The following is a 288,358-nucleotide window of genomic DNA, read 5'->3' on the forward strand; positions in this document are numbered from 1 at the left end:
TACAGTCCATGGAGTCACAAAGAGTCGGATATGACTGAGCAACTAACACACTATAATTATAAGCTGGGGCTAGATTCTCTGAGGAACTCCTAAAGCAAATGACACTCAAACTCTGTAAACTGCAAATGGGATTCTAACATATCTCCCTAGTTTTACTTTCTTGCCTGTCCTTGCTTTCAACTGCAGTCCAAAGGTAGTTCCCTTAGGCATTGGGAAGCAAGGGCCTTTAGGTTTGGAGCCCATATTTACCCTTAAGTCTCAGCCACCCGAAGGCTGACTCAGAGGGGTCTCTGGATTATGTTTGCTGGGATTCCTGATCCAAACATTGTTCACCTCTTGGCTGGATCTCCTTGCAGTCCAAGGGACTCTCAAGAGTCTTCTCCAACACCACAGTTCAAAAGCATCAATTCTTTGGTGCTCAGATTTCTTTATAGTTCAACTCTCACATCCACACGTGACTACTGGAAAAACCATAGCCTTGACTAGACGGACCTTTGTTGGCACAGTAATACAGTTTAGTCATCAGCTTTCCTGGTAGCAAGAAGCTCATATTTTTCTAGACCTTATTGTATTTTCTAAACAAACATGAGCACATCTTCAACTGTATATTTTACTTACTATTGTCTACTCAACTGAGATTTCCCTTTCATCTACAATATTACTGAAGGAGTGCTTACAGCATCAGGAGCATGATATGATCTCTTTATTCCTACCTTTATAAAATCTTATCTGAGAAAAACAAGTCATCATCCTTATGTAAAACACTTAGCACAGTGCTTGATGATTATCATTATTTTTCAATAACATTTCTTCAATTTCACGTCACCATGTCCAAATCCATAGATTAATTTATGGTATTTGCTTCCTGATTATATGTATAAATACCTAAACCTCAAATCATGAGGTACTTCTCATAAAGTTTCCTGTTAACAATTAGCCCAATCATAGCATGAAGCTTATCATTACTTAAATCCCAGCACTCTTTCCTGTCTCTTGGCTATCCAGTTCTCTTCCCTTTTCTCTTCATCATCCTTTGTTGTACACTGTAGGCCCCATCTGACTTGGAAGAGCTCTAGTTCTCTGCATATCACCTAGACATTTCTGATTGTATTCGTCAAACACTTAATGATTTTGGTTTCAAAACAGACATAGAGGATAGATTTATGGACATGGGGAGATGGGAGGAGAGAGTTATATGTATGGAAAGAGTAACATGGAAACTTACATTACCATGTGTAAAACAGATAGCCAACAGGAATTTGTTCTATGGCTCAGGAAACTCAAACAGGGCCTCTCTATCAACCTAGAGGGGTGGGATGGGGAGGGAGATGGGAGGGAGTTCCAAAAGGGAGGGGATATATGTATACCTATGGCTGATTCATGTTTAGGTTTGACAGAAAACAGCAAAATTCTGTAAAACAATTATCCTTCAATAAAAAATACATTAATTAAAAAAATTTTAATTTAATGTAATGAATTACAAGAGCCATATAGAACTGCTTCAGTTACCTGAAGGTGGAACTTCCAGCAGCATTAACCATCGAGAATATGGCTTTAAACCCAGAAAGAAACAAAAAAGGTCTAGGGGCACTGAGGCCCATACCCAGGGAAAAGCCTCCTTCCAGCCCTATGGATCAGAATGGGTGTCAAGTATGAGATTTGTTTCACAAAAGTGGTGGCCAGATTTATGTGTCAACTTGGCTAGGCCACAATACCCAGGTTTGTGGGGTTTGCTGAGAAAGAAGAAATTCTTTGAAGGTTCCCTGAGAAAGAGGCAATTCTGCTTGTAGACTATACTGTCAGCTCCTGCCCCAGAGTCTCCAGCTTGCCCTTCCTGGTGGCCTGCCCTACACGCTTCACACTTGCGTAGCCAGCCTCCATAATCATGTAAGTCAATTCATATTATTTATTTCAGATATAGAAAATATATGTTTTATGTATAGAACATAAAAACACACAAATACATTAATTCAAAAATACACTAAAATGGAGACAATGAGGGGGAATGTTTGAAGCTGACACACAAACAAGTGAAAAGTGAAAGTGAAAGTCGCTCAGTCATGTCCAACTCTTTGCAACGCCATGGACTAATCAGTCCATGAAATTCTCCAGGCCAGAATACTGGAGTGGGTAGCCCTTCCCTTCTCAAGGGGATCTTTCCAACCCAGGGATCAAACCCAGGTCTCCTGCATGGCAGGTGGATTCTTTACCAACTGAGCCACCAAGGAAGCCCAGTTAATAGTAAGAGAGAAGATGTCAGAATCACCAAATCATCATGACAAAGGTTAATTTATATTCTACATAATAAAGACATAAATATGGCATACAGTGCTTAAAGGAGGTTTCAAACTTCTGTCTGGGTTGACTATCAAAAATATGCCTTCTTTATTAAATGAAAGCCCAAGTTAAACACCTGGGGATCACTCTGAACTTTGTAGACTAAATAAATTATTTTGTTCTTTTTCTAAGAAATGGTATGCCATTGAAGGATTTTGTGCAAGGGGTAACATGATCAGATTTGTGTATCAATGTGATCATTTTGCCTTCTGGGTGGATATCAGAACAGAGGGAGATAACATGGAAGTGGAGAGATCAATTAAGAAACTTTCAAGCACAGAGAATATATTCACATCTTATGATAAACCATAATGGAAAAGAATATTTTAAGAAAGAATGTACATATATATATTTGTATGTATATATATACATATTCACATATAATATACATATAATGTATATTCATGTATATATACACACACACATATATATAATTGAATCACTCTGCTGTACAGCAGAAATTAACACATTGTAAATCAACTACACTTCAATTAAAAATAACGGTTAAATATTTTTATTTAAATTAAATAGAAAAGTAAATTAGATTCAACTCTCCACCCCAATTTTTTTAAATTAAACCTTAAAAACTTTAAAAAGTAAAAATCACTCAAAGGAAAACAAAAACTTGCAATGGTTCAGACCAGGTGAGAAAAGATAGTGGCTGGAACTAGGGTTGTGGCAATGGCAATAGAGAGAAGTGGGCAGATATGGCTATATTTTGCAGGTTGAATTGGTGGTTGGAACTTCCTGAGGGACTGGATATGAGGGTGAATAAGTGGGATGTGTCATTGATGACTGCTAGGTTTCTGGCTAATGGAACAAGAAAGATGAAGGTGTCATCAGTTGAGACTCACCAGGTGAGACAGAGAACACTGGAAGAAGGCCAAGGTTGGTTGAAGGGGAGGATAAAGAGAGAGAGAGAAAAGCATAAGTTCTTTTGAAGATCTGTTTCATTAAAAATTTCTGGAAACCATCTAAGAGAAGATGTCATGCTGGCTGCTAGATGTATAGGTCTCAGAGCAAAGTTCTGGTCTATAGATACAAACATGTGAGTCATCTGCCTATGGGTGGTAATTGAAGCAGAGGCTGTAAATGAAATTACCTAAAGAGAGAGTCTAAAGTAAGAAGAGATGAATAGCCTAGAATTGAGTACTGAGGAGCTTCAATGTTTAACAGCTGGATACATATGCCTGCTCATGATATAGGCTCAATAAATGTTTATTGAACTACTCTCATGAAAAAGGTTCTGATACACCCATTGTTGATGACTGAACCTATAGAGATCCCAAACACATATCTTTAAATGCTAGAGTGGAATCTGGCCTGAAATAGCCTCCATCCACTTGGCACCAATCCAGGCTTTCCCACAGAGATCTGGGAGATCGCCAAGTGGTACTGAGCTTCATTCACACTACATCTGTTTCTCTCTTGCTTTCTTCTTCAGCTCAAGATTCAATCCACACAGACTAGTTTACTCATGTACGTTCTTTGTGCTGTGCTGTGCTTAGTTGCTCAGTCGTGTCCAACTCTTTGCAACCCCATGAACTGTAGCCCTCCAGGCTCCTCTGTCCATGAAGATTCTCCAGGCAAGAATACTGGAGTGGGTTGCCATGCCCTCCTCCAGGAGATCTTCCCAACCCAGGGATCGAACCCAGGTCTCCCGCATTGCAGATGGATTTTTTACCATCTGAGCCACCAGGGAAGGGTGTAAAGTACTTTCTTTACACCCTTCCAAACTCTACCTTCTACCAAATGGAATTAGATAGCTAGAGTCCTGGTATTATGATTTAAAATAATGTCAGTTTTTAAAAAGAAAGACACATGATATACATTTTACAAAGCACATGCTGGCATTTTATAAAATTACTTTGACCACATATCCATGACTTAATCAAATATCTATTGAATGCCTACTCTTTGCACAGCCTTGTGTGGAATAGGAGAAAAATCAAAAGATAAGATCTCTACCTTTGAAGAACTTTCCGTCTATTTAGAGAGACAAAAGTAACTCTCAAGACACAAGTGAAGAAAGAAAAAAGACCATATGAATCAAGCATATGTGTCAAAGCAGAGAGCACTAAAGTCTATCAGAGTCCAGAGCAAAGAGCTCTAATTTACACTCACAGAATAAGGCATCAGAGAGACTTGATGGAGTTATGCTGCTCTCACAGTACCACTATTCTTTCTCATAGGAGAAACTGGATGGAAACCATATTTGACAAACATATCTCTAGGGGAGAAGGTTGCACAACCACCTGCAGAAACCAATTCAATCTCACATAATAGAGTTTGAACTTCTTTTAAATGATTTAGGCCACTTGAGAGTTTTACAAGTCAGTTCCCAAATTAATTTAGCATTTATCTTCTAGACAGGCTATTACAGCTAACAATAAACTCCCGTTAAAGGAATTCAGATGAATGTGGTTGAAGAAAGGAGTTCTTCATTTCTCACTCCTCCTGGACTTTCCTGCAGCAGTTGACACCATTGACCTGCTCCCTACCCTACCCAGCACAGCACTCTTCTGCTTTCCTTCTGACTTCTCTGACTGCTCAGCTTCTAGCCAAGGATCAGGCACATAGTAGGTACTCAATAAATATTTCTGGATGATTGAATGCTTCCTAGTCTCTTCTCCACTGACTCTTCTGTTTTCATCCTAGTGTCCATTGCTGCCTGTCTTCTCTTCTACTATATCTGCTCCTCATGAGTGATCCTGTCTATTCCCACAGCTTCAGCTGTCACCTGTACACTGATAACATCCAAATTGCATATCTCTCTTCTCTAGGCCCCATCTTTCAACTGCCTGTAGGAACTCTCCCAGGTGCGTTGCAGGCATTTTAAGTCAATACATCCAGAGCTGAATTCATTATCTTTCTCCTTAAAGGCATATTCATTCCTGTTAAGAATGCAGGTTTACAATCCCACTAGCCCTTCTGTCGCTAGGGCTAAAACCTTCAAAAGCATCTTCAATGTGCCCCCCCCCCCACACACACACCCTTCTCCAATGTCTAATCCTTGGCAGGCCCTATCAGTTTTCCCTCCACGTTATCTCGGGCATCTGTCTCCTCTTCACCATCCTCACTGCCCGGCACCTGCATTGTTTATTGTCTGGATTCTTGTCATTACTACCACACTGGCATTCCCTACAACAATGCATCTCTAATTTATTTTTCATACTGTTATCAAAATATAACTGCAATCATGTCTTTCTCCAAAAATCATTATTTATATAAATTACTTTTTGACTTTTATAGTTCTTTCATAAACTGTGGATCAGGAAAGAATGATTTTGGATGCAGGTAAAAGAAACCCCAAATAACTTGGACAAATAGAGGGCTATTTTTCTCATATAACAATAAGTCCAGAGGTAACTGGTTGCTGGCATTCATCTGTTGGTGCCATCAAGGGCTCAGACTCTCTTCTGATAGTTCTGCACTGCCATCCATCCTCAACATGCTGCTTTTTATCTTCACTGATGCCAATAATTCAGCTACAAGATGACTATTAGAGCCCCAGTTATCGTGTCTGCATTCAAGGCAGAAACTAGAGTGAAACAGACAGCATTAGCAATGTTTGTATATTTTCTTCAGGAAAGAAAAATGCTGCTAGATGCCCCTCAGCAGCCTTTTGTCTATGTATCATTAGCCATAAGAATATTACTGTCAGGTGGCCACCTTGAGCTCTAAGGGAGACTATCATGTATTTGGTTTTTCAAGCTCAGTTTCAGATGCAGGCAAGAGAGACTGGGGTTGAGAACAGATGTTGGATTATTCAGCCCACAGTGTCTGCCAAGTTCCCCTTACATTTGATCAATACTAAAACCTTGCGTGCATGCATGCTAAGTCGCTTCAGTGGTGTCCAACTCTTTGCAACCCTATGGACTGTAGCCCTCCAGGCTCCTCTGTTTGTGGGATTCTCCAGGCAAGAACACTGGAGAGGATTGCCATTTCCTTTTCCAGGGGATCTTCCCAACCAGGGGATCAAACAGGGGTCTACCGCATTGTAGGCAGATCCTTTACCACGTGAGCTACCAGGGAAGCTCCCGAAAACACCCTGAGGCTTTGTTTATTGAATTGAATTCTTATTCATACTCACGATTCAGGTTAAAATTCTGCCTTAGAGCTAAGGCATTCCTTTTTTTTTTTTTTGAGGCATTCTTTAATTGCATCAGTCATTATTCATTCTTTCTGCCAGAAGCCCCAAGGTCTATTATAGCCCCTTCCTGTACTCCATCATGATAGTTGCTTCCTTTTCCATCTGCCTCCATCATAAACCCCTCGAAGGCTCCTGAGTCCTAGTTATCTCCATAAGCATACCCCAAGCACCTAGTAAAGCATAAGCCACAGAAAACTGGGCCAGCACGCATTTTTTTTAGAACAGCTTTATTGAGATATAATTCACATCATGTAATTCACCCATTTAAGGTGTGTAACTCAATGGTTTTTAGTATATTCACAGAGTTGTGCAACAATCATCATAGTTTTAAAATATCTCCACTACCTCAAAAAGGAATGTCATACCCTTTAACTATCACCCCATAATTCCCCATTGCTCCCCCCGTCTTGGCCCTAAGTGGCCACTAATCTACTTTCTACCTCTAGCGATTTGCTGAATATATTCTAGACATTTCATATAAATAGAATCATATAATATGTCATGTTTTGTGCCTGACTTTTGCACTTAACATGTTTCTGTTATGAAGTCCAAGCTCACTCTGCTTGCTGCAAGACAGGTCAATAAATCCAAGACAAAGTGTTGGGTCAAGGAAGGGACGGGATTCAGGAGCCGGCTGACCAAGAAGATGGCAAGCTAGTGGCTCAAAATAACCATCTTTTTGGGGCCTGGATGTTGGGTTCTTTTATGGATCAGAGATGGGGGAGGTGAGAAAACAAAGTAAAAAAACTATTCAATTCTTGCAAATGTCCCCTAGAATGGCAAGTCTCAGGCAGGGGAATGTGTTAGTTCCATTTCCTTACAGTACTTCCAGATGGGAAGCTCAGGTTATCTCATGAGGCAGGCCATTATGTACGCCTACAATAAAAAAAGTAGCAGGATGAGGGTTAAAGTCACAGAAGCAGATCCAAAATAAACTCAAAATTAACCCTTCCCAGTTCCATTTTCAAGGTTCATCCATGTTATAACATAAATCAGTACTCTATTCATTTTTATGACCAAATAATATTCCATTATATGGATATACCATATTATTTTATCCATTCACCAGCTGATGGACATTTGGGTCGTTTCCACTCTGAGCAATGCTGTTGTTAACAATGGTGTAGAACTATCTGTTTGATATCTTGCTTTCAATCATTCTGGGTATATTCCCAAAAGTGAAATTACTGGGTCATATGCTAACTCTAAGCTTAACTATTTGAGGAACTGCCAGTCTGTTTTCTACAATAACTGTATCATTTTACTTTCTCACCAAAATGTATGAGGACTACAATCTCTCCACATCCTTGCTAATGTGTGTAACTGTCTGACTTTTTCGTTAACAACCATCTTAATGAGTGTGAAGTAGAATCCCACTGTGGTATTTATTTTCTATCCCCAAATGACTAATGATACGCAAATGATGTTGAGCATCATTTCATAGGCTAATTAGGAACTTATATAGTACCTTTGGGGAACTATCTATTCAAATTCTTTGTGTATTTTTTTAATAATTCAAAAAGACACACGCACCCCAATGTTTATTCCAGCACTGTTTACCATAGCCAGGATATGAAAACAACCTAGATGCCCATCTACATATGCATGGTACATATTTACAATGGAATATTACTTGACTACAAAAAGGAATGACTTTGAATCAGTTCTAATGAGATGGATGAACCTAAAGCCTGTTACACAAAGTAAAGTAAGTCAGATAGAGAAAAACAAATATTGTATACTAACGCATATATATGGAATCTAGAAAAATAATATTGATGAACCTATTTACAGAGAAGAAATGGAGGGCAGAAGTAGAGAATGGACTGGTAGACACAGCAGGGAAAGGAAAGAGTAGGACAAATAAAGAAACTAGCATTGACATGTAGTGTAAAATAGATAGTTACTGGGAAGTTGCTATATAACACAGGGATCTCAGCCTGGCACTCTGTGATGACCTAGAGGGATGGGATGGGAGGGTAGAGACATAAGAGGAAGAGGATATATGTATAATTATGACTGATTCACGTTGGTGTATGGCAGAGACCACCACAACACTATAAAGCAATTATACGCCAATAAAATATAATTAAATTAAAAATCCTTTGTGCATTTTTAAGCAAGTTGTTTATCTTTTTACTATTGAATTGTAAGAGCATTCTGTGTATTCTAGGTACAGTTCCCTTATCAGATGTAGGATTTGCAAATGTAGGCCAGGAAACCTTTTAAAATAAAGGGATTTCAAAATTGCTATTTAAATGTTTAGATGTTCCTTGCAAAAGTTAACATTCCAGCAAACTTTGTTTTAAACTTCTCATAAAATTGGAGCTGGAACTCCAGGGGGAAAACTTGACCACTGAATGTAAGCAAAGCATAGTCAAAAATGCTACAAATCTTCTAAACAGGTTTATTTATGTTCTGATAAAATATAGCAGAATATCAACAACCCCAAATATTATCAATTCCCCTAAATTAGTTGCAAAATGGAAATAGTAAAACAGAAATAGAAGGAAACCATGGACTTTCCAGCCCCTTCTGACCACACAGATCATTCCCACTCCAGGAAGAGCCAATCTTATATAGTCTTAGCAGTTTGGCAAGTTTTTCATCAGCCTCAAGGTACCATAAGACTTCCACAACTTTCATCTAAGTCCTAACACTTTCTCTTATTTTCTATATCACTCACTGGCCTTTTTCCAGAAATATCTGGTCAATAGCATGTGATTATTTCAACAGTTTGATCGAAGCAAAGAAGGTAGTTGCACATAAAACCAAACACTGAATTCCCCAGGCCATGTTACAGCTTTGAGGGCATGACCACATGGATGTTGACACAGGCAGCTAGTGAGGGTCTCAGGATCATGAAGAAGACAGGAGACTGTACTTATACTAATTGTTATATTCAGTTTTTCATTCAGTTAATAGTTGATATATTTTCCCAATAATTGTATTTTGCTACAGATATGTTATACTGATGTTTCTAGTTCTGTAGCAGGATACTCCAATCAGTAGGGGGATTCCAGCATTCTAGGTCACAGCAATAGTTAAGGATGAGACAGCTGGCTTAATTCAATACACTTGGAGGACTTCTTGTCTTGGGGGAAATGTGTGAATCTTTAGTGTGTTCCTTTCAGCTTTGTAATCCTCTTCCAGGAGAGTGGAAAGAAGCCAGAATCAATAGTCATAAAACCTCAGTTTCAACCATGGCTCAGTGTGAGCTCAGTCCTATCTACACTGTTACTGGCAAGACTCTGTGCCTCAATGTTCATATCTTTAAAATGAAAATGATGACGATACTTGATTAAATTGAATTGTGTAGTGGAGGAAATCCCTGGAGAAGGAAATGGCAACCCACTCCAGTATTCTTGCCTGGGAAATCCCATGGACAGAGGAGCCTGGTGGGCTACAGTCCATGGGGTCACAAAGAGTCAGACATGACTGAGCGACTAAACAAAAACAAGTGGAGGAAATACAGGCATACCTCATTTTATTTCATTTCACTTTACTGCACTTCACAGATACTGCATTTGTTACAAGTTGAAGGTTTGTGGCAAGGCTGCATTTTCAGATAACTGTTGATCAGTTACTCAGTCATGTCTGACTCTTTGTGACCCCATGGACTGCAGCACACCAGGCTTCCCTGTCCTTCACTATCTCCCAGAGTTTGCTCAAACTCATATCCATTCAGTCAGTGATGCCATCCAACCATATCATCTTCTGTCACCCCCTTCTTCTCTTGCCCTCAATCTTTCCCAGCATCAGGGTCTTTTCCAATGAGTCAGCTCTTTGCTTTAGGAGGCCAAATTATTGGAGTTTCAGCATCAGTCTTTCCAATGAATATTCAGGGTTGATTTCCTTTAGGATGGACTGGTTTGATCTCCTTGCAGTCCAAGGGACTCTCAAGAGTTTTCTCCAACATCACAGTTCAAAAGCATCAATTCTTAGGCTCTCAGCCTTCTTTATGGTCCAATTCTCACATCCGTACATGACCACTTGAAAAACCATAGCTTTGACTATATGGACCTTTGTTGGCAAAGTGATGCCTCAGTTTTTAATATGCAGTCTAGGTTTGTCATAGCTTTTCTTCCAGGTAGCAAGTGTCTTTTAATTTTGTGTTTGCAGTCACTGTTCACAGTGATTTTGGAACCCAAGAAAATAAAACCTGCCACTGTTTCCATTTTCCCCCCATCTATTTGCGACATATAAAACCTAACTAAAAGAATATGTTGTATTTAGGAAAAAGTGAATAGTTTACTTGCAGGAGAGGGGGGTAAAAAGAACAAGTGGAGAGGATTAGAAACAAGTCTCCAATGGAGAGTCTAGTTATAAGCTTAGAGGGCCATGCTAAGGAGTTTAAATATGATCTTGTCTAAATTGAGAAGTTTTATGCAGAAGGGTACTGAAGGGTACTGACGCCTATCTGTGTTGTTTAAAAAGATCACTCTTACAGCAGTATGGGGAATGGGAGAAGAAAGAGAGACCAAGAACAGTTATAAACAGGTGGGAAGCGATTTGTTGATCTCATACAAACTTAAGATAGTGGTAGTTAATGTAGAGAAAAGACAAATGTGGGTGGTATTTAGGAAGAATGGAGAGTGCTTGATGTGTGATTCAATATGGGGGGATGTGCAAGGGGAGGAGTCAAGGGCCCTAACTTAGACAAGTGGATGAATTATGGAATCATTAACAAGAGAGGGAATACAAAAGGCTTGAGAGTACATAATTTTGTTTGGGATATGTTGAGCTCCAAGTGCTCACAGCCCATCCATCTAGAGAAGCCTAGAAAAGTCAAATAGGTATTTACAGCTTGAAGAGAAGGGGCAAGAAGAGATCTGGATTGGATTTAATTATAGGTATCTAGAGATGGTAACTGAAGCATAATCCAACTGAGGGAATTTAAGGAGAGAACACGGAGTGAGAAAATGGTGCCAGTAGTAAGCCCTGAGCAACAAGAGTTTCCAAGGAACAGAGGAGCGAGAACACACCGAGAAGACTGACCAGGAAGGATGTTCAGTAGATCAGATTTTAAGAAGCAGGGAACATTCAAAAGAACCAAATACCTATCCATCCATGAGTGTGGGCAGGATAAGAATGAAGAACAGATTATTGGGGTTAACAATTAAATAGTATCTGGTCACGGCCAGGTCTAAGGCAATTTCAGCTGATGGAGAGAGAGCTGAAAAGTGCCCAGAAGGCAATTATGAAGATACAGCAATGGTGAAATACTCTTAGAAAGTTTGATAAAAGGACTGAACAGGGAACTGGTTGCAAGAATAAAATGAGTCCAAGTGAGATAATGCATATGAAAGTTCTATAAAACAAATTCACAGAACAGTTAGGCAAGGGCTGTTCTCCAAAAAAGAAAAAAGGCACTCCCACCAGCAAGTCAATGAGTCATTAGGCAAAGGAAATGGAGTTCCTGTTATTATTCCTGTTTTCATGGAAATGGCAGCACTGTCCATTCATACATGTTTTCAGGGATCTCATTAAGAAATTACTCCCTCAGGTTGATTTGGCAGTTTCCTTTGATACCCAGAGTGGAAGTGGGCAGCAGGGCATTGCAATAAGCAAAAGGTCACAACCTTGCCACTGCCTTTTAAACTAGGAGACCAAAGTTCTACCTATATAAAGACCAATCAAGGGGTTTTGATGACTTCTGAGCTGAATTGATCCTGATTTGGTATTGTGTTGACCAAGCCTGGGTCTCCCAATCAACCACAAAGTCCTTATATTAAACCACACATCACACACACTTTAGTAGTGAGAGAAAGAAAAGAGAAATAGCACAACCCAGCCTGAGGATTCTCAGGGAGAAAGCTTATAGGGAGAAACAGGGAGGGAGGGAAAAGAGAGAGAGAAAGAGAAACTCCTTTGTTACTGCGTAAAAATATCAGGCTCTGGGAAACAATATTCAATATCTTTAAATAAACCATAATGGAAAGGAATATGGAAAAGAATATGAAAAATAATCTATATACTTCAATTTAAAAATTAAATTTAAAAATACCAGGCGATGGGCAAGTGGGAATATTCATAGAGGGAAAATTATGACCCATGACACTGGTTTCCTGCTCTTCCAGCATCCTCTGAAATAAGGAAGAAGAATCACTTTGACAACAACAATAATTTTTTATATATAACTGACAAAACCCCTCCACATCCATTCTGTCATTTGATCCTAACAATCCAACAAGGTAGGTCATGCAGTGATTAGAGTCCCCTTTTGCAGCTGCAGAAACTAAAGTGCAGGAGGCTACAAGTTATTTCTCAACGTGGCACAGACAGTAAGTAGCAGAGCCAGGGCTCTGCCCCAGATCTCCTGCTTCTGAGTCCAGCACTCATTCTGCTAACCATATAGCCAGTCTAAACAAACAGCAGCCAAACAATTCTGTGGCCCCGGTGGCACCATCAGAGATGGCGCCCCACTCCAGCACTCTTTGCTGGAAAATTCCATGGATGGAGGAGCCTGGTAGGCTGCAGTCCATGGGGTCACAAAGAGTCGGACACGACTGAGCGACTTCACTTTCACTTTTCACTTTCATGCATTGGAGAAGAACATGGGAACCCACTCCAGTGTTCTTGCCTGGAGAATCCCAGGGACGGCGGAGCCTGGTGGGCTGCGGTCTATGGGGTCGCACAGAGTCGGACACGACTGAAGCGACTTAGCAGCAGCAGCAGCAGCAGCAGCAGTGGCACCATGGATACAACACTAAGAAGGTAGAAACAGGCACTCAAGGATATTTGGGGACATGTCTATAAAGTCAGATTTTTGTTCCTTAGAGTTAACTTTTTCTTCTTGAACTGCAGACCACTGACTTCAATTCTTGGTGCATTATGTAAAGATTCTTGTTTGAGTAAGACAGAGAGTTTTGCCTATACTGTGCCTGTCTCTGATTTTCTGAACAATGCTCCTCACTTTGTTAAATCTTCCTAGATTTCTTACTCATCTACCCCCCACCACATTCAGCTGAAAAAGCCACCACACCTGTGAATCCCACATTTTGAAACTTGAATCACAATTTGGATTTATTTCCATGTGTATTACTACTGTCGGGATATAAGATGAGGTAAAATGGACACATTAGAGAAATGAATTCAGCATAATGAAGGTCATTTTCAATTGTGACTGCCCATTATACTACTCTTTGGCTGGCACTACAGACAGATGCCATGCAATAGATTTTTTTTTCTGATATCAAGTTAGCTTCTTGGCAGACTAAGGCAGCTCATTAGTAATCTTGGATCTCATTTTATATTTGTGATTCAACACTAGATGTTGGATAGTAGGTGAACTAGGCTTTGTGCCATTAAAATCCACAATGACATTTCCATACAAATCCTGATTATTGAGAGGGGAGTGCCCCTTCTTAAGATCTAAGTCTGTTTTACCCTGAATTAGTAACCCTAGTGTAGGGTGAGCTGGGACTGGACATAGGAAAAACGGGGGGCAGAATATGGAAGAGACAGAGGAGGAGGAGGAAGAGGAGCCAGAACTATTTTAGTTTAAGAGTAACAGTTGCAAAGACCATTTAAAAATAACCTAAAACAAGCTACAGAATAGTTTTGAGGGTATTCCTATAAAAGTCTGGAGTGGCATTGTTTCATGTGTGTGTACAGGAATAGTAATCAATTTCATTTTGCTTGCAGGTCTGTGTGTGTATGTGTGTGTGTGTGTGTGTGTGTGCTCAGTCATGTCTGACTCTGCAACCCAATGCACTGTAGCCCGTATGTGTGTGTGTGTGTTTGTGTGTGTGCATGCTCAGTCGTGTCTGACTCTGCAACCCAATGCACTGTAGCCCACCAGGCTCCTCTGCCATGGGATTCTCCAGGCAAGAATACGGGCGTGGGTTGCCATTTCCTCTCCAGGGGATCTTCCCGACCCAAGGATCAAACACGCGTCTGCAGTGTCTCCTGCACTGGCAGGCAGATTCTTTACAACCGAGTCACCTGGGAAGTAAACATTTTGCTTAGTTTATGTCTTAAGATTCTTTTTTAAATAATCTAAGTTTTTATTCTCCAGGAGTTGATTCCTACAAGGTGAAGCAAATTAGAAGTTCCAAGAGATTCTTCCTCTGACAACTAGTCTCCTTACTTCTAGTCTTTTCCTCATCCATTCATCACACACATTTCCACAGCGATCTTCCCAATAACACATTGAACCATAGGGTATTCTGGTTAAATGCTTCAGTGGTTCCACTAGTCACTCCCACACATCCTACCCTTTAGCCACCAAATTATAAGCCATTCTGCACATACACTTACTCAGTATGTAGTACATCTATTAATATGTACTCTTTGAGTCTGCCATAACAGAAACTCAACTCAGACAAGTTTAGACCAAAAAAAAGGACAATTACTGAAAGGATATTGGATAAAGCTGAGGGAAGGGCAGGGATTCAGCTGCCCTTTATCTCAGAGATAAATGAACCCAGGGAAACACCATCTCTCTCAATCTCTCTCTCTCTCTCTCACTTCCATTTCTGTCCTGTCTCTCACCCCACCTTCTGCTAAACCTTAGCTTCATTGTCTTTCATTGCATATGAGCAACCTTTATATGATGAAAATTATAACCAGGAGCACCTCCTGAGTTTTATCTGTTACTACATCCAGCAACAGATACTAAATCTATCAATCCTAGTTTAAAATACCTTAGGGAAGAATTCAATCTGCCCAGCTGAGAGACTTAATACAATCTTGTGGTTGGAGAGAGAACAGGCAATTTCCAGGAAAAGGGAAGGTTGCTGTACAGGGATGCCATAAATGCCTACTATGTTCTATCTGCTCCTGGGCCTTATCCTCATCTCTGCTTGTTGTAGTTGTTCTCCTTTGTTCTATTTTGGCCTATATCCTCCTTTCATTTCTTGAAACTTCTATAGAACATGTTAATATCAACCATCAGATTGCTTTTTTTTCTTTTTTTTTTTCAGATTGCTTTTTTATTTGACTATTTCACAAGTTTATTACTTTGTATGCTAGTGACATGGTAAGGGACAGAGACATACCCTGTAACTCTTCGAAGCCCTGCCACTGTTTCTACAGCTGTTCTAATACACGGGAAGCTCATGTGCTTCCTGAGTTGAACTGAACATTTGTTCGATTTCCATGGCAGAGAACCTTAGATCAGAAATAATTCATCTACCCACTCCTAGCTTTAGCCACTCAACGGAGAGAATGGCATTTTATTTCATTTCATCCATTCATGCATCCATCCATTCATTGGAAAACATTTAATGAATTATTACCCTATTTCAGTCTCGGTGTTAAGTGCTGGGGATACAGAAATTAATTAGATAATGCATCTGCCTGGAGGGTACAGTCTGGCTAGCAAACAGAAATGAAGACAAATAAATCATCACCACACCAGATAATGAGTGTGTAATGAGAGTGCAGAGTGCTGTAGGAGCCCAGAGGAAGTGATTATAGGTGGGTCTCTGGTGTTGGCATTAGAACTCCAAAGAAACAACTTCATATCTAATTGATTGTAGCCCACATAAGATCACTCATCTTTGACAGTTTCCTTACAAGGTTGTGCAGCTCCCAAGCAAGTGAAAGAAACCAAGAGAAGTAATTTTCTCTGTTCCAAATTCTTTTCTCAGGTGTAGGGTTCTGTGTCCTGACTTTTTTCCTTATCAGCTTCTTGTGGAAACTTCTCACTCTCCCCTTGCACCAGCAGTCTGCCGCCTTAGGAGAGCGTGACAAGACTGTTCCTCCTTGCACAACCTTGTCTAATGGAGCAAGACAGCCGGGAAATCAGGCACTCGAGTGAGAGGATCTTACAACCAGGACCTTCTGCCAAATTATTCCTCTTCTGATGATCTTCTGTTTTAAATTTTACTGGTTATTGTTGTGGATGATGGGTAGACACTCAGAATATTTCCTCTGTAAAACCACTATGTAGAGGTAAAACTGTACTCTAATATGCAGGTGTGACTTGACTGAGATGTCAAATAGATTTTGCTTCACAGCTATTGTAAGGAATCTGACCAGGGAAGAAGCTATATGGAAGATCAGTCTGGCAGTTTGGAGTGCAGATGCCCTTTCCATGGTCCTGATTTGTAACCAGTAGTTTTGTAAATTCCAGTCCACCGGAGACTCTGGCTAGGCAAACCCTCTTTACTTACAACTACTAAACATGCAGGAAACTACCCTTTGAAGGTTTCAAATGTGATGGGAGATCAACCAGGGCAGCAATGGAGGGAGCACAGAGGAGAACCAAGCAGCCTTCATCACAGGTCCAGAGAAACAAGGAGGCTCTCTACCAACCATCTGGCATTTTTAGACATTTATTTTCTTGTCACAGATGTTGCTTCAGAATCCAGCCACACCTTCACCATGCCAACACTCCCACACAGCTGTTCTTGGGAACTGGACGAACAAATCACACTAACGATGTGCCCAGCTGCAATCTTAACTCTCAGTGGTCATGAAACCACATCCAAGGAATTACTTGATACTCTGCTTGGGGCATTCCTGCCCCACTTAAGATACCAGGAGAGGTACCACCACCTGTGTTAGAGCAAGCTAGGCAAGATTTGGCCCCGAGCATGGCAGCTGACTGCAACATTCACAGGATGATGCATCAAGCGCTTCACCTGCTCACTAGCATTTAGTAATGAGAGCCAAATATGTGACTCCAACACAGCCCTTATGTTTACCCGGAGTGGCTTGTCAGTACACACAGGAAATAAAACTGCCATTATGCTGTATTTGCTATCACAGTGGTTTGGCACCCAAACATTTAACATTTCACTAGATCAATGAAATTTTCCTTGTCACAGACTTCAGCTCTTAGGGAAGATCACATCTGGATACTTTATCAATAGACTCTTGGGGTGGTTATTTCCTCTTATTTAAGGCAGATCCTGGAGACTTAGTTTGCTAAGTTCTTACTCCAGAATCCTTCTGCTCTTCCCATCTTCTGATATATGTAACTTATTCCTCACTTTTGTAAGGGTGACTTTGATGTAACTCTTGTATTAAATAACTTCTTCAACAGAGTGCAGGCTACTGTTGGGCAGAGGAAGTGGGAAATCTTGATTTACTTGGTCCAACAAGCTATATAGGAAAATACGTTACTCTGATCAACTCACATGACAGCACTCCTCTTTTTATTCCAAAGGATTATATATATATATATATATACATATATATATATAGAGAGAGAGACAGACAGACAGACAGAGACAGAGACAGAGACAGAGAGAGAGACAGAGATGGAGATAGGGAGAAGCAGAATAGTATAATAAACCTTTATGTATCTATCATCACCTTTAACCATTATCAACTAGCCAATCTTATTTTATCTATACCTATATACACCTCACTCTCTTAACTTATTTCAAAGTAGATTCTGTACATCAGATAACCTCATCTATAAATATTTCAGCATACAGACTCATTTTTAAAACAAAATTACAGTACCATTATCACACACAACATTAAATAAAATATCCTCTCTTCTTAAGAACACTCTTAACACAAGTTCAACAGAAGACCACCCTGGAGCCTAAAGTGAAACACCATGAGAAGCCTGCATATGAGTACATGTGAGTCTCCTTGGGAATCCCTGAATCTAGACTTGATGGGGCCAGAGACTTGGGGTATAGCAGTAGGTAGATGGAGGCAGCAGTCAGAGACATTTAAATTATCTCTGTTAATACAACCCACTAGTGCTCATGCACTTGAGAGGCCAGGAGAAATTGGAGCTACAGGATGATATAAAATGGGGTTACTTCAAACCACCAGCTAATAGTTTGAAAAAAATATTGTTTAATGTTTTCCTTTCACAGTAAAGGGTTGAGCTTGTTTTGTATCATTTTAAACTGTTCACCTTCATAAAGTGCAAACGACTTTTTTTGACATAGAACCTGGGCTATGAGATTATTGAGAAAGGAATAAAATTGGGATCACAATATAGGGTTCTACACTTGACCTTTGTCACTTGTTACATGTGACATTAAAGAAGTAACTTAGCCCACTGGATTTTATTTTTCCTCATTTATAAATGAACCTGATAAAAGTAACACACAAAGTTGTTTCAAGGATGAAATGAAAAAAAAAATCTTAGAATGCCATGAAATGGAAGATGTTATATTATTATATATAATTTTCAATAAAATTTGATTAAACAATTTTGAAAATGGGGTTACTTTAACAAAAATTAGATTACACATGGAAGCTGAAACTCCCCTCATCACCTTGATCTCTTACATGTTCTCTGGTTCCTAGAGAAGCAGGAGTCTTCTTGTGGTCCCTGTCACATGTCCTGCTGCCAGCGTCACGCTATCAGGTTTCCCATCTCACTAACATCTCCAGCCATGTATTCCTATCCTAACTCCACTGGGACCCACACTGGTGAGAACCCTCACCTCAAGAACCCCCTCAGCATTTCCCCTGAATTACCAAATACCTGTCAACCTGCCTGTAAAATTGGTTCTAATGGAGAGATGAAGCGGAAGAACTCTCCTTTTCTCTTCAGTTTCCCATGTATGGGGAACCATCTCCTCTCTGCTACCAGAAGCCATGAACAACATTCCCCTTTCCGCCATTCTGAGTTACAGACTCTGACTCACACGTCCCCTAGTGGCTGGTTCAGTTAACATTCCGCGCCCCCCCCCCCCCCCCCCCGACTCGCCGCACCACCCCAGCTCTGATGGCCCAGTGGTAAAGAATCTGCTTACAATGCAGGGGACGGAGACGCCCCAGGAGAAGCAGGTTTGATTTGTGGGTTGGGAAGATCCCCTGGAGCAGGAAATTGCAACCCACTCCCGTATTCTTGCCTGTGAAATCCCATGGACAGAGGAGCCTGGTGGGTTCCTCCATGGGGTCGCAAAGAATTGGATATGACTCCATGGGGTCGCAAAGAATTGAATACGACTGAGCAACCACACATGTTTTTCAGCCTTCCACTGGGTTATATAACCTCTTCATCAAAAGCTTTTTATTAACCCCTACCATCCGAGAGAATTCTCTTACTCCATCATCTCAGAGTGGATTAACTCCCCACAGCCTCTGAGCTAACCTCTATCAGTATTTATAACACTGTACTGCCCTCCTCTCACCCACTGACTATGCATACCTTCAGGGCCAAACTCCAGCTCTTATTAATCTATGTGAATATGGGGCCCAGGGCACTGTCTGATGTACAGTAGGTATTCAATAAACGTTACTGAATTAATGCTGCTGAGAAAGATTTCTGACTTCTCTTTCTTAACTGTAGCCTCTAACCTATACCTCCAACTGTAGCCTCTAACCTATACCTCCAACTCTCTTGAGAAGCAACACACACATCCACTCTCCTTTGACTGTCTTTGACTACCATGTAACACCTAGAGTAAGAAATTTATGAATACTCTACTTTAGTGTGTTTTATACTTGGGCATATTTATTACACTAAATCAAATAATAGTCTTTGCCTGTGTACTATGTCTTGTTGAACATTCTTGGCACAGAGTCATATTGAGAAGTTTAATTCACAGCAAGCAATATTTAACAACATTTGTTCAGTACTTGGTAGATGAAGCTGGCAAGCTCCTCTTCCCCCACGCTGCCAAGTTCCTTTTCTTACAGCCAAGAGTGCTTCCACTCAGGCTTTACTGCCTCTGCTGCATGCTCTCCTGACTTTCTTACTTCAACTCTTCAATGGATCATCTCTCTGTGGCATCTGGGAGGGGCCACATAGAGGTCACCTGTCATTCCAGCTGTGAGCCAGACTGCTTCCCTAACTCCCAAATCCCCTATTACTAAGCTCATTTTTCTGGGAGGCAAAGGCTCTTTTCCCCACTAAGCCCCACCTCCAACTTTCAAGTATTCCTTTTCCTCTTAACTCCTTCATTTCTCAGTTTTGCTTGTCTGCTTTCCAGCCTCAAAGAGAAGCCCTTTCCTCTCCTGACAATGGACAGACACCCATATGCTTACACTAGAGTTCTATCAATGCCATGGAAAAGCCCTGGATTTTTGCCAGATGTTGTCCATTTATGATCAAATCATATGCAGATATGTCCACAGACTCATAAAATCTGGAGGCTGGAAGAGAATTCAATGGTACCCTAGTCCCACTGCCCTTGAAAAGCTGCAATTCTCTTGGTTTGCAGTAGATGGAGGACTTCAGCTAGAAGAAAATCTAGTCACAACAAAATGTGACTCTGTCACAGTCCTATGGGTTTAACAGTTTACCATGCAGGTTATCCTGCTGTTGAAAGGCAAAGCAAATGTGCTCTTTCTCATGAAGTCTTGGGACTTGTACAAAATCATCAACAAAGAATCTTGATTTACAAACTGAGGAGAGGTTTCAACCATGTGCACGCCCATGTACATTCTAGCATGAGCCTTCTTAGACCTTGTGCTAACCTTCAGAGTTCAGAGCTGCCATATGCCATGAGGCTGGCAGTGGTCAAGAGCCCAAGTTCCCTTGAAGATGGAGGGATGCAGGGTGTCTGGAATGAGAAGCCTACTTCACACTTTCTCAGGCTCTTCTTTTGTCTCACTTTCATGTCAGGGCCTTACCTGCTACTCTCACCTCCCTCTTCTCTTGAATCTCAGATTCTCCCAGGGGACACTGGCCTTAGTTTTTGTTCATAGTCTCCTCATGAGGTACACATGATATCAGTCTGAACATGATTTCAATTTGATATGCACCTTGGCCACTCAGCCTAACAGCATGTTTTTCTCTGCATATAATCTCTCTTTTATCCCAGACTTGGTATCACCCTGCTCTCTCTGGATCATCATTCAGGTGGTCAGTCATGCAACCACATTAAGTCTGAAAGGTGCAATACAGACTCTGTTGATTCGATACAGAAGATTTGGATTCAATTAGAATTTCATCCATTCATGTCAATACATACTTCATTTTGACACTTATCAAAAGGGTTCTGGTTTCAATCTTTTTCTTCATTTGGTTGCACATTCCAATAGAAGACCTGTACACTTCATATAAAACAGGGACCTAGGCAACTTGGCAATTTGGATCAAGAGCCTTAAAATGTATATGTTCATTGACTCAATGATCAACTTCTTTGAATGATCTTAAAGAAAACAAATGCATGCAAAGATTTAGCTTCAAGTGTCTATTCATTGAGGCATCATATATAAGAATGAAAAATGCAAGGAAACCATATGCCCAATAGAAAGCATCATTAAATTTTTTATTTCCATGAGATGGAATAGTATGGTCCTTAATAACAAGACTATAGGTTTATATTTATTGGTAGTTGAAGATATTGTGGATAAATTGTTCATTGAAAATGTCAGGTTTCAAAGCAGCAAGTATGTTATGCTCCTTTTTAAAAAAATAAATGTGCAAATATATCTATAGGAAGATATCTGGAATGTCAAGCACCAAGATATTAATGGTGGCTATCTGTAGGTGACCCTCCATGGATCACAGCCTTGTCATGGCAAAGGGGCTTGCATAATTCAATGAAGCTATGAGCCATGTTTTGCAGGGCCACCCAAGATGGGCAGGTCATAATGGACAGTTCTGACAAAATGTGGTCCACTGGAGGAGGAAATGGCAAACCACTCCACTATTCTTGTCTCAAGAACTCCATAAACAGTATGAAAGGGTGAAAAGATATGACATCAGAATATGAGCCCTCCAGGTCAGAAGGTGTCCAATATGCTACTGGGGAAGAGTGGAGGACAATTACTAATAGCTCCAGAAAGAACGAAGCAGCCAGGCCAAAGTGTAAACAATGCTCAGTTGTGGATGTGTCTGGTGGTAAAAGTAAAGTCCAATACTGTAAAGAACATTACTACATAGGAACCTGGATGTTAGCTTCATGAATCAAGGTAAATTGGACATGGTCAAGTAGGAGATGGCAAAAATGAACATTGACATCTTAGGAATCAGCGAACTAAAATGGAAAGAATGGGCTAACTAAATTCAGATGATCATCATATCTACTACTGTGGGCGAGAATCTCTTAGAAGAAATGAAGTAGCCCTCATAGTCAACAAAAGAGTCTGAAATGCGGTACTTGGGTGCAACCTCAAAAATGACAGAATGATCTCTGTTCGTTTCCAAGGTAAACCATTCAACATCACAGTAATGCAAGTATATGCCCCAACTCCTAATACAAAAGAAGCTAAAGTTGAGTGGTTCTACAAAGACCTACAACACCTTCTAGAGCTAAAACAAAAAAAGTCCTTTTCATAATAGGGGATTGGATTACAAATTAGGAAGTCAAGAGATACTCTGATTAACAGGCAAGTTTGGCCTTGGAGTACAAAATGAAGCAGAGCAAAGGCAAAGAGAGTTTTGTCAAGAGAACACGCTGGTCATAGCAAACACCCTTCTCCAACACAAGAGATGACTGTTCACATGGACACGACCAGATGGTCAATACCTAAATCAGATTGATTATGTTCTTTGCAGACAAAGGTGAAGAAGCTCCATGTGTGTGCATGTGTGTGCAAAATTGCTTCAGTCGTATCTGATGTTTTCAAGGCTATGAACCATAGCCCACCAGGCTCCTCTGGCCATGGGACTCTCCCTCTTCATGGGATCCTCCCAACCCAGTGATCAACTGACAAATCTTACATCTCTTGCACTGACAGGCAAGATCTTTACCACTAGTGCCACCTGGCAAGCCTTGAGAAGCTCTATACAGTCAGCAAAAACAAGACCAGAAGCTGACTGTGGCTCAGATCATGAGCCCCTTATTGCAAAATTCAGGCTTAAATTGAAGAAAGTAGGGAAAACTTCTATGCCATTCAGGTATGACCTAAATCAAATTCCTTATGATTATACAATGAAGGTGAAAAATAGATTCAAGCATTAGATCTGGTAGACAGAGTGCTTGAGGAACTATGTATGGAAATTCATAACATTGTACATGAGGCAGTAACCAAAATTACCCCCAAGAAAAAGAAATGCAAGAAGACAAAGTGGTTATCTAAGGAGGCTTTACAAATAGCTGATGAAAGAAAAGAAGTGAAAGGCAAGTGAGAAAGGGAAAGATATACTCAACTAAATGCAGAGTTCCAGAGAATAGCAAGGAGAGATAAGAAGGCTTTCTTTAATGAACAGTGCAAAGAAATAGAGGAAAACTATAGAATGGGCAACTAGAAATCTCTTCAAGAAAATTGGAGATACAAAGGGAACATTTCATATAAGGATGGGCACAATAAAGGACAGACCAGTAAGGACCTAACAGAAGGAGAGATATTAAGAAGAGGTAGCAAGAATACACGGAAGAACTATACAAAAAAGGTCTTAATGACCTGGATAACCACAATGGTGTGGTCACTCACCTAGAGCCAGATATCCTGGAGTGTGAAGTCAAGTGGGCCTTAGGAAGCATTACTACAAACAAAACTTGTGAAGGTGACGGAATTCCAGCTGAGCTATTTAAAATCCTAAAGGATGAATCTGTTAAAGTGCTACACTCAATATGTCAGCAAATTTGGAAAACTCAGCAGTGGCCACAGGACTCTTAAAAGTCAGTTTCCATTCTAATCCCAAAGAAGGGCAATACTAAAGAATGTTCAAACTACCATACAATTGCACTCATTTCACATGCTAACAAGGTTATGCTCAAAATCCTTCAAGCTAGCCTTCAGCAGTATGTGAACTTAGAATTTCCAGAAGTACAGGCTAGATTTAGAAAAGGCAGAGGAGAAGCAAGGAAGTTACAGAAAAACATTTAATTCTGCTTAATTGACTACACTAAGGCCTTTGACTATGTGGATTACAACAAACTATGTAAAACTCTTAAAGAGATGGGAATACCAGACCACCTTACCTGTCTCCTGAGAAACTTGTATATGGTCAAGAAGCAATAGTTAGAACCAGACATGAAACAACTCACTAGTTCCAGATTGAGAAAGGAGCAACAAGGCGTATATTGTCAACCTACTTATTTAACTTATATGCAAAATGGTGGGTTGGGTTAATCACAAGCTAGAATCAAGACTGCCAGGAGAAATATCAACAACCTCAGACATGCAAACAATACCACTCTGATGGCAGAAAGTGAAGAGGAATTAGAGTCTCTTGATGAGGGTGAAAGAAGAGAGTGAAAAAGTTGGCTTGAAACTCAACATGAAAAAAATGAAGATGATGCCATCCTGTACCATCACTTCATGACAAATAGAAGGGGCAAAAATGGAAGCAGTGAAAGGTTTTTATTTTCTTGGCCTCCAAAATCACTGCAGACAGTGACTGCAGCTATGAAATTAAAAGATGCTGCTCCTTGGAAGCAGTGCTTGGAAGAAATGCTATGACAAACCTCGACAGTGTATTAAAAAGCAAAGACATCACTTTGCCAACGAAGGTCCAAATAGTCAAAGATACGGCTTTTACAGTAGTCATGTACAGATGTGAGAATTGGACCATAAAGAAGGCTGAGCGCCACAAACTTGATGCTTTTGAATCGTGGTGCTGGAGAAGACTCTTGAGAGTCCCTCTGGACAGCAATGAGATCAAATCAGTCAATCCTAAAGGAAATCAACTCTGAATGTTCATTGGAAGGACTGATCCTGAAGCTGAAGCACAAATGCCTTGGCCACCTGATGTGAAAAACCAACTCAATAAAAGAGATCCTTATGCTGGGAAAGACTGAGGGAAGGAGAAGAAGCAGGTGACAGATAATGAGACAGTTGGATAACATCACTGACTCAACTGACATGAATTTGAGCAAACTCTGGGAGATAGTGAAGGACACAGGAAGCTGATGCTGCTTCAGTCCATGGGGTTACAAAGGGTCAGACACAATTTAGTGAGTGAACAACAGCAAAATCTGTAGGTGATGGGCTGATGGGTGACTTTTTTATCTATATTCTTAATTTTACAGCAGGAAATTTACATTGCTTTTGTAATTTACAAAACAATACTAGAGACTTACACACCATATCAGAATTGGAGCAGAACTGCTTACACACAGAACTAACAAACTACACACTTCCTTAGTGACTTAATGTAATCATTTCTTTTTCTTATGATTCTGCAGTTTGTGCAGGGCCCAGTAGGGATGGCTTGTTACTGCTCCATGTGGTACTAGCTGAGACAGCCCAACTGGGGCTGAAGGATACACCTTCAAAATGACACATCCATAAGGCTGGCAAAGTGGTAGTAGCTGCCATGTGGGTTACCAGCTAGGGTTGTTTGTCAGGAGTCTTATTTCTTTTTCTCATGGACATTTCCACAGGCCTTCTTGGTCTTCACAGCAGAGTGCTGGGTTCCAAGAAACCCAGGTGGAAGCTGGAAGGTTTTTTATAACTTAGAAGCAAAAGTCCCAGAACATTACCTGGACCAGCCCAGATTCAAGCGGGGTTGGGGAGGGCGGGGGAGGATTGGCCTCTGCCTTTTGATAGGAGAAATAGCAAAGAATTTTTGACCATCTTTAATCCACCACTCATGGGAACAGAAGTATTGGCCAAGGATGCAAATCCTGGTGAAGGCTGGATATACGTTGATTTCCCATGATTCACCCCTGAGGTATTATGTTATTATCATAACCATTATCCAAATTAAGAAGTGTCTGTTTTATGCAAGAATGAAGAAATCATGCTCAGTAAAAAAAAAAAAGAAAAAAAGTTGTTAGATGTTCTTCATTTCTGAAATCTTCATTTTAAAAAGTTGTAATTCCAGGGCAGCAGCTCCTACTGTGGTTTCCCATTATCCATCTTTTTGAAATTGGGTATAAAATCACAAGTTGACACTAGTGCCTGCATATCATAAGAGTCTATAGGTCCCGATCTTTCCAACTTCTTGGCCTTTGTTCTTTCTATCCTCTTTGCCTAAATTGCCTTTCCCATGTCAACGTCCTTCCTACTCCTTCTTCGAAGCCCTGCTCGAATCCTGCCTCTCTCAGATAAAATTTCCCTCTCCATCACCCTGTCTATATATGTTTCAGCAACTATCATAGTCTGCCTTTCTAGCACAGGCCCTTTCCCTTAATAGATGTACTGTAGATATTCAGCTAATGGCTAAATAAATGAGTGCTAGAGTTGCTTGTATGACTCTTCTTTACTGAGCTGGTAGTCCTTGACAGACAGGCTCCACATTATAGTAATCTCTACAGTCTCACTCCATCCTACAAGTAATAAAGAACCTGCAGTGAGTCTTTCCTTCCTTCCTTCCTCCTTTCTTTCCCCCTTCCCTCCTTTCCGCCTCTCAAAAAGCACATATTCAAGCCCTCATTTCTGCCAGCCATTATGGTAGTCCTTAGCCTCGTGGAGCCTATATTCTGATGGAAGTGACACACAGGTAAACAAAGCAATTCTAAACTGTGATAAGTGCTACAAAGGAAAAGAACAGTGTCCTATGAAAGAGAATAAGACAGGGTAACATTTACCTAGACCCAAGAAAGAGCAGGAGTCAGCCAGGTGAAGAGTAGGGTTTTAATAAAGATTGACTTAAGTGTATTTATTGGTCGCTATGGGTGGATGATAGTCCAAATTTATCCAAATTTAACATTTTAGCTTTCTCCATTGCGGTTCATAAGTCTGTTGCTTTTAAAGAAAAACAAGATTGAAGATTACTGTATTTGCACGAAATGATGTGATACATGGTATTTACTTCAAAATAATCTCAAAGTGAATAAATAAGTTATATGTGAAACAAGGCTGGACATGAGTTGATAATTGTTGAAGCTGGATGACAGGTATATAGGAGTTTATTATACCATTTAATATACTTCTGCATATTTTAGAGATTTTTTTTATAACAAAGGTTTTTAAGAAGTGTATTTGCTAACATAGTCCCTTTATATTTTCCCTAAAACTCTCAGTTATCAATAATGTAAAAGAGAGAGGAGGTGCTACAACAGAGAGTTGAAGAAGCAGGAAGTTGTAGAGGATTGTTGTGAGGAGTGTTTCTAAGATTTCTAGATGTGAAGGAATTCTAAAGTAGTGCTTCATGAATGTGCAGAAACTGCTAGTTCCCTGTTTCTATAGTAATAGAATGTTCAATTTTTACCTGAGTACATAGCCAGTCAGCATAAAAACTACATTTCCCATCCCAATTTGCAGTTAAGTGAGGCTACGTGATAAGGTCATGACTCACTGGACATGAACAGAAGTGATTTGTGCAACAAATGTGTGCCCTTAAAGAGAAGGAGCACCTCTTCCCTTCTCGCTGGCAGGAATGGAAACCCGGTCATAAGCATGATGACAGCATCTCTGGGAAAGCTAAGCAAAAAAATAAATAAATAATTAAGGAGCCTGGGCCATAGACAGACCCACCAGAGCAAGGTCATCAAGGCAGCTCAGACCTTTATGCTTAAGCTCACATTATTTTGAGTGTCTCACATTTAGGCAAACCTGTTCTCAACTAATGCAGTGAATTAGATTGCAAAGGACGAGGGACTTGGAAATGTTAGTGCAAAATGTATGCTTTTAGAGAAAGCTTCCTCTGGATCAGAAAATCCTAATGCAAATCAATCAGAATGTCCCCTTAAAGAAAAACAGCCTACAAACATGCTATCAAATGCAAAGAGTACAGATACCAATTTAAGAGTGTTGACACATATGCTTACCCCAATATAGAACAAGGTACATATTGTAGATAAATCACAGATTTAGAAAATATCTGCAACAAGGATGACAAATGAGTTCATGACATCATTTAAAAGAAGCTTCTGAAAACTGAAAGGAACAAGGCACACAATTCCACATAACATTAGAAAAATATATGGACAGTCAGTTTAGATAACAGCTAATCCAAAGGGCCAATGAACATATGAAAAGATGTTCAAACTCACTCTTAGAGAAGTGAGAAATAATGTAATGCTGACATAGCACAATATGTTCATCAGACTGGCAACATAGTGTAGCAACATCTATTTCTTCTATGTGTTAGTTGAAAAACCATTATGGCCTTTTGATAAAACAATCTGGCAATGGCTATAAAATGTAAAATATATGTGCCCGTCTACTGAGCAATCACTTCTCAGAAGATAATGTGGATTAAAAGCACCAGTACATAATGATATACATGCAAGGATGTTTATTGCAATGCTGGTCTCAGTGGCAAATTTTTTAAACAAATTGATGTCTGTCAATTGGGAAGTGATAGAATAAATTTAGGTATATATACATCTATACCATGAAATACTATGCAGACATCAGAGAGGGAGAAAGAGAGAGGATAACAGCTATACCAGTGGACTTGAAGGGATTTCCATAGGATATTGAAGAGTGAAAAAAACAAGAACTCTGTTCATGATTCTACTTTTTTCAAGTAATAACCAAGAAAATTTTGCATGCATATGTGTTTGTATATCATTATATGGGCATGGGGATATTTATTTTAATGTATGGGAAGATATTTCTATATATAATATATTAAATGTATGTTTAAATCTACATATGCATATGTATTTATAGTATGTATGTGTGTGAAGAGAGATTCAGGAAAAAAAATGATTACTAAGATGTTTATGGTGATATTGCACATATCACCACATGTTAATGGTGATATTGTACATAAGGCCATAACCTCATGGTCCAAAAGATTAGAAAAAATAATCTTGTGCTGGATATCTTGTTTGCCTCTCCAGATTCATCCTCTACTCTCCACCCTTCTCCATCCTGCTCTGAACTTTTCCAACTTTCTCTAAAAGACAACAGGTTGGTAACAATTTTAGTTATTTTTTGTAACTATAAAACTGTCCAAAGTAACCCCAGAACTCTATTCAGGACAAATGTGACCATAAGAAATTCTCTAGATATGAAGTAAAACCATAGAGCTTGGATTTCCATCTCAGGCAAACCTGAGTGCTGTTAGAGACCTTGACCTCTGTCTGTCTACACTGCACTCATGAGTGACCTTTGCTCACAGAATGAAAGCCCTTGAATTTACATTTATATAGCCCTTTTGATAAAGCTTCAATATTACTGGGTGTTTTTTTTATCAGAACTGGAATAAAAACACAACTCATCAGATTTTGATAGGATTTTGTTCCTTTGCCCACTTGCATTGCTATTGCCTGGTTTCCCATCTGCCCAGTGTATATAAGTATCGGGAGACTCTTAAATATAATACCAAGGGGGAAAAGTATACTTTTGTCTTTGGAAATGAAAAACACAATCTCTTATGATCCTAGCTCCAATGAGGCCTCAGCCACGTCAGCACAGGCCACATTTAAATGGTCCCCTGAGGTCCATGCTATTGTGATTATTGAATCAATTACTTCCATTATTAGATCACATGGCAGAATATAGACAAAAATATTTCGTGACCAAAAGAAATATCTTAGAAATGATAACAATAGTCATCAGAGTTTAGATGAGCCTGAAGGAAAATATTGGGTTATTACCTGAAAGAGAAATAAAAAGATTGCTAACCAGATAGTCTCTTTAAGTTACATGAAAATGCAGCCTTGAGAGAAAGAGACAAAAGTACTTATATGTGATTGAAAAATATAAACTGCTCCAGCATTATAAATGAGTTCTGTTTCACAAGGTCATTTAAATGAGTATTGCTACTCCAGCTTTCTCATGAATTCCATCTGCATGGAATACCTTCTTCCATCCCCTTACTTTCAGTCTGTAAGTGTCCCTAGGCCTGAGGTGGGTCTCTTGTGGACAACATATATATGGATCTTGTTTTTGTATCCATCTAGCCAGTCCATGTCTTTTGACTGGTACATTTAATCCATTTGCATTTAAGGTAATTATTGATATGTATGATCCTATTACCATTTTCTTCATTGCTTTGGGTTTATTTTTTGTAAGCCTTTCCCTTCTCTTGTGTTTCCTGCCTAGAGAAGTTCCTTTAGCATTTGTTATAAAACTGGTTTAGTGATGCTGAATTCTCTTAACTCCTGCTTGTCTGTAAAGCTTTTGATTTCTGCATCAAATCTGAATGAGAGTCTTGCTGGGTAGAGTTATCCTTGGTTGTAGGTTCTTCCCTTTCATCACTTGGAATATATCGTGCCATTCCCTTCTGGCTTGTAGAGTTTCTGTTAAGAAATCAGCGATAACCTTATGCGATTTCCTTTGTATGTTACTTGTCTTTTTTCCCTTGTTGCTTTTAATATTTTATCTTTGTCTTTAATTTTTGTCTCAGACGGTAAAGCATCTGTCTGCAATGCAGGAGACCTGGGTTTATCCCTGGGTCGGGAAGATCCCCTGGAGAAGGAAATGGAAGCCCACTCCAGCACTCTTGCCTGGAAAATCCCACGTACGGAGGAGCCTGGTAGGCTGCAGTCCATGGGGTTGCAAAGATTCAGACACGACTGAGCGACGTCACTTTCACTTTAATTTTTGTCAGTGTCATTACTATGTGTCTCGGTGTGTTCCTCCTTGGGTTATCCTTCCTGGAACACTATGTGCTTCCTGGACTTGGTTGACTGTTTCCTTTCCCACGTTAGGGAAGTTTTCAGCTATTATCTCTTCAAATATTTTCTCAAGCCTTTCTCTCTCTCTTCTCCTTCTGGGACCACTATAATGTGAATGTTGGTGCATTTAATGTTGTTCTAGAGGTCTTTAGGTTATCTTCATTTCTTTTCATTCTTTTTTCTATATGCTGTTCTGTGACAGTGATCACCATTCTGTGTTCCATGTCACTTAACCATTCTTCTGCCTCAGTTATTCTGCTACAGATTCCTTCTAGTGTATTGTTCATCCCTGTTAATTTATTCTTTAATTCTTCTAGGTCTTTGGTAAACATTTCTTGCATCTTCACAATCTTTGCCTCCATTCTTTTTCCAAGGTCCTGGATCATCTTCGCTATTATTATTTTGAATTCTTTTTCTGGAAGGTTGCTTACCTCCACTTCATTTAGTTGTTTTTCTGGAGAGGTATCTGGTTCCTTCATCTGGAACATCATCCTATTTCTTTTCATTTTGGTTAGCCTTCTGTGATTGTGGTTCTTGAGGCTACAGGATTGTTCTTTCTTCTTCTGTCTGCCCTCTGGTAGATGAAGATAAGTGGCTTGTGCAAGCTTCCTGATGGGAGGGACTGGCTGTGGGGAAAACTGGGTCTTGCTCTGGCGGGCAGAGCCTTGCTCAGTAAATCTTTAATCCAATTGTCTGCTTCTGTTAGTTGTTTGGCCTGAGGTGACCCAGTCAAGGAGTCTACAGGCTTTGAAGTGAAGTTGCTCAGTTGTGTGTGACTCTTTGCAATCCCTTGGACTGTAGCTTGCTTACCAGGCTCCTCCATCCATGTAATTTTTCAGGCAAGAGTACTAGAGTGACTTGCCATTTCCTTCTCCAGGGGATCTTCCCAACCCGGGGATTGAACCCGGGTCTCCCACATTGCAGACAGACGCTTTACCCTCTGAGCCACCAGGGAAGCCCTACAGGCTTTATGGTAGGGCTATTGGTAAGACCTCCGAGAGGACTTACGCCAAGACTCATCTCCCAGGACTGCTGCTGCCAGTGCCTCCATCCCTGCAGCAGGCCGCTACTGACCCACGCCTCCACAGGAGACCCTCAAATCAAACACTCACAGTAGGTCTGGCTCAGTTTTCTGTGGGGTCACTGTCCCTTTCCCCTGGGTCCTGGTGTTCAGAAGATTTTGTTTGTGTGTTCCAAGAGTGGAGTCTCTGTTTCCTCCAGTCCTCAGGAGGTTCTATAATCAAATCCCGCTGGCCTTCAAAGTCAGATTCCCTGGGGATTCCCAGTTCCTTTGCTGGATCCTCAGGTTGGGAAGTCTCATGTGGGGCCTAGAACCTTTGCAACAGTGTGAGAACTTATTTGGTATTACTGTTCTTCAGTTTGTGAGTTGCCCACCTGGGAAGTATGGGATTTGATTTTAACATGATTGTACTCCTCCTACCATCTCTTTGCGGCTTCTCCTTTGTCCTTGGACATCGGGGTATCTTTTTGTGGTGTGTTCCAGCATCCTCCTGCCAATGGTTGTTTAATAGGTAGTTGCAATTTTGGTGTTCTCGCAGGAGAATATGAGTGCATGTCCTTCAAGTCCACCATCTTGAACTAGTCTCCTCAAAAAGTCATTTACAAATTAGTGCTTAGGGGCCTCACAGGTGGTGCTAGTGGTAAAGAACTCGCCTGCCAATGCAGCAAATGTAAGAGATGCAGGTTAGATTCCCTGGGTTGGGAAAATCCTCTGGAGGAGGGCATGGAAACCCTCCAGTTTTTTTGCCTAGAAAATCCCACGGACAGAGGCACTTGGCAGGCTACAGTCCATAGTGTTGCAAAGAGTTGGACATGACTGAAGCAATTTAGCATTAGCATGCTTTGGATCTAGAATGTGTTTTCCACAAAGACAATAAGCTGTACATTTGAGGGGGTCCTAAGATGGCCCTGCAAAACCGACCATCCTGCATTTGGTTACTATCTCCATGAACCCAAGTGCTGTCAGGGAAATGCCTCATGTTCTGCTGGAAGAAAGAAGGGAAGGAGTAGACATGCAGTTGTTAATAACTGGGCTTTAGAGTCAGACAGATCTGGGTTTGCATCTGGACCCCTCCATCTATTATCTATGAGACCCTGGGCAAATCACCTAAACTCTTTTCTTCCATTTCTTTCTCTGTGAAAGGAGAATTATAATTCCTATCTCACAGTGCCATTGTGAACTTTAATAAGATAATACACCAAAAGTGCCTGGCATTTGGTAGAAAATAAAATATAATTACTGTTGTTAGGGGCAGAACTGGCCTCAAACAAAACTTCAAAACCCAGTGGTGTTTACCTTTAATATCCTTCTATCTGCCTTCCTTCACCCAGCATTTTCTTTGTATTGTCCTAGATCCCTGAGTACCCATAGCTTTTATCTCTGCTCTAAATTACCCACTAGGACACTTTACCAAAGTGCCCTCCCTGAATTAGTGTTCCATGCTATAAAAACACATGAAGTTTTTCTTCTCTGCCCTATCCCCCATCAAAACTCCTAGGCAATGCAGTTTGGAAAAATCAGTGACCTGCTAATCAGAAATAAATTCAATTTTTCCGAAGAATCCTGATTAACTGAAATGATATTCTAATTGGTGAAACTGCAGGCAATATAACAAAAAGTTTTAGACAGCACCAGGAGAGATATTTCAGGGGTCCATATACCAGGAAAGTGAGAACATCTATTTATGAGAAACTTTTTAAAAGTACAATTTTCCACTTCTGCTTCCAGGAAGGTAGGGTAGATGTACATTTCCCTGTTCTTCTAAGTGAAAATAACTCCCTGGACAACTGCATACTATATATGAAGCAACCATAAGAAGACTCTGAAACATGCAGAGAAGAAAGCAGACAGGTTAGGAAACTTGGAACCCAAGGAACAACACAGTAGTAAGTTCCTTTGGTTTTCTTTTTGCCTCAAATATGCCATAAATGAAGAAGCTGATACCTTGGAAACACCAACTGAAGCAAACAAACAAAAAAAAAACCCCAACCATAAGCTTTCTTTCATCAGGAAAGGTGAAGTTTAGTAAGGAAGAAAAATTTTAAACAACTGCTCTACTCCAGCCAAATATAACAGAAAAAACCGTGGTCCCATTGACAGCTTATGGTGAACGGTGTCGGATTCGTGATCTCCAAAGAAAATTTAGCTTCAGGACCAGAGACCAGGTTTGACCACTCAGGGCTTTTGTGTGGCAGAAGTTTTATTACAGTGAAAAAGGACAGAGAAAGCTTCTGACCTAGACATCAGAAGGGGGCAGAAAGTGCACCCTCAACCAGTCTTAGCAAGGGAGCTATATACTTTTTCAGTTGGTTATTACAGAAAATCAAAAGAATGTTTCAAAGTTGTAAAGGTCTTACTAGAGCCACTCTCACAATTTACATTTTAAGATGACATGATTAGAACTAACAATAGAAAGATCTTACCAGACCCACTCCTACAATATATATTTTAAGATAACAGGATTAGTCAGAAGGTTTTTAAGAAGGAGAAGCATATCCTCAAGCAGGATACATAGTTGCTATATAATCCTTGAAAGTGAAAGTGAAAATCACTCAGTCCAATTCTTTGTGACCCAATAGACTACATAGTCCATGGAGTTCTCTAGGCCAGAATTCTGCAGTGGGTAGACTTTCCCTTCTCCAGGGTATCTTCCCAACCCAGGGATCAAACCCAGGTCTCCCACATTGCAAACAGATTCTTTAGCAGCTGAGCCACAATAATCTTTAGTACAGTTTAAACTGAGTTGTTTTGTTGTTCAGCTCTGGGCTGAAAGGGGAAAAAATGTTTTATGTGATTAAGACTAAGGAATGTAGAAAAAAAAAAGTTTGTCCTTTTCTTCTCCTTGAGAACCCCAGACCCCTATCTTCTCCTCGAGAGCCCCAGACCCCCTTCTCCTCCTCAGGGACCCTGGACTTCTTATCAACCTACCTAAGAACTGACTCTCTCCCCATTATGCCCCATAGAGATAAGGAAACTAGACTTTCATTCTTGGAAGGCTATAACAAGGCCCCACAATATCCCAATCAGGATTCTGTCAGAGAAGGCCAGAACTTTCATTTCTGATGGTAAGTAATGACCCCCTACCCACACAGTGTCACTGGAGACCCCATGAGGAGGTTGTACTTCTACCTCCACTGAAAGTTATGGGGTGCCCTTCCCCTTCTCTGACAGGTTATTGTCAGATGAGGCCTAACAGAGAGTCAAGACTTTTACCATTGGCCAGTGGTTACAAAACCATCCCTATGACAGTGTCAATAAAGACCATGTGTGAAGCTAGAATTCTCTCCTCCACCCAACAGCAACAAGGAACCTGTCCCCTGGGTGTCAATGGAGGCCGAGTAGGGAACCTGGACTTCTGTCACCACCTAACAATAATAAGACAGTGCCCTCACCTGTCCCTGTCAGAATAATGTCAGAAAAAGATAACTAGAACCGAAGATTTAAATAAGATCCACAGTCTTATAATACAAAACTGACCAGGTTACAATAAAAAAAAAATCACCAGTCATTCCAAGAATCAGGAAGATTTCAAATTGGATGTAGAAAGGAAATAGCTGTCAATACCAAAATGACAGAAATGTTAGAATTATCTGACAAAATTTTTAAAGCAACCATGATCTAAAATGCTTTGTAGCAACTACAAAAACTCTTAAAACAAATGAGAAAAAAGAAAGTCTCAGAAAAGAAATAGAAAGTCTCCTCAAAGAAACAGAATATGTTAAGAAAAACCAAGTGGAAATTTTGGCACTAAAAAATACAATAACTAAAATTAAAAGCTCAGTCAATAGGCTCAACAGCAAAATAGAGGTGACAGGGAAAGAATTGGTGAACTTAAAGATAGAACAATAGAAATTACTCAACTGAACAACAGAGGAAAACTAAAAAAATAAACAGAAGCCACAGGAACCTATGGGCATATAACACAATATCTAACATTCAATGTGATCAGAGTCCTAGAAGAAGAGAAGAAAAAGGACAAGACTGAAAAAGTACTCAAGGAAATAGTGGCTAAAAACTTCCCAAATTTTGAAAGAGACATAAACCTACATATTAAAGAGATTAAGCAAATCCTAAGCAGAATAAATTTAAAGAGGGTCCTAGAAGGAGAGAGAGAGAAAGGGGCAGACAACTTATCTGAAGAATCAATAGCTGGAAACTTTCCTAACCTGGGAAAGGAAACATATCTAGGTCCAGAAAGAAGAGGAAATCCCAAACGAGATGAACCCAAAGAGGTCCACACCAAGATACATTACAACTTAAATGGCAAAATTAAAGATAAACAGAGAATCTTAAAAGCAGCAAGAGAAAAGCAACTAGTTACATAAAAAGGAACTCCCACAAGACCATAAAAAGATTTTTAAGTACAAACACTGCAGGCCAGAAGGAAATGGCACTATATATTCAAAGTCATGAAAAGAAAAACCTATAGCCAAGAATATCCCACCTGGCAAAGATATCATTCAGATTTGAAGGAAAGATAAAGAGTTTTACAGACAAGTAAAAGCTAAAAGAATTCAGCACCACTAAAATGACTTTATAAGAAATGTTAAAGGAACTTCTCAAAGCAGAAAATAAAATACCACAACTAGAAATATGAAGTTTATGAAAGAAAAAGTAAGGGTAATGTACATCAACCACTTACAAAGTTAGCAGGAAGGTTAAAAGACAAAAGTAGTAAAATCATCTATAGTCACAGTAAGTAGTTAAGGGATACACAGAAGAAAAAGATGCAAAATATGACACTAAAAATAGTAAACATTGAAGGGAAGTAAAAATGCAGAGTTTTTAAAATGCATTAAATTTAAGAGATCATCAAATTCAATATAGTCATATTGCCTGCAATTCAAGAAACCTAGGTTCCACTGGTTCCACTTCATTCTTGAACCTAGGTTCAATCCCTGGGGCAGGAAGATCTCCCAGAAAAGGGAATGGCTAACCACTCCAGTATTCTGGCCTGGAGAATTCCATGGACAGAGAAGCCTGGCAGGCTACAGGTCATGGGGTCACAAAGAGTTGGACATGACTGAGCAACTAACACACATATATATGGGCTTCCCCAGTGGTTCAGCAGTAAAGAAACTGCCTGCAATGCAGGAGACATGGGTACAATCCCTGGGTCAGGAAGTTCCTCTGGAGGAGAAAATGTCAGCCCATTCCAGTAATCTTGCCCAGAAAATCTCATGGACTGAGGAGCCTGGTGGGCTACAGCCATGGGGTTGTGAAGGAGGTACACACGACTGAGCAACTGAACAACAATAACAAATACATATATATATATGTATTTGTAAGGCCTCCTCAGACAGCCATTTTGCTTTTTTCCATTTCTTTTTCTTGGAGATGGTCTTTCTCCCTGTCTCCTGTATGATGTCATGAACTTATGTCCATAGTTCATCAGGCACTACATTCCTTAGTCTTAATCACATAAAACATTTTTTCCCCTTTCAGCCCAGAGCTGAACAACAAAACAACTCAGTTTAAACTGTACTAAAGATTATTGTGGCTCAGCTGCTAAAGAATCTGTTTGCAATGTGGGAGACCTGGGTTTGATCCCTGGGTTGGGAAGATACCCTGGAGAAGGGAAAGTCTACCCACTGCAGAATTCTGGCCTAGAGAACTCCATGGACTATGTAGTCTATTGGGTCACAAAGAATTGGACTGAGTGATTTTCACTTTCACTTTCAAGGATTATATAGCAACTATGTATCCTGCTTGAGGATATGCTTCTCCTTCTTAATACTAAAGATAGTCATCAAATCACAGGATAAAGAAGAAAAGCTGGACCATCTATATGCAGAAGAATCAAACTGGACTACTTTTTCACACACATATAAAAGTAAACTCAAAATGGTCTAAAGGCTCAAATGTAAGATGCCAAGTCATAAAACTCTGAAAAGAAAACATAGGCAGTACACTCTTTCACATTGCTCTTAGTAATATCTTTCTAGACATGTCTCCTAAGGTAAGGGAAATAAAGGCAAAAATAAACAAATGAGAATTTATCAAACTAAAGTGTTTTTTCACAGTGAAGAAAACTATCAACAGGATGAAAAGAGAACTTACTGGATGGAAGAACATATCTGCAAATGATATATCTGAAAAGGGTTTACTTTCCAAAATATACCAAAAAACTCATAAAACTAAACATCAAAGACTAAAATAAACAACCACATTAAAAAGTTGGCAGAGGACCTGAAAAGACATTTTTCCAAAGACGTATGGATGACCAACAGACACATGAAAAACTTCTCAACATCACTAACTGTGAGAGAAATGCAAATTAAAACCAGAAGATAACACCTCACACCTGTCAGAATGGCTATCATCAAAAAGTTAAGAAACAGGCCTTCCCTGGTGGCTCAGTGGTAAAGAATCTGCCTGCCAATGCAGGAAACATAGGTTCAATCCCTGATCCAGGAAGATCCCACATGCTGTGAAGCAACTAAGCCTGTGCACCACAACTACTGAGCCTGTGCTTTGGAGCTTGGGAGTCGCAACTACTGAGCATGTGCGCTACAAGTACTGAAGCCCTCGGGCCCTAGAACCTGTGCTCTGCAATAAGAGAAGCCACTGCAATGAAAAGCCCACCCAACGCAACTAGAGAGTACCCCCTCATTGCCAAAACTAGAGAAAAGCCCACTCAACAACAAAAATCCAGAAGAGTCAATAATTAAAAATAAATAAATACACTTTTTTTAAAAAGTCAAGAAATAACAAGTGTTGACAAGGATGTGGAAAGAAGGGAACCCTCGTGTACTGTTGGCAGATTGGAAAACATTATGTTGGTTCCTCAAAAATTAAAAATATATTTGCCATATGATCTAGCAATTTCACTTCTGGGTATTTACCAGATGAAAACAAAAACACTAATTCAAAAAGATATGTGTGTCCCCACGTCCATAAAATGGGTATGAAAATAATATCTATTTCCTGGGGCCATTTTGAGGATAAGTTATAAATGATGGGGAGTGTAGTATATTTGCTGATCAACATATACTTCCCATTAAATCTGAGAAAAATAAACTTGTGCCTGATTACATCAGGGAAAACAGGCGTTTTAAACACTAAAACAGCACAAACTACTCATGCAATAAAACTGTACATGCAAGTCAGACTACACATTTTCATAAATAAAAAAAGCCCTTTATAAACTAATTTATTTTTAGCAAGCTGGATCACCTACTCAAATGATAAAAGACTGCTACTTGGCATATTTAAGCATTTTTTTTGTTCAGTTCAGTTCAGTTGCTCAGTCGTGTCCAACTCTTTGCAACCCCATGAACTGCAGCACACCAGGCCACCCTGTCCAACACCAACGCCCGGAGTTTACTCAAACTCATGTCCATTGAGTCAGTGATGCCATCCAACCATCTCATCCTCTGTCGTCCCCTTCTCCTCCTGCCTTCAATCTTTCCTAGCATCAGGGTCTTTCCAAATGAGTCAGCTCTCTGCATCAGGTGGCCAAAGTACTGGAGTTTCAGCTTCAACATCAGTCCTTCCAATGAATATTCAGGACTGATCTCCTTTAGGATGGACAGGTTGGACCTCCTTGCAGTCCAAGGGACTCTCAAGAGTCTTCTCCAACATCACTGTTCAAAAGTATCAATTCTTCAGCACTCAGCTTTCTTTATAGTCCAGTTCTCACATCCATACATGACTACTGGAAAAACCATAGCTTTGACTAGACAGACCTTTGCTGGCAAAGTAATGTCTCTGTTTTTTAATATACTGTCTAGGTTGGTCATAACTTTTCTTCCAAGGAGTAAGTGTCTTTTAATTTCATGGCCTCAGTCAACATCTGCAGTGATTTTGGAGCCCCGGAAAATCAAGTCAGCCACTGTGTCCACTGTTTCTCCATCTATTTGCCATGAAGTGATGGGACTAGATGCCATGATCTTAGTTTTCTGAATGTTGAGCTTTAAGTCAACTTTTTCACTCTCCTCTTTCACTTTCATCAAGAAGCTTTTTAGTTCCTCTTCACTTTCTGCCATAAGGGTGGTGTCATCTGCATATCTGAGGTTATTGATATTTCTCCCGCAATCTTGATTCCAGCTTGTGCTTCTTCCAGCCCAGCGTTTCTCATGATGTACTCTGCATATAAGTTAAATAAGCAGGGTGACAATATGCAGCCTTGACGTACTCTTTTTCCAATTTGGAACCAGTCTGTTGTTCCATGTCCAGTTCCAATTGCTGTTTACTGACCTGCATATAGATTTCTCAAGAACCAGGTCAGGTGGTCTGGTATTCCTATCTCTTTCAGAATTTTCCACAGTTTATTGTGATCCATACAGTCAAAGGCTTTGCCATAGTCAATAAAGCAGAAGCAGATGTTTTTCTGGAACTCTCTTACTTTTTCGATGATCCAGCGGATGTTCGCAATTTGATCTCTGGTTCCTCTGCCTTTTCTAAAACCATGTTGAACATATGGAAGTTCATGGTTCACATACTGTTGAAGCCTGGCTTGGAGAATTTTAAGCATTACTTTGCTAGCATGTGAGATGAGTGCAATTGTGCGGTAGTTTGAGTGTTCTTTGGCATTGCCTTTCTTAGGGATTGGAATGAAAATTGACCTTTTCCAGTCCTGTGGCCACTGCTGAGTTTTCCAAATTTGCTGGCATATTGAGTGTAGCACTTTCATAGCATCATCTTTTAAGATTTGAAATAGCTCAACTGGAATTCCACTGAAATCTAATTGATTATATTCTTTGCAGCCAAAGATGCAGAAGCTCTATACAGTTAGCAAAAACAAGACCGGGAGCTGACTGTGGCTCAGATCAAGAACTCCTTATTGCCAAATTCAGACTTACATTGAAGAAAGTAGGGAAAACCACTAGACGATTCAGGTATGACCTATATCAAATCCCTAATGATTATACAATGGAAGTGAAAAATAGATTTAAGGGACTAGATTTGATAGACAGAGTGCCTGATGAACTATGGACATAAGTTCATGACATCATACAGGAGACAGGGAGAAAGACCATCTCCAAGAAAAAGAAATGGAAAAAAGCAAAATGGCTGTCTGAGGAGGCCTTACAAATAGCTGTGAAAAGAAGAGAAGCCAAAAGCAAAGGAGAAAAGGAAAGATATACCCATTTGAATGCAGAGTTCCAAAGAATAGCAAGGAGAGATAAGAAAGTCTTCCTCAGTGATCAGTGCAAAGAAATAGAGGAAAACAATAGAATGGGAAAGACTAGAGATCTCTTCAAGAAAATTAGAGATACCAAGGGAACATTTCACACAAAGATGGGCACAATAAAGGACAGAAATGGTATGGACCTAACAGAAGCAGAAGATATTAAGAAGAGGTGGCAAGAATACACAGAACCGTACAAAAAAGATCTTCACGACCCAGATAACCATGATGGTGTGATCACTCACCTAGAGCCAGACATCCTGACATGTGAAGTCAAGTGGGCCTTAGGAAGCATCACTATGAACAAAGCATTTCTTTGTCTGAGGTTTCAAATCTTGTTTTAAATGAAGCATAAAATTTGTTTCTCTTGAGGTTTTTAATTTATATACTTAATGAGTAATCCTCTTAAAAATCTTAGTGACGGACTCTGCATTCAGTACAGTTGACTACAGTAGAATTTTCCTAGTAGAAAATTTTCACTTGCTGGCACTCTTCTGAATTCTAATACACCCACTTAGCTTTAAAGCCACTGGGAATACCCTTTTTCAAGTATATCATTTAAAACATCAGATCCTGAGAACTGTGCCTGTGGCAGCCTTGCAGGCCCACTGTTCGTAATCTGGATGCCCTCCCCTGGCAGTCATGGAGAGGAGCTGATGGGATGTCCATCCAGGAAGCAATGGCTGATCCATTGATCTGAGCACCTCCAGCCGCAGTACCTTCGGGATCTGGAGCAGCATTGGAGCCCAGGCCGTGCTTTTTCCAGGCTGCCCCCAGACAGTGACAGAATGACGGGGGATGTTAGGGCCTGGCCAGTTCTGCCAATGTGGACATCCTCTATGGGATCTTGTGGTACCAGAGTTCCCTGTTGGGCTGGCCAAGACTTTTAAGAAGTCACACCTATGTCTGAGGCTCTTCATACCCAGTTCTCCTTCCTCTCTCCACTCCCTTTATAGGTGTCAATCAGATCAGCATTATGACCTGAAGGTTCTCTCTGCCTACTCTTTGGCCTCTTCTCCTATTTATCTTTCATGGGGAGTATTCTGAATAACTATCATGCCCTTCAACTCCATATTGTCTTCCCAGAGGATCCAAACTGACTTGCAAACTTAAAGACTGTGTTTCTGAACGGAACAAACACTTGGCTATTCACATGGTTTCTGGAGAAAAGAAATGCCCCTGGAGACTCCGAGAATAATTAGGTATGGAACTTTGCAAACTGTAGGGATCCTAAACTAGCCACTGGGGTTGAGGTAACAACCAGAAACTCAAGGCTATTGGGAAGGGGGAATCTGTAACTCTGAAAAGTGGTCATATACAAGAATCATTCACTGCCTAGGTCTTTCCCTTCTAATCCCTTTCCCTACAGAAGCTAAAGGAACTAAATTTCAAATTGCCAGAGTTCATCAGAATATGCAAATTAATTAAGCAATCCAGTTGGAGGGGGTCCCATTTCTGTTTAATAGCTGATCAGTGTAACTATTTAATAGTCATTTCAAAATCAGCAGTAGCCATCCCCCCTCTGACACACACTCACATTTTACTTGTCAAACTGAATGACGAGGGGATTGTGAATGAGGAAGAGATAAATACAGCATGCTGTAATTAGTGCATAAGTTAAATATTTGTATGATTGTGTTTTATTCTAAGAAGATGTCTAAGTGATATTCTGAATTAAATCCAAAAGCTGTTTCCACTCCTTACTAACTTAGCCTTTCTTCTTGGCAGAAACCCCTGAGTTCATGTGTATTCATTAAAATCCAGTCCTAATTGCTCCCTAGTCAGCTATGAATCTTAAGAAGCTTAGCTGTTAAGTGCTTAAATTGTGTTTGCTGACAGAAAATAGAATTTCTCTAATGATTTGCTATGAAAGTCTCCATATTGTTATTATAGTGATTTTATTCATAGTAAGTTTCAGAGATTGTGCTAAGAGCATTCCACATTAATACATACTCATTTAAAAATTAAGCAGGATGAGCCATCTTTGAATCCTTCTTCATAGACCAGTTAACAGCATAGGCCATTGAAAGAATTCTTAAATTCACAGATGTGACAGAGTCCCACTCTAACGGACACGTGTTGATCCAACAGTACTTCCTGGATCCAGAGCTTCTCTCCCAAAGATGGTGGTGGGGTTGGCTGGGGGCAGTGGGGAGGGAAAATGAGAATCTTAGTCCTTTCACTAAGCTCCTGGATCAAGTTAGGTCCACAGCACCCTCTGCTACCCCTGTCCTAAGCCTCACCACAGCCTCCTTGACTACTTCCCCAACGAGTTCATAAGATCTATGAGGGCAGGGACACTGTTTGTCCTGCTCCTTTTATTACATATCCAACAGCACAGAATTTGGCATTATTCTGACTGCCAAATTTCTCTAACCCCACCCCTGAGCCACTCACAACTCAAGCCATTTCTAACTGACCTGCCCTTTTACATAATAATACTAATTAAAACATAATAATATATAATGATAGTAATAATACTCTAAAACATAATAATAATAATAATAGCAATTAACTTTGAGTCATTTTGTCCTATAGACCAAGCATCTCCTTCAATATTATAAAACCTATAAAATAAATAATGAATGTGTTTATTTTTCAGATGAGAAAACAGTGACTCTGAAGAAGAAAGGAGATAGATAGGATCTAAAAGTGGCACTGGGAAACAAGAAGTGATACATCCTCCCTAAAGCCTGGTCATCACAACACCAAGAAGCCACCACCCTCCCATCCTCAAGTCCATGCAATCTGGTTCTTCTCAGTACTCCATGAAAACTGCTCTGAGGTTCTCAATGATCTGCTTCTGGCTAAATCTAAATGTCTCTTCTGCATTTTCCTGTTGACTGTGGAGCTATTTGCCACTTGCTAAGTTCCCCATGCCCTTGTCTTTCATCACCTGCCACTTCTCCTGTCATATTCCTACCCTTTGGATCATTTGTTTTTGCCTTCACTGGTTCCAAAACTTAATACTTGTCTCACTCTGTGGCTACCCCCTTTCCATTACCCAATAATAAAAAAAAAACCTGGCATTGTTACAGATAAGGGAACTAAAATTCAGAGAGGCTAAGTATCAGCCCAAATGCCAGGGGAAAGTAGAATGGGTATTCAAATTTTAGTCTTATTCTTGATTACTGTACCTCATGCAACCTTCTTCTCACCTAAATTCTGCTCCCTCACTCCCACCATTGATTTTCAACAAAGGAGACATAACAAGTGGTAGATGAAGAGAGCTTTTAGATGCTCAATAAGTTGTTTATTTAGTATGACCCCAGAATTAGTAATTGCCAGAGGAGACAAAGGCTGTGTTTCTTTGTATCTTCTTTCTGTTTCAATTCTTTCAATTCTGGGAACATCCTTGTTTGGAGAAACTGGAGCCCATTTTCAATCTCTCATGAACTGAAAGGCCAGATTTATATAAAACACTCTGAATCTGAGGGAATGAACCTAGCATTGCAATCTCTGTTAAAACTCAAGGTGAAGGTGCCAAGATCTGACTGCCAAAATGTGCACTGTCTCCTTGGAGACCCCCAAGCGAATGACAGCACTGAGGAAGTAGCGTGGGCAATTGAGATGTACAATGAACCTACTGAGCATTACAGATGCTCTGACAATCTGTAACTGATGTGAAAGAGTAAGGCACTGCTGGCTCCTATTGTCTCATGCTCTTCCCTGCAAGAGTGTTATTTCCTTACTGGACTGGAAGCCCCCAAATGGTCTATGAACGGGCTCTAGAAAGATCATGTGGCATTTGGGAGGGTGACAAAACAACAGGGCAGAAGACCAGGCTTCTAGTCTTACTTTCACTTTTCACTAGCTGTGGGAGATGAGACCATGGGCAATATTTTAACTTCTTTGAGCCTTAATTTCTTCATTTTTCACTAGGGAATCACACTTTGGTCTTACATGGTCATTACTTTGTTATTAATACTTGCATCCCCCAACAGCACCAAACTTAATGATAGGCATGTACGCAATAAATTCATATTGGATTTGCCCACAATTCAAATGAAAAACTCTTGTCCATCAGTAAAATTAACAATTGGGTTAAATCTTTGAAAACTATAAGTCATCAGAAATAGAGTGTCGAATTTAACTAACCAGGTCAGTTAGGTAGGCAAGAAACTAACATTTATTGAGTACATATATGTGTAAAACAGTATAAAGCCATGCTGAATAAACACTGAGTCCTTGTTTTTAAGAAGATGAGTGATAACCTGGAAAGTTAAAACATACATAATTTGAAACAATTTGAGAACAACAATCAATAGTGACAACAGTCGTAAATGCTATTTATTTGGGATTTACTCTGTGCTAGGCACTGTGCTAAGTACCTCACATCTTGGACCCCTCTAGATCCTCACCACAACTCTCTGAGAGGTATGTCTTCATTAAGTTAGTAATTAGGATACAGAAAGTTTCTTAAGGGCCATAAACCTGAAAAGGTCACAACTAGAATGGGGACTCAAGTTCATCCACTGCACCCATGTCAAAAAGTGCTAAAATGAAACTGGGTAAGGGTAAGTGAGAGTTAATTGAAGTTAATCAAGGAAGATTTCCTAAATGAAGTAAGCTTGAACTCTAACAAAATGTGGTCCACTGGAGAAGGGAATGGCAAACCACTTCAGTATTCTTGCCTTGAGAACACCATGAACAGTATGAAAAGGCAAAAAGATATGACACTGAAAGATGAACTCCCAAGGTCGGTAGGTGCCCAATATGCTACTGGAGATCAGTGGAGAAATAACTCCAGAAAGAATGAAGAGATGGAGCCAAAGCAAAAACAACACCTAGTTGTGGATGTGACTGGTGATAGAAGCAAGGTCCTATGCTGCAAAGAGCAATATTGCATAGGAACCTGGAATGTTAGGTCCATGAATCAACGCAAACACTGGAAGTGGTCAAACAAGAGATGACAAGAGTGAACATTGACATTTTACGAATCAGCAAACTAAAATGGACTGGAATGGGTGAATTTAACTCAGATGACCATTATATCCACTATATGTGCAAGAATCCCTTAGAAGAAATGGAGTAGCCATCATAGTCTACAAAACAGTCTGAAATGCAGTACTTGGATGCAGTCTCAAAAACAACAGAATCATCTCTGTTCATATCCTAGGCAAACCATTCAATATCAAGGTAATCCAAGTCTATGCCCCAACCAGTAATGCTGAAGAAGCCTTAGTTGAATGGTTCTATGAAGACCTACAAGACCTTTTAGAACTAACACCCAAAAAGATGTCTTTTTCATTAAAGAGGACTGGATTACAAAAGTAGGAAATCAAGAAACACCTGGAGTAACACGTAAATTTGGCCTTGGAATACAGAATGAAGCAGGGCAAAGGCTAATAGACTTTTGCCAAGAGAACACACTGGTCATAGCACACACCCTCTTCCAACAACACAAGAGAAGACTCTACACATGGACATCACCAGATGGCCAACACCAAAATCAGATTGATTATATTCTTTGCAGCTGAAGATGGAGAAGCTCTATGCAGTCAGCAAAAACAAGACCAGGAGCTGACTGTGGCTCAGATCATGAACTCCTTATTGCCAAATTCAGACTTAAATTGAAAAAAGTAGGGAAAACCACTAGACAATTCAGGTATGACCTAAATCAAATCCCTTATAATTATACAGTGGAAGTGAGAAATAGATTCAAGGGACTAGATCTGATAGACAGAGTCCCTGATGAACTATGGACAGAGGTTCATGACACTGTACAGGAAACAGGGAGCAAGACCATTTCCAAGAAAAAGAAATGGAAAGAAAAGCAAAATGGTTGTCTGAGGAGGCCTTACAAGTAGCTGTGAAAAGAAGAGAAGCCAGAAGCAGAGGAGAAAAGGAAATATATACCCATTTGAATGCAGAGTTCCAAAGAATAGCAAGGAGACATAAGAAAGTCTTCCTCAGTGATCAGTGCAAAGAAATAGAGGAAAACAATAGAATGGGAAAGACTAGAGATCTCTTCAAGAAAATTAGAGATACCAAGAGAACATTTCACACAAAGATGGGCACAATAAAGGACAGAAATGGTATGGACCTAACAGAAGCAGAAGATATTAAGAAGAGGTGGCAAGAATACACAGAACTGTACAAAAAAGATCTTCACGACCCAGATAATCATGATGGTGTGATCATTCACCTAGAGCCAGACATACTGGCATGTGAAGTCAAGTGGGCCTTAGGAAGCATCACTACGAACAAAGCTAGTGGAGGTGATGGAATTCCAGTTGAGCTGTCTCAAATCCTAAAGGATGATGCTGTGAAAGTGCTACACTCAATATGCCAGCAAATTTGGAAAACTCAGCAGTGGCCACATGACTGAAAAAGGTCAGTTTCATCCCAATCCCTAAGAAAGGCAATGCCAAAGAATGTTCAAACTACTGCACAATTGTACTTATCTCACACACTAGCAAAGTAATGCTCAAAATTCTCCAAGCCAGGTTTCAGCAATACGTGAACCATAAACTGCTTATTTAACTTATATGCAGAGTACATCATGAGAAATGCTGGGCTGGAGGAAGCACAAGCTGGAATCAAGATTGCCAGGAGAAATATCAATAACCTCATATATGCAGATGACACCACTCTTACGGCAGAAAGTGAAGAAGAACTAAAGAGCCTCTTGACAAAAGTGAAAGAGGAGAGTGAAAAAGTTGGTTTAAAGCTCAACATTCAGAAAACTAAGATCATGGCATCCGGTCCCATCACTTCATGGCAAATAGATGGGGAAGCAGTGGAAACAGTGGCTGACTTTATTTTTCTGGGCTCCAAGATTGCTGCAGATGGTGATTGCAGCCATGAAATTAAAAGACGCTTACTCCTTGGAAGGAAAGTTGTGACCAGCCTAGATAGCATATTAAAAAGCAGATACAAAAAATAAATAAATAAAAATAAATAAATAAATAAAAAGCAGATACATTACCTTGCCAACAAAGGTCCATCTAGTCAAGGCTATGGTTTTTCCAGTAGTCACGTATGGATATGAGAGTTGGACTACAAAGAAAGGTGAGCACCAAAGAATTGATGCTTTTGAACTGTGGTGTTGGAGAAGACTCTTGAGAGTCCCTTGGACTGCAAGGAGATCCAACCAGTCCATCCTAAAGGAGAGCAGTCCTGGGTGTTCATTGGAAGGACTGATGCTGAAGCTGAAACTCCAATACTTTGGCCACCTGATGCGAAGAGCTGACTCATTTGAAAAGACCCTGATTCTGGGAAAGATTGAAGGCAGGAGGAGAAGGGGACGACAGAGGATGAGATGGTTGGATGGCATCACTGACACAATGGACATGGGCTTGGGTGGACTCCCGAAGGTGGTGATGGACAGGAGGGCCTGGTGTGCTGCGGTCCATGGGGTCGCAGAGTCGGACATGATTGAGTGACTGAACTGAATGTTATAAAGATGGTTAAAGAGAAGAAATTGTATAGAGAGGTTAAAAAAATAAGATGTTCTGATTAGAGAGAATGCCTAGGTCAAGAGACAAAAGACAGAAATAACTTTCCCTATATATGGACAGGAAAGGAATGGGTTTGCTAGAGTAGAGGCAGAATGAAATGTTGGTGAAGGAGAAGAGAACAGCTTGCTGAGGATATTTGTGCTGGTTTATAGAAAGTGTTGCTGTGCTTACTCACTCAGTCATGTCTGACTCTTTGTGACCCTGTAGACTGTAGCCCACCAGGCTCCTCTGTCCATGGGATTCCCCCAGCAGGAATACTGTAGTGGATTGTCATGCCCTCCTTCAGGAGATCTTCCCAACCCAGGGAGCAAACCTAGGTCTCCCTCATTGCAGGCAGATTCTTTACCAGTTGAGCCACCAAAGAAGCCCAGGAACACTGGAATTGGTAGCCTATCCCTTCTCCAGGGGATCTTCCCAACTCAGGAATCAAACTAGGGTCTCCTGCATTGCAGGCAGATTCTTTACCAGCTGAGCTACCAGGGAAGCTGAAACATATCTAGAAACACTCATTTGGAGAAAGATGTTTTCATACAGTTTGGGGGCAAATGAAGCCATTCCAACAGAACCGTGCCATAAACACCACCGTCAGGCATGGACTTCCAACCTAGAATCCTTCCCAAGTCCACAGTTCTCACTCGCCTCTGTCTGGTCTAGGCCCCCAGTCACACTCTGCATTACAAGGTCACTGTTGGGTACTACCTCTGTTTGCTGTTAGTGTGAGGGAAGGGAGCCTGGATCTGCCTGTCTGCAGCCAGTCCAGGAATGGAGGCACTGGGGTCATGGGTGCTGAGTCTGGCTGCAGCATACCCCATGAAAGGGGGATGCAGGTACTGACCCTGATGGGGCATGATCTGGGTGGCCTGCTGGCAGTTGAGCACGGAGAATTTAGTGGGCATGTCCACATACACATTGTTCATGGTGACCTCAGGCAAGAAACAGTTGATCTGGGACCTGGTCAGGAGCACCCGATCCCCCGAGTTGATGCTGGAGCTGGAGCTGGTGCCTGTGCTGGACTGGTGGGAGGAGGAGCCCCGGGAGGTGCTGGCGCTTAGGATCATGAGGATGGTCTCCATCAGGCGGGGTCCTCTGGGGGCCGGCTCTGCTGAGGCTCCTGCTTGGGCCGGAGGCATCTGCAGCAGCAGGCGGCTACAAGGGACCCCAAGATGATGAAGGCAACAAACACCAACCCGACAATGAGGAAGTGCACAGAGATGGGGACTGCCGAGCCACCGGGGCCATCTTTGTCCACACAGGCAGGCTCACCTGTGCCCTGTTGGCGGTCATTGTCGCAGCCGTCCTGGTCCAGGCATGCGTTGGTGCTAGAGTGTTAAATGGCAGTGTAGTTTGATACAACAGGATTTGGGCACCATCAGGCCTTTACTCAAACCATCACCTCTTCCTGGAATGTCCTTCTTTAACCTTCTCACCTAGTTAACTGTCAAATCTCATCTGAGGCGTCACCTCATTTCAGAAAGCCCTCCCTAACCTGTTCTTCCATAAACAACATTTGAGGACACCTCCTCTGGGTTCCCGTGGTCCCCTGTGCATACTTCTAATCACATCTTCCAGTCTAGAAGTTTTATAGTTCTGTATTTTACACTTAAGCCTAATACATTTTAATTTTGTGAAAGGTATAAGGTTTATATCTAGATTCATATATATATATATATATATATATATATATATATTTTTTTTTTTTTTTTTTTTTTGCCCTGTGGATGTCCTGTTGTTCCAGCACCATTTGTTGAAGAATATATTTGCTCCATTGTATTGCCTTTGATCCTTTGTTAAAAATCAGTTGAATATATTTTATGTGCATCTAGTTCTAGGCTCTCTCTTCTGTTCCATTGATCTATTTAACTATCCTTTCACCAATACACCACAATACAATCTTGATTATGATAATAATAATAATATATAATGTAATTTATATGTCTTGAAGTTGTGTAGTGTCAGTCCTCTGATTTTGTTCTTCCCCTTCAATATTGAATTGGTTGTTCTGGATCTTTTGCCTCTCCATATAAATTTTAAAATCAGTTTGTCAATATCCACAAAATAACTTTCTGGGATTTTGACTGGGATTACTACTGATACATTGAGTCTACAGATGAAATTGTGAAGAACTGACATCATGACAATATTGAGTCTTCCTATCCATGGACATGGAATATCTCTCAATTTATTTAGCTCTTCTTTAATATCCTACATCAGAGTTTTGTAGTTTTCTTTATATATAGATCTTGCACATGTACATCATAGGGATCTTGTACATCGGTGTGACTTATAGAAAGTCTTAGACAGCTCAACAGGGACCTCTGGCACCATTTATAGATGTATACCTAAAGTTTTCAATTTTGGAGGGTGCTTATGTAAATAGTAGTGTGTTTTTTATTTCAAATTTTACTTGTTCTTTTCTAGCATATAGGAAAGAAATTGACTTTGTATATTAACTTTATCCTTCAATCTTTGTTTATTAGTTCCAGAAGAGGTTTTTTGGTCAATTCTTTCAGAATTTCTATATAGACAATCATGTCATCTGCAAATAAAGACAGCTTTGATTTCATGCTTCTCAATTTATATACCTCTTATTTCCTTTTCTTGTCTTATTGAATTAGCTAGAACTTCCAGTATGATGTTGAAAAGCAGTGATAAGAGGCAACATCCTTTCCTTGTTCCTTATCATTGCAGAAAAGCTTTGAGTTTCTCACCACCAAGTATGATGTTAGCTGCAGGGTTTTTGCAGAAGTTCTTTATCAAGTTGAGGAAATTCCCTTCTATTTCTGGTTTACTAAGAGTCATGAATGAGCGTTGGATTTTGCCAAGTACTTTTTATACATCTATTGATATAATCATGTGATTTTTCTTCTTTAGTCTGTTGCTTTGTGAATTACATAAATTGATTTCTGAATGTTGAACCAGCCTTAGATACCTGGGATAAATTCCAACTGGCTATGATATATAATTTTTTTTTATACTTTTTATTCAGTTTGCTAATATTTTGCTGTGGATTTTTAAATGTATGTTCTTAAGAATTATTTATTTGTAGTTTTCTTTTCTTGTAATGTCTTCTCCGATGTTAGTATTAATGGTAATACTGGTCTCACGAAATGAGTTAACAAGCATTTCTTCTGCTTCTATCTTCTGAAAGAGATTGTAGAGAATTGGTATAATTTCTTCCTTAAATGTTAAATAGAAATCACCAGTAAACCCATCTGGGTTACCAAATTTGTGGGTATCTGTCATTGTTGTTTAGTCATGTCTCTGTGACCCCATGGGTTGTAGCCCTCCAGGCTGCCCTGTCCATGGGATTTGCCAGGCAAGAATACTGGAATGGGTTGCCATTTCCTTCTCCAGGGGATCTTCCCGACCCAGGTATCAAACCTGCATCTCCTGTATTGGCAGGCAGATTTTTTACCACAGAGCCAGCAAGGAAGCCCTTGTGGGCATCTAGTTGTTAACAATATTCTTTTATTATGCATTTAATGTCCATAAGATCTGTGGTGATGTCCCTTCTTTCATTCCTTATATTAATAATTTGTGTCTTTTGTTTTACTTAGCCTGCCTAATGTTTATCAATTTATCACTCTTTCCAAAGAACTAACTGTTGTTTCCATTGATGTTCTCTATTGATATCTTGTTTTCAATTTCATTGATTTCTGCTCTAATTTTTTGTTTTTATTTTATTTATTTTTTATTGGAAGATAAGTACTTTACAATATTGTGCTGATTTCTACCATACATCAACATGAATCAGCCACAGGTAGCTGGTCTAATTTTTATTATTTCTTTTCTTTTGCTTACATTGAATTTTATTTGCTTTTTTCTTCTACTTTCCTAAAATGGAAACTTAGATTATTGATCTTAAATCTTTCTTCTTTTCTAATACATGCATTCAATGCTATAAATTTCCCTCTAACCATTGTTTTCACAGAACCCCTCAAATTCTGATAGGTTGTATTTTCCTTTTTGTTTAGTTCGAAATGTTTTTTCTCTTGAGGTCTGTCTGTGTTACTTAGAAGTGTATTATTTAATCTCCAAGTATTTGGGAGATTTTCCAGCTCTCTGTTATTGATTTCTATTTTAATTCCATTGTGGTTATATGAGAATAAACATTATATAATATCTATTCTTTTAAATTGGTTAAAGTATGTTTTATGGCCCAAAATGTATTAACAGTTAATTTTGGTAATATTCTATGTGAGCTTGAGAAGAATATGTTATCTGTTCTTGCTGGGTAAAGTACTCAATAGATGTCAATTAAATCCAATTGACTGATGGTGCTGTTGAGTTCAATTATGTCCTCACTAATTTTTTGCCTGCTGAATCTGTCCATTCCTAAAAGAGTTACACTGAAGTTCCCAAGAGTGGATTCTCAGGACTTCCCTGGTGGCCCAGTGGCTAAGGATCCACATTCCAATGCAGGACACATGAGTTTGATCCCTGGTCGAGGAACTAAGATCCCACATGCCACTGGGCAACTAAACCTGAACACTACAACTATCGAGTCTGCATACCACAACAAAGAGCCCATGCTCTGCAATGAAAGGTCCCACATGCAGCAACCAAGATCTCATGCACCACAACTAAGACCTGATGCAGACAAATAAAGAAATAAATGTTTTAAAAATAACAAAATAAAATAGTGAAATTAATCTATTTCTCCCTGCAGTTCTATCAGTTTTTGTCCCATGTATTTTGGCACTCTGTTGTTAGGCATATATACAATAAAGAGCTGGATGAATCACAAGCTAGAATCAAGATTGCTGGGAGAAATAGCAACAACCTCAGATATGCAGCTGATACCACCCTTACGGCACAAAGTGAAAAGGAACTAAAGAGCCTCTTGATGAGAGTGAAAGAGGAGAGTGGAAAAGCTAGCTTAAAACTCAACATTCAAAAGCCTAAGATCATGGCATCTGGTCCCATCACTTCATGGCAAATAGATGGGGAAAAAGTGGAAGCAATGACAGATTTTATTTTCTTGGGCTCCAAAATTACTGCAAACAGTAACTGCAGCCATGAAACTAAAAGACACTTGCTCCTTGGAAGGAAAGCTACGACAAACCTTGACAGCATATTAAGAAGTAACCATTAATTTGTTTTCTACATTCATTACTCTACTTCTGTTTTGTAAATAAGTTCATTTATACTTTTTTTTTTAGATTTATTACATAAGCAAAATGAGAAGGTGGTGGCAGAGGATGAGATGGTTAGATAGCATCACCAACTCAATGGACATGAATTTGAGCAAACTCCAGGAGATAGTGAAGGACAGGGAAGCCTGGTCTGCTGCAGTCCATGGGGTTGCAGAGTGAGACATGACTTAGCAACTGAACAACATATGAGTGATATCATACGATATTTGTCTTTCTGTTTCTGACTTACTTCACTGAGTATGACAATCTCTAGGACCATTCATGTTGCTGCAAATGGCATTGGTTTGTTCTTTTTTATGACTGAGTAATACTCTATTGTATATATGTAGCACATCCTCTTTATCCATTCCTCTGGTGATGAGTTTGTTTTAGATTCCTCACATAAATGGGGTCATGTAGTATTTGTCCTGTGTCTGGTTTATTCCTCTATGCATAATGTCCTCCAGATTTATATATGTTATCACAAACGGCAGAATTTCCTTTTTCAGGCTGAATAATATTCCATTGTATGTATATAGCACATCTTCTCTATTCATTCATCAGTTGATGGACAATTAGATTGCTTCCATGCCTCCACTACTGGGAATAATATTGCAGTGATCATGGCACTGTAGATATCTCTTCAAAATCATGATTTCAGTTCCTTTGGATATATACCCAAAAGTGGAATTGCTGAACCTTTTATAGTTTTATACCAAGTCCCCTATATACAAATGAGTTCCATTCCAAGAGTGAGTTTGTTAAGTCCAATTTGTTCATAAGCTGAACAAAGTTAGCTTAGGTACCCAACTAACACAATCAGCAACATAGTACTGTACTATAATAGGTTTATAGTACTTTTCACACAACTAATACATTACAAAAAACAAACACAAACATAAAAAGTAAAGAAAAGATGTTTAATCTTACAGTACAGCCCCTTGAAAAGTACAGTAATAGAGCACAACAGCTGGCATCCACTGAACAGGCAAAAAGAGTTATTGGCTGGAGGAGGGAGGGAAGGGAAAGGGTAGAGCTGAAAGGAGCATCAGCAACAGGAGATGGAGTGCAAGCTGCAATTTCAGTTATACCTGACGTTAATGGAATGCACATTCGCATCTTTGAAAGTTTGCGATTTGAAGGTTCGCATGTAGGAGACTTAGTGTAATTGAGCATTTTATTATTTTATTTTCCATCTTTTCTTAGTATATCAGTTATACTTCTTTTTTTTTAAACTTTTTTAGAGCTTGCCCTAGAGTATGCAATAAACATTTACAACTAATCCATAGTGTAAGTACCATATACAAAATATTCCTAATTTCTTTTTTCCAAATTTATCATTGTTGTCATTTATTTTGCTTATACATAAGGATACAGAATCAAATACATTGTTTTTTTTTTTTTAATTTTGAGCAAGCTATTTTCTGTTAGATCAATTGCTAAGGAAAATAAAAGGTTTTATTTTACCTTCTCATATTCTTTCTGCAATGCTCTTTCTTTATATAGAGTTTCTGATCTATACAATTTTCCTTCTCTCTGAAACTTTTCTCTTAACACTTATTATGAGACACATTTACTGATGAAAAATTCCCTCAATTTTTGTTTCTATGAGAAAGTATTTCTCCTTCACTTTTGAAGAATAATTTTGCAGAGTACAGAATGCTAGACTAGTGTTTTTCTTTCCTCAACATTTTAAGTATTTCACTCCAATCTCTTCTTGCTTGCATGGTTTCTGAGAAGAAATCATTATAAGTCTTATGTTTACTTCTCTATAGGTAAGGTGTTTTTAAACTCTGGCTTCTTTCAAGATTTTTTTCTTTATATTCTCTGCAGTTTGAATATGATACGCATAAGTGTTATTGTTATTTGGCATTTATCTCACTTGGTGTTCTTTGAGCTTCCTATATCTGTGATTTAGCGTCTGACATTAATTTTGGGGAATATCTTAGTCATTATTGCTTCAAATATAGCTTGTTATTTTCCCTATCTTTTCTTTTTGATATTCCCAGAACATATATGTTACACAACTTGTGGTTGTCCTACAGTTCTTGGCTATTCCATTCTAGGTTTTTTTAGTCTTTTTTCTCTTTTTCAGTTTTGGAAGTTTCTGCTCTCTCATCATCAAGCTCAGAAATTATTTTCTCAGCTATGTCTAATCTATTACTGAGCCCATCAAAATTATTCTTTCTGTTACAATGTTTTTATCACTACTATTTCTTTTTTTTAAGAATTCCCACCTCTCTGCTTACATTATCTATCTGTTCTTCCCTATCATCTACTTTTTCCATTGAAGCCCTTACATATTAACCACAGTTTTCCAACATTTCTGCCATATCTGACTTTGGTTCTGATGCTTGTTCAATCTCTTTGATCTGTGTTTTCAGCCTTATAGTATGCCTTATGATTTTTTTGTTGTAAGGATGACATAATGTACTGGTGTTATGGACTGAAAGTGTGTGTTCCCCTAAAATTTATGTTGAGCTTTAAGCCAACTTTTTCACTCTCCTCTTTCACTTTCATCAAGAGACTCTTTAGTTCTTCTTCACCTTCTGCCATAAGGGTGGTGTCATCTGCATATCTGAGGTTATTGATATTTCTCCCACAATCTTGATTCCAGCTTGTGCTTCCTCCAGTCCAGTGTTTCTCATGATGGATTCTGCATAGAAGTTAAATAAGCAGGGTGACAATATACAGCCTTGATGTACTCCTTTTCCTATTTGGAACCAGTCTGTTGTTCCATGTCCAGTTCTAACTGCTGCTTCCTGACCTGCATACAGGTTTCTCAAGAATCAGGTCAAGTGGTCTGGTATTCCTATCTCTTTCAGAATTTTCCAGTTTATTGTGATCCACACAGTCAAAGGCTTTGGCATAGTCAATAAAGCAGAAGCAGATGTTTTTCTGGAACTCTCTTGCTTTTTCAATGATCCAGCAGATGTTCACAATTTGATCTCTGGTTCCTCTGCCTTTTCTAAAACCAACTTGAACACGTGGAAGTTCACGGTTCACGTATTGCTGAAGCCTGGTTTGGAGAATTTTGAGCATTACTTTACTAGCATGTGAGATGAGTGCAATTGTGTGGTAGTTTGAGCATTCTTTGGCATTGCCTTTCTTTGGGATTGGAATGAAAACTGACATTTTCCAGTCCTGTGGCCACTGCTGAGTTTTCCAAATTTGCTGGCATATTGAGTGTAGCATTTTCACAGCATCATCTTTTAGGATTTGAGACAGCTCAACTGGAATTCCATCACCTCTACTAGTTTTGTTCATAGTGATGCTTCCTAAGGCCCACCTGACTTCACAGTCCACGATGTCCGGCTCTAGGTGAGTTGGCTTGAAGCTCAACATTCAGAAAACTAAGATCATGGCATCTGGTCCCATCACTTCATGGCAAATAGATGGGTAAACAGTGGCTGACTTTATTTTTCTGGGCTCTAAAATCACTGCGGACAGTGATTGCAGCCATGAAATTAAAAGACACTTGTTCCTTGGAAGTAAAGTTATGACCAACCTAGACAGCATATTAGAAAGCAGAGACAGGGGGCAGTCCTAAGATGGCAGAGGAACAGGACTGGGAGACCACTTTGCCCCCACAAATTCATTGAAAGAACATTTGAACACTGAGCAAATTCCACAAAACAACTTCTGAATGCTGGCAGAGGACATCAGGCACCCAGAAAGGCAGCCTTGTCTTCGAAAGGAGGTAGGACAAAATATAAAAGACAAAAGAGAGACAAAAGAGGTAGGGATGGAGATCCGTTCTGGGAAGGAAGTCTTTAAAAAGAGAGAAGTTTCCAAACACCGGGAAACACTCTCACCGGTTGGTCTGTGGCGAGCCTTGGAATCTCAGAGGGCAACATAACCAGGAGGAAAAATAAATAAACAAATAGATAAACCCCACAGATTACATGCCTAATGGTAACTCCCAGCAGAGAAGCAGCCCAGAGGCTCGCACCCGCCACTAGCAAGCGGGGCCTGGACAGGGTGGCGCGGGCTGCACTGCTTAGTGTAAGGACCGGGCCTGAATGCCACCAAGGGCAATCTGAGGGAACTAACTTGAGACAGCAACCCAGATTATGGGACAACTATCCCACAAAAGGCCCTAAACTAAGACACCACCAGGCCACTCACTGAACAAAGGACTGAGCAGAGCTAGTCCGCTGCAGACTGGCCCATCCCCTGCCAGATACAGACAGGTGAGGGACAGTCAGAACCGGAAGGGGGCAATTGTGGCCCCAGAGAGGGCATCCTCTACCAAACTGCAAACAGGCTTCATTGTAACCAAGACTTCTTGGGATTCTGGACGGTTGACATCCACCAGGAGGGTCACAACCAGAGATCAGCTCCCCAGAAGAGACACACGGCACACCTGAGAAGGCGCGCCCATTGTACACCCAGAAAACCAAGTGGCTGGGATGGGGGAGGCGATAAGACGCACCCTCCAACTGGGGGTGACTGCACTCGCCAAGCACCTGGTCACCTGAGCTGCTCGGACCTGGGAAGGGCACAAAATGCAGGCCCAATCGAGCCTGAGCCTCCGTGGAGCACCCGAGAACCTGAACCTGAGTGGTTCAGACCTGGGAAGTGCATGCAACCCAGGGCCCACCTCAGACAGTTCCTGGCAGAGCAACCTAGAGTCTGAGAAGTGTAGACCATGAAAGCACACACGCCATGAGCGGGGCAAACCCAGTGTGGCTGAGACACTGCGAGCACTCCCCACACATGCCAGTGAGATTTGTCTGCAGTGTTCCTCTCTCCCTACAGCACGACTGAACAAGTGAGCCTAAATAAGTGACCACCACCGCCCCCTTGTGTCAGGGCGGAAATTCGACACTGAAGAGACCAGCAAATAGAAGAAGCCAAAATAAACACAGGGAACCGCTTTGGAAGTGACAGATGCACTAGATTAAAACCCTGTGGCTATCATGGACTACATATGAAGGGGCCTATAGATCTTGAGAAGTATAAGCCGGATCAAGGAACTATCTGAAAATGAAGTGACCACATACTGTCTGCAACAGCTCTAAAGAAAGTCCTAGATATATTTTTACTATTATCATTTTTTTTTAATTTTTAAAGAAAATTTTTCATTTTAAGCCCTCTATTACTCCTTTAATTTTCACTTTTATAACCTACTATTACCTTGCAAAAAAAAAGACCCTATTTTTAAAGCAAACTTCATATATATATATATATATATATATATATATATATATTATAATCTTTGTGACTTTGTTTTTTTTTAATATTATATTTTTGATAATCTAATCTCTAGATTTTTAATATTTGCTTTTTGGTATTTGTTATCAGTTTTGTACCTTTAAGAACCCAATCTTCAGTATCCAATTTACTTGGGAGTGAGATTACTGGCTTGATTTCTTTCTCCTCCTTTTGACTCTCCTTTTTCTCCATCAGGTCGCCTCTATCTCCTCCCTTCCCCTTCTCTTCTCTACCCAACTCCGTGAATCTCTTTGTGTGTTATGGGCTGTAGAGAACACTTAGGGAACTGATCACTGGCTGGATCTGTCTCTCTCCTTTTGATTCCCCCTTATATCCTCCTGGTCACCTCTGTGTCCTTCCTCCCTCTTCTCTTTGTGTAACTCTGTGAACATCTCTGAGGGGTCCAAACTGTGGAGAGCACATAGGGAAGTGATTACTGGCTAGCTTGCTCTATCCCCCTTTGATTCCCTATCTTCTCCTGGTCACCTCTATCTCCCTCCTCCCTCTTCTTTTCTCCATGTAATTCCGTGTACCGCTCTGGGTGTCCCTTACCATGGAGAAATTTTTCATCATTAACCTAGATGTTTTATCATTGGTGCTGTATAGATGGAGAAGTCTTGAGGCTACTGTAAGAATAAGACTGAAAACCAGAGGCAGGAGGCTTAAGTCCAAAACCTGAGAACACCAGAGAACTCCTGACTCCAGGGAACATTAATCAATAAGAGCTCATCAAAAGCCTCCATACCTACACTGAAACCAAGCACCACCCAAGGGTCAACAAGTTTCAGAGCAAGACATACCATGCAAATTCTCCAGCAACACAGGAACATAGCCCTGAGCTTCAATATACAGGCTGCCCAAAGTCACACCAAACCCACTGACACATCAAAACTCACTACTAGACACTTCATTGAACTCCAGAGAGAAGAAATCGAGCACCACCCACCAGAACACCGACACAAGCTTCCCTAACCAGGAAACCTTGCAAGCCACCCGTTTAACTCCACCCACAGTGAGGAACCTCCACAATAAAGAGGAATCATAAACTGCCAGAATACAGAAAGGCTGCCCCAAACACAGCAATCTAAAGAAGATGAAAAGGAAGAGAAATACTCATCAGGTAAAGGAACAGGATAAATGCCCACCAAACCAAACAAAAGAGGAAGAGATGGGGAATCTACCTGATAAAGAATTCAGAATAATGATAGTGAAAATGATTCAAAATCTTGAAAATAAAATGGAGTTATAGATAAATAGCCTGGAGACAAGTATTGAGAAGATACAAGAAATGTTGAACAAGGACCTAGAAAAAATAAAAAAGAGTCAATATATAATGAATAATGCAATAAATGAGATAAAAAACACTCTGGAGGGAACCAAAGAAGAATAATGGAGGCAGAAGATAGGATAACTGAGGTAGAAGATAGAATGGTAGAAACAAATGAAGTAGAGAGGAAAAGAGAAAAAAAGAATTAAAAGAAATGAGGACAACCTCAGTGATCTCTGGGACAATGTTAAACACCCCAACATTCAAATCATAGGAGTCCCAGAAGAAGAAGACAAAAAGAAAGACCATGAGAAAATGCTTGAGGAGACAATAGTTGAAAACTTCCCTAAAACGGGGAAGGAAATAGTCACCCACATCCAAGAAACCCAAAGAGTCCCAAATAGGATAAACCCAAGGCAAAACACCCCAAGATACATATTAATCAAATTAACGAAGGTCAAACACAAAGAACAAATATTAAAAGCAGCAAGGGAAAAACAACTAATAACACACAAGGGGATTCCCATAAGTATAACAGCTGATCTGTCAATAGAAACTCTTCAGGCCAGGAGGGAATGGCAGGACATACTTCAAGTGATGAAAGAGAAAAACCTACAGCCCAGACTACTGTACCCAGTAAAGATCTCATTCAAGTATGAAGGACAAATCAAAAGCTTTACAGACAAGCAAAAGTTCAGAGAATTCAGCACCACCAAACCAGCTCCCCAACAAATGCTAAAAGATCTTCTCTAGACAGGAAACACAGAAAGGGTGTATAAACTCAAACCCAAAACAACAAAGTAAATGGCAACAGGATCATACTTATCAATAATTACCTTAAATGTAATGCCTTGAATGCCCCAACCAAAAGATAAAGACTGGCTGAATGGATACAAAAACAAGACCCCTACATATATTGTCTACAACAGACCCACTTCAAAACAAGGGACACATACAGACTGAAAGTGAAGGGCTAGAAAAAGATATTCCACGCAAATAGAAAACAAAAGAAAGCAGGAGTAGCAATACTCATATCAGATAAAATAGACTGAAATAAAGGCTGTGAAAAGAGAAAAAGAAGGACACTACATAATGATCAAAGTATCAATCCAAGAAGATTTAACAATTATACATATATATGCACCCAACATAGGAGCACAGCAATATGTAAGACAAATGCAAACAAGCATGAAAGGGGAAATTAACAATAACACAATAATAGCGGGAGACTTTAATACACCACTCATACCTATGGACAGATCAACTAAACAGAAAATTAGCAAGGAAACACAAACTTTAAATCATACAATGTACCAGTTAGACCTAATTGATATCTATAGGACATTTCACCCCAAAACAATGAATTTTACCTGTTTCTCAAGTGCACATGGAACCTTCTCCAGGATAGATCACATCCTGGACCATAAATATAGCCTTGGTAAATTCAAAAACTTGAAATCATTCCAAGCATCTTTTCTGAACACAATGCAGTAAGAATAGATGTCAATTACAGGAGAAAAATTATTAAAAATTCCAACATATAGAGGCTGAACAACACACTGCTGAATAACAAACAAATCACAGAAGAAATAAAAAAAAAAATCAAAATATGCATAGAAACGAATGAAAATGAAAACACAACAACACAAACCCTATGGGACACTGTAAACCATTGCTATGGGAAAGGTTCATAGCAATACAGGCTTGCCTCAAGAAACAAGAAACAAGTCAAATAAATAACCTAACTCTACATCTAAAGCAACTAGTAAAGGAAGAAATTAAGAATCCCAGGGTTAGTAGAAGGAAAGAAATCTTAAAAATTAGGACAGAAATCTGTTCTGTACATCTGTGTCTCTTTTTCTGTTTTGCATATAGGGTTATCATTACCATCTTTCTAAGCCTGGTGCACTGGGAAAGCCCAAAAGGATCGGGTAGAGAGGGAGGTGGGAGAGGGATCCGGGATGGGGAATACATGTAAATCCATGGCTGATTCATGTCAATGTATGACAAAAACCATTACAATATTGTAAAGTAATTAGCCTCCAACTAATAAAAATAAATGAAAAATAAATAAATAAATAAAAATTAGGACAGAAATAAATGCAAAAGAAACAAAAGAGACCATAGCAAAAATCAACAAAGCCAAAAGCTGGTTCGTTGAGAAGATAAATAAAATTGACAAACCATTAGCCAGACTCATCAAGAAACAAAGGGAGAAGAATCAAATCAACAAAATTAGAAATGAAAATGGAGAGATCACAACAGACAACACAGAAATACAAAGGATCATAAGAGACTACTATCAGCAACTATATGCCAATAAAATGGACAACTTGGAAGAAATGGACAAATTCTTAGAAAAGTATAACTTTCCAAAACTGAACCAGGAAGAAATAGAAGATCTTAACAGACCCATCACAAGCACGGAAATCGAAACTGTAATCAGAAATCTTCCAGCAAACAAAAGCCAAGGACCAGATGGCTTCACAGCTGAATTCTACCAAAAATTTAGAGAAGAGCTAACACCTATCTTACTCAAACTCTTCCAGAAAACTGCAGAAGAAGGCAAAATTCCAAACTCACTCCATGAGGCCACCATCACCCTAATACCAAAACCAGACAAGGATGCCACAATTAAAGAAAACTACAGCCAATATCACTGATGAACATAGATGCAAAAATCCTTAACAAAATTCTAGCAAACAGAATCCAACAACATATTAAAAAGATCAGACATCATGACCAAGTGGGCTTTATCTCAGGGATGCAAGGATTCTTCAATATGCAAATCAATATATGTAATACACCAAATTAACGAATTGAAAAATAAAAACCATATGATTATCTCAATAGAGGTAGAGTAAGCCTTTGACAAAATTCAACATCCATTTATGATAAAAAAAACCCTCCAGAAAGCAGTAATAGAAGCAACATACCTCAATATAATAAAAGCTATACATGACAAACACACAGCAAACATTATCCTCAATGGTGAAACACTGAAAGCATTTCCCCTAAAGTCAGGAACAAGACAAGGGTGCCCATTCTCACCACTACTATTCAACATAGTTTTGGGACTTTTGGACACAGCAATCACAGCACTAAAAGAAATAAAAGGAATCCATATTGGAAAAGAAGTAAAACTCTCACTGTTTGCAGATGACATGATCCTCTACATAGAAAACCCTAAAGACTCCACCTGAAAATTACTAGAGCTAATCAATGAATATAGTAAAGTTGCAGGATATAAAATTAACACAGAAATCCCTTGCATTCCTATACACTAACAATGAGAAAACAGAAAGTGAAATTAAGGAAACAATTCCATTCACCATTACAACGAAAAGATTAAAATATTTAGGAATATATCTACCTAAAGAAACAAAACACCTATATATAGAAAACTATAAAACACTGATGAAAGAAATCAAAGAGGAAACAAATAGATGGAGAAATATACCATGTTCATGGATTGGAAGAATTAATATAGTAAAGATGAGTATACTACCCAAAGCTATCTATAGATTCAATGCAATCCTTATCAAGCTATCAACAGTATTCTTCACAGAACTAGAACAAATAATTTCACAAATTGTATGGAAATACAAAAAACCTCAAATAGCCAAAGCAATCTTGAGAAAGAAGAATGGAACTGGAGGAATCAACCTGCCTGACTTCAGGCTATACTACAAAGCCACAGTCATCAAGAAAGTATGGTACTGGCACAAAGACTGAAATATAGATCAATGGAACAAAATAGAAAGCCCAGAGATAAATCCATGGAACTATGAACACGTTATCTTTGACAAAGGAGGCAAGAATGTACAATGGAGAAAAGATAACCTCTTTAACAAGTGGTGTGGGGACAACTAGTCAACCACTTGTAAAAGAATGAAACTAGAACACTTTCTAACACCATACACAAAAATAAACTCAAAGTGGATTAAAGATCTAAACGTAAGACCAGAAACTATAAAACTCCTAGAGGAGAACATAGGCAAAACACTCTCCGACATAAATCACAGCAAGATCCTCTATGACCCACCACCCAGAATATTGGAAATAAAAGCAAAAATAAACAAATGGGACCTAATGAAACTTAAAAGCTTCTGCACAACAAAGGAAACTATAAGTAAGGTGAAATGACAGCCCTCAGATTGGGAGAAAATAATAGCAAATGAAGCAACAGACAAAGGATTAATCTCAAAAATATACAAGCAACTCCTGAAGCTCAATTCCAGAAAAATAAATGACCCAATCTAAAAATGGGCCAAAGAACTAAACAGACATTTCTCCAAAGAAGACATACAGATGGCTAACAAACACATGAAAAGATGCTCAACATCACTCATTATCAGAGAAATGAAAATCAAAACCACAGTGAGGTACCATTTCATACCAGTTAGAATGGCTGCTATCCATAAGTCTACAAGTAATAAATGCTGGAGAGGGTGTGGAGAAAAGTGAACCCTCTTACACTCTTGGTAGGAATGCAAACTAGTACAGCCACTATGGAGAACAGTGTGGAGATTCCTTTAAAAACTGGAAATAGAACTGCCATATGACCCAGCAATACCACTTCTGGGCATACACACTGAGGAAACTAGATCTGAAAGAGACACGTGCACCCCAATGTTCATTGCAGCACTGTTTATAATAGCCAGGACATGGAAGCAACCTCGATGCCCATCAGCAGAAGAATGGATAAGGAAGCTGTGGTACATATACACCATGGAATATTACTCAGCCGTTAAAAAGAAGTCAGTTCTAATGAGATGAATGAAACTGGAGCCCATTATACAGAGTGAAGTAAGTCAGAAAGATAAAGAACATTACAGCATACTAACACATATATACGGAATTTAGAAAGATGGTAATGATAACCCTATATGCAAAACAGAAAAAGAGACACAGAAGTACAGAACAGACTTTTGAACTCTGTGGGAGAAGGTGAGGGTGGGATGTTTCAAAAGAACAGTATGTATATTATCTATAGTGAAACAGATCACCAGCCCAGGTGGGATGCATGAGACAAGTGCTCGGACCTGGTGCACTGGGAGGACCCAGAGGAATCGGGTGGAGAGGGAGGTGGGAGGGGGGATTGGGATGGGGAATACATGTAACTCCGTGGTTGATTCATGTCAATGTATGACAAAACCCACTGAAATGTTGTGAAGTAATTAGCCTCCAACTAATTAAAAAAAAAAAAGAAGGCATTTGAATCAGTTCTAATGAGGTGGATGAAACTGGAGCCTATTATACAGAGTGAAGTAAGCCAGAAAGAAAAACACCAATACAGTATACTAAAGCATATATATGGAATTTAGAAAGATGGTAACGATAACTCTATATCCAAGACAGCAAAGAGACACAGATGTATAGAACAGTCTTTTGGACTCAGTGGGGGATGGTGAGGGTGGGATGATTTGGGAGAATGGCATTGAAACATGTATATTATCATATGTGAAATGACTCACCAGTCCAGGTTCAATGCATGATATAGGGTGCTCAGGGTTGGTGCACTGGGATGACCCAGATGGATGCGATGGGGAGGGAGGTGGGAGGGGAGGCTCAGGATGGGGAACACATGTACTCCTGTTGTGGATTCATGTCAATGTATGGCAAAACCACTACAATATTGTAAAGTAATTAGCCTCCAATTAAAATAAATAAATTTATACTTTTTTTTATAAAGCAGAGTCATTATTTTGCCAACAAAGTCCATCTTGTCAAGGCTATGGTTTTTCCAGTAGTCATGTATGGATGTGAGAGTTGGACTATAAAGAAAAGCTGAGCACTGAAGAATTGATGCTTTTGAACTGCGGTGTTGGAGAAGACTCTTGAGAGTCCCTTGGACTGCAAGGAAATCCAACCAGTCCATCCTAAAGGAGATCAGTCCTGGGTGTTCATTGGGAGGACTGATGTTGAAGCTTAAACTCAAATATTTGGCCACCTGATGCAAAGAGCTGACTCATTTGAAAAGACCCTGATGCTGGGAAAGATTGAGGGCAGGAGGAGAAGGGGATGACAGAGGATGAGATGGTTGGATGGCATCACCGACACAATGGACATGGGTTTGGGTGGACTCCTGGAGTTGGTGATGAACAGGGAGGCATGGCATGCTGTGGTTCATGGGGTCACAATGAGTCGGACATGACTGAGCGACTGAACTGAATGTAATTGAACTGAAAATTTATGTTGAAGTCCTAATTCCCTATGTGATGGTACTTAGAGGTGGAGCCTTTGGAATATAATTAAGTTTAGATGAAGTCATGAGGGTGGGGCCTCCATGATGAGATAAGTGTCCTTATAAGAAGAAGAATAAACCAGAGTTTTCTCTCTGCTCTGTGAGGACCCAAGAAGGTACCAACTTGCAAGTAAGGAAGAGGATCTTTACCAGGCACCACATCTGCTGGTACCTTGATTTTTTTACTTCCCAGCCTCTATAGCTGTGATAAATAAATGTCTATTGTTTAAGTCACCCATTACATCATATTTTGTTATAGCAGCCTGAACTCAGACAACTGGGTAAAAGGAACTGTGGTAAATAGGCATTTAGTCATGTCATGATAAGCTGTAGGGGAAGAGGAAACATTCTATAGCCCTATGATTAGGTCATAGTCTTTTGGTGATCCTGTACCCCTGGATGGTAAATTTCACAGGATGGGTAGTGGGGGTTGGAGTTGGGTGCTTTCCTTCCCCCAAGTAGGCTTTTATAAACCCTAGCATGTGAGGTTCTACTAAAATAGTTTCTGGTAAAATAGCTTCTTCTGAGAACATACCTTGTTAAGAACATAATTGTTCCGACATAATTTCTTTTCTCCTCTGCCTGCTACAAACACAAAGGAATCCTCTCTGATATTTACTGTGAGGGCCTGGTCAAGCTCCTAGAAGGGAAGCTCACAGAAGTGTGGTGGCCCCCATGTGACTGGGTCCCTCTGGGGTCTTTAACTCCTAGGGCTATCCACACTGACCCTCCAGCTCAGTTTACTGTAACTGAAACTCACTGATTACAGTTCAGATTCTCCTGCTGCAACTGGGTCCCAAGGAGGTTTCTCCTCATAGATTTCTAATTCATCAAGTAGTGATTCTCTGTATAAGTCTGTCTGTCTCTCCAATTTCAGGGGCAACAGTTTGCCCTGTGACCTTACTTCTCTGACAGATCTAGGAAGAGTTGTTGGTTTTTCCATTTGTTCAGCTTTCTATTTGTTAAGACAGCATGGCAACTTCTAAGTCAGTTATTTGTTTTTCCTACCTAAGTATACACATCTTCTTTAGCAACTCAGTCCCTGTTTCCTACAATAAAGTTATAAACAGATTTGTTTGTTTTTTAAAGGAAAGTGACATAACAATAAAGATGAAAATCATGCTCAATTCTTTAGATGATTTTTTTTCATATTTTCCTGCTATGGTATATTTATAGTAAGTAAATAATGATGGTATTAACTGGCATTCTTGATGTACTTTTGATCATCTTTTTCCAAAAGCTACTGCCAATAGAACTTCCTAAGAAACACCACTTAACCACTAAATGACCATTTCTTATATAATGACCATTTCTTATATATAATGATAGCCTAGTTAGATATTGCTCTTCATTCCATTTTCTTCTCTATTCTATTGCCATTAACAATAATGAGATTTCCACACTTTCTCTTAAAATATAATAGATTCATTGAGCAATTGTTTCCCTGCCAAATCTTATTGTAGAAAATGAAACATATCTTCAGAATGATGTTTAATAGCTTAAATTTCACCCAAAGCCCTCAAGCTTAGGATCCATATCTAATTTGAGCTTTATTTATGGCCCTTATCATACTGTACTATAATTGATTGTTTACTTGTCTGTCTCCAGACTGGATTTGCAGATCCTCAAGGGCAAAGGCCGTATGATATTCATTTCTGTATCTTCCATGTCAAGCACCATGCCTTGGCACATAGCTGGCACTCAGGAAATACTTGTACTTCCTTTTACCCTTGGTTCATTTTTTGCCATATATTCATTCACTCACTCACTAAGTAAGCACATATTCATCGTAAAAATGCTCCCTTCCATAAACATGGAAGGGGACTTTTCAAGTACAACCTTTTCTGTATAACCCTTTCAAAGACAGGTTTTCACTGCACATCATTCATTCAATAACAAAAAATTTTATTGAGTACCTCATTTGTGCCTGGGCTTTCCTGGTAGCTCAGCTAATAAAGAATCCACCTGCAATGCAAGAGACCCCAGTTTGCTTCCTGGGTTGGGAAGATCCCCTGGGGAAGGGATAGGCTACCCACTCCAGTATTCTTGGGCTTCCCTGGTGGCTCAAATGGTAAAGAATCTATCTGCAATGCAGGAGACCTGGATTCAACCCTTGGGTTGGGAAGATACCCTGGGAAGGGAATGGCTACCCACTCCAGTATTCTGGCCTAAAGAACTGCATGGACAGAGGAGCCTGGCAGGCTACAGTCGATGGGGTCACAAAGAGTCGGACATGACTGAGCAACTTTCACTTTCACATATGTGCCTGGAACAATGCTAGGCACTGAGGCAACAGTAATATATAAGACTGATGAGGTCTTCGCTCTTATATTAAAAGAGACAGACATTAAACAGTTATTTAATCACAGTAGCATGTGTCTCAACAGAACACAATCATACCATTTGTAAATTGCCTTTCCTCATCTGTCTACTCCACTGGACTCATGTGCTTAAGGACGAGAACTCTGTCTACCTGCTTTACTGACTCTCACCCTTCCAGTACCTACCACAGTGCCTGACATATAGGAAGAGACCAAAAAACATTGGACAAATAAATAAAAAAATTAAAGAGTGAATGGTCAAATGAATAAAGATTATCAATATTACTATGTGGTAAAATTAACTAGGCAGTCTTCATACCTCCTACTGAGCAGGTCCTCTTGGATTTACAAACAACAGATACAGCTTACAGAATCATAGCCAGTGTGGTTATGGCCTATGGAATTTAAGTCATCCCTATTTCTATCAAATTATTATTCTTCCCAGAGGAAGGAGAATCATTGACGAGAAATTAAGGGGGACAAGGGGAGACTCAATAATAATATATTGCAGTTATTGATAATGGACCAAAGTCTGTACTAAAAGGTTTACATAGATTATCTCATTAAGTACTTATAACATCTCTTTGACATGGTAGAATAATTATCACCATTGATGGAGAAAAGGGAACCCTTCTACACTGTTGGTTGGAATGTAAATGGATACAACCATTATAGAGAACAATATGGAGGTTCCTTAAAAAAACTAAAAATAGAACTACCGTAGGAGCAATCCCACTCCTGAGCCTATGTCCAGAGAAAACCACAATTCAAAAGATACATGGACCCCAATGTTCATTGCAGCACTATTTGCAACAGCCAAGACATTTAGGAAGCAACCTAAATGCTCATTGACAGAGTAATGGATAAAGGTATAGTACATACATACAATGAAATTTTGCTCAGCCATAAATAAGAATAAAATAATGCCATTTGCGGTGACATGGGTGGGCCTAGAGATTCTCATACTAAGTGAAGTAAGTCATACAGATAAAGACAAATATCACACAATATCACTTGTATGTAGAATCAAAAAAAAAAGATACAAATGAACTTATTTACAAAACAGAAATAGACTCACAGATTTCAAAAACAAACTTACAGTTACCAAAGGGGAAAGGTGGGAGGAGGGATAAATTAGTAGTTTTGAATTAACATATACATACTACTGTATATGAAACAGATAATCAACAAGTACCTACTGTATAGCACAGAGAAAACTATTCAATACTCTATAATAACCTATATGGGAAAAGAACCTGAAAAAGAATGTATATATGTGTATATATATATATATAAAACTGAATCATTTGGCTGTACTCCTGAAACTAACACAACATTGTACACCAACCATACTCTAATATAAAACAGAAGTTAAATTTAGAAAATAATAATTATCACCATTGTTTTTTAAACATGAACAAACTGAGGATCAGGGAATTTAAGTGATTTTTCCATGGTCACAGTTAGTAGATAGTGTAAGTAGAAATGTAACTCAGGTCTGTGTGTCTCTAAAACAGAGCACTAAAATCCCTTGATAGATGCCTAATATAATTGACCAAGGGTTCTGAGTGTGAGAAAAGGAAATCAAAATCTGCAGAGGGTCATATAGAATGTGAAAAATATATATATTCACTTGGTTAAAGATGCTAGATTGACAGCACATATTTATCTCCTTTCCTTCCTAAAAACTTCTAAAAGGACACCAAAGGAATTTTTTCAAGGTATAAATCTATAAAGATCAAAAAGATTAAGAGAGAAATCATCAGAAGCCATCACCCAGAAGCCATGGGTGAGATTTCAACAATTCTTGGAAGTAGAGACTTCAGAAGAGGAGACTGGATAAGCCAGCTGATGTGCTCTGTGAAATCCCCGAGAGACACCAATAAGCTAGGAGTGTAATTCAGAAATGAATACTGGAGAATGGCTGAGTATCTGTGTGTGAACTGAACATCTTCTGATATCCCTACCCTTATTCCAAGCAGTAAGGCAAGAAACTATAGGTTCTATCTCTGGAAACTTAAATGAATAAGGTCATGACTTAAAAGACACCAAACTATGCGGGAGAGCAGTGGTAAGATGTCTTAACATTCTGCTTCTAAAACTGTGAGACCATTCTCACTTCCACCCCCAGATTCCTCCCTGCTAGATTCAAAAAATGACAAAATAAAAAAAAAGAAAAGAAAATGACAACAGCCAGGCTTCTGTCAAATCCTGCCCCCCAAGACATGGAAGTATTATTTTTGGAGACACTGGCCTATCTGAGCAAACTATCTCCACATACTTACCACTGAGATGTGAGGATCCCAGTAGAAAAGTCTGGCTTCTCACTCAACTACCAGTTGTAGGCTACCAGTCAACAAGTTTTATCTGCACACAGACTTCCTATAAGTGTTTTTGTATCTCACTCTTAAATATATATAACATGTACCAATTATCATCTGACATATAATTATCATCCCACTTAGAATATAAACTTATAAACTTAGAATATAAACCCATGAAAGCAAGGGTTTTGTTTCTTTTTTTTTGTTCATTTGAAACAATTTACTCAATATAGTTGAATGAATGAATAAATTTTAGGAAAGTCTCCAACATTAAATGAGCAAACAAATAAAGCATAAATAAGGGAATCCAGAACTTTAACAGAGAAAATGGGGGGGGGGGAAACAGGAAAAGAAGTTTGTGTTTTATAAATCTCCATATTGATATCAGTAGGAATGATAGAGTATGGGCATCTAAAATTCTCTCCTCCATAAAATCAACAAGAACATGGGAAGGGGGGATTGTTAGGATCAACATTTTAAGAACTCTGGATATTAACAGATTGCAGCAACTGTATTTTTTAAGAAAATGGCTGGTTTTCTCTGTAAGAGTGAGCTTTGAGGCATTTTTAACTGACTCTATTCCCACATGCCTCTCCCCAGCTCAAGAGTAGCCATGAAACCTAACATCCTGCAATTACAGTGAATAGCAGCAGCCTGGCAGCCACTGGAGGAAAAATGGGGTTCAATAAACTATAAAACCCAGAGAAGAGAACTGTCATTATTTGGCCTATCTGGTGATTTCCTGTAAGATTCCACTCACAAGTTTTGCCGTTATTTAACCAGACTAGGAGCTTGTCAAATAACTAAAATCTTTTCTCCAGGGAAAATTATAGAAAATAATAAGAGGTGGTTGAAAAGCATGAGACAAGTGCTCAGAGCTGATGCACTGGGAAGACCCAGAGGGATGGGATGGGGAGGGAGGTGGGAGGGGGGATCGGGATGGGAAACACATGTAAATCCATGGCTGATTCATGTCAATGTATGGCAAAAATCACTACAATATTGTAAAGTAATTAGCCTCCAACTAATAAAAATATATGAAAAATAAAATAAATAAACAGGGTGACAAAAAAAAAGAAAAACTTCAAGACTGCCTTTAGGAGTAGTTAACAGTTCAAACAATAGGCTAACAAGCAAGTTTAAAAGGAAAACCTGGAGAATGAGATATCCAGGGGCTTTGACAAGCTCTGATATAGTCCACGGAATCTAGAAAGCCATGTGCATGTGTAATGAGAAATCAGCTCTTATTGAGAATCCCTTGTATGTCCCACACTCTTTTCAATATTCTCTTTTTGTCTTTCAACAGTTTAATTATGATATGTCTAGGTGTTGCTGTCTTTGAGTTTTCCTACTTAGAATTTGTTGAACTTCTTGAATATGTAGATTATTTAGATGACCCAGGAAAAGACATTAACTAAACTCCTAGAAAGACATTAACTAGCAAAGATGACTCAAGAAGAAATAGGAAGTCTAAACAAATCTCTAAGAGGTAAAGCAATTAAGTCAGCAATCAAAAAATTTCCCACAAAGAAAAGCCCAGGTCCCTATGGCTTCACCAGCAAATCTTAAAGAAGAATTAACACCAAAAAGTTGCACATTCATCTAAAAACAGAAGAGGAGATACTACCCAACTCATTCTATGAGGCCAGTATTACCCTGATACTAAAACAAGACAGACTTAAAAAGAAAACTATAAACCAAGCTCTTATGAATTGAGATATAAAATTTCATCACAAAATACTAGCAGACTTACACAGAATAACCATAAATAAATCCAGCAACATATACAAAAGATTGTAAACCATGACTGATTGAGATTTAACCCAACAATGCAAGGTTGGTTCAACATCAGAAAATTAATTGATATAATATACCATATTAATAGAATAAAAGATAAAAAACCACATGATCATTTCAGTAGGTGTGTAACAGTCATTTGATACAACCAAAACCCATCCACAATAAAAATAAACAAACTAGAAAAAGAAGTGAATTTCCTCAGCCTGGTAAAGGGCATCCTATGAAAAATCCACAGCTCACATCATACATAATGGTGAAAGACAGAAAACTTTCCTCCCCAGAGATCAAAGACAAAACAGAAATGGTCACTCTTGCCATGCCTATTCAATATTGTACTGGAAGTTCTGGTCAGGGCAATTAAGAAACAATAAGAAATAAAAGGCTTCCAGGTTAGAAAAGAAGTAAATCTATCTCTAACTACAAATGACATAATTTTGAGTACATGAAATTCAAAGGAATATACAAAGAAACTGTTAGCACTAATAAATATGTTCACCAAGACTGCAATATAAAAGAACAAATATAATAATTGATTGTATTTCTATACACTAGTGATAATTCAAATGAAATTAGAAAAATAATTCCAACAACAATAGCATCAAAAAGAATAAAGTATATAGGAATAAATTTAACAAATGAAATACCCACATTGTCTTGAAGAGATTGTTGGTGGGAATATGATCATTAAAACACACTACTGTATATTAAATAGATAACTAATAAGAACCTACTGTTTAGCATAGGGAACTCTACTCCATACTCTGTAATGGCTTATATGCAAAAAGAGTCTTAAAAAAAACAGTGGATATATGTATAATTGATTCAGTTTGCTCTACACCTGAAAATAATAAAACACTGTAAATCAACTAGACTCCAATAAAAATTTTTTTAAAGAAAGGAATTTTTTAAGTGATTGGGAGGAGATCTCAGAAGAAAATAAGGAATATGTTATTGGAAACTGTAGGAAAGGTGATCCTCATTATAAAGTGGTAAAGAAGTTGTGTTCTAGTGTTCTGTGGAATGTTAAAGGTGATAAACATGGATATTTGACCAAGGAGATTTCTAAGCAAAGTGATGAAGGTACAGTCTCATTTCTCCTTACTGTTTTTAGTGAAATAAGAGGGGAGAGACAAATCGAAGTAATTGTTAAGCAAAAAGGAACTAGAACTTGAAGATTTGGAAATGTCTCAGCCTGTTCTTATTATGAAAAATGAGAAAGCATGTTCTGGAGAGAATACCAAGAGAATGGCTGGAAAATCATTTGATAAAAAGATTATGGGTGCTATTCATAGATTTAATCAGCCATCTCAGCAGAAGCTAGGAATAGCAATGAGATTATATTAACAGAAATATTGCCGGCTTGGTCTAAAGAGGACAGAGGTCAAAATGAAGGAAGGCTCTTAGACTCCTGGGATTCTATAAGATGAAACAATAGAGCTGTCCAGCAGCAAACATGTGCTGTCTTTCAAGAAGAGGAAAGAATGACCCTGAAGGTGTTTCAGAAGTCAGTAGGGCTGCCACTCCCATCACAGACCAAGGCGACAAGGCTGTCTCCTCCTCAGTTTCAGCAGTCCATGCTGCTGCCGGACAGGGCCACCATTCACAGCTGCACAGGTGATGCTGCTATCGCAGTGGGCCCAGAGGGCAGAACATTGAACCAAAGAGGATTATACTCGAGCTTTAAGATCTAATAGAATTTGCCTGTACTTGTGACTGTATTTGGACACAGGGCTTTTAAAGAGGGAAAGTTAAATCAAGTCAAGGATGAGGTCCTAATCCAATATTCCTGGTGTCCTTATAACAAGAGCAAGAGAGACCAGAGACACACATTCCCAGAGGAAAGGCCATGTGAGGACACAGTGGGAAGATGGCCATCTGCAAGACAAGGAAAGAGGCTTCAGGAGAAATCAACCCTATGGGCACCTTGACCTTGGACTTCCAGCTTCCAGAACTGTAAGAAAATAAATGACTATTGTTTAGACCACTAGTCTATGGTATTTTTGTTATGGCAGCCCCAGAAAATAAATATAGCCGCTGCTGCTGCTGCTGCTGCTAAGTCGCTTCAGTCCTGTCTGACTCTGTGACCCTATGGACTGTAGCCCGCCAGGCTCCTCTGTTCCTGGGATTCTTCAGGCAAGAATACTGGAGTGGGCTGCCATGCCCTCTTCCAGGGGATCTTCCCGACCTGGGGATCAAACCCGCTTCTCCTACATCTCCTGCATTGGCAGGCAGGTTCTTTACCACTAGCACCACCTGAGAAGCCCAATATAGCCCCTACAATCAAGTTTCTACAGTTTGTTACCAAAAATATTCCTAACTGCTACAACGTATCATAGGCAAAGGACTATATATTTATATTTATATGTGTGCGTAAAACCAAATAAAGAAGAATAACTCTATAGATAAAAAAGAAAATTAATATGAAGAAATAAATGTGTTCTTAAACACATGAAAAAAATACTCAATCTCACTCATAATAAAAGAAATATACCTTTAAACTACAATGAGATATAACTTTTTACCTATCACATTAAAGAAAATGCATGATGCATGGTGAAAATGAACACTCATACATTACTGATAGAAGAATAAATCTCTAAGAACAATATTTAAGGGATAAATTTAGCAAAATCTATAAAAATATAAAATTCATATATTCTTTGACACAGGAATTCTATCTCTAGGAATTGATCCTACAGACATAGTCATATGTGTGCAGACTGAAATATGTTTAAGGTTATGCACTGAAGAATTTTTTGTAATAGCAAAAGTCTGGAAGCAACCTACATATTCAGCATAGGAAATTAGTTAAACAAATTGGTTAAAATCTATACAGTAGAATATTATGCAGCCACTAAAATAAATGAGATAGTACTAATTGGACTGAACTCATATGGACTCATCTTCATAATATAAGGTTAAATGATTAAAATGTAAGGTGCAGAACTATATGTAAATTATTTTAGTAACTAAAAAAAGAAAAACAAAGTACACTTACAGATTTGGCTATATATACATAGAATATCTCTCGAAGGATACACAAAGATGATAGTGGTTACCTTAAAAAAAAGAAAGAAAGAAAGAAAGAAAGGGACACACATAGATCAAAAGAACAGAATGCAGAATTCAGAAACAGAGTCACACAAATATGGACCCTCTGTTTGGGGCAAAGGAAATTCAATAGGGGGAAGGGATAATCTTTTCAACAAATGCTACTAGAATGATTGGACAACCATATGCAACCATATGCAAAAAACAAATTAACCTAGACTTAAACCTCACACCTTAAATAAAAATTAATTCAAGATAGATCATAAGCCTACAAATGAAACATAAAGCTATAAAATTTTTTAGAAAAAAAATAGAAATCTTTGTGACCTCGGGTTTAGCAATTAGTTTTTAGATCATGAGTCATGCAAGAAAAAATTAACAAATAGGATTTTTGTCAAATTATAAACTTTTCCTCTGCCAAAGATACTGTGAAGAGACTTAAAAGACAAGTAATAGACTTGAAGGAAATATCTGCAAACCACATATCTAACAAAGTTTCTAGACTATAGAAAGAGTTCTTAAAATTTAACAATAAGAAAATTAACACAAATTAAATCTTTTAAATGGGCAAATATCTGAACAGACATTTCACACCAAAGATTATTTACAAATAAATGGCTATAAGCACATGAAACCCCACTCAAAGTCATTAAGGAAATCACATTAACAAGGACGCAGGCTGTATTAGAAAGAGCTCTCATATAGGAGTTAATATATTATACTTATATCAAATGTAGTACTCAGTTGAATCACTGAGCAAGTCACTTAACCAATGTACATACTTTTCTGCCTCTGCAAAAATGATGGACCTTGACTAGATTATTCCTACAGTCTCTGCAGTTCTTACATCCAATCATTCTAATTATTCAAAATGTCTCTAATCCTTAAATATTTAATGTATCTCTCTGTCTTTACTGAATTAAATATGTGATGCCTTGTATTTTAATCACTCCTAAATGTTAGTCACATGACCCTGACTAGAATATAAACTTTTTAGTACAGGGACTATGTCTCACATAGGAGAAGGGGGCAACAGAAGATTAGATGGTTCAATGGCATCACCAACACAACGGACATGAGTTTGAGCAAACTCCAACTGACAGTGAAAGACAGGGAAGCCTGGTGTGCTGCAGTCCATGGGATCGCAAAGAGCTGGACATGACTGAGCAACTTAATAACAACAAATGTCTCACATATCCTTTGTATTCACTATAGCAGTAAGAAAAGTACACTAAAAGAATAGTTACTTAATACTCATTAAAGTGAAATAAACTAATTCTAAATCTTTTAAAAGATTGCTATGTTTTTCTATATGTAAATGTATTTCAATTAAAAACAAACAAATATTGAACTTCACACTGAAGAGTTTAGAAGTAATGTATGCTGATGTCTGCAACTTATTTTCCAATAATCAAGGCAAAGCTCATAAAATGGACTGATGGATGGAAAGAGACACAGATAGGTGGATAGATATATAATAAAGCAAAAATAACAAAATGTTCATTGTTAAATCCAATGAAGGATGAATGTGCAGACGTTCACTATGAATGTCAACTTTTCTGTGTGTTTGAAATTTTTCATAAGAAAATATTGGGAGAAAAGCAAAGCATGAGAAAGTACTATGAAAGGAGTCATAGGATTTTAAAGTTTATCAGAAAGGAACAAGTCTTTTAAAAGATACCCAAAATGATGCTATGTTAAGGAAATCAAAGTCAAAATGACTTACACATGATGGCCCAGCTTGAAAGTGGCAGAGAAAGGTCTGGAACCCACATATGTCCACTCCCATAGCATGCAAAGTCTTCTCAACAGCAAGCCTCCAGAGGCACAGTACCACAACCACATACAGCTGTCCTTTGTCTAGCACAAAACCATGCACAGTGAACACTTAGAACCATTAGATAAGGAGGGAGGGCATGTCTTCACCAGCTCTGATCAAAGTTTTATTCAAAGAGTTTTACTGAAATCAGGTTCTAGGCTTCATTTGTCAACTGAGAATTTTAAACTTCCCTTGGGATATTTGTAGGCATGAAACTTTCATTTCAGCCTTTCTTACACCTAAGAGGCACTGCTTTCTCATCTTTGTTGAGTCAGATAGAAATACTTTAGTTAAGTAAATAGCCTGGAGAGAACTACCATTGCCTACATCAATCTTTTTGGACCAGATTGCACATTTTAAAACACAAATAACCCTAATATTCATCAACAGGAGAATGAATGAGAAAATCGTGATGCCATTATGCAATGGAATACCATGCAGCAATTAAAATTAAATGAATGCACTGACACTGCATGTAACAAAATGGATAAATCTCAAAAACATCATTTTGAACAGAATGCGAAAGTTACAGAAGAATGCATTTAGCACAATAACATGTTTTAAATTTTTAAAAATATACAAAACAATCCTATACATTATTTGAGGATATGCAGCTATGTGTTTAATGTATGAAATGATAAAAACCGAAATCAGAATAATGCTTTCCTCCTGGGAGAGAGAGGAGTTACACAGGTAGCTTCTGTAACTCTTGTTTTAGAGATAAAAATTTAAAACAGAGTTCTGTTTCTGATCTCTGCAGATGAGCTCATTCAGAACTACCTTTCTGCTAACAAAAACTAAGAAAGTATTTTTATAAGAACACATTTTAAAAATTATCAAGGAACTAATACAAGAGTGTAGAATTACCAAGTCTAGATTCAGGCTTGGATTAGAAAACTCAGATAGGTATTTGACCCACTATTGCCCATGGGGATTTTGCCAATATCAAAGTAGCTGCAAGGTGAGCAGTCTTGTTGACAGTTCTAGAGCAACAAAAGTTGGAGCCCAGGATCGACAAAGGGTGGGAACTGTGTAAACCACCCCTAATCTGGGGCGGGGACCTCAAAAGACCAAACACTAGGTGGCATAAGCATGAACTGGAAATAACCCATACCTCACATGGATTACAGCCCTGCTTAGGATTATCTGGGTGGTCCAGAACACTTCAAGCCCTAAACCTGGAGCAACATGATCTTGAATAGTTAATGTAGAGTTCTGACACTTAAGCATTTGGAAGTACATTCTTCCCCAGTCTAGCCTCCAAATGAGAAGGCAGCCTGGCTGACACCTTGAATATAGACTTATAAGCCCCTAAATAAAGAACCCAGTTAGGCCATGCCCAGACTCTTGACCCACAGAAACTGTGAGATAATAAAGTGTGACCCTTCAAACTGGGTTGTTTGAAGCCCCAGAGTGTGTGGTAATTTGTTACATCTCAATTGATATATAATACAACCCTCATGTTGACTAGTCACTGGATTCAAGTTGTCCCCAAGAAGGAGGCTTGATCTTGGATAAGGTCCTCTCTTCAACAGAAGCAATTCCTATAAAAAGCTGGCAGCTGAAGACTGGTATGCAACAGAACCTCAGAAGCTGGGTGAATGAGTCCTTCTGACCTAAAAGGGGACTGAGGGAGTAGAGCATACAATCCACAGCAATCATACCCATCCTTCACATCTCATTCAGTAGTTTCCTGTGGTTGCCCTAACAAAGCATAGATCTGGAGGCAAGAAGTCCAAGATCAAGGTGCTGGCAGGGTCACACATCCCGCTGGAAGCTCTAGGGGAGAATCTCTTCCAGCTCTGGTGGATGCCTGGCAGTTGTCTGTCCCTGGCTTGTGGCTTTAAGATTACTGGGAGAAATATCAATAACTTCAGATATTCAGATGACATCACCTTTATGGCAGAAAGCAAAGAAGAACTAAAGAGCCTCTTGATGAAAGTGAAGGAGGAGAGTGAAAAAGTTGGCTTAAAGCTCAACATTCAGAAAACTAAGATCACGGCATCTGGTTCCATCACTTCATGGCAAACAGATGGGGAAACAGTGGAAACAATGGCTGACTTAATTTTTCTGGGCTCCAAAATCACTGAAAATGGTGACTGCAGCCATGAAATTAAAAGACGCTTGTTCCCTGGAAGAAAAGTTCTGACCAAACTAGACAGCATATAAAAAAGCAGAGACATTAAATTTGCCAACCAAGGTCCATCTTGTCAAAGGTATGGTTTTTCCAGTAGTCATGTATGGATGTGAGAGTTGGACTATAAAGAAAGCTGAGGGAAGAAGAATTGATGCTTTTGAACTGTGGTGTTGGATAAGACTCTTGAGAGTCCCTTGGACTGCAAGGAGATCAAACCAGTCCATCCTAAAGGAGATCAGTCCTGAGTGTTCATTGGAAGGACTGATGCTGAAGCTGAAACTCCAATACTTTGGCCACCTGATGCGAAGAGCTGACTCATTTGAAAAGACCCTGATTCTGGGAAAGATTGAAGGCAGGAGGAGAAGGGGATGACAGGATGAGATGGTTGGATGGCATCACCAATTCAATGGACATGAGTTTTGAGTAAACTCCGGGAGTTGGTGATGCACACGGAAGTCTGGTATGCTGCAGTCCGTGGGGTCACAAAGAGTTGGACACGACTGAGCAACTGAACTGAAGTGAACTGTGGCTTCTTTGCTCCAATCTGTCTCCATCTTTATGAGTCTCCATGTGTCTTGTGTTCTTCTGCCTCATAATGATATTTGTGATCCCTCAGTCAGATGTGACTTCACCTGCTGGTTCCAGTCCAAAGTTCTACCCTCATGTTCTCTATACTTGGAAACCCCAGAATCCCTGAGTGGTACTTCCTTTATGGCATTTTCCTTAGAACATCTTCTGTTATAGTATTAACCTTGTATACCTTCACCCTTACCACTATTCATTTCTGAGCTCCAGGGAGGCAGCATGTGCTTTATGTTCAACTTCCAACTCAATCACTTACTAGTGTGTGTGACCTTAGGCAAGCTCCTTTAGTCATTTACTTAATACATATTTATTGAGTGCCTTCTATTTTCCACACATCTTACCAAGTGCTAGGTATGCAGCAATGAACAAAGCCCTCTGTGAGACATACCTTCTAGACAGAAAGACAAACAGTAAAAGAGATGAGTGAAATGTATTTTATATATTTACACGTGATTACTCAGTTGGGTCCAATTCTTTGTGACCCCGTGAACTGTAGCCCACCAGGCTCCTCTGTCCATGGGATTCTCCAGGCAGGAATACTTGAGTGGGTTGCCATGCCCTCTTCTGGGGTATCTTCCCAACCCAGGGATCGAACCAAGGTCTCCCACATTGCAGGTGGATTCTTTACCATCTGAGCTACCAGGAAAGCCAGGTATATATATTTACATACTTTATATCAAATAGTAATAAGGGGTCTGGAGGAAAATGAAGCAGTAAGGGAGCTTAGAAAGCACAGGGTGCTGAGGAATTTGGAACAGAACTGTCAAGGAAGGTCTTACTGAGAAGGCGGCAGTTGAGGAGAAATTTCGAGGTAATGAAGCCACTAGCCATGTGGTTATCAAGAGGAAAGTCATCTCAAGCTGAAGAAATAGCATAAACAAAGGTCCTGAGGTGGGATCATGCTTGAACTATGAAGTATGGGCTAGAGGGAGAATAAGTGAGGAGGAGGGTAAGTGAGAAGGAGAAAGTAAGAGATGAAGTCAAGGTGGTAAGGAGCAGAGTCCAGATCATAAAGGGTCTTGTGGGACATGGTGAGGACTTTGGGTTTTATTCTGAATGAGCCTGGGAGTCACTGGAGAATTTTGAGTAGAAGAATGACAGGATCTGGCTTACATATAAACAGGATCACACTAGCTGCTGGGTAGAGGAGATACTGCAAGGGGATGTGGTAAGCAGATTAAATATACATCCCCAGCCAAGAATTCTATCTCCTGGTTATTCAATCAAATGCTAATCTGAGTAGCACTGTGAAATGATTTTTCTAAGTCCCAAATCAACTGACATTAAAATATGGGAATTGGGACTTCCCTGGTGGTCCACTGATTAAGAATCCACTTTCCAATGCAGGAGACTCAGGTTTGATCCCTGGTTGGGAAACTAAGATCTTATATGCCACAGGGCAACTAAGCTCATGTGCCACAACTTGAGAAGCTTGCACACTGCAACAAAGACTCCATATAGCCTAAATAAATAAATAAATAAAATCTAAGCTTTAAAAAAATAAATCACAGGGATTATCAGGGTGGACTGGACCCAATCAAGTAAGCCCTTTCTCTGGGTGGTAGCAGAAGAGGAATTCAGAGAGATCTGAAACACAAGTCTTTGATGTATTTGATGTGCCACTGCTGAATTTGAAGATGGAGGGACCACATGGGAAGGAATGTTGTTGGTCTTTAGGAGTTATCACCCTGACAGCCACCCGCAAGGAAATGGGACCTTGGACCTACAGTCACAAGTATATGGATTCTGCCAACAGCCTGAATGAGCTGGGAAGTAGATTCTTCCCCAGAGCTTCCAGGTAAGAATCCAGTCTGTTTGACACCTCAACTTTGGCCTTGTGAAATCCTAAGCAGAAAACTCAGCCAAGTCCTCCAGACTCCTGACATATACAAGACTGTGAGATAATATATGCATGTTATTTTTTTTATTTTTTTTTATTTTATTTTTTTTTGCATGTTATTTTAAGATACTCAAAGTGTTAGTTGCTCAGTCATGTCTGACTCTTTGTGACCTCTTGGACTGTAGCCTGCTGCCAGGCTCCTCTGTCAGTGGAATTCTCCAGGCAAGAATATTGGAGCAGGTAGCCATTCCCTTCTCCAGGGGATCTTCCCAACCCAGGGATAAAACCCAGGTCTCCTGCATTACAGGCAAATTCTTTATCATCTGAGCCACCAGGGAAGCCCATTTTAAGCTGCTATGTTTAATTAATTATGCAGCAATAGGGGGCAAGAGAAGAAGTTTGGAAACCAGTTAAGAAGAACAATTACTATCAATGGTAGCAAATTACACAAGAGACGACAGTAGTTCAGGCCAAAATCGGAGCCATGGAGATGGACAGAAATAGTCCAATTCCAGATGTATTTTGAAGATGTGAGAAAAAAGTTTTTGATCCAAGAGCTGGAAGAATAGAGATTCCCAAGACAGGAGGGAAGAAGGCAAGGCACAGCCTTTAATAGAATGACAGCCACTGAGAAGAACAGGAAAAGCAAAGACTCTTAGAACCAGCTAGTTCCAAGATCGCAGATGTAACTTCCAGTGAACCTTGAGCCTCATTATATGTTCACAGTATACATTTGCTGTTATTATTCAGTTGTTAAGTCATGTTGGACTCTTTATGATCCTATGAACTGCAGCACACCAGGTCTCCCTGTCATTCACCATTTCCTGGAAGTTGCAAAAGTTCATGTCCATTGAGTCATACATTAGCATGCTAAATAACACATGGATAGGTCATGACAGTTACAAGACTGACCATAAAATGCCAAAAAGTGGTCGGTGGCCCAATTCCTGGAAATCTCCTCCCCTCCCCCCAAAATAATTGGAATAATCCTCCCATTTATTAGTCTATGAAATTACCCAGCCCATAAAAACCACACCCACACCCTGGGTCTATTCTCACTGTCTGAGACTGACCACAATCTGCCTATGGAATGTGCATCTCTCTAAATAAATCTTTCATTTTACTATGGGTCAGTGTAAAATTTCCTGTGCAAAGCCAAGGACCCTCACTTGATGGCCCATCCCAGGGACTTACTGGAGATCTGGGACATGACCATCCTCTTGCCCCCCATTTTCCTGCAACAATCTCATCAACTCAGATTGGGAAGATAAGGAAAAAGCATTTTAAGGAAAGGGGAACTCCATTCAGGACATAAATCTGAGATGCCTATTCAACAAATATGGTGGGATCTAAAGCCACGAAACTAAATGAGATCAAATCTAGACCAAGAAGAGATCCAAAGACCAAACCCTGGGGCACTCCAGAGTTAGGTCAGGAAGATGAACCCACAAGAGAATGTGAAAGAGCAGCAGTTAGTTTCTCCAAGCCTCAGCTTCCTCATCTGTACAATAGGGATACAAATAGTACTTCTATAGAGTCACTGAGGGCTTCCCTGACGGCTCAGATGGTAAAGAATCCGCCTGCAATGCAGGACATCTGGGTTCAGTCCCTGGGTTGAGAAGATCCCCTGGAGAAGGGAACAGCTACCCACTCCAGTATTCTTGCCTGGAGAATTCCATGGACCGAGGAGCCTGAGGGGTCGCAAAGAGTTGGATACAACTGAGCGACTTTCACTTAGAGTCACTGAATTAAGTAATGGGTCTTTTAAAATATTTACCTATTTATTTAGACTCCACCAGGTCTTAGTTGTGGCACACGGGAAACTTTGATCTTCTTTGCAGCATGTGAATGCTCACTTGTGGCATGTGGGATCCAGCTTCCTGACGAGGGATGGAACCCAAGCCCCCTGCATTAGGAACACAGAGTCTTAGCCACTGGACATCCAGAGAAGTCCCAAGTAATGGGTTTTTAAGAACGTAGAACAGTGCCAGGTACACTGGATGCATTCAACAAATGTTAGTGATTATTCAACAGGGCAAAGGCCATCTTTCATTTATCCTTTATCCTTGTCACCTCCACCAATCTGCCTCCATCCTCACTACCTCACCAGTACCAATGCAGGGCTTTGTACACAATCATCACTAGATTGATCGATATCTACTAAAGTGAATTTAATGCTCCATCATAGTGTTCTAAAGCTGGGATTACTTTTTCAAGTTGAATGAAATGAGCAAATTCATATGGCCATTTGCAACTCAGGATTTGGGGAACCAAGGAAAAGGGAGACTGTCAAAAAACAAATTCCTTCATTTCAGCAAGTGACTTCTGTCATTAAGCCACAGTCATGCTGACGACTCTACACACACAGCTTTTCTCCCTAGATTTCCGTTCTGGAGCAGTCGTAAGTGGAAACAACACAACAACAGAGAGAAAACCAATTCTGTTGACAAGACAAGGCCACAGATATTTAGTTTTCAAATGAAATATCCCTGTAGGGTTTACTTATTTTCTGTTTGGAATCACTTCTTCAGATCCTCAAGATATTTATAAACTCCTAACTGAAAAATACTGCCCATGGTAGGTCATAATTCTTTGACATGTGCTTTGTGGTTTCAAACAGTGACCCGAACAGTGGCCACTGGGAATACTGGTGCATTTCCCTCCTAACTCCTCCTCTGAGACTTATTTACTGAAATACTCGATTGCCTCTGCACTGAGAATAATTTTAAACTGCAGTTAAGCCTGTAGTGGTTAAGTAAAAGCATGCATCATTTGGATTGAATTTGTTGAGAATGAATCAACTGTTCACTATCTGCCGTGAAATTTTGAAAATTCTAGGCAATTAGCTCCTTGAAAAGAAAAACTGTTCTAATTTACTTGGCTGCACAGAAATGCACTCAAAAGTGCTGTTCAAAGCCTTAACTTTTGCCTTCTGTGTTTTAAGGTAACTGTTCCAATCTCAGGAAAATGTGTGAATTTAATTAATGGTATCCAAACAAAAGAAGCATTTCCAAAGTGCTCCAATCCATATGAGACCAATATGTTGACTTGTTGATGTGAATTTAATTAGTGTCTTCAAGCATTAACTCCAAAAGCAACTTTTATCTAATCACCACATTTATATAAACCATTAGCACGTAGTACTTGGTTTGAAATGCTTTGCTACGTAATCCAAACTGTTGTCCTACCCTGGGAGAGTCTCTAATAAACTCAGTATATTTCCACAGAGAAACTTGTGTACCCACCTCAAGTAAATTTAGGCTCAATTTTTGCACAGAAAGTAACTTAAAACTGGCCTTTAAGCACGTGGAACGGAAGTGATTTAGTGCTTGTTCTGTTTTTCCACCACCTTCTGTCATGAATAAAAAGGAGGAAATCAGATTGGGCTAGCCTAATCAGTCTCTCAGGAAGCAGCCTGAGTGAATGAATAAACTGAGTCCCAGGGATCCATGCTGCACAGAGTGACAATGACTGAAGAAGTCGGTTTGTCGGGCAACATTGACTTGACAACTTCAGGCGAAGAAATACCACTCTTGGGTGTGCCAGGAACAATTTCTCAGTAATAAGTAGATCTATCTTCCAGTGACTCCTTTTCCGTGTCTCTCAAAAAAAGTTCTTAAAAGCAAAAAAGAATTTTAATATGGTTTTCAGTGACCACAGTAATGACTCTGTGGCCCTAAAATTTGTGTGGATCACAATAAACTGGAAAATTCTGAAAGAGATGGGAATACCAGACCACCTGACCTGCCTCTTGAGAAACCTGTATGCAGGTCAGGAAGCAACAGTTAGAACCGGACATGGAACAACAGATTGGTTCCAAATAGGAAAAGGAGTACATCAAGGCTGTATATTGTCATCCTGCATAACTTCTATGCAGAGTACCTCATGAGAAACACTGAGCTGGATGAAGCACAAGCTGGAATCAAGACTGCTGGGAGAAACATCAATAGCCTCAGATATGCAGATGACACCACCCTTATGGCAGAAAGTGAAGAAGAACTAAAGAGTCTCTTGATGAAAGTGAAAGAGGAGAATGAAAAAGTTGGCTTAAAGCTCAACATTCAGAAAACTAAGATCATGGCATCTGGTCCCATCACTTCGTGGCAAATAGATGGGGAAACAGTGGAAACAGTGGCTGACTTTATTTTTATGGGCTCCAAAATCACTGCAGATGATGATTGCAGCCATGAAATTACAAGACACTTACTCTTTGGAAGGAAAGTTATGACCAACCTAGACAGCATATTAAGAAACAGAGACATTACTTTGTCAACAAAGGTCCGTCTAGTCAAGGCTATGGTTTTTCCAGTAGTCATGTATGAATGTGAGAGTTGGACTATAAAGAAAACTGAGTGCAGAAGAATTGATACTTTTGAATTGCGGTGTTGGAGAAGACTCTTGAGAGTCCCAGGGACGTGAGAGTCCCTGGAGATCCAACCAGTCCATCCTAAAGGAAATCAGTCCTGGGTGTACATTGGAAGGACTGATGTTGAAGCTGAAACTCCAATATTTTGGCCACCTGATGTAAAGAACTGACTCATTTGAAAAGACCCTGATGTTGAGAAAGAATGAAGGCAGGATGAGAAGGGGATGGCAGAGGATGAGATGGTTAGATGGCATCACCGACTCAGTGGACACGAATTTGGGTAAACTCTAGGAGTTGGTGATGGACAGGGAGACCTGGCATGCTGCAGTTCATGGGGTAACAAAGAGACACAACTGAGTGACTGAACTGAACTGATCGTGGGGGTGATTTAACTCTTTAGAATCAACACATTAAGAAGCCAGCCTTTTGGAATCTAGCCTGAGATCCAAGACAGGAAGGTAACGAGCCAGTAGCAAGCAGGCTCTGAGGTCAGACTGAACTGGGTTCAAATCCCACTCTGCCCTTATTCTGTGATCGTGTGCATGTCACTTACATTTCTGTACTTCAGTTTATTCATCTGTAAAGTGGGGATAAAACTAGTAACCCCTGTATGAGTTTGCTAGGGTACTGTGGTAACACAGTGCCAAAAACTGAGTGACTTAAACAACAGAAATGTATTTGTCTCACAGTTTAGCCAGCCAGAAGTCTTAAGACTTGTTAGCAGGGTTGGTTCCTTATAAGGCCTCTGAGGGAAGGATCTAGTCCAGACCTCTCTGCCCGGCTTGGACATGGCCATCTTATTCCTGTGTCTCTTCACATCAACTTCCCTTTATGTCTGTCTTTGTCTCCAAATGTCCTCTTTTCACAAGGACAGGGATCATATTAAATTGCAGCCCACCTTCACAACCTCATTTTAACTTGATTCCCTCTACAAAGGCCCTATTTCCAAATAAGGACACATTCTGTGGTACTGTAGATTAGGTCTGCAACATGTAGAATTTGGGGGAAGACAGTTTAACCAAGAACACTCTGCAAGCAGGTGCTGTGAGGATGTGATGAGATAATATATGCAACTAGCATAATTTAGCATAGGTTCTAGCTCATATAAGCACTCAAAAAAAAAAGTAGTTAATATCAGGTACTGTGGGGGTCCATACTTACTGATTATATGGGCTTAGATAATTTTTAGTAAAGATGAAATCATAACTGTCCCCCCCCATTGCTAAAGTATACTTCCTTCAAGAAGTACAGATGGTCAAGGTAAGAAACACTAAAGCATTGCAAAAAGTAACAAGAGGGGCAAACTTCGGCAGTGAGGTACCATGAAAGTAGAAACTGCATCTAAGGTAGCAGGAAATGATAAAAATTCCTCACCTGACAGACTGCAAAATCAATTGTTGGATCATCAAGCAATCTGGGGATGGTGTAAGATGCTTTGAAGACAACTTCAGTCTAGAAAAAATGGCAAGCATTTTAACAGACTAATCAAAAACCCCAGAATGACAAGGCTAGAAGCCCTCAGTCCCATGGTCTGTTCTATGGAAAGACTGGAGTTCAAGTGCAATCTGAATCATTCCCTTATAGTCAAAAGAACAATAGGCGCTTCTAAGGAGTACGTCAAGGCTGTATATTGTCACCCTGCTTATTTAACTTATATGCAGAGTACATCATGAGAAATGCTGGGCTGGAGGAAGCACAAGCTGGAATCAAAACTGCCGGGAGAAATATCAATAACCTCAGATACGCAGATGACACCACCCTTATGGCAGAAAGTGAAGAGGAACTAAAAAGCCTCTTGATGAAAGTGAAAGAGGAGAATGAAAAAATTGGCTTAAAGCTCAACATTCAGAAAACTAAGATCATGGCATCTGGTCCCATCACCTCATGGGAAATAGATGGGGAAACAGTGGAAACAGTGTCAGACTCTATTTTGAGGGGCTCCAAAATCACTGCAGATGATGATTGCAGCCATGAAATTAAAAGATGCTTATTCCTTGGAAGAAAAGTTATGACCAACCTAGACAGCATATTAAAAAGCAGAGACATTACTTTGCCAACAAAGGTCCATCTAGTCAAGGCTATGGTTTTTCCAGTAGTCATGTATGAATGTGAGAGTTGGACTATAAAGAAAGCTGAGTGCCAAAAAATTGATGCTTTTGAACTGTGGTGTTGGAGAAGACTCTTGAGAGTCCCTTGGACTGCAAGGAGGTCCAACCAGTCTATCCTAAAGGAGATCAGTCCTGGATGTTCATTGGAAGGACTGATGCTGAAGCTGAAACTCCAATACTTTGGCCACCTGATGTGAAGAACTGACTCATTGGAAAAGACCCTGATGCTGGGAGGGATTGGGGACAGGAGGAGAGGGGGATGACAGAGGATGACATGGCTGGATGGCATCACCGACTCGATGGACATGAGTTTGAGTAAACTCCGGGAGTTGGTGATGGACAGGGAGGCCTGGCGTGCTGTGATTCATGGGGTCGCAAAGAGTCGGACACGACTGAGCGCCTGAACTGAACTGAACTGATGGTAAATTTATCAGGTTACTCTTTCAATAATGTGTATTCATAAACACAGGACATGTGGCCTGATCATAAAGAAAGTAGATGGAATTTCTTATACATTTCTATATACACATATGCTTAGGCAAGGAAAATGGGTCTATAGAGACTGAAAGAAAATGGCCATGAACAGTCAATCCTGATTGTACAGTTGAAAAAGGAACTGTGTGGCAGAAGAAATGTAAAACTACCAGTAAAGAGACTTGCTTCTAGACCTAGATCTGCTACTAACTAGCTTTGTAACTGTTTAAATCACTTCTCTCTGGGCCTTACTGAAAAAAGGGGATTGCCCTGGATAATTGCTACATTTCTGTGTCTTGGTTGATAATCAACTCTTTTACACAATAAAGCAATAAATAATACACTCTAAACTATTAGCAGTGGTTCTGGGAACTGCAGACTTCACAGTCTAAGTACATCTTCCCATAATGTCTATGTACTACCAAATAGATTTAAAGTTTCAGAAGACAACCCCACCCTCTTGAGAACCTTTGCCAACTGTCATTTTCTTTCACATAGCAGATGCCCCATTTTCTTCCTATGCATCTTATCTTAGTAAATGGCACTTTCCTCCACTTCATACTTCTGGGAGATATCCTTTATCCCTAAATCTGGGAGATATCCTTCATCCCTCCTTCTCAATCCCCACAACCAGCCAACTACCAATTCTCATTCATTCTATTTCCTAAATGTTTCTCAGATCTATTTACTTTTACCAACTCTACTGACACTAACCTAGTCCAAGTCACTTACCTACTTCAAGTCACTAACCTAGTCCAAGCTACATCATCTGGGCTGTGACAATAGTCTTCTTCATTGATCTACCTACTTCTACTCATGCCCACTCTTCCCAGTCCATCTTCCACATAACAACCCAAAAGATCTTTTTTTCTAAGTTCTCATAGCACTTCCCCATGGAAGTGGGGAAGCACTTACTTTAATCTGCAAAAATAGCACTTCACATACTGTCACACACTTTACTGTATACATATCTATCGCTTCCACTAGGTTGCAAATTGTAGAGATGAGGAGCTGAGTCTTACACATTTTTCTACTTAGGATATTTGGTACTTAAAAATACTAAGGTAAAGAAAATTGAACCAAATTTTAATAAATAATATCAACAAAATTACATAATATTACATAAATATTACATAATATTAGAGTGTTTGTAAATATGTAGTTGGCATATATGAATGTGTGCTCATATTATACAAATATACTAAAATGTTAAGGATAATCTATTCAGTGAGGTAAGATTATGGGTTATATTGTGTATTCTGTAACTGTTTTGTAAATTTTCTTTTATAACTATTGAGATGTAAAATAAAACTGTACATATTTAATGAATACAACTTGATGAGTTGGATATACACATATACACATGAGACCATTATCAAAATCAAGGTAAAAAGCATATTCACCACCTCCAAAAGCTTCCTTGTGTCCCTCTTCTTTTGTAGGGGGTGGAGGTATGGACACAGTATGCAAATCGCATATTACATCCTTTCCTAACCCTGCCTCCAGTGGCTTCCCACTGCACTTAGAATAAAACCATAAGTCCATAACTCAGACCTCTGTTTCCTCATCTCTCCAGGCCCCCATCATCTCTCACCTGGACCTGCTTCTCCCTACCTCCTGCCTCATATTCCATTTTCTATGCAGAGTCAATGATCTTTTTAAAATACATCGTGAATATGTCAATCTCATGATTAGGACACTATCATGGCTCCCTATTATCTACTGGGTTAAGTCCCAACTCCTTCAGTTCAGTTCAATTCACTACCTCAGTTGTATCCAACTCTTTGTGACCCCATGGACTGCAGCACGCCAGGCTTCCCTGTCCATCACCAACTTCCGGAGCTTACTCAGACTTATATCCATCGAGTCGGTGATGCCATCCAACTATCTCATCCTCTGTCTCCCCCTTCTCCTCCTGCCCTCAGTCTTTCCCAGAATCAGGGTCTTTTCCAATGAGTCAGTTCTTCACATCAGGTGGCCAAAGTATTTGAGTTTCAGCTTCAGCATCAGTCCTTCCAATGAACACCCAGGACTGATCTCCTTTAGGATGGACTGGTTGGATCTCCTTGCAGTCCAAGGGACTCTCAAGAGTCTTCTCCAACACCACAGTTCAAAAGCATCAATTCTTCAGTACTCAGCTTTCTTTATAGTCCAACTCTCACATCCATACATTACTACTGGAAAAACCATAGCTTTCACTAGATGGACCTATGTTGGCAAAGTAATGTCTCTGCTTTTCAATACACTGTCTATGTTGGTCATAGCTTTTCTTCCAAGAAGCCAGCGCCCAACTCCTTAGCTTCCAAGGAGCAAGTACCCAACTCCTTAGCTTGGTATTTAAGGGTTTTTCATAGTTTGCCCAACATTCTCCTCCCAATCATACCATCTATTTCATCAGCCTCACCTTTGGACACTCACTTCCACCTTTACTTTGTCCTAACTATAACAAATCTCTTATTTTTTCTTTGTTTTAAAATTCTATTGTGGAAAATTTCAGTTGTACACAAAAATAGAAAGAATAGTACAATTAATCTCCTAATATCTATCATTGTACTTCAAAATTATCCACTCTCTGTCATTCTTGTTTTGTCTATTCAGTCTCCTCCCCACCTCATAGGCTTTTATCTTTCTGGAGTATTTTAAAGCAAACCCCAGATTTCACATACACTCACCTGTCAATATTCAAGTGGGCAATTCTCACAGAGGAGAACTCACCAACCTGCTTGGTGTTCTCCAAATATGTCTACTCTTCCCTGTGTCTTTGCACAGTGTATTCCTTCTGCCTATTGTGGGTTTGGTTCCCTTACTTCACCTGACAAACTCCTAGGTACCATGTAAGGCCCATCTCAAATGTTAGTCTCTCTGTGAAAACTTCCCTGCCTCTCCTCTGTGCTCCCACAGTACTTTGTAATATGCTACACATTTACCGGTGAAATAGAAATATAAAATAATAAGTATGGTGATGGTGATTTAGTCACTAAGTTGTGTCTGACACTTTGCAACCCCATGAACTGTAAGGCCTCCAGGTTCTTCTGTCTATGGGATTTCCCAGGTAAGTATACTGGGGTGGGTTGCCATTTCCTCCTCTAATACATAAGTATAGCTCATATTAAATTATATTAATAGATCATATAATGCTATTGTATATTTCAAAAAATATTATAAAAACAGAATATGATATCTAGCCTATTGAATACCTATTGTATTCAAATTCTGTGTTTGTGTGCTTTTCTCTCCTACTAAAGGGGAAGCCCTTTGAGACAGCGAATGTTTCTATTTCTGTCTTTTCTCACAGCTTGAGCCCACCACCCAGTGCATGTTTGTATTCAGCACCTAGCAGTGTTTGGCACATAGGACTGATTTGCAAATATTTGTTAAATTAATATATTAATCAGGTGTAGTATCACAAAAAGCATATAGAAATTGGAGTTTAACAATTTACAATAGCCAAGACATGGAAGCAACCTAAATGTCCATCAACAGAGGAATAAATAAAGATGATATGGTATATATACACAATGGAGTATGCATGTGTGCATGCTAAGTCACTTCAGTCAGGTTTGACTCTTTGCAATCCCATGAACTGTAGCCCGCCAGGTTCCTCTGTCTATGGGATTCTCCAGGCAAGAATACTGAAGTGGGTTGCCATGCCCTCCTCCAGGGGGTCCTACCAACCCAGGGATCAAACCCAAGGCTCTTATGTCACCTGCATTGGCAGGCAGGTTCTTTACCACTAGCACCACCTGGTAAGGCCAATGGAATATTGCTCAGCCATTTAAAAAAAGAAAATGCCATCTACAGCAATATGGATGGACTGAGAGACTATCATACTAAGTGAAGTAAGTCAGCTAGAATAAAGATAAATGATATTGCTTATATGTGGAATATAAAACCAAAAAAATGAAAGAACTTATTTACAAAAGAGAAATAGATCTACAGACTTAGAAAATAAACTTATGGTTACCAAAGGGGAAATGGAGGGGAATAAATTAGGAATCTGGAATTAACAGATACATTCTACTATATGTCATAAAAACAACAAGGTCCTACTATACAGAACAGGCAACTATAGTCAATATTTTGTAATAACTTATAAGGGAAGAGAATCTGAAAAAAAATATATGTTTGCATCCATGTAATGAAGGACAGGGAACCCTGGTGTGCTGCAGTCCATGGGGTTGCAGTGAGTCGGATGTGACTTAGCAGCTAAACAACAGCAAATATACACACAAGTATATATATATATATATATATATATATATATATATATATATATATATATATATATTCAGTTATATGTATATGTAACTGAATCACTATGTTGTACACCTGAAACTAACCCAACACTGTAAATCAACTATACTTAAATTTTTTTAAGTGACATATTAAAAAAATATTAATTTGAAGCTCAACAGACTTGGATTTAAGTTCCAGTTCCAGCAGTTATTTACAAGCTATCTTACCTCTCTGAGCCTTGATTTCTCATTTGGCAATTGGCATTGTAATGCCTGTGTATGTGTATGTTAGTTACCTAGTCGTATCTGACTCTTTCTGACCCCATTGACAGTAGCCCATCAGGCTCCTCTGTCCATGGAATTTTCCAGGCAAGAATACTGTATTGTGTTTGGGGGAGGGGGAGTAAATAGTAACACAGTAGTAAATACAAAAGCAATCACTACATACAAAAACCTTCCACATGTACGGCAACAACAACAAATATGCAACGTGACCTAAGGCATGAAAGTGTTTCACACAATGCCTAACATATAGAAAGTTCTCAGTGGTTGCAAGCTATTATCATTATGCTTAGTGCTGCTGCCAGCTACCCTACTTATTCATGCATCTCCGTGTGTGGGAGAAGTGATTGATGGATAACCAAACAGCTCTGCCCATGCAGCAACTGCTCTTCATTTGTTGGTTCCATGGATGTGTGACTGCTGCTTGCACTCTTATGTCTGCAGTTTATCAGCCATTGAAAATATTCCATAAAGAGGAGGTCCTAAGATGGCGGAGGAATAGGATGAGGAGACCACTTTCTCCCCCACAAATTCATCGAAAGATCATTTGAACGCTGAGCAAATACCACAAAACAACTTTTGAACGCTGGTGGAGGACACCAGGAAGCCAGAAAGGCAGCCCATTGTCTTTGAAAGGAGGTAGGACAAAAGATAAAAGATAAAAAGAGAGATGAAAGAGTTAGGGATGGAGACTCATCCCGGGGAGGGAGTCTTAAAAGGGGAGAAGTTTCCAAACACCAGGAAACCCTCTCACCTTCACCGGTGTGTCTGTAGGGAGTTTTGGAATCTCAGAGGGCAACACAACCAGGAGGGAAAAATAAATAAATAAAACCCATAAATTACCCGCCTAACTGCAACTCCCAGTGGAGAAGTAGCCCATGTCTGCCACCAGCAAGTGGGGGCTGAACAGGGAGGTGCAGGCTGCATTGCTTGGGGTAAAGACCAGGCCTGAATGCCCTGAGGGCAATCTGAGGGAGCTAATGTGAGATAGTCAGAGAGGAAAAAAAGAAGAGGAGAGAGAGAGAGAACTTTCCCATGAAAAACTCTAACCTAAGGCACTGCCGGCTCGCTCACAGAACAAAGAACTGAGGAGAGTTAGCCGGCTGTGGACTGTCCCATCCCCTGACAGAGGCAGGGAGGCAGGCAGGCGACAGTCAGAGCCAGGAGGAAAGGGGCAAACTTGACCCCAGAGATGGCATCCTCTACCAAACAGCAAGCAGGCTCCCAATTGCTAACAAAGTCTTCCTGTGATCTTGGACGGTTGACATTCACCAGGAGGGTCGCAGCCAGAGATCAACACCCCAGAAGAGACACACGGCACACATGAGACAGCACTCCCGCTGCGCACCCAGGAAATCGAGCAGCTGGGACCGGGGAGGGAATAACACGTACCACCCATCTGGGAAGAGCGCTCGCCAAGCACCTGGTCACCTGAGCTGCTCGGACCTGGGAAGGGCACAAAACGCAGGACCAACTGAATCTGTGCCTTTGTGGAGTATTCGAGAACCTGAGCCTGAGTGGCTTAGACCTGGGAAGTACATGCAACCCAGGGCCCACTTTAGATAGTTCTCCTACAGAGAAACCCGGAGCCTAGGCAGTGCAGACTGGGAAAGCACACACGCCATGAGCGGGGGCAAACCCAGTGCAGCCCAGACATTGCCAGCACTCCCCACACACGCCAGTGATATTTGTTTGTAGTGTTCCTCCCTTCCCGCAGCACAATTGAACAAGTGAGCCTAAATAAATGACCATCTTCGCTCCCTTGTGTCAGGGCAGAAGTTAGATACTGAAGAGACCTGCAAACAGAGGAAGTCAAAATAAACCAAGAAGAGGGAATGGCTTTGGAAGTGACAGGTACAACAGATTAAAACCCTGTAGTTAGCACAGGCTACACTGGAAGAGACCTATAGACTTTGAGAGGAAGTAAAATGTGGAACAAGGAATAATCTGAAACAACTGATCACACACTGCCCTTAACAGCTCCAGAAAAATTCTTAGATATATTTTACTATTAACATTTTTCAATTTCTTTATTTTTAAGTTCTTTATTACTCCTTTTTCATTTTTAAAATCTACTATTACCTTGAGAAAAAAAGACCCTATTTTTAAAGCAAATTTCATATTTTTATATAACTTCTGCGATTTTCTTTTGTTTTTTTAATATTGTATTTTTGAGAGTCTAACCTCTACTCTAGATTTATAATCTTAGCTTTCTGGTATTTTTTATCAATTCTGTACCTTTAAGAATCCAATCTTCAGTACCCATTTTTACTTAGGAATGTGATTACTGACTTGGTTGCTCTCTCCCCTTTTGAATCTTCTTTCTCTCCCCCAGGTCACCTCTATCTCCTCCAATCCCTTTCTCCTCTCTACTTAACTCTGTGAATCTCTTTGTGTGTTCCAGGCTGTCGAGAAAACTTAGGCAATTGATTACAGGCTAGACTGGTATCTATCCATTTGACTCCCCTTCCTCTCCTCCTGGTCACCTCTATCTCCTTCCTCCCTCTTCTCTTCTCTATGGAACTCTGTGAACCTCTCTGAGTGTTCCAGACTGTGGAGAGCAAATAGGGAATTGAACACTGGCTAGATTGCTCTTTCCCCTTTTGATTCCCCCTCTTTTCCTCCTGGTCACCTCTATCTCATTCCTCCCTCTTCTCTCTCTTTGGAACTCTGTGAACCTCTCTGAGTGTTCCAGACTGTAGAGAGCAAGTAGGGAATTGAACACTGGCTAGATTGCTCTTTCCCCTTTTGATTCCCCCTCTTCTCCTCCTGGTCACCTCTATCTCCCTCCTCCCTCTTCTCTTCTTCATGTAACTCTGTGAATCTCTCTGGGTGTCCCTCACTGTGGACAATCTTTTCACCATTAACCTAAATGTTTTATCATTGGATCTGTATGGATGGAGAAGTCTTGAGGCTACTACAAGAATACGACTGAAAGCCAGAGGCAGGAGACCTAAACCCAAAACTTGAGAACACCAGAAAACTCCTGACTCCAGGGACCATTAATTGACAAAAGCTCATCCAAAAGCCTCCATACCTACACTGAAACCAAGCTCCACCCAAGAGCCAACAAGTTTCAGAGCAAGACATACCCAGTTAATTCTCCAACAAAGCAGGAAAATAATCACGAGCACAAAAATACAGGTGGCCAAAAGTCACACCAAACCAATAGACACCTCAAAACTCACTTCTGGACACTTCATTGCACTCCAGAGAGAAGAGATCCAGCTCCACCCACCAGAACACCGACCCAAGCTTCCCTAACCAGGAAACCTTGACAAGTCACTCGTCCAGCCCCACCCATAGGGAGGAGCCTCCACAATAAAGAAGAATGACAAACTTCCAGCATACAGAAAGGCCACTCCAAACACAGCAACCTAAACAAGATGAAAAGGCAGAGAAATATTCAGCAGGTAAAGGAACATGATAAAAGCTCACCAAACCAAACAAAAGAGGAGGTGATAGGAAGTCTACCTGAAAAAGAATTCAGAATAATGATAGCAAAACTGATCCAAAATTTGGAAAACAAAATGGAGTTACACATAAATAGTCTGGAGACAAGGATTGAGATGATGCAAGAAAAGTTGAACAAAACCTAGAAGAAATAAAAAAGAGTCAATCAATAATGAATAAAGCAATAACTGAGATCAAAAGCACTCTGGAGGGAACCAACAGTAGAATACCTGAGGCAGAAGATAGGATAAGTGAGGTGGAAGATAGGATGGTGGAAATAAATGAAGCAGAGGAAAAAAAGCAAAAAAATTAAAAGAAATGAGGACAACCTTAGAGACCTCTGGGACAATGTCAAACACCCCAACATTCAAATCATAGGAGTCCCAGAAGAAGACAAAAAGAAAGGCCATGAGAAAATACTTGAGGAAATAATGGTTGAAAACTTCCCTAAAATAGGGAAGGAAATAGCCACCCAAGTCCAAGAAAACCAGACAGTCCCAAACAGGATGAACCCAAGGTGAAACACCACAAGACACATATTAATCAAATTAACAAAGGTCAAACACAAAGAACAAATAATAAAACAAGCAAGGGGAAAACAACTAATAACACACAAGGGGATTCCCATAAGGATAACAGCTGATCTGTCATTAGAAACTCTTCAGGCCAGGAGGGAATGGCAGGAAACACTTAAAGTGATGAAAGAAAAAAAGGTACAGCCCACATTACTGTACCCAGTAAGGATCTCATTCAAATATGAAGGAGAAATCAAAAGTTTTACAGACAAGCAAAAGTTCAGAGAATTCAGCACCACCAAACCAGCTCTCCAACAAATGCTAAAGGATCTTCTCTAGACAGGAAACACAGAAAGGGTGTATAAACTCAAACCCAAAACAACAAAGTAAAGGGCAATGGGATCACACTTATCAATAATTACCTTAAATGTAAATGAGTTGAATGCCCCAACCAAAAGACAAACACTGGCTGAATGGATACAAGAACAAGACCCTTATATATGTTGTCTACAAGAGATCCACCTCGAAACAAGGGACACATACAGACTGAAAGTGAAGGGCTGGAAAAAGATATTTCACACAAATGGAGACCAAAAGAAAGCAGAAGTAGCAATACTCATATCAGATAAAGTAGACTTTAAAATAAAGGCTGTGAAAAGAGACAAAGAAGGACACTACAACATGATCAAAGGATCAATCCAAGAAGAAGATATAACAGTTATAAACATTTATGCACCCAACATAGGAGCACCGCAATATGTAAGGCAAATGCTAACAAGTATGAAAGGGGAAATTAACAATAACACAATAATAGTGGGAGACTTTAATACCCCACTCACACTTATGGATAGATCAACTAAACAGAAAATTAACAAGGAAACACAAACTTTAAATGATACAATAGACCAATTAGACCTAATTGATATCTATAGGACATTTCACCTTAAAACAATGAATTTCACCTGTTTCTCAAGTGCACATGGAACCTTCTCCAGGATAGATCACATCCTGGGCCATAAATATAGCCTTGGTAAATTCAAAAAAACCGAAATCATTCCAAGCATCTTCTCTGATCACAATGCGGTAAGATTAACTGTCAATTACAGGAGAAAAACTATTAAAAATTCCAACATATGGAGGCTGAACAACACGCTGCTGAATAGCCAACAATTCACAGAAGAAATCAAAAAAGAAATCAAAATATGCATAGACATGAATGAAAATGAAAACACAATAACCCAAACCCTATGGGACACTGTAAAACCAGTGCTATGGGGAAGGTTCATAGCAATAGAAGCTTACCGCAAGAAACAAGAAACAAGTCAAATAAATAACCTAACTCTACATCTAAAACAACTAGAAAAGGAATAAATGAAGAATCCCAGGGTTAGTAGAAGGAAAGCAATCTTAAAAATTAGGGCAGAAATAAATGCAAAAGAAACAAAAGAGACCATAGGAAAAATCAAAAAAGCCAAAAGCTGGTTCTTTGAGAAGATAAATAAAATTGACAAACAATTAGCCAGACTCATCAAGAAACAAAGGGAGAAGATCAAATCAACAAAATTAGAAATGAAAGTGGAGAGATCACAACAGACAACACAGAAATACAAAGGATCATAAGAGACTACTATCAGCAACTATATGCCAATAAAATGGACAACTTGGAAGAAATGGACAAATTCTTAGAAAAGTACATCTTTCCAAAACTGAACCAGGAAGAAATAGAAAATCTTTCAGACCCATCACAAGCACGGAAATTGAAACTGTAAACAGAAATTTTCCAGCAAACAGAAGCCCAGGACCAGATGGCTTCACAGCTCAATTCTACCAAAAATTTAGAGAAGAGCTAACACCTATTCTACTCAAATTCTTCCAGAAAATGGCAGAGGAATGTAAACTTCCAAATTCACTCTATGAAGCCACCATCACCCTAATACCAAAACCAGAAAAACAGGCCACAAAAGAAAAGTAAACTACAGGCCAATATCACTGATGAACTTAGATGCAAAATCCTTAACAAAATTCTAGCAAACAGAATCCAACAACATATTAAAAAGATCATCCATCATGACCAAGTGGGCTTTATCTCAGGGATGCAAGGATTCTTCAATATCTGCAAATCAATATATGTAATACACCACATTAACAAATTGAAAGATAAAAACCATATGATTATCTCAATAGATGCAGAGAAAGTCTTTGACAAAATTCAACATCCATTTATGATTAAAAAAAAAAAAACTCTCCAGAAAGCAGGAATAGAAGGTACATACCTCAACATAATAAAAGCTATATATGACAAACCCACAGCAACCATTATCCTCAATGGTGAAACATTGAAAGCATTTCCCCTAAAGGCGGGAACAAGACAAGGATGCCCACTCTCACCACTACTATTCAACATCGTTTTGGAAGTTTTGACCACAGAAATCAGAGCAGAAAAAGAAATAAAAAGAATCCGGATTGGAAAAGAAGAAGTAAACTTTCACTGCTTGCAGATGACATGATCCTCTACATAGAAAACCCTAAAGACACCACCAGAAAATTACTAGACCTAACCAATGAATATAGTAAAGTTGCAGAATATAAAATTAACACACAGAAATCCCTTGCATTCCTATACACTAACAATGAGAAAACAGAAAGAGAAATTAAGAAAACAATTCCACTCACCATTACAACGAAAAGAATAAAATACTTAAATATATATCTACCTAAAGAAACAAAACACCTATATATAGAAAACTATAAAACACTGGTGAAACAAATCAAAGAGGACACAAATAGATGGAGGAATATACCATGCTGATGGATCAGAAGAATCAATATAGTGAAAATAAGCATACAACCCAAAGCAATCTACAGATTCGATGCAATCCCTATCAAGCTACCAACGGTATTTTTCACAGAACTAGAACAAATAATTTCACGATTTGTACGGAAATACAAAAAACCTTGAATAGCCAAAGCAATCTTGAGAAAGAAGAATGGAACTGCAGGGATCAACCTGCCTGACTTCAGGCTATACTACAAAGCCACAGTCATCAAGACAGTATGGTACTGGCACAAAGACAGAAATATAGATCAATGGAACAAAATAGAAAGCCCAGAGATAAATCCATGCACCTATGGACAGCTTATCTTTGCAAAGGAGACAAGAATATACAATGGAGAAAACACAATCTCTTTAACAAGTGGTGCTGGGAAAACTGGTCAACTGCTTGTAAAAGAATGAAACTAGAACACTTTCTAACACCATACACAAAAATAAACTCAAAATGGATTAAAGATCTAAATTTAAGACCAGAAACTATAAAACTCCTAGAGGAGAACATAGGCAAAACACTCTCCGACATAAATCACAGCAGGATTCTCTATGACCCACCTCCGAGTAATGGAAATAAGAGCAAAAATAAACAAATGGGACCTAATTAAACTTAAAAGCTTTTGTACAACGAAGGAAACTATAAGCAAACTGAAAAGACAACCTTCAGAATGGGAGAAAATAATAACAAATGAAACAAATGACAAAGATTTAATCTCAAAAATATACAAGGAACTCCTGCAGCTCAATTCCCGAAAAATAAACGACCCAATCAAAGAATAGGCCAAAGAACTAAACAGACATTTCTCCAAAGAAGACACAGAGATGGCTAACAAACACATGAAAAGATGCTCAACATCACTCATTATCAGAGAAATGCAAATCAAAACCACAATGAGGTAACATCTCACTCAGGTCAGAATGGCTGCTATCAAAAAGTCTGCAAACAATAAATGCTGGAGAGGATGCAGAGAAAAAGGAACCCTCTTACACTGTTGGTGGGAATGCAAACTAGTACAGCCACTATGGAGAACAGTGTGGAGATTCCTTTAAAAACTGGAAATAGAACTGCCATATGACCCAGCAATCCCCCTGCTGGGCATACACACCAAGGAAACCAGAATTGAAAGAGACACGTGTACCCCAATGTTCATCATAGCACTGTTTATAATAGCCAGGACATGGAAGCAACCTAGATGTCCATCGGCAGATGACTGGATAAGAAAGCTGTGATACATATACACAATGGAATATTACTCAGCTATTAAAAAGAATGCATTTGAATCAGTTCTAATGAGGTGGATGAAACTGGAGCCTATTATACAGAATGAAGTAAGTCAGAAAGAAAAACACCAATACAGTATATTAACGCATATATATGGAATTTAGAAAGATGGTAACGATGACCCTATATGTGAGACAGCAAAAGAGACACAGATGTAAAGAACAGACTGTTGGACTCTGTGGGAGAGGGCGAGGGTGGGATGATTTGAGAGAATAGCATTGAAACATGTATATTATCATAAGTGAAACAGATCGCCAGTCCAGGTTTGATGCATGAGGCAAGATGCTCAGGGCTGGTGCACTGGGATGACCCTGAGGGATGGGATGGGGAAGAGGTGGGAGGGAGGGTCAGGATGGGGAACACATGTACACCCAAGTCTGATTCATATGAATGTATGGCAAAAAACACAATATTGTAAAATAATTAGCATTCAATTAAAATTTAAGAAAAATAAATTTTAAAAATATAAAAATAAACAAAAGTTAAAGGAAAATAAAATAAATAAAGTCAATTTTAACAATTTATAAAAGAAAAGAAAATATTCCATGCTACTGAATGCCAGTGTTCAAGACAGCGTTAAGTTTATAAAGCTGATAGTCAAAGTGGAGGAATCACACAGATCCCAGAGTGTGTGGGATAGTCCCAGGCTGTTTATGGTCTTCTTTCACTTTCAAGAGGGTTATTTGTTGTTTGTGTCCAACTGTTTGCAACCCCATGAACTGCAACACACCAGGTTTCCCTTTCCTTCACTATCTCCCGGAGCTTGCTCAAACTCAAGTCCATTGAGTCGATGGTGCCATCCAACCACCTCATCCTCTGTCGCCCCCTTCTCCTCCTGCCCTCAATCTTTCCCAGGATCAGGGTCCTTTCCAATGAGTTGGCTCTTCATATCAGGTGGCTAAAGTAGAGGGTTATAATTTGCACAATAAATGATACTATGGTTAGCCTCATCAAGAATATATAATATTTGCTACTCAAGTTACTTGTTTTCATAACAGGAAGAAGAAAAAAACCCAAGTTAAAGTCTTATTAGGGTCTTCTGCAGAGAAATATCTTTCTTATATTTGGCACAAGCGGTTTTTTTTTTGGGGGGGTGGTTTTTCTTTTGGCTTGTTTTTGCCTACACACAGCACATGGAAGCAGACCATAAGGGAAATTAAGGGTGGTGCAAGCAGCCTTGTCTCATAGCCCCTGGGTTCATTTACATGAGGAACTATTCTGTGTTTGCATCTGCTCCTGTAGCTGCATGAGCAGGATGCCTTCCTGGACTTCAGAGGGCATTCTATTTGGAGCTCTACCACCTGCCCACTTTTTGGCCACTGGCCACATGGCGGGGCAGTGCCTATAGCTATAACCTGTGCAGATGGTCCCCAGTCTCCAGCTCTCTCCCAGACTGCAGTTTTAAGGGGGCAACTTCATTTCCTTGTGGCTCAGCTGGTAAAGAATCCGCCTGCAATGTGGGAAACCTGGGTTCGATCCCTGGTTTGGGAAGGTCCCCTGGAGAAGGGAAAGGCTACCCACTCCAGTGTTATGGCCTAGAGAATTCCATGGACTATACAGTCCATGGGGTCACAAAGAGTCGGACACAACTGAGCAACTTTCACTTTCACTTTTCACTTCATTCTACAGCCTGTGCCCTAAGCTACCTGGAAACTTACAGACAACTCTGCAACTACTCCTAGCTACCACTTAAGGGGCAGGGGTGAGAACCAAGGGCCACAAACCACATTGGCCAACTTCAATATCTCTACTTAACTTCCTCTTATGTTGACTGAGCCAGAGTCAGTTTGATATGAATCATTATAAAGCATTCTGTCAGTCAGACTATGCCACAGATATCTACATCTGCTGGTTTAGTCCTTATTAAAGCTGTTCAGCCATGGTATATTGAGGCAAAACCTCAGTGTCAGCTGTTCCCAGTGAGAAGAAACATCGTTATGCATGATGATGCATCAAGAACTGTGCTTGATTGATGCCCATTCCGTGCCCTGCACAATGAGGGAGAGAAAGTCTAAATTCCACTGGGAAAAACAGAGTGCAAACACAGAGCAGGGTAACTTACTCTGATAAGGGAAGGACTGCACTCCTTTGTTGAATCTATGGATCTCCTCTACTGGACACGAGGGGAACAGTGGTAACAGTGGAAACAGTGCTTGTCTAACAGTGCTTAGACAAGCACACCACTCCTGCCCTCATGGGACTTATAAGAAAATGGGCAAGATAGACATTAAAACTGTAATTTTAAAATCCCCTGAAGGTTAGAACAACAACAACAGGATATAAAGGAAGGGCTTAATATGGTCTGGAATGGCCAGGGCCACTCTTGGGACTGACTCCTAGAGGAAGTGGCAGCTAACCTGAGACCTGAAAGAAGTTAGCTGCACAAGAATCAACAAATTGCATTCATTCACACACTCATATATTTAATGGGTATTTGTTGGGTGCCAGGCTCTGTGCTGAATGCCAAGGAAAGTGTCTTGAACAAGACAAAATGAGTCATCATAAAGCATACTGTCTAGCAGAATTTCCAGAAAGTTCATGATCAAGGAGAATTTTCAGAGACCCTAGGCATTTCTGTTCCCTCCTATCTTTCCTGGCTAGAGAAACACAGACCACTTACCCCAAAGTTTAAGGTAACTGGTCTCCTAGCTTGTAAAACAATCCCATTCTAAGGCTGTGAAGCCTACTCTCCTTTTGAGCCTGGTGTTTAGGTCAAGGGGAAGCTTTGATTTTAGATTTTTGGGACTCTGAGTCAGGAATCACTGAACCCCCTCTATACATACATACACATTCTAGTTTCTGTTCCTTAGTTATTTGCAAAATATCTCCCTGGCTCCCAGAATCCCCAGGCTGGTATAAGAATGCTTCTAAGACCTTGCTTCTTAGTCTATACACCCATTAGAGATGGGCTTTACTCTTTCAAAATACCCTCCATAATCCAAAACAGACAAATTATGTGGAAATCACTTCTAATACCCCATCATTTTCAGTGTATTTACTTCACAAAACATTTCAAAATGTAGAGAGGTTTTCAGTCTAGAGCATCTTCCCCAATATTTTTATTAGAAAAATATCAAAAAAAGAAAATTTTGAAAGAACTGTACAATGAACACACACATACACATCACCTATATTATACAATGAACATCTTATTATATTTACTTTATCACATCGCTGATCAATCTATCTTATTTTGGATGCACTACATAGTAAATTGCAAACATTTTCACCCCTAAATATTTTTAGTATGCATTTTTAACTAAAGTTTAACATTTGTTTATGGTTCTTTTCTTTAGGTTAAAATTTGTAAAAGGTACAATGTATGCATTTTTAACTAAAGTTTAACATTTGTTTATGGTTCTTTTCTTTTGGTTAAAATTTGTAAAAGGTAAAATGTACATATCTAAACCACTGAATGAGTTTTGACAAATGCATGGACCTGTGTAAACCAAACTTCTAACAAGGTGTAGAATATTTTTATCACCCTAGTAAATTTCCTTATGCTGCCTCTCCTAGTCAACTGCTATTTATCCACCACTGGCAATGATTGCTACAATTTTTTAATCATAGATAGGTTTTATTTATTATAAAACTTCTTATAAATGGAATCACACAGTGTATAATCTTTTGTGCCTTTCTCATTTCACTCAACATACTTTGGAGATTCAACCATGCTATTGCATATATCAGTATTTCATTCATTTTTATTGCTGAGCAATTTACCATTGTATGACTATTCAACTCCCATTCCATAAATTTTGGAAAACACATTTCCTTTCCAAGATTTCTGTGAATTCCCAGGAAAGAAGAGCCAAGTGCCAACAGACAAAGTAGAGAACAAAATTTAGATGATAGAAGCAAAAAAAAAAAAAAAAAAAAAAAGGACAAAACTCTAGGGTTATATCAGGAAATGGGCTGGAGTAAGCTGGAGACGAGGATTCCCTGGTGGCTCAAGTGGTAAAGAATCCGCCTGCCATGCGGGAGACCTGGGTTCAATCCCTGGGTTGGGAAGATCCTCTGGAGAAGGGCATGGCAGCACACTCCAGTATCCTGGAGAATCCCCATGGACAGAGGAGCCTGGCGAGTGACAGTCTGTGGGGTCGCAAAGAGTCAGACACAACTGAGTGACTAAGCACAGCACAGCACAATCTGGAGACCAGTAAGATATAGCAGGAAGACCAGTGAGGGCTCAGAGAAGAACATGGAGACAGAACAAGTTGTGGGAACAAGCCAGGACTTCAAGAGTACTTTTGGGGGTTGCTCAATTCCAAATGTGTTCTCCCTTTGTTCCTAATTTGAAGAACTCCTACCAGACAAACACAGGTAGTGCAGGGACTAATCAAAGTCAGCATCAGGGAAGAATGAGATAACAAAGAGATAAGGTTCAAGGAGGAAGCAGCATGAAAGACCGTTCTAGGAAACAACCAGAGCAAAGACTCAGAGGCAGAAAACCTGTTGAGGAAATGATGAGAAGGCAGAAAGCCTACTGTAGGGCCTGGTAAGGAGACTGTCAGAAGGTAAGGCTGAAAGAGAGTGAACAGATCATGAGATCCTCGAAGGCCACTGAAGTTTTGCCTTTATCCTAACAACAATAGGCATATTTAAGAGGGGCTTTAAGGAAGAGGGGAGGCAAATGATTGCATCTGTGTTTCGAAAAGGTCACAGTGGCCATGGGAGGGAAGATGATTTGAACAAGGGCCAGGGTGAAGGCAGAGATCCCAGTTAGGATGCTATTGCAGATGTCCAAGTGACAGAAGGAGATCTTTGGATCATGGTAGAGACACTAGAAGTAGCAGTAAGATATCAAGATGAATTTCACAAGTCAAACTGACAACTTTAGGGTTTGAAGTGAGGAAACTGAAAAAAAAGAGTCCCAGCTCCTGTTTTGTAATAATTTTTTCCAACTGCTTTTCTGCATTATCCTTTGATCATGGAATGTGGCTGTGGTCTTCTGTGCTGGAAATGTTTAGGTTTTCTGTTTTGCCTACAGAGGCCTCTCTCTTCTATTTCTGATTCATGCACTTAATAGCATCCCCAGATACTATCTCTGAACATTAATCTAATGCCATTTGTGGACCCTACTTAAAACCTAGACTTTGGGTGGATGAATATTTGTGAGTGTGTGTTGTGCCCCGAAAATGTCTGGGGCCATAACCACCAAGTGTTAGTAGGAACTATCTCAGGATGGGAGGTCTTTTCTTTAACTTTTTATTTTGTATTGGGGTATGGCCAGTTAACAATGTTGTAACAGTTTCAGGTCAACAGCAAAGGAACTCAGCCATGCGTACACATGTATCCTTTCAGGATGGGAGGTATTATTAACAGATTTTATTTCCTTCTTTGTTATTGTAGTTTTTAAATTACCATAATGAATATGGATAACCAGGGGGGGGGAAGCAATAAAGTTATTACATTCTTAAATCCCAAAGAAAGGTGATATCAGACCTTAACCATAAACATGACTATCCTTTGTGCTATGCTGACCCCGTCAGAGGCCCTCCACTCTCTAGAGAAGATCTGAAGTGTGTGACTACCTCCTGGGAAACTGCCTTCAGGACCTGCAGTCTGAATTTCCAGTGTGCTCAGTGGCCACACATCTTCACCCTCTGGGTGGGACTCAAAGTTTTGCAAACAGTCATAAATTATTTGGAACCAGATCTGTTGGACCTTCAGGGTAGAGGACAGTTGAGGCAGCCAAAGGTGAAAAGGTAAGTGATGCTATTTTAGTTAAAACAACCACCACCTGTGACTCCAACGTTATAGGAGCTGGTTCTTCCGTTTTGCTCATAAACTGCCTCTGAAGACAGATCCCAAAACCAGCTTGTTGTAGCCAGCTTTTGAGGAATGGATGCATTCTTACATGCAGCCTAGACATCCTCCCAAGCTTAAAAGCCAAAATCTATCTCATGACTTTACAGTCATTTCTTATTTATTACAGGCAAACTCTCATTGCTGAACACTAATAGGAAATTTCTCCATCCTATTCCTTCCCTCCAACCAAAATCTAGGTTTTAAGTAGGGTCCCCAAATAGCATTAGATTAATGTTCAAGAATAATATCTGGGGATGCTATTAAGTGCATGAATCAGAAACAGAAGAGAGAAGCCTCTGTGGGCAAAACAGAAAACCAGAACATTTCCAGCACAGAAGACCGCAGCCACATTCCATGATCAAAGGATAATGCAGAAAAGCAATCAGAAAAAAATTATTACAAAACAGGAGCTGGGACTCTTTTTTTCCAGTTTCCTCACTTCAAAACTTAATGCTGATACCAGCCAATCAGATGCAATTTTTGATCATGAGTGTTTTGGCTCTAAGGGAATAATAATAATAATAATAAGCCATCTAACTTTTTCAGCAGTTTATTTTAAACTCTCTAAAACTTACCTCTTGTCAGTGATATATTAGATGACTCTTGGTATTTTATGGTGATGCATAAAAATAATGTAATTATGAATGTGCCATTTGCAGAACAAAGTCAGTAAGTATGTTGGGGAAAATTGCTCTTATAATTGGCTGCAATAACTATCCCGGGTTTAAGGACCTGAAATATGTGACCGTAATGCAGAAAAACCTAAGGAAAGTTAAAATAAGGACTTCAGAGCTCAAATATGTAATTTTACCCAGGATCTTAGTGTTTGGGTGCTCTCCATAAGATCTAGGCCTAGAAAGGGATGACACTTGTCTGCCTGACCCCCTCAACGGCTATTTGAAAATGATTAAGAGCCAGGACAGCTGCTAAGCACTCACCTAAGACTATGGCTATATTGGAACTCTGTAGGACAGTGAAAGGTAAGACCCCACATGTTTTGTCAAATATTTGAGCAGGTTTTTCAATGCAACTCTTTATTACCTGTTCAAATGTTAGAGCAATTGTTACTGCCTTTACCTCTTCAAAGGAAAAGATAAGCTCTCATGGTCTGCATCCTGAAACATCTTCCAAAACTGCAGGTCTGATCATGCCACTCAGCTGCTCACATGCCTCTAGGTGTCCTCATCCTGAACCACACTGCCTACAAAATAAAAAGCCTCAGCCTGACAGCCATCTCCTTCTACTTTCTTGTTCCCAATCAACATCCTCAACTGTACTGACCCATACACAGTACTCCCTTCACATACTCTATGTCTTTGTAAGGACTTTTAGTTGCTGTGGTTGTAGGTGTTTGGTTTTTGTTGTTGTTGTTGTTGTTGTTGTTGTTTGGTTGGGTTTTTTTTGGTTGTTTGTTTGTTTGGGAGAGGTTGTTTTTGTTTAGTTGTTGTTGTTGTTGTTGTTGGTTAGATGAGATCATTTGCTAGGAGAAAATGTCAAAAAGAGAATAGGGTCGAGGACTCAGTCCTGGGTCACTCCAACATTGATAAGCTGGGAAGAAGAGGAAAATGAGTCTGATAAAGAAAAAAAAAAGGGAGGCCAGAATGGTAGGAGAAAATTCTGGGGAGTGAGGTGTCCCAGAAGTCAAGAAGAATTTCAAGAAAGAGGGAGCAGTCATTGGGGTCAGATGCTCTGGAGACATTAAGACAAGGAGGTCTGAAAACTTACCACTGGATTTAACATAACAAAGCAGGGCTGGAGAGAAGAGCATAGATATAGAGAAAGAAGCAGGAAAGCCCAGGGCCCTAAGAGGAGTAAGAAATACCTGTTACTTGAAACAAGCTGTGCCAATGGTATTTGGTGGCCCCAGGTTTTAAGGGTGGCTGAAGGAATCTGGTTGGCTTTGTGAACAAGAAGGGCTAGCAGGCGCTGGAGGAGAGGAGATTCACTGCTCTTTGTTAGTAGCTTCTAGAAGACTCTGTCTCCACAAGATTCTTCCTCCTCCTTAGCAGCTATCTCCCTAGCTTTCCCAGAGGTCTTGTCCCCCATCAGCTGCTCCACCTGCTACTCAACCTATTTAAATGTCAAACCAGCTGTACCAATTAGCACCAGCCCAGCCATTCAGAGCCTGAAAAGAAATGAAGTGTAAACACAAAAGTCAGGATGAATAAACCCTCACATAATGCTCCCCCATCTCCCCAAACCTGCTGTTACATTTTTCAAGGTAGGGAAGGTTTTTCACAAGATGCTGTGAGAGCAGGAAGGGGGAAACACATGTGCAGCGAAAAGCAAACATGGCCAGGAAAGACCTTCACGAGCTGATCTTTCCGGGATCTGTTTGCAGAGCTGTATTAGACTTTCTCTGGAAACCTTATATGACATTTGACAGGGAAAATCAAAGTAGCTCTGTGAAGGGTTTGCATGGGGATTGTTAATAAGGAATACACTCAACTGTATCTATGGATTAATCAGACTCATTAGAAGAGAAATGTTGATCACTGTGTCCAAATGTGCTTAGGTTCTGGGACCAAGACGAGTCACTTGGACTGGCCTGAGATGCACCACTGTTTGTACTGCAGACTCTGTTTAAATATCAGGCACCAGCATCAAATGGCCACTTTCTTCTACATTTCAAGTTTTTCAATGGAGTCAAATTGATAATGCCATATCAACACAGCAAAATTATTGTAATTAACAGTGCTGCTCCTCAAAGTTAGCTTCCAGAAATGGTCCTCACTTCTCTTTTGCCCTCCATCTTAATGAAGTACAGAAACACCCACTCCTAGCTCCAAGGCCTGTTGCCACCAGTTCTTGTCACCAGTCATGATGCTAAAGAAAAAAAAAAATGTCCCAAGTGCAAATTCAGGCAGCATTCTCAAGCTTGGCCTGGGAAACTCAGAGACAAATCCAAGATCTGCCACTAACTCACCTGGTAACTGCATTGGCATTCTCTCAGCCTCCGTTTCTTCAGCAGTAAAGTGGGAGGAGTAAATAAGGACAGTCCAAAGATGATTTCCAGAACAACCTGTGAGGGTTTCTCCTGAACTTGGTTTGTTTTCCTCTTTACTGTAATTGCACGGCCACTGAAACATCTGGATAAGATACAACTGTGCTGGGGCTGCCACTTTCCCCTTAAAGAGCCAAGTCTCCCAAGTTCAAGGAAGGAGGCTAGTCATAAGCTGTGGATTTGTTTTAGCCTTTTCAAACCAACTCCCCAAGGCCTCCAAAGTTTCTGTCCTAAACATGCTTGCAGGCAGAACTTACACATATTCTAATAGGCAGGTATTAGTACTTAATATGAAAATTAGGAATTTGGGTCAGAAAGAAATTCCAAAGCTTTAAGACCAATAGAACAGACAGAATATCAATAACCTCAGGTATGCAGATGACACCACCCTTATGGCAGAAAGCGAAAAGGAACTGAAGAACCTCTTGATGAAAGTGAAAAAGGAGCGTGAAAAAACTGGCTTAAAACTAAACATTCTAAAAACTAAGATCATGGCATCTGGTCCCATCACTTCATGGCAAATAGATGGGAAACAATGGAAACAGTGGCTGACTTTATTTTCTTGGGCTCCAAAATCACTGCAGATGGTGACTGCAGCCATGAAATTAAAAGACATGTGCTCCTTGGAAGAAAAGCTATGACCAACCTAGACAGCATATTAAAAAGCAGAGACATTACTTTGCCAGCAAAGGTCCGTCTAGTCAAAGCTATGGTTTTTCCAGTGGTCATGTATGAATGTGAGAGTTGGACTATAAAGAAAGCTGAGTGCCGAGGAAGTGATGCTTTTGAACCGTGGTGTTGGATAAGACTCTTGAGAGTCCCTTGGACTGCAAGATCAAATCAGAATATCCTAAAGGAAATCATTCCTGAATATTCATTGGAAGGACGGATGCTGAAGGTGAAACTCCAATGCTTTGACCCTCTGATATGAAGAAAAGACCCTGATGCTGGGAAAGATTGAGGGCAGGAGTAGAAGGGGACGACAGAGGATGAGATGGTTGGATGGGATCACCAACTCAATGGACATGAGTTTGAGCAAGCTCTGGGAGTTGGTGATAGACAGGGAACCCTGGCGTGCTGCAGTCCATGGGGTCACAAAGAGTCAGACACGAATGAGGTACTGAACTGAACCGAGCAAATAGAGCTGAATTTGAGTCCAAACTCCTCCCCTATCCTGTGTGACCTTGAGCACATTACGTAACTTACTGGATTCCCAATTTCCTCATCCATAAAATGGAAATGCTAACAGTATTCCTTAACACACTAGGTTCTTCTAGGGATTAAAAGAAACAAGACACATGCCCTTCCCAAGCATGGTGACTAGATGATACATTGACTACATATGGTTTTAAATCCGTTGTTTTAAAAGAATAAAATACTTAGGAGTGTATCTACCTAAAGAAACAAAAGACCTATACACAGAAAACTATAAAACATCGATGAAAGAAATCAATGAGGACACAAACAGATGGAGAAACATACCGTGTTCATGGATTGGAAGAATCAATATTGTCAAAATGGCTATTCTACCCAAAGCAATCTATAGATTCAGTGCAATCCCTATCAAGCTACCAACAGTAATTTTCACAGAACTAGAACAAATAATTTCACAATTTGTATGGAAATACAAAAAACCTCGAATAGCCAAAGTAATCTTGAGAAAGAAGAATGGAACTGGAGGAATCAACATGCCTGACTTCAGACTCTACTACAAAGCCACAGTCATCAAGACAGTATGGTACTGGCACAAAGACAGAAATATAGATCAATGGAACAAAATAGAAAGCCCAGAGATAAATCCACGAACCTATGGACACCTCATCTTTGACAAAGGAGGCAAGGATATACAATGGAAAAAAGACAATTTCTTTAACAAGTGGTGCTGGGAAAACTGGTCAACTGCTTGTAAAAGAATGAAACTAGAACACTTTCTAACACCATACACAAAAATAAACTCAAAATGGATTAAAGATCTAAATGTAAGACCAGAAACTATAAAACTCCTAGAGGAGAACATAGGCAAAACACTCTCCGACATAAATCACAGCAAGATCTTCTATGACCCACCTCCCAGAATATTGGAAATAAAAGCACAAATAAACAAATGGGACCTAATGAAAATTAAAAGCTTCTGCACTACAAAGGAAACTATAAGTAAGGTGAAAAGACAGCCCTCAGATTGGGAGAAAATAATAGCAAATGAGGAAACAGACAAAGGATTAATCTCAAAAATATACAAGCAACTCCTGAAGCTCAATTCCAGAAAAATAAATGACCCAATCCAAAAATGGGCCAAAGAACTAAACAGACATTTCTCCAAAGAAGACATACAGATGGCTAACAAACACATGAAAAGATGCTCAACATCACTCATTATCAGAGAAATGCAAATCAAAACCACAATGAGGTACCATTACACGCCAGTCAGGATGGCTGCTATCCAAAAGTCTACAAGCAGTAAATGCTGGAGAGGGTGTGGAAAAAAGGGAACCCTCTTATACTCTTGGTGGGAATGCAAACTAGTACAGCCACTATGGAGAACAGTGTGGAGATTTCTTAAAAAACTGGAAATAGAACTACCATGTGACCCAGCAATACCACTTCTGGGCATACACACTGAGGAATCCAGATCTGAAAGAGACACGTGCACCCCAATGTTCATTGCAGCACTGTTTATAATAGCCAGGACATGGAAGCAACCTAGATGCCCATCAGCAGATGAATGGATAAGGAAGCTGTGGTACATATACACCATGGAATATTACTCAGCCATTAAAAAGAATTCATTTGAATCAGTTCTAATGAGATGGATGAAAGTGGAGCCCATTATACAGAGTGAAGTAAGCCAGAAAGATAAAGAACATTACAGCATACTAACACATATATATGGAATTTAGAAAGATGGTAACGATGGCCCTATACGCAGGGCAGAAGAAGAGACGCAGAAGTACAGAACAGACTTTTGAACTCTGTGGGAGAAGGTGAGGGTGGGATGTTTCAAAAGAACAGCATGTATATTATCTGTGGTGAAACAGACCACCAGCCCACGTGGGAGGCATGAGTCAAGTGCTCGGGCCTGGTGGGCTGGGAAGACCCAGAGGAATCGGGTGGAGAGGGAGGTGGGATGGGGGACCGGGATGGGGAATACGTGTAACTCTATGGCTGATTCATATCAATGTATGACAAAACCCACTGAAAAATAAAAATAAATAAATAAATAAATCCCTTGTTTTGAGCTTGTGGCTAAGACTATGGCAATGGTTGCTTCCAAGATGAAGTTTCTTTCCTTTTCCCAACCCTGGAAACCATCTGAGAAATACCCAAAAGGTGGGGCAGAAGAACAATGGCTTCATTGCTCTTCACCACCTATTACTGTCCATATTACTTCAGTTCAGTTCAGTTCAGTCGCTCAGTTGTGTCCGACTCTTTGCGACCCCATGAATCGCAGCACAGCAGGCCTCCCTGTCCATCACAAACTCCCAGAGTTTACTCAAACTCATGTCCATCGAGTTGGTGATGCCGTCCAGCCATCTCATCCTCTGTCGTCCCCTTCTCCTCCTGCCCCCAATCCCTCCCAGCATCAGGGTCTTTTCCAACGAGTCAACTCTTCACATGAGGTGGCCAAAGAACTGGAGTTTCAGCTTCAGCGTCAGTCCTTCCAATGAACACCCAGGACTGATCTCCTTTAGGATGGACTGGCTGGATCTCCTTGCAGTACAAGGGACTCTCAAGAGTCTTCTCCAACACCATAGTTCAAAAGCATAAATTTTTCAGTGCTCAGCTTTCTTCACGGTCCAACTCTCACATCCATAATGTGACCACTTGAAAAACCATAGCCTTGACCAGACGGACCTTTGTTGGCAAAGTAATGTCTCTGCTTTTTAATATGCTCTCTAAGTTGGTCATAACTTGCCTTCCAAGGAGTAAGCGTCTTTTAATTTCATGGCTGCAAGCACCATCTGCAGTGATTCTGGAGCCCAAAAAAATAAAGTCTGACACTGTTTCCACTGTCTCCCCATCTATTTCCCATGAGGTAATGGGACCAGATGCCATGATCTTAGTTTTCTCATTGTTAAGCTTTAAGCCAAATTTTTCACTCTCCTCTTTCACTTTCATCAAGAGGCTTTTCAGTTCCTCTTCACTTTCTGCCATAAGGGTGGTGTCATCTGCATATCTGAGGTTATTGATATTTCTCCCGGCAGTCTTGATTCCAGCTTGTCCTTCATCCAGCCCAGTGTTTCTCATGATGTACTCTGCATATAAGTTAAACAAGCAGGGTGACAATATACAGCCTTATATACAGCCTATATATACAATATACATACTCCTTTTCCTATTTGGAACCAGTCTGTTGTTCCTTGTCCAGTTCTAACTGCTGCTTCCTGACCTGCATACAGGTTTCTCAATAGGCAGGTCAGGTGGTCTGGTATTCCCATCTCTTTCAGAATTTTCCAGTTTATTGTGATCCACACAGTCGAAGGCTTTGGCATAGTCAGTAAAGCAGAAACAGATGTTTTCCTGGAACTCTCTTGCTTTTTTGATGATCCAGCAGATATTGGCAATTTGATCTCTGGTTCCTCTGCCTTTTCTAAAACCAGCTTGAACATCTGGAAGTTCTCAGTTCATGTATTGCTGAAGCCTGGCTTGGAGAATATTGAGCATTACTTTACTAGCATGTGAGATGAGTGCAATTGTGCGGTAGTTTGAGCATTCTTTGGGATTGCCTTTCTTAGGGATTGGAATGAAAACTGACCTTTTCCAGTCCTGTGGCCACTGCTGAGTTTTCCAAATTTGCTAGCGTATTGAGTGCAGCACTTTCACAGCATCATCTTTCAGGATTTGAAATAGCTCAACTGGAATTCCATCACTTCCACTAGCTTTGTTCGTAGTGATGCTTTCTAAGGCCCACTTGACTTCACATCCCAGGATGTCTGGCTCTAGATGAGTGATCACACCATTGTGATTATCTGGGTCGTGAAGATCTTTTTTGTACTTAATCTCTCCTAATCCAAGGAAAATGAAAGGTGGAAACTTCCTGAGAAAGTCCCCCTGACTCCCTCTTAGACCTTAGGGCCCTAATCTGAATTTAGCAGAACACATTTCTTTGAAACATGCTATTTTGACTTCTCACACATCAAATTCAAAATCAAAATCATCTAAGGCTTGCTTAGATACCTGAGATGAGTCACCCCGTCTCTTCTTCACTGGCCTGACAAGGCTCTTTCCAATCTCTTGTTGGAACTTCTGAGAAATGACTATACATATTGTTGTTGCTGAGAAGCATTTGGTTAACAATTGTTTTCATTTTCCCCTTCAGAAGCAATAGCAATTGAAGAAAAATAAAGTTGGATTATCTTAAAATAGGGGGAAATGCATGAGAAAACAAAAATATCACAAAATGCTCCTCTTTATGCTGAGAAAAACAGATCTATTACTTCTCTCTTGAGATCCCAAAGGCCTCATTCAGCATATGGTGTCAGGGCACTTAATAAATATTGCTTAAGGGGATAATGATGAAGATGATGATTTTAATAAGAATAAATACCTCTCCACCAGGCACACATCTCAGCATGCTCTTCTGTAATAGAACCAATGTCCCTTCTTTCCCATCTGTCACTACAGATCATGTTTTCTAAAGAAAATTGCTACTTACCAAATATGGGTCTTCAGACAAGTTATTTAACCTCTCTGTACTTCACCATAAGGACCATGATAACAGTTTGAGCACAAAAACACACCCTATTGACCCTGACTTGTTTCAGGAAATGGCCAGCCACAGACAATCTGACACTCTTAACAATGAATAATCTTTTACCTCTATTGAAATGTCCCTAAAATGCTTGTTTACCCCCAATGAGCTAATCACCAACTGCCAACCATACCTGAATTAGAAGTTACCCTGCTTCCAAAATTCCCACAGCAATTGAATGCTTGCCAATCAAAGACTGTCATTGTATTTCCTCTTTTATACTCTATAAAACTTACTCTTCTTTCTAACATGTGTCCCACCTGCAGAAACAAAAGTTACTGCAGCAAGTTTATGAATCAGCACCCTTGTTAATTCTGTCTGTGACTTCATTTTGTCTTTGACATGCTCAAGAAACAGCAGCTATGTCAATTCATAGTTCTATACTCCACTCCACTTGTTCAACCAGGCCTTGCACACAGAAAGCACACAACCCATATTAATGAAATAGTTAATAGTAAGTTAATTATAAACTTACCAAAGGGTAAAGAGGAGAGGATTAAATCAGGAGTTTGGGATTAAAATATACATACTACTAAATATAAAATAGATAACCAGCAAGGACTTACTGAAATGAAAAAGAATCTTAAAAAGTATAGTGTGTGGCTGATTCATGTTGATGTATGTCAAAAACCATCCAATATTGCAAAGTAATTATCTTCCAATTAAAATACATTAATTTTTAAAAATCATAAAAATAAAAAATAAATTATAGAAGTATTGTGTGTGTATATACACACACACACACATATATAACTGAATCACTTTGCTGTACACCTGAAACTAATACAACATTGTAAATCAACTATATTTCAATAAAATTTTTTAAAATACTTAATTATTACTTTAATTCAACATTTATTGAGCCTCCTACATCACTAGTCCCTGTACGAGGTGTTTTCACTCACATTTTCTCTTTTTACCACATTATTCATCAACTCAATCTTACAGGTTGAAAATCGTTTCATTATTTTCTAGAAGCTGTGTTAATGATAAGAAAGAGCTCTGTTGTCTGTGAAAATCGAGATCTGGAAATCCTAGTCCCAGGACACTTCTGACTTACACTTTTACTTGTACTTCAAAATAGTATCACTGGTGGGATTCCCTCAGCATACAGGAATCATGATAAATTAAATAATGTTCTTTTCCCTTTCCTCATTTTGCCAATCCTTGTAATGTACTTCCCTAATTGCCAAGATCTTCTTATCTTTTGCATTTTACACTGTGTGAGATTATAAGGTAGGGGCAGTGGAGGAAACATTCCCTTAAATTTAGGAGAAGGACTTAAAAGTTCATCCACCATGAATGAATAAAGCCCTGAAAGGGAAGGAAATTCTGAGACATGCCACAATGTGGGTGAACCTTTAGGACATTATGTTTAGTGAAATAAACCATGCGCAAAAAGACAAATACTCCATGATTCCATTTATATAAAGTAGTAAAATTCATAGAATCAGAGAGCAGAATGGTGGTTGCCACAGGCTAGGGGGAGGGAGAAATTGGAAGTTGCTGAATGGGTACAGAGTTTCCATTTTGCATGATGAAAAGAGTTCCAGAGATCTGTTGCACAACAAGATGAATATGTTTAACACTACTGAGCTGTACACTTAAAATAGCTAAGATGGTAAATTTTTTGTTGGTTTTAGCACAATGAAAAAATATTAGAATATGCAGATTCCACAGTGATCCAAGGGCCTTGGTGAGGCAGCATTAAGCCATCAGCTCCAGGCATCTCCTACAATGCCCCTCATTTTGAATGAGGTCCCACCACTCAACACACGTGTCGCTCTTCCACTGCCATGACTTCTGCAGCTTCTTATTTATGATCCTACAAGTGAGCTCTACTTCAGGGCAGAAGACTAAGAAAACAGAAGTGCATAAGACAAGCACTTTCCCACCAATTGCTTTCCAATTGATACTGAGAAATATTCAATCTCTTCTACAGAACACTGCATGGGAATTTGCAGTTGCTCATCTCTACTGTGTTCCCTTATTACCAGGAGCTCTGTCAAAGTCATTCCACGTGAGCTTTTAACTAAAGCTTGTGGATCAACTGAGTCACTGTATGCATATGAAATATGTTCATAATAAATATTTAAAACCCTAGAGCCTACCTTTAAATATTCTCATTACTGTGAAACTCATCAGTGAAAAAGAGCAACTCCAAGGCAAAAGTGACCAGCATGAAATTGATGAGCAGAGAGTGGCTGAGAGTGAAAAGAAAACTCAGCTCTGGTTAAAATTTCACCTTGTTGATCCTGTTTGTGTGTGTGATGGGCGGTGATTTCTGGCCAATCTAGGATGTTTTAATTTATCATAGTGTTCATGTAAACAAGGCAGTTAATTGAATAAATGCCTTAAATATTTCCAGCTTAATTGAAGAGAACATCAATATGGTTTTTTGACCTCTAACATTTGCATAATAAACTCTAAACAAATCTCTCATTACCAACTTCTCTGAAAAACAAACATATCCTGCTAAAAATGGAAGGCTCAGAAACACATGGGGATCACCTTCATTCTGTCCTCAAAATGTCCCTAGATTCACATCTACCCATGACCTTGATTCTCCTTTCTTCATATCTCCACCACTCCCATGTCCCCTGCCTGCAGCAACGCCATCCTATCATGGATACTTACAAAACAGTCTCCTAGTCATTTCTCTACCATTGGATATCTGCTTCCTTGTATTAACAGCAATAATAGCAGTAGTAATGGTAATAATACTGACAATGATAATAGCAACAATTTATTGAGCCCCTAATACGTGCCGACACAGTAGTAAATGTACATTTATGTATACAGATTCCTTTAATATTCATTTAAAGTGCTGTAAAATAGACACTATTTTATTTTATTTTATAAACAGATGAATAAGGGTAAGTCAAAATCTAACACACAATCAAAAATCTAACATGGCTAGTAAGTAGAACTAGATCTGTCTAACTCCAAAGTCCATTACCTTGGTGTCCCTCCATGCCACCACTAAGAATCACATTTTCAGAACTGGGCAAATATTATAAAGAACTCCAAGTGTTATAATCCACATTCATATAATGCATGGCAACAAAGTAAAATGTAGTTTCTCTTTTCCAACCAACCACCAGAACTTCTGTATCAAAGTGAATGATGACCTTCTGAGTGGCACCCATGGGAAGACATACACTGATTCCAAGGACATGAGCATTGATCCAGTGTTCCAACATTTCTTCAACCCTCTTTATCAGAACTGCCTCTAAAATGCACTTTGAAGCTACACAGGAAAATTTGTCTCCTCACCAGAGAGACAGAGCTCATTTCAAAATTCAAAACATTCACTGCTGAGCATGATCACCCACCTTATCCACCAGTGTGGGCTCTAATGACTTTGGGTTGTTTGTTCAAATATAGCCTGTTCTGAGAGGATAAAGATTTATCACCACAGAGGAGAATCAAAGGAACATGTGACAGGCTCTGAATCCAACTTGACAATAGAGTGACTTCTTCCTCCCCAACATCTAGCATCTGGTTTGCCTTCTGAAAATGTCATGGCAAACAGGCAAGAAGGAATCAAGAAGTTCTTTTCTGAATTAGAAAACAAAACTTTTTCTTCTAAATGTAATGTCCCAGAAAGTTTGCATTCTCCAGACGACATTCATAGATCCTGGAAGAGCTATTGTTGGAAACAAGTTGCTAGTTGACCTTTGCTTTGCAGTGACCAGAAACCAACTGGCTCCCTGGGGGTTATTCACAGTGAAACAGGAAACAAACTATTTCTCACTGCAACTCTCCTTTGGTTGGAACTGTTTACTCCAGGAATAAATTCACTGCTAGTATAAAACTCTATTCCTACTTTGCCTGATGTATGTCTGTGAGAGGAGAGAGCAAGGCCCTTTGCTGGGTGGTTGCTTGGAGATAAACAGGCAATGGCAAACCAGCTGCCAGTTGGTCATCCTTGCAACCACCATTAAATACATGTTTCAAGCTGTCTCTCCTGCTCATACTGATAAAATTTCTAGTATATTTATTGTGCAGGAAGTATGTGCATAAGCATGATGTACCAAACCACATTGCTAAGTAAATAAGACATATGCTTCATGGATCAATTACCTTCATGCAAATAGTACATCATTTTAACACTCTCATGATGTGTCAAGCTTTTTGCATTTGAATGACAAAAAGGATACAAAGGGGAATTATTATTTTGGTGCCAGGGATATGATACCTATGTAACATCCCTGGGCCAAGCAATGGGACTTTCTGGATGTGGGAGTTGCAAAGAAAGGGACACTGCAAAAATAGCCTGAGTGAAGGATGGCCAACCTATGGCTAGCCCTTGAGCAAATGTGAAAGAAAACCCAAGGCCATTCTGAATGGGATTGATGCTGTAATTAAACTGCATTTTATATCTCTTAGATTATATATTGCCTTAAAATGGCTGGAAGCATTATAATCAATAAGCAATGGGGGAAAGCAGGGGGATTTCATGATCTTCTTTTCAAATAAAGCAGACAGTGTATTCAGTCATTTATCAGTGGTCCTAGTGAAATCTAGCATTTGCTCTTAGATTCCATTGAAAATCTCATATTAAATCGTCCAGGGAGCAGTCATTTGGGACAATTTATTGGAGGTTCACTGGGCTCTTGAAGCTTCCTACCACCTTCCTCTTCTCGCCTTTCATTCCCAGGCTCCCACATCCCTCTTCATCTTCTGAGGGCCATCTGAGGTCACTCTCACAGACCTCCTGGTCTAAGATGCTGCTCTGGGTTAACACAGAGGCTTTCTGACAGCCTTAGACCTGTGTTTAACTTTGTTAGGTAAATTCAAGCGAAACCCAGCTGAGATACCCAACTGAGGATCTGCTGTGAAAAGCACATTCTACACAAAATGTATTGGTAGCTATAATATTCTCATTAGTGAATAAAATTCACATTCCCACATGAACTGGAAATGCTCGATTTCTTCCCCAGGGTTTTTCTCTTACTAGACTGCCCTTATCAGAGTGAAGGCTCAATCAAATACTCTTTATTTGTGTGTGTGGTGTGCAAGCCTCTAAGAGCTCTTTAGTCATTCTCCTCCTCAGTCTGGCTTTTAATTTTCCTCAAGGGAGAAAAATCTGTTTTACATGTAACCTGAGCACATGACAATATCCAAATCATTTTATAAGCCAATGAAATGTTGTAATAAGCACTGCCAGAAAGTTAGTAATGTTAGCCATAAACATTACCCATGCTCACTGCACATTTGCCCCATCAGCAAAAATCCATCTGCATCAAGAAATGTCTTACCAACACTAATGTACCATCATGACCCTAAATGCATTCAGATTTTCTTATAAACAGAAACAGGAAGCCCTAAACTAGAAGGGTTGACTGTGGGAGCAGATATATTTTTCTCTGCCATATTATTTCCTTTCATAAAGACTCCTGATTTTGGGTGACTTTGCCTCTTGGTGGGTCCCATGAGAACTTGGCTGATCTTGAGGACTTTGCACTTTCCCCAGCTCTCCTGGGACTACTAGCCAGAGAGGACATTCCCAATTAGTCATCTTTTTCAGCAGGGCATGTTGCCTGACACTAGTGAATCTCAGAGCATGAATACAATCCCTCTCAAAGGCTGTATTTGCTGCCACTGAAGTTTGTGGACACATCAAAGTTTGACAAAAAGTAATTTCACAGGAGCTTGTCTGGTATTACCTGGAACCAGATCCTTTTATTTTGTTCTAGCACCTTTTTATAAAATGCCACATATTTACTTGGAAGTCCAAGTGATAAAATAGTCTCTAATGCAATCCCCCAATCAGTGGCCCCAAAGTTAGGTCATGAGAGCTGGGATACTTGCAGACTTGGTTAAAGAATTCCTCTCCTTGATAATACAGCAGACCCCAAATCCCCCTTAAGGTCAAATGCTTCATCAGTTCAGTATCCTATATGGATACTGCTGCAAATTTCCTGTATTCCCACCCTACTGGAGAGTAAAAATGTTCTAAATATCCAGTGATAACCATTTGAAGCATGCATTGATGAAAGACTTTGAACAGCTATGGGTACAGCCCTAGGAGGGCTGCAAAATATTAATACATGTTTTGATTTAACAAACTTTTTATGATTATGAGACAAACCAGAAATCATTCCTAAGCCCACAACATATATAGAACCATTTAGCAAGGGTGTGTACATCTTCAATAAAGTTAGTATAAACCGAATACAGTCCTACTATTTTGTCATTGCTGAGAGATTTCTCGGTTAGCCTGATGACATCACCAATACTATCTTTTGCTGTTGATTTAGAAACATATTCTGTAAGCACTTCTCCCTTTATTTGCACAGAAGGCATTCAAATACTTATTGATGATGAAACTCGCTGATCAAAGGAAGCACTCAATTTGACTTCTTGACTTCTCCCATTTTGGGGACAGTCCCAAATGCCTCCAAGGAGCAGCATAAGCATCTGGTCAGTTTTTCTCTAATAACACCTGCATTTGCTCTTAAACAAGACAGGACAGCAGGGAGGCAGAGAGGGAGAAGGGGAGAAAGAACGAAGGCACTAAAGCTTAGTTAAAACCCTTAGAATAATGGCAATAGTGTTTATTTAACCTCCCAAAATTAATGGTCAAAAGTCAAAACCAAGAGCAATCAGTTCCCCTATTCTTTAGGAAAATATGTGTTCTTTTAAAACACAGCCAGTAATGTAGCTGAAATTGGCTTATTCTGCACACTAAGCCAGGATTCTTATTACTGCCATGTCACTTGAGTTCAAGTCCAGTCTTTTCTCTTTTCTAGCCAGGTGAGCCTGAGGCAAGTCACTCTACCTCTCTGAACTGTTTCCCAACAGTAGCACGTAAAAAATCACAGTATCTACTGCACAACATTATTATGACACGGGCCACTATAAAGTACTCTGCAATGCCTGCAGACTCTCAAGCAGTTTATAAACGTGAGGTAATGTTATCTACAATTTAGGGATCAACCAAGTTCATGTGGTTGCTGGGAGAAGCTGCAAGATTCCAAAGTGCTTTTAGCAGTAAGTATAGTTAGGTCTCTTTTCATTGCTCTCAGCCCTCATCTTCCACGCATGTAATACATATCCTTTAGGCAGACCAGTTGGTTACTCAGCCACTCCACTTCCCAATCAGACTGAGTAGAAGAGTGTACCAACTGCTTTGACCCAGAGCTAGGTGTACTCTCTCATCTCAGTGTCTGCCTTATTGCCAACCCCCTCCAGGCATCAGACAATGCGAGAGAGAGGGACAGAGGGAGAGAGGGAGGGAGAGGGAATATGTAGGTAATGTGACTCCTTTACTACATGCAACCAACTGGCAGATACTTGGCTGTTGGTCATTCAAATCCTAGAGTCCATCTGCCTATAGGATTACCTTTACCCCTCCTGGGCTCACAGATGTATACAGGATGGCAATTAGCTCAAGCCATGGCTAAACAATTTCATTTCATCTATTTTCCACAAAAATATTCACACCCCGTTCTAGGATGAATAACCAACTAATAACCCACTGTCATTGGTGGTTCATGTATACACTGTGTATGAAACCAACTTATATGAGTGTTATATTCTCATGAAGTACTTTGTCTCATGTTATTCTGCATTTCTCCTCATAACAATCTGGGAGGGAGTGGGTAAGATAGGTGCTACCCTCTCCTCTTTCAAAATGATGAGGCTAAGACATAGAATGTTATTGCTTCAAGTAATATAGCTGTAGCACTGGGAACTATATTCAATATCTTGTGATAAACCATAACGGAGAAGAATATGAAAAAGAATATGTGTCTGTAACAGTGAATCACTTTGCTTTACAGCAGAAATTCACACATCACGTAAATCAACTATACCTCAATACATTTTTTTAAAGTAATACAGCTGGTCAGTGAGAGGCCCAGGCCTAGAACTCGGGCTTCCTGACTCCCAGTGCTCTCTCTAGGTGCTAGGTGTCAACAGAAAGGGAGTTGTGGTCAGTATAGGAGAGAGAGACAGAGGAGCTCTTAGAATGGCTACATCAGCACCCCGTCACACTGGCCCACCCACATGCAGGACTGACAAGGGAAGATGTCTGAGCTTTTCAATGCAAAGATGGACTGTCCCACTGGATGCAAAGAGAAGCGCTCCATGTCAACAAGCATATTCTCTTGCAGCCACCAAAAAACACTGGGGTTAACCCAGCATCTCCTTCTTCCTGGAAACAGCTTTGGAATTTCACCATCCTGATGTCCAGAATCACACTGTGTAATCCCTACAACATGACTACAAACTCACCCAGTTCCTCAGCTTCTTGGCTTCTTTTCAAGAACAAGGAGGGGAAAACTCGCCGACCTGCAAAGAGAACATCTTGGACCATTCATCAGCACTCATGGGGAAAAAAAAATCTCAAAGATAAACAGGGTTACCCTTAAACAGGTTGTATTTTACCCAATTTTGCCCTGGGCTGTATCTCTCATGAGCCCACCAATTTCTTGGAAAGATATTTTTATTGTTTTCACATAATGACTCTGCCTGCAGGACTATGAACTTCTGCACTGGAGAAGAGCTGCAAATAAGGCAGAGACATGGTTTTCACCCATAAACAAGGCAAGTCATTTCATACTCCCCGGCCCTACTAATTACTGAAAATAATTATGCAACAGTGAGAGCTTTCTCCCTCGTTGTGTTTGGACTGATCATAATAGAAAGCCCTCAGGCAAATTAGAAGTCTAGCAACTGCTTTGTTCAGAATGGGAGAGAACAGTAAACTGGGAGGAGGAGGGCACAGGAGTAGAACCAAGGAGAACTGGAGTGATTTAGGTTCATGCAGGAAATTTCTCACCTCAGAAACAGAGTCAATTTCCTTGTGTCTTTTCCCGTATTTTAAGTGCAAAGCAAGAATAATAGTTCGAGTGTGTCTCAGTAGAACCATAGGCTCTCCCTGAACTGGAATAGGTAGCTCTTTGGTCAGGTCAATGAAGTGATTTTCTTGGCAGAGAGAGATCACTGGCTTCTGTGGCAATTCCCAGTAAGGGCTCCCAGAACTCATCAGTGGTAACCAGTGAATCCAAGCTACTGTGAGGGAGGGGCTCCTCCAGCCTCTACAGCACCCAACTCCCTGCAAATGCTCATGGTCAGTTTCATCCCTGGCACCTGTGTTCCATCCCTTGTTTGCTTGTTAATGATTTTTATAAGTAAAATTTATACAGAGAAATGCACAAGTCTTAACTGTAGCATTCGAAGTTGTTGTTTAGTCACTAAGTTGTGTCTGACTTTTTGCAATCCCATGGACTGTAGCACGACAGGCTTCCCTGTCCTTCACCATCTCCTGGTGTTTGCTCAAACTCTTGTCCATTAAGTCAGTGATGGCATCCAACCATCTCATCCTCTGTTGTCCCCTTCTCCTTCTGCCCTCTATCTTTCCCAGCATCAGGGTCTTTTCCAATGAGTCGACTTTTCCAATCAGGTGCCCAAAGTACTGGAGTTTCAGTACTGAAGCATCAGTCCTTCTAATGAATACTCAAGGTTGATTTTCTTTAGGATTGACTGGTTAGATCTCCTTGCAGTCCAAGGGACTCTCAAGAGTCTTTTCCAGCACCACAATTCAAAAGTTATCAATTCTTCATCACTCAGCCTTCTTTATGGTCCAACTCTCACATCCATACGTGACTACTGGAAAAACAATAGTTTTGACTATACAGACCCTTGTCAGCAAAGTGATGTCTCCGCTTTTTCATACACTGTCTAGATTTGTCATAGCTTTTCCTCTAAGAAGTAAGTATCTTTTAATTTCACGGCTACAATCAGTCTGCAGTGATTTTGGAGCCCTTTCCCCTTCTATTTGCCATAAAGTGATGGGACAGGATGCAGTGATCTTAGTTTTTGAATGCTGAGTTTCAAGCCAGCTTTTTCATTCTCTTCTTTCATCCTCATTAAGAGGTGCTTTAGTTCCTCTTCACCTTCTGCCATTAGAGTGGTATCATCAACCTATCTCAGGTTGTTGATATTTCTCCCGGCAATCTTGATTCCAGCTTGTGACTAACCCAGCTCAGCATTTCTCATGATGTACTCTGAATATAAGTTAAATAAACACAGTGACAATATACAGCCTTGATGTACTCCTTTCCCAATTTGGAACCAATACGTTGTTCTATGTAAGGTTTTAACTGTTGCTTCTTGACCCACATACAGCTTTCTCAGGAGACAGGTAAAGTGATCTGGTATTCTTATCTCTTTAGGAGTTTCCCACAGTTTGTTGTGATCCACACAAAGGTTTTAGTGTGGTCAATGAAGCAGAAGTAGATTTTTTTTTCTAGAACTCTCTTACTTTCTCTATGATCCAAAAAAAGTTGGCAATTTCATTTCTTATTCCTCTGCCCTTTCTAAACCCAGCTGTACATCTTGAAGTTCTTGATTCATGCACTGCTGAAGCCTAGCTTGAAGGATTTTGAACATAACCTTAATAGCATGTGAAATGAGCACAACTGTGTCATAATTTTAACATTCTTTGGCATTGCCCTTCTTTGAGATTGAAATGAAAATTGACTTTTCCAGTCCTGTGGTCACTGCTGAGTTTTCCAAATTTGCTGACATATTGAGTGGACCACTATAACAGCATCATCTTTGGGGATTTTAAATAACTCAGCTGGAATTGCATCACCTCCACTAGCGTTGTTTGTAGCAATGCTTCTTAAGGCTCACTTGACTTCACACTCCAGGATGTCTGACTCTAGGTGAGTGACCACACCATTGTGGTTTTCTGGGTCATCTATACACAGAACTTTTTTGTATAGTTCTGTGTATTCTTGCCACCTCCTCCTAATCTCTTCTGATTCTGTTAGGACCGTACCATTTCTGTCCTTTATAATGCCCATCCTTGTATGAAGTATTCCCTTGATATTTCCAATTTTCTTGAAGATATCTCTAGTCTTTCCCATTCTATCATTTTCCTCTACTTCTTTGCGTTGTTCATTTAAGGAGGCTTTCTTATCTCTCCTTGCTATTCTCTGGAACTCTGCATTCAGATGGGTATATCTTTCCTTTTATCATTTGCCATTCACTTCTCTTCTTTTCTCAGTTATTTGTAAGGCCTCCTCAGACAACCACTTCACCTTCTTGCATTTCCTTTTCTTGGGGATGCTTTTGGTCATTGGGCTTCCCAGGTGGCGCTAGTGGTAAAGAACCTGCCCGCCAATACAGGAGATGCAAGAGACATGGATTCGATCCCTGGGTCGGGAAGATCCCCTGGAGGAGGAAATGGCAACTCACTCCAGTATTCTTGCCTGGAGAATACCATGGACAGAGGGAATCCATAGGGTCACAAAGAGTCGGACACGACTGAAGCGACTTAACATGCACAAATGGTTTTGGTCATTACCTCCTGCAGAATATTATGAACTTTTATCCATAGTTCTTCAGGTACTCTGTCTACCAGATCTAGTCCCTTGAATCTATTCATCACCTCCACAGTATGATCAGTGGGAATTTGATTTAGGTCATACCTGAATGGCCTAGTGGTTTTCCCTACTTTCTTCAATTTAAGTCTGAATGTGGCAATAAGGAGCTCATGATCTGAGCCACAGTCAGCTCCAGGTCTCGTTTTTTTCTGACTATACAGAGCTTCTCCAACTTTGGCTACAAAGAATATAATCAATCTGATCTCGGTATTGACTATCTGGTGATGTCCATGTATACAGTCATTTCCTGTGCTGTTGAAAGAGGTTGTTTGCTATGACAGTGCATTCTCTTGGCAAAACTCTGTTAGCCTTTGCCCTGCTTCATTTTGTACTCCAAGGTCAGACTTGTCTGGTACTCCATCTCTTGACTTCCTACTTTTGCATTCCAATCCCCTATGATGAAAAGGACATCATTTTTGGTGTTAGTTCTAGAAGGTCTTGTAGTCTTCACAGAACTTGTCAACTTTAGCTTCTTCAGCATTAGTGGTTAGGGCATAGGTTTGAATTACTATGATGTTGAATGATTTGCCTTGGAAACAAACCAAGATTATTCTGTCATTTTTGAGATTGCATCCAAGTACTGCATTTTGTAATCTTTTGTTGACTATGAGGACTACTCCTTTTCTCCTAAGGGATTCTTCCCCACAGCGGTAGATATAATGATCACCTGAATTAAATTTATCCATTCACATCCACTTTAGTTTGCTGATTCCTAAGATGCTGATATTCATTCTTGCCATCTCCTGCTTGACCAGGTCCAATTTACCTTGATTCATGGAACTAACATTCCAGGTTCCTATGCAATATTGTTCTTTACAGCACTGAACTTTACTTTCACCACCAGGCACATCCACAACTGAGTGCCGTTTCCACTTTGGCTCAGCCTCTTCATTCTTTCTGAAACTATTAGCAATTGCCCTCTCCTCTTCCTCAGTAGCATATGGGACACCTTCTGACCTGTGGGGTTTCATCTTCTGGTGTCACATCTTTTTGCCTTTTCATATTGTTCATGAGTTTCTCCAGGCAAGAATACTGGAGTGGGTTGCCATTTACTCCTCCAGTGGACCACGTTTTGTCAGAACTCTTCAGTATGACCCATCCACCTTGAGTGACCTTGTAGGGCATGGCTCAGCTTTATTGAGTTATGCAAACACCTTCAACAAAGCTGTGATCCCTGAAAGGGACCATTCGATGAGTTTTTATAATGCACACACAAGGATAACCCACATCCCAATCAAGATATAGAATATATCGCTCACCCCAGTTCCCCTTTGTAGTCAGCACACATGCTCACACACACATATGTGTGCACGCCACCCTCAGAGCCCCACTGGTCTGACTGTTCTCACTACGCCCTATTTTAGTACTTCAGTCAATCAGTTCAGTCGCTCAGTCATGTTCGACTCTTTGTGACCCCATGGACTGCAGCACTCCAGGCTTCCCTATCCATCACCAACTCTTGGAGCTTACTCAAACTCACATCCATTCAGTCAGTGATGCCATCCAACCATAATTATGCATTGCTTTTGTACTCGGATTTTTTTTTTAATCAAGAATTTAGCCAGGAACTTTGAAGTTCTCAGCGCTCAAGTTCAGCCCTTGGTCCCAACTCCACTCTCACACCTTAGGGCAGATCCACTCCCCTGCGGCCCTAACCTAGCACTGTGCTCTGACCTCCCTTGCCAAATCCACTTGATTTCCAGCTATAAGTGTAAACAATGCTTCCTGGCAGAGGCTGGAGTTAGCTGTGTCCCTCTGCAGTCCCTAGTCTCAGGCTTTCTGGCTTCCCTTGGTCTAACCCCTTCTTCTGCCTTGGCTCCAGGCTCTCTGCCTCCCAGCAAACCATCCCCCACTATCGCTTACCCCCATCTTTCTCTCACAGAGCCTATAGGCCCAGTATGGCATTACAGCAACAGCAACTGCCACAGCTGGTGGCAGAGGGGAGCGTGGGATGTGTACAGAGTCCTTGCAGCACGCAGGATCCAGGGACAAGTCACAATAGCACTCTCTTTCCTCTGTGACATCTTCACTTCCCTCTTCAATTACAGACCCCAAGCTGATCACACCACGTTAATAAGGCCCTGATCAATGCTAAGGAGTTATTTTATGATTCCTGCAGGTTGTATTCCTATTATTATTACACAACACAGCATCACATTAGCTTTCAAAAAACAAACCAGCATTGATCTGCTGACTCACTCTATGGTCTCCTATGATGCCCAGATCTTTCCATTATGTTTGCATCTCCAGGCAAAGAGAGAATTGATTTCCTCTCCAGCCCTCCATAAGAAGTTCCTGTTCATTCGCCGCTCCCAATCTTCCCCCACCCTCCCATCCTCTGGACTGAAATTGGAGAAACGCAGAAAGCAACAAAACCCTCAGGTCTATTTGTTAAAGCCCTGAAAAGCAACGACCAAAAAGACAAAAGCATACAAGAAGTAAACTAAAGGCTTTTTGCCTAATTACCCCAGATCTCTCAAATTTCTGATTTGAAAACTTTACAACCAAAATTATGCTTTATTTTATATGCTATATATCAATATAATGGAGTAGCTAAGAACTTAAGTTATGGAGTCAGAGAGATCTAGACTTAAAATCCAGTTCCCAAATCTCCTAGCTGTATGATCTTGAATAAACCACTTTGCCTCTTGAGACCTCAGTTTTACCACCTCCAAAATGGGAGTAATTATAGTATAGTCAGGCTTCCCTGGTGGCTCAGCAGTAAAGAATCTGCCTGCAATGCAAGGGACTAGGGTTCGATCCCTGGGTCAGGAAGATCCCCTGGATGAGGGCATGGCTGCCCACTCCAGTATTCTGGGCTGGGAAATCCCACAGACAGAGGAGCCTGGTGGGTTACAGTTCACAAGCTTGCAAAGAGTCAGACATGACTAAAGGGACTGAGCATACATGAATACTACAGTGAGTTCTGCAATAATGAGATGTATCACAGTTTTACATGTTAGATGGTTAAGAAATACATAAAAACTATAATAAAGGGTAGCACTTTTAAAAGACTTGATTTGTGACAACAACAAAAAGACCTGACTTGTGAAGGCAGCTGTTAAGAGGGTTGCAGCTTGTGAGTTCTTATGCCATGGTGGAGGGAGGGTGATTTGAAATCAGACAGAAATTTGTCAAGTGAATGTGAGCAAGTGTGGCTCATATCACACATGGTGAACTGATAGAGCTGGTGGACATTTGGATTGTATATGTGTGTGTGTGTGCACGCATGCACAAGTTCACTCATATTCCTGCATGCACACACTTTGCATACTACTGTGTGGCTCAGTTCAGCTACATGCAGTTTCCTGTGTTCACTGAGAGTTTCTCATGGAGAGATCGTGCATAAGCATACACGAAGTTCATGTTATGCTCAAACTGGTCCCAAAAACATCAATCCCATTAGAACAAATTCATATTTCTCAAAACAAGAGTTTATAGCAGAACCGACTGTACCAATCTCCTCGGCTTGGGAAGATTACATGAAATAATGCCTTTAGCAAAAAGCCTAGTATCTGGTAAGCTCCCAGTAAATGATAGCTGTAGATAACCAAAGCAACACTAGTAGCTCAACCACTGTAGCCCTACAGCGCCTGTAGGTAGAACCCAGAACCACTTTGATGTGGGTTTTCCTTCAGATATCTGATGAGAGTCCAGTAAAACTCATCTCAGTTCGGATTCACCTTTCCCCACACCCTACTTGCTAACCAAGTGCCTGTAACAATTGCAATTAATTCTGGAACACCTTTTATGGCCCTACAGTGTCAAACAGTGGCTAAGCAGTGCAGGATTTACAAGAAGAGCCACAACAGCCCAACGGCCTAAAAGAGTTTCCTCTGGGGACTTCCCTGGTGGTCCAGTGGCTAAGTCTCCACATTCCCAATGCAGGGGACCTGGGTTCAATCCCTGGTCAGCGAACTAGACCAAACATGCCACAACTAAAGATCCCCCAAGCCTTAACAAAGATCGAAGATCCTGTGTGCAGCAACTAAGACCTGGTGCAGCCAAATAAACAAACAATAAAGAGTTTCCTCTGATGATCAGTGGGAAGAGTGAGGTGTAAGGGGAGCCAGGGTGGTCTGGTTGAAGGGCCTCTGATAAGCAATAAAGAGACTCTTGGTTCTGGAGAGGGCAGTGACATAATCAGAGCCATTGCTTAGAGCAGATGTCAGCAAATTTTGTTCATAAAAGGCCAGATTATAAATTTTTAGACTGTGCAGGCCATATGAGTTCTGTTATAACTAATCAAATCTGCTACTGCAGCATGAAAAGAGCCATAGACAAAACATCCATGAATGAAGGTGGCTGGGTTCCAATAAAACTTTCCTCATTAAAACAAAACAGGCAAGAGAGGAGCCAAGATGGCGGAGGAATAGGACGGGGAGACCACTTTCTCCCCTACAAATTCATCAAAAGAACAACTGAATGCTGAGCAAACTTCACAAAACAACTTCTGATCGCTAGCTGAGGACATCAGGCGCCCAGAAAAGCAGCTCATTGTCTTCAAAAGGAGGTAGGACAAAATATAAAAGATAAAAAGAGAGACAAAAGAGCTAGGGACAGAGACCCATCCCAGGAAGGGAGTCTTAATAGAGGAAGTTTCCAAACACCAGGAAACCCTCGCACTGGCGGTTCTGGGGGAAGTTTTCAATCTCGGAGGGCAACCTAACTGGGAGGAAAAATAAATAAAACCCACAGATTACATGCCTAATAGCAACTCCCAGCAGAAAAGTACCCCAGACGCCCGCATCTGCCACCAGCAAGTGGGGGCGGAACGGAGAGGAGCGGGCGGCATTGCTTAGGGTAAGAACCGGGCCTGAGTGCCCTGAGGGCAATCGGAGGGAGCTTTTGTGAGATAGCAACTTAAACTGTGGGATAGCAAAAGAGAGAACACACTGCCAGCAGTTCGCAGAACAAAGGGACCAAGCAAGTCCAGAGGAGCTAGCCGGCTGCGGACCGGCCCATCCGCACCGGAGGCAGGAGGCAGGGGGGAGGGGAAAGGGGCAAACTCGGCCCCAGAGATAGTACCCCCGACCAAACTGCAAACAAGCCTCCAGTTTCTAAGCAAAGACTTCCTGAGATTCTGGATGGTCGCCATTCACCGGGAGGGTTGCGGCTAAACACAAGGTGCACGCACCTGACTGGCACAGGCGGAAACTGAGGCTGGGGCCATGGAGGGGAGAAGGCACACCGCACCCGGGGAGAGTGCGCCCGTCAAGCTCCTGGCTGCCTGAGCTGCTCGGGCCGGGGAAGGCACAAAACGCAGGTGCAACCGAGTCCACGGTTTTGTGGAATACCCGAAAACTGGAACCGCACGCAACGCAGGGCACGCTCCATATAGAGCAGTCGGGAGCCTGAGCAGCGTAGACAGGGAGAGCACACACCCGGGAGTGGGGCAAACCCAGTGTGGCCGGAACACTGTGAGCGCTACCCACACACAGCGATATCTGCCTGCAGCGCCCCTCCCTCCCCGCAGCAGGACTGAATCAGTGAATCTAAACAAGAGACCACCTCTGCCTGCCTGTGTCAGGGCAGAAATTAGACACTGAAGAGACCGGCAAACGGAAGCCAAATAAACAAAGGGAACCGCTTCAGAAGGGACCGGTGCAACAGATTAAAATCCCTGTAGGTAACACCGACTACACCGGAAGGGGCCTATAGATATCGAGAAGTGTAAGCTGGAACGAGGAGCTATCTGAAACTGAACCGAACCCACACTGACCGCAACAGCTCCAGAGAAATTCCTAGATATATTTTTACCTTTTTTTAAAAAAATTTTTTTTTCTTTTCTTTTCCATTTTTTTAATTAAAAAATTTTTTTCTTTTCTTTTTTATTTTTTCTCTTTTATTTTCTTTTAAAATTCCCTATTACTCCCCCATTACTACTTAACTTTCATTTTCATATATTTTTATGATTTTTTTAATTAGGAAAAAAAACTTTTTCTTGTTTGTTTTTCTTTTCTTTTTTTTCTTTCTCTTATTTTCTTTTAAAGTCCTCTATTACTCCTCGACTACTTCTTAATTTTCATTTTCATTTCACTATAACCTTGCAAAACAAAAAAAAAGAGAAGCCCTATTTTTAAATCAAACTTCATATATATTTCTAAAATTTTTTGTTTTTGTTTTTAATATTGTATTTTAAAGAGTCTAACCTCTACTCTAGATTTTTAATCTTTGTTTTTCAGTATGTGATATAAATTTTGGACATTTAAGAATCCAATATTCAGTACCCATTTTTATTCAGGAGTGTGTTGATTACTCTCTCCCACTTTTGACTCTCTGTTTTCTACCTCAGAACACCTCTATTTCCTCCTTTACCCTTCTCTTCCCAATCCAATTCTGTGAATCTTTGTGGGTGTCTGGGCTACAGAGAACACTCTGGGAACAGACAACTGCATAGATCTGTCTCTCTCCTCTTGAGTCCCCCTTTTTCTCCTCCTGCTCATCTCTATCCCCCTCCTCCCCTCTTTTTCATGTAACTCTGTGAACCTCTCTGGGTGTCCGTCACTGTGGAGAATCTTTTCACCATTAACCTAGAAGTTTTATTATCAGTGCTGTATAGTTGGAGAAATCTTGAGACTACTGGAAGAATAAAACTGAAATCCAGAGGCAGGAGAACTAAGCCCAAAACCTGAGAACACCAGAAAACTCCTGACTACACGGATCATTAAGTAATAAGAGACCATCCAAAAGCCTCCATACCTACACTAAAACCAACCACCACCCAAGAGCCATAAGTTTCAGAGCAAGACATACCACAAAAATTCTCCAGCAACGCAGGAACATAGCCCTGGGCGTCAACATAGAGGCTGCCCAAAGTCACACCTAACACATAGACCCATCTCAAAACTCATTACTGGGCACTCCATTGCAGCCCAGAGAGAAGAAATCCAGTTCCACACACCAGAACACCGACGCAAGCTTCCCTAACCAGGAAACCTTGACAAGCCAAACGTCCAACCCCACTCACTGGGTGAAACCTCCACAATAAAAAGGAACCACAGACCTCCAGAATACAGAAAGCCCACGCCAGACACAGCAATCGAAACAAGATGAAAAGGCAGAGAAATACCCAACAGGTAAAGGAACATGAAATATGCCCACCAAGTCAAACAAAAGAGGAGGAGATAGGGAATCTACCTGAAAAAGAATTTAGAATAATGATAATAAAAATTATCCAAAATCTTGAAAATAAAATGGAGTTACAGATAAATAGCCTGGAGACGAAGAGTAAGAAGATGCAAGAAATGTTTAATAAGGACCTAGAAGAAATAAAAAAGAGTCAATTAAAAATGATTAATGCAATAAATGACATCAGAAACACTCTGGAAGGAAGCAAAAGTAGAATAATGGAGACAGAAGATAGGATAAGTGAGGTAGAAGATAAAATGGTGGAAATAAATGAAGCAGAGAGGAAAAAAGAAAAAAGAACCAAAAGAAATGAGGACAACCTCAGGGACCTCTGGGACAATGTAAAATGCCCCAACATTCGAATCATAGGAGTCCCAGAAGAAGACAAAAAGAAAGGCCATTCAAAAGCTTTACAGACAAGCAAAAGCTGAGAGAATTCAGCACCACCAAACCAGCTATTCAACAAATGCTAAAGGATCTTCTCTAGACAGGAAATGCAGAAAGGTTGTATAAACGTGAACCCAAAACAACAAAGTAAATGGCAACGGGACCACACCTATCAATAATTACCTTAAATGTAAATGGGTTGAATGCCCCAACCAAAAGACAAACACTGGCTGAATGGGTACAAAAAAAGACCCCTATATATGCTGTCTACAAGAGACCCACCTCAAAACCAGAGACACATACAGACTAAAAGTGAAGGGCTGGAAAAAAATATTTCACGCAAATGGAGACCAAAAGAAAGCAGGAGTTGCAATACTCATATCAGATAAAATAGACTTTCAAATAAAGGATGTGAAAAGAGACAAAGAAGGACACTGCATAATGATCAAAGGATCAATCCAAGAAGAAGATATAACAATTATAAATATATATGCACCCAACATAGGAGCACCACAATATGTAAGGCAAACGCTAATGAGTATGAAAGAGAAAATTAATAGTAACACAATAAAAGTGGGAGACTTTACTACCCCACTCACAACTATGGATAGATCAACTAAACATAAAATCAACAAAGAAACACAAACCTTAAATATACAATGGACCAGCTAGACCTAATTGATATCTATAGGACATTTCACCCCAAAACAATCAATTTCACCTTTTTCTCAAGTGCACACGGAACCTTCTCCAGAATAGATCACATTCTGGGCCATAAATCTAGTCTTGGTAAATTCCAAAAAAAATGAAATCATTCCAGTCATCTTTTCTGACCACAGTGCAGTAAGATTAGATCTCAATTACAGGAAAAAAATTGATAAAAATTCAAACATATGGAGGCTAAATAACACGCTTCTGAATAACCAACAAATCATAGAAGAAATCAAAAAAGAAATCAAAATATGTATAGAAATGAATGAAAATGAAAACACAACAACCCAAAACCTATGGGACACTGTAAAAGCAGTGCTAAGGGGAAAGTTCATAGCATTACAGGCTTACATCAAGAAACAAGAAAAAAGTCAAATAAATAACCTAACTCTACACCTAAAGCAATTAGAGAAGGAAGAAATGAAGAACCCCAGAGTCAGCAGAAGAAAAGAAATCTTAAAAATTAGGGCAGAAATAAATGCAAAAGAAACTAAAGAGACCATAGCAAAAATCAACAAAACTAAAAGCTGGTTATTTGAAAAAATAAAAATTGACAAACCATTAGCAAGACTCATTAAGAAACAAAGAGAGAAGAACCAAATTAACAAAATAAGAAATGAAAAGGGTGAGATCACAACAGACAACACTGAAATACAAAGGATCATAAGAGACTACTACCAGCAGCTCTATGCCAATAAAATGGACAACTTGGATGAAATGGACAAATTCTTAGAAAAGTATAACTTTCCAAAACTGAACCAGGAAGAAATAGAAGATCTTAACAGAATCATCACAAGCAAGGAAATCGAAACTGTAATCAAAAACCTTCCAGGAAACAAAAGCCCTGTACCAGATGGCTTCACAGCTGAATTCTACCAAAAATTTAGAGAAGAGCTAACACCTATCTTACTCAAACTCTTCCAGAAAATTGCAGAAGAAGGTAAACTTCCAAACTCATTCTATGAGGCCACCATCACCCTAATTCCAAAACCAGACAAAGATGCCACAAAAAAAGAAAACTACAGGCCAATATCACTGATGAACATAGATGCAAAAATCCTTAACAAAATTCTAGCAAACAGAATCCAACAATATATTAAAAAAATCATACACTATGACCAAGTGGGCTTTATCCCAGGAACGCAAGGATTCTTTAATATCCGCAAGTCAATCAATGTAATACACTACATTAAGAAATTGAAAGATAAAAACCATATGGTCATCTCAATAGATGCAGAGAAAGCCTTTGACAAAATTCAACACTCATTTATGATTAAAACTCTCCAGAAAGCAGGAATAGAAGGAACATGCCTCAACATAATAAAAGCTATATATGACAAACCCACAGCAAGCATCACCCTCAATGGTGAAAAATAGAAAGCATTTCCCCTGAAATCAGGAACAAGACAAGGGTGCCCACTTTCACCACTACTATTCAACATAGTCTTGGAAGTTTTGGCCACAGCAATCAAAGCAGAAAAAGAAATAAAAGGAATCCAGATAGGAAAAGAAGAAGTGAAACTCTCGCTGTTTGCAGATGACATGATCCTCTACATAGAAAACCCTAAAGACTCTACCAGAAAATTACTAGAGCTAAACAATGAATATAGTAAAGTTGCAGGATATAAAATTAACACACAGAAATCCCTTGCATTCCTATACACTAACAGTGAGAAAACAGAAAGAGAAATTAAGGAAACAATACCATTCACCATTGCAACAAAAAGAATAAAATACTTAGGAGTATATCTACCTAAAGAAACAAAAGACCTTATACATAGAAAACTATAAAACACTGATGAAAGAAATCAAAGAGGACACAAACAGATGGAGAAACATACCGTGTTCATGGATTGGAAGAATCAATATTGTCAAAATGGCTATTCTACCCAAAGCAATCTATAGATTCAATGCAATCCCTATCAAGTTACCAACGGTATTTTTCACAGAACTAGAACAAATAATTTCACAATTTGTATGGAAATACAGAAAACCACGAATAGCCAAAGTAATCTTGAGAAAGAAGAATGGAACTGGAAGAATCAAGCTGCCTGACTTCAGACTCTACTACAAAGCCACAGTCATCAAGACAGTATGGTACTGGCACAAAGACAGAAATATAGATGAATGGAACAGAGTAGAAAGCCCAGAGATAAATCCACGAACCTATGGACACCTTATCTTTGACAAAGGAGGCAAGGATATACAATGGAAAAAAGACAATCTCTTTAACAAGTGGTGCTGGGAAAACTGGTCAACCACTTGTAAAAGAATGAAACTAGAACACTTTCTAACACCATACACAAAAATAAACTCAAAATGGATTAAAGATCTAAATTTAAGACGAGAAACTATAAAACTCCTAGAGGAGAACATAGGCAAAACACTCTCCGACATAAATCTCAGCGGGGTCCTCTATGACCCACCTCCCAGAATATTGGAAATAAAAACAAAACTAAACAAATGGGACCTAATGAAACTTAAAAGCTACTGCACTACAAAGGAAACTATAAGTAAGGTGAAAAGACAGCCCTCAGATTGGGAGAAAATAATAGCAAATGAAGCAACAGACAAAGGATTAATCTCAAAAATATACAAGCAACTCCGGAAGCTCAATTCCAGAAAAATAAATGACCCAATCAAAAAATGGGCCAAAGAACTAAACAGACATTTCTCCAAAGAAGACATACAGATGGCTAACAAACACATGAAAAGATGCTCAACATCACTCATTATTAGAGAAATGCAAATCAAAACCACAATGAGGTACCATTACACGCCAGTCAGGATGGCTGCTATCCAAAAGTCTACAAGCAGTAAATGCTGGAGAGGGTGTGGAGAAAAGGGAACCCTCTTACACTGTTGGTGGGAATGCAAACTAGTACAGCCACTATGGAAAACAGTGTGGAGATTTCTTAAAAAACTGGAAATAGAACTGCCATATGACCCAGCAATACCACTTCTGGGCATACACACCGAGGAAATCAGATCTGAAAGAGACACGTGCACCCCAATGTTCATCGCAGCACTGTTTATAATAGCCAGGACATGGAAGCAACCTAGATGCCCATCAGCAGATGAATGGATAAGGAAGCTGTGGTACATATACACCATGGAATATTACTCAGCCGTTAAAAAGAATTCATTTGAATCAGTTCTAATGAGATGGATGAAACTGGAGCCCATTATACAGAGTGAAGTAAGCCAGAAAGATAAAGAACATTACAGCATACTAACACATATATATGGAATTTAGAAAGATGGTAATGATAACCCTATATGCAAAACAGAAAAAGAGACACAGAAGTACAGAACAGACTTTTGAACTCTGTGGGAGAAGGTGAGGGTGGGATGTTTCAAAAGAACAGCATGTATATTATCTATGGTGAAACAAATCACTAGCCCAGGTGAGATGCATGAGACGAGTGCTCGGGCCTGGTGCACTGGGAGGACCCAGAGGTGTCGGGTGGAGAGGGAGGTGGGAGGGGGGATCGGGATGGGGAATATGTGTAACTCTATGGCTGATTCGTGTCAATGTATGACAAAACCCACTGAAATGTTGTGAAGTAATTGGCCTCCAACTAATAAAATAAAATTTTTAAAAAAAGAAAAAAAAAGAAAGGCCATGAGAAAATACTTGAGGAGATAATAGCTGAAAACTTCCCTAAAATGGGGAAGGAAATAGCCACCCAAGTTCAAGAAACCCAGAGAGGCCCAAACAGGATAAACCCAAGGCAAAACACCCCAAGACACATATTAATCAAATTAACAAAGATCAAACACAAAGAACAAATATTAAAAGCAACAAGGGAGAAACAACAAATAACACACAAAGGGATTCCCATAAGGATAACAACTGATCTATCAATAGAAGATCAGGCCAGAAGGGAATGGCAGGACACACTTCAAGTAATGAAAGAGAAAAACATACAACCTAGATTACTGTACCCAGCAAGGATCTCATTCAGATATGAAGGAGAATTCAAAAGTTTTACAGACAAGCAAAAGCTGAGAGAATTCAGCACCACCAAACCAGCTATTCAACAAATGCTAAAGGATCTTCTCTAGACAGGAAACACAGAAAGGTTGTATAAACGTGAACCCAAAACAACAAAGTAAATGGCAACAGGACCATACCTATCAATAACTACCTTAAATGTAAATGGGCTGAATGCCCCAACCAAAAGACAAAGACTGGCTGAATGGATACAAAAACAAGACCCCTATATATGTTGTCTACAAGAGACACACCTCAAAACAAAGGACACATACAGACTAAAAGTGAAGGGCTACAGGTTGGATGCATGAGACAAGTGCTCGGGCCTGATGCACTGGGAAGGCCCAGAGGGATCGGGTAGAGAAGGAGGTGGGAGGGGGGATCGGGATGGGGAATACATGTAAATCCATGGCTGATTCATGTCAATGTATGACAAAATCCACTACAATATTGTAAAGTAATTAGCCTCCAACAAATAAAAATAAATGAAAAAAAAAAAAATAAAAGTAAAGGGCTGGAAAAAATATTTCACGCAAATGGAGACCAAAAGAAAGCAGGAGTTGCAATACTCATATCAGATAAAATAGACTTTCAAATAAAGGATGTGAAAAGAGACAAAGAAGGACACTGCATAATGATCAAAGGATCAATCCAAGAAGAAGATATAACAATTATAAATATATATGCACCCAACATAGGAGCACCGCAATATGTAAGGCAAACGCTAATGAGTATGAAAGAGGAAATTAATAGTAACACAATAAAAGTGGGAGACTTTACTACCCCACTCACAACTATGGATAGATCAACTAAACATAAAATCAACAAGGAAACACAAACCTTAAATATACAATGGACCAGCTAGACCTAATTGATATCTATAGGACATTTCACCCCAAAACAATCAATTTCACCTTTTTCTCAAGTGCACACGGAACCTTCTCCAGAATAGATCACATCCTGGGCCATAAATCTAGTCTTGGTAAATTCCAAAAAAATGAAATCATTCCAGTCATCTTTTCTGACCACAGTGCAGTAAGATTAGATCTCAATTACAGGAAAAAAATTGATAAAAATTCAAACATATGGAGACTAAATAACACACTTCTGAATAACCAACAAATCATAGAAGAAATCAAAAAAGAAATCAAAATATGCAAAGAAGTGAATGAAAATGAAAACACAACAACCCAAAACCTATGGGACACTGTAAAAGCAGTGCTAAGGGGAAGGTTCATAGCATTACAGGCTTACATCGAGAAACAAGAAAAAAGTCAAATAAATAACCTAACTCTACACCTAAATCAACTAGAGAAGGAAGAAATGAAGAACCCCAGGGTTAGCAGAAGGAAAGGAATCTTAAAAATTAGGGCAGAAATAAATGCAAAAGAAACTAAAGAGACCATAGCAAAAATCAACAAAACTAAAAGCTGGTTATTTGAAAAAATAAACAAAACTGGCAAACCATTAGCAAGACTCATCAAGAAACAAAGGGAGAAGAACCAAATTAACAAAAATTGAAATGAAAATGGAGAGATCACAACAGACAACACTGAAATACAAAGGATCTTAAGAGACTACTACCAGCAGCTCTATGCCAATAAAATGGACAACTTGGATGAAATGGACAAATTCTTAGAAAAGTATAATTTTCCAAAACTGAACCAGAAAGAAATAGAAGATCTTAACAGACCCATCACAAGCAAGGAAATCGAAACTGCAATCAGAAATCTTCCAGCAAACAAAAGCCCTGGACCAGATGGCTTCACAGCTGAATTCTACCAAAAATTTAGAGAAGAGCTAACACCTATCTTACTCAAACTCTTCCAGAAAATTGCAGAAGAAGGTAAACTTCCAAACTCATTCTATGAGGCCACCATCACCCTAATTCCAAAACCAGACAAAGATGCCACAAAAAAAGAAAACTACAGGCCAATATCACTGATGAACATAGATGCAAAAATCCTTAACAAAATTCTAGCAAACAGAATCCAACAGTATATTAAAAAAAAAATCATACACCATGACCAAGTGGGCTTTATCCCAGGAACGCAAGGATTCTTTAATATCTGCAAATCAATCAATGTAATACACCACATTAATAAATTGAAAGATAAAAACCATATGATTATCTCAATAGATGCAGAGAAAGCCTTTGACAAAATTCAACACTCATTTATGATTAAAACTCTCCAGAAAGCAGGAATAGAAGATAATACCTCAACATAATAAAAGCTATATATGACAAGCCCACAGCAAGCATTACCCTCAATGGTGAAAAACTGAAAGCATTTCCCCTAAAATCAGGAACAAGACAAGGGTGTCCACTCCCACCAGTACTATTCAACATAGTTTTGGAAGTTTTGACCACAGCAATCAGAGCAGAAAAAGAAATAAAAGGAATCCAGATAGGAAAAGAAGAAGTGAAACTCTTGCTGTTTGCAGATGACATGATCCTCTACGGAGAAAACCCTAAAGACTCTACCAGAAAATTACTAGAACTAATCAGCGAATATAGTAAAGTTGCAGGATATAAAATTAACACACAGAAATCCCTTGCATTCCTATACACTAACAGTGAGAAAACAGAAAGAGAAATTAAGGAAACAATACCATTCACCATTGCAACAAAAAGAATAAAATACTTAGGAGTATATCTACCTAAAGAAACAAAAGACCTTATACATAGAAAACTATAAAACACTGATGAAAGAAATCAAAGAGGACACAAACAGATGGAGAAACATACCGTGTTCATGGATTGGAAGAATCAATATTGTCAAAATGGCTATTCTACCCAAAGCAATCTATAGATTCAATGCAATCCTTATCAAGTTACCAACGGTATTTTTCACAGAACTAGAACAAATAATTTCACAATTTGTATGGAAATACAAAAAACCTCGAATAGCCAAAGTAATCTTGAGAAAGAAGAATGGAACTGGAGGAATCAACCTGCCTGACTTCAGACTCTACTACATAGCCACAGTCATCAAGACAGTATGGTACTGGCACAAAGACAGAAATATAGATCAATGGAACAGAGTAGAAAGCCCAGAGATAAATCCACGAACCTATGGACACCTTATCTTTGACAAAGGAGGCAAGGATATACAATGGAAAAAAGACAACCTCTTTAACAAATGGTGCTGGGAAAACTGGTCAACCACTTGTAAAAGAATGAAACTAGAACACTTTCTAACACCATACACAAAAATAAACTCAAAATGGATTAAAGATCTAAATTTAAGACGAGAAACTATAAAACTCCTAGAGGAGAACATAGGCAAAACACTCTCCGACATAAATCTCAGCGGGGTCCTCTATGACCCACCTCCCAGAATATTGGAAATAAAAGCAAAACTAAACAAATGGGACCTAATGAAACTTAAAAGCTTCTGCACTACAAAGGAAACTATAAGTAAGGTGAAAAGACAGCCCTCAGATTGGGAGAAAATAATAGCAAATGAAGCAACAGACAAAGGATTAATCTCAAAAATATACAAGCAACTCCTGAAGCTCAATTCCAGAAAAATAAATGACCCAATCAAAAAATGGGCCAAAGAACTAAACAGACATTTCTCCAAAGAAGACATACAGATGGCTAACAAACACATGAAAAGATGCTCCACATCACTCATTATTAGAGAAATGCAAATCAAAACCACAATGAGGTACCATTACACGCCAGTCAGGATGGCTGCTATCCAAAAGTCTACAAGCAGTAAATGCTGGAGAGGGTGTGGAGAAAAGGGAACCCTCTTACACTGTTGGTGGGAATGCAAATTAGTACAGCCACTATGGAAAACAGTGTGGGGATTTCTTAAAAAACTGGAAATAGAACTGCCATATGACCCAGCAATCCCACTTCTGGGCATACACACCGAGGAAACCAGATCTGAAAGAGACACGTGCACCCCAATGTTCATCGCAGCACTGTTTATAATAGCCAGGACATGAAAGCAACCTAGATGCCCATCAGCAGATGAATGGATAAGGAAGCTGTGGTACATATACACCATGGAATATTACTCAGCCGTTAAAAAGAATTCATTTGAATCAGTTCTAATGAGATGGATGAAACTGGAGCCCATTATACAGAGTGAAGTAAGCCAGAAAGATAAAGAACATTACAGCATACTAACACATATATATGGAATTTAGAAAGATGGTAATGATAACCCTATATGCAAAACAGAAAAAGAGACACAGAAGTACAGAACAGACTTTTGAACTCTGTGGGAGAAGGTGAGGGTGGGATGTTTCAAAAGAACAGCATGTATATTATCTATGGTGAAACAGATCACCAGCCCAGGTGGGATGCATGAGACGAGTGCTCGAGCCTAGTGCACTGGGAGGACCCAGAGGAGTCGGGTGGAGAGGGAGGTGGGAGGGGGGATCGGGATGTGGAATACGTGTAACTCTATGGCTGATTCGTGTCAATGTATGACAAAACCCACTGAAATGTTGTGAAGTAATTAGCCTCCAACTAATAAAAAAAAAATTAAAAAGAAATAAAAAAGAAATAAAGGGCAGACACAGACCATCAAAAAAATAAATAAATAAAAAAGGTAGAGAAATACTGCACAAATGAAGGAACAAACTAGAAACACACAAGTCCAAATAAATGAAGAGGAAAAGCAAACTACCTGAAAAAGAGTTCAGAATAATGATGGTAAAGATGATCCAGAACCTTGAAAATAAAATGGAGAAAATGCAAGAATCAGTTAACAAAAACCTAGAAGAATTAAAAAATAAACATACAGAGACAAGCAACACAATTACTAAAATTAAATTAAAAGTACTCTAGAAGGAATTAACAGCAGAATACCTGAAACAGAAGAATGGATCAGTGAGCTGGAAGATAAAATGGTGGAAATAACTGCTGAAGAGCAGAATAAAGTAAAAAGAATGAAAAGAATTGAGGATAGCGTCAGAGATCTCTGGGAAAACATTAAACACACCAACATTTGAGTTATAGGGGTCCCAGAAGAAGAAGAGAAAAAGAAAGGGTATGAGAAAATTGTTGCAGGGATTATAGTTGAAAATTCCCCCAACATGGAAAAGGAAATAGTTAATCAACTCCAAGAGGTGCAGAGAGTCCCATACAGGATAAACCCCAAGGAGAAACATGCCAAGACACATACTAATCAAACTATCAAAGATTAAACACAAAAAAAGAATATTAAAAGCAGCAAGGGAAAAACAACAAGTAACATACAAGGGAAACCCCCATACATTTAACAGCTGATCTTTCAGCAGAAACTCTGCAGGCCAGGAGGGAATGACAGGATATATTTAAAGTACTGAAAGGGAAAAATCTACAACCAAGATTACTCTACCCGGCAAGAATCTCATTCAAAATTGATGGAGAGATAAAAAGCTTTACAGACAAGCAAAAGTTAAGAGAGTTCACTACCACCAAACCAGCTTTACAACAAATGTTAACGGGACTTATATAGTCAGGAAATACAAGAGAAGAAAAAGATCTACAAAAACAAACCACAGAGGCGGTCCTAAGATGGCAGAGGAATAGGATGGGGAGACCAGTTTCTCCCCCACAAAGTCATCAAAAGATCATTTGAACTGCTGAGCAAATACCACAAAACAACTTCTGAACGCTGGCGAAGGACACCAGGCACCCAGAAAGGCAGCCCATTGTCTTCGAAAGGAGGTAGGGCAAAATATAAAAGATAAAAAGAGAGACAAGAGAGTTAGGGATGGAGACCCATCCCGGGGAGGGAGTCTTAAAAGAGAAGTTTCCAAACACCAGGAGACCCTCTTACTGGTGGGTCTGTGGGGAGTTTTGGAATCTCAGAGGGCAACACACCTGGGAGGAAAAAATAAATAAATAAAACCCAGATATTAGGGGTCTAACTACAACTCCCAGAGGAGAAATAGCTCAGATGCTCGTGTCCGCCACCAGCAAGTGGAGGCTGAACAGGGAGGCGCAGGCTGCACTGCTTAGGGTAAGGACTGGGCCTGAATGCCCTGAGAGCACTCAGAGGGAGCTAACGTGAGATAGCAACCCAAACAGTGGGAGAGCCAGGGAGGGGGGAAAAAAAAAGGAGGAAAGACAGTATTTTCCTGCGAAAAGCTCTAACCTAAGGCACTGCCGGGCCCACTCACAGAACAAAGGACTGAGAGAATACCAGAGGAGAGCTAGCCAGCTTCGGACCGGCCTTTCCCCCACCGGAGGCAGGGAGGCAGGCAGGTGCCAGCCAGAGCCGGAAGGAAAGGGGCAAACTCAGCCCCAGAGACGGCATCCCCAATCAAATTGCAAGCAGGCTCTCAGTCACTAACCAAGTCTTCTTGGGATCCTGGACGGTTGACATCCGTCAGGAGGGTCGCAGTCAGAGATCAGCACCCCAGAAGAGACACACGGCACACCTAGATGCAGCTACGCACCCAGGAAACCAAGCAGCTGGGATCAGGGAGATGATAAGACACAACACATCTGGGGAGTGTGCACTCACCAAGCATCTGGGTGCCTGAGCTGCTCAGACCTGGGAAGGGCCCAAAATGCAGGCCCAACTGAGTCTGTGCCTTTGTGGAGTACCTGAGAACCGGAACCTGAGCGGTGTAGATCTGGGAAGTCCACGCAACCCAGGGCCCGCCCCAGAAAGTCCCCCAGCAGAGCAACCTGGAGCCTGAGCAGTGCAGACTGGGAAAGCACACACGCCGTGAGCGGGGGCAAACCCAGTGTGGCCCAGACACTGTGAGCACTCCCCACACACACCAGTGACATTTGTTTGCAGGGTTCCTCCCTCCCCACAGCACAATTGAACAAGTGAGCCTAAATAAATGACCATCTTTGCTCGCTTGTGTCAGACCAGAAGTTAGATACTAAAGAGACTTGCAAACAGAGGAAGCCAAAATAAACCAAGAAGAGGGAACGGCTTTGGAAGTGACAGGTGCAACAGATTAAAACCCTGTAGTTAACACTGTCTACATTGGAAGGGGATCTATAGACTTTGAGAAGTAAAAGGTGGAACAAGGAACTATCTGAAACTGAACTGACCACACACTGCCCTCAACATCCCCAGAAAAATTCCTAGATATATTTTACTATTATCATTTTTAATTGCTTTTTCATTTTTTAATTTTTAACTTTTTTATTAATCCTTTAATATTCATTTTTAAAACTTATTACCTTGAGGGAAAAAAGACCCTATTTTTAAAGAAAATATCATATTATTTATATAACTTTTGTGATTATGTTTTTCTTTAATATTGTATTTTTGAGAGTCTAACCTCTACTCTAGGATTTTAATCTTAGCTTTTTGGTAATTGTTATCAATTTTGTATCTTTAAGAATCAAAACTTCAGTATGCATTTTTACTTAGGAGTGTGATTACTGGCTTGATTGCTCTCGCCCCTTTTGACTCTCCTTTCATCATGAGAAATGCTGGGCTGGAAGAAACACAAGCTGGAATCAAGATTGCTGGGAGAAATATCAATAACCTCAGATATGCAGATGACACCACCCTTATGGCAGAAAGTGAAGAGGAACTAAAAAGTCTCTTGATGAAAGTGAAAGAGGAGAGTGAAAAAGGTGGCTTAAAGCTAAGATCATGGCATCTGGTCCTATCACCTCATGGGAAATAGATGGGGAGACAGTGGAAACAGTGTCAGACTTTATTTTGGGGGGCTCCAAAATCACTGTGGATGGTGACTGCAGCCATGAAATTAAAAGATGCTTACTCCTTGGAAGGAAAGTTATGACCAACCTAGATAACATATTAAGAAGCAGAGACACTACTTTGCCAACAAAGGTCTGTCTGGTCAAGGCTATGGTTTTTCCAGTGGTCATGTATGGATGTGAGAGTTGGACTGTGAAGAAAGCTGAGTGCCGAAAAATTGATGCTTTTGAATTGTGGTGTTTGAGAAGACTCTTGAGAATCCCTTGGACTGCAAGGAGATCCAACCAGTCTATCCTAAAGGAGATCAGTCCTGGGTGTTCATTGGATGGACTGATTCTGAAGCTGAAACCAATACTTTGGCCACCACATGCAAAGAGTTGACTCATTGGAAAAGACCCTGATGCTGGGAGAGATTGGGGGCAGGAGGAGAAGGGGACGGCAGAGGATGAGATGGCTGGATGGCATCACCAACTCAATGGGCATGAGTTTTATTAAACTCTGGGAGCTTGTGATGGACAGGGAGGCCTGGCGTGCTGCGATTCATGGGGTCACAAAGAGTCAGACATGACTGAACGACTTAACTGACTGACTGACTGACTCTCCCCCAGGTCAAGTCTATCTCCTCCCTCTCCCTTCTCTTCTCTACTTAACTCTGTGAATCTCTTTGGGTATTCTGGGCTGTGGAGAACACTTAGGGAACTGATCACAGGCTATATTAGTCCCTCTCCTTTAACTCCCCAGCCTCTCCTCCTGGTCACCTCTATCTCCTTCCTCCCTTTTCTCTTCTCTATGGAACTCTGTGAATCTCTGAGTGTTCCAGACTGTGGAGAGAAAATAGAGAATTGATTACTGGCTAGACTGCTCTCTCCCCTTTTGATTCCACATCTTCTCTTTCTGGCCACCCCTATCTGCCTCCTCCCTCTTCTCTTCTTCATGTAACTCTGTGAACCTCTCTGGGTATCCCTCACTGTGGAGAATCTTTGCAGCATTAACCTAGATGTTTTGTCATCAGTGCTGTATGGATGGAGAAGTCTTGAGGCTACTACAAGAATAGACTGAAAGCCAGAGGCAGGAGGCCTAAATCCAAAACTTGAGAACACCAGAAATCTCCTGACTCCAGGGACCATTAATTGGCAAAAACTCATCCAAAAGCCTCTTTACTTACACTGAAACCAAGCTCCACCCAAGAGCCAACAAATTTCAGAGCAAGACATACCTAGCTAATTCTCCAAGAACACAGGAACCCAGAGCACAAAACACAGGCAGCCAAAAGTCACACCAAACCCACAGACACCTCAAAACTCACTACTGGACACTTCATTGCACTCCAGAGGGAAGAGATTCAGCTCCACCCACCAGAACACCGACCCAAGCTTCCCTAACCAGGAAACCTTGACAAGTCACTCGTCCAAACCCACACACAGGGAGGAACCTCCAAAATAAAGAGGAACCAAAAACTTCCAGCATATAGAAAGGTCACCCAAACACAGCAACTTAAACAAGATGAAAAGGCAGAGAAACATTCAGCAGGTAAAGGAACATGATAAATGCCCACCAAACCAAACCAAAGAGGAGAAGATAGGGAGTCTACCTGAAAAAGAATTCAGAATAATGATAGCAAAACTGATCCAAAATTTGGAAAACAAAGTGGAGTTACACATAGGCTGGAGACAAGGATTGAGAGGATGCAAGAAAATTTAAAAAGGACCTCAAAGAAATAAAAAAGAATCAATCAATAATGAATAATGCAGTAGCTGAGATCAAAAGCACTCTGGAGGGAACCAACAGTAGAATACCTGAGGCAGAAGATAGGATAAGTGAGGTGGAAGATAGAATGGTGGAAATAAATGAAGCAGAGAGGAAAAAAGGAAAAAAAAATGAAAAGAAATGAGGACTACCACGGAGACCTCTGGGACAATGTCAAATGCCCCAACATTCGAATCATAGGAGTCCCAGAAGAAGACAAAAAGAAAGGCCATGAGAAAATACTTGAGGAGATAACAGTTGAAAACTTCTCTAAAATGGGGAAGGAAACAGCCACGCAAGTCCAAGAAACCCAGACAGTCCCAAACAGGATACACCCAAGGTGAAACACCACAAGACACATATTAATCAAATTAACAAAGATCAAACACAAATAACAAATATTAAAAGCAGCAAGGGAAAAACAACAATTAACCCACAAGGGGATCCCCATAACAATAGCAGCTAATCTTTCAATAAAAACTCTTCAAGCCAGAAGGGAATGGCAGGACATACTTCAAGTGATGAAAGAGAAAAACCTACAAGCCAGATTACTGTACCCAGCAAGGATCTCATTCAATATGAAGGACAAATCAAAAGCTTTACAGACAAGCAAAAGCTCAGAGAATTCAGCACCACCAAATCAGCTCTCCAACAAATGCTAAAGGATCTTCTCTAGACAGGAAACATAGAAGAGGTTTATAAACTCGAACCCAAAACAACAAAGTAAATGGCAACAGGATCATACTTATCAGTAATTACCTTAAATGTAAATAGGTTGAATGCCCCAACCAAAAGACAAACACTGGCTGAATGGATACAAAAAAAGACCCCTAAATATACTGTCTACAAGAGACCCACTTCAAACCTAGGGACACATACAGACTGAAAGCGAAGGGCTGGAAAAAGATATTTCACACAAATGGAGACCAAAAGAAAGCAGGAGTCGCAATACTCATATCAGATAAAATAGACTTTGAAATAAAGGCCGTGAAAAGAGACAAAGAAGGGCATTACATAATGATCAAAGGACCAATTCAAGAAGAAGGTATAACAATTTTAAATATATATGCACCCAACATAGGAGCACTGCAATATGTAAGACAAATGCTAACAAGCATGAAAGGAGAAATTCACAGTAATACATTAAAAGTGGGAGACTTTAATACCCCACTCACAACTATGGATAGATTACTAAACAGAAAATTAACAAGGAAACACAAACTTTAAATGATACAATGGACTAGTTAGACCTAATTGATATCTATAGGACATTTCACCTTAAAACAATGAATTTCACCTTTTTCTCAAGTGCACACGGAACCTTCTCCAGGATAGATCACATCCTGGACCATAAACCTAGCCTTGGTAAATTCAAAAATACTGAAATCATTTCAAGCATCTTTTTTGATCACAATGCAGTAAGATTATATGTCTACTACAGGAAAAAACTATTAAAAATACAAGCAAATGGGGATCAAACAACATACTTCTGAATAACCAACAAGTCACAAAGAAATCAAAAAAGAAATCAAAATATGCAAAGAAACAAATGAAAATTAAAACACAACAACCTAAAACCTATAAGACACTGTAAAAGCAGTGCTAAGGGGAAGGTTCATAGCAATAGAGACTTACCACAAGAAACAAGAAACAAGTCAAATAAATAACCTAACTACACCTAAAGCAACTAGAAAAGGAAGAAATGAAGAAGCCCAGGGCTAGTAGAAGGAAAGAAATCTTAAAAATTAGGGCAGAAATAAATGCAAAAGAAACAAAAGAGACCATAGCAGAAATCAGCAACATCCTATCTCCCAGAGGATAAAAAAAAATAGACAAACCATTAGCCAGACTCATCAAGAAACAAAGGGAGAAGATCAAATCAACAAAATTAGAAATGAAAATGGAGAGATCACAACAGACAACCCAGAAACACAAAGGATCATAAGAGACTACTATCAGCAACTATATGCCAATAAAATGGACAACTTGGAAGAAATTGATAAATTCTTAGAAAGTATAACTTTTCAAAACTGAACAAGGAAGAAATAGAAAATCTTAACAGTCCCATCACAAGCACAGACATTGAAACCATAATCAGAAATCTTCCAGCAAACAAAAGCCCAGGACCAGATGGCTTCAGAGCTGAATTCCACCAAAAATTTAGAGAAGAGCTAGCACCTATCTTACTCAAACTCTTCCAGAAAATGGCTGAGGAAGGTAAACTTCCAAACTCATTGTATGAGGCCACCATCACCCTAACACCAAAACCTGACAAAGAGGCCACAAAAAAAGAAAACTACAGGCCAATATCACTGATGAACATAGATGCAAAAATCCTTAACAAAATTCTAGCAAACAGAATCCACCAACATATTAAAAAGATCATACATCATGACCAAGTGGGCTTTATCCCAGGGATGCAAGGATTCCTCAATATTCACAAATCAATCAATGTGATATACCACATTAACAAATTGAAAGATAAAAACCATATGATTATCTCAATAGATGCTGAGAAAGCCTTTGACAAAATTCAACATCCATTTATAATAAAAATCCTCCAGAAAGCAGGAAGAGAAGGAACATACCTCAACATAATAAAAGCCATATATGATAAACCCACAGCAAACCTTATCCTCAATGGTGAAACATTGAAAGCATTTCCCCTAAAGGCAGGAACAAGAAAAGGGTGCCCATTCTCACCACTACTATTCAACATAGTTTTGGAAGTGTCGGCCACAGCAATCAGAGCAGAAAAAGAAATAAAAGGAATTCAGATTGGAAAAAAAGAAGTAAAACTCTTACTCTTTGCAGATGGCATGATCCTCTACATGGAAAACCCTAAAGACTCTACCAGAAAATTACTAGAGCTAATCAATGAATATAGTAAAGTTGCAGGATATAAAATTAACACACAGAAAGCCCTTGCATTCCTATACACTAACAATGAGAAAACGGAAAGAGAAATTAAGGAAATAATTCCTTTCACCATTGCAACAAAAAGAATAAAATAATTAGGAATAAATCTACCTAAAGAAACAAAAGACCTATATATAGAAAACTATAAAACACTGGTGAAAGAAATCAAAGAGGACACAAATAGATGGAGAAATATACCGTGTTCATGGATTGGAAGAATCAATATAGTCAAAATGACTATACTACCCAAAGCAGTCTATAGATTCAATGCAATCCCTATCAAGCTACCAACAGTATTTTTCAGAGAACTAGAACAAATAATTTCACAGTTTGTATGGAAATACAAAAACAACCTCAAATAGCCAAAGCAATCTTGAGAAAGAAGAATGGAACAGGAGGAATCAACCTGCCGGACTTCAGGCTCTACTACAAAGCCACAGTCATCAAGACAGTATGGTACTGGTACAAAGACAGAAATATAGATCAATGGAACAAAATAGAAAGCCCAGAGAAAAATCCACGCACCAATGGACACCTCATCTTTGACAAAGGGGGCAAGAGTATACAATGGAGAAAAGACAATCTCTTTAACAAGTGGTGCTGGGAAAACTGGTCAACCACTTGTAAAAGAATGAAACTAGAACACTGTCTAACACCATACACAAGAATAAACTCAAAACGGATTAAAGATCTAAATATAAGACCAGAAACCATAAAACTCCTAGAGGAAAACATAGGCAAAACACTCTCTGACATAAATCATAGCAGGATACTCTATGACCCACCTCCCATAGTAATGGAAATAAAAGCAAAATAAACAAGTGGGACCTAATTAAACTTAAAAGTTTTTGCACAACGAAGGAAACTATAAGCAAGGTGTAAAGAGAGCCTTCAGAATGGGAGAAAATAATAGCAAACAAAGCAACTGACAAAGAATTAATGTCAAAAATATACAAGCAACTCTTGCAGCTCAATTCCAGAAAAATAAGCGACCCAATCAAAAAATGGGCCAAAGAACTAAACAAACATTTCTCCAAAGAAGACATACAGATGGCTAACAAACACATGAAAAGATGCTCAACATCACTCATTATCAGAGAAACACAAATCAAAACCACAATGAGGTACCATCTCCTGCCATTCAGAATGGCTCCTATCCAAAAGTCTACAAACAATAAATGCTGGAGAGTGGGGAGAGAAAAAGGAACTATCTTACACTGTTGGTGAGAATGCAAACTAGTACAGCCACTATGGAGAAGAGTGTGGAGATTCCTTAAAAAACTGGAAATACAACTGCTATCAATTCAGTTCAGTTCAGTTGCTCAGTCGTGTCCGACTCTTTGCAACCCCATGAATCCCAGCACGCCAGGCCTCCCTGTCCATCACCAACTCCCGGAGTCCACCTAAACCCATGCCCATCGAGTCAGTGATGCCATCCAGCCATCTCATCCTCTGTTGTCCCCTTCTCCTCCTGCCCCCAATCCCTCCCAGCATCAGAGTCTTTTCCAACGAGTCAACTCTTCGCATCAGGTGGCCAAAGTATTGGAGTTTCAGCTTTAGAATCAGTCCATCCAATGAACACCCAGGACTGATCTCCTTTAGGATGGATCTCCTTGCAGTCCAAGGGACTCTCAAGAGTCTTCTCCAACACCACAATTCAAAAGCATCAATTTTTCAGCGCTCAGCTTTCTTCACAATCCAACTCTCACATCCATACATGACCACTGGAAAAACCATAGCCTTGACCAGATGGACCTCTGTTGGCAAAGATGTCTCTGATTTTAATATGCTATCTAGGTTGGTCATAACTTCCTTCCAAGGAGTAAGCATCTTTTAATTTCATGGCTGCAGTCACCATCTGCAGTGATTCTGGAGCCCAAAAAAATAAAGTCTGACACTGTTTCCACTGTCTCCCCATCTATTTCCCATGAGGTGATGGGACCAGATGCCATGATCTTAGTTTTCTGAATGTTGAGCTTTAAGCCACCTTTTTCACTCTCCTCTTTCACTTTCATCAAGAGGCTTTTCAGTTCCTCTTCACTTTCTGCCATAAGGGTGGTGTCATCTGCATATCTGAGGTTATTGATATTTCTCCCAGCAATCTTGATTCCAGTTTGTGCTTCCTCCAGTCCACCGTTTCTCATGATGTACTCTGCATAGAAGTTAAATAAGCAGGGTGACAATATACAGCCTTGACGTACTTCTTTTCCTATTTGGAACCAGTCTGTTGTTCCTTGTCCAGTTCTAACTGCTGCTTCCTGACCTGCATACAGGCTTCTCAAGAGGCAGGTCTGGTGGTCTGGTATTCCCATCTCTTTCAGAATTTTCCACAGTTTATTGTGATCCACACAGTCAAAGGCTTTGGCATAGTCAATAAAGCAGAAACTGATGTTTGTCTGGAACTCTTGCTTTTTCGATGATCCACAGATATTGGCAATTTGATCTCTGGTTCCTCTGCCTTTTCTAAAACCAGCTTGAACATCTGGAAGTTCTCGGTTCACGTATTCCTGAAGCCTGACTTGGAGAATTTTGGGCATTACTTTACTAGCATGTGAGATGAGAGAAATTGTGCAGTAGTTTGAGCATTCTTTGGGATTGCCTTTCTTAGGAATTGCAATGAAAACTGACATATGACCCAGCAATCCCCCTGCTGGGCATACACACTGAGGAAACCAGAATTGAAAGAGACATGTGTACCTCAATATTCATCGCAGCACTGTTTAAAATAGCCAGGACAAGGAAGCAATCTAGATGTCCATCAGCAGATGAATGGATAAGAAAGTTGTGCTACACATACAGAACGGAATGTTACTCAGCTATGAAAAAGAATGCAGTTGAAGCAGTTCTAATGAGGCGGATGAAACTGGAGCCTATTATACAGAGTGAAGCAAGTCAGAAAGAAAAACACCAATGCAGTATATTAATGCATATATATATGGAATTTAGAAAGATGGTAATGATGACCCTATATGCAAGACAGCAAAAGAGACACAGATGTAAAGAATAGACTGTTGGTCTCTGTGGGAGAAGGCGAGGGTGGGATGATTTGAGAGAATAGCATTGAAACATGTATATTAACATATGTGAAACAGATCGCCAGTCCTGGTTCAATGCATGAGGCAGGGTACTCAGGGCTGGTACACTGGGATGACCCTGAGAGATGGGATGGGTGGTGGGAGGGAGGGTCAGGATGAGGAACACATGTACACCCATGACTGATTCATGTGAATGTATGGGAAAACCACCACAATATTGTAAAGTAATTAGCCTCCAATTAAAAGGAAAAGGAAAAAGAAAAAAAAAACCTCTAACAATTAAGAAAATGGCAATATGAACATATATATCAGTAATTACTTTACGTGTAAATGGATTAAATGCTCCAACCAAAAGATACAGACTGGCTGAATGGATACAAAAACAAGACCCATATACATGCTGTCTACAAGAAACCCACTTCAGACCTAAAGACACATATAGACTGAAAGTGAGAGGATGGAAAAATATATTCCATGCAAATGGAAATCAAAAGAAAGCTAGAGTAGCAATCCTCATATCAGACAAAATAGACCTTAAAATAAAGATTACAAGATATAAAGAAGTACACTACATAATGATCAAGGGATCAATTCACAAGAAAGATATAACAACTTTAAATATCTGAGCACCCAATGTAGGAGCACCTCAATACATAAGACAAACACTAATATACATAAAATGAGAAATTGACAGTAACACAATAATAGTAGGAGACTTTAACACCCTACTTACACCAACGGACAGATCGTCAAAACAAAATTAATAAGGAAACACAAGTCTTAAATGATACATTAGACGAGATGGATCTTATTGATATCTTCAGAATATTCCATCCAAATGCAGAAGAATACACCTTCTTCTCAAGTGCACATGGAAAATTCTCCACATCTTGGGTCACAAATCAAACCTCAGTAAATTTAAGAAAATTGAAATCATACCAAGATTCTTTTCTGCCCACAATGCTATGAGACTACATATCAATTACAAGAAAAAAACTGTAAAAAACACAAACTCATGGAGATTAAACAATACATTTCTAAATAATGAACAGGTTACTGAAGAAATCAAAAGGGAAATCAAAAAATTCCTGGAAATATATGACAATGAAAACATGACAACTCAAAACCTATGGGATGCAGCAAAGCAGTTCTAAGAGGGAAGTTTATAGCAATACAATCCTATCTCAAGAAACAAGAAAAACATCAAATAGACAACCTAACTTTACACCTAAAAAGAAAACACACACACCAAAAAAAAAAAAAAATTAGCAGAAGGAAAGAAATCATAAAGATCCGAGCAGAAATAAATGAAAAAGAAATTAAAAATAGTAAAGATTAACAAAACTAAGAGCTAGTTCTTTGAGAAGATAAACAAAACTGACAAACCTTTAGCCAGACTCATCAATAAAAAAAGAGAGAAGAATCAAATCAACAAAATTAGAAATGAAAAAGGAGAGGTTACAACAAACAATGCAGAAATACAAAGGATTATAAGAGACTATTATGATCAACTATATGGCATTAAATGGGTAATCTGGAAGAAATGGACAGATTCTTAGAAAAGTTCAATCTTCCAAGACTGAACCAGGAAGAAATAGAAATTATGAACAACTCGATTACAAGCACTGAAATCAAAACTGTGATCAAAAATTTCCCAAAAAACAAAAGCCCAGGACCAGATGGCTTCACAGGTGAATTCTATCAAAAATTTAGACGAGCTAATAATCATCCTTCTAAAACTCTTTCAAAAGTTTTGGAGAAAGGAACACTTCCAAATTCATTCTACAAGGCCACCATCACCCTGATACCAAAACCAGACAAAGAAAACACACAAAAAAGAAAACAACAGGCCAATATCACTGATGAACATAGATGCAGAAAAAACCTTTGACAAAATTCAGCATCCATTTATGATTAAAACTCTTCAAAAAATGGGCATAGAAGGAACTTACCTCAACATAGTAAAGACCATATATGATAAGCCCACAGCAAACATTCTCAATGGTGAAAAACTGAAAGCATCCCCTCTAAGATCAGGAACAAGACAAGGGTGTCCACTCTCACCATTATTCAACATAGTTTTGGAAGTCCTAGCTATAGCAATCAGAGAAGAAAAAGAAATAAAAGGAATCCAGATGGGGAAAAGTAGAAGTAAAGCTCTCACTGTCTGCAGATGACAAGATACTATATGTAGAAAACCCTAAAGATACTATTAGAAAATTACTAGAGCTAATCAGTGAATTTAGCAAAGTTGCAGGATACAAAAATCAATACACAGAAGTCACTTGCATTCCTGTATACTAACAATGGAAAATCAGAAAGAGAAATTAAGGAATCAATCCCCTTCACCATTGCAACATAAAGAATAGAATACCTAGGAATAAACCTACCTAAGGAGACCAAAAAAACTGTATACAGAAAATTATAAGATGAAAGAAATCAAAGACAACATAAACAGATGGAGAGATATTCCACGTTCCAGGGTAGGAAGAACTGTGAAAATGACTACACTACCAAATGCAATCTACAGATTCAGTGTGATCCCTATCAAATTACCAATGGCATTCTTCACGGAACTAAAACAAAAATTTCACAATTCACATGGAAACACAAAAGACCCTGAATAGCCAAAGCAGTCTTGAGAAAGAAGAATGGAGCTGGAGGAATCAATCTTCCTGACTTCAGATTCTTCAGATTAGGAAGATTAATCTTCAGACTGTAGATTATACTACAAAGCTACAGTCATCAAAACAGTATTGTACTGGCCCCAAAACAGAAATATAGACCAGTGGAACAAAATAGAAAGCCCAGAAATAAACCCATGTACCTACGGGTACCTTATTTGTGACAAAGGAGGCAAGAATATACAATGGAGCAAACCTAACCTCTTCAATAAGTGGTGCTGGTAAAACTGAACCATTACATGTAAAAGAATGAAATTAGAACACTTTCTAACACCATACACAAAGATAAACTCAAAATGGATTAAAGGCCTAAATGTAAGACCAGCAAGTATAAAACTCTTAGAGGAAAACATAGGCAGAACTTTCGATGACATTAATCAAAGCAAGATCCTCTATGACCCACCTCCTAGAGTAATGGAAATAAAAGTAAACAAGTGGGATCTAGTAAAACTTAAAAGCTTTTGCACAGCAAAGGAAACTATAAACAAGGTAAAAAGACAGCCTTCAGAATGGGAGAAAATAATAGCAAATGAAACAACTGACAAAGGATTAATTTCCAAAATATACAAGCAGCTCATACAACTCAGTAGCAGAAAAACAAACAACCCAGTCAAAAAGTGGGGAAAAAGACCTAAACAGACATTTCTCCAAAGAAGACATATATATGGCTAACAAACATATGAAAAGGTACTCAAAATCACTCATTATTAAAGAAAGGCAAATTGAAACTACAATGAGATATCACCTCACACCGATCAGAATGGCCATCATCAAAAAGTCTACAAACAATAAATGCTGGAGAGGGTGTGGATACAAGGAAACCCTCTTGCACTGTTGGTGGGCATGTAAATTGATACAGCCACTATGGAAGACGGTATGGAGATTCCTTAAAAAACTAGGAATAAAACCACCACATGACCCAGCAATTCCACTCCTAGGCATATACCCTGAGGAAACCAAAATTTAAAAATACACATGTACCCACAATGTTCATTGTAGCACTATTTACAATAGCTAGAACATGGAAGCATGTTCATTGACAGATGAATGGACAAAGAAGTTGTGGTACATATGCAAAATGGAATATTACTCAGCCATAAAAAGGAACACATTTGAGTCAGTTCTAATGAGATGGATGAACCTAGAGACCATTATACTGAGTGAAGTATGTCAGAAAGAGAAAGGTAAGTATCATGCTGCTGCTAAGTCACTTCAGTCCCCTCCGACTCTGTGCAACCCCATAGACGGCAGCCCACTAGGCTCCCCACTAATACATATACATGGAATCTAGAAAGATAGTACTGATTAATTTATTTGCAAGGCAGCAATGGAGAAACAGACATAGAGAACAGACTTATGGACACAAGCAGAGGGGAGGAGAGGGTGAGATGTATGGAGAGAGTAACGTGGAAACTTACATTACCATATGTAAAAGAGATAGCCAATGGGAATTTGCTATATGTCTCAGGGAATTCAAACAGGATCTGTGCATCAACCTAGAGGGGTGGGATGGAGAGGGAGATGTGAGGGAGGTTCAAGAGGAAGGGGACATATGTATACCTATGGCTCATTCATGTTGATGATTGAAACAAAACAACAAAATTCTGTAAAGCAATTATCCTTCAATTAAAACAAATAAGTAAATTTAATTAAAGAAAGCAAACAGGCAGTGAGCAAGGTTTGGTGTTCATGTCATGGCTTGCCAATCTCTGATTTAGAGAAGTCCTTATCTAATATAATCTGTGCCACAAATGCAAGCCACAGAGGTAACTTTAAATTTTTCTAGAATCCACATTTTAAAAAGCCAAAAGAAAGAGGTGTATTTTTCAGTAGTGTATTTTTAGAGGAGTACTTTAATAGTATATTTCATTTAACCCAGTATATCAAAAATATTATCATTTCAACATACAACAAACAAAGCAATTATTAATGAGATATTTTACATGTTTTTTTATCATACCAAGTCTTTAAAATCAGTTACGGGCCAAACTGAATTTCTCAAAAAGGTGTTGAAGCTTTAACCCTCTGTACTTGTGAATATGATCTTATTTGAAAGAGGGTCTTTGCAGGTGATCACACGAAGACGAAGTCATTACAATGGATTCTAATTCAATAGGACTGTTATCCTTATTAAAAGAGGACATTTGGTGGGAATGCAAACTAGTACAGCCACTATGGAGAACAGTGTGGAGATTCCTTAAAAAACTGGAAATAGAACTGCCATATGACCCAGCAATACCACTTCTGGGCATATACACCGAGGAAACCAGATTTGAGAGAGATATGTGTACCCCAATGTTCACTGCAGCACTGTTTATAATAGCCAGGGCATGGAAGCAACCTAGATGCCCATCAGCAGATGAATGGATAAGGAAGCTGTGGTACTTATACACAATGGACTATTACTCAGCCATTAAAAAGAATACATTTGAATCAGTTCTAGTGAGATGGATAAAATCGGAGCCCATTATACAGAGTAAAGTAAGCCAGAAAGATAAACACCAATACAGTATACTAATGCATATATATGGAATTTAGAAAGATGGTAACGATAACCCTATATGCAAAACAGAAAAAGAGACGCAGATGTAAAGATCAGACTTTTGGACTCTATGGGAGAAAGCGAGGGTGGGATGACCTGAGAGAACAGCATCGAAACATGTATATTATCAACTGTGAAACAGATCACCAACCCAGGTTGGATGCATGAGACAAGTGCTCAGGGCTGGTGCACTGGGATGACCCAGAGGGATGGGATGGGGAAGGAGGTGGGAGGGGGGGTTCAGGAAGGGGAACACATGTAAATCCATGGCTGATTCACGTCAATGTATGGCAAAAACCACTACAATATTGTAATTAGCCTCCAACTAATAAAAATAATTGGGAAAAAAATAAAATAAAATATATTAATACTAAAAAAAATAAATAAAAGAGGACATTTGAACACAGAAACAGACACATACAAATAGAAAAAGCTATGTAAAGACAAAGGGGTGATGGAGCAGAAGCCAAGGAATGCCCAATATTGCCAACAAAGCACAAGAAGCTAGGGGAGACGCCTGGAACAGATCCTCCCTTAGGACTCTCAGAAATGAATTCTTTTTAACAGCTGAGCAATATTCCATGGTGTATATATACCACAGCTTTCTTATCCATTCATCTGCTGATGGGCATCTAGGTTGCTTCCATGTCCTGGCTATTACAAACAGTGCTGCGATGAACATTGGGGTGCACGTGTCTCTTTCAGGAGATGGATGAAACTGGAGCCCATTATACAGAGTGAAGTAAGCCAGAAAGATAAAGAACATTACAGCATACTAACACATATATATGGAATTTAGAAAGATAGTAACGATAACCCTATATACAAAACAGAAAAAGAGACACAGAAGTACAGAACAGACTTTTGAACTCTGTGGGAGAAGGTGAGGGTGGGATGTTTCGAAAGAACAGCATGTATATTATCTATGGTGAAACAGATCACTAGCCCAGGTGAGACGCATGAGACGAGTGCTCAGGCCTGGTGCACTGGGAGGACCCAGAGGAGTCGGGTGGAGAGGGAGGTGGGAGGGGGGATCGGGATGGGGAATATGTGTAACTCTATGGCTGATTCATGTCAATGTATGACAAAACCCACTGAAATGTTATGAAGTAATTAGCCTCCAACTAATAAAATAAAATTTAAAAAAAAAAGAACTCTCAGAAAAAACCAACCTTGCAGACATCTTGACCTCAGACTTCCAGTCTCCAGACAAAGAGGAAATAAATTTCTGTTTTTTAAGCCACTCAATGGGTGGTGCTGTGTTACATCAGCTCTAGGAAATGAACACAAAATCTAAGCCTTTGTATTTACAGCACAACTCAACTGATACTAAACACATTCCCAAGTGCTCAACAGCCATCCAGGGCTAGTGACTACCTACTGGACAGTGCAGCTTGAGAGACAGCAATTTGGCTTCCCCTCAGAGCGGGTTGAGTAGCTTAGGGAAAAAAAGGCATCAGGCAAACAGGGAGTTTGAGAATTAAGTATAAACAAAGAACTTTTTACAAATCTTGACCTTTCTTGAAAATGTATTAAAAGGAATAGTGCTAGGTGTTTACTTTCTCTCAATAGTTTAGGGCCCTCAGGAACTGACCATGACAAAGCCAAGGAGTGCTCCATTTTCTTTAGTTTGGGCCAAAGTCATTTCATTTCAGAGTTCTGTTTTTGCTTCGATGGTGTATGATCATTTTTAACTCCCAACTGATTTCCTCTGAACTCAATATGTGATATTTTCCCTTGAAGTAATTTGGCGGTTTCATCATTTTATTGATCTTACTTTCCCATTAACTGTATTCGTGCATGCAATATATTATCTGAAGTGACAGGAAGATGGTAACAAAAAGCTCCATTGTTGATATTTGACTGCTGACAGCTTTCAAGCTACTTTCCCCTTTTCCCCTTCTACCCCACATCTAGTAAGGCAATGAGAAAGGCTGGGCCCTCTCTCGCCTGGTGCTGATGAGAAAGCTCAAACCAAGTACACCCCGAGCCATGTTCAAGACACTTCACCCCAACCCCATCTTCTACCCACACTAAAAACCAGAGCCACTCACCACACATCCTTTGTGCAAGGCAAGTGGATGGGCTTGAATGCCAGTCCTACTCTTCCCAGAAAGCCTCGTGATGTGAATAATAAACTTTTTCACATCCTCTTGGTGCATGTGTGGCATCTTTGGCCTCAAGATTCAAACCAATTTGGTGTGTGAGTAGCAGGTATGATACTGGCCTTCCACAGAGGAACTCCAAGATGGTTGGTGCTGAGAGCAGTAGTGTCTAAAAGATGCCCAGTACCTCCTGGAGGCCTTTCTTCTATTGCTTCCAGTTAACTACCTGGTTCCACAGCCTGCAGGCAAATCTACACTCTGAGCCGCTCCCTAGGGCCTGCTGCCTACTGTGCTCTTTGAACCATGCTGCTACCTACTAGTGAACTCACGTTAGAGTTGCTGCAGCATTTAATAAGTCCTAGCAAGCCTTAGTCACTGATTTAATCTATCCGAGTCATAAGATTTGCATTTCGGGCCAAGACTATGGGATTAGGACCCTACTTAAAGTGGCCCTGTGTTGGGTATCTCAGCCTGGACCTATCGGTCTCAGATTGAGTCTCGTCTCTCAATTCCTGCACAAGGTATGACAGGGGAACAACTCTCACCCAGTGATTGTTGAGCACATGTTTCAACCAGGCGTTGGTCCTATTCTATATAGTGTTCAGGGAAAAGACTGATAACACGTGTGATATGATGGTCATGGGTGGTCATGTGGAATGCTGAGGTCACATGTCTAAAAGTAGATTGCAAATTAGGACCCTAAATGCCTCTGGTGCAACAAATATCTTGATCCTCAGTATTATACTGGAAAGCATGCACCCCTGGTACCCCTGTGGCAAAGACCCTTATGAAAAGCATCCTTCACCATCACCTTATTAGATGGTTGCAAAATGGATCAATGAAGACTCTGGGTTCTACTGAGTGCCACATGTGATCAACATACCAAAAGGTTAATTCAAACTCAATTTAAGCCCAGAGTCTCTAGGCCCAATAAAACAATAATTTCCATAACAAAGGTCCCTAACCCTAATAATACTGATTTGGGATACTTTGGAGGAATAAACTTATAAACATGACCAGGGTAGAGAGGAGTCCTCCAACACAAGGTATATTCAGTAATGACCAAAACAAAACAAAACGAAACAAACAAAAATTGATGTGGGATGGAGGAAAGAGAGAAACTACAATAGAGACCTGCAATTTGACCCAATTGCATATCCAAATTGTTTGAAAACAATTTATGCAACAGAAAGCTAAAAGTGTGCTGATTGGGTTTTGCACTTCTAAAATGTTCTAAATTAATTTTAACATCTGCTGAAATGAACCAACTGGCAAACTTCCATGGCCTTAATTGATACTGGGGCCCAAATCAAAGCCATACCTGTAGGTCTCACTAAATTTAAACAAGGTATCCTCTATACTTTCAGAGAATTACCAAACATAAAGTAGAGGCGGGGAAAGGTATGCCTCACCTTAACCATCAGGACTGCTGCCTTGACTAAAGTCCCCATGGTCACACTGCCTACTTCCCTAACACATCCTATAGTGGGCATGGATGCTCTGATCAAATGAGTAATAAATTGAAATAAAATTAAATATTTGGTATTTACAACTGGTGTGACAAAATGGAACCACATAGACCTCCTCCTTGATGAAAATCAGCCAAGGGAAGAGATACATGGCACCAAGTTCCTCCAAATTGGAGCTTCCAGTTGTCCTCTCTCCACAGTCAAGGACAGTATTCGTTTCCTGGCATAAATATGTGACAATATACATTGAGTCCATGAGGGAAGCTCACCTGAGCCTTGAGTCCAGAGTCTTTATTGGGGCTTGATAGTGTACACCTGGCTGGCCGTCCATATGACTGATCTCAAATTCCAGTCCCTCCAGAGGTCAAGTGAGACCTCATGACCCAAAGCTCCCACCCTAAATCAGACTGTTAATGTGACCCAAAGCCCTGAGACAAATAAAGATATTCCTATCAGGCACGGTATTTCAAGGGCTTAGATATTATCTCCAAGAAGCTAAGGGAAAAGGCTGGACCTGTTCTTGGGCAAGGTTACATTCTTTACTACACAGCTTCCATAACTAATATTATTGAAATTACTGGACCTAATCCACAACTGGAAAATGTTTTGCTACTAAATATTTGGTAAATATGCTCTATTCAGTGCCTATTTCCATAGTCTCTCAATTGAAGTCTCCCCTCATCTTCAAAGAGATACGATACACCTTCACCCAGCTACACACGGAGTATCTTAACAACCCTGCCATGGCACACACAGTCTTTGCAGGGAAGACATCAATGGTATCCAACTTTCCTCAGGAGCACAGGTATAATATCCCACTGATGACATCTTCCTCTGAAGAGATTCATCTGACACACTGATTCAGGACACAAAAATATTCACAAAGGAGCTCACAAAGGAGATGAGCTGTTGCCCCAGCATTTGGCTAAATTCCCGTTAATCATTTGGCCAAAGGGCCACTCCACCCCAATACTGTCAAGAAACAACTATTGGTAGTCTCAGCAACCACATCATTAAAACAAGCCAAACATCTTTTAGGCATTTGGGGGTTCCCAAGGCAATATATTCCTTCTTCACAAATTTTACTTAAACCCACTTATGCTGTTACTTACAAATCAGCCCATCTTGAATGAAGTTCCCACCAATGAAATGCACTTGAATGTGTCCAAAGTGTAAGATGGCAGGCACTCTCATTAGTGTCTTCCAGACAGTCTTTCACTGTAGAGGCTTCAGGAACCTCCTCTCCTGCCTCCTGGAATCTCTGGACCACCTAAGATGGCCATAACTTGTCTATCCAGAAAACTTTTTTTCTGGTGCAAAAGTTGCTCTTCAGCCCCAGGCTACATGCATTAGAGCAACAACTGCTGGCTATTTGAACATACCAGGCCCTTCTGCAGATGGAAACTCTCACAGGGGACTCTCCACGCCAGCTGCCCAGGATGCTTTTGATCATGGTGACAGCACCCCTCCTTATTGAAACGAAAATGATATGTCCATAACAGGGCCAAACCTGGGCCTTCTAGCATAGCTCACCTAGAGAAATGGGTGGCCTCCTCTGTCCCCAGGCCCTTGACAGATCCAATGATGCTGAAGGAGATTACCTTCTCCCAGATTCAATGATCACCTGAAGAGCCCCTTGGGATCAACTTCAGATCCACAAAGGGAACTGGAACACGTTACAGACAGCAGCGCTGCTGGAGAGCTGCTGCTGTTTATCATCTAACCTGGACGTACCTAATCATGGCAGGACTCAAGAATCATCAGAACTGAGTCAACTACAGGCCATCATCTTAGCACTAGAGGATACCCTAGACAATCGATCCCATAAGCATTTGCTTGTGGTTTTTTTTTTTTTTTTTTTTTTTTTTAGACTCTTGGGTCACTGCCAATGGTGTGGTCACCTAGTCCAATCAACAGCAGCAACAATTCCTTATCCAAGGTTGCCCCTTTAGGGTAAAAAATTCTGGGAATTTATGACTTCACAGTTACCCAAAATATAAATCAAGGTCACATATGTCTCTGCAAGGTCCCAGCAAGACACTCCTTATCCTCTTCAGAGTTCCAGACATCACTGACAGTGAATGAGGCATTCATTTCACTTTTCAGAATACACAATGCTAGGCTCTCGAAGCAGGTATTCAAAGGAACGTTCAAGACCCTCACTGGTCTCAGGCTGCAAGCCTCATAGAGCACCATAATGGCTTACTTCAACAAGTTCAAATGCAATTAAATGAAACACAGCATAATTCAGCCATCAGTGAAATATCAGAGATGAATTGCATCAATAACAGAGTCTGAATCCATGTTTTATGCTTGCTGATGGCTTTCCAGCCCATTCCCTCTTTCTCATTTGTCTCAAGTTTGCACAACTCTGGAATAAAGTCCAAGTGATCCCTCCCTTCATGCCAGCCGGGAGGTTCAAGCCATCAAAATTTCAAAGGAACCCTCACCCTTACCCCATGCCCTAGTCACAATAAAACCAAAACAACCACTAGCCTCTTCCTTCATTCAAGTTAAATGGACCTGCTTGGGAGCTTGCCATGCTCACCTTATTATGGAATAGCTTTTTCATACCATCTTTGTGCATTATGACATCTCAGCCTTGATTTCAAAACCAATCTGAGGCTAAGAGATGATTCTTTCCTCACTAGGGCAATCATAAAACCAAGATTCTATCCATTAATAAATAATAGAAAATTTACATCCCACTTCAGATGAAAGCTGACTCCACCTCCAGAAGTAACTGACTTCTAGTCACAAAGGGGGATTTTTGCAATTGTATCCATGAGGGAAGAAGACGTTTGAGAAGCTTATATAACATGTCACATACCTCTCCCACTCCCACTTAGCTACAGATTAATTTCCCCTTAAATATATTTGCAAAAGCTTACTTTTCTAGCCAGGCAGAAAAGAATGCACCATTCAAAGCCATCGTCTGTACAGAAATCCTGGTAAAGAGTTTTAAAGAACTGCAATGTCACAGTTCGCCTGGTATTGTTAATCCCTGAAAAGGAGAGTCAGCATTGCCCAAGAAAGCTTTGTTAATACTATAACCATCACACACTTAGCCAGCAAAAAAAAAAAAAAGTAGCAATAGTAGGATTGAATCTTGAGTAGGTTTTATAGAAATGAAGGGTCTGTAAGAGGTTATATAGTAAAAATGATACTGACAAATGCCATAGCAACCAAAACTGCTTGTTGTCTTGTGAAAATAAAAATCTTCCTGATGGTCAGGCATTTGGTGTGTGTCTATAGATAAGTGTATGAATAAAAAGGTTCTCTCGAAATAAAATCCATTCCAGGGCTGCTAAGACTGTTCAGGGAAAGGGGTAACTTTGGTCGTGGAACTCTTTTTTTTTTTTTTTTTTTTTTTCAGTCTAATCCTACACAGAAGATATCAATTTCAGTTTCCGATGAAAACAGGAAGGAGAAATCTGTATTTAAGTGAGCATGTGAAGCAGCCACTGCACCGCCTGCCTGCACAGCCGGGTTGTACTCCCAGGCAGGGCTCTTCAGAAATACTGTATTTCCACAGAATGAGATTTCATTTCCTCCTTTTGCTAAACACTTCTCATAGCCCTCACTCATAGAGTTCTTTCTGGGTCTAACTTCCATTCTTCTTGCCCTGGTTTCAGTGCTTCTCATTTTTCTGGAGATGGTTTTCCTTTTACCTTATTGGTAGATTTGGCAAGTAGATTTGAACCTTATTGGTAGGTTCAGCATCCTGCCACTTTGAGATAAGTCCTCAGCTCTTGAATCCAGTTGTATCCATTGGTTTATAAACTCAGAAATATTTCCATTCCATCGCTATGCTTACCCTGACATTAGTCCCACTTGAACACGAGTGCTCCTCTCTCTCTCTCTCCTAGGAGTCACTGCGATTTGCTATTCCCATCTCGAAGGAATTTTAATGGAAGTCTTCTTTCTCCTCTGCCTTCTCGCCTTACATACAAACGCTTCACAGGATCCACATTCTCAACAAAGTGGAAAGTACTACTATAACTTGAATGCATCCTACGAGCTGTCCACTTGATGAACCCCTCTGATCCTCACTCAGCCCTACAGGTTGTCATCCTCCTTCTCCATATGAGGCAACTGAGGCTGAGAATCAAAGCAGAAACCTTGCAACACTAGCACTCTGCACAACTGAAATTCCCAGTTTAACCCCTAGGGCTGCCACAGCTCCCCACCATCGGACCTGGAGATCAAGGGCAGAGTCTCAGGCTGTAGGGGTGGGGCAGGCCACTCCCTCCACCTCCCTCCTTTGTGAAAAGTGCTAAGAACACCATGAAAATATCCAGTGGTCCTTTCCGGGAGTCCAGCCTTAGGTCCACCAACCAGCCCCATCTCCCAAAAAGACCAAGTACACAAAACAAAAAAACCAACGCCCCTGGGGCTCTCTGCCACCTTCTCTTGGTGGTCCAGCACGCGTCCCTCTAAACCCAAGGTGTACAGACCTATACTAAGTCTTGAGCCGTGGAAGTGGTCTTCACTATTTCTCCTGCTATGCCTTCCGAGATTTTCCCCTTGCAGGGAGGTTGCACAGTTACAGAGAAAAGCAAGCAGTTGAACACTGGCAGAAGAAATCAAGTTTGAACTTTGAACTTTGCATATGTGAAACAATAAAATTTAAAATAGAGAGGATAGGTAAGGAGAAAAAAGAAGAAAAACGCACATTTAAGAAGGCCCACACAATGGCAGTGCTTCTGCAAGCCTTGGGTTTTCTTAAAAGTGACATGCAATTGTTTCTTGCAATTGTATTTCTCTTATCATTTTCTCTCTCCAACCTCTTACAGATCTGCCTTTCACAGAAACACATTTGGTGATGGGTACTGAATTGGAACACTCTACTTGTGATAAACCTGTCCTGCCGAGTTTATATAAAAGGAGAGGGGAGGTGCGAGGAGGGGGAACTCAAGTAAGAGAAGATAATGCCATAATTGAGACAATAGTAATTCTTCTTCTTACTTTTACCGTTAAAAACATTTTAACATTTGAAGGGATGAATACATAGCCTCTCAGGCTCTGCTATTCAATAATACAATTCATTACGAGGGAGCAGAGAGGAATCTCCGTAGCATTAAGAACATCAAGCAAAGGGGAAATGAAGGCCGGTGTTACAAGCCCTATGGCCAAACCCAGAAATGAATGACAATTAGATTGCAGTTCAAAATGCTCAGGCGATCCAGACATATATTTTGAAGTCCATCCATATTTTTCAGAAGGAAGAAAGAGACGACGCCTGGAATGTTGTCTTCCAAAAGTATTAATGATGCACTATAAATTTCCTCCACGTATTAATGATAATTCAGTCCTCATTAAACGCCGGGTGCTGATAGCAACCCACATTTCGGCACAGCAGGCCCTCGCAAATTTATTTCCCTTTGTGAAACCCAGTTTTCTTTAATAGTTTGTCGAAACATAGACTGAAGCTGCACAGGGGTGAAAATCCATTTCTACGTCTGATCAAACTCAGGGTTTTCTAACCCGCAGCGCCTTCGCTCCACGGACCCGCGGGCATCTTCCTGGGGCTAGACATTACGTGTGGTTCCCAACAGGGTACCAGAGAGAGAAAAGCCCCCCTTTCTCCTCGGAGTGCTTCCCCAAACGTAAATGGTGGCGAGGGCAGCAGATGGCAGCCTCCAGGGTGCTGCGGGACGGGGGCTGGAAGTGGCAGCGTCTGAGCCGGGCGGGCACCGCGGTCCCGAGAGAGCGCGGCAGGGACCCCGGCTGCATGCTACCGCAGGCGCTGCCCTCGGGGCCAAGGCCGAGCGCCCCGTTTTAGGCACAGTTTTGCTAAAGAAATAAAAGACCCGGAGTGCCACCCCCCTAGATCTGCGTCCTGGGGTCCAGGGGGACCCAGGACACCGGGGACTGGAGGTGGAGGCGCGCGGCGGTGCCAAGGGTCTTCGCAATCACTCTCGGGGGTCCGGGCGGGCTAGGGGCTCGAGCACTCCCGCAGTGACAGCTCCGGGACACCAGAGGGCGCCGCGCGCACAGCTTGCTTTCGCCGCGAGCCGGGCACCGGCGGGGACTTGGGGGCCTCCGGGAGGTGAGGGATGGAGGCTTCACGTGCCCGCCCGCCCGCCTGAACCATCGCGCCCTCCACCCACCCCCTGGTAGCGCGCGACCCAGGGCCTCGCTCTGCAGCCCACAGGGAGGGGCCCGCGCTTCTCGGAAACATCGGATCAGGTAAACTCTGCTAACAACCTGGCAAAACGCAAATGAAGGAGGGGGAAGCATCTATACACCCACGGGAGCTCAAGCAAATGTCATTTTTAAACAGCTGAGGATGAGCAATTGCCATCAGACGCCATCCTGCCGCATCTCGCAAATCCCTTAGCGCTGGCTCTGTCCTGAGGAATGTACCCCACCTCAGAGATGCCAGGTGCCACCCACCAAGGGGGCGTCCGCTAAGGATGCACAGAACTGCATCACAGTCATCCGAAAAGCACCTACTATTGTACTTGCCACTGTGGCTCTGAGCACTTGCACACCAATCATTCTATTTAATCCTCAAAACTATCCCAGGAGGCATTCTCAGCCTCACTTTACAGAGGCAGAAACTGCAGCTCAGAAGGGGTATAGGATCTGTTCAAGTTCACACAAAAACCGTGTTCTTTTCACCGTCCACACCACCTCCCTGATGGGGAACACAGCTGGCCAAATGACTGCTTATACAATTCTTCAATCCAGCAAGAAATACTGAAGCTAAAATGTAAGCATATGAGTTTATAAAAATAACTCAGGCTCTTAATTCTTTTCACTTGGAAGTAACCCCCAAACCTTCCTCTGGTGTCCTTTGAATGCGGTATCTCAGACTGGCTGAAGCAAGCCTTCCCCACTTGAGTTAGGAAGTGATCGTCCACACCAGGAGGCACAGTGGCCCCAGACACCCGGAGTCCTTCAGACTCTCAGGTCTGGCTTCTTGCCAACATTTGCAAGATCTACTTTCTGGGCACAGAATGGAAAAGCATCCAATAAGCAGTCCAGAGGTATCACTAAACACATTGGCATAAACTACTGATGCCAGGATCTTACCTCCTTCCAGAAGCTTTTTCAGCCCACATTAATTTCTGTCTCTGATCTCCCCCTAGTACTTAATGTAAGAGCCATCCTGTAGCGACTTGCTTGTTTCCATCTCCTGTTCTCTGATTCTCTTGTGTGTATCTGTCTTCACAGAGAGCTGGCAAGAACCACGGGAGCAGAGGCCATGTCAGCAGTGGACAAGCAGTAGCTCTTGGGGGCTTGTGAAATTGAATTAGGGCCGCATCTCTGCTTACAACATCTATCACTTTCCACCAATTAAACAAGGTGGCCCTGTCTGCTTTTTCGTCTAGTTTGGGGGTTTGTTTATCTGAAACACTGATGCCTGCTGACAGGTAGAGTTTATATAAAAAGACAACAGTAATGGTGAAAAGGTGAATTATTTCCTTGGCATGATGCAATGTTCACTGTGTCCCCTCTTCTTGTTTGGATCCCTGTTTCATCTTTCTTTCACAGCTGTATTTTGATAACAGGTACTCATCTATGCTATAGAAAGCCAAAATACAAATGAATATTAATAGGAGACACCACTGTCTGGCAAATTCCCATCTTCTCCACCATTTGCTAGTAACGCACTTAGAGTGCTGTGTAGCAGTCAGATGCTTTGGGCTGGATATCTCTCCCTCCCCCTCATAATGCAGTGGCCAAACAGGCTGTTACTGATAAGAAATGGAAAGATGGGCAGTGAGAAGGAGGAAGCAAGAATTGATAAGGAAACATGATGAAAAAGGTGGAATGGCGGGGTGCTGGAAACTGGGAAAGCAGCAAGGCAGTATGTATGTTGTGTGTAATCAGTCGCTCAGTGATATCCAACTCTCTGCGACCCCAGGGACTGTAACCCACCAGTCTTCTCTGTCCATGGGATTTCCCCAGCAAGAATACTGGAGTGGGTTGCCATTTCCTTCTCCAGGAGATATTCCCGACTCAGGGATGGAACCTGTGTCTCCTGCATTGCAGGCAGATTCTTTACTATCTGAGCCACCAGGGAAGTCCCATTATGTGTATACAGAACCCCATAACTTGAGAGATGACGTGCTATGCACTGAATATTTGTGTCCCTCCCCCCAAATTCACATGTCAGAATCCTAACCCCCAATGTGATGGTGTTGGGAGGTAGGGACTTGGGGAGATGCTCAGGTCATAGAGGTGGAAGCCTCATGAGTGAGGTTAGTGCCCTTATAAAAGACCCGAGAGCAGTCGCATTCCTTCTACCACGTGAGGACACAGTGAAAAGAGAGCAGTCTCTGCACCAGGAAGCAGGCTCTTACCAGACACTGAATCTATTGCTGCCTTGATCTTGGACTTCCTAGCCTCCAGAACCATGAGTAATTAATTTCTGCTGTTTAATTTTTTGTTTCATTATGGCAGCTCAAAATAAGACACAGAGGAAGGCCCAAATAATTGGCACTTCTTGCTAGACCAGGTATGCCACCCAAGCAGCTCCTTTCAAAATGCACACATTTGCAGAAGCTTCAGAGTTTCCAGATCCACCCTGCCATGCTGCCTCAGCTTGAAAATGAGTTCCTCAGGCTAGCTAGGCACTTTGAAGTGAAAAGGACAAGGAGAATTTCATTCAGGATTCATTCTAGTTAATAATCCCCAGTGGCTTCTAACATCACAAAGAGTAAGATGACCACACAACATGCATCTCCTAACAGAGGCACAAGACACCATCTCTGTGGAAGTCTTGCTGAAAGGCAAATGTGAGTCTGATCAAACATGACTCCAACTACCCATTTACAGGAAAAACAGAGGACAGAGGAACATGTTAAAAGACATCATGGGGATGCAATCAGCAATATCCAGATTCCCGGAAACTCTACATAAAAAATGATCTCATTTCTTCAACAAATAAATTGGAGAGCAAGAAGGAGAAAAGATATGGGGAAACCTGTAGATTAAGAAGTTTAAATAGGGGATTCCCTAGCAGTCCAATGGTTAAGACTCCAACGTAGCGGGCATGAGTTCAATCCCTGGTCAAGGAACTAAGATTCTCGCATGCCACACAGCATGGCCCAAAAAAAGTCATAAAAAAATCTTAAATACATATCAAGCAATTGTAATGTGTAGATCATAATTAGATTCTGATTCTAACAAAATATATAAGTAAACAAAATCCCATAGCATCTGAGAGATGATTGGAAATTTTAATCTTATTGGAGAGCTTATGGTATTAAAGAATTATTATTAATTAGTTTACATGTGGTAATGGTGGTGTGTCTGTGACTGTTTTTAAGACTCCCATGCTTGATCTAGAGATATGTATCCAAGTATTTACAAATGAAATGATAATATCTGAGGTTGGCTTCAAAATGTTCTAGGGGTGAATATTTATAACAGTATTATTCATAACAGACAAAAAGTAGAAACAACTCAAATGCCCATCAGGTGGTGAATGGATAAGCAAAATGTGATGTGTCCATACAATGGAATACTATTCAGCAATTAAAAATGTATAAACAGCTGATACACGCCAGAGCTTCAAAAACATGCCACATGTAGAAAGCTAGAAGCAAAAGCTGCATACTGTATGATTCCATTTATATAAAATGCCCTAAAAATGCAAATCTATAGAGACAGAAAGCAAACTGGTGATTGCAGAGTGCTCAGGATAATAATGAAAGTTCAGGAAAATGAGCACAAGGAATCTCCTTGGGGGTGATAAAAAATGTTCTAAAACTGGATGTGGTTATTGATATTTCTACAACTCTGTATATTGACTAGAAGCCATTCAGTTTTACACGTCAAATGGGTAAATTTTTTTACATGGGTAAATTCTATAGTTTGTAAATTATAACTCAATAAACCTATTTTGCTTTTAGTGCTCCAGGGGATGGGAGGAAGAAGTGGGTGGGAATTAAATGAGACAAGATCAGCCATAATTGCTTAAGCTTGGTGATGGGTACATAGGGTTTATTAAGCTATTGTCTTTAGTTTTGCATATGTTTGAGAACTTTCACAATAAAAAATAATTAAAAAGTGAGAGGAGGAAGTTGGAGGAAGTGGAAATTGAAAGTCATCAGGAAGTGAAGTTTCTCCGGGGACCTGCTACTCTCTCCATTTCTCTTTTTCATGTGTCACATTACCTCTCACGGTGTCCTGTGCCGCTCGAATGACCAATTGACAAAGCCGCTCAACATTCTCTAGTCCAAATTCCAGATGGCACTGTCTTCATGGTCTGGCTGATTGCCAAGGCCACTCTTAGGCCAAGCCCTTGGTGCCAGTCTCGGTAGGATCACTCTTGGGTCAGGTGCCCATTTCTGGTCCAAACAGTGAAGAAAGAAGGAAAGAAAGAAAGGGAGGAAGAAAGAAAGAAGGACGGGACTTCCCCGGTGGATCAGTGACCAAGACTCCATGCTCCCAATGCAGAGGGCCTCGGTTCCATCCCTGGTCAGGGAACTAGATCCCACATGCCTCAACTAAAGATCCTGCATGCCACAACTAAGACCTAATAAATAAATAATTTTTTAAAAGAAAGAAGGAAGGAAAGCAAGAGAGAAAGGAAGGAAGGCAGGAAAGGGGAAGAAAGACATGCAAAATGATATGCACCAAGTTCCCCGGGGAGGGAGCTGTGGAATAGGTTGTTTGCTCTAGAAGTGAAAGTTGAGTGAGACACTAGCATGTCCTATATAGACCCCATTCCTGTTGCCCATAGAACATAACAGAAGGTGCTACCTTTCGGGAACTGCCTTTCCTGCATGCGGCTCTAGCAGTTGAGTCTGAAACTCAACAAGCAAGAATAAATGAAAAGTGATGGGATGTACCCTAGTCTAGCATTGGATGGCAAAGGTTAAAGAACAAGTCAAACTCCTCTTAAGGGCCCACGGACGTTAAGTGTGGACCTAAAGAAACTCAGGACGTCCCCAGCAACCTATAGAGGTCAGTGATTCAGCAGGCCCAGCACCTCTCCTCAACGCCTTTTCTCTGGTAACCTACTCTCAAGAGTTTTCTCCCAAAATTAATTGACCATAAAGATGATAAGAGATGTTTAAGAAGAAAAAGAAAAAAACTTCTGGGTGGCCAGACCTGTGTCTGCCTTCTTGTGGCGGGGCAAGTAAGTGACAGTGAGTGGTCCGTTAGCAGCAGGTCACCCCTGCCACCTCTGAAGAGGCTGATTACAAACATTTCCCTGGTTATTACCCCATGAGCACACCTACAACCTCCCACACAAGTGGCGTGTTGCCTTAGGCAGGGAAAGTGCTACATTTCAGCAAAGAAAGCTATTCAGCCTCCAAGCCCCATTGGCTTGTCCCGCTTGAATACACCACAGGAGAAGTAGGACTCTCCACCTGCTGCAGTTACACTTTAGCTGCCACTCCAGCTCTTTGACTGGGTTAATGCCAGCCAAATGCTGGGGTAAATTCATGATGCCAAAGAGATACTGAAGACTGCCACAGTGAATTCCAACAAACTGACCCCTTTTCCCTCTGCCTGTAAGTGCCAAAGGAGCATGTCTCTGATGGGACCAGTCTAGCCAAAGCTGCTGCACAAGCTCCGTATCTTAGTCACTCTCCATAATTGCTCACCATGGCGGATGTGAGGAGCTCAACACAGCTCTGCCTTCACAAAGGACATTTTGCTTCAAAATGGACCAGACTCAGGTACATTAAGGACAGGTGTGCATGCCCTGAAGTACTCCTTGCCCAACTCTTAATCTCTACTTTCTGGATCCCAGCTTCCCCCCTCACATGTCCCCAAAGCTCCGTGGCACACATGAGCAAGCTCTCCTGAAGGAAATCATGATGTCTCCATCAAGAAATAAAATATCAGGATGAGAGAGGTTTTAACTAATAACATTCCCCCTCCTCTACCATTTACTTTTCATTAGGCTCGCTTCTTTCTTTGTGTCACTGGCTTTCTAAGTCTATTCATTTCATCCACTAGTCCTTCACTTTCCATCAAACCACGGCTTTGCATTCAAACATAACTTCACTATTAATTGAGCTTTTACCTTACTCTTGCCTGTTTTCTTCACAGATTTTGGCTGTTATAATAGAAAGCAATGGAGTCTCTTCCCCATTTGCCAGCCACAGAAGTACGTCCCAGTGATTCTATATCCACCAGCAAGCCTCCCATCACAGAAAGCACCCTTACCTGAGATGCCATGAGAACCTTCCACATGACCCTCATCCCCTCTCCTTTGTATTGTTGGTGGGGCTCAGCACAGAATTATTGTCCAAAGGCAAATGACTCCTTCCAGATACAGTCAAGGCTCTGGATCAATTCTGGTGGTTTGTTGATCACCAACACTAGTCCTAGACCATGAAGTCGGAGTATAACCAAGCTGCAGTGGGGGATGCTGAGCTCAGCACAGGCCAGGAGCCACCTTCTAGGGATGGAGCAATGAACCCGAGATCCTTAGACTCCAGATTACATGGACTTGCCTTCATAGGTCATGAACCCCCTACAACTATATTCAGATTGGTGTGTCTGTATGTGTGTATGTGTGTGTACATGCAATATTTGGTGGACAGGGTCCCCAGCTTTCATTAGTTTCTCAAAGGGGTCCCTGATCTAAAACGCAAACAGTTTAGCATCACTGTACTCAAAGAAACACTAAGCTTGGTCAGCAGTTCTCCCCATGGTATTGTGAAGAAGAATAAAGAGCCAGAGTACGGGGCTGGGCATGATGAAACTGAGGATGAAAGTTCAGGGCCATTTTCTTCAGAGCCACACAGCCCAGTCCCAGCCACCAATCCAGATGGAAATCCTGGTTCCAGGGTTCAGATATCGCAGTGATCTAAAAATCTTGCCTGACTGATCCATGGACAAGAGTGTGCATTGAAAATGTAGTAATGCAAACTGAATCACTGGGATAACATTTATACATCCCTGCCCTTCCTATGGACCAGTCCTCTCATTAAAAGGATGAAACTGAACCCAGGGAGGGGAAATGGCCTACCTACTGTCATTCAGGGAAACTGTGACTGAGCCTGGCTACAAGCTGGATTTCTCTGACACCCCCATATTACCATATAGCACATATTGGTTTCACCTGTCCTCTCCCTGAACCCGGGGCCCCTATGGAAGACAAAGGCCTATAGTTAGTAATAGATACTGATCAGGTCATTTTGAATAAGGCTTCTAAAATGCTGATCCTGGAATAACCAAAGTCAGCATCCCAGTGGGAGAGGAAAAACCAAAAGAAATTCACCAGAGACTGACTTCATTCCAGCAAATGGAACCCTGACCAAACATGAGCATTCCTTAGGAAAGAACACAAAAAGGCTAAGTACGGCAATAACCACAAGAGGCCCGTAGGTAGTTTAGAAAGTACCTTATTGAAAACCCAGGGCAATGTGTACCAAGAATTCAAAATTTCAGAAACTTTGAAAGAATTACCTTTGAGCAACTAAGAAGCCAAGTGAGAGAGAGACGAGCTGTAAGATAAATGCTCCTTCTCCAAATGGAAAGGTGGCTCAAGCAAAGGGAACAAAGATGCTCTTGAAAAGTGTCAGAACAAAGGCACTAAAACTCAGGGGGACCAAGGGAACTGAAAAGGAACCAGACAAGTTACCTAAAAGCCAAATTTGAGATCTAGTCTAAGAAGAATGCCAGCAAGACAATCAATGGGGACAACTGACAGTTCGGATAGCAGCCATGTTTGGGAGACCAAAAAGTGAACAAATACCAAGCAGAATATCAGTGGGATGTCTGCTCCCAAGCCCCCACTAGAAGTGTCCAAGTCATGAAACTGAGTGAGTGAGTGAGTGAAGTCGCTCAGTCGTGTCCGACTCTTTGCAACCCCATGGACTAATGTAGCCCACCAGGCTCCTCCATCCATGGGATTCTCCAGACAAGAATACTGGAGTGGGTTGCCATTTCCTTATCCAGGGGATCTTCCCAACCCGGGAATCGAACCCAGGTCTCTTGCATTGCAGGCAGACGCTTTAACCTCTGAGCCACCAGGGAAGCCCTCCCTCCGCTAGATAGTGGCAAATGCTGTGGATGTCCAAGGCCTACAGAATAGCTTAACTGTGCGCCCGTCACTAAGACTCAGGGGCAAAGTGTCTACATGAAACTAGGTCCAAAAATGCAGCCTGTCCTCATCAAGGGCCCCGTGACAAGACTGCCACATGGCCAATACGAGCTCCATTCATAAAGTAGGGTCCTAAAGAGATCCCAGGGCACAGGCTGGGCAACACCTAAGTTTTAAGTCAAAGAATGAGTTCAATGACCACTTGGACAACAGTTTACACAAGATGAAGTCATGCCAGACCAATCTATCAGAAATTTTTAAGCAGTAAAAATACATATGGATTAAAAAGGGAATGTGAAAACAAAAGATTTTGACACAGTTCCAAACCACCATTGGAGTGCAGGTACGGTTGTATCAGGATAAATGATGGGCACAGGGACAAGAAACAGGGGAAAACCTGATTTTCTCTGAGGAGAGAAGTCTAGACCCCATATGTGTGTGTGCATGCTCAGTCATGTCAAACTCTGTGTGACTCCATGGACTGTAGCCCACCAGGCTCCTCCATCCATGGGATTTCCCAGGCAAGAATACTGGAGTGGGTTGCCATTTCCTACTCCAGGGGATCTTCCCAACCCAGGGATCAAACTCGCATCTTCTGCATTGGCAGGCAAATTTCTTTATCACTGAGCCACCTGGGACACCCTCTAGACATTATGGCCTCCCCAAAAAAACTGATGAAGAGATCTAGTTCATCTGACTTACTCAAAAATTATGTGGAAGAAAGTCAGCCTAGTAAAAACTTCAGGTTTCCAGGCAACACTCAACCCTTCCGAGTAGTAACATGTTAAGCTCTTTAGATTAAACTGCAGAAGATGCTGAGAGGCTGAACGAGTGGGCTGAAAAGTAGCAGGTGAGCGTCGGTGTAGGCAAGCACAACATAATGCACCATGGAAAAGAATCCCATTAACCACTCAAAATAACACATGAAGCAATCAAGCCTTCTTTGTACAATCCTCGGGACATCTGCATCCAAAATGAAAGGGCTAATTCTTCTATTATATAAATGGAGTGACATAGAGGTCATCCAGCTAGAGATGAGGGTATGGAGGCTGAGGGACAGAGCCGGGACTAGAACCCAGGCCAGAGGACTTCACTGGGAGCACAGCAATCACAGAAGAGTGCATGCATGTGTGCTCAGTCGCTTCAGTCGTGTCTGACTCTTTGCGACCCCATGGACTGTAGCCCGCCAGGCTCCTCTGTCCATGGGATTCTCCAGGCAAGAATACTGGAGTGGGTTGCCATGCCCTCCTCCAGGGGATCTTCCTGATCCAGGGATCAAACCAGTGTCTTCTCTTCTGTCTCCTGCATTGGCAGTCAGCTTCTTTACCACTAGCCCCACCTGGAAAGCCCCAGAAAAGAGTATTAGCCTTAAAGTATGAGTGGACAGATGAAGGAGTCTTGGAAACAGTATGGTATAATGGAGGGAGCACAGGTTTTTAAGCCAGATACATTCTGTGTACAAACTCAGCAAGCTGCTTAATCGTTTTGAGTCTCGGTTACCTCAACTGTAAGATGGGAATCATGACACATACTTTCCAAGGTTGTTATCAGTAGAAGTATTTTAAAAGTGCTCTACAAAGGGATCAGAATAGACATTTCTCCAAGGAAGATATACAAATGCCAATACACACATGAAAAGATGCTTGACATCACTAGTCATTACAGGAATGCAAATCAAAACTATAACAAGATTCTACTTCACATTCACTAGGATAGCTACAATCAAAAAAGGAAAATAACAAGCACTGGCGAGGATGTGCAGAAACTGAAATCCCAATACACTACAGGTGCACATGTAAAATGGTACAGCTGTTGTGGAAAACATTTTGGCAGATCTTCAATAAGTTAAACAGAATCACTACATGATCTAGAAATTACACTCCTAGGCATATGCCCAAAAGAACTGTAAACAAATGTTCAAACAGAAACTTGGCTATGAATGTTCATTGCAGCACTATTCACAATAGTCAAAAGGTAGAAACAGCTCAAATGTCCATCAACTGATACACAGATAAGCAAAAGGTGGTATATCCATACAATGAAATACTATTCAGTCATGAAAAGGGATGAAGTACTGACACATATCACAACATAGATGAACCTTGGAAACACAATGCTAAGTGAAAGAAGCCAGTCACAAAAGATGACATAGTATATGATTCCATTTATACAAAATGTCCAGAATAGGTCAATTTAATATATTTGAGGCAAAAAATAGATTAATGATTACTTAAGGCTAAGGAGTGGGGACATGGGATACGGGATAATGGGCTGTTAGCTAAAGGGTTTCTTTTTTAGGTCATGAAAATATTCTAAAATTGAGCATGGTGATGGGTGCACATATCTGTGAATATACTCAAATCAGTTGAATTGTACACTAAATGGGTGTATGGCATGTAGTAAGTAAGTAAGTGTTAGTCGCTAAGTCATGCCTAACTCTTTGTGACCCCATGGACTGCAGCCCACCAGGCTCCTCTTTCCATGAGATTTTCCAGGCAAGGATAATGGAGTGAGTTGCCATTTCTTTCTCCAAGGGATCTTCCCAACCCAGGGGTCGAACCCAGGTCTCCTGCACTGCAGGTCGATTCTTTACTGACTGAGCTACATATAGAATATATCTCAATAAAGCTACATAAATAAAAACAGTATGTTCTACAGACAGTGATGTGTCGGTAAAGGTTTAACATCTGGCTTTCAGAGAAATAAAGTCCTGATTTGTAGTGTTTGATGATTTCCATGGTAAAAATACTCCCTTGGCCAATTTCAAGTGACCAATGTGATGTCAGTCAACATGGAGTTGTGAGGAGTTGTGTGGCAGCACACCATTATAAAGTATTTGCACTATACATATACAATGGGCATAGATAATCATGGTTAATAGTAAAAGGTGATGAAATAATTAGGAAGTGATGTGTTTTGAGTATTTATTACCTTTTTTGAATGTAATTCATTTAACTGTACACTTATGCAATTTAATTTTTAACCATCACTTGCAAAATTCCTGATAACACAACAGACCAGTACACCAGCTCTCACGAACCAGTACAGATTGTCTCTAGACTGTCTCTACCACACTGTACCACAGAACACTCTTTCTGAAGACTTTCACATGAGCAGTTTCCAGAAAACTGCCACCTTTTGCATTCCTCTGGGCAAAAACTCTAAAAATTATATGGTCATTACAGTTTCACTTGAAGAGGTTGCTTTCTTCCCCTCTAATGCTGATATCTGAGCATGGCAGAAATATTTTCCTAAATGTGGAAACATAATCCTACTTTCTATCAACTCAATTTTAAGGTACTTTGGCCACATCTCTACAGCCAACAAGCAATACTAACAGTTCAAGGAATGCACCAGAACATACTCTAGGAACCACCTCTGTCTCTAACTGACCCACAGGCTCTGCAGCTCCCTTCTGATTCTTAACACCATCAAACTCTGGTTTTTTTTTAATCAAATTTCCAAGTCTTAATTCAGTGAAAAGTAAAATATAAATTTGCCTTTGAAAACTCCACAGACCCTAACATTTCATGCAGAGACAGGGGAGGTTTGAAGTCTTTGGTACTTTGAATATCCAATACTCACCAACCCTACATCAGTTTTAACCACCCAAGTCCTCCACTCACGTGTCATAAAACAGAGTAGGCCGTTTCAGTGTTCCTGGCACCTGACATGGCACCAAAGTTAGGCTGTGAAACTCTAGAGCCTTTGGACAACTTGATTCAAGAAGAGTTAAGTGTGGTTCCAAAGATGAGAGGTTTTAAATCTTTCCAGCCCTGAGGATGACAGTAAGCAAAGCAGCTATGGAGAGTGGGCTCTGTAGTTATCCATATGCTCTTGGGGTGGCTTAGAGCAAATTATTTAGATTCTCTGAGCTTCAGTTTTCTCATCTATAAAATAACGAATATTAACAATACCCACCTCATTAGATTGTTGGAGAATTACATGAGATAAGGTGTATAAAGTTCCTCACGTATAAGTGAGGAACTTTATAAAGGAAGTTTTAAAAAGTTGCTTAGGATAGGGAAGCAAAATCATGTCTCTGCTAAGCATCTGGGCTATAAATTCAGAGTCAGTCCTAAATTCAAATTCAAGCACTGCCTGTTTCTGGGTGACTCTGAGTAAGCCACAGCTTCTGTCTAAGCCTTTGGTTCCCCATATATAAAACGAGGTAAATGATAGCACAGTGTTCATTAAATGAGCTGGGAGAGGTCAAGTGCTAGGTACACTGTTAAATCCTCAGTAAATGAGAGCTGCTATACTGCCATGAGGGGATGTACACAATTCTGCAAGCATTTGGAAAGAGCTCACATCGTGTTCCCATCACAGAGGGATAAAGGGGCGAGAACACTGATAATCAAACACAAGTGTACGCTGATGAGAGCCAAGACGGGGTACTGGGAGGCCTGATGATTCCCTCAGAGGAAGGTGAGTGTTCTAATGCTGGAGGTGGAATCCTGAACACCAAACCATTTGCTTTGGGTTTTCTTCCCCCTGGGGACTTATTTTTACATACAGTTTTATTTAGGTATAATACATTTAGATTAAACTGCAAAAATCTAAACAGTACAATTTGATGAGTTTTGAGACAGGAGTACACCACAAATCATCACCACCACCATCAAAATAGAGAACATTTGTGTCATCTCTAAAAGATTCTTCATACCCTTCCCTCTCTCTTCCCCCATCTCAACACAACCACTGATCTGCTTTATGGCACTTAGTTGCATTTCTGGAATTTTACATAGTAAGGAATCCATACAGTATGTATTCTCTTTGAGTGGTTTCTTTCACTCAGCATAATTATTGTGAGATTCAGCCATGCTGTCGTATACAGCAACACTTTGTTCTCTTTTCAGCTAAGTAGTCATCACCACACTCAACTTTAGAATATTTTCTTAACCTCAAGGTGTGAATTCACCTGTTGATAGATACTGAAGTTGTTTCCAGTTTGCATCTTACAAATAAAGGTTCTATAAACATTCATGTACATCTTTACATGGACAAATGCTTTCATTTCTTTTAAGAATGGAAACGCTAAGTCGTATGTTCAGTGTACATTAAATTTTTTTAAACCAGCCAAACTCTTTATCAATGTGGCTGTTTTATTTTACATTCCAAAAGCAGTGTATCAAAGTTATTGTTTCTCCAAATATCCTCACCAATTATATGGCAAGGATTTATGGAGAAACAGTAAGCATTGTGATGTGCCTTGGTATGGTTTTCATGTTTACTGTGCTAGAGTTTTGTTGAGGTTCTTAGATCTGTGGGTTTATAGTTTTTATTTTGGGGAAGGTTTCAGTGATTACCTCTTCAAATAACACTTCTGTCTTCCTAACTTCTTCTGGGACTCCACTTACACTTATTTTAGGCTACTTGAAATTGTCCCACAGCTCACTGTTTCTCTACTTATATTTTTTCTCTTCATTTTGGACAGCTTCTATTTCTATGTCTTCAAGTTCACTAAACTTTTCTGCTGCAGTATCTAATGTGCTAATAATGTCATCTATTGTATATCTCAGACATTATATTCTTCATCACCAGAAGTAAGATTAAATCTATTTTCTATCTTCTCTGTCTCTCCTTGACATGCCTACACTTCCCTCTACCTTCTTAAACATACAAAATACATGTTTTAAGTCACTTTACTTTTTGTTGTCCAATTTCATCATCAATGTCTATTTCTATTTAAGAATTTTTCTTATTATGGGTTGTATTTTCCTGTTTTGCATGCCTTATAATGTTTTATTAGATTTCAGACTTTGCAAATTTTACCTTCTTGTGTGATAGAGAATTTTGTACTCCTTTAAATATTTCTGAGCCTTGCTTTAAGTTGCAGTAAAGATACTTGAAAACAGTTCAACTCTCTTAAAGCTTGCTTTTAAGCTTTGCTACATGGAAACAGAACAAACTTTACACCAAGGTTAACTTGGCTCCACTGCTGAGGTAGTCCTCTCTGAGTACTCAGTCTAATGCCCTGAATATCATGAGTTTCTTCTCTCTGGCTGTTGGGAAACTGAGCTATTCCCAGTCCTGTGTGAGCTCTAGAAATCACTCCACCTACCCTTTTGGAATCAGATCTCCAGAGCTCTCTCTCTCTCTGGGAAGCTCCTCTCTGAAACATCACTTGCAAATTCTAGCCACCCTTAACCTACCTTCCTGAATTCTGACCTCTGTCTTCTCAGCTTAGGCAGACTTCTAGGCTCAGCCTGGGTTCCCAACTGGTAAACTTTCTCTAGGTAGTAAACTGGGGCAATTATAGGGCTCATCTCATTTGTTTCCCTTTCCTTGACAATCACTGTCCTGCACATCCTATTTTCCAACGGGGGACAACCATTATTTCATATGTTTTGCCCACTTTTTCAGTTAGTTAAGAAGGAAGGATAAATCCAGCCCCTGTTATTCGTCTATGGCCAGAGGCAGAGGTCCAGTTTTCAGTTCTTAAATAGTTGATGTGGATTAGTTTGGGGATTTTTAATAACATTAAGATATAAAATAGATGGAATCAGTCAAAACCGGACAGAATCCTTGGAGATTACCTAACACTACCCCCACTTCATTTGGTGGATTAACAGAACTGAGATCAGAGAGGGGAGGGTATCTTCCCAAAGTCACACACCTAATTCTAGCCACAGAATTAGGACTAGAAATCAGGTCTCCTGCTCTTTATTTTTATTCCATCTGGTTATTTTCTGTTGATTTTTTCTTCCAAACCATTTTATTTGGATAGATACAGCTTGGAAATCTAGACCTTCTGTCCTGCCCAAGCCCACTGAGTGGGAAAAATTAGCTCACACACAGAGGGTACTTAATTTCATGTGATTTTTGCAATCACAATCCCCAAGGTTGGCCTAAAGTGAATACCAGAGCAGTTCATAACACTGAAAAACTTAAAATACCCCCATGGGTAGGCACTCTAGAACAAAACCATATATTTTTCCCCATTGACTTATTATGAACTCACTATGCAGGAAAGAGTGTGACTTAGAATTTAGATTGGCTAATTTAGTCATTTCACCACCTATGGGAACCATGTATCCTACAGAAAGAAGCCATTATCACTGCAACTGCATTTGTCTTCCCACAATTTTAGCTATTCATCTGGATTCAAAAACTCTTCCTGGGCTTGGTCTCTGGGAGCTTTTCTTTCTGTCCTGCCTCTTGACTCTTCCAAGAAGCAGCCTAGGATATGCTCCTGCTTTGGAGTCAGAACAGGTTTTACATCTCAGCTCCAAAACTTACTTGCTGTGTGACCTTGGGTAAAGTTACTTAACCTCTCTGTAAGGACAGGGAGGGTATTGGCATATATTGATTCTAATGCTCATTTCACTTTGCATTTTAGCACCTTTGAAATCAAGATGCCTATTGCCAGCAGTGGTGTGATGGTTAAATTTGCAGTTTTTTATTCTTAATAGTATACGATATCTTGGATTCTAAAAACACTGTATTAATCTCTAACATGCAGAGTTTCCTCAAGGATTAAATAGGATAAAGCAAGCATACATACAGTTTGGCAAGTGGTAGGTGCTGAAGGACTCCTGCACTCTCACTGTTACTGGAACCAATACCTGAGTGGGTCCTGGGCCTCTGACTTCCCTCACCTGGCAGCTAGTACATCCATCGGGGCAGTCTGATGAGGTGAACAAGTCTGGGAAGACCGGGCTGGCACACTGCTGGCTGGTGTTGCAACTTGTGATTGTCATCAGGCCCTAGAGGCTTTTTAGTAGCTTCCTGCCCTCCAGTTCTGCTTCATTAACACCACTAGCCTGATCTTACCTCTGCTCCTAAGGTGACTTCTGGTGCCATCATCCCAGACTCTCCCTGTCTCATCCCAAAGAACCTCCACAGAATCTAACAAAGTTTGTCAGTCGAAGGGCTCTCCCAAGGCCATTGGAATCAGACCCTGCAGGGCCTGAAGCCAGATCCACATTCCCCAAGGCCCCCCACATACCTCGAGTTGGGATGCTGATACTTGCATGCCTTTGAAATTCAAGGACACCAACTCTGCTCCCGCCTGGAGGGAAAAAAAGAAGAAATAGACACCTGAGGATTAACAACCCTCAAACAACTCCCTGTATAGAAAAGCGGCTTATATTTATTCCTCAGGGCTTCCCCACCTTTTGTACTGTCTCCTGTAGGCAGACTGACTGGGTGCAGAGGCCTCATCGCACTCAAGCTCTTCCATCATGTCCCTTGGCACTAAGGAGTGTAGCTGCTGATTCCATGAGCCCACCTCTCTGAGGCACTTACTTCTGACATGTACTGAGAGGTTTTCTCCCTGTGCCCTGCTGGATCCCAGCAGTCCAGGAAACTCTCAGGACCACGGTGAAAAAGAAGAAAGAGCAGGACAGACTAGACTAGCCTTTGTCTCTGGTCATTTCTCCCAGCTTGACAGTCTCCCAAGTGATTCTAAAATATGGAGTCTGAGTGAACAACCACATGACAGTTCATGCCACCCAGGATTCTGCACCATGGCCAGTGTGAGACTGGGAATTCATAATTGTGAGCGACTATCATGGAAACTGTCTCCAAGAAAAACAACCACATTTATACCATTCAAACTTCAGAAGATAAAAACAGGCCTAGCCACACACCCTCCCTCAAAAAAGACAAGAAATCTACAGCAAATGATAGGACTTGAAATCCAAAGAACATCCTGGGGCCTGATTCTACACTTGCCTTGTATCCCTGCCCAAAGGCATGGGGTGCAGTGGAGGGTGGGGTGGATCTCCATCCATCCCATCAATCAACTCAGAATCTTGTATCATCCTAGACCCTCCCAAGCACCTCCCTGGCCTTATCCCTCTCCACTGCCAACTTTGCCTGTCTAGGGGTTTATGCTCAGCCCCCTCGTTGTGACCTGTTGAGACTATCTTATCTCCTGTCACAGCCTTCTTTGTGCTTTTTCCCCATTCAAAGTCTTGCCCCCTCCACTCCCAACCCCAGCTTTGTTTCTAGGAGACCCTAGAAAAACAGAACTCTTCCCACATGGCCCTGCACAGAAACCATCAATGGAAACTGAAAATCGTTTTTAAATAATATATAATTTTATCATACACTGGATGATAACTTATAACACATCCACCTTCATATTCTGAATTCATGTATAAAAAATGTATAGGCCATTTTAAACAAAAGTATCTAGGGGACTTCCCTGGCGGTCCAGTGTTTAAGACACTGCACTTCCACTGCAGGGGGAACAGGTTTGATCCCTGGTCAGGGAACTAAGATCCCGCAAGCAGCTGTGGCACAACCAAAACAAAAATAGTATCTAATTTATACTCTGATTTTTTTCACTTATTAAACCTTCAAAAAAAACAATGAACAATAATGACAGAATACTTAAGATTACATGGTGAGAACAACGGGGAGTTATATGATTCTCATCATATTTGTGCATGTTTGAAACTGTGCATAATAAAACATATCCTCAACAGCTCTCCACAGATCTCAGGATCAAGTCCAAACCGGCATTCAGGGCCCATTAGGATTTGCCCCCACTCCATTTTTCTGGCTCACCTGCTGGCATTCACCATGCTGCAGCGTCTCTTGGAACCCAGCTCTCTGCTGCAGCCCTCTTTGCCCATGCATCTCCTTCTAGAAGAACACATTCTCCCCGTCTGTCATGCCCAGAAAACGTCTCATCACTCCTTGGAAACCAGATGAAAACAACCCCTCCTCTGGACCACCTTCCTGGACACGACTCTCTCTTCTGGGAGGCAGAGGGAGTTACAGTCTGGTGTTTGCCTGCCTGGTAAAGAGCAAACAATCGATGTGCACGTGTTTGGGAGAGGCCCAGAAAGTCTTAGTTAATACTGAAGTGAAAGTCGCCCAGTCATGTCCCACTCTTTGGGATCCCATAGACTGACTATACAGTCCATGGAATTCTCCAGGCCAGAATACTGGAGTGGGTAGCCTTTCCCTTCTCCAGGAGATCTTCCCAACCCAGGGATCGAACCCAGGTCTCCCACATTGCAGGCGGGTTCTTTACCAACTGAGCTACTAGAGAAGCCCCTAGTTAACAAAGCAGGTACATTTACTTGAACTTCTGGCAAGTTGGGTAATCTCCGGCTTCTGCTTCTGTCTCTATAAAAATGAAGATAATAGCAGCACTTATCTCACAAAGCTGGGGTGAGGATTCGGGGGTATTCTCTCTGTAAACAGTTTTCCCACAGTACCTGGGGGTGGGTGGACCAACAGACTGACTTACAGACTTCAGTCAAATACCAGAGTGGATAATTGAGCAGCTCCTCTTAGAGGAAATGCTCCCAAGGCCTACAGGAAAGGAACTGCTCTTTAGCTCTTGCTGGGAGCTAGAGCAAATTGTGGCAAATCGGTGATATCAGAGTCACTTCCTCTCAGAGTCCCAGGGAGGTTCATACTTGAGGGAGGGTGGGAGTGAGGCGGGGGGAGGGTCTTCCAAGGTCGAGGCCCCAGGCCCCGGCCAGCTTTCTACTTCTCTTCGGAAGACGCGTGCCATATCTGGGGCCTGACCCTAGACCGAAATCCGGGGGGGGCTAGTCGGCAGGAAAACCAGCCCCGGTGACGCTCCCCAGTCTGTGAGTCTCCAGTGAGCTCGGACCGCCCGGGGCGCTGATGCGGGGCGAGCGGCTCTAAGCGGGCCCGACGCAGTGCCCCCCGCCCGCCTGCTCCTCCGGACGCCCGCGGCCTCGTGCGTCAGCGGCGCGGGCGGGCGCGGGCGGGCGCGGGGGGGAGGGGGGCGCCGCAAGGTGAGGGCCCCGCGCCGCCTTAAGACGCCGCGCGCCCCCGCCGCCGCTCAGAGCTCGCAGCGCGCCGCGCCGGCAGGACGTGCGGGCTCGGGCGCCCCGGCTCTCGCAGCTCGCGCCGCTGGGTTCCAGCTAGCGGCCGCCGGCGCCTCTGGAGGCCGCCCGGTCGAGCGCGCTGCGTCCCGAGGGACCGGCACGCAGCTCCCGCGGCGCGACGCCTCCGGCAGCAACAGGTAAGCGGCCCCAGCCCTGCTCCCCGCGCCCAGCCGGACCCCAGCGCTCTGGCGTCCCGGACGCCCCGTCCGCCGCGGCCGGATGGCGACTGCGCTGCCCCGCGTGGGGTCCCCCCGCCCCAACCCCCGGCGCGGTCCCTTCTCAGCCAGTCCCTCGCCCTCGCTTTTTCACTCTCACTTTCCCTCGTCCCCCGCCCCTATCGTCTCGATGTGTTCTCATTCTTTCTCACATTCTCTGCTTCCCATCCTTTTAAAAAATTTTCTCTGTTTCCCCCTGTCTCGCCTTCTTCTGTCTCTCTCTCATTGGCTCATTCATTGACTCTAGGTCTCTTTTCTCTATCATTCTCTCTGTCTCTGGGTGGCTCTCATTCTGCCTCTCATCTTTTTCTGTCTCTGTCTCTTGATGTTTTCTTATTCTCTTTCTCTGTCTGCCTCTCAATCTCTTGCGCTCTCTCTCTCTGACTTCTCCCCCACCACCTCCGCCTCTTCCCCGGCTCTCCCCAGCTCACCCATCCCTCCACCCGCCACCGCCGAGGTCAGGAGGCCAGGTAGGCTGGAGAATGCAGACAGGATGCCGAATTGGAGGGGTGGGGGCGTCCGCAGTATGCATCCCCCCTGCATCCAGCCGCTACGGAGCTGTGAGAAACTGGGAGCTTTATCCGCCAAGAGCCCGCGGTGGCCAAGGCGGCAGCTGGTTTCCATGGTAAAATAAAGTCGACAGAGAGCTAGAGATCAGAGACAGAGGTCCAGCCAGAGATAAATCGAGGTGAGAGATCATCGGAGAAGGATGGTAAAAGAGACTGCACACACACTCAAACATACCAAAAAAAAAGTGTTTCGCGAGAGTCCCAGAGAAGAGAGTGAGAGACAGAGAAGCCGACTCCCTTTAAGTGCACGCGCTGGTAAGAGTCTTGAGTAACGCAGAGGCAGAGATAATCAGGAGACACGGAGTAGATCCTGAGGGACGCGGGCAGATAGTGATAAGGAGAGAACTTAAGGCGCGGGGAAGGCAGAAGCTGCAGGTGATAAACAGGGAGAGACACCGAGGGGAGAGGATCTGAGAAATGCAGAGCAAGAGCAGCGAGAGATGGGGGACGCTGAGAGAACCGAGAGAGAGACACGGTGACAGGAGAGCTGGAGAGATGAGGAGATGGTCAGAGACACACATTCAGCGAGTGATACTGAACAGGTGCACCGGGGACCCACGGAGATTGTCAGGGAAATAGACTGTGGGAGAGAAGTGGGGAGACGAGGCAGCATCAGGGGAAGACGCAGAAGCGCACGCACGCACTAGCGAGCGACAGAGACAGTGACTGGCAGAGACACAGAACCGAGCGGGCATCAGAAAGAGACGGAAGGAGAGACAGGAACAAAACCCAGAGAAAGACGGCGAGACGCAGAGGCGCGCACACAGCCACGGAGAAAGTGCGCTGGCGAAAGCAGACTCAGAGAGAAACTGAGGCGGAGAAGCTGACCGCGAGTGGGCGGGCGAGAGGGGAGCAACAGAAACGGAGGTGAGAGAAGGACAGACTGGCAGAGGACAGACAGCGCGCACGTGCTGGCGAGGGTCTGAGAAATAGGGACAGACCCCAGAGTGAGAGACAAGGGTGAGACAGTCAGAGAAAACCGGTAACGCGCGCGTGCGCGCGCACACGCACACACAAGATACAGGGAAAGTGTGCTAATTAGAGACTTTGGGGAGAAAAAGACAAGTGTACACACGTAAACAGGCAGGGATGGAGCGCTCACGCGCGCATGAGCTAGCGGGAGAGCCCGGGGAGAGATCTCTGGAGAAACCCAAACTGCGAGACCCCCAGAAAGTGTGGGAGACGCACGCGCCAGCTGGAGACAGCTGTGGGAGGGGCGTCTCGGAAACCCCCCAAAAGAGAGAGAGGCAGAGAGACCCAAAGAGAAGGATTTAGAGAAACTGCCCGGACGCGGGGGAGAGACGGGGGGCCACGCGCGCGGGGTCCCCGGGGCTGGGGTCCTGCAGCGCTGCTGCCCAGCGTGGAAGCGTCCACCCCACCCCCGCGCCCCAAGCAGGGGGACTAACCCAGCCCGCGTGTTTCTTTCGTCCCCAGCCTAGACGCTGAGTGTGTTCCGTGCGCCCCTTCGCCGCCCGCCGGGGCCGGCCCGGCGCCCCCACCTGTCGCCCTCCTGCCCCTGCCGCCATGGCGTCCACCTGCACCAACAGCACGCGCGAAAACAACAGCAGCCACGCGTGCATGCCCCTCTCCAAAATGCCCATCAGCCTAGCGCATGGCATCATCCGCTCGAGCGTTCTGCTCATCTTCCTCACCGCCTCCTTCGTGGGCAACATCGTGCTGGCGTTCGTGCTGCAGCGCAAGCCTCAGCTGCTGCAGGTGACCAACCGCTTCATCTTTAACCTCCTCGTCACTGACCTGCTGCAGATCTCGCTCGTGGCCCCCTGGGTGGTGGCCACCTCCGTACCCATCTTCTGGCCCCTCAACAGCCATTTCTGCACTGCCCTGGTTAGCCTCACTCACCTGTTCGCCTTTGCCAGCGTCAACACCATCGTGGTGGTGTCTGTGGATCGCTACCTGTCCATCATCCACCCTCTCTCCTACCCGGCGAAGATGACTCCACGCCGGGGCTACCTGCTCCTCTATGGCACTTGGATCGTGGCCATCCTGCAGAGCACGCCCCCACTCTATGGCTGGGGCCAGGCTGCCTTCGATGAGCGCAACGCCCTCTGCTCCATGATCTGGGGGGCCAGCCCCAGCTACACAGTGGTCAGCGTCGTGTCCTTCATCGTCATCCCGCTGATTGTCATGATTGCCTGCTACTCTGTGGTGTTCGGGGCTGCCCGCCGGCAGCACGCGCTGCTCTACAACGTCAAGAGCCACAGCTTGGAAGTGCGAGCCAAGGACCGGGTGGAGAATGAGAATGAAGAGGGCAGCAAGAAGGATGAGTTCCAGAGTGAGAGTGAGCTCCACGGCCAGGATGAAGGTGAGATCAAGGCCAAGGAGGCCAGCGTGGAAGCCAAGGAGGGCAGCAGGAAGGCCAAAAAAGGGAGCATGGAGACTGGTGAGGGGAGCATGGAGGCCACTGGCAGTGAAGAGGTCAGAGAAAGCAAGTCTTTGGTGGTCAAAGGCAGCACCAAAATTCAGAGCAGCAGGAAGGCAGACAAGGGCCGCCTCGAAGTCACCCAGTGCAACATTGACCTGGGTGAAGACGACCTAGAGTTTGGTGAGGATAACCTTCATTTCAGCGAGGATGACATCGAGGCGGTGAACATTCCAGAGAGTCTCCCAGCCAGTCGTCGAAACAGCAATGGTGACCCCCCTCTGCCCAGGTGCTACCAGTGCAAAGCTGCTAAAGTGATCTTCCTCATCATCTTCTCCTACGTGCTGTCCCTGGGGCCCTACTGCTTTCTAGCGGTCCTGGCCGTGTGGGTGGATGTCCAAACCAAGGTACCCCAGTGGGTGATCACCATAATTATCTGGCTTTTCTTCCTGCAGTGCTGCATCCACCCCTACGTCTATGGCTACATGCACAAGACCATCAAGAAGGAGATCCAGGATATGCTGAAGAAGTTCTTCTGCAAGGAGAAGCCCCCCAAAGAAAACAGCCACCCAGACCTGCCTGGAACCGAAGCCGGCACTGAGGGTGGAACTGAAGGCAAGATCGTCCCTTCTCTTGATTCTGCCACTTCGCCTTGAAGTTGGTTCTAAGGTAAACCTTGAACTGTTCACAGAATACCGGAGCAGCTTTCTCTTAAATGGACCATCCACAATTGCATTAATGCCAACCCATACCATTTCAGGCAAAGGTTCTGCACACACCCCTCTCACCACAAGGTAGATACATATATGGAAGAGGTAGGAACTGGGGTCTTCCCTAAAAACCGTGCCCCTCAAAGAATGAACTTGAGGATTCTGACTGAAATTTCTCCCCCCCCCCAAAAAAAAAGTTATTAGGCTCTAAATTTCTTAAAGCAACAAGGGCTATCCAGTCTGGACACGTGCTTGGTATTATGTCTGTCTCCCCAGAGCTACCAAGTATCAGTTTTTGCTCTGAGGGAAAAGGAAGATGATGCTGGTGAACTTAAGGACTTGTGAGCTCATGGGAAGGGCTCCAGCGTTATGTTCAACTGAAAGAAAAGCAATGGACTAAGTCATTCATGGAGCCCAGGAAGCAGAACCTGACCGACTGATCAACGTATTAGCCAAATTCTAGACTGAAGAGCCCCCACAGTCTGGTGCAAAGACTATTACAGAAACTAAGGGCACTGTGTAGTCAAAAGACCAAGGTTTCTGTATCCTCCAAAGGGATCCAGAAAAGTGAAAGAGGATAATAGAGGATGTTTGAAATGGGAAGCTAGTCCAAGGGAGAAGATAGGAAAATCACACATCTGTGGGGCTAAACAGCTGACTTTTTTCTATAAAATCCTGGGTTTAGGCATGGGTGGAGGCCACAATTGTTTTATGCAAATGGAAAATTGTCTGTTGACACTGAACTATTTTCTGTCTCCTATTTGAATAATATTGGGACAGAAATCACCAGTTTTACAGTTTTCCCTTTGTGATTGAATTGAGATGCTCATGAGAATCCTCCAAATCACCTCTGCCAGTCACTTGTCCTACAAAACTCAAAGTGCCAATCAAGAGAGATATGCCCACTAGAAATGTCTTTTGTGTCCCTGAGATCATAAACAAGACATAATGATCTCCACATGGGGTAAAAGTAAAGCAGGATAAATGTTTTCCTTCGTCCAGGCACACCCATGAGTCTTTTCTACCTATTACCATCTCTGAAACCTATAAGCTCTCCACAGATGTAGCAGAGAAAAATAAGAATTGGAAATAACAGAGAGGATGCTTTTTCAATACCCGGACTATTACCTGACCTGTTCCAGACAATGCTAAATCGAACCATTCAGGTCAGACTTATCCTCATTATTTCTGTCGAAGTATATCACTTTGGGAAAACCTTTACAATATCTAAATCATCCTTAGGGACAATACAGAGGAAATTTCAAATCCCAAGCCCTGAAATCACTTTGAGTGGGTATATACTTGTGTATTTCTGAGGGCACAGACCATATTGACATGACCAAATAACATGGAACCAAAAAATGGTCAAGACAGTGTTTTGATCCTCCTGAAGATCACATTAAAGCAACTCTGTGATCAAGTGTTCAGGCAGAAATCCAATGTTAATATGGGTGGAGGGAGAGGAAAGAGTATTTCATGGAAAAAATGGTTGATCAGGTGGTATATATAAAGATGGCTATATTCAGGGTTTAGTCTCATTCTTGTGTGATGACCATGTCTGTATTAGAACTGAAATTTCTTTCATTTAAAAGCCAAGCTCACTTATATCTTATCTCTTCCTCCTGACAGATTCCAGCATGAGCATCTCAAGGGGGAAGAGGTAAACAGCAGTCAGTGTATTTGGGCTGTGAATAAATCTGCATGGAATTTGCATTGCCGTGTTCAAAATTTAGGAAATAAATTTGGGGATAGACCCAAATAGCATTGAGCTGACCCATAAATTTGATATATCCATGAAAATCATATTGATTTCAACCCCAGTAATTTGGAACTTGTGGTAATTCAGACAAGACATGGGGGCTAAAGTTTACCTTTGTAAATCATTTTTCTACCAAAATGTGAATTAACAGTCATAAATTTATGATACCAATTTATTGCCAAGCTCTTGTATCAGTCTGTCCTCAAAGGATTTCTGGGTGAAGAAATGGCCCATGTGACCAATCCTTCTATGGGGGGAGGGGTTTTGCCTTGAAAATCAGTCATGGTCAAAGGAGTTTGACATAGTGGTAGCCTGTCCTTTAAGTAGAAATGCTTACCTGGGTAGGAGACAGGTTTTCAAACATAAGTGTCTCCAAATATTTTGTTGAAACTGAACTTCTTGTTTTATTTTTAAAGCGCAACCCCTTCAAAGTGTATCAGAGAAAATTGTTTGCCAAAATTCCAAATCCAAATGGAAGCAGAACCTGTCTGAGTGTGGTAAGTTCACTTAACACACACAACATCCTCCAGGGCACCAACACTCACCAATTTCCTTTTTCAAGTTCCTCTTTTCCCTAATTTAGTCATTGTCCATTTTCATAGAAAACTGGATTTTTCAAAGTCGAAAACCTTTTGAAAATAGGGGACTGGAAAAAGAGGACCTTTGAATTAAGAGCATTCTGCTTTGCTGACATCTTCTTAATGAACAATAGGGCCTCTAGTGAGCTTGGAGATAGCAACTGCTTCAAATTGTATGCTATTTTGAATAAAACACTATCAACTTAATGAGGTTTTACTGCACATACTGTTTTGTCATTTGAAAATCTGAAAGCACACACAGAAGTCATCACTAGCCTCACAGATCCTCGTGTGCAATAGCTTTCCCTAAATGTTTTTAAAGGAGGTGTTCTTCTGCCAAGGCCACTTCATACATGCAGTAAAAATCCCATTAAAGTCCAGGGGCCAGACAAACCAGACTTTGAAATGATGTGGTTTCCAATTTAATGATTTCCTTATTTAAAAATAATAGAGCATCCAGTTTGCCAAGGAGTCGCAGGTGCTTTGACTAACACACCAATTTCAACAAGCTTGGGAAGGCAGTAATAAGGAGCAAGCCCCAGGCTTCTGTGACTTTTATGATTGCGAGGGTCCATCTTCTCTATGGCACCACAAATACCAGCTGCTTGGAAGTCTTGTGTACTTCCGGCCCCCTGCCTACCTCCTGCCATTATGCCCACTGCCTTCACCCCCTCCCCCTGCTGTGCTGGCCCTTCTTGAAGCTCCGTGTGCTCATCACCCCCGTTCATCCCCTTCCCACCCAGAGCTGACAGGTTCACAGGGACCCAGGGGCCCATGAAGCAGGGAAGAACAGAAGTAAACAGAGGGAGCAGCAATTAAAGGTATTTTTCTGTCTCCTCCCCCAACTCCAGTCCAATTTAAAGATGAGGGGATATCTACTTCAAATTCAGCAGGTAAGGAAAACTGCCATTTTATCATAGGAGGGGGTAGGCACCTCATTTCTTATCAAAAAACACCCACTACAACACATCTTTGGGAGCACATTCAATTCTGTAGATACTGTCCAATTATTTCAGCAAAAAAAGAAAAACACTAAAAAAATTACCTGTAAAATTGCAAGGTGCCTGATACTGCCTTATTTTCTACATAATTAGCCAATTAAGCTAGGTAAAGTTACTTCAAAAGATTTTTTTCATACTACCTAAAGAGTAACATATAAGATTAAACTACACTTTCTTTTTAGACTTTGCCAAAATGCTCTTAAAACTGTCTGAAATATACCATTTGGAAGAGACAAATTATGCATCATCTGGTCATTTGAATGCTCTAAAATAAAACACTCAGAGGTCATTAAGATTGAACAAAGAGTACCAGTGTCAACTTATGGACTGTAATTTTTTTTTTCTCATAACTGCCCTCTCCCAGATTTTGAGAAAAAAAATCAAAAGAAGTGTTTTCCCCTCATAATATCTTTTTTATTGTATTCTTCTTTAAGACAAACCCTTGTGCTGTCAGGAGAGGCTTCTCTAAGCAAAATGTCTTTTCCCTCTAGAGCGGACAAACGATTAAAGCAACAGGTGGCTGTGAGCCAGTCACCAAGATAAGGAGAGAAAATCTGGTCAGTCATGACTTTTAACCCTCTCGGTCCTTATCTCTGTCTCTCCTTTTCTATGGGCCAGACAGGTGCTCCTGGCCCCTCTCAAAGCCCTTCCAAGTTGAGGCATGAGGAGACAGAAGCAGTGAGCCACAAACAACAGATCATAGCTTAGAAGTCCAAAAGGAGAGAGACCCTTGTCATAAATTCTTTCCAGTTACTTACAGTCTTTTCCTCTAAGGCAAAGGCCCAGCTTGCTTACATCAGTCTTCTGCTAAAAGCAGCACAGCTGACTGAAGGAAGAACTAGGAAAGCTAAAATCCACAACTAAAGTTCACTGCTCTTTGTTAAACGGTAGAGTAAGAATCCTCAAGGTCAGTGAAGGTTGCCAATAGCTGTCAAGTATTCTCATCACTGCCTCTCAAAGCTCACCTATCTCAGTGTCTACACACCAAGGGGAAAACACAGTAACTTGTACACTCACAAGAGGTTTGCTATGGCCGAGAATTCCTTCCTGGATCTCTCTTGTTCGAAAATACACGCAAAAACAAGATTGGTTTCAGTTTGGTGCTTCAAAGTTGAGTGGATTCCCCCACCCCTTCATCTGTGCTACAACTTTGATGTTAAAACTTTTGGTATTTTTGTCCGTTTCAGTGGTGTATTCCGTTCTGTAGTAATTCTTCTAAATGTAAGCTATTACTGTATATAAAATATGTGTTCTTGGAGATAAGGTGCTAGATATTAGACTGTATGTGTCTATAGACTGTGTCACCCTCAAAAATGGGTAGTGCGTCCATGTAAAGTTAATCAAATGCATGCACAATTCTATTTGTGACCCACACCTTGGTCAGTTTCCAAAGTAGAACATAGTATATTTGTGTTTAAAGTTTTCTTTTTAAAGTGTATACTACAGGATGTAGAAGAGGTTCCAAGGTGGGGTGGCAGGAAGTGGTGCCTTTCATTTCTTAAATCCCTGGTACAGTATACGACAGGTGAGAACTGATTCTGATACAATTGGTCATTACGGCGACTTAATCGTCTTGGCTGAAGTCCTCACTGGCAGTTCCACGACACACTTGGCACTGACACGTCTGTTTTTCATTCATTGTATAGAATGCAAAATGAAAAGGACAATCCTTTCATCCTTACAAAGCAAAGACCCCAGGACAGGCTATTGGAATCCTGTTAGCAGGATGGAAAGAATGATGTACTCTCAAGATCCAACCAGTACCTGACTGTGAACTGATGGTTTGCATTGAGCAGATCTATATTGTGACCATCTCTCCCCTCCCAAAGCAGTACCACAAACCAGAAAAAGGCTGCTTTGTGTTTTTTTTTTTTTCTTTAATTGATTGCCTGAGAAGAGCTTAGATGGGTAAATAGATAAAGAAGTAGTGGGACTCCTCCAGGAGTCGAAGCTAAGATGTTTGAGAATTACAATCATTTGCATCAGACAACAAAAGAGAAGTATGAGATGAATTCATTATATTTTAAGAATAAAAATAGTAAAGCTAAAAGCTATATATATATATTTAATAATTTCTAAAACTGCCTTTTAATACCAAATTTTATGTGCTGTTTTTGAGACTGAAAGCAGGGGGAAAATGCATTCAGTCAATAAACAGATTTCTTTAGTATTTTGAATTTGAATTTTTCCTTTTCCTTTTCAAAAAGTATCTGCAATTTAAAAGTGCCTTTTGAAAGGATTGCCAAACTACAATCCTGGGGCCAAGTTCCCACTGGCACAACTTACCTTCAGGTGCACAAAAGGGGTAGAATTAATCCTCCTTCCCCCAGCAAGAAGAGAAACCCCTTCACACCCCAATCAAATTCATACATCAATACTGTTACACAGATCAGGAGTCTCAGAGACTCTGCCCAAGGACAAGGTTTCATATATTGGTTGACTTCAATTGGATCCTTTCTAAAATGGTTACAGCACATGTTCTTGCTGGACAGGAATAATGGACTCCTGCTTGGGGAATGCAGAGAGATTGATGTTTATGGTTTAACTAAATATTATTAAATAATGTTTGTGTTTCTTAAATAGGTGCTGTTAATCTGTTCTTGGTATATTCTTCTTAAATATGCTAAATAAAGTCTAATTTTAATGCATATCTGGTTATTGTTCCGAGCTCCATGGGGAAAACATAAGAGAGGGAGACACATAACTAGTTCTCCATCCCTTCCCTTTTGGTTGAATAGAGGAGACAGGGGAGAAACTAATCAGAGTACATGGTAGAATGAAATATGTGGGCTCTAATATTTTTGCATTGTGTCTTTCCAATATAAGGAATATGCAGTGGAAGGGGGAGTGGTCTTTCAGGGGCTTGCTGGAAGAGGGGAATCTGCTTAGCCCTCCCAAAGTGAGAGTGGTCAGATTTCAAAAATAAACTTATGGTCACTAAACGGGAAAGGTGGGAGGAGGGATTAATTAGGAGTTTGCGATTAACAAATACACACTACTATATATAAAATACATAACCAACCAGGACCTGCAATATAGCACAGGAAACTCTACTCAATGCTCTGTTCTAACATATATGGGAAAAGAATCTAAAAAAGAGTGGATATATGTATACGCATAACTGATTCACTTTCCGGTACACCTAAAACTAACACAACATTGTAAATCAACTATTCTCTCATATAGGGACTTCCTTGGTGGTCCAATGGTTAAGACTCTACCCTCCCAAATGCAAGGGGCCCGAGTTCAGTCTCTCGTCAGGGAACTAGATTTCATATGCTGAACTGAGTTCACATGCCACAACTAAAGATCCCACATGCTGCAACTAAGACCTGGTTGGTTGGTGTTTAGTCGCTCAGTAATGTTCAACTCTTTTGTGATCCCTTGGACTGTAGCCCACCAGGCTCCTCTGTTCATGGAATTCCCCAGTCAAGAATACTGGAGCTGCTATTTCCTCCAACAGGGGATCTTCCTGACCCAGGAATTGAACCCACGTCTCCTGCATTGGCAGGCTGATTTTTTACCACTGAACCACCTGGGAAGCCCCAAGACCCAGTTCAGCCAAATAAAATAAATATTTTTAAAAAACTATACTGTCATATAAAATAAAATTTTTTTAAAATGGCAAACTGAGGGTGGGTGGGCTGAGTGGAAAAATGGGGCCAGATGTCTTGTGGGAATAATGCCAGCCTTATTTCCAAGGCCATGAGGTTGCGGGGTGGGGGTGAATAGGCTTTAAGAAACACTACTGCCCAGCACCCGGATCACCCCCACTGGGCTCCTGCCCCTGTTGTCCTGCTACTCATGACCAGGACACCTCCCTTGGCACAATTAAGCCACACACAGACCATTCTCACCACCACCACCCCCCCCACACACACACACACACAATGCAGCTCCAACTCACCAGGGTTTATGTAACAAGAGGCAGGAGCGTGTTCCCTCAAGCCTCAGTTTAAGAAAATGGGTCTGCCTCTAACACCAACCATGACATGAAAACACAGGGCACAGATGAGACAAACAAATATATCTAAAAGAGTCTACTAGTTCCTCTCAAGTCCAGGTGCTTGAGCTACTGGTAGCCCTTCTCCTCCAAATCTTATCAGCGGTGGTATAAGGACCTGCACCCTTGTACCTCTGAAGCAGCCCTACAGAGGTTCAGGGAGCTATCCATGCCCATTTCAATCAAAAGAAAGTGCCCTCCCTTCTCCCATTTTTACTCCAAAATTAAATTGAATTTTAAGATGTTATTTCTGTATTTCAATATGTTAAAAGATGGCTGCCTTATTCACACAGTCACCTTTAACCTTGGTCTGTGAATGCCCACCAGGCAGTGACCTTCTCCTGCTACTGAAATACTTTTATTAATACCTTCTAGCAAGCTACCAGTGCAAGCAAGTGAACTCAGATAAAACTATCAGGCAGCAAACCTGGTAGGAGCCGGAAGCTGGAACAATGCTTAGTGCAGAGTATTTAGAGGAGAAGGGGCCTGGTTCCAAGGCATCTCCTCATAACAGCTCTTCCCCTCAGGCAGGGTTTAGGGGTCAGCTTTTGACTATGAGACTGTATGTGAGAGGGCTGAGAGGATCAGAAAATCCCACTGTCAAGAGACACCTTTGACTGTCTGTAGCCACTCCTCCCCTCAGTCTGCTCCAAGCCCCAGTCACAACCCTGCTCCTTCCAATATAGAAGGCGGCCTACTGCAGGTGACCAAATGAGTTTCTTCTTCCCCAATGCAACTAGTCAACTCTTCCTCCCTCTCCTACTCTCTTTCAGAATGCAATTCTCTGACCTTGTCCCTCTTCATTCCAGACTCCCCGTCAAGAGCCACACCACCTCTTTGATCCCTGCACACACCAACATGTATTCCTCAGCTTGAGGGCCACTTTGAGAACATTCATGAATTGAAGGGTATGTATAGGTGGTTTTTAAATCTTTACCTCAATAAGACAAATATTTATCAATAATATTTATCACAGAACAATGTATGAATTTCATGCCGTCTCCCCCGAAACTGCAAGCTCAAAGAACATTTGCAATACAAATTACCAATATTTGGGGAGTTGTGACACCTGACTATTGTCTAGTAGGAGCAAATAAATCCAAGAGAATTGACTTCAAATATTTGTTATCTACACACAACTAAGTCAAGCTTGCACATTCTCAGCACGTTTTCCAAGGGCAGCAAGCAAAAACAATAGGCAACTAAACAATCAGGAATGTACAGATTTAATTGAGTAATAAGACAGCAGTATCTGGTATTTCATAAACTCTGTATGCTAAACCAATGGATATTTTTAAGTGATCACTCAGATACAAAGGTATAATACTGTTTGTACAATCAACTTAAGTTGGAAAATGTCACATTTTACCTAACATTTATTTGACAAGAGTTCTGATATTCTGAACAGACAAGGAAGAAAAAGAAGGGGAAAAAACCTTCTCAGCTGAAAAACCAGTGTACTTAAGAAAAAGTATCTCCCTTGCTCTGATTGTTTTAAATTAAATACCCTTTTATGGTACCATTTCAGGAAAATAGTACTTAGAATAAACCTACTTGCCACCTTGATTTTTCTCCCATATAATAGTTATTTTGTGTTACACAAACTGAGGCCAGACAGTGAGATTTTTAAATTGATATATATTTAAAAGCATGCAATTGGAAGCATATGTATCTCTGTAGATGTTCATATAAGATACAGATACTTATTCAAAGGCAAGGGTGACGTGCCTTGAAGCCTTTGGGGGCATTCTTTAATCCACTTTCACCACGCTGTAGATTTTAGAAATAAAAATAAAACAGGAAAAAAATCCAATTGTTCCTGAAACAAAATGAGAAAGATCTTTGTTAACCAGACATTATAGAAAATCAAAATAGCTTTCTCAAAAATGCAAAACATGTCAGTTTGGAGATGGAGTACTGATTCTCTGCATCTCAAGACTTGTACTTTATCCAATAAAAATCACCAGGCTCTCTTGCTGAGCAAAAAGGATGAGCAGCAGGGCTGGAGGTAGTCACTTGCAAAGGGGTGTGAGAATCCATTTGATTGAACACTGCAGGTCTTTAACCAAAGCAAAAAACAAGTAGCTTAAGTTCTCTATTTCAAAACGGATACAAAAAGGTCCAAGGCTACTTTTCTAACATAGTAAACTTTGTATAACTTGCTTCAATTTGGAAAATGTAAATAACCATTATCATTATACATAGCAAAATAAGGAATAATCTTGGGACTTCCTTTGTGGTCCAGTGGCTAAGACTCCACTTCTCACTGTAGGGGGCCCAGTTTGATCTCTAGTCAGGGAACTAGATTCCACATGCCAGAAGAGTTCACGTGTGGCAAATAAAGATCCTGTGTACCATAACCAAGACCTGGCACAGCCAAAGAAATACTTTTTTTTAAAGCAAGAATAATCTATTTACTTATATAATCAGAGCATATATTAGTTTTCTAAATGAAAGTTTTATATTATTAAGCTTGAGAAACATCCCATCTCTGGGGATTTATCCTAAAGAAATGATCCTATAGAGAAAAAAAAGTCATGCAAAAAATGTTCATAATACTGATTTATAATAGTGCAAAACTACAAACAAACCAAATGCCCCCAAATAGGTGACTAGCTAAATGATGGACTTAGATGAAATAAGAGAGGCAGAAGAAATGTCAAATATAGAGACTTCCCTGGTGGTTCAGTGGCTGGGACTCTGAGCACCCCATGCAGGGGGCCACTGTTTGATCCCTAGTCAGGGAACTAGTGGAGAAGGCAATAGCACCCCACTCCAGTACTCTTGCCTGGAAAATCCCATGGATGGAGGAGCCTGGTAGGCTGCAGTCCACAGGGTCGCTAAGAGTCAGACACGACTGAGCGACTTCACTTTCACTTTTCACTTTCATGCATTGGAGAAGGAAAAGGCAATCCACTCCAGTGTTCTTGCCTGGAGAATCCCAGGGACGGGGGAGCATGGTGGGCTGATGTCTGTGGGGTCGCACAGAGTTGGACATGACTGAAGTGACTTAGCAGCAGCAGCAGTGAACTAGATCCCACATGCTGCAACTAGGAGTTCGTATACAGCAACTAAAAAAAAAAAAAAGATTCCATGTGCCACAACTAAGACCAGCACAGCCAAATTAATTGATTAGTTTAATTATTTTATTTAAAAATGACAAACATAAAGATATATAAAGCAGCATGGGCCAATCTTTTTTAATAACTTATTTATTTATTTTACTTTTGGCTACATTAGGTCTTTGTTGCTTTGCTTAGGCTTTCACTAATCTTCATTGCAATGTGCGGGTTTCTCATTGCAGTGGCTTCTCTTATTGTGGAGCACATGCTCTAGGGCTTGTGGGCTTCAGTAGTTGTGGCTCACAGGCTTTAGAGCACTGGCTCAATAGTTGTGGCACAGGGGCTTAGTTAATCTGAGGCATGTGGAATCTTCCCCGATCAGGGATCAAATGTGTGTCCCCTGCACTGGAAGGTGGATTCTTATCCACTGTGCCACAAGGGAAGTCCTGGGGCAATCTTTATATATATTCACCTATATATTAGGTGAAAAAAGCCAGGTCTTAAACAACTTCCAGGTATCACACCTATGAGAACATTATGTAAGCTTTAAACCCGTAGACTGGAGCACAGCATAAATGACAGAAGATACCTCCCTATTTTAGGATGACATGATTATGGACAAATTTTTCTTCAACATAGAATTCCACTGATGCTCATACTATAAAAATATTCTTTTTTTTAAATTTTCAAATGACCTTAATGTTCAATGACTTAATTGAAGAAAATTCTAATAAGATTTCCAAATCCCATAGTCTAAATGGGGCACCATAAGACAAGTCAATCATCTAGGAGAATATCTTAATAGCAAGATCACAGAAAGCTTTAGACAGGGTTTGTTACATTTTTCTATGCCAATTTCTAAATTTAGAATAACTTTCCATCCTATATACCATCATGCCACTTCCCTCCCACTCTTTACAGCTCCTTGTCAGTTAATATGGTATCAAACCAGTCAATCCTAAAGGAAATCAACCCTGAATATTCATTGGAAGGATTGATGCTGAAGCTGAAGCTCCAACACTTTGGCTACCTGATGAGAAGAGTCGATTCACTGGAAAAGACCCTGATGCTGGGAAAGACTGAAGGCAGGAGGAGAGGGTGCAACAGAGGATGAGATGGTTGGATGGCATCACCAACTCAATGGACATTAATCTGAGCAAACTCCAGGAGATAGCAAAGGACAGGGAAGCCTGGCGTGCTGCAGTCCATGGGGTTGCAAAGAGTCGGACATGACTTAGCAACTGAATACACACATGGAATAGTGATAAGATTATAGGCTCTGGAGGGACACAAGTGTCCTCTGTTGGTTATTTGTTGATCTTAGGCAAGTGAGAGTCTTGCCAACCCTCAGTTTTCTAAGTGGAAAAATGGGGATGATAATACCTATTCCTACTTTTGTCTCCCTTTTCTGAATCCAACAACTTCAAAGGTTCATGAGATAACGTATGTCTCTGAATCTAAAACACTCCTGATTTCCATTTGCTGCATATTAGTCCCATAAATTAAGAAAATGTCTATGAATTCTCAACCTTTTGATGTTCTACTTAAAATACCAAAATGTGTCCTACCCAAAACACAAAAATTCATCAGCCCTCACACTGTTCTGAGAGCTGACTGAGCTAAAGAAGCTGGACTTTCGAGTCACGCAGATGTTTAGCTGGGTGATGTAGAACAAGCTACCTTTCTCCTCTGTTCCTCATAAGTGAAAAGGAATCATACTCCCACCCACCCAACAGGCTTGACCTGAAGGAAAAAAAGGACAAAATACATTAGAGTGTCTGTCAAAATAGGCACTCAAGAAATGATGTTCTGATCTGGGGTTGAAAAGTATGTTCACTTGGGATTTATTTGACTAAACGCCTCAACATCACCTGTAGCCTGGAATCACCTGGGAAGATTTAACAAATACTATTGTCTGGGTCACACCCTCAGCTATGCTACTTAACTGATTGAGATGCAGCCTGAATGTCAAGATTTTTTAAATCTCCCCAGGTCCTGCTACTATGAAACCAGGGTTCAGAACCTCTGGGCTAGCCTATCTGTCTTCCTTCCTTCAATGCTTCCTTCCTTCCTTTCTTTCATTTTCTTCCTTCCTTCTTTGTAAACAAACATTAAATATTAAGAAAGGTGTGGAAATTTCTAAGAGTCATTGAACCACACAAGTTAAAAGCAATGTAAAGGAGTGGGCTTCCCAGGTAGCTCAGTAGTAAAGAATCTGCCTGCCAATACAGGAGATGCAAGAGACATGGATTCGATCCCTGGGTCGGGAAGATCCCCTGGAGGAGGAAATGGCAACCCACTCCAGTATTCTTGCCTGGAGAATCCAATGGACAGAGGAGCCTGGCAGGCTGTAGTCCATGGAATTGCAGAGTCAGATACAACTGAGTGACTCAATAACAACAACAAAGGATCTGGAGAAATTTAAAAAATTTTTTCTACAACTCAATTGCTGGTACTACAAGTTAAGGATAGAAAAAGGGAGATGGGACAAAAAGGGAGAAGTATTATACCATTGGTGTCTTTGCCTACATTTGCCCCAGGACAGAGAAAGTACTAAACCAGTACTAGAAATGTCCTAGTTTCTTTCTAAACTTAGCCTTTTTTCATTAGGTCAGGAGACACATTACAAAAAGACAAACCAACTACAGGATCTTGAATGAGGCCGTCCAAGACAAGCAGAGAAGCCCATTTCCCCCTTTCCTTTCCCTAAATGCAATTCTACAATGAGAAAAACAAAATTCACAGCCTGATCTAAGATTGGCATCCAATACACATTTCCTCCAGGGCCTTCCCAAAGTCTTCATGTACACTTGAAAATAGAAGAAGAAACTAGCTAAATAAAACATTTTGAAAGTCTATCACATTCTATTCAATATAAACAAATCTTTAAAGAGACTTTCCACAGCTACTGTGGGGACTAAATTCCAATATATATTAATTTGAGAATTGGCACCTGTGACTAAGACATGCAGAAAAGATTTTCCTACCATTGGAATTAGAGCCATTGCACAGAAGAATAAAGAGAAAGCTTGTTTGGAGCAAAGGTCTTACCTTACGGACCTTGACTCTCCTCAGCCATAGTTGATTCAGTATTCAGTAAACACTTTCTCTGGGCCTGGCGCTTGCCAGGTAATGTAAAGGATAGAAAAAGTGGCTCAGGGACTTCCCTGACAGTCCAGTGGTTAAGACTTCTCACTTCCACTGCAAGGGGTGCAGGTTCGATCCCAAGACAGGGAACTAAGATCCTGCATGCTGTGAGGTGTGGTCAAAATGTAAAAAATAGCAGGAGGACCTCTGGTGGGGAACAATGCCAGGGGCTAATCAACATATTGCTGCTTATATAGAGGTCACAGTCAGAGACTTGGAAAAGACCCTTAACTCCAGTCTTTCTCACTTTCATATTTTATCAGTCACCAAGACCTTCCAATTCCAACTTGGAATTTTTTTGAACTGCAAATATTTTATTTTACATGCTTACTTAAATACTTCTTCTCACCTGCCTTCATGGCACAGTGGGCAATGGATCACTCTCATAAATACTTCTTTTCCTCAACTGAATACTTACCATGATACAGAATAAACCAGAAAAGTCCCCTCTCAATTGGTAATCCGTGACATTTTTTGTTTCTGTGTTTAATGCAGAAACTCTTAATAGAGAATTTAATATAATTTATAAACATATTTTATACTCACATTTGCATAATTGTATAACTTATAAAAATAAAAATCAGAGATGGTAAATATAGTTTTCACTGATTCCTTGATTAATTTATGCTTACTTTCCAAGCTCAATGCTCTGTCAATAATAAAATAATGTTTTCTAGGATCTTTTCTCTAAAAACTTTCTTATCACTTCTAGAACATGATTGATGTTGCTTTTTATGGGAATTTTCTGAATCTGTCCCCTCCATCCATCTGTCCATCTCCATAGCCATTGGGTCTTAAGTCATACTCACTAAATCTCTCATCTACAAAACTCTCTTGGCTTGTCTTTATGGCTAGTCTCCCTCTCAAATCAATTCTCCACTCTATCAGAGTGATTGTGATATTTCCAAAACACAAATTTGATTGCCCAGCCCCTACTTACAAACTTTAAATAGCTTCCCATAGCAAAGGTACTTAAACCCTGGAGAGTATCACAAACTTGTTAAGCAATTTAAAATACAGATAAGCAAGGATTCTGATTCAGAGGCTTTAGGATAGGCCCTGGGCATCAGATTTATTGGTTTTAGTCGGTTTAGTTTAGTCAGAGATATGAACAAATACCTTCATGACCAAGAAAATGATGATGATGATTATAATAATGACAATAGCTGTTATTTATTAAATGCTTGGGTTTCCCTGGTGGCTCAGTGATAAAGAATCTGCCTGCAGTGCAGGAGACACAGGTTTGATCCATGGGTCAGGAAGATCTCCTGGAGAAGGGAATGGCTACCCACTCCAGTATTCTTGCCTCAAGAATTCCACAGACAGAGGAGCCTGGTCAGCTACAGTCCATGAGGCCTCGAAGAGTCGGACACAACTTAGCAACTGAGCATAAGGAAAAGGAATACTTCCCTTCCTTTGAAATTTTTAGTATGATACTTGAAACTAGAAGAATACTAGCTACCACAGGGCCCAGAGTTAGAATAGGTCTGTAACTACCTGTACTGGGAAAAAATGTTAAGACCTTGAGGTTCTCAATATTCTTGAAAATAGAGAACACTATGTCCTGTTCATTCCAATAGCACCCGGCATTTTGGTCCATAAATATAAGCTGAAATAAAAATGAGCTGGGATTGAAGAGGTAATAGAATTATCCCAAAGATTATACTGGCCTTGACTCCCTGTATTCTAGAATAATGTGGAAAAATTGGAAGAGTGTGCCTTTATTTTTTTAAGAAGGGCTGGAAGGGTTGAAAGAGCATGGAAAAGACTTGGAATTGGCTGTTATCATCATCTACCCCTGAGGGTGATGTTTTATGGCTTTAGGTACATGCACCTGTCTTCATTCTCCCAATTACAGGAAGTCCACCAGATCTAACAGAAGGCCACAGAGGAGATTTCACAGGCATCATTTGGTGGTTGGTTTGGCCCTAGCTTAAGGAAAGTATCTCTTTCTTAAGGAGGATGAGTTGTATTTAAGAGAATAAACAAACAAAAAAAAGAATAAACTATGGAGTCAGACCAACTAGGATTTGAATGAATCATAGCTCCCAGACTAAGCTAGCTAAGTGACCTTGAACAAGTCACTTAATCTCTCTGGACCTCAGTTCTTCATCCATGCAATAGGAGTAATATGACTTACACCTCACAATAGTTAGACAGTTAGGTGAAAATTGAGATAAATGTATGTTAATAGTTGACACATAATTGACTCAATAAGAAATAAATAGTATTATATCTTATGTTTTCATATTCCCTGTAAGCACCTTGCCAAGCCCATAAAAAGTTTAGTAAATATTTGTTGGCTGCTTAACAATTAGCATTAATACATCTTTATTCCTTTCTGATCTTTTGTCCTTTAGAATTTAAATTTTTAATAAGACAGAGACAATTTGGTATAATAAAGCACAAAAGAACCACTATAGCTAATATTTGTACATTAAGATAATTGGACTTTTCCTTCAGTATAGTTTATTTCATCATGCACTGTGTGAGAACATTTTTCACTTCAATTTAGTGACAAAAATATTATACAGTAGACACTCTCAAAATATACTGAACTTTATTTGCTTCTTTTAATGAATAAAAATATGTTTAAAGCATAGACACTTAGTGAGAAAGCCAACGGAAAAGCACTCTAAACTTGGCTGATACTTCTGGGTCTTAGAAACTCTGCATCACACTGGCTTCAATCACTGCACAGTGATTGCTGATTCAAAGTCGCTGATTCTAAACATGTTCTCTTGAGATGAACAAAACTATATTTGGAAAATAGCATTAACTCCCAGGTAAAAGTGAGGTTCAAAAATAGTATTTCTTACAGTACTATTAACATTTTGGGCCAGATAATTCTTTGTTGTACATCATAGGATCTTTAGCACCATCCTTGGCCTCTACCCACTAGATGTCATTAGCATCCTCCCATCCCAGTCGTGACAATCAAAACTGTCTCCAGATATTGCTAAATGTCCTATAAGGGGATAAATCTGTCCCTGGTTGAGAACCACTGCTCAGGAGTAATAGACTGTGGCTAAATGCAAACATTTATATAAAATATTTAATTTGCTACCCATGGTAATGCCAACCAGGATTTATATTAAACCATAAACTCTTATTAGAAGATATCACAGCCTACTTGGTCACGCATAGACTTCATTTCTTTAATAGCTGGTTTCTTAACAGCTGGTTAAACTAGTTATACTGAAACTAGTTAGGATTTGGGACAAGTCACCCAACTTGAACTGAAGTTTATCTTTGTCTCTACAATGTAACATTTCTCTCCTGGTACCCGTTGGTGACATTATTGGTATAGTGTGGCTTATCCTTCTGCCTGTTCTTTGAATTCTATTTCAAAATGTTATTAACACATCTGTTAGTGTGCTATGTACTGAAAATTGAGTAGAGGAACACCAGCCACAATGCACATCATTTCCTTTGCCTCAAAAACTGAGAGGAAGAAAACAATGGGGTGCCATTTTAGACATACTGAGTTAACAAAAAAGAAAATCATTTTGGGGGGAGTTGGTTATTATTTCTGTTAAAATAATACTCAATGCCAGCCAAGGCTGTAGGGAAAACGATACAACTCTGCTGATGCCAGAAAAGCATAAAGAGCCATAAAAATATTTATGCTTTTTGACCCGGTCATCCCATTTCACAGACTATCCTAACGAAATAATTCAAAGTGGGGGGAGGTGGTGGGGGGGTTCAACAGTGAAGAAACAGTTAAGTAATCTTCTCAACAGATTAAACAGCCATAAAAGTGGCAAATATAAAGGATATATAGGAACATACTCAATATTGAAAAGCTATGAGGTCCTGTACTTCCATTATGATGCCATGGATGAATTCAAATACCAAAGAGGAATGTGGTGACCACAAGAAAGAAATTTGGATGAATGCATAATTATTCTAAGTTAGTGTAAAATTCTTCAGTAATTTTTACACGAGTAGATATTGCTAATTTTAAGGTTCTCATTTAAAAAATTCACTCTCAGAAAGATCTGCCTGTAGCAAGAAAGAGTAATCAGCAATTAAGAACTGTACTTTTGTGTACATCTATATTCTTAAGACTAATTATTTCATTAAGAATGTCTTCCTCAAAAGTGAGACACCATGAGCAGAGGCAATAAGCCTTGCTTCCTGCTGTGAACCTCAAAATATAGTGGTGAAATAGAATACAGAGATGCCATTCAAGAGTCTTAGGCAGAAAGGGCTTCTTAAAGAACAGTTGTAGAAAATTGATGTCCAAAGCACACTTTACGATTTAAATTTTTTTCCTGATATGAACGATAACTAGGATTTACTTTGGAGGTTTTTCATGATTTAATTTTAAAATAGATATGGAGATCTCTTTTCCTCTCCCCACCCCCCACCATGAAAAATAATTTGCTCTGATTCAAGACAGGGACATAGGAAGATCCTAAACTCACCTCCTCCCATAGACACACCAAACCTACAGCAATACATGGAACAAATTCCTCTGAAAAAAACCTGGCAGAGCAACATCTTCACAAGGGACAAATTAGAGGGGAAACTGCATCAGAGTGGGTAGGAAAGGCTGAGACAATGATCTCACCATAAACCCCAAGTCCAGCATGGTGATACACAATTGGGAGGGAATCCAAAACCTGGAGCTTCTTTCTGAGGACCAAAGGGTTCATGCCCTACATCAGACACTCCAACCTTTAAGACTGGCACCTGAGAAATAAACTCTCCAGACACTGGGTTTTGAAAAACCATGGAGCTCACACCCATGAGACCCAAGCAGCTGATACAAACTGAAGTTTGGCTCTTAAGGGCTCATATGCCATCTCCAAAATATACTAATAGTTCATGCAGCTCAATATCAAAAAAAACAAACCACCCAATCCAAAAAAAAATGGGCAGAAGATCTAAATAGTCATTGCTCCAAAGAAGACATAAAGATGGCCAAGAGGCCCATGTAAAGATTCTCAACATCACTAATGATTAGAGAAATGCAAATCAAAACTACAAAGAGGAATCACCTCACACCAGTCAGAACGACCATCATCAAAAAGTCTATAAACAATAAATGCTAGAGAGGGTATGGAGTAGAGGGACCCACCTATACCTTTAGTGGGAATATAAACTGGTACAGCCACTATGGAGAACAGTATGGAGGTTCCTTAAAAAACTAAAAATAGAGCTACCATATGATCCTGCAATCCCACTCCTGGGCATATATCATATATCTGGAGAAACCATAATTCGAAAAGATATAAGCACCCCAATGTTCATTGCAGCACTATTTACAATAGCCAGACATAGAAACAACCCAAGTGCCCATAAACGATGAATGGATAAAGAAGATGTGGTACTATATATACAATAGAATATTATTCAACCATAAAAAAGAACGAAATAATGCCATATGCAGCAACACAGATGGACCTAGAGACTGTCATACTGAGTAAAGAAGTCAGAGGACAACAAACAGCACATGATATCACTTATATGTGGAATCTTAAAAAAAGGGTAGAAATAAACTTATCTACAAAACAGAAAGAGACACAGATGTAGAAAATAAATTTATGCTTACCAGGGGGTGGAGGGGAATAAACTGGAAGATTGGGATTGACATATACACACTATTATATACAAAATATGTTAACAAATAAGGACCTACTGTATATCACAGGGAACTCTACTCAATAATCTGTAATAGCCTATATAGGGGAAAAAATCTAAAAAAGAGGGGATATACGTATCTGTATAACTGATTCACTTTGCTGTACACCTGTAACTAATACAACATTGCAAATCAACTATTTTCCAATAAAAATTAATTTAAAAACTCAAAACTACAATGAAGTATAACCTCACAATAGTCAAAATGACCATCATTAAAAAGTCTACAAATAACAAATGCTGGAGAGGGTGTGCAAAAAAAAGGAGCCCTTCTACACTGTTGGTGGGAATGTAAACTGGTGCAGCCACTATGGAAACACTATGCAGATTCTTGAAAAATTGAAAATAGATTTACCACAAGATCCAGCAATTCCACTCCTGAATATTTATCTGAAGAATACAAAAACACTAATTCAAGCTATATGAACCCGTATGCTCACTAAAGCCTCATTTACAACAGCCAAGATATGGAGGCAACCTAAGTGTTTATCAATAGAGGATGTGGTATATGTGTGTGTAGATACATTTATATACATAGATACATATATATACATAATATATATAACACATAGATATATATATATATACATAATACACACATATTATATATATATATATAACTCAGACATTAAAAAAGAATGAAATCTTGTCATTTAACCATTTGGGACAACATAGATGGACCCACAGGGTATTATGCTAAGTAAAAGAAGTCAGACAGAGAAAAACAAATACCGTATGATTTCATTTGTACATGGAATCTAAAACACAGAACAATTGAACAAACATAACAAAATAGAAACAGAGTCATGGATTTAGAGAACAAACAGGTGGTTGCTGGGGGTAGGGGGGAGGGGGGAGGAGTGAAACAGGTGAGGGATATTAAGAGATACAAAATCCCAGTTACAAAATAAATAAGTCATGGGATGAACTGTACAGTATGGGGAATATAGTCAATGGTTATGCAGTATCTTTGTATGGTGACAGATGGTAGCTAGACTTATCATGGTGATCATTTTGAAATGGACAGAAATACCAAATCACTGTTGTATATCAAGAACTAACATAGTGTTGTAGGTCAATTATATTTCAACAAAGAAACAAACAAATTCATAGAAAAAGAGATCAGATTTGTAGTTACTAGATGTGAGGGATAGGGGAAGAGGAATTGGTTGAAGGCAGTCAAAAGATACAAAGTTTCAGTTATAAAATAAATAAGTACTAAATATAATGTAAAACATGGTAAGTGTAATTAATACTGTTGTACATTATATATGAAAGTTGTTGAGAGTAAATCCTAAGAGTTCTCAGAAGAAAAAAATTTTTCTATTTCGTTAACTTTGTATCTGTATGATATAAATGCTCATTGATATAAATGTTCAAGTGGTCAATGTTCATGATAACTGTGGTCATCATTTCATGATGCATGAAAGTCAAATAATTATGCTGTATACCTGAAACTTATACAGGGCTGTATGTCAGCTATACCTCAATAAAAAATCTGAATAAAACTGGAAAGGAAAAAATATATACACCCTCCAGAAAGATTTTAGGCCTGTTACTATGCTGCTGCTGCTGCTAAGTCACTTCAGTCGTGTCCAACTCTGTGCGACCCCATAGATGGCAGCCCACCAGGCTCCTCTGTCCCTGGGATTCTCCAGGTAAAAACACAGGAGTGGGTTGCCATTTCCTTCTCCAATGCATGCATGCACACTAAGTCACTTCAGTCATGTCCAACTTTGTGCAACCCTATGGACAACAGCCCACCAGGCTCCTATGTCCATGGGATTCTCTAGGCAAGAATACTGGAGTGGGTTGCCATTTCCTTCTCCCCCTGTTACTATAGATGTATGCAATTTATTACCAAAAAGTGAGCAGAAGATCTGAATAGACATTTTTCCAAAGAAGACATACAGAAGGCCGAAAAGTACATGAAAAGATGCTCAGTAGCACTAATCATCAGGGAAATGCAAATCAAAACCACAATGAGATACCATCTCACACCTGTTAGAATGACAATTATCAAAAACACAAGAAATAAAAAGTGTTAGCAAGGATGTGGAGGAAAGGGGACCCTGTGCACTGTTAATAGGAATATACATTGGTATAGCCACTATGGAAAATGGTATGGAGGTTCCTAAAAAAATTAAAAATAGAATTACCATATGATCCAGAAATTTGACTTCTGGGTATTTATCCAAAGAAAATGAAAACACTTACAGAAAAAAAGCCATGTACACCATGTTCACTGCAGTGTCATTTACAGTAGCCAAGATATGAAAACAACCTAAGTGTCTGCTGATGTATAAATGGATAGAGAAAATGTGGTATATGCACACAATGGAATATTATTCAGCCATAAAAAATACAATCCTGCTTTTTCTGACAACATGGATGGACTTTGAGGGCATTATGGTAAGTGAAATAAGTTAGACAAAGAAAGACAAATACTGCATGCTCTCACTTACATGTGGAATCTTAAAAAAATAAAACACCAAGCTCATAGATACAGAGAACAGACTGGTGGTTTCCAGAGGCTGGGGGATAGAGATAAGAATGTGGGCAAACTTCACTCTGTATAATGCGCTCCAGTTTCATCCAAAGTAAACCAGAAAGATAAACACCAATACAGTATACTAACGCATATATATGGAATTTAAAAAGATGGTAATGATAACCCTTATATGCAGGACAGAAAAAGAGACACAGATGTATAGAACAGACTTTTGGACTCTGTGGGAGAAGGCGAGGGTGGGATGATCTGAGAGAATAGCATTGAAACATGTATATTATCAAGGGTGAAAAAGATCGCCAGTCCAGGTTGGATGCATGAGACAGTGCTCAGGGCTGGTGCACTGGGAAGACCCAGAGGGATGGGATGGGGAGGGAGGTGGGAGAGGGGATCAGGATGGGGAACACATGTAAATCCATGGCTGATTCATGTCAATGTATGGCAAAAACCACTACAATATTGTAAAGTAATTAGCCTCCAACTAATAAAAATAAATGGAAAAAAATAAGAGAGTGTGGCCAAAATGGGTGAAGGTGGTCAAAAGTTCAAATTTCTAGTTACGAAATAAATAAGTCATAGGGATATGATGCACAGCATGGTGATTATAAATAATAATACTATACTTATTAGTATTTAAAAGTTGCTAAGAGAATAAACCTTAAAAGTTCTCATTGATTGCAAACATTTTGTAACTGTGTATGACAGATGTCAACTAGACATTATGGTAATCATTGATAATATATACAAATATAGAGTCATTGTGTTGTACACCAGAAACTAATAAAATGTTGTATATCAATTACACTTCAATCTAAAAAATTTTTTAAAGTAAAATAGATATGGAAACATTATTCCATAAGGGTATCTACTCTCTTTCATACACTATGTAATTCAAGAAGAACCATGTGCTTAGCACTATGAAGGATAGAAAATAGGCATAATTTGTGTGGTCCCTGTTCTCAAGAAGATTCCAAGTTAGGTGGAGAAACATGCTAAACAAACAAAAAAAAAAATCAGGAGGATACACACCTGAACTCAATAAATGGTTCAGTTTAAGAGATTTAGAAAATACACGGAGCAGGCAGAACAGGAGCCCAGACACCAAGGTAAGTTTAGATCTTGATAAGGAAGTATGGCACTATGAAAGTTTTCTAATAAGATGAATGAAATTATCACATTTAAACCCCCTCAACGTCCCATCACTCCAACAATAAAATCTAAATTCCTTAGTAGAGTTTTTGAGACCTTGGTAAGATCTGCCAGTTCCTTACATCTCTAACATCACTATTGCCACCTAGTGAAATCCCGCCCCCCTTGCCATTGTGAACTCCGTGCTCTCTGAAGATGTCAAATTCCTTCCTACTTCAGAATTTTTTAACATGCTGTCACCTGTTTGAAACACTTGATTATCCACCTCTTCTTTCATATCATTTCTTTCACAAAGTTCATCAAACCCTAATTCCTTCTTTGTCTGCCATCTATTAACATATAACATCCACAAAAGCAGGGGCCTTTACCTGTTTTGTTCACCACTGTGTTCCCAGCACCTAGCCCAGAGTCTAGCGCTGTGTAAGACAGAAAAAGAAGTTTCTGAAGAATAAATAGGGAGGCTGTGATTAACTATAAAGCATGGAAAAATGAAAGTGAAAGTCGCTCAGTCATGTCCGACTCTTTGTGACCCCATGGACTAATACAGTCCAGGGAATTCTCCAGGCCAGAATACTGGAGTGGGTAGCCTTTCCCTTCTCCAGGGGATCTTCCCAAGCCAGGGATTGAACCCAGGTCTCCCTCACTGCAGGTGGATTCTTTACCAGCTGAATTACCAGGGAGGCCCAAGAATACTGGAGTGGGTAGCCTATCCCTTCTCCAGCCAGTCTTCCCAACCCAGGAGTCGAACTGGGGTCTCCTGCATTGCAGGCAGATTCTTTACCAACTGAGCTATCAGGGAAGTCCATAAAGCATGGAAGGGCTATGTTAAGAATTCATGCAAAATAAGCCAAGGAGATCAGAGATTAGAGATGAGGGTCAAAGAGAGAGAGAAATTCAGATGAATCAGTGGGTGGGGGAGAAGTGCTAGATTCACTTTCTGGGGCATGAACCAACATGACATGCAAATGTTCAGAATATACGTGAAGAGAGGTTATGGCTAGAGACAGAGATTTGGGAACTGTCAGCACTAAGGAGATAAATGAAGCCCTGGGACTAAATAAACTCTAAAAGGGAGAGTGCAGAAAGGACTGAAATGCTGAAGGTGGAACCCTCAATAAAGCCTAGAGTTAGGTGACAAGAAGAGGGAGGGAAACAAAAGAATTCACAATTCGGCACAGGAAGAAGAATGCCAATCTTGCTAGGAAGAATTTCACAGAATGGGTGTGGAATAGTGTTTGACCAAGAAGCCAGGGAGGATGGAGACCAGGGAACGGCCATTAGGTTTTTGCAAGAGACCACTGAGAACCTTGCAGAGTCAGATATTAGTGACAGAAGCAATTTAAGTGGTGGAGACTACCAATGGGCATAGATGTTTGTCAGCAATGGAACCATTTGGGATGACATTTCACTTTTGAAAGAAGCTAGTGGTAATATAAGACTCCCAGAAAAAGGTAGCCTGAGTCAAAATGTTAGGTAATGAAGAAAACATTAGCCTGAAATCACTGCACTCAATCCATTCAACTGCACATTACACAAATAGAAAAGCCAGTAATTTACAAGGAGAGAAATCCAAAACAAGACACTGTGGGCAGTGTACACACAGCAATATGGGTGAAATTCACAAACAATCTGGGGAAAAAGAAACCTGACCTAAAAGAAGCCAGACATAGAAGACTATGTCTTGTATGATTCCATTAACCTACAATTCAAAAACAGGGCAAGTTAACTGATGCTGTTAAAAGTCAGGATAGTGGTTGCCTTTGGGGAATATGAGTGGAAAGATGCCCAACAGAGGCTTTGGGTCCATGGATCACGTACTTTTTATTAACATGGCTGTCAGTTACAGAGTGTATTCAATGCTGTACACTTATGATGTGTGCATTTTTCTGCAGGCATATTTCAGTAAAAAGTTTAAAAACCTCAGAAGCAAACATGAGGAGGCTCATTAGACTAGAATAGTGAGACACTGTCAGGCCTTCGGTTTTAAATAGAACTCATTTTTTTAGTTCCCCCACCAGGAATGGAACTCAGGCTCCCTGTAGTAGAAGTGGAAGCATGGAGTCCCAACCACTGGACCACCAGGGAATTTCCTAAATAGAACTGAGAGATGAGAGGAGGCCTGCACAGTCTTCTCCTTACTGAAGAGTTAAGAGCAGCAGGTACACAAAAAGGACAGAAAGAAGTCACCACCAAGATGCCCAGTTTCTCAGATAATGTTTGCATGTGTCTTAAGGCTTTGATTTCCGACAAATTTTCATTGTTAATTTTTGAATATTTGTTGAACCTGGAGGGTTAAAAGCATAGGAAAATGCTTGAAATGTTCCCAACTGACCTACACAAATAATGTGACTTAAGCTAAAACCAGAACTTAAAAAGTGAGGCAGGTAAAGGTGGACCACTGCTTCCCTTGGGCTGGTAAGGGCATAAAGCTCTCCAAATTCATTATTTCTCCAATGGGATCATTTTAGAAACAATGCCATTTTTTCACCTGCTTTAAGCATTTATCTAAACAAGAATTTCCATCACATCTGAACCAAAATAACAATCCCAAATGAGTAATCCTAAGAAGTATCCATCTTGTTCCTCACCTATAATTGCTTATATTGACTTAATCTAATTTTACTAATTTAAAAGTTATTCAAGTCAGTTAATTTTTTATGCCTGGAAGGAATTCAAAAGTGATTACACACAACCCTTACTGTGCTTTGGAACACATCCCTACTGTTTAAAAACATTCACAAGGGACGGTCTTGCAGCTAAGTACATAAGGTCCCTCCAGCTCCCCAGGCCTTGCAATCTTTTATCCCCAAAGCATAGAAATGAACATGATGACTTTGTTCCCTCTTCCTTCCATTAATTGTTAATTGATGCTTATTATATTACGGCTATCTCCAAGTCTCTTTAGAGAATCCAAAATACACAAAATGTAATTCTGTGCTTACCGGTGAATAGGAAAAAAATCAAGACCATGATCATCGTGTACCCAAAGTACAAAATGGTGCTTGCAATGCCTGTGATTTTAAGTTCGGCGAAGAAGTAGTAAACTGCATAAGCAAAAAAATAAACAGCTGTAAAACTGCTGGTAAGAAAGGCTCTCCACCACCAATGATAATCCTATGAGAAGAGGTAGAAAAAACAACTTTTTAGATGAAACTCTAACTATACATGGGTTAGTAATTATAATAAAAGGCAACATAAAATAGGCTCTATAGGATTGTGGACTAAAAGAAATAAAAGAGGAAGTTTCAGAAGAAATTTAATTTCATATGTACTGTCTGACTAATGTACATCCTGCTTGAGGCGCCCTCACAATGATAAACTCTTGGTTTCCAGGGGGACTATGTGTGCCCTCAGGGACTGTACTTCTAATATGCATATCCTTTCTCTCTAGACACTGCCTCAGCCCTGGAAGGCTTTCAGGTCAGCTTCAATTTACTGGCCAGAGTTGTGCTGGGCCTGAATTGATGCCTCGGTTCAGGTCAAAAAAGGTTAGTAGAGAAATTTAAGATAGATCTTTTTCCCCCCTTACAGTTTTATTGAGATATAATTGATATACAGCATTGTCTAATTTTAAGGTGTACAATATAATGATTTGACTTAACTTATCATGAAATGATTATCACAGTAATTTTACTGAACATCCATCATCTTATATAGATACAAAATTAAAGAAATAGAGAAAAATATATTTTTCCTTGTGATGAGAACTCTTAGGATTTACTATCTTAACAACAGTCATAAAGAGCACACAGCAGTGTCAATTATATTTATCATGTTGTACATTACATCCCTAGTACTTGTTTATCCTATAACTGCAAGTTTGTACCTTTCAACCACTTCATCCAATTCTCCCTCCCCCTAACCCTTGCCTCTGGTAACCACAAGTCTGCTCTCTTTTTCTATAAGTTTGTTTGTTTAAGATAGACCTTTATGGTTAATGGGAATTATTTTAACTGGCTAAATTCATGATCCATGGAGGCATGACAGAGGTCAATAATCAGGTTAGTCTCACCCTGCCTATGGGTTCTTTCTGATAATAAAATTACCATAAAAGCACCATGGTCAAGGGCCAAGGGGATAAACTGTGCAGAAAAGAGTTAACATAGCAGGTCTGAGGTTGCCATCTTTAGAAAGGTCTGCTTGCAAAAAAAAAAAAAAAAAAGTCTGCTTACAAGGTTGACTCTTGGCTTAATACCTGGGAATTTAGCATTTAATCATTCCCTGACTGATAAGACTGGTTTTCTATACCTAGACTGTACAAACTATGTGATTCATGGTGAACATGTGCTTTCCTTTAGAGTGTCTGAAAAGTTTGGAGTTGTTAGGCAGAGTGTGCCTATGTGACTAGCTCCCAATAAAAGCCTTGGCTATTGAGTCTCTTGTGGACTTCCCTGGGCAGACACACTACACATATACTACTGCATTTTTTACTGCTGCAGAAGGAGCACGCTTGGTGTGTCCCCTCATGAGGGAGAGAAAACACAGGAAGACTGCACATGGGTTTTTTTTCCAGGTTCCATCTGTGTCTATTTCCCTTACTGATCCTGTTGTGCATCCTTTTGCTGTAACAAACCCTAGCCAAGAAGATGTCTATATGCTGAGTCTCATGAGTCCTTCTAGTGAGTCACCAAATATGTGGATGGTTTTGGGGGCCCTCAAACCTTTCTAAGACACATATGTGTGTATATATATATATACACACATATATATATATCTAATGCCTATTAATGTTTTATTAATGATTGTTACAGAATTCCTATGACAAAATGTATCATAGAATGAATGAGTATTCACTCATTCTAAGTATATGCATACATAAGTATATACTTAAGTATATACTTACCTAAGTATAATATGTAGATAATGATATATCTTTTACTTTAATTCCTATAGCTCAGAAAAAAATGCTCTAAGATATCATGTATATAATAATCATTCCCTAAACTCTCTTGTCACCTTTAGAAAGTCACATTAAATTACCAAAATAAGAGGGATCTAGGGGATATAAGAAAATATGTTCACCACTAGCTCAGTTATTCAAAATGACCTTAGGAAAAATTGAGGGTGGCATTGGGTAAAAAGAATTATTTATGTCCATGGCAACCAAAACAACAAAAAGAAAGCAACCTTTACCAGCAACCTCAAGCCCATAAAATATAATCCTGGCCTAAGCTACAAGAAAATGTTAATTGTTAAAAAGAAAACATCATCAAATCAGATCGTTTATGTCTGAACTATCAAATCAGTTCCCTACGTTTTTCTATGTTAACTGAATACTACACAGAAATTATAGTAACTAGCCAGAGAGAAACTGCTTTCTGTTGAAAACTTTCTATCAAAGTAGCATTAACCTAATGATGAAAGAAATAAAAGAAAACACAAATAGATGGAGAAATATGCCATGTTCATGGATTGGAAGAATCAATATAGTGAAAATGACTATACTACCCAAAGCAGTCTGTAGATTCAATGCAATCCCTATCAAGCTACCAACAGTATTTTTCAAAGAACTAGAACAAATAATTTCACAATTTTTATGGAAATACAATAAAACCTTGAATAGCCAAAGCAATCTTGAGAAAGAAGAATGGAACTGGATGAATCAACCTGCCTGACTTCAGGCTCTACTACAAAGCTACAGTCATCAAGACAGTATGGGACTGGCACAAAGACAGAAATATAGATCTATGAAACAAAATAGAAAGCCCAGAGATAAATCCACACACCTTATGAACACCTTATCTTTGACAAAGGAGGCAAGAATATACAGTGGAGAAAAGACAATCTCCTTAACAAGTGGTGCTGGGAAAACTGGTCAACCACTTGTAAAAGAATGAAACTAGAACACTTTCTAAAACCATACACAAAAATAAACTCAAAATGGATTAAAGATCTAAACATAAGACCAGAAACTATAAAACTCCTAGAGGAAAACATAGGCAAAACACTCTCTGACATGAATCACAGCAGGATCCTCTATGACCTACCTCCCAGTGTATTGGAAATAAAAGCAAAAATAAACAAATGAGACCTTATTAAACTTAAAAGCTTTTGCACAACAAAGAAAACTATAAGCAAGGTGAAAAGACAGCCTTCAGAATGGGAGAAAATGATAGCAAATGAAACAATGGACAAACAATCTCAAAAATATACAAGCAATTCCTGCAGCTCAACTCCAGAAAAATAAATGACCCAATCAAAAAATGGGCCAAAGAACTAAACAGACATTTCTCCAAAGAAGACATACAGATGGCTAACAAACACATGAAAAGATGCTCAACATCACTCATTATCAGAGAAATGCAAAACAAAACCACAATGAGGTACCATCTTACGCCAGTCAAAATGGCTGCTATCCAAAAATCTACAAGCAATAAATGCTGGAGAGGGTGTGGAGAAAATGGAACCTTCTTACTGTTGGTGGGAATGCAAACCAGTACAGCCACTATGGAGAACAGTGTGGAGATTCCTTAAAAACCTGGAAATAGAACTGCCATATGACCCAGCAATCCCACTGCTGGGCATACACACCAAGGAAACCAGAATTGAAAGAGACATGTATATCCTAATATTCACTGCAGTTTACTGTTTATAATAGCCAGGACATGGAAGCAACCTAGATGTCCATCAGCAGATGAATGGATAAGAAAGCTATGGTACATATACACAATGGAATATTACTCAGACATTAAAAAGAGTACATTTGAATCAGTTCTAATGAGGTGGATGAAACTGGAGCCTATTATACAGAGTGAAGTAAGCCAGAAAGAAAAACACCAATACAGTATACTAACACATATATATGGAATTTGGAAAGATGGTAACAATAACCCTATATGCGAGACAGCAAAAGAGACACAGATGTATAGAACAGTCTTTTGGACTCTGTGGGAGAAGGAGAGTGTGAAGATCTGAGAGAATAGCATTGAAACATGTACATTATCATATATGAAACAGATCGCCAGTCCACGTTCAATGCAAGGGCTGGTGCACTGGGATGATCCAGAGGGATGGGATGGGGAGAGAGGTGGGAGGGGGGTTCAGGATGGGGAACACATGTAAACCCCTGGCTGATTCATATCAATGTATGGCAAAAACCACTACAATATTGTAAAGTAATTAGCCTCCAACTAAAATAAATTAATTTAAATAAAAACATAGCATTAACTTGATAGCTACATCAAAATCAAAATGTGTCATTAGGAAAACACAATATGAAAGTGATCCCAAGTTGTAGAAACCATGCAGTTAACACTTAGTTTAATCCCTTTCTCAACAGACTTCTAATTCTAATAATGCAAGTTTAGAAAGCTTCAGATGTATTATTAGTTTCTTATGTCTTTACCTCAGAACACAAATGAAAATAACACAGCAGAATGGTAGCTTCAGAACAAGTAATCAGAAGAATTATAAAGACTAAGAAAAGGAAGCCAAACATGATGTACATCTGATGAGACCTGAAAAGAAAAATGACAATTTTAAAATAAGCTTTAACTTAAGGATACACACAGAAAGATCCATCCAACTCTAAACAGTAAACTGTCACACACTTTTCTCACCTTGATATTTTCATTCCAGACTTCATCTATTCATGTAATATCATCAAATCCATGTAGTATCCATGTAGTATCAAACATATATGTATATTCCCTCACCTACACAGCTTCAGAATTTGGCCATGTTCTCTCTCATCAGAAACAGTATTGCTACTTACCAATATTTGTCTGCTCCTATAATTTAGTGTTCACTTGAGACCCATCAATTTTCTCTATACACATTTGAAAACATGTTTTCTCTTTAGAAACGGAAAGTTGCAAATGGCAAAAATACCAGCAACTATATTATACAACAGAAAACCACAGAATCAAATTTTGTCTTTGGAGGTCTATTAACAGGTAGCTTCTCCAAATTGGTCTTTATAGCACAACACACATAATTCATGAAATCTACTTTCAAACATGCATCTTTAAAAATATCAGTGTGTAGATTACATTTAGGCCAAACTTCAAAGGAATGAAGTAATTCCTTTCATTATTACAGAGCAAGCTGACTAAACTGGGATAAGAAATGGACATTTCAAAAAGCCTTCTGAAGAGAAGAAACTGGTGAACTGATCAATATTCCATTTTAAAACCTCATGTAAAATATACACCTGGGGGTGAGGATGAAGGATGGGGGTTGGGAAGAATCATGTCTAGAGTTCATAAATATATACAAAGTTGTACACTTTGTGCTTGTACACAACAACACCCTGGTTTCTCATTGAAACAAAAATTAAATCATCTAAAGAATCTTGGCTCAAACAGTAAAGAATCTGCCTGCGATATGAGAGACCCGGGTTCAATCCCTGGGTCAGGAAGATCTCCTGAATAAGGGCATGGCAACCCACTCCAGTATTCTTGCCTGGAGAATTCCATGGACAGAGGAGCATGGTGGGCCACAGCCCATGGGGTCGCAAAGAGAGTCGGACACGACTGAGCGACTAACACTTCAAAGAATCTTTCAGTTTTGCTTTACAAATACTTTCCCATCAAAAACATCTGCAAAATTTGGTTACTATAATCTCTTTTGCAGCATGTTAAATATTTAGTTGCTGACAAGGTAACAGATTTTACTGCTTATCTTTCAAACAACTTTGATACAGTGCTGTTTATAAAAGGTGTACAATTAATGTTTATGATTAAACCTAATTTCCTAGGACATCAAAGCTTTGTCTAGAAGATTCTTTTGCGACAAAAGTGTTATAAACATGCACAATTGGTGACTGCATTTTATTTTATTGTGCATTTGCCCCATCTCCAAAAATCCTTCCAGAGTAAATCCCACTTGGCAGCTCCCAAAACCAAAATGCTGTCAAGAATCAAGAAGTAAGAAAAAAAAAGGGACTTGGAGCAACTGAAATAGCTGTCACAAAGCAGGGGCACTAAAACTGTAGCACTTTAATCAGAGAGCACTGGTTCTTACTTCACATGCATTTCTATATTGGTTATTGGTGCGTGTGTGCTCAGCTTGTGTACAACTCTTTGCGACCCCATGGACTGTAGCCCACCAGGGTCCTCTGTCCATGAGGTTCTCCAGGCAAGAATACTGGAGTGGGTTGCCATTTCCTCCTCCAGGGGGATCTTCCTGACCCAGGGATCAAACCTGAGGTTCCTGCATCTCCTGCACTGGCAGGCGGATTCTTTACAACTGAGCTACCTGGCAAGCTCCATATTGGTTATTAGAATTCTTAAATTATAACAGATTAAAAGTAGCAGATAAAAAGAGTAAGGCTATAAGGAAAAGGCATCTGACAGCAGAAATAACAGTTGACAGAAAGGAAGATAGAAAACCATTACTTATAGTTCAGTACAGATAAAGACCCCAAATCAGTGCTATTCACGTTATCTTTAGCACAGAAAATAAATGAACTCTTGCACGGGAGGCCTGTATGGAAAACAGATACAAATCAGAGCTGCCCCTTTCATCTTTAGGTACCTGCCTCCAAGGGACATCCCTACTCAACCCCCTGCAAAGTCTCAGAGAAGTATGGTTTGAGACCAACTTTTCTAAGTCACCTGGAAAGGATTAAAAAGAGGCTATTAATTTCCAAAAAGGAAACCTTTATAGACATTTCCATCCAAAAGTGGCTTTAAAATGTTGTAAATTAAGTCTTAGTTTCCTAGGAAATTCCCTTGGGTCAGATTGCTATTCCCTAGATAAAATAGGGTAGCACATGAAGTCTTACTATACCAGAATTCAACCTCGACATATAGGAAAATTAATTTATTAACAATTAATATTTTGGAGATTAAGAAGATATGAATACCTATGGCTGATTCATGTTGATGCTTGAAAGAAAACAACAAAATTCTGTAAAGCAATTATCCTTCAATTTAAAAATAAATAAGCTAAAAAAAAGAAGATATGATACTCACCAAATGCTGTTTAGAATAAAAAACAGTTGGATAAAAATACAACCAAAAGGTAAAACGCCACCGATGATGACACTAAAAAATGGTCTTCTAATGAAAGCCTGGTGAGGAATCTGACGAGGAATCAGGTTTATACTAACTGGATAGTCAAACTGCTCGAAAATAAATCAAGTGAAAATCAGAATGAAATAAAACTGAAGTAAATTTATACAGACAGCATCACAATACACAATCTTGAATCTGAACATTTTCAAGAGCAATTATATGGGCAAAGGCTAGACCAGTGCTAACTATGATGCAAGCCACAAATGCAGTATTTGTTTCTTCGTAGGTGCATTTTAAAAAGGTGGAATCAATTTATTGATATATTTTAATTGATCTAATGATCTAACATGCCCAGATAGTATCATTTACATTTGTGACCGATATAAAAATTATTAATCGAGATATTTTGCATTCCTCTTGTTGTTGTTGTTCTAAGTGGTTGAAAACCAGTGTGTATTTTATACTTACAGCACATAATTCAGACTAGCCACATTCCAAGTACTCAAAAACCATAGTTGTTGAGTGGCCACCATGTTAGATAGGACACAGCTAAACAATAAGGATGTTTATCTTTCCTTACACATTTCAAGGGAGATATTGGACAAAACTTACTAGTGACTGTTTCAATGTAAAATAATATATGACGTCAAAAAGTTCTCTCTTAGAATTTGTCTAATAATTTGTCTCTGAAAATTTGTCAATAGTTTTCAGAAATTTTTCTTTTTCTGCTCTATGTGGAACTCCACTTCCTGTTTTGTCTTGTCTGACTTCTCCCCTGCAAATTCACACTATGTCCTCACAATACAACCCTTTTGTAGTGTGGCCTCATTTAGTCTTTTTGGTATACTGTTCCTTTTCCCTATATGTTGAATAGGCTATCTTCAAATCTGTAAACTGGGTGAGAAGATGCAAACTATTGCACAGAGAATGGATAAACAAGATCCTACTGTATAACACAGGGAACTATATTCAATATCCTGGGATAAACCATAACGAAAAAAAAAATCCATCAACAGAACCCATTTCTTGCATTGTATCTTGGCTTTCTTCCCGCAACTATATAATCTCATTATTTTTCTGACTTTCTTAAAGTCAGCCTTCCTATAATATATCTTAAATTTTGCCCATCAGAGAGAGGGAAATATAAACAACCCATAAAATGTGAAATACATTAAAGAATGTCTTTTAAAGTGTTACAATCTTTCATTTAAAGTTTGTAAAAAAAATATTTTATCCCTAAATGATTATTCTTTGTCATTTTCTCCAATGGTACATCTTCCATTTCCTGTATAGTCTATTCACACCGAGGTATTATTTCAGACATCATTCAATGGTTAAAAGCAGTATTTTAAAAGTTTACCTTTTGGAAACTTCCAACATATGCACCCAAAAATGTTAATGGCACTGAAATTCCAAACCACAATGCAAGGATTCCTATCAAGGTACCAAATGAGATAGCAGATGATGACCCTTCAATCCAAAGAATTAAATTCATGATGAAGATGTCAACAAAGACCACACTAGGGTAGAAAAACCATCAGAAAATGTTATGATTTCAGGAAAATGTTATAAACATACTTGATATGAATGTTAGAACATTAAACCCTAGAAGAATATTAAATCATTCTGTGTAAACCCAGTTATTGAGTTGGAGCTTAAACTCAATACCATATATATAACAAGATAGCAGTTTATTACAGGACATAATTTCTACATCCCACTCGTCTTTGCAGCTCCAGAGCCTAGCAGAAAATAAATAAGGTGTGGAATAATATACCATCGAAAAACAATATGCAAAAAACACAATTAAGAAAATACATATATTAAAAACAGATTTTAGAATACAAGACTGAAATGGGCTATATGAAGCCTCTTGTCAAACAAGTATTCATTAAAACCAAGAGTTTTACAATGATTTCCTGTAAGAAAGTTCATTAAAAATTATCTTACACACCCTTTTTTTTTCAGAGCCTTCCTAACAAAGATTCTGCCATACAATTTCTAATATCTCTAAGTGATGGGGGGAAATGTTTACTATCATGCAGACATTTTCAGCTTTTTTTTTTTTACCTTCAGTACAGGAGGTAGAGAAATCTTAAAAGCTGTTTCACAGTAGTGCAGATAGGGCTCAAAGTTATTAAAAGTCCTTTTAAATTCCAGCATAGTGTAAGAAGTATTTTTGGGAATGGTGGCCAGTTTGATTTTTTTTTTAAAAAGTATATTTGCCAAAGTGGGGGTGGGAGGCGGTAGGAGTGGGAGTTTTGCAGATGCAAACTGGTATACACAGAATGAATAAACAACAAGGTCCTACTGTATAGCACAGAAGACTATATTCAATATCCTGTGATAACCATAATGGAAAAAGAATATGAAGAGAATTTAAGATGTCATGGAAAAATCTGAACAAACTTTTTGGCCAAACCTGTGTGAGTGTGTGTGACTGAATCACTCTGCTGTACAACAGAAATTAACACAACACTGTAATTCAACTATATTTCAATAAAAAATTTTTAAAACATATATTGACAAAAACCTACTTGTGTATACAAACTTGTATGTAAATAAGATTTTTTTCCTCTTGATACCACCTCAGAAACTGAGTCTCATTTAGGTAATTTAGTATTTGGTTAGATTATTTCAAGTAGATTTTTGTATTCTGGATTTACAATTTTGTTGACAAATAAAGATTTTGGTGATCACTTTGCAAGTGTTTGCTAATCCTTGAGTATAAGAATCTGTTTTTTCTCTACATGAATTCAATACCTTTAGACCATGAAATTTTTGCACCTTATGTCCCTGGATATGTTACAGTGTCTCCTGACTTACAGTCTATGGAACTTGAATAGAATTTGTGTTCTGCTGCTATGTAAAAACTGTATAAATCTTCTTTTTTCATTTATTTTTATTATTTGGAGGCTAACTACTTTAGAATATTGTAGTGGGTTTTGTCATCTTAATTATGTTGAATTGGTTCATACTGCTTTTCAGGTCTACTATGTCCTTCTACTTTTCTGTCTATTCATTCTATTAGTGTTTTAGAGTTTGATATTGAAAGTTCCCCTAAAAATCTTAATTTATCTACTTAAAAAATAATTGTAATATATAGTGGAACTACATATAACTTTGTTTTGTATTTTCCAAGTCTCCTGTAAATGTGTTATACTTCCATAATTTAAAAAATAAGGGGAGGGAGGTGGAAGCGGGGATCGGGATGGGGAATCCATGGCTGATTCATGTCAATGTATGGCAAAAACCACTACAATATTGTAAAGTAACTAGCCTCCAACTAATAAAAATAAATGGGGAAAAAAATAAAATAAAATAAACTTTTAAAAGAATCTGTCTTTTAAAAATAGTATTTAATATTTTACAGCCTAACTAAGTGTAATGGAGATCACTATTCTAAATCTAGGAAATAAACCATCATGTATCTAAAGATGAATAATTTCAAATGAGCTGATAAGGTTTTTATTACTTTTTTATTTGAAATGTTTTATGGACTGGCTTAATTCTGTTTAAAGTTTAACTGTGTGCTTATGGTTTATTTTGTATAACTTTTACAATAAAATAATTTAAATTTTCCCCCAAAATAAAACAAAGTGTTTAAATTAACCATTCAAAATCAGCAGGTCAACCCCTAAGTCTAATGGATAACTCACCAGGCAAGCCCAGCTACTATGCCTGTAGATGTTCCAGACAAGTTTAATCACAGCTACAGGTGAGTATGGGTCTCAGTGGTATGGATGTGAGTGTTTCTGACAGGGATTTATCTCTTCCTCTTTTTTAACATTTATTTATTTGGCTACACTGGGTCTCAGTTGTTGCATGTGGGATCTAGTTCCCCATTCAGGGATTGAACCTAGGCCCCCTGCATTGGGAGCATGGAATCTTAACCACTGGACTACCAGGGAAGTCCCATGAGTGTTTCTGAAAACCTAAATGATGAGGTTGAAAAGATGGGCAGAAGTTAGATTGTGGAAGGCTTTGAATGTCCAGTTAAGGAATATAGACTTTATCCTGTCAACACCAGGAAGCAACTGAAGGGTTTTTACACTCAAAGCTGTGAGGTACTCCATGCAATTTTCCGGAAAGGTGAATATACAGAATTCCAAAGGACAAATCTAAGGGAGGAGATACTAGAGGCAAGGAGCCTAGATATAAAGTGTTAAGAATCTGTACAATGTGATGATGGTTAAAATGTAAAGAATGGATACAAAAGACACGAAGAATTAAAAGACTTTGGGTTAAAGATGGCACATTGAATGCATATTTAGTTCTGCTCCCTCATCAAGACCCTGATAAAATTATAGCAAAAGAATTTTTTAAAGGCATAAGGATGGGGGGATGTTGTAAAGGGGAGAAGACATTAACAGCAAAGTTTGGAAACCAGAGAGCAGACAAATAGTAACCAAGTTAGTTGGAGTGCAAACTTGTATCCTAAGTCGTCAGCAGAAAAAGCTGAGAGGTAGAATAGAAAGCCCAGAGATAAATCCACAAACCTATGGACACCTTATCTTCGACAAAGGAGGCAAGGATATACAATGGAAAAAAGACAACCTCTTTAACAAGTGGTGCTGGGAAAACTGGTCAACCACTTGTAAAAGAATGAAACTGGAACATTTTCTAAAACCATACACAAAAATAAACTCAAAATGGATTAAAGATCTAAATGTAAGACCAGAAACTATAAAACTCCTAGAGGAGAACATAGGCAAAACACTCTCCGACATGAATCACAGCAGGACCCTCTATGACCCACCTCCCAGAATATTGGAAATAAAAGCAAAAATAAACAAATGGGACCTAATGAAACTTAAAAGCTTTTGCACAACAAAGGAAACTATAAGTAAGGTGAAAAGACAGCCCTCAGCTTGGGAGAAAATAATAGCAAATGAAGCAACAGACAAAGGATTAACCTCAAAAATATACAAGCAACTCCTGAAGCTCAATTCCAGAAAAATAAATGACCCAATCCAAAAATGGGCCAAAGAACTAAACAGACATTTCTCCAAAGAAGACATACAGATGGCTAACAAACACATGAAAAGATGCTCAACATCACTCATTATCAGAGAAATGCAAATCAAAACCACAATGAGGTACCATTACATGCCAGTCAGGATGGCTGCTATCCAAAATCTACAAACAATAAATGCTGGAGAGGGTGTGGAGAAAAGGGAACCCTCTTACACTGTTGGTGGGAATGCAAACTAGTACAGCCACTATGGAGAACAGTGTGGAGATTCCTTAAAAAACTGGAAATAGAACTGCCATATGACCCAGCAATCCCACTTCTGGGCATACACACTGAGGAAACCAGATCTGAAAGAGACACGTGCACCCCAATGTTCATCGCAGCACTGTTTATAATAACTAGGACATGAAAGCAACCTAGATGCCCATCAGCAGATGAATGGATAAGGAAGCTGTGGTACATATACACCATGGAATATTACTCAGCCGTTAAAAACAATTCATTTGAATCAGTTCTAATGAGATGAATGAAACTGGAGCCCATTATACAGAATGAAGTAAGCCAGAAAGATAAAGAACATTACAGCATACTAACACATATATATGGAATTTAGAAAGATGGTAATGATAACCCTATATGCAAAACAGGAAAAGAGACACAGATGTACAGAACAGACTTTTGGACTCTGTGGGAGAAGGCGAGGGTGGGAAGTTTCGAGAGAACAGCATGTATATTATCTATAGTGAAACAGATCACCAGCCCAGGTGGGATGCATGAGACAAGTGCTCGGGCCTGTTGCACTGGGAAGACCCAGAGGAATCGGGTGGAGAGGGAAGTGGGAGGGGGGATCGGGATGGGGAATACATGTAACTCCACGGCTGATTCGTGTCAATGTATGACAAAACTCACTGCAATGTTGTGAAGTAATTAGCGTCTAATTAGCAACTAATAAAAATTTTAAAAAATGAAAAAAAAAAAAGAAAAAGCTGAGAGGCAACTCAATTTATACCACAGAGCTCCAAAAAGGCTCGGGAATTTGTGGTGCCAGGTACCTCTACAGGTAGGGATGAAGGAGTGGCTAAAACCAGAATGACTGGTTCAAAGTCAGCCTGAGATGCTGACAGACCTGCAGATTCTGTCCCCCACCCCCCAACTCTGCAGAACCAAACAATGTCACTTCACAACCCCTGCAGAAGACAGGAGGGTTAGTTCCTTAGAGAAGATTCCTGAAGCTCAGGTAAAAACTTTACCAAGAAAATTTAAGATCCTCAGAGAAATCAGAGGACACATTGCAGCCATGAGACAGGAAGAGGAAATTTTTAAAGACTTTTGAGAAAATAGAAGAGTTCTTGCTGTTGTGTTTTTGCTTTTGTGTCGGCTGTGCCACAGGACTTGCAGCATCTTAGCTTCCCCGACCAGGGATCCAGCCTGTGCCCCCTGCAACAGAAGCACAGAGCCCTAACCACTGGACTGCCAGGGAATTCCCTGGAAGAGGTCTTAGGAATTCAAAGTATGACCAGAGGCACTTGTATGTGAAATCTAAAAATAATAATAATAATAAACTTACTTACAAAATGGAAAGAGACAGACATAGAAAATAAACTTATGGTTATCAAAGGGGAAAGTGAAGTGAAAGTTGCTCAGTGGTGTCCGACTCTTTGAGACCCTATGGACTATACAGTCCATGGAATTCTCTAGGCCAGAATACTGGAGTGGGTAGCCTTTCCCTTCTCCAGCGGGTCTTCCTGACCCAGGAATCGAACCAGGGTCTCCGGGATTGCAGGTGGATGCTTTACCAACTCAGCTATCAAGAAGGAAAGGCGAGGAGAGGAATAAATCAGGAGGTCGGGATTAACATATGTAGCCTACCAGGCCTCTCTGTCCATGGAATTTTTCCAGGCAAGAATAGTGAAGTGGGTTGCCATTTCCTCCTCCAGGGGATCTTCCCAACCCAGGGATTAAACCTGTGTCTCCTGCGTCTCCTGCATTGGCAGACAGGTTCTTTACCACTAGCGCCACCTGGGAAGCCCATATATACACACTACTATATATAAAATAGACAATCAGCAAGAACCTACTATATAGCACAAGAAATGATACTCAATATTTTATAATAACCTATATGGAAATGACTGTGAAAAAGAAAATATATATATATGGTAGATAGATACATGTATAACTGAATCACTGTTCTTTACACCTGTAACACACTATAAATCAACTATACTCCAATTCAAAAAAAAAATGACAAGGTGAATATAAACCTTAGTAAAAGGGTTGGAAGATAAAGCTGATGAAATGTCTTAGAAAGCAGTTTAAAAAGAGAAAGAAATGAAGAACAGGCAAGGAAAAAAAAGGAAAATTAATGATCAACCCAGGTAAATGTACAAGAGAAGTTACATGGATAGAGTTCTTTCTGAATATCTTTTAGGGACAGTAAGTAATTTGCTGAAGATCAAACAGCTGAAAAGAGGCAGAGCTGGGATTCTTACTCAGATGTGTGTGTGTGTGTGTGTGTGTGTGTGTGTGTGTGTTTAACAGCAAGCTTTCTCCATCCCACTGTGCTATAATAAAGCCTCTACAGTAGGAACCAACCAGACCAATCGCATCTACCTTCTCCTCCCCAAAACATTTTGTCAAAGATCAGAGACAGGGAGTGTGGTGACAGCCACTTGATGCTGCACCAGGTTAGGCTTTGAGGTCTACTGTTTAGAGAATCTCTGATTTCAGTCTTCAGCTGTAAATTCTCTCAAGGCCCATTCCAGTTCTAGTATTTTAAGGCTTCCTGCGTATTTTCCATCTATTTTCAATTTCTTACTTAGGATCATTGTTTTGGATCCTTCCCCATCCCTCATTATAAGTGATTTTGTCCTTTCTAAACCTTCTTTCATTTTATTCTTTTATTCCTTTTTATCCATTTATTCTTTCATTTTACTATTTCTACTTCACCTTTCCTCCTTGCATTTACAGACTCTTCTATTAACACTTTTTTCAGTAGGCGTATCTATTCTGCTCTTTAAAGGTTCATACTTTGCTCCTGTTGGAGATATAGCTTCCAATCCTTTCAAACAACAGCATGTACAACAATAAAACCTCCACCTTACGTCTCATCAGTTTCTGGCTTCTCAATAAGGGAGTTTAGTTTCCCATGATTTAACCATACTTCCTCAAATGTTTTTTTAATACCTTTCTGCTCTAATGAATTTGTTTAGCTGCAATATTCCTCTGCCACATTTTCTAGCTTTGGAAAGATTCATTTTAGCTGTTATCTTTCCATAGCCAGAAAAATTACTTCTCAGTTGACAAATCATAACCTTCTTTCTTATATATAAACTCAATTAACCCGTCTCAACGATTTCCCTTTTGAAAGTACACTCTAGAATGCTAATATGTGTTTAACAATTCTGTAACTGTCCTTCCATTTCATGTTTTTATATTCTAAGTATTTCTTCCTTTGTCGATGTCTAATTATTTCTAGACCTTTTCATAGAATCTTAAACAGCAAAACCAGAAGGAAACTTAAGAGGTCACCCGGGTCCATCTCCTACTTGAAACATTTATTCACACATTTATCAAACACTTATTGAGTACCTATGAGTTAGGCCCTGGTGTTCCAAGATAAATAAAACAAAAATCCTTGCTCTGAAAAAACTCAGTCTAGTAGGGGACAGAGACAAACAAATTATAACATAGGAAATATTACAGCAGATAATAGATATAAAACAGTAGGAACACAGAAGAAGAGAGTGGCCAAAAATGCTTTGTAGTTCACAAAACAATTTCACAATCCATTAGTTCATTTACTTCTCTAAATGACTCTGTGACACAAGCATTACACACAAGGAAATGGACAATCAGAAAGGTTATAGGACTTATCCAAAGTCACTTAGCTAATACTGAGTACTACAATTCAACCTTCCTTCTTCTAATTTTAAAGTTTGGGTACATGCCCATCAACCTCTGCTGACTCTTCTCTTTCTTACCTGCCACTCTTGGGGCTACATGCAGCAAAATGACATCATTTAATAATTTTACTTTTTTCGATTTCTCTTAGGAAGTGTATGCTCATTAATTTAACTGCTTCTCCATTTAAGTTCAAAACCATTTTTACATTGTCCATGTCCATACCATGAGGCACTGAAACTCTCTTTCAACCTACCACATTCTAACAAATAAGAATCCCAGTACTTTGAGATTCTCCCTCTCATCTACTTAAGAAAGCCCCTAAACCTCTTGAAGAGAATATGTATTTTGTATCATGTCTGGTTTACTGCTTTTAAACTGTGTTCAGTTCTACTAACAGAAATAGGAAACTGAACCTGTCTTGCATTTTAAATTCTTCACATGATTCAATCATTTACTAAACACGTACACTCTATAAACCACTTATACTTCATATAAGGCACTGGGCTACACACTGTGAAAGATACAAAAATGAATAAGACACTCACTCACATGAGTCTTAGAATGTAAAATGAGAGATAAGACATATAATTAATAACTCAATCTGAGGAATACTGTGGTGGGCGTTGTAATAACAGTAATAGATACTGTAAAATTTTAAAACATGAAAGTGGTGGTGAGCTGGAAATTAAAGAATGAATGCAAATTTGGCATTGGAAAATTGGAACAAAATAGATGGAACAGCTTGAGCAAAGGCCTGTTAGTGGAAGAAAATAGTAGCTAATAAACCAGTTACCATTTATTAAACACTTATTATGTACTTATTATGTACTTTATTAAACACTTATTATTGGGCTTCCCTTGTAACTCAGTCAATAAAGAATCTACCTGCAGTGCAGGAGACCTGGGTTCGATCCCTGGGTTGGGAAGATCCCCTGGAGAAGGAAATGGCAACCCACTCCAGTATCCTTGCCTGGAAAATCTCATGGAGAGAGGAGCCCGGTGGACTGCAGTCCATGGGGTCGCAAAGAGTCGGGCACGACTGAGCAACCAACACTTACTTATTATGTGCTAGGCACTGTTACAAAAGCTTTAATACATTATCCCATTTAATCCTCACAACAATCATATGAAATACATAATACCATTATTTCCATACTGCAGATAAAGAAGCCAAAGATCAGAAAGGTAAAATAACTTGCTCAAGGTCCCATGATATAAAATGTTATTTAAAACTCCTCTTTTGCCTATCAAATTTAAAAGGCAACTACATAATGCAGTAATTATAAATCTGTGTTGATGAGCACACAAAGCATTAAGATGCAACTTGTATAACAATAACAGCACAAAGGAGGGAAGAGGGAAAGAAGCTACATAAGAGCATATAATATTTTTAATAATATTATAATTAAGTTGGTATTAATCTGAACTAGATTGTTTCAAATTGAAACATTAAATGTAATACATAATGCAACTACTGAAAACAAACCAAAAAACTGTAAAAGGAATGATAAGGGAATAAAAACAGTACACTAAAAATATTTATTTAACACAACAGAGAACATTAATGAAAGAGCAAAAAAGACTTAAAATTTATAAAGAGAAAATAGCAGATGTAAATCCTACTTTACCAATAATTTCATTAAATGTACATGGATTAAATATTCCAATTAAAAGGCAGAGGTTGGCAAAAGGGACCCCAAAAAATGATCCAAATAAATGATATCTACAAGAGACACAATTTTGATTCACAGAAACAAATAGATTGAAAGTGAAATGATTTTACATATAGTTCACTCTTGAACAAAATGGGTTTGAACTGCCTGAGTCCACTCATACATGGATTTTTTTCAATAAATACATAGTGCAGTGCTACACAATCTGCTATTGGTTGAATCCATGGATGCAGAACCATGGATACAGAGGGCTGACTCTACAGTTATACACAGATTTCCAACTGTGCAGGGATTCAGGGCACCTAGCCACCATGTTGTTCTAGGGTCAACTATATGAGATCTATATAAGATCTCTAGATATATATAGATGGACAAATAGATAGATCATGCAAACAGTAATCAAAAGAGAGCTAAAGTGGCTATACTTCTATCAGACAAAATAGACTTTAAGACAAAAAGCATTATGCAAGGTAAAGAAGGATTTCTATAACAATAAGTGTTAGGACTTCCCTGGTAGTCCAGTGGCTAGGATTCCACACTCCCAATGCAAAGGACCTGGGTTCAATCCCTGGTCAGAAAACTAGATCCCACATGCTGCAGCTAAACAGCTTGTGTGCTGCAGTAGAAGATCCTGAATGCTACACAAAGATCAAAGACCCCGCAGCCAAATAATTTTAAAAAACAATAAAGCTGTCAATCAAGAATAGAGAACATATATTCATGTCAATGTATGACAAAAACCACTACAATATTGTAAAGTAATTAGCCTCCAACTAATAAAAATAAATGGAAAAAAAAGAATATATAACAATTATAAAAAAAATTATAAATACATATGTATATAACAGCAGAATCCAAAAAATATATGAAGCAAAAACTGATAGAACTGAAGGAAGAAACAGACAATTCAACAACGATAGTTGGAGACTTGAATACCCACTTTCAATAATGGATAGAACAACTAGATAGAAAATCAACAAGGAAATGAAAGACTTTAACAACGGTATACACCTACTAGACCTAACAAACATCTGTAGAACACTCCACTCATTGTCAGCAGAATACACATTCTTCTAAGTGTATATGGAACATTCTCGAGGGTAGACCATATGTTAGACCATAACACAAGTCTCAGTAAATTTAACAGACCTGAAATCACACAAAGTATAATGTAATTGAAAGGAATAAAGAAGACCAAATAAAGGAAAAGACATCCTGTGTTCATGAATTGAAGATTTAATATTAAGATGGCAATATCCCCCAAACTGACCTGCAGATTCCATGTAACCTTATCAAAATTCCAGTCAGCTATTTGAAGAAATTGAAAAGCTTTTTCTAAAATTCATAGGGTCTTCCCTGGTAGCTCAGCAGTAAAGAATCTGCCTGCAGTGTGGAAGACCTGGGTTCAATCCCTGGTTCCAGAAGGTCCCCTGGAGAAGAGCATGGCAACCCACTCCAATATTCTTGTCTGGAGGATCCCATGGACAGAGGAGCCTGGCAAGCTACAGTCCATGGGATCGGAAAGAGTCAGACACAACTGAGAGACTAACACTTTTACTTTTTCTAAAATTCATATGGAAATGCAAAGTTTCAGAATAGCCAAAATATTCTTGAAAAAGAAAAAAGCTGGAGAATGCTCACTTCATAATTTCAAAATTTATTAAAATCTACAATAACCAAGGTGATGAGTACTGGCCTAAGGATAGACATAGACTAATGAAACAGGATTGAGAATTCAGAAATAAGCTCACATATTTGTGGACATTTGAATTCCAATAAGGGACTCAAGACAATTCAACTGGGGCAGAAGAGTCTTTTCAACAAATAATGTCCAGACAACTGAATATCCATGTACAAGAGAATGAAGTTAGATCCCTATCTCTCACATATACAAAAAAAAATTAACTCAAAATGGACCAAAGACCAAAATTTAGTACGTAAAACTAGAAAACTTTTATAAGAAAACATAAGCATAAATTTTAGTGACCTTGAATTAGCTTTCTTAAATATGATATCTAAAGTACAAGCAACCAAAGAAAAAGTAAATAAATGTCTTCAAAAATTTCAAGTTTTGTACTTCAAAGAACACTATCAAGAAACTGAGATGACAACACACAGAAGACATGAAAATATTTACAAATCATATATCTGATAAGTATCTAGTTAACAGAATATATAAAGAACTCTTACAATTCAATAATTTTAAAAATTCAATTTTAAAATGGGCAGGGACTTCCCTGGCAGTCCAATGGTTAAGACTATATGCTTACAATGCAGGAGGCACAGGTTTGATCCCTGGTTGGGGAATTAAGACCCCACATGCCAAAGTAAATTAATTATTTTTTAAAAATTAAAGTGGGCAAAGGATTTGAATAGACATATTGCTAAAGAATATATACAAATTACCAATGAGTAATAAAAGAGGCTCCATACCATTAATCACCAAAAAATATAAGCTAAAACTACAATAAAACATCACTTCATAATAATTAGGATGGCTATACTCAAAAACAGATAGGGAATCCCTTGGTAGTCCAGTGGTTAGGACTCTGCACTTTCACTGCCAAAGGGCTGGGTTAGATCTCTGGTCAAGAAACTAAAATCCCGCAAACTGTGTTGTGTGGATATCACATATATCACAATCATACATGTGATAAGAAGTTAAATTCCAAAACATATAAAACTCAAACAACTCAATAGCAAAAATCAATTAACAAAGGGGCAGAGGACCTGACTACACATTTTTCCAAAGACACACAACAGATATATGGAAAAGTGTTCTACATCAGTAATCATCAGGGAAATCCAAATTAAAACTACCATAAGATAACACCTCACACCTGTCAGAATGGCTATCATCAAAAAGACAAGAGACAATTGTTGGCAGGATATGGAGAAAAAGGAACCCTTATGCACTGTTGGTGGGAATCTAAATTGGTATAGGCACTACGGAAAACAGTATGGAGGTTCCCCCCCAAAAAAGTTTTTTTTTTTGGCCACACCATGCAGCATGTGAGATCTTACTTCCCCAACTAGGGATCAAACCCATGCCCTTGCAGTGGAAGTGTGGTATCTTAACCACTGGACTGCCAGGGAAGTCTTCTCCCCAAAATTTTTAAATAAAATTATTATATGATTCATCCATCCTACTTCTGGGTATGCAAAAGAAAATGAAAACAGAATCTCAAAGGGATAGCTTACACTCCCAAGTTCATTGCAGCCTTATTCAAAACCTACTCAAGGCCTCATTAATTAGACAGAGGCAGAATTGGGATATGAACCCCTATGTGTACAGAGTGTAGGGTGTGTGTGTGTGTCTGATTCTAACACCTGTGCTGGTAACCTTTAATGCTGCCTCTCCACTTTAATATATGGTAATGAGTTGTTTATAATGAGATTATTTAAAAATAGGTAATACATGTATATGGTATACAATGTGAAAAGTAAAAAGAAAAATAGAGAAACAGTGAAAATAAGTATAAAACAGTCTCTTTCACACTCCTTTCCCCTAGCCATGCAGCAACCCACCTGGGGACAACCACTGTTAACAGGTGCTTTTCAAATTAAAAAAAAATATTTTCACAAAACTGTGGTTTGATACTGAACTATTTCATAGTCCCTGTAACCCTGAGCCATGTTATTATGGACATCCACTCGAATTTTTTAATTTTTCTGTGTAAAACATTCTTCAAAATTGATCCCACAGAAAACGAGATAAAAACAGCTCATAGTGCAGTGAAAATGCTAATGTTTTTCCAGACATTAATTGTTCAATTTAGTTAATCAAGCTTAGTGACACAGCATATTCTAATTCTTTTAAATTTTCTATTCTAATGACGTAACTTCTTTTTACAATGAGATGGAACATCTGTCTGATGAAAAATAGGCCATTATTATTCATCTGAATCCATGAAGGCAATTTCAGGAGAGATTTACATTTATTTCCTCTCCAGTGCCTAGCATAATGCATTAAATATAGTAAAAAATTTTTTTTCAAAAATACAATAAATAAGTTGAATGAGTAACTAAATAATGAAGAGAATAGTAGACGGTTTATTGACTAGTTCTTGCTCGCAATATCCCTTGCATTATAATCCAGTATAATGACTTTTGCACAATGGCACTTTTGTGCCAAAGTTACTCAATGTCAGATTCATCTGTCTTGAACTTGAAGCAACAAATATCTGAAATATTGTCAAGGACATTGCTTTCTTACATAAAGGTATTAAAGCTCAGGAAAGACCACCCATTCTAGTTCCCTTGAAAAGAGTTACAGAAAAAGCAGATGGCTCTATTCAAGGTGGCAAGGGGGAGAGGAGTGCATTATCCTTATTTTAAATAAATCAAAAACTCTGTGGTACATGTATTTGATGTGCAAACTTGGAATATTCAAGCCTTTCCCTGGAATTGAGGGGAAAGGCCACATGTAGATAAAACATTATGAGTCTACTGAATGTATCATCTATCACTGCATTGCACTGATGATGGCTTTATACTCAGTCACAGAGCATTTGCTCTCATTTTGTCACTAATTAGTATACAATGTAACTGAATTTATTATATATAACTTCCATTATAGAATTTTCACCATTGTTACGGGGCTTCCCAGGTGGCTCAGTGGTAAAGAATCTGCCTACCAATACAGGTGATGCAGGAGACGCAGTTTTGATCCCTGGGTTGGGAAGATCCCCTGGAGGAGGAAATGGCAACCCACTCCAGTATTCTTGCCTAGGAAATCCTATGGACAGCGAAGTCTGGTGGGCTACAGTCCATAGTCACAGAGTCGGACACAACTGAGTGACTGAGCACACATACATGCGTTATTGTGACACACTTCTAGCATCAAGGACATGGGAATTTTACAACAAATGGAAATTAAATTACCACAAAACAGGACTTCCCTGGTGGTTCAGTGATAGGGAATCTGCCTGCCAATGCAGGGGACAGGGGTTTGATCCCTGATCTGGGAAGATTTCACATACCATGGAGCAATTAACCCCATGAGGCACAGCTACTGAGCCCGCGCGCCTAGAGTCTGCTCCACAACAGAAGAAGCCACCACAATGGGAAGTCTGTGCACCACAATTAGAGAAAGCCATGCAGCAATGAAATCCCAGTGCAGCCAAAAAACACAACTTTTTTTAAGTTCCATGTAACAATTAAGATATAATCCATGACATTTCCTAAAAAAAAAATGTCCTTCAGAACATATCAAAGAAAGAATTTTTTTAATGAAATATGCTATGGATTGAGTTGTTTCCCCCAAAATTCTTACATTAAAAGCCTAATCCCTACTCTGCTCAATGTCATGTGGCAGTCTGAATGGGAGAGGAGTTTGAGGGAGAATGGATACATGTATATGTATGGTTGAGTCCCTTCACTGTTCACCTGAAACTATCACAACATTGTTAACCACATATACCCCAAAACAAAATAAAAAGTTTAAAAAAAAACAAACCCTAATCTCTAATGTGATGGTGTTTGGAAATGGGGCCTTGGGAGAGGAATTAGGTTTAGATGAGGTCATGAGGGTGCAGCCTTCATGATGGCATTAGTGCCCTTACAAGAAGAGATACCATAGAGTTCAGTGTCTCTCTTTTCCTCTGCCATGTAAGGATGCATCAAGATTGCAGCCATCAGTGACCAGGAAGAGAGCACTCACCAGGACCCTATCCTGTTGATGCCCTGATCTTGGGCTTCCCAGTCTCCAGAACTGTGAGAAAATAAATGGCTGTTGCTTAAGCCACCCAGTCTATGGTATTCTGTTATGGTAGCCCGAGCTGACTAAGATAAAACATATTAAAGAATTTGGAGATAAAACTCAAAACGAGTCAGCAACTTATTGGTGAGGGATTATGGGAAGAGCACTGGTCAGGGATATTGGGTTGGCCAAAAAGGTCACTCAGGCTGTTCCACAAGATGGAAAAACCCAAATTAACTTTTTGGCCAAGACAGTATATAGCCTGAGCTCCAATACTGACTTCACGTATGACCTTGAACACGTTGATTGTGCATCTTTAGAATTAGGGGACCAGATGAGCTCCCTAAGAGCCCCTGTGCAGCACCACCCTGACTCCCTCTCTGACCATGATTCTGCCTGGGGTCTGCAGTCACTAATGACACTGCAGTAACTAGGTGAGATAGGAAGAAATAATCACAGAAGGCAGAGACAAGAGAGTAACACAATGTCGTATATAAGCTGCCACTCTAACATGACATATAAGGGAAGATGCATAACTGAGATGAGCATTTATGAAACCTGCTTCAAAAACAAAGATCAAAATTGAATATTGCAGCACCATCACCGTCTCTTTATACTAAGGGTTAAGATGTACAAAAAGATGAAAAGAATGCAAATATACCAAAAAAAGAATGCTGCAGCCACAGAAAAAACAGTGGTCACTCACCTCCATTCTACTCTTCATTATTGTGTACAATGATTTTTCCAAGGTAAAGTATAAGAAAGATTATAATTGTGTAGAGAAAAGAGAACATGAGATACTAACCCAGGACACAGCAGTGCCGTCAGCAAGAAATTTGTCTTCCACTTCAGACCCCTAAATGCTGAGGAAGTAAAGGACAGAATAATTACTAGGGCAACTAGATTTAGTTCACTTTACAAATATTTAACAGTAACGAAGACACAATTATATTTTGCTAGGTCAGCTAAAATTCCTGATGCAATTTTTAAAATTTTCAAGCTTTTTAATTTCTATATTTAACACACCAACTTGGAATAAGAATAGTAATGCTTACATCTGTACACCTTAGCAGACACGTATCCAGCAGATGCTCCCATAAGGACCCATAACACAACAGAACAGGTCATTAAAGCACCACGATTAGCAGGAGAAAGAAAACCAAGGCAGGCAAGAACTAAAAGCACAAAGAAGAAATATCAAACCAGTGACAATAATAGCCTCAAAACACATAAGGCTTTATATTATATTAAAGACATCTTATTAAGACATTTTTATGAAACAGAATACAGGGAAATTCTCTGATGTTACTTAGCTAATTTTTTGACAATCTGTTCTTAATGAAAAGTCTGATCCCATACAAGGCAAACTATGTGTTTTCAATTTAGTCTTTAATCACCTTGTTTAAATCATTAATTATATTATTTTAAATCAAAATCAAAGAGAAGATCTTCCCTTTCCCTACTCCAGTAGTCACTCCCTAAAGAGCAAATCATTTTCCCCACAAAAATTTCCTTCTGTTTCCTTTTATTCACGGTGAGGGGGGAAAACCATCACAGTGAGACTTGGTTTCAGGAAAAAATAACCTTAAGAGCTAAATTTAGAAATTATCATTGACATCTGAAACACCTAATAAGCCATTTATTTACAGAAGCTTTGTTTGTGAAAATCCCCACTCTGATTATGAAAAACTGACAAACTCTACTCTTGGTTGATAATGAAGGCAGAGAGAGTTCATCAGCCATTGTAAGCCTACTGACGATACCACTTCATTTATACATTTAAAGACCAGTGCTTAGGCTTGCCTTAGCATTTCAAAATCCTAATCTCTGAATTATAATTCCCCGAGCCCACCTAAAATATGATCTACCCACACGCAAACCAAGGAACATGTATATTGGACATTACAATATATTAATCAGAACTGAAGAAACTATGAAAGGTCCTTGATATAGGAACATATTCAGACTCATATCCTTAAAATAAAATACAAATTTTATTTTAAATACACTACAAATACTCATTAAAATATACTATAAAATACACATTTCCTTAAACTTTAGGGTAGAATTTTCAAAGTTCTTTTGTACACATGAATCGAAGTTTAACCTATGTCAGAATGTTGAGGATGACACATATTGATCTGAGCCTACTCACATAAAGTAATAAATGTCATAATCAAAACTTGTGTTCCTTGACCCAGTAAAATTGATAGCAACATTCCATGCCTTGGAGGTCTGAACACATCCCCATGAACAAGCTTCCAACCATAATCCTTCTGGATATCTTCCTGCATAAGAGAAAGTCTTTAATAAACACAGGAGTTATTATGACAGAAAGTTTACAAGAGCTCTGAAAGTTAGGGGAAAACTAATTTTCCTCTAAAGACAGACTAATGGCTCATTTTGGATAAAGTAGGTCTCTGGCAGGTATGTGATCCTGCCATACAAATGAGCCATTCTCTAAGCTTTGCACTGAAGGGAGTGTATTAATTATGTAAAGTACACAACTGGCTTGATTTTCATGGAGAAAGCAAGATGATTTAACTTACAAAAAAAATTCAACTAATTCTATAGAAATTAAAAGTTCATCAATACATATATGATCATAAGAGTCAAAAGAGTATAAATTAGATAAAACTAAATTTGCCCTAAATTGTAGTATTTTGCAATGTTTTTTACATATTCTCATGTTCCAAATTAATGAAAATCTTAAATAATGATATGAAAGCTCAGGACATGGAAAGGTATATAACCCAAGAGCTGATACCAAATAACTCTCTAATAAACTTACCTATACTTTTTAAGAATCTACACAATACTCTATACTTGGATTCAGCACAATATGCAAAATTACTAGGCATTAAAATGTGTTGTATTCAAGGTGTTATACTCTAAGTAGAAACATAACCTTGAGAACTGGGCAAACAGGCATTCGAATATTGGCTGAATCAAATATGTGCATTTTTATTTACAGGAAAACAAACCTGATTATATCTGATAATATCTTTGTGGAGAGTCCTTAATATGATCACAGCCACCATTGCAGTTAAGAATAGAACAACAACAAATGAATTCAAGATACTAGAAAATGGAAAGAAGGAAAAATAGAAGTTAAATCTCAAGTTTCTTATTTGAACAGTAAAAAAGAAAATGTTTGCACATGTAAAAGAAAGATATTCAAATTATCATGTCGAACAGTTTTCTAAAGTTAAATTTGGATCTAAGGCTAATACATTTGGATAATACATCAATATATTAAATAAACCTAAAGTTCTATCACAAAAGTTCACTACCAATTAAGCAATAGAAGCAACACTATTCTTAAGGTTATTTTACAACTTTTTAAGAGTACATCCCCAAAAATAAACAAGGGGAAATGAAAAAGATCAGGAACACAAACTTAGTTCCAGAACATGAAACTGAGAATGGAAGTTCAGGAGTCAAGGTTAAATTGATGACTTTAGTCAGTCAGTCCTTAGGTGGATCCTTAGATGGATCAAGGCTTTTAACTTAATCAAGTCTTTATCAAGTTTCAGGGTAAAGATCCCATGGACCACTTACCTACCAAAACTGAATCTTAAAAATTATGTCCAAATGAAAATCAAGACCATCTGTCATCCCACCACCCAGCCAAATCCAGACACATTTAAAAAAGTTTCACCACAGATCACCAGTCCAGGTGGGATGCATGAGTCAAGTGCTCGGGCCTGATGGGCTGGGAAGACCCAGAGGAATCGGGTGGAGAGGGAGGTGGGAGGGGGGATGGGGATGGGGAATATCAATGTATGACAAAACCCACTGAAAAATTTTTTAAAAATTAAAAAAAAATTTTTTTTTAAAAAGAGAGAGAAAATAAATAAATAAATAAAAAAGTTTCACCAGAATCTCTGAAAAGACCAGCACTGTTGTAGAAAAATGCCGCTAGGATGTCTAAAATGTCTGTTAAATGTCATAAGTAAATTAGCTCGAGACAGAAACTAAAGTACATTTATTGTTACATCATAAATATTAATACTAGAGATTAGCCCCACCATTGATCTGGATGCCCTTTCCTTTCAAGACCCCTTTAAAGAAACCATTTAAATAAATTTTATTTGAAGAGACTCCTTAGGGGTGTGACAAAATGGGACGTAGACTATTGCCCCAACAGAAGATTTTCTAGAAAAATTAAGATATGATAATTATAATGAGGAAGAGAAGGAGGTAGAGGAAAAGGAAGAGTGAGGATAGAAATAGGAGGAGGAGGAGAATGGGAGCTATTCTCACTTTAAAGGCAATAGCATTGTAAATCAACTACACTTCAATAAAATGAAATTTTAAAAAATAAAGGTGATAACTAATGAGAACCTACTCTTAGCTCAGGGAACCCTATTCAGTGCTCTGTGGTGACCTAAACAGGAAGGAAATCCAAAAAAGAGGGGATATATGTAAACACATAGCTGATTCACTCTGCTGTACAGCAGAAATTACCTCAATATTGTAAAGCAACTATACACCAATAAAATATTTCTTTAATTAATTAATTTATTTTACTTGGAGGCTAATTACTTTACAATATTGTGGTGGTTTCTGCCATACATTGACATGAATCCGCCATGGGTGTACATGTGTCCCCCAACCCAAAATAAAATATTTTTTAAAAAACAAAGGCAATAGCAGTATAAGGAAAATCATCACCTCAGAAGACCATACTCATAGAATTATATCCTTCCTTACTTTCACCTTTACCTTTATAGTCTTCTTCCATCCAAAATTGCTTTATTATAAGAGACGAAGGGGGAAAAGTATTATATGTACCAGTTTCTTCTATTTCTCATCAGCTTCTCTGATCAGTCTCCTAAGTTACTAACTGAAGAGCCTATGCTCGCTGTCAGCACTTTTTGACAGCCTCAATCATCACATTCTCAATTGATCCATCGTTCAGTTTCATGTTGAAACTATTCCTTCCATAGTCATGAAGGACTTCTAACGCTGTGGTTTGATCCTGTTGAAAATTCCTGAGGAATCAAGTCCCTTCACTGTGAATCCACTAGAATGTAAGCTTCCTTCGAGCAGAAGCCTGTGTGCCTTATTCACTGCCAGGTCTGAGCACCTCCCCTAGTGCTTGGCATCCTAATAGGGATGAAAAAGAACACCTGGAAAATGAATCGACCTTCACTCACAGACATTATCTCCACACAATTGTCTCATCTAAATGACCTGCCTTGATTAAGTGACCACTTGCAGTGCTTAGGTTTCTCATCTGTAATCTTTTCATCTTTCTCTGCTCTCTTCCCAGTCTTTCATGACATCTTTACCTTCCTCCACCCCAGCTGGCTACTGCTTTTCCTACACTCTACTTTGCTTAGACTTTCTGACCCCACAAATGAAAGAATCTGTCTTGTTTTCCTTCCATCTTCTGCACAGGGTCCACTATCACAGTCCTATCCTGCATACTTCCCAGCATATATTACTCTTTACATGCAGACATGCTATCTCTTGGACATCTCAGCCTTCTCTTTCCCTTGAGCATAAAGATTAGTATATTTAAAACAGATTTTCTTTCTTGTTTCTCTTTGTGTATGTAGAGAGGTGGGGGGAGGAGAAGAAGAGGGGAAATTAGCCAGAGAGAAGAAAAACTGTCACTCAAGATCATCTCTGATAGGGGGTTGGGGGAAAGGGAATTGGGTGAAGTAATTAAAAGGTACAACAAACTTGCAGTTGGTAAGATAAATAAGTACTAGAGATATAATATACAATATGATAAATATAATTAACACCAACGTACATTATACTGAAAGTTGTTAAGACTGAAAATCCTAAGAGTTTTCATCACTAAGGGGAAATTTTTTACATTTCTTTCATTTTGTATCTATAGGAGATCACTGATGTTCACTAAACTTAGTGTGGCCATCAATGCAAGTCAGATTATGCTGCACACTTTAAACTTATACTATTATATGTCAATTATATCTCAATAAAACTGGAAGGGACAAAAGATCATCTCTGGTAACAAAATAAGTTTTAAAATACACATATGTACATATATGTGTGTATATACATTTCCCACCATGAAGCTACTTACTCTTTAATTCAATAAGTGCTTACCTAAACCACTGAATGCTGGTATGAGACATGGACTCCAAAATATAATCCCACCTAGAACTCCACCTGATCTGTTTGTTTTCCTAAAAACAAAATACAAAAATCACATGACCAAACTTTAACTGACCTTTTATTAAAGGTTTAATCCTAAAACAGAAAGTTATTCTGCCTGTACATTCTCCATTTCTTTACTGCTAACTTCATGGAATCATGCAATCTAGCCTGACATTTTCATCTTACTTTTATTTACTGATATCCTGTCTCATTTCAGGCTTCCCTGGTGGCTCAGATGCCTGCAATGCGGGAGACCCAGGTGCGATCCCTGGGTTGGGAAGATCCCCTGGAGAAGGAAATGGCAACACACTCTACTACTCTTGCCTGGAAAATCCCATGGATGGAGAAGCCTGGTAAGCTACAGTCCATGGGGTTGCAAAGAGTCGGACAAGACTGAGCAACTTCACTTCACCATCTCATTTCAGAAAGGGACTAGGAAAAAAAATTTAGTTTACTGCTCGTCAGAAATAATAGCACCTTTTTGCTATTTTTCTGTCATCCTAAATCCACCCCATACTTCATTTCTTTTTGTCCAGACCACATTTTCATCTTAATTGAAATTTCACAGGCATTTTAAATGAGAGTCACTGTGGTTTGTTTTTAAATTTAAAAACCTAAAAATAACCACCAAAAATTCCCATCAGAATAGGAATAAACAAACTATGGTAATCCATGCTAAGAAATACTATGTAACCATTAAAAAGAATGATGTGCATCTCTAGGTGATGACATGTCTATGAAATAGCATTAAATGAAAAAATAAAGGTGAAAAGTACATAGTAAGACATGTATGTACAGCAAGATTCTATTCCCCCTCCAAAAAATATACATATTTTGTAGATGCAAACATTTTTCTGGAAGAAAAAACAATGGTTATACTTTTGGAGGAAGAGACTAGAAATTAGGGGAAGGGTAGTAAAGGAAGGCAGAATTTTACTTATACACTTTCTATATGGTTTGAAGCCTTTACCACATATAAGCATTATCAATATTATTAATTAAATTGAACTAAAATTTTGAACTATAAGACAACTTGCTTCACTACAACACACCAAATCCACCTCCTGCAAATAGGTTTATTATTACAGTATTTTGTTTACTTAGAAAACAGTATTCCATTTCTGTCATTATTTCTTACAGAATATTCTAATATTTTACTTTTGTACTTTTAGTATTTTGAAATGTTTCAGCAACAAACTGATAAAAAGTTTTTTAATATTGTGGTTCTCGATATTTATTAAAACCTAAGAAAATATAATCACCAGTTGTTTCTGCTGATGTATGATCAAACCTAACCTTTCAATAGCTTTCTTATAAAATAGCCCCAATAAATGAATATCTTAAAAGATAATCCCTGATAAACATTTAAACCATTAATGTGTTATTATTACCCCTTAAATTAATGGCATGCTCTTAGCAAAAGGAAAACACAGGTAACAAATTGACCAAATTATGTTTGAAATGACTTATTTAAAATTTGGTATCTGCACCCATCATTTAAAAAGTGGACATTTAATTTCAAAAAACATGGGTTTTTTAAAGTATCTTTAATATTAATTTCTTATTTTTATATTAGTTTCTCATTTAAATGCTTTCTTCTCTGCAATCACCCACTGTGTTTCTTCAATCTTTTAACTTCATTGAGGTTTTCAATGACTAAGTCAAAGATCTTTCCTGGTAAATGTCACATTGCACTTGAAAATATGTGGGTTATTTTCAAATATCTTTTGATAATGATTTCTAAAATAACTTCAGTGATAAGAAAACAGACTCTGTATGATTTCAATACTTTTAGACCATGACATTTTTGCACCTTGTTTTATGTCCATGGATATGTTCTAGTGTCTACTGATTTATAGTCTATGGGAACTTGAATTTGTATCCTGCTGTTTTGTGAAAACTATAAATCTTAATTACGTTAAATTGGTTCATAGTACTTTTCAGGTCTACTATATCCTTCTACTTTTCTGTCTATTCATCCTATTAATGTTTGAGAGTTTGATATTGAAGCTCCAACTAAAAATCTTAATTTACTTAAAAATAACTGTAATATATAATGGAACTATAAGTAACTTTGTTCTGTATTTTCCAAGTCTCCTATAGATGTATACTTTTATAATTTAAAATAATCTAAAATGGGCAGAAAAAATTAATAAAATTAGGTATCTATGTTTTCTGTGAAGTGTGCACGATGAGTATGAAGAAAGTCAATGTACACTGCTTTTAAAAAAACTGAAATGATGGATTTTAATTGAAATGACTTTTAATTCAACAGTAGACTTTAGCTAACACCTGATGACCCAGTGTTCATGATGAACTTATCTATGAAAGGTCAGGTTGACATTTTGTATCTACTGATGTGCGGTATCATTTTGCGGTCTTCCTGTTGAGAATCCATGGCCTGAGCCTGGTCATGAAGAACCATTAGACAGACCCAAGTTGATGGTCATCCTACAGAATGTAAGGTCTGTACTCTTCAAAATTTTCAAGAATATGAAACATAAGGAAAGACTGAAGAACTGGCCCAGATTGGAGGAGATCAAAAACTAAATATATGATTCATGTCAATGTATGGTAAAACCCACTACAATATTGTAAAGTAATTAGCCTCCAACTAATAAAAATAAATGGAAAAAAAAATTTTTTTTAACTAAATATAACATGTAATTCTGGAAAGTATACTGAACCAGAAAGGGGGAAAGTGACATTGTTGGTCAGCTGGCGAAATCTGAATGGATGAATATGAATCAGATGGTAATGTAATGCTGTAATGCCAATATTGATTCCTGGTTTGCACTGTTGCATGCTTGTTTTAGGGAAAGACACTCTGGCAGATTTAGGGGTGATGAGACAACATCTAGCTCTCAAAGGATTCACAGAAAGACTAAAGATAATGGACACAGAGAGAAGAGTGAACAATGGAGCAAATGAAGTAAAATGTTAAACATTGGAGTATCTGGTTAAAGGGACTACAAGAGTTCTTTGTGTTATTTTAGCAATTTTTCTGTAGTACGAAATTCTTTCTAAATAAGTTATTTTAGAAAATCTGAATTTACAGACTGACAAATCCAGGGATAGATAGTCATTGCATGAAAGGATTTGTCTTAGCCATTTTATTATTAAAATATTGTTATTATACTAAAGTGTGACTTAATTTGTCAAAATTTGAATTGCATGCATTTCTTCACCAGACTAATGTCCATTGACTTAAGCAAGTTAACTCATATCAAGCCTTCTAACAAGGAGTGAAATAAGTGAGGGAAATTAAAAGGTACAAACTTCCAGTTGCAAAATAAATGAGTCACAAGTATGAAATGTACAGGGTGAGGAATCTAGTCAATGATTATGTAATACCTTTGTATGGTGACAGATGGTAACGACTTATTGCGGTGATCATTTTAAAATGGATAGAAATATCGGATCACTGTTTTGTAACAAACAAGAACTAACATAGTATTATAAGTCAATTATACTTCAAAAACAACAAACAAATAAATCCATAGAAAAGGGGATCATATTTGTAGTTACCAGAAGTGGAAATGGGGAGAGGGGAAAGTAGATGAAGATGGTCAAAGGGACAAATTTCCAGTTATGAGGTAAACAAGTACTAGGGATGTAATGTACAACATGATAAATATAATTAACACTACTGTATGTTACATATGAAAGTTGTTAAAAGAGTAAATCCCAAGAGTTCTCATCACAAGGAAAAAATATTGCTTTGCTATTTCTTTAATTTTGTATCTATATGAGATGATGAATGTTCACTAAATTTATTGTGGTCATCATTTCATGACATAAGTCAAACCATAATGCTGTCCACCTTAAACTCATACAGTGCTCAATCAATCAGTTGTGTCCGACTCTTTGTGACCCCATGGACTGTAGCCCACCAGTCTCCTCTGTCAGGGGATTTCCCAGGCAAGAATACTCGAGTGGGTTGCCATGCCCTCCTCCAGGGGATTTTCCTGACAAAGGGATTGAATCCACATCTCTTGCATCTCCTGCATTGGCAGAAGAATTCTTTACCACTGCACCACCTGGGAAGCCCCTAAACTCATACCATGCTGCATATCAATTACAGCTCAATAAAACTGGAAGAAAAAATAAAACTTAAAAAAAAGAGATAGTTTCAAATATACATTATGAAGTTTGGCTTTTAAATACAAAGAGAGCCTAGAAAATCTGCAGTTGTTAAATCAAGTAGTTTTTGCACCAAACATTGCCATCTGCTGGAAATAACAGTCCACAACACATACTACTCCTCCATAAGAAAATAAGAAATTATTTTAAAATCCTAAGGCACATTTGAGACAAAATGACAAACGTAAAAAGATAACTAAATGGTGGAACCCATTTTTTAAATCCATTTAAAATTAATTAATTCTGCATCTTTACATCCCAGAGTTTCAAAATCTTTTATAAGACATAAAAGCATATGAGGTAGGCAGGTCTTTAATGCTCTTTCTAATGAAATCACAAGAAGCAAAGGCAGAAATATAGATGAGAGTTCTTGATTCAGGACCCAGTATATGATGAGTTTCACTCAGTAAAAACACCTGCAGGGAATCAAAGAATCAAGGGGCAGGCAACTAGAGCTTCTTTCAGTCTAGTTGTTTTCAACAGGGAGAACAGCACCCTCTAGGGGACATAATGAAACGACGCAAGGATACTACTGGTATTAGAAGCATAGCAGAATGCCAGACGTCCTGCAGGGCACTGGGAGACCCACACAAAGAATTGAGAACAACTTCCAAAAGCCCCCATCCACCATTTACATGAGTGAAAAACTGCTTCTGATTATATGCAGCTAGATTCTAACTTCATTTTACAATTAAAGTATTTTTGTGTGCTAAATCTTTTCAGTCGTGTCCAACTCTTTGCAACCCTGTGGACTGTGACCTGCCAGGCTTCTCTGTCCATGTGAATCTCCAGGCAAGAATACTGGAGTTGGTTCCCATACCCTCCTCCAGGGGCTCTTCCTGACCAAGGGATTGAACTCTTGTCTCCAGCATCTTCTGCATTGGCAGGCAAGTTAATATACATTTCTTTTTCCCCCAGGAATGCAACGACCATGTAAATTGAGGGAAAATGGTACTGTTTGGCTTGAAACTTTATTAAAATTAATCAACATTTCAGAAAATCATGGCATCCTTTAGGAAGGTGTGATATTTGAGACACCAATATAAAATAGTCTCATATTCATCTGTATTCATATATATCATATTTACAATGATTATACACACAGGTCCCTGGAGGAGGAAATTGCAATCTACTCCAGTATTCTTGCCAGGAAAATTCCATGGACCAAAGAAACTGGCAGGCTGTATGTAGTCCATAGGGTCCCATAGAGTGGGACATGACTGAGCATGCACACACGCACGAATACACAAAGGTGCAAGCATCTAACAATGACTGAAATATATCTTATTAAAAATTGATTTTTTTATTCCTCCTTTATATTATAGTTGTGGTGCTATACTGATGTCTCTTGAAACTACATGTAAGACAAGTATAATTATCTAGTATCTATTAAAATTGTTTTACAACAGCAAAGGGAGAAGGATAAAACATTTGTTATTAAAAGAAGATATTAATCTGATAGGGTTGAGAACTACTGATCCAGCTCCATTCCCTCACTCTACTATAGGGAAATTGAAGTCCAGAAAAGAAAATGAACTTGCTCAAGGTCAAGTATGAGTTTGAAGTAAACCAGTACCAAAAATCTCTGATTCTCAAATTCAGTTATTGGTCCATGGTGCCTGAAAATCAGGAATGCATCTTGCAAAAAACAATCTATATATGTGGCTAGGGTCTCAAGCTAGCCCACAACTAAACCTTATATAACTCACATACACAGATACATAACTAAAATTAATGTGATTAGAGTGAAATCAAAAAAATCTTTAATTGGTGGTATAAACAGTAAGTTTTCTAAAGTAAAATATGATGAGTAGAAAATTACCTTAGCCCAGCATTCAAGGCCATTCAAAATGTGTCTCAAATCTATCTTTCTAACCTTTCTATGAATACTGTTTACACATAAACTGTTAAAGTCTGGGGTGTTATACTGAATCTTTTTGGCCTTTATATACCCAGGACTTAACACCTGGCACCTAGAATGCACTTATTACCTATTGATGAATGAATAAACAAATGAAAAAAATTTCTTTCAGACAAATCTATTCACTGTTCCCCACATACACATGTACATTCTCACCTGGAAAGCCCTTCTGCTGGCTCCCTCCAAATTCCTAAATTCCAGGTCTTTTAACTCAGTCTATGACCTTTCCCAGAATGCCTTGCACATTCTACCCATGCTATCCAAACCATCCTCAGCATCCTTCAAGGACTAGGTCAAGGCCTCTCTCTTAAAAAGCCTTCCTAGCACCTGGGAGTTCTGCCCAGCCTGGGCCTGGATGGTGGGATCTGGCCTCCCCTGCCCACCTGAACCCTGGGGGTTTCTGGGAAGCCAACCCCTCCACCAGTCCCCTCAGGGCCTCACCTTCTGGACGCCCCAGGGCCTGCTGGCCTCTAGACGCTGTCCTCCCGCCAGAGCCCCGCCCTCCCCCTGGGGCTGTCTGTAAAGCCCTCCCGTACCCACCCTTCATTCCTAGGCATAGTTCCTGCCCATTGTAAACACACACCCTGGGGACTTCCCTGGAAGTCAGGAAAGCAAGATTCCACATGCCACTTGGTATAGCCAAAAAATAAATAGATAAAAAATAAAAATAAACTCATACCATTAAAGTGGCTGTTTTAGGAGCCTGGATTCTGTAGTCAACTTAATCTAGATTTATAATTCTTTACATTTGTGACCTTGGGCAAGTGACTTTATGAGTCTGTTTTATAGTCTATAAAATGAAGATTTAAAGGGAATTCCTGGTGGTCCAGTGGTTAGGACTTGGCACTTTCACTGCTGTGGCCTGGGTTCAATCCCTGATCAGGGAACTAAGATTCTACAAGTCAAGAGGCCAAAAAAAAAAAAAAAAATGGAGATTTAAAATACTTGCCTTCAAGAGGCAGGTATGAAAAATAAAGTTAAACTAGGTACTTTATAAAAATTCCCATGCTAGGCACATAATCATGCATGCCAAGTCGCTCAGTTGTGTCCAACTCTTTGCGACCTGGTGGACTGTAGCCCACCAGGCTCGTCTGTCCATGGGATGCCCCAGGCAAGAATACTGGAGTGGGTTGCCATGCCCTCCTCCAGGGGATCTTCCTGACCCAGGGATCAAACCCACATATCCTGCATTGACTGGCAGATTCTTTACCACTGAGCCACCAGGGAAGCACCATGTCACCAACTAGAGACATTAATAATACCGCACTAGATTTACATCTTCCCTTTCTTATAAGTGTAATTCTTATGTCTCCAGCATTGCAGGTGGATTCTTTACTGCTGAGCCACCAGAGAAGCCCAGGAACATAATAGACCCTCAAAAATATTTGCTATATAAACAGATGAATAAAAGGTCTTCATTCAAATGTTAATCATTATGGTCCCATCTTTCAGTAACTTCTGAACAAAATCATTATATAAACACCAAACTTTATACCCACATGGAAACATGTATCATTTTCTGAAAACACAAAGTGCACAGACGTTCAATTAAAAAGCAAAAAGACAAAATTTTTACAACTATACTATAGTCTATTAAATGACCTGGTGGGATTTTCTGTATTAAGAGTGAGAAGTAGCAAAAGGCAAAGAACATGTACAAACACAGATCAAAACAGACAGTCCCTGAAAATGTGGAGGTCTAGATCTAGCTAAGATGGCGGCAGCTAGTCACACATGGCTAGTCAGCACTTGAAATGTGCCAGTCCTAAGTGAGATGAGCTCTAAGTGTAAAACATACATCAGATTTTAAAGATTTGGTTCAAGAAAGAAGAATGTAAGGTATTTATCAAAAAAGTGCTACACGAACACTATATACTGTTTAATACATTTGTTTCTCACAGGACTATGGGTTAGCAGGAGACAATATTTTACGTGTGTGCTTCAGTTGACCAAAAAGTCAGTATCTTGTGGATAATGGGACCCAGGTTTCTCAATATTGGAGAAAGAAGTTACAGATCAACAAGAGGAGAGGGCTAGCATGACCACTGCGGTCAGAGAGATCAGTATGAATTCCTATTTGTCATATTTATTTTATCCATTTATTTTTATATTTTCTCATTTACAGTTAGAAAATAATCTATGGAGTGCTACTTTGTCACTGTGAGAATAACCCAGTTTCTCCAGCACTCAGTCATCTACAGTTTTAATATCCTTTAATCAATTATTGACCTGAATCAATTATTTAGTTGGAGGATGAAAGGAAACCTCTTTTTTTTCTTTTTACTGCACTGTCTGGCATGTGGGATCTTAATTCCCCAACCAGGGACTGAACCTGTGCCCCCTGCATTGGAAGCGAGGAGTCCTAACCACTGAAGTACCAGGGAAATCCAGAAAAAGATACTTATTTTCAAATTCTGTCATTCCCATTGAAGAAATTCAATAAATGATAATTAAGTACACAGCTTCTCATTTGTCCACTGAAAGCTATGTTATAGGTTCAATATGATTTTTTATTGTAGAGAATTGAACTTTCATTTTCATAATCTTAAATTTAAAATAATATAATCTCACCAAGTTTAAATTTAGATAATGCAGAAGAAAATTTAATCATATGGCAAGTGTTTACATTATATGGTTAAGTTAAAAGGGCAGGTTACAAAACAATGTAGCTCATCCAATTCTCACAACCTAATGACACTACTAGTAGCAAGCATTGTTTGAGCTCCTTCTTTGTGTCAGAAACTATACCACGTGCCTTTAGTTATACTTCCTTATTTAAATTTCACACCTGTGATGTAGATAATTACTATTATTGACCCAGTTTTACAAATGAAGAAACTGAAGTCTGAAGAGGTAAATGGTAGGCAAGAGCTAGTATAGTTAAGTAGTGGTAGAAAACAGGAATTCAAACCCAGCTGCCTGATTTCAGAATTATCTCTTAATTCCATATCAAAATTTTCATGGTGGTTCTCAGCACATGGTGGTATTCTAAATGACTTTTATTTACATTTTGTGATCTTTCTATATTTTTACAATGAACATGAATTACTACTATAATTTTTTTTTTACTTAAAACAACTGACAAGGACCTACTAAATAGCACAGGAAACTATACTCGCTATTATGTAATAACTTATAAGGGGAAAAAAATCTAAAAAATAATATATATATATATATGCATGTATAACTGAATCTCTGTGCTGTACACCTGAAACTTACATGATATTGTATATCAACTATAGTTCAATAAATTTTTTTTTAATTTAAAAAGTAAAAATTTCTAGTTCAGTAGAATCTTGTAAGCTACTGTAAGACACAACAACCATGTACACCTAGTGTACACAAAGTAGAATCTTCAGTGGGATATAAATGCTACTCCAGAATAGTACTCCATAGTCAAAAGACGATTCTAAACTGTTGAGTTAGACTCAGTCAAAGGTTTCTCTATTAGGAGACTTTAAAACACTGATGTGGGCTTCCCAGGTGATTCAGCAGTAAAGAATATGCCTATCAAGCAGGAGTGTGAATTTGATCCCTGAGTCGGGCAGGTCTCCTAGAGAAGAAAATGGCAATCCACTCCAGTATTCTTGCCTGGCAAATCCCATGGACAGAGGAACCCAGTGGGCTACAGTCCATGGGGTTGAAAAGAGTCAGATATAGCAACTAAAAAACATCAAACACTCATGTGCTTTCTGAAGCTACAAAAGCAGACAGTAGAAAGTAGCATTTTCCAAATTTATTTGACTAGCATTCTCGGGAATGCACTTTGGGACATGTTGATGTGTACGATTATCACTGGGTAAAAATTTTTTAAAAAAACACAAACATTTTCAACCCAAGACAGAAAATAAAGAAACAACACCATCAGAGATATTCATAACCACTCTTCCTGGCGCCCTCCCCACAACTGTAACAGCAACTTTTTGGTGTTCAGATACAGACTATTGTGGTTAAAAGCAATTAAGTAAAGGCCAAAAAAAGAACATTGTGGCTTAGTACATTCTCACTGTATAAGTGCACTCTGCACCTATGAGCTACTTTTGTATAAGACATTTATAAAGCAAGCGCTCCTGTATCTGAGAGAAGGAAGAGGAAACACTGTGTGTCTACTACTGGCTAGGAGCTGTGCTAAATATTTTATATGTTTGTTAACTTATCTCTGCTAGCAATCACATGAGGTAACTATTTTATCCCTATTTTACAGATCAGGAAATATAGGCTCAATGTAACCTGCCCAAATTCACACAGCTAAGAAATGTCAAAGCCAGGATTCAGACCTTGGGTTTGTCTGGTTCTTTCCATTGTACCACATCTGGAAGCCACAGGCCTTCTAAGCACCTTAAATGAGTTTCAATGGGAAGGAATATTCCTCCTCTGAAATAGCTCCCAGGATTAAGGAAAGTTAAAGAACAAGGAGTTGAGACCTTACCCCAAATAAGGCAATTCCCCCCAAAACCCCCATATGCTATAGCTGCATCTAAACTTGCACTTTAGCTCTTTTAACTGCCACAGTTGCTTCCTAACAGGCAGACAGATCACTAACACCATACCATGTAGGCCCCTGGCTTGAGTCTAAACTTTTAGAGTTTAGATGTGCTTTCCCTTGACATTTCCTGTAAACATAAGCGTTCTTACACTTAAATTTATGTTATTATTTTTTTTCTCCCAGTTTTACTGAGTATAATTGATACACAGCACTGTATATATTTAAGGTGTACAGCATAATGATGGGACTTAACATATGTCATGAAATCATGACCAGAATAGGTTTAGTGAGCATCCATCATCTCATATAGATATAAAATTAAAGAAATTAAAAAATATGTTTTCCTTATGATCAGAACTCCTAGGATTTACTCCCAACTTTCATATATAACATACAGCATTAATTATATTTATCATGATGTACATTACATCCCTAGCACTTATTTATCTTATAACTCCAAGTTTGTAGTTATGACCACCATCATCTAATTCCTTCCTCCCTTCATCCCCTGCTTCCAGTAACCACAAATCTAATCTCTTTCTCTGAGTTTGTTTTTGAAGTATAATTGACCTACAACTCTGTCAGTTCTTGTTACACAACATAGTGATTCAATATTTCTATACATTTCAAAATAATCACCACAAATAAGTCTGTTACCATCCTACACTTAATTTTAATAGCCAATTGATAAGTGATAAAAATATATAAGAGCTTCCACTCTTCAATCTACTTCTGGTAATAGCTTGGAGTTGGAATACTATTTTCAATCACTAGGGAAAGGTTATTTTAATTTCTTCAGGGTGTACTTCATTCCTTTTCCCAGATTACACTTCTGTGTTTCATCCAGAGATTAGAAGACTGGACTATACTTATTGGACTGGTAAATTGCCTGTTTTCACCAATTGTATTTTGGGTAAACTGCAGGATGTAGGATCAAGTAATCCTGACCTCTAGCTGGATGACTCAAAGTACACACACATATCTCTAACATAAACGCTTCTCATTTTCTTTACAGTAACTCTGTAGGCAGAAAATATAATAGACCTTTAATATAGAAAGTCAGAATGGAATAGTGGAAAAACTATGAGTTTGGGGCCAAACAGACCTGAGTTTGAATATCACTTCCACCTCCTGCTAGCTATGATCTGGAGAAAATTACTTCAGCTCGCTGGGCTTTAGGATCCTCATTTATAAAATGGAGATAACCACTCTAGGTGATACACAGGGACAAAAGCAAGGCATCCCCAAACTGGAATTGCTTTGAGAATGAGATTAGGAAGAATTGTGTTATAATGGCTGTCAGGCCATCTATAGAAATGACACAAACCAAGCACAATTTGTAAGTGTTCAAAGAGATTTGAGACCTGATCCCAAATAAGGTGATTAGGGTTTTGTCTCAGGAAAGCATATCCAAAGCTATAAGAAATAAGCCTTGTATAAAATCAAGTATAATCAAAACTGAATCAAAAATATGACACATAGTCTTTAAGGAAAACTATAAAGAGAAATACATATACCTACATAGTGATAAAAAGTTTTCCCTATGAAAGGAAAGCCCTATTGTTCATTTTCTGGGGAAGAACCTCTAAAACTGTCCAAGGCTAAGAGTACCTGACCCATGAATATGAACATCTGGTCCATGTGCCATGTGAATATCATCTTTTAATACTTGTCTTCCTTTTTCTCTGGAGTCCTATGTTCACCAAGAAACTTTCTACTTATTCTACTCTATTTATATTTCTCATATCTCTTTATCATAGGCAGATGTGCCAACCAGCTAACATGAATGATGTGGTCAACGAGGCATTTAGAGTTCTCCATATAAATTATGAAATTGGTGTTTTGGTTTATATATTAGACCCTTAGGAGTTTGCCTAGTATGAATCTATCTCACTTTGTTATACTCACAGAATTAAAATTCTGAAGCAAGATTTTTTAAATTGACAGAAACCTAGTATTGCAGAGCATGCTAGGGAACAGCCTACCAACTTTTTTGCAAAGAATTTGGTGATGTGTTATCAAAATGTGTACACCCTGGGACTTCCCTGGTGGTCCAGTGGCTAAGACTCTGTGCTCCCAATACAGGGTCCCGGGTTTGATCCCTGATGAGGGAACTAGATCCCACATGCTGCAACTAAAGATCCTGCATGCAACAACAAAGATCAAAGATCCTGTGTGCTGCAACTAAAACCCAGTGCAGGCAAACAAATATATTTTTTTAATGTTTACACCCTGAACATCCCACCCTCGCCTTCTCCCACAGAGTCTAAAAGTCTGTTCTGTACACCCTGTTACCTAAATTCCTACTTCTAGGAATTTAATGCAAGGAGATAATCAGACAAATAAAAAGGGGTGCTAATTAAAACACTGTTTATAAGAATTAAAAATTAGACATTTGGATTTTTATCAATAGGGCACTAAATAAGTTAATTACAGCCTGTACATTAAATATACTATGTAGTCAATAAAAAGAAGGTGGTGACTCTGTATTTATTGACCTGGAAAAATGTCCATGACATATACAGTAAGTGAAAATAGTATATATAATACCCCATTTGTACAAAGTTGTGCACTTTTTAGCACCACACACAGTATTTTCCTACAGAAAATGATATCCCCATGAGCTGTGCCATGGTCTATGAAATGCTGCATGTTATAATCATCTTTTGGAAATTTACAATGCTGTTTATCATAGTGAATACCCTTAAAGCCATTGTTTTAACATTGTTTAACCTAGCATTATCCACCGTAACCTCATCATAGATCCTTTTTTTCATGTAACACCTTTTAAAATATAAAGCTAAAATAAAAAAAGCTAAAATGAATAAAATATGAAGGAATTTGTTTCCAGAAAACCCTTTGGGAAACATGGGCTTCAAAGAGCTGATAGATTATTCAGCAGAATGTTATTAATCTATCTACCTATTTACTAAAAATACATACCATCTTTATAAAAATAGCTATTCACAAAAGGGATAATTCCAGATGTACAAATAATAATAAATGTTATATGTTGAGGACCTATTCTATATCATACTATGGGCTTTATATATTCTGAAAATGAGGATGAAATGACATGAGAAGAAATTGAGCCTCAGAGATCACATGACTTGCCTATGCACTTGTGTCTAGTAAGTGGCCAAGCCATAGTTTGAACTGCAGGTTAGTCCAAATGTCCAATATGTCTGCTCTTTTCACTATACTAGACTTTGTCTCTTCCACAAGATACTATTCCTTTAAGGTCTCACTTGAGCAGTCAGCCAGTCTGCCAACCCTAGGCGACACCTCTCTGGTTTCCCATGTACCTCATTCAAACCTCAATATGAAGTAAGAATAAGTAAAGTACCTGGCAAGCTACCTGAAATGTAGTAGATTAAATACAGCAATTCCTGTAATGATTGTCCTTTGAATGGTTTTAACATGAAGAACTTACCTTCTTTCTTGGACTCCTAAGGTGCACTATACAACTTTCAATTGATAGAAATAAAGGCTTTAATATTACTGAAGTATATGATATTTATATACTTGATTTAGAAAAAAAAGTAAGATTATGCCATGGAATACTTACTTCAAATTTCACCGAGTAAGTGTAGATGATGTTCAACTTATCTGTATTGTCTCCAGGAATTTCCATAGGGGTTCCATTACAAGTTAGATGGTTTTCATCTACATGCTTATAGCTAGTAAAAGAGAAGGAGAAAAGGAAGGGAAGGGAATTTTTATACCAAATTGAAATTGTAAACTTCTGATTCATGGCTCTTTGGGCACGTAATAACAGCAGGCTGATAAAAATGGGCCTTTCATTATATTCTGCATTTAAATCTCCTTACAATGTAAAATATTCTTGTTTCTAAATGTCCCTAACATGCAAATAGACTCAATATACTGCCCAAAACACAATACTTAAGAACTTTCTCTTTGCCAGTGGATAGATTTTTTTAAAATCCTATTAGCAAATGGCTTTATTTTTCATCTTTCATCCCATCCCTCTCTTCTATATACTAAAAAAAAAACTATCTTGTAACCTCAACTATAGAGTTAGAAAATCAAATAGATGAGACAGAAATCATATTTATAAGCACCCAGAGATTTGAGGGCCTACTGTGTGTAAAATGCCATGCTTAGCCATAAAAGGGCCTGAGGATATATCTATGTGAACATTTTGTGTTTCAAAAAGAGAATGATCATTAAAACCCAAAGATGGAAAACAAAAACTAGAGAAGCTTGAAACTAGACAGGACTGGTGAAGCTAGCAAATGTCTGGTCAGAAATAAAGTGACTCTTCTATTTCTTGAAAAATAAAAGAATAAAGGGGAGGGAGAAAAATCAAAAGGAGAAACCATGTTGCTTCATTTTTTAATTAGTTAATTCAACATATAGTTTACCCCCCGTGGTTTCTGTCTAAAGATTACTATGCAATCCTGATGAGATTATTATCTCTACACATACATGCACAATTAAACCACTCACTCACAACTGCAAAGGTTACTGGTGTGCACATCTTTTGTATTCATTCTTGTCACCCTACTTACTGTCTGGTCCATAATGTGCCCTTACAAGTGTAGGATAAACGTGTTCTATTTAAAGCCAAAATACATTTTAAAATAGCTATGAATTAGAGAAATCATAATTGTTAAGGCTACAGGTCAACATTTCACACTGAAGGGAAAAATTAAATTACTACATGGTAATGCATATCAAGTATGCTATGAAGCATGGGTCTTGAACCCCATACAGGGAAGATCTGCATTTCATATGAGAGACTATGTGGCAAAAATTCTATAAAGGTCTCTAATCGAGTTAGAAGCCCTATTTTAAACCACTGGCCTTATATATGAATTGTATAAGGCCTTCCAGGCCACTTTCACAACTTCAACTTTAACTCTGAGATGGGAAGTCACTGGATGATTCTAAGTGGAGGATTAACACAAGCTGAAATTTTAAAAGGGTCATTTATATGTATGGCTGAGTCCCTTAGCTATTCACCTGAAACTATCACAACATTGTTAATCATCTATACCCCAATACAAAATAAAAGTTTAAAATAAAAAAATAAAAAGGAATGCTCTGAATGCTGTATTGAGAAAAGGTTATGAGAAGACAAGGGTAGCAGCAAGGAGACCAGCTAGATTTCTGCAACAATCCAGGTAAGGTATGATGATGTCCTGGACCAGCTGATAGTGCTGGAGGTGATGAGAAGTGGTGGATTCTAAATATGTTTTTAAAATAGAGCCACACGGGGAATTCCATGGTGGTCTCTGGGCTTCCATCACAGGGAGCATGGGTTCCATCCCTGGTCTAGTAACTAAGATTCCACAAGCCATATGGTGCTGCCAAAAAAAAAAAAAAAAGCCAGAGCCACATGATATACTAAAGGATTGGACCAGATATAGGGTATGAGGGAAGAATGATAAGGAGAAATCAAGAGTGATGTCATGGTTTGGGGGTCTGAGCAACTAGAAGGATATAGTTGCCATCTACTGAGATGGAGAAGACAACAAGAGAAGTGGGTTTGGAGGGAATATTAGAAGTTTATTTGGGGACATGTTAAGTTGGAAATGCATATTAGACATCCAAGTGTCAAACAGACAGCTAAATATACAGGTCTAGAGACCTAAGAGGGGCTTCCCGGTGGCATTAGTGGTAAAGAATCTGCCTGCCAATGCAGGAGACACAGTAGACATGGGTTTGATCCCTAGGTCAGGAAGAGCCCCTGAAGAAGGGCATGACAACCCTCTCCAGTATTTGTGCCTGGAGAAACCCATGGACAGAGGAGACTGGTGGGCTACGGTCCAGAGTAGCAAAGAGTTGGACATGACTGAAGCAACTGAGCACACACACAGAGACCTAAGTGTCGTTGTGGTGTCTGATGCCAGGAGACAGGGTAAGATCACCAAGGTGAGTATAAATAAAGAGGCAGAGCTCAAATACTGAGTTCTGGAGTCCACTGAGATTAAGAGGCTGGAGAAATGAGGGACTTCCCTGGTAGTCCAGTGGTTATGACTCCATACTCTCACTGCCAAGGGCCCTGGTTCAACCCCTGGTTGGAGAACTAAAATCCCACAAACCATGTGGTAAACCCAAAAATGACAAAAAAAAAAAAAAAAAAAGAGAGAGAGAGGCTGGAGAAATTGGAAGACTGATGAGCAACCAGTGAGACAAGAGAAAACCAGGAAAGTGGTAATCCAAAAGCCAATGCAGCAGGTGTTTTAAGGAAAAAGAGAGAATCAGTTATGGCAACCATCAGGGAAATTAACAGGGTACAGTACCTGAAAGAAAACACAAGACTTTAGACTTAGAAAACCATTAAGCCTAACTCACATCTATGACCTTGAGCAGATTGCCCAATTCTGAAAAAGATTAATTTTAACACAATCCTTATTCTCAGGGGGACCAAATAAGTGAGCTTTACTGTGATTAGATAAAAGTTTTATTGCATGCATACATAAGTGATTACTATGGGCAGGATAGATAAATACAGCTCTAGAAAATTATTTTCTTGGCTTTTTTTACCCCGTCTGACTTTGAGAACATGCAATGTGCTGTAAGCACTAGATTTGATTTTCATATAGCTGATGAGATTAGCTTCCTATATCATACTTTGTATGTTTACTACCTTTCTACCCAAATGACATTCAACAGGAGCAGCCATTCTGAGTCATATCTCACAGTCCATGAACCTAAAATTCTATTCCCACTTATCAGAAGTGACATACACAAAGAAGTATGGGTGATTGCCCTTGACAATGGTTAGTATTCCCTGGCCTCTCTGAGTAGCTCTGTTTATCCTGTTAATGATAAACATGCCCTGATCCTTTTAATCTTTTTTTTTATTTCCTATCTGCAATACCTTATGAAATAAATCTTCAAAAAATTTTAACATAACCACTAATTTCCAAAAGAGTATCTTTTTACAAAGATAAAAAAATTAAAAAAACAAAGATAAATCAGAGTTGGAAAGTACCAATGTTCTTCATCTTTTGGGGTCTTGTTTATCTAATGAAATATATGGACCCTTTTACCCAGAAAAATACACATCAATAAAAACTGGGTTTGATGCATAAGAATCTATATTAAAATCCCCTAATTCAGTCCCCTCCTTTTGTAGATGAGGAAATTGAGCCTGTGAGACATCAAGTTAATGTACCCAGGGCCAAAAGATTGGTACAGTACATTCTTTAACTATTCTTTCCCTTTGGTTATTAGTTCTGACAGATGGAAAAACCTTGGGTAAAATAAAATAAACTAGTAGACTTAAAAACAATGAAATCTGATCCATCTTAATGAACTTAGGGTTGACTTCCAAAATGGAACCAGCAGATATAAGACTAAAATCCAAATTTCCAAATTCCTGTTCTGTGTTCAGAAAACTATACCACACTTACCTCCTTTAATATACTTCACCTTAGTCTCAAAGGATAACTTCCTCCATCCTAATATATCAGATTTTATAATATTTTTACCCATATTGATCATGATTTGATATACTGTATGATTTATTCCCCCTCCCTCTTTTAATTGAAGAGTACCAATCTTATCCTACAGTTTCAAAGAATCTTGAAGTTAGAACATCATTTGCACCTATCCAGTCTCTTACCCAATGCAGAACTGCCCTTAAAATTCATTAAGTATTAAAAAAATAATAAAATAAAATGAAAATTCATTAAGTATTCACTTACTAAGGACCAGACACTATGCTGGGTGCCTAATTATGAAATCTCTAAGAGCTGGGTCATCTAGGCTCTTCCTACAAACATCGAGGGATTAACTACTCACTGCTTCTTGAAAGTGCTTATTCAACTGTTAGAGAGCTCTAACTGTTAGCAGATTCTTCCTCAAACCCAACTGATACCTGCCTAATAGACTCCATTGGAACTAGAATTCTCCTCTGAACAAACACAAACCTTAACGTAATCTCTGTCATATGGCAGCATCTAAAGAAGAGAGTAAGGACACCCTCAATAAGATCTTCCAGATCTGTCAGTTCTTTTTCACATTACCTGTTACTCAGATGCTTACTATAAGTAAAAGGGAATAAAATTGTCTATTTGATTTTTTTAAACTTTTGTCTAAGGTTATATCACACATATATCCTAAAAATGAAAATTCTGGTGAGATCTTCTACATTTTGAATTAATTTTTAAATTAATGGGACTACTTTAAAAGATATTCTATAATTACCTTTTGGGTTCAAGTCTAGCAGAAACCAATTTTGAAACATACCAATCTACTTCATTTTCACTGTGATATGTAATGGTAATATCAACGTGGTTGAAGAGGTAGTAAGTATTATTTTTGTTGAATTCAGGCTGCAAAAATATAAACAAATTTGAAAGAAGTTTGAATTTTTCCTACAAACTCAAAAATATAAATTGTGAGCATGGAATGAAAATGGGATATATTAGTTCTAAAAAACCAAGCTATAAATTAAGCATACTGAAGTGTAAATGTGTTTTTATAAGGTTAAAACTGCAGCCCTGAATATCTGTCCTAAAATTAAGATGTTACTTAATTCTATTGTCTTAAACAGTTGTTACAAAGGAATAATTTGAAAATGTAAAATTCACAAATGCACACATTGCTGGTTTTTAACCACACAAAAATATGAAGTAATGCAAATAAACTAATAAAATGTTACAGGTACTTAAAGTTTAAGCATATCAAGAGTTTGGGCTTTATTTATGGTAAAAGTAAGGAAACAAGAAAAAATAGAAAGAAGACGTGTTGCAGAATGTAAACTGTGGTGTCTCTCGGTAGTGATACTACAGGCATTCATTTTTCCACTGGTTCTTTAGATTTTTCTGTACTTACCAAATTTTGTATAATGAGGGTATATTTACATTTATAATCACAGGCATCAGAGGCATCAAAAAGTGAATTAAACTCTCTATCAGTCAAGTATTCATTAGTTCGTTCCCTAACAGCCACAACTATATCTGTAGGTAATTATCCTACATCAGTGCTTCTTAAACTTGAAAGTTTATACAAATCACCCAGGGGTCTTGTTAAAATGCAGATTCTGACTCACTGGGCCTAGGGTGAAACTTGATATTCTATATGGCTAACAAGCTCCCAGGTGGTTCCGATGCTACTGGTCCTGGAACACACTTTGAGAACCCCTGCTCCAATTCAGAAGAAAGAAAACTTCTGACTGCTCTTTTCTGGTAAAACTGGTTAAGGGAGAATGAATGATTATTTTTCCATAAGGATGTGGGAGAAGCTTCTGTATAAGACTTGTGATGGGTTGGACTGTATCTGCCAGTACAATTAAATGAAAGACAATATAACCATACAGAGAAATACAATGCAGCTACAGTAGATCTGCACGTACTGGTATGGAGGTATGGCCATGATATATGCTAATAGAAGCAGGACACTGCGCTTAGTCACTCAGTCACGTCCAACTCTTTGTGACCCCATGGACTCTAGCCCTCCAGGCTCCTCTGTCCATGGGGATTCTCCAGGCAAGAGTACTAGAGTGGGTTTCCATGTCCTCCTCCAGGGAATCTGCCCAACCCAGGGATCGAACCCAGGTCTCCTGCATTGCAGTCAGATTCTTTACTACTGAACCACCAGGGAAGTGCGTAAAATGGGGCTACCATCACTTAATTCATAAAATTATTAAGAGGATTAAGTGAGAAATCATATGGAAAGAGCTAGTACAGTACCTGGCACAGAATAAGGAAGTCATTAAATGTTAGATTCCTTCCTACTAGATATTAAAAGTATGCTTTAAAACTAACTAGATTTCCAATTCCCATCTTATTTTGGCCAAATCTCCTGCTGCAAAGCACAAATGATAATCATAACAAATATCTCCTTAAAAGTAACATGAGCATAGGATGTACCACACTAAGAGTGACCCCTAATGTAAACTATGGCCTCTAGGTGGTCATCATGTGATGCATCAATGCAGGCTCATCAGTTGTAATGAATGTCCCACTCTGGTGGAAGATGCTGAGAATGGAGGAGGTTATGTCTGTATGGCACAGAGGGTACATGGGAAATCTCTGTACCTTCCTCTCAATTTTACTATAAACCCAAACCTGCTCTAAAAAAATAGGCTTTAAAATTTAAAAAAGCAACATGAGGTGACAAGAAAGTAAAGAACTACCAATGCCAAATTCTTTTTTTATTTATTATTCTTATTGTTTTTTTGTTTATTTTTATTTTTTGGCCATGCCATGTGGCATATAAGATCTTAGTTCCCTGAACCAGGGATCAAACCCCTGCCCCCTGCATTGGAAGCCCAGAGTCTTAACCACTGGACTGCAAGGGAGGTCCCAATGCCAAATTCTAAGGGGAAGCAGCAAGCCAGAGAGGTCAGCTGGGTAAGGAAACACTGATGCTGCTCTTGCACTGAGGATACCTGCTAATTTGGGCAAACCTGAACTTCGGTTTGGGTAGCTTCATAGAATGAGGAGGGGGGCACTCAGGGAGGGCCCTCCCAGATGAGAAGGCTAATATGAGACCCTCTGCACACTAAGCTGAGACCACCCACCCCTTCCAAAAGCAACATCCTCAGGATAAAGCTGAGCCAGAAGTGAGCCTACTCCTATAGTCCCAACGGACTATTGGGAAGATGGCCTCAAAGATAAACAGAACCTGGTGGGGGTAGGGGGAGAGAAATAAAACTATCCTCAAAAATCATAGATTTGCTGGCTAGATTCACATCATCTAAGTTGCCTCAGGAAGTTTAAATTATGAATTTGCCTTAAGGTGTTCCTGGACTGGTATTTTCCAAAGACACCATGTGGAAGTAAATGAAAATCCTCTCTGAAGGAAAGTACTTTGACCCTAGGACTCAAACTTCACAAATACTACTTGAGAACAATGAATGTGAAGTCAAAATAATGAAGTATACAAGGAAAAAAGGAATCATGAGCAGGAACCAGCAGAAACAAATTTGTAATGATTTCAGATCCAGGAATGATAAGAGGCAGATTTAAAATTAACCAAACTTAATATATATTTCAAAGACATCAAACACAAGTGTGAAAGCATGTGTATAAACTAGATAAGTATAAAATAATGACATAGCAGATTTGAAAAACAACAGAACTTGTAGAAATGAGAACGATTATTACTGAAATTTTAAGAGAAGGAACATGTGAAAAGAGAATTTATAGACTAGAAGATACACCAGAAGAACACAGCACAGAAAAAAAATAGAAAATACAGAAAAAAAGTTAAGACATGTGGAGAAGAAAAAAACACTTAACATAGCTTTAATTGGAGTCTAAAAAGGAAAGAAGAAAATAACTGACTATGGTTGAGAATTACAGAACTGATAAAAGGCACCAATCCAGGAAACTCAAGGAATTAACAACACGATTAAAAACAAAGCAAAACAAAAATCCATAACCAGATGCATAATCATGAAACTGTATAACACCCTCTAAGAAACAGGCAACTGGTCCCTGGTAGCCTAGTGGCTAAGATTCTGAGCTTTCACTGCCTCAGGCCTGGTTCAATCCCTGGTCAGGAAATTGGGATCCTGAAAATCATATGGTGTGGAAAAAAAAAACAAAACAGTGACTAAGAAGTATGTAGAAATGAAAAGACTATAATAGAAATTCAAACCTTAAATATTAGAAGAATTACAATAAAATGTAGACCACATAAAGACTTTTCAAAGAAATATTATATTTCATGGAATTGAAAATGCCACCACTTGCAAAACATTATTTTATGTGCTGCTAAAAAAATATACTGCCAACTAAACTTTAACATGCCATCAACTGGAAGACACATCTTGATTTCATAAATGATAAAATATGGGGAAACATGAGTCTTAGAATCAATAAATGGGGAACACATGCAAATCCACGGCTGATTCATGTCAATGTATGGCAAAAACCACTACAATATTGTAAAGTAATTAGCCTCCAACTAATAAAAACAAATGGGAAAAAAAAGAATCAATAAAATGTGGAATATCAAAATAGCAAACTAAATGTAATATAACAGAACTGAGAGTAAATATCATAGCAATACATGTAAATGGGCTTAACTCAGCCATTAAGAGGAAAAGATTTTTCAGAAGATGCCCTGAAGCAAAAACCAATAACATGTTGTATAAAAGAGACACATCTAAAAGAGATTTGGATAGTTAAATTGAAAGGATAGGCAAAGTCACACCAAGCAAATGTATGCAAAAAGAAAACAGGAGAGTGGAATCTCCTTCTCCAGACATGATGGAAGAACATGAGACTAGACTTACTCTTTCACCTTAAACAATTTTTTCAAATGTTTAAAATATTTGAAAAATGGTTTTCAGACCTTGGATAACAAAGAACATTAATAAGAGAGTGATCACCTAGAGAAGGGGAAGCCTCAAACTTCCTTCCCAGAGAGAATTTCCAGGCAGTGGTGCAGGGAAGGGAGTACCCAAGGGAGCCCCGCAATCTCCCCAGTTGGAAAGACAAAGTTCAAAGTCCAGAGAGGCCACAGGGGCTGGATTTTGTGGGGCAGAATACCAGAGAAACAAGAGTTGCACAGAGATTTCTGGAGATAAACAAGGGCTCTCTTTCATCAGAGTATTGATCAGTGCATGCGTGTAAGGTGTGCCAGTTATTGATTTATTGCCTCTCATCGCCAAATTCATGCTCTTTTACCTCTGTGAAAATTATCTGGGCCCTTTCAGTATTTTAACTAGCTTTCCTTTGCAAGCTGGCACTGAATGAAGCTTTGTCAGTAGAGGGCGCTAGCTAGACACTGCAAGAGAAAAGGTTTTTGTTTCCTGGTTGATGGAAGCTTACGGTTTCTTCACCCTCTAGTTTTGGAAGCCTCAGCATCCTCTAAGGAATAGTGGATCCAGTTATCACAGTAAAAGAGAGAAACAAAAGACACCAGGTGGAGGGGGATGAACAAGCAGAGCACAGGAGACTTTTAGGGCAGTGAAACTACTCTGTATGATATTATAACAATGGACACATGTCATTATACATTTGTCCACACCCATAAAATGCACGCAAGAGTGAACCCTAATGTAAACTATGGGCTTTGGGTGAAATGTGTATCACATTAATCAATGTGTATCACATAGTGCTATAATGTGTATCTTCACTGTGTATCAATGAAGATTCATCAGTTGTACAAATGTACCACATTCTGGTGAGTGATGTTGATAAGAAGGAAAGCTATGCATGTGTGAGGGCAGAAGGCACCTGGGAAGTCTCTGTACCTGCCACTTCATTTTTCTTTGATCTAAAACTGTTCTAAATAATAAACCTATTTTTAAAAAAGATATTATGTTCCTCCTGATAAAAGAACACCACTACCTTATCTTGTCAAAGAGATCAAACCTGAATCTAATCAAGCCCCTAGATCCATCTACCAATTTCAAAGAAATCAGGGACAGAGGAAAATGTACCATTGTTCGGATGAATGATACAGGAATAGACAAATGTGTAAATCTGTGATAAATCAAATACAAAAAATGCTAATTATAGAATCTAGGTGCTGGGTATATGAGTGTCCACTATACAATGCATTCAACTTTTCTGTGTGTTTGAAAATGCTCCCCCAAAAAAGAGAATGCTCAGTCCATGGGGTCGCAAAGAGTCAGGACACAACTGAGCGACTTCACTTTCACTTTCATAAGAAAATATTGATAAAAGATATATAAAATGCTCAAATCTAAACTATAGTGTTGAGAGATGTAGACTTGGGTAATAAAACTGTAAAAGAAACTCAAGGAAGTGATTAGGGTAAAAGTTAGGATTGTGGTTATTTTAGGGGACACAACAGAGTTTCAATGGGTAGGATACACGGACACCTTCTGAGGAGGCCGGCCAAATTCAATTTCTTGATCTGGCTGAGGTTTACAAAGCTGCTCCCCTTATAATAAATAGTTCATTAAACTTTATATAATGCTCTGTGTGGTTTTCTGTTATCTGTGTGTTTTTTTTTAACAAAAAGGGTTTTTATTAAGTTCATATCCTTTGGAGAGTTCCCTGGTGGTATAGTGGTTAGGATTCGGCACTTTCACCGCCATGGCCATAGTTCAATCCCTGGTCAAGGAACTAAGATCCTGTAAGCTGCATGACCCAACCAAAAAAAGAACCATTCCATATAGAATTTCATCTAGAGTATCGAACACAAACTTTATTTATCCAAATTTCTCCTACTCATTAACTTCTCTCTTCTGCTATTTGCTGCTTTTCCTCCCACATTCCCTATGTCAATGTTTACCATTGTGAAGAATATATATCACTGGGGATATATGAGATAATCTTAGGTAGTAGATGAAAAGACAATCTGTATTCTACTTTTCTATGTACTTGAAAATAGATGAATAAAATATATAAGTACACTAAGCCTGTAATTTCTATAATTTCCTTTTAAATAAGTTTAAGTTAAATTAGAGACAAATACATATTTTCCATCTCTTTTGCAGTGCATTGTATTAACAAGTCTCCTAGACTAAGCCAGATGACTTTTGAGGTCCTTAACAAAACAAAGCTTTTGTAAAGCAATTATATTCCAGGGTTTTTTTAAAAAAGGAAAGAAAAACTTTTGAAAAATAAAACAATTATTTTGTTACATACTTCTAAATTCTGTATCCCATTTATCTCAACTTTGTTACCTCAGAGTGATTTCTCTGCACTCCAAGAATTGGAGCTGCTGGCCTTAGTCTTCTCTGTATTCCACTCCAAATCCTTATGCTTGTCAGATCTAAAGCCATTTGTCTTTATAGCTTTACCTTTGCTAGTAATACCTCATAAATGAAATCACACAACCTGTAAAATTTTATTTCTGGCTTCTTTTGCTTAGTACAAATTTGAGATCTCTCCATGTTGTGCATGTGTCAACAGTTTGCTCATTTTAATTGCTGAGCTGTTGTACAAGGAATGAATACCCCATATCTTCTTCATTCACTCACCTGTTGAGGGGCATTTACATTGTTTGCAGATGTTGGCTAACATAAATTGTTACAAATGTTTGTGTTAAAAAAAAAAAAAAAAGCCCCCTTTTTCCCAGGATGTCATTATTGGAGATGGGAGAAGAGATGGAGTTTTCATGTAACTAGGACTTTTAGTGGCCTGCTCTGATATGCTGGAATCCCTGACACATGTATAAACTACACCTCAGGCCCCATGAGTCTTGTTAGCTATGTCAAGTCTTTGGTATTAAAAAATACCTTCGAAATTTATTAAAGATTAAATATCTATTGTTTTATATATCATGGTCACTATACTTTTTGCTATAGCTGTTATAACTAGCAGTACCAAATATAACTTTCCTTCCTAAATTCATAACAATAAAACTTTAAAGAAACATTTAAAATTACAGATAAATAATAATTACAAGTGCCTCAGTTGTGGCACAAATCACCAAGGTGGTCTCTGAATGACTGAAATGCAAGAAGCACAGCCCTTTTCTCTGGAAAGAAACAATGAATGGTACCATAGTTTAGACTCCAAAACAGAAACCTGGCAGGCAGCCTCTGCTCCTCTCTCTCCCTTCCCCTTCAGCCCATTGATGATCCACATTGAGTCTCTTCATATAAGAAATATTCTAAGTGGTGCTACCCTTCCATGCCCATTCAGCCTCCAAGGCAGCCCCAAGACACTTCTGTTACTCTAGGACCCAGTAGAAAACAGTTTGAGAACCACAAGATAAATTTTAAACCGTGTGATTAGGACTTCCAAGCTAAAAAGATCTGAGTTGGAGTCCTATGTCTCCCACTTACTAGCTGTCTGCCCCTAGTCATGTCTCTTACCGTCTCTGAGATTGAATTTTATCATCTGTAAAACAGCAGTAGATTCTAGCAACAGGGCTGTTTCAAGGATTAAATTAATCACTGTGTATAGAGTTTGATATAACATTGCTTCTGGCTCATAACAGGCATTTAATGTGACTTTTCTTACCACTGTATACAGGACCTCCTGCCATGATCTGGCTTCTACCTACCCCTGTTTTGAGCTTCATCTCTACATGCACCCCCAAAACCCCAAACCTTATGCTGCAGATATACCCAATTACTCACAGTCCCTCAATCACAGCATGCTATTTCAGACTTCCAATCTCTTGACTGATTTCCCTTCTAGAAATGCTCACCCACCCATTCATCTAACAAATATTTTTCATTCCCTTCATTATATCCTCCTTTCTCCTTAGTCTCCTACCATAAAACATTTTATTGCATCAGTGTGCTCACAAGTCTATCTCCTACTTAGGACTATGAACTTGTAGAGGGCAAGGGACCACTTGTCTTTGTATCCTCAACCTCTAGCATAAAACGGAGACAATAGTAGGTGTCCCATTCATATTTGTTAAGTGACTATACTAGAAAGCAAATTGTAAATGAAGCAACATTCTTATATTTCTATAGTAAGTTCTCAATACTTACGTGCATGATGCAAGCATCACTGGATACGCCACTTGGGGTAACAAAGCATCCTATCGGAAATCCTGTTGTACAGTACTTATTTCCACCATTTATATCACGACACCATATCACTGGCATATTATCAATAATCCTAAATATAAATATTTTTAAGGAAAAGATTTAACAAGCAATAATAACATCATCTTACATATATTTAAGTTCAGATTCTTGTTTGTTTTTGTTTTGGCCACACCACATGGCTTGCAAGATCATAGTTCCCCGACAAGGGATTGAACCCAGGCCCATGGCAGTGAAAGTGCCGAGTCCTAACCACTGGACGGTCAAGGAATTCCCCAGAAGCAGTTTTAAAATTGATTTAATATCTACCTGAAATTATATACTATTTTTTGTGACTTGGCTTTAATTAAAAATGTTAACTTATGGGGAGGAGGTGGGAGGGAGGACTTAACAAGGAAGAGGTATATGTATACAAACAGCAGATTGATGCTATTGTACAGCAGAAACTAATACAACATTGTAAAGAAATTACATTCCAATTATTTTTATTAATTTATTTGTACTCCAATACTTAAAAAATCTTTTTAATAATCTGAACTTAAGGAATTCCCTGGTGGTCCAGTGGTTAGTACTCCACTCTTTCACTGCCAAGGGCCTGGGTTCAATCCCTGACCAGGGAACTAAGATCCTCCATGCTGTGTGGCAGGTCAAAAAAATGAAAAAAATAAATTTTAAAAAATTCTTCCACTCATTACTAATTCAGCAACTATTTATTGAACACCTGCCATATGCCAGGCACTAATACATAAGTTTGTTTGCAGATAAGAAATAAAAAGGATGCTATATAAAATCTAGCAAATAAAGAAGTCACCCACAAGTTTACCAATTGTCAAACATTGTCTTTCATTCTGTTCTCTTTCCTTGAAGATGATTTTTAAATCCCCAATCAAGATTTCCCCCAATCCATTCCCAAATAGCAGCATATTTTCAAAGACTGCAAACTGGTTAATTACTTTACAGTAAAACTACTAATTTATACTATCATAACATACATTTCTCCAAAGGGAAATAAAACGCATAAAACTGCTTCTGAAAGGAATTGAAAATTTAAGTCATATGATGTCAGATGCCAAACCTACCAGTGATGTTGATAATTCAGTTGCATTCCTTTCTTCAAAAAATCCAGCTTTTTCTTTTGATCTTCCTTTGCTGAATCATAAGATTTCTTACAAACTTTCACACATGTCTCTGTCTTGTTAAAGGAAAACTGTTAAGAAAGAAAATTTAAAATATTAAGAGATTTGTACTAAGTTGTATAAACCAAATGTCACAAAGTAAGCACTTTATCTTCCAGATAAAACTTTTCTTCAGAGATTTCAGTATGCCATCACTCTCAACACTATTTCCTCTACACTTCAGTACACATCTGAAATAATTAAACTAGACACACACACACACACACACAGGCACACACTGCTTTCAAGACAACCTGCCTTCTTCAATACTATATAAGGTGGGGTATAAAATCCACTGCAGCTTTCTATAAATTACCCTGATTTAGAACACTTCACTTAAAACTGATAATAAAATTGGTTGTAGTGATGGTTATAAAACTCTATGAATATACTGAAAAGCACTGAAATGGACACTTATGAGTGGGTGAATTATTTGGCATCCAAATGATCCCTCAATAAAAGTGTTACCAAAAAATGATAAGAAAATATTTGAAACTTCTAATATGAAATCTCTTATTTACAAAGTCTGGCTACTGGAGATGACCAAGGTGAAGTGCTAGTGTTGTTAATCAGAAAACAATGAGCAAGAATAAACAATGAAAATTCAACACCTGATATCCTGAAATCATACAATATTAACCCCAAACTGAGTTGAACTGTCATGTTCAGTGCAAAGCATAGCATTTCTTGGAAAGGTGCACTTTTCTTTTAGTACAATGGTATAATAGGGGGAGTGTGTGCAACTTTAATCATCAAAAAGCAAATGCCTGACACACAGACCAATGGAACAGATCAACAGAGAACCTAGAATTACACCTACACAACTAGGCCCAAGTGATTTTTTTCTACAAAGGTGCAAAAGCAAGTCAGTGTAGAAAGAACTGAAATTGTTGAAAAGGTCTTTTCAGCAAATGGTACTGAAGTAATTGCACACCTACAGGCCAAAAAAGAAAGAAAAAAAATTTCAACCCAAACCTCACACTTTATATAAAAAAAATTCAAAATGGATCACAGACTTAAAGACATAAAGCTAAATTATAAAACTTCTAGAAGAAAGCATAGAAAAAAGTCTTTAGGCCCAAAGGCTATACAAAGTCTTCTTAGACTAGACACCAGAAGCATGATTCATAAAAGGAAAACTTGATTATTGGACCACATAAAATTTAAAGTCTTTGCTTCATGAAAGACCCTAATAAGAAGTCCAAAAAAACAAGTCACAGACAGGCATAAACTATTTGCAAATGACTGCTGCAACAAAGGAATCATAACTAGAATATATAAAGAATTCTGAAAACTAAACAAAAAAAGAAGAGTAAATGGAGAACTTTAGGGAGCCTTGTGCTGATAGAACTATGCCATGTATTGACTGTGGTAATACGTACACAAATCTGTATCACACACACACAAATAAGTGCATGTAAAACTAGTGAAATCTAAATAAGCTCTGTGCATTGTCCAATGTTAATTCCCTGGTTTTGCTGTCATACTGTAGCTATACAAGATGTTGTTGTCAGTCACTTAGTCGTGTCCAACTCTTTGTGACCCCACAGACTGCAGTTGCAGTACTCCAAGCTTCCGTGTACTTCACTATCTCCCAGAGTTTACTCAAACTCATGTCCATTGAGTCATTGAGGCTATCTAACCATCTCACAATCTGCCACCCTCTTCTTTCAATGTGCAAGATGTTACCATTGGGCAAACCTAGGCAAAGCATACAAGAGACCTCCCTGTTCATTCTTTTCTCATTTCCTGTGAGTCTGTAATTACTTCAAAATAAAAAGTTGTAAAACAGGCTAATGCCTGATAGTTTCACATATATGGATCAAATTATACACTTTCAATATGTGTAGTTTATTGTACTTTAGTTATACTTCCATGAAGTTGGGGAAAAAAGAAGAAAAAAATTAGTGCCTTCATAATCATAACTGCTCATGAAAACATCCTTACTCTATCTTCACATCTATTAAGATATTGAGGGCAATATCAATAGACACTGAGAGTCCAATTATATCTCCTTATATCACCCTACCCAAAATATGTAAGAACAAAAAATTAAACTTTTTCTCTTTATGAAGCAAAAATAAAATGTCAAAGGCAAAATCCTTGTGTGGAACCACCAACTACGCAGAAAGCTTAAAGAGCATAGAGTCATCTCACAGTATCAGTCACTATGCTCAGTCTCTGAGTCATGTCTGACTCTCTACGACCCCATGAACTATAGCTCACCATGTCTGACCCTCCTTTGTCCATGGAATTTTCCAGGCAAGAATACTGGAGTGGGTCACCATTTCCTCCTCTAGGGGATCTTCCCAATCCAGGGATCAAAATCATGTCTCTTGCTTCTCCTGCATTGTCATGCTGATTCTTTACCACTAGCGCCACCTGGGAAGCCCAGTGAAGTATATCAAAGTATCAGTGGAAGATATAAAGATCCACAGATACCAAAATCCACCATTGCCCAAGTCCCTTATATAAAATGGTGGAGTATATGGGGCTTCAGGTGGCGCTAGTGGTAAAGAACCTGCCTGCCAATGCAGGAGACAGAAGAGACTGGTTCCATTCCTGGGTTGGGAAGATCCCCTGGAGGATGGCATGCCAACCCACTTCAGTATTCTTGCCTGAAGAATACCATGGATAGAGGAGCCTGGTGGGCTACAGTCCAGAGGGTCACAAAGAGTCTGACACGACTGAGGTGACTTAGCATGCATGCATACACATATAACTTATACACATCCTCCCCTATATAGGTAACCCTTGAACAATGCAGAGGTTAGGGGATCAACCCTCCCTGAAGCTGAAAATCTACCTATAACTTATAGGTGGTCTTCCACATAGATGGTTCCTCTGAATGAGATCCCACATCCACAGGTTCAGCCAACCATAGATCATATAGTGGGGAAAAAATCTGGGTATAAGTAGACCCACACTGTGCAAACTTGTGTTGTTCAAGGGTCAACTGTACTTCAGATCATCTCCAGATTACCTATAATACTTAATATACAATGTAAATGCTGTGCAACTAGTTTTAAGCATAATGTAAATACTATGTAAATTCTAATTTTGCTTTTGGGGACTCTAGAATTTTTTTACCTGAATATTTTTGATTCTCAGTTGGTTGAATCTTCAGATGCAGAACCCTCGGATTTGGAGGGCCGAATATATTAATGCATTCTTCTGGCAACACCAGATTCTACCTCCTTTCCTTTTTCTTTTCCTTTTAAAGCAAAGACTGTTTGGTATGACTGTTGACCCTTGAACAACTACAAGTTTGAACTACCCAGGTCCATTCTTATATGTGGATTTTTTTCAATAAATATACAGCAGACCCTCTGTATCTGTAGGTTCGACATCCATGTATTCAACCAACTGTGGATAGCAGATGGAAAACTTAACACATGAACCATGGTTCATTCAATCTACAGATGCAGAACCTGCCTATATGGAGGGCTGACTATGGGACTTTGAGCATATGTGGATTTTGGCATCCACAGTGGGTCCTGAAACCAACTTCTCATGGATACTGACAGACAACTCTGTATGTAGTCAGTTCTGAGAAGATTCATTTTAAAATAAAATTTAAAATAAGATCAACTGAATAACCTCATAAGGAGATGATGTTATTCTTTCTCCAAACAGGACTTGTCCGAGATTTTCAGAAGGGCTTTTCTTTTTGAAGTCATGACAGAAATCAAATCTAAAAAAAGAAAAGTTTAAGTAAGGTTAAAAAAAATTCAACAAAGAAATCAGTCCTGATCACTTATCTAGCTACTCCACCTTTCATGGTAGATTCTATATTTCTCTTTAAATTGTTTAACCTCTGATAATTATGAATTCAGGATTCAAAATGCTCATGATACTGTTCTTGACTTTTGTAATGTAGGTAATCACAATCAGAAAGAAACCAACACTATTTTTAGGGTTACACTTCGAATGACATGTAAGCACAAATAAGGAAATCATGGCTTAAAGTCTGTACTGATTCTAACCTGAGACATTTAGAAACTGTAATTATCAGTTCTGACCAAAGGGGAATTTTAAAAAAGCCCTCAAACACATTCTCACATATTCACAAATCAAATGGTTATAACTGAAAAGAATCACAACTACCTTTAAGTAAATTTGAATGTAAAATGGTTTAGGTAGAAGATAAAATACATAGTAGGCCTGAGTAATATTTTTAATACTCATACTAACACCCTACATTTACACCTGGTATTTTAATGAAAATGAGACCTGATTTTATTTCTGCCTAATTAGAGGCAGTAAAGTAATACCAAATGAATCTATGATCATTTTTTCCAAGAAGTGCATCATTTGTTGTTATTGTCAAATGAATGATCATACTTAATCTTCAATATATAATAACTACTCACTACTAAACTAAGCACCTTCATCCATTAAAATATTAGTAGAAACCTACCTATTCGATGTTTTGGAAATAAGGTACAACTGCAAAGATACTTTTTCAAGGTTCAAAATGCAGCAAATTTATAATTTGCCTTTCTTAGCAAGAAAAATCAAGAATGGAAACTTCCTAATCTTTTAAGCATTTGTCTCACATTGAAACTTCTCTATTCTAATCATTTTTTCCTGTTACCTTTATTATAATATTAACACCACATTTCTTAGTACACCCATGGCTTGCATTCACTAACTTTAAAAACTGAAGGCACATTTTAACAGTATTATATCATAATTTTGATATAAATTAATCACAATTATATCAACTATATCAGATATAATTATAATACTTATAACTTACGTATTATATTCATAAGGTAGCACGGACTCCACTGAGTCCAATCTGTTTACATACAGTTCTATTGATGACTGCAAGAAGGAAAAAAAACATTAATTAATAATACAAAGTAAAATAAGGTAGCACTTGCAAAATACGTAATAATGAAGTAACTGAAAGGTAATTGGGTTTATTACTCCCATCAATTTATAACTGTATATTTATAAATTTATAACTTAGTGTAGTGTTATATGTTTATAACACAGTACAGTTATAAATTTTAACACAGTATAGCTATAAATTCATACATTTCATTTATCTGGCATCATCAGGGTTTCTGAACATATGAATTTTTCATATACCTCAGCCATTCTTAATTTTTTTTAATCATAGAACCCTTTGAGAATATGATGAAAACTATGGCCCCTCTCCCCAGAGAAGCACACACATTCACCAAATTCCCTATTCAGCTTTAAGAGTCTTCATAGGGACCCTAGCATCCATGGAACTCAAGAACTTGAAATAATTAAGCTACCTGCATAAGTGCTTTTTTTTGCATTATTTTAACTATTTTTTAATTATTCTAAAATACACTTCACTCTTTCCTAACTTAAACAGAACATTATGATCACAATTTAACCTTCCTTGATGACTCAGGGTCATTTTGAGCATCAGCTATTGCACTTGCTTTGACTCTGTGACATCTTCAGTATCAAGTGAAATGAGAAGAGTTATCTGCCTCAAAACTGAATGGCAAGAGATGACTACTCACACCCCGGCTACCCACACCCCCTCAACTCTACCAAAGAATATAAACTTGTGTGTAAAGATTTTATGTCTCTTTCCTGTGGCTGTTGCAGTCATTAACATGTATACTATGATCTTATTTTGGGAAAAAAATGCATGTGAACTCTCATTCACTCCTGGTTGGAAATGTAAAAGGGTACGGCTACTTTGGAAGACAGTTTAGCAGTTTCTCACAAAACTAAACATACTCCTACCACATGATCCAGGAATTTTGCTCCTTGGTATTTACTCAAAACAGTTGAAAGCATGTCCACACAAAAAACTTACACACAATGTTTATGGCAGCTTTATTCATCATTGTCAAAATTTGGAAGCAACCAAGGTGTCCTTTAGTTAAAGAATAGATAAATGTACTGTGACACACCTAGACAATGGAATATTATTCAGCACTAAAAAGAAATGAACTAGTCCACTATAAAAAGACATAAAAGAGACTTTAATCATATTACTGTGTGAAAGATGCCAAGCTGAAAAGGTTACATACTGTATGATTCCAACTATGTGACATTCTGGAAAAGGCAGACATGTAGAGACAATAAATACATCACTGGTTGTCATGGATTAAAGGGACATTAGGATGAGTGAGCAGAGAACATAGAGGATTTTTAGGGTAGTGAAATTACCCTGTATGATATTATAATGATGGATACACATCACTATACATTTGTTCAAACTCATAGGATGTACAACATTAAGATTAAACTGTAACGTAAACTATGGACTTTAGGTGATAATGTTATTCAGTGAAGGTTCACCAACTGTAAGAACTGTACCTCTGGTTGGGGATGTTAATAATGGGAGAGGTTATGCATGTGGGGGGGGGCCAAGGCATATGTTAACTCTATATACTCTCTGCTCAATTCTGCTGCGAATCTAAAACTGCTCAAAAAATAAAGTTTATTGAAAGTATAAATGCGCACTGTTGTTCAGTCGCTCAGTTTTGTCTGATTCTTTGTGACTCCATGGACTGCAGCACACCAGCCTTCCCTGTCCTTCACTGTCTCCCAGAGTTTGCTCAAATTCCTGGTCACTGAGTCAGTGATGCCATCCAACCATCTCATCTCACTACCTGATTTCTGCCTATCTGAAATCAAGAGGCCGGACACTATTGAATTCAGGAAGTTTGGCATACTAAACATAAAATGAGAGACTCACCAAAGGAAAGAAGGTACAATCTCAGAATCAAAAGTAGAACACATTCAAGGAGGTAAGTAAATCTAAAAAGAAAAGAGCTTACAAAAAAGAAATTCCAGACATGTGATGTGGTTAAAGATTATATTATTTTTGCTAGGAAGTCTGCTGTAATAAAGAAGAAAGAGCCAGGACTAGGCATTACCAGTCAGAGAAAAGGCAGGTGTAAAATTATTTTTAATGCCATTTCTTATTTACTGTATATGGCAAGATGATGGCTCAAAACACTACTATCAATACTTCTCACAGGAAAAGGCAAGCTCCAGGTTTTAAGTGCAAATTTGCTGCACCTAGACCTGGTCTCTAAAAACCCCAACTTTCAATTTGTTAAGTCTGTAGTCAAGCCACACCTAGCACTGTTCTTAGCTCTAAAGCCTTTGTGGTTCCTTCTACCAAAACATTGCTCACACACTTGACTGGCAACTTGAGATCAGAAAATAAGTTTTACTATTCAGTAATACTTTTTAAATGCATTACTTGCCAAAAAAAATTTACAGTGAGTTTCTAGTTTAAAAAGATAAGGCTGCCAAAGAAGGAAGTCAAAAATTTATCAGGGGGTTTGTGGACGTGTGGAAGAGGAACTGAGCAAGAGATCTCTGACTAAAGAAAACTTATAATGATAATGGTCACCACTTATTGAAAGCTTACCATGTGCCAGATGTTTTTGTCAGTGCTTTTCATACCTTGTCTCATTTTATTCTCACAAGTCTGAGAGGTAAATATTATCTTGCTGTTTGCAAAGAGGGCTCAAGGGAAACCAACATGAATTAACAAGAATTAAACAGGTAAAAGTCTGAGACCACAGGTGTGAGGAGTGACACACACATGGTGTGACTATACATAAGATCAAGTGAGAAGTGTGTCTTGACAGGCAGATTGTATAAGGGGGACAACAGGAAGGGGAAGTGAGGGAGAAGACTATACGTAGCGGAAGAGGAAGGAACCACCGGAAGAGGAAGGAACCACCGAGACGGAGGGTGAGGGGAGGAGCTATGACGGGGCGGGGCTATGGCGGGGAGAGGCTATGACGAAGGAGGGGCTATGACGGGAAGAGCTATGACGGGGGAGGGGCTATGACGAAGAGGAGCTATGACTGGGAGGAGCTATGACAGGGGCGAAGCAACAAATTGGGAGGGGGGAGGTTGGAACCACTTGGAGGGGGCTGTGAGGGAGTAGGCGGGACCAAGCAGGAGCAGGAACTAGGGGGACCGAGATAAGGAAGGGGCGGGGCCAAGGGGAGGTCGGGGGCAAAAGGGAGGGCAGAACCTAGGGGAAGAGGGGAAGGGAGGGGCTGAGCTGAGAGGGAGGGGACGAGAGGGGAGGGGCTGAACCGAGAGGGAGAGAAAGAGGATCAAGGGGAAAAGATAGATCCGGATCCGTCAGGTGCGAGGCTCTGCAACCGAGACCCTGAAACACACCCACAGAGGGGGCTTAGGCATTCCGGTAGAATCAGAGAGCTCTCAGCACTGGTCGGCCCCGGTGTGCCCGATACTCCAACCCGAAGCCTTCCCCTCACATCTCACTTCGTCCCTCTAGTCCTCACCTGACAGTATTTGGTCTCTCCGTTCACTTCGCAGAAATTGACTGGCGCCAACCCAGGAAGATAGAAAGCAGTGGAGCTGGCGGTCTGAAGACCCAGGATCAGTCCCAGCCCCAGGAACACCCTGAGCCAGGGGAGGGTGGGCCATCGGCTCCAGGGGTTGGTTCCCAGGCAGAAGCCACGAGTACTCATTTTAGTAGCGGATTCTGCGCTTGGGGACACACACCAGGGGCGTGACTGGACCCAGTGGAGAGAAGAAGCGGAAATTATAAGGAGAACCGTGAAAGGACTGAGGAGAGCCCAGACCGGCTAGTGAGACTTAGCACTCTGGGGAAGGCCACCTGTTCAGACGAGATACTGGCTTGGAACTCGGTTGCTAGGCGACCTGGCTGCCTTTATGAGCGCGCGCGGCGCCGTACGCATGCGTGATGGTCCTGCTGCGTCTTCCCCCGCCGTACCCCCCCCGCAAACCCCCCCCCCCCTCTTCCCAGCATCCCCTGCGGAACACGTTCCCGCGGTTTGGGCGGCTCTCGCGCGCCTCCTTCAGAGGTTCCTCGCGGAGTCTGGAGGGAGGGTGCAGAGTAGGGGGATGGTTGCGAGTTGAGGATGCAGTCGGAGCGATTTAAAGTTTCCAACATCCCAGAGTCTGGCATCCTCTTGATTTTGCCTGCTACCAGAGTAGCAGGGTTACCGGGTGGTAAGCCGCCCGGCCATCTTCAGGTCTCGCTCCAGGTGGGTGGAAAGGAGAAGACAGGGAATTCCTGGACCTTGTTGCCCACTATGATTATTAATACGGGCTTGAAATGCAGCTAATCCAAAACTGATGTTCTGTAACTGTACATTGCATGTTACTGCTGTTCAGTCACTAAGTCGTGTCCCAGTCTGCAAGCCCAGGGACTGCAGCAGACCAGGCTCTTTCCTCCTGTTTCTCCCGGAGCTTGCTCAAGTTCATGTCCATTGAATCCGTGATCCCATCCAACCGTCTCATCCTCTGTCGTCCCTTTCTACTCCTACCCTCAATCTTTCCCAGCATCAGGGTCTTTGCCAATGAGTCACCTCTTCACATTAAATGACCAAAAGTATTGGAGCTTCAGCATCAGTCATTCCAATGAATATTCAGGGTTCACCTCCTTTAGGATTGGTTTGATCTCCTTGCTGTCCAAGGGACTCGCAAGAGTCTTCTCCAGCACCACAGTTCAAAAGCACCAATTCTTCCACACTCAGCTTTCTTTATAATCCAACTCTCACATCCATACATGACTACTGGAAAAACCATAGCTTTGACTATAGGGACCTTTGTCAGCAAAGTGATGTCTGCTTTTTGATACACGGTCTGGGTTTGTCATAGCTTTCCTTCCAAGGAGCAAGTGTCTTTTAATTTCATGGCTGTAGTCACCATCTGCAGTAATTTGAGAGTCCAAGAAAATAAAATCTGTCACTGCTTCTACTTTAACCCCTTCTATTTGCCATTAAGTGATGGGACCAGATACCATGATCTTAGTTTTGTTTTATATTGAGTTTCAAGCCAGTTTTTTCCCTTTCCTCTTTGACCCTCATCAAGAGGTTCTTTAGTTCCTCTTCACTTTCTGCCACCAGCGTGTTATCATCTGTATATCTGATGTTATTGATATTTCTCCAGGAAATCTTGATTCCAGCTTGTAATTCATCCAACCCAGTATTTTGCTAGATGTACTCTGCATACAAGTTAAATAAGCAGGGGGATAATATACAGCCTTGATACTCCTTTCCCAACTTTGAACCAATCCATTGGTCCATGTCTGGTTCTAACTATTGCTTTTTGACCCTCATACCAGCTTCTCAGGAGACAGGTAAGGTGGTCTGCTTCTCCCATCTCTAAGAATTTTCCACAATTTGTTGTGATCCACACATTCAAAGGCTTTATCATAGTTAATGAAGCAGAATTGGGTGTTTTTCTGGAATTCTCTTGCTTTCTCCATGAGCCAACAAATGTAGGCAATTTGCTCTCTGGTTCCTCTGCCTTTTCTTAACCCAACTTGTACATCTGGAAGTTCTTGGTTTACATACTGCTGAAACCTAAATTGAAGGATTTTGAGCATAACCTTGCTAACGTGAAATGAGCCCAATTGTACAATAGTTTGAACATTCTTTAGCATCACCCTTCTTTGAGATTGGTTTGAAAACTGACCTTTTCCAGTCCTGTGGTCACTGTTGAGTTTTCCAAATTTGCTGACGTATTGAATGCAGCACCTTAACAGCATCGTCTTTTAGGATTTGAAATAGCTCAGCTGGAATTCCATCACCTCCACTAGCTTTGTTTGTAATAATGCTTCCTAAAGCCCTCTTGACTTCACACTCCAGGATGTCTGGCTCTAGGTTAGTGACCACACCATCATTGTTATTCAGGTCATTAAGACCTTTCCTGTATAGCTCTTCTGTGTATTCTTGTCATCACTTCTGCTTCTGTTAAGTCCTTACCATTTCTGTCCTTTATCATGCCCATCCTTGCATGAAATGTTCTCTTGATAGCCCCAGTTTTCTTGAAGAGATCTCTAGACTTTCCCATTCTATTGTTTTCCTCTACTTTACATTGTTCATTGAAGAAGGGCTTCTTATCTGTCCTTGCTATTCTCTGGAACTCTGCATTCAGTTGGGTATATCGTTCCTTTCCTCCCTTGCCTTTCCCTTTTCTTCTTTCCTCAGCTATTTGCAAAGCCTCCTCAGACAAGCAGTTTGCCTTCTTGCATTTCTTTTTCTTTGGTTTAGTTCCAGTTACTGTTTGCTGTACAGTGTTGCAAACCTCCATCCATAGTTCTTCAGGCACTTTATTTAAAAGATCTAATCCCTTGAATCTATTCATCACCTCCACAGTATAATCATATGGGATTTTATTTAGGTCATACCTGAAAGGCCTAGTGGTTTTCCCTACTTTCTTCCATTTAAGCCTGAATTTTGCAATAAGTAGCTGATGATCTGAGCGACAGTCAGCTATAGGTCTTGTTTTTGCTGACTGTATAGAGCTTCTCCATCTTTGGCTGCAAAGAACATAATCTGATTTCACTACTGAACACCTGGTGATGTCCATGTGTAATGATCTCTTGGGTTGTTGGGAAAAGGTGTTTGCTATGACCAGTGTGTTCTCTTGACAAACCTCTGTTAGCCTTTGCCCTGCTTCATTTTGTACTCCAAGACCAAACTTGCCTGTTAATCTGGGTATGTCTTGACTTCCTACTTTTGCATTCTACTCTCCTGTGATGAAAAGGACACCTTTTTTGGTGCTGGTTCTAGTACACATGGTAGGTCTTCACAGAACTGTTCAACTTACACTTCTTTGGCATCAGTGGTTGGGTCGTAGAGTTGGATTATGGTGATGCTGGATAGTTTGCCTTGCAATGGTACATTGCACACCGGGCTTCAAAGACTTTACATGATAAAAAGAATGCAAAACCTCCCCAACTTCATATTGATTACATGTTGAAATGATAATATTTAGGGTGAAAGTGAAAGTTGCTCAGTCATGTCTGACTCTTTGCAACCCCATGGACTGTAGCCTACCAGGCTCCTCTGTCCATGGAATTCTCCAGGCCAGAATACTGGAGTGGGTAGCCATTCCCTTCTCCAGGGGGTCTTCCCAACCCAGGGATTGAACCCAGGTCTCCTGCATTGTAGGCGGATTCCTTACTATCTGAGCCACCAGGGAAATAGTGCATTAAATAAAAGATTAAAATTAATTCCATCTGTTCCTTTTTTGTGACTTAAATTTTATTGAACTGTAGTTGATTTACAATGTTGTATTAGTTTCAGGTGTACAGCACAGGGATTCAGTTATATATGTGTATATATCTATTCTTTTTCAGAGTTGTTTCCATTATAGGTTATTACAAGATATTGAATATAGTTCCCTGTACTATACAGTATGTCCTTGTGTTTACTTTATAATAATAATGTGCATCTGTTAATCTCAAACTCCAAATTTATCCCTTTCTTCATTTTTTTAAGTGTGACTACTAGAACA

General features: G+C 39.6%; 2 protein-coding genes and 1 pseudogene across 4 annotated transcripts; 1 reads left to right on the forward strand and 2 right to left on the reverse strand.

Moving 5' to 3' along the window:
* Positions 1–49,068: 49,068 nt before the first annotated feature.
* LOC136154673 (protein shisa-2 homolog) lies at positions 49,069–169,753 on the reverse strand (annotated as a pseudogene).
* A 21,421-nt stretch (positions 169,754–191,174) lies between these two features.
* GPR101 (G protein-coupled receptor 101) lies at positions 191,175–192,686 on the forward strand. The gene has a single exon (XM_065914995.1). The coding sequence runs from the start codon at positions 191,175–191,177 to the stop codon at positions 192,684–192,686; it is 1,512 nt and encodes a 503-aa protein (XP_065771067.1).
* A 9,079-nt stretch (positions 192,687–201,765) lies between these two features.
* On the reverse strand, positions 201,766–284,707 carry LOC136153771 (transmembrane 9 superfamily member 2-like). 3 transcript variants are annotated; one of them, XM_065915877.1, is made up of 17 exons: positions 284,368–284,707; positions 280,851–280,918; positions 279,689–279,782; positions 275,993–276,120; positions 274,857–274,986; positions 266,681–266,808; positions 262,068–262,179; positions 247,899–247,978; positions 244,796–244,892; positions 243,967–244,099; positions 242,867–242,986; positions 242,617–242,674; positions 226,917–227,076; positions 225,515–225,624; positions 222,943–223,054; positions 218,540–218,711; positions 201,766–201,900 (listed from the first exon to the last, which is right to left on the reverse strand). In XM_065915877.1, the coding sequence occupies exons 1-17, from the start codon at positions 284,554–284,556 to the stop codon at positions 201,833–201,835; spliced, it is 1,959 nt and encodes a 652-aa protein (XP_065771949.1). In that variant the 5' UTR covers positions 284,557–284,707; the 3' UTR covers positions 201,766–201,832. The 3 variants fall into 3 exon arrangements, with proteins under 3 accessions (XP_065771949.1, XP_065771948.1, XP_065771950.1); XM_065915876.1 differs by having other exon boundaries at positions 225,515–225,663; XM_065915878.1 differs by lacking the exon at positions 218,540–218,711 and having other exon boundaries at positions 201,775–201,900; positions 225,515–225,663.
* Between the last annotated feature and the right edge of the window lie 3,651 nt (positions 284,708–288,358).

Source organism: Muntiacus reevesi, chromosome X (genome assembly GCF_963930625.1).
Source record: "Muntiacus reevesi chromosome X, mMunRee1.1, whole genome shotgun sequence".
In the NCBI taxonomy this organism is placed as follows: domain Eukaryota; kingdom Metazoa; phylum Chordata; class Mammalia; order Artiodactyla; family Cervidae; genus Muntiacus; species Muntiacus reevesi.

What these genes read in the sequence shown, in the direction of transcription:
- LOC136153771 (XM_065915876.1), bottom strand. Translation starts at nt 284,556, where the DNA reads ATGAGTACTCGTGGCTTCTGCCTGGGAACCAACCCCTGGAGCCGATGG. An exon ending in GAGAGACCAAATACTGTCAG is followed by an intron (nt 280,919 to 284,367) that starts GTGAGGACTAGA and finishes TCCTTCTTGCAG; the next exon opens with TCATCAATAGAACTGTATGT. An exon ending in CTTACTCGGTGAAATTTGAA is followed by an intron (nt 247,979 to 262,067) that starts GTAAGTATTCCA and finishes TTTTGTTTTTAG; the next exon opens with GAAAACAAACAGATCAGGTG.
- GPR101 (XM_065914995.1), top strand. Translation starts at nt 191,175, where the DNA reads ATGGCGTCCACCTGCACCAACAGCACGCGCGAAAACAACAGCAGCCAC.